Here is a 276,729-nt window from a genome sequence, read left to right as displayed (position 1 = left end):
CTGTTCTAGAATGGTGGTGCTCTGCTTGTTGCCAGCTTCCTCATCCTCGGCGTGAGGAATTGACACCTCCACAGCCGGCTCCCTCTTCTCACCATCGTTGACGTCAAACAGCTCACGGATAGTTTGCTGAGGAACAGCAGAGGCAAAGTTTGCAAGCTTTTCAGAAGTGATTTCATCGGTTACGTGGGCAGGAAGTTGCACCTCCTTGAAGAAGGCAGTGGTGAAGTTCCCTCCTTCGATGGCCATATCTCCCAGCATCCTCTTCTGATTGGCTTTTTTTAGTATGTTCTCCTCCACGGTGCGTTCACTGATTAGCCTGAAGACGAATACAAAATCACCATCACAATCACTAATACAGAATGATTAATGAAGCTAACATGCATGTTCTTGGGATGTGGAATGAAGGAGTAAAAAGGAAAAGAAAACTAAACACAACAAGACCATTGGCAAGTTTTGAGACTCTACCTGTAGATGTGGACGTCTCTGGTCTGTCCGATGCGGTGGCACCGATCCTGGGCCTGGGCATCCATGGTGGGGTTCCAGTCGCTGTCGTAGAACACGACTGTGTCAGCACCCGTCAAGTTTACGCCAACGCCTCCGCTGCGAGTTGACAAGATGAAGCAGAATATCCGCCGATCTGCGTTGAAGCGCTCCATCAAGGCCTGCAAGAGAACAAGAACGTTGGCACTCATGTCCAGAAAGAGACCTCAGAGGTGGGAATAAATATGCAAGTCATCAGTAAGCCTCAAGTCTTAACCATCAAGTGTCAAGAAAGAGCCATGTTACTGTGGCAAAAATCAAGCATGTAAATCGTAAACAAGCAAGACGTGTCAAGTCCCGAAGTCGCCACCTCCTGAAATTGTCAACTGTCTGACTCGAGTCAAGTCATGTGACTGAAGTCCCTAACCGCTGACAGACATCAGCACCAACCTGTCTCTGCTCCACCCGAGTGCTGCCATCTAGCCGCAGGTAGATGTGTCCGTGATAATTGAGAAATTGCTCCAAGATGTCCAACATACGCGTCATCTGCGTGAAGATCAGCACTCGGTGACCGCCTGTCTTTAGGTTTCGTAACAGCAGGTGGAGAGTCTGCAGCTTTCCTGAAGGAAGATGAAAACAAAGTACAAAATCAGGACACTTTGCTGTAGAGTGCAACAACAATATGGTCTTAAATTAAGGCCTTGGATTGTAGTCATTTTTTCCCTTGTTTTAGAGAATAATCAACATTTTTCAAAACAAGATTAGCTTTTTGTTTTGTATTTTTCCGTCAAGGATTAATTTGCTGATTTTTTTCCAGATACAAAACAAGCTTTGAAACAGCAAAATAAATAGATACAACACTGTCCTGATATTATAGGACATAATATACATACACAAAAGAAATAACACTTGCCACTAATCATGACTGAAACACAATTTAAAAAGTTAAGAATATTATGCTGGTCGTTAAAATTTCAACCCGAACCATAGATGCACTATAACAGTGGTCTCCAACCTTTTTTACACTGGGGACCAGTTCATACAACTCCAAAAATTTTGTGGACCAGCAAAGGGGAGGGGTGGGTGCTTGCCATATAATGTCAAGAAAGGGCGCGGGGGATGCTGGCCTTATAGTGTGATGAGCGAGCTTCGTACGTTCTGTCATTACTCATTTCACTAGCTTGTGTGTTTTATATGATCAAAATACGACAGGGACAATTAGCATCTTGTGTGCAATTTTTGTTTTTTCCCTCCATCTCTGCAGCCAGGTTCAAAGAGGTTAGGCGGCACAGATGGAGAGAAAAAAAAAACAGCCCAGTGCTTGGAGACCACCGCACTATAACATTTAGAGGCAAATTTAATTCAACCTTTTCTAAACTTGCACTTTTCTGACTCTTCAGTGTTTTAGTACTCTAATAGTTTCACCTGAAAACCCCAAATCCCTAAACCTATGTAAGTAGTCAATATTCATCTATGCAAAAAAAAAAAAAAAAAAAAATACTTCTTACCACAATCATACTGGATGAGCCTCAGGTCCGGGAATTGAGTCCTCATGTTGCACTGGATGCGATGGAGGCAACGAGTGAGTGGTGCCACATGTGCTGAGAGCTCCGAGGAGAACCCAGCCTCCTGGCGGCGCAGAGAAGGAGGAGGATGGCAGCAGTGCATTGTGATGCGAGCGCCCTCCACTGGTGGGATAGCAAACGTAAACCTGCCAATAAAGAGAACAATTTCTACTTTTCTTCTGAGGACATTTGAAACATGTTTTTAAGTTAGGACCAGTCGTGAGTGTGCTTCAGATAAACCGTCACTCGGGTGAATATATAACATGCAGCAATTAATGTAGTGAAATGCTCTTGCATGTAAGCAAGGAGAGCCACAGTCGCTGATGCAATTTTATTGAAACTTACCGGTCCACAATGTCTGACAGCAACATTAACCTCTCCTCAATGCTGTGGATGGCATCCCCCACCGAGTGACTGTGACTCCACAAGTCGTGAGGGTGTCGCCACTGTGACACCAAACAGCTGCCGTGGCCCGAACGGCTCCACTCTGCCTCAGCAGGTCGTAGAGCAGCAGGCGAGGGCCGGGGCCCGGGCAGGAATGTCAGGAAATCCAGAACCTCCTTGCCGAACACGGGCTTTTTAGCAGAGTGGCGGTCGCTGACCCTGAAGATTGAGTCCAGTTTGCCGGCACGCTGTTTCTTGAGGGCCTCGGCCAGAGACGGCTGACAGGAGGGAGAAGGGGGGGAACATAAATGAAGAGGTAGGTCGGGATGTAGATGACACTTTTGAAGTTCTATTTCATCCCTACTGACCACCAGAGAAGCGGTGCTTAAAGCATAGAACGTACCGTTCATAAATATTCACAGCTATATCTACATTTCTCATCCACTAGAACTTTGCGAATAATTAAAATCAGGTGATCTGAAATTCTTTTGGTTCACTTACATAATAGGGGAGGAACATTTCCAGTAACTTCCTCATGAGGCGCATGACAATTAAACATAACTACCGAAGTGTACCCCAAATTTTGCCAACTTTGGAGAAAAGAAGTTGTAAGCTTTGCAGTAACAAGGACGCATTTTATTAGGATGCTATACATCTTATGAAACTTAAGTTGGATTTTAAGGTAAGGTTGACAATCATGTCAAAGCGAGAAGTTATTTAACAAGTGAATTTTAAAATACAACTATGCTCACATTATGCTTTTCTTGTCTGTAAAATGCCTTTATTCTCTATAAAAAGAGCCGTTTAAAAAATGTCTTGTTAAAAATAAATATACAGGCATGTCAGATTTATGTGACGTCATAATCACATCAGATCTTTTAATTTGTCTTCTAATCTCCCCACCAAATCTAGAGATTAGGTAGGGAGGAGTATTTGATTGATTAAGCTTGTTTTATTGGCATACTGCTCCCCATATTTAGGTATGCACTTTATGTCATTTGCATGGACAGAAGCCAAACCACTGCAAATTTGTTATATTAATGCTGACATAATGTTAAAATTTGTCCAAACTTACAATGTAAAAAGGAGAGCGAGGAAGCGGTCGGGGCCTTCTCAAGGGTGGAGGATAGGCTCTCGCAGCACCACTGGGTTTAGACTTTATTGTAGCTGGAGTCTGACTGGTGCTGGCGACTGCTGGCGTGGTAGTGGTGGCGGTGGCGGTTGCGGTTATGGTAATGGTGGCGGTGCTGGTGACATCACGGGCTGCCGGTTTGGATGTAGCACTTGACGTAGTCGCCTCTGCTGGAGCTGAAGAGGATGAAGGAAAAGGCATCAGCACGACTAGACACACTCTGAAGTAAACAAATTAAAAGGGAGTGGGGAAAAAAGAGGCGGGAAAGAGGACTGAAGATCAGATGCCAAGTGGGACTAGGTCACATGTGCTTGTTAAAAGCCTCAAGTCTTAACCTTTAATTTTAAGCAAAACCAAAGTTAGTGTGGCATAAAAAGAAAAGAAAGTCAAGTCCAGCCCCAATCACCTTTCAAACAAGCCAGGTCAAGTCATTAGACCGGGTTAGTTGCTTGTCAAGTCGTGTTGTCATATGTCATGAATACCAAGTTTCGTCATTATACGTTATATGTTTTAGCCAAGAAAATCTTTAAAAATTGTCAAGCCGTGTGAATCAATTCCTCCAATTCTGGTTCTGATCCACTTCTGCTCATGCACATGTCTCATTGAGAGACAAAAACTTAAGTTCTCTCACCTGGCTGCTCAGTGCAAGGCGGAGGAGGCGGCACTATTTTGAGGATGGGGACCAGGGGCTGGGCTTGGTTGGGGGTGGTGCTGAGGGTTCTAGGGGGGGCTAGAGTGTAGTGAGCGGTGGCAGGACCGGGGGTGCGCTGGACGACCTGCTGCGTGGCCGTGTTTCGGACAGGGGTTGCGTTTGGGTGGGGGTGCGAGGAAGCCACGCGAGGCGACGGGGCCACGGCCAAGGTGGGCACGGGGCCCCCCTCCTTGCCTGGTGCCTGACGCACGACGATCTTCACGACCCCGGGGCTGCTGATCACGGACGAAGCCGACACTGAGGAGAAATTATATAAGGTATTTAGAATCTGCAGCTGTAAACGTATGAACAACTATGTCTTACAAAATTTGAGGGGGTTCCTTGGGAAAAAAAAGGTCCCCTGTAAGAGTCTTTGGACCAAGAAGTTTAAAAACTCCTGCAACTGAAGAGATGAGCTCAGACACCTTGAGAGGGAGTACTGGGAGTAAGTCGGTGGGCAGTGGGTACAGCAGCTGGACTCTGGATGGTCACCTGGGCGGGCTGGCTGATAAGATGATGCTGCCCCCCGCTGGACAATAGGTGCATCACATTGGCTGCAGGGAAGAAAAATTGGTAACTAGTTTTCCCCTTAACATCTATAAAAGTGTGTCATTCAAATAGGGAAAACATAGGTCCCAAAGTTAATGAGAAGCACATCACATCAACAATTTATTAAAATACCGCCAATAATTAAAATAAATAAATAAATAAATAAATAAATACCTTGTACGGGACGTGGGGGTGGTGCCTGGTGTATGGGCGCTCCTGAGAGGGTCAGTTTGTTACCCTGCAGCTGGAAGGTGACTGGTTTACTGCCCTGACACGACGACACAGGGCGCCCTGCTAAGGAGGCGAGTTGCGCGATGCTCACCACCTCACCAGCTTGGTGCAGACAAGAAAATTACATTTTAAACCCACTCTCACACTCTCATTTTTCTAAAGATTTTATTATCCTGTATATTCTCATGGAACAATACTGAAGAAATGGCGCTTCTGTTATGATTTGGTCACACATTTTGTTGTATAAATATGCATAGTTAATTCTCTTGCTTTTATGCCGCAGTTTTACAGTAAACATCAGGTAGGAGTGTGAAAAATCTTGAGGCAAGCGCACTTGGGATCTTATATTTCTTCATGGCAGAATGAGCATGAGTAAACGTGAAGGACTTACAAGGCAGCCTGGCTTGCATGTCTGGACTGAGCAGAACCCTTTGTGGCATGATGCTGCCAGGGTTGGGAGTCGGATGAGCGGGAATGCCGGTGGAGCACGGAGCAGGGGGAGGGCGCACCGTCAGTACATGCTTGGGAGTGCTGGATCTCACGGCCGTTTGAGCACCAGGAAGCAGAGAGACGCGGGGAGGGGGTGCGGTTGTCACAGAACACATCACTGTAATGGGGTGAAAAAAAAACGAGATCACCATTTATGTTGAACTTGTGTTGAATGCTGAAAAGCTAACGCTGAGCTTAAATGATATAGATTTAATTAGAATGTTGAACTAGAGTGGTAGCTTTATGTTGGGAGGAACAATTACAGCATAAAGAATTTTGGTCCAGAACTTTATTTACAAAAAGCAGGAAATAGAAGTGACGTCATCTCATGCATAACGTACCTTGTTGAACAACAGGAGCAGGTGTGGGCGCAGATGGGGGCACAGCCGGGGGTGCCGGTAAGGGTGCAGACAGAGGTGTTGGTGCAGGTGTAGGCGCAGACGCAGGAGCCGCTGGGGCCTCTGGGCTTGCAGGTTTGGGCGTCTGAGCTGCAGGCGGCACTGAACAGGTCGGTTTGTTCATTACGGCTGCAGAGCGGCTGTCACATTTGGGGGGCGGGAGGAGCATCCTGAAACATCAGACACCATTATAGAGTAGCGGCATTACCTGTTCAGGGCTTTTCCTGGTTCAAATTGAGGCAGAGGTTGTACGATTCTTATTCTGCAGATTTCTATTTGAAACCTTAAAAATGAGTGCGTATCATCAAGAACATATGTACATAGAAACATGGCTATGTACCTGTTGATCTTCATGGGGATTGCTCGAGGTCTTGGCAGGGGTTCGGGAGAGTCCATGATCTCCTGAATGAGCTGGCGACTGACTTTGTGGTTTGGTATGAAGACATCTGCCTGATAACGAGTCACGCGGCCCTCCAAACCAATGAGGTCAAACATGGAAAGGTCACAGCGCTGCATGTGGATGAAAGAAAGGGAAAAAAAACTCTGCAACACAGCTGTAAAAACGACCCATGATTCATATGTTTGAGCCAGTAATTCCTAACAACTGTCCTTTCACGAAACAAAATTACAGTAAAAATAATCTAAACCAGCAATGTACATATAGTGACAGGCAGAACAATCAACTGCTCATCAACTCGATGGCAGAACGTACAACTTAATTTGTGCAGCCACCTTTTACCATTCATTCAACAGACTAACTTTGTGTTCAACTAAACATGCCCACATTTCACACTGAGTAAGCAAATTTATGAGTAAATTAAGACACGACCACTGCGTCCAAGAAGCAATCAGTGAAAAACTGTGAGTAACTGACACCCCTCCAAAAAGGTCAGATGGTGGCAAAATGCCACTAAATGAAATTTATCCCTTCATCTTCAAGTTTTCTGGCACTAGGACGCCACAAGAAGACACCATAGGAGTACTTTTACGTGAGAAAGGGATTTAGCCTGATCACAAAATTGGCAAAATGGGGGTTTTCAGCACTAAAGAGAAAATAGGTTTAAAATAAATAGTTGGTGATATTTCTAATGTAAATTACCGTATTTTCCGGGCCATAGGGCGCTCTTTAAAGTCCCTAATCTTCCCCAAAACAAACAAAGCGCCTTGTAAAGCGACGCGCCCACTATCTAGACTAAGCATCACTCGCGACCATCCACCCTTTTACTGATTGGGCTGTTCGGAGTGCATGTTAGCACACCCTGCTGGTCAAAGTCTGAGTCATCTATGTTTCCAATTGACCGTGACTTCTACATTATGTGACTATGGTGTTTGGGTGATGGTGTAGGAGAAAGCTGGACAAAAGGGCAGCTGTCCACAATGTTGTAGTCTGTCTTATCATTTATGTTATTGCAAGCAAGAAACGTCCCAGGTTTAGTCAACAGACTGCAAAAAGCCCAAAGCACAACAGCACATCTCTCTAAACAGCCATGTGATTGGCTGAGTCTGAGCGGCTCCCAAGAAGCCATTGCTATAATCTTTTTGTGTTATTTTTATTTCTTTTGGGTATATAGATGGCATGAGAGATACATGTTTTGTGTTAATCTTATTTCTTTGTTTCATTGTTTGCTTGTATGCTGAGTTTTTTTTTGGTTTTGATTTGAAACCGTGACTCTAAGGTGACCAGTGAAGTCCCTCCCCTGACGTTGTCCAGTAGACGTGTTGCCATGACACCTCTTATTGATTAGAGTCAGTGTTATTGGCAGTGATTCTTTATAGTTTAAGGACATCTGTCATTGACTTGGTGAGATACCTCTGGCAGCGAATCTCTTAAGGGATTGAATCCCTACAGCTAGGGCGAGCTGAGCTAGCGCGAGCTGCTCGCGTAGTGCGGCGCGCCTAGTATATGCATTAAATACGGAAATAGCAACCTCAACTGGTGTTGCGCCCTTTGATGCAGCGCGTCTTATGGCCGTAAAAATACGGTATGTGTGTGGGCTCACTGAAGGTTGGGAAACAATGTTTTTGGTGATGCCAACCTTTAGAGGAGGCACCTCCAGGGCGTCCAGCACCAGGGAGGCGGTATGGAAAACAATAGGCTTGGTGATGAAGGGAGACTGGATGGGTCGAGGGTCGAACAGGTTTGGGTGGTTGCACACTTTCCGGAGCTGCATCAAGATGTTGATGACAGACATGAAGTGCCCGCTAGCCAAAGTTTCCTTGGTCCTGAGAATAAATAGGAATTTGGAGGTGAGACAACACAGAGACAGAAAGGCCCAAAAAGTAACTTTACTCACGAGGCCTGTGCCATGAAGTCGTCGTAGAGGAAGCGCTGCCTCTTGGAGAGGCGACAGCGCACCACATGCTCGTACTTCTTCGGCATCTGCTTCTCCACGTCTGCCTTGATCCTCCTGAGCAGGAAGGGCCTGAGGACCTTGTGGAGCCTCTTGACCAGGCCCTCGTTGTACTCCTGGCTGCCTTCGATCATGCCAGTCAGTGGGTTGGAGAACCACTCCTTGAACTCGCGGTGCGACTGGAAAACGTGCGGCATCAGGAAGTGCATTAGAGACCACAGCTCCATCAGGCTGTTCTGCAGAGGAGTGCCTGTCAGCAGCAGACGTCTGTGGCTGAAATTCAGAAGACAAAGCCAACATTTACCTTGACTAATTTATTTATAATTTATGACAGGCTTATAAATGAGAATACAGGAAAAAAGTACTTTTGCATAAAATAACAAACATGACCGTAAAAAGACAATAAAAGCAGCTGTCTGCTAGAAGCCTTCATTAATTGAACTTTCACACATTCAGAGCAGCATCTAAATTGAATTTCTGCCAGTAATAAAATGAATCCATCCGTCTCATCATCCTGACCATCTGATTAGTCAATTTTGCAATTGAAAACAGCGTCAGTTCGCACTCCTCCGAGAAAAGGAAGGATACAATTCAACACCACATGACACGAATGACATTTGGACTTGTGGGTTCGGAAATCTCTTGTGACTCATGCTCATTCAGATAGCTGTAGAGACCTGTTGAAGTTCAGCAAGCTCTGCCAACGTTGCGACTTGAAGTTTTTGATGTTCTGCGCTTCGTCGAGAATCAGGTAGCGCCAAGACTTGCGTCGGAAAGCCTGGTGATCCTGCAGCACCAGCTTGTACGACGTGATGCAAACGTGGAAGGCGTTGGGCTTGGTCCAACCCTGTTAAGGAGAACAGAAGCTGTTATAGCCGTTGTTCTCAAACTGGGGATCCCGGGAGGCCGTGAGTCGTAGCGCGGCGGTCCACACAATTATTTGTAATAAATTATGTTGTATCATTTAATGCATAGCTACATTTAGGGAATGGCAGCTACTCCTATCTACCTTCACTTTGGGTCAATTAAAAGCTCTGATAAGCTATTACTCAACACTGTAGGTTAACTAAGACAGCTGTGAAAGTCATTACCTGTCTCTTCAGTTTCCTCTCCTTTTGGCTGCCAAAGTAGGTGAGGATTTTAAAGCCGGGACACCAACGCTTCAGCTCCATCTCCCAGTTTAACATGACACTGGTGGGGACGATGATGAGGTGAGGGCCCCAATTACCTGCACGCAAGACATGAACCATCAAAAACAACCTTCAGACTAAAAAAAATAAATGTGTGTGAGATTACACATCAACACTACTTTTTTCGCAAGCGAGGTGAGCCAGGAGCGCGATGGTCTGAATGGTCTTGCCCAGGCCCATTTCATCTGCCAGGATTCCGTTGAGCTTCTTCTCAAACATGGTTACTAACCAATCCAGTCCGATGTGCTGGTACTCTCGAAGTGTGCCATGAAGCAGGAAGGGGATGGGCGTCTTGACCTTGACGACACAGGAAAGTGACACTTCGTAAATAAAGTTCCATATAAATCACAACTTCATCATTGTATCATTGTAAAACACAATATAAACTGGAAATACTCAAAGGTACAGTTTGGGGGCGTGACGGCAGGATCTCGTTTCACACCAGGAAATATTTTGTTGGAAAAGATCAGATGATCAGAACATGGTATTTTTGCATTTCAGTGATGTCGCAACATAGGTGACTGGAGATTAAACTTTAAAATCGCAGCAAAACTAGTTACCAACAGTCAGCCTAATGCATGGATGTGTTTTCATAAAATGTTTCCTGGTAAGAATTATCATGCATTTGCAATTGGCCAAATCTGTCACTCAGCTCTGTAAATTAAAAAAGAAAAAAAGAAAAGAAAAAGGGGGACATATTCGCTACGTATTCATCAAGTGGCAGCAGAGTTGTTAAGGAACACAAGTTCACCTTGGTGGTGGCCAACGTATAGCCTTTGGGCTGCAAGCTCTCCGCCGTGGCTGCAATGTGGCTGATCTCTTTCTTGGGCCGTGAGCCTGATGAAGACGGGCTGTGGTCTCCCTCCTTTAGCAAGACCTCCATCCCTTCCTCTGCACCATCGTCCTCTTCCTCACTCTCATCTTTCTCACTGTTCTCCTCCTCCTCACTTTCCCCTGGAGAGTCTGTCAGGACACACTCGTTTATCATCAATGAGGCACAACGCTGTTGGTTAATTATTGCAAAGAATCTCATCCATACCTGAGGAGGAAGTGCTGCTTTCTACGTCACTTTCATCTTCACTTTCCTCCTCCTCATCGCCGGACACCTCCCAATCCGAGCTTACCTTGGAGCCGGAGGCAGAGGGCTCCTCTACATCAGAGGCATACGCTCCTTTATACTTCTCCAGGAGCTCCTCCATGCTCATGTCTCCTACAGGAGGCAGAAGAGGATGTCAGACAATTTGGGAGCAATAAAATAAACATACTAATTAAACACACCCTCTTTGGCCAAGTCATCCAGTTCTTCTGCATGATCTACATCTCCCTCCACCTTCTCCTGGGCAGCTATGGTGTCTTCCTCATCTTCAGCTGATGACCACACCAAAAAGAACCAATCAATTTGACTTCCAATAGACCATTAAATGTTGCTGTTAGCACGTTAGCAGTAGATAAATGCAAAACATTACCATGCAGGTCAATACTGAAAAGAATCTCACCATCCTCTTCATTAGCAGCAAATTCTCCATCTTCCTCTTCTTGCTCTGCAGAGGACGACGATTCATGGGAGCATTCTTCATCCGAGACAGAGTCCTGCGCAACGCAATCTTTTAGTGTTTAAGAAGCAACTGAAGCACTCAGACAATTTGTGATTTATTCATATCAAGCAAAGGTGGGCCACATAAATCCGAACTTCATTATCAAGAAAACTGCAAGTTTGCCAGCTTCTGTACTAACACATTCCCGAGATTTAGTTTTCAATGTCACAAAGACGGATTCATTTTTTTGGTAGGCGTTGATGGGTATTACACCTGCGTCCGTTGCATCGTGCTGAGCAGTTGGTCAAGGGGCAGCATGCTCTCCTCCTTCAGTAGTTCGATCTCCCTGCGGTGGCTTTCGGCGTCGTTGCCGTCTTGCTGCTCCTCCACCTCGATGGTCTCCTCGTCGTCCTCCTCCTCACAAGGAGGCTCAAAGTCTCGGTCTGTATGACGGGGGACACCTTGTAGTGAGCCACTACAATGTTTCATTGGTATATCACGGGTCATCCTGTGCACCATGCTTTATCAAGGACTTTTAAAGAACCGTGTTAATGGATTTTTACAATTACACGCAAGTCCAACTTTGTACGACTTCAGTGTAGAACCATGTTGAGGCACGACATGTGCGCGAAAGAATGAGAAAAAGCACAAAGGAATACTTAAAAAAGTGTGTTTGAATAATTTCAAGTATATGTTAATGTTTTATAGTGATGTGTTTAAAGACTGTGGAAGATGTATTAAAAAAAAAAGTTCAGCGTCTGGATCACCATCTTGGTAAAAGGGGTTTCACTGTTTTCAGAAATGCTTCGAGGCCACATTAGATGAAATCAGTGAACGGGACCAGGTTAGACATTCAAGGTCAGTCAGAGCTCATGTAGTCGTCATCAATCAAGTGTGAGTCACGCGAGGCTGCCCTGGTGGAGCAGGAATGATGACTGAGTAATAGCGCAGCGGCAGAGGCACAGTCAAACAGGTTGGACCAGGCTTGATGGCCAAGACGTGGTCCTGGGCCTGTTGTGCCACTTTTGACGATCATCTTAAGATGCATTACAAAATCTCAGAATAGGACCATGTGATAAACCAGAGGTATTCAATTAAAAGTCACAGAGGTCCACGACGAAGATTTCTTCCAATTAAAAGGTCCGACCCAAAGTCCGACTTCCCTTAATGTCTAGCCTATGTTCACATTTTTATATAGTTTCAATATTTAGTCATTTTCAACAGAGCGCACTTATATACGAAATATTTAGCAATGTTCCCATTAAACACCTTTGCCAGTCAAACAAATATAAGGCGTTTATTTCACATTCAAGAAAATGTGGCTCCAGGAACTTAAGAGTGCCACTTTGTGCTAAGCATCGAGTTAACATCTTTTGCCTTTTTTTCTTAAATCAAAGAGTTATCAGCCTAAAAAAAACGGAAAGCCTAATTATCCAAGTAAAACAGGTCAACATGTTCAGTACATAATCAATAAAAATGGCTGTCCTCATGAAAAAATAATTCAAAATGAGCTTTGACACCACCTTTTCTTTTGAATATTTTTTTAACTTCTCTTAATGAGAAAAATGAGTTTGTGACTGCCCTGCCAATGACTTAAATCTGGGTTGGAACGGAGTCAGGGCCATTGGGATTTGGTAGATTATTTCACACATCTGGCCTTTGTGTGTTCCTTTAAATAATGTTTGTGCAACCGCATTTAAGCACTCCTTCACAACTTCCCCATCACTGAATGTTATTTTATGTTTCCCCAAAATCCATGATACTTTTAGTGAACATTCGTTTGCATGCCGCTGGGATGTAAACGAAAATGTAAAAATCTGTTATACTGCACTCGAAGTTCGATGTTTTTGCGTGCGCTCACCTCAAACTTCAGCGGATAACTTTGCAAAAAAGGGCGGTGCTTTGTTTCGTAGTGGCGCTTCGAAATGTAGCAACGGTTTCGGAGCATATTATGCACACTGCAGCCAGAACGAAACTAAATTTCTCCATCCATTCAATGAAAACAACACGCATCGACCTTGCTAACTTTTTAGCAAGGCATACTGTCAGCTTTCGGTCTGTTGCGCAATTGGCAGTGGATCGTAAACAAAAGATTTGATTGGCTCAAATCAGTGACGCCTTTTCCGTATTTACTAGAATTGCAGCGCCAACGTTTGCGAATGCGCCCTGAAAAAAATCATCATAGATTGGTCATGGGTCCGGTCCGAACCATCCGGACCGTGGTCCGCCATTTGGTGATGCCTGTGATAAACGGTACAGCACACTCAATAGCCATTGCTTCTATTACTCAAAGTGTCAATGATGGGTAACTATGACAACATCTCTGTGGGAGATCAGCTTCACAACAAGGACAGAGACATTGAAGGTTTTTACATAGGGCTAAAAGATATGGTTTCATAATAAAATCGCTTCACAAAAATCCAATTTCTGAATTTAATAAATTTTGTTTTGGCTTATAGAAAGCAAATGACAGTTATATTAAGTTTAATTTCTTCCAATTAAATATAATTCTTAGTGGGGGAGGGGTTTCATGTGACAGACAGCTCTCACCGTCTTCATCAGCGGTGGCAGGCACAGATGTCTTGGAAGGTGACGGAATCGGTTCAGGCCGGCTGGCAGGCGCGAGAGATTTGCTGAGGAGGTCAGAGTATTTCTCCGTCTGGCCGACAATGAAATCCAGCTGGAGGCCCAAAGCCTTTTTCCTCTTTTCTTCCAAACGAGACTGCTGCTTATACTGGACCACCTTTATGAGACAAACAAGATGCAAATGCAATTAACCCTTTTGCCATCCTCTTATTCTTCTATTTTTTATTTTAAATCTTGTGGCATTCGATTTTTTTAAATACAGTGTATGTTGCACAAAAATATATACACTCAAAAAAAACAGCTGTAAAATCATCATACGTGGCAAGGGTACAAATCCGAACCAAACTGCACAGCTTGGTGTGTGTGTGTGGGGGGGGGGGGGGTTAAACAAAAATCTTTGCAATGGCATCATGTACCTTCTCCACACTGCTCCAAAAAGCCCGAACTTCCTTGGCGATAGAGGACGCGACTCTCCTGATTTTTGCGTGCTCGTCTCTCTTTGCCTTTTCCTCTTTTTGCCTCACTTCCTCATGGTGTCGCATCACCATTCGGACCACCTTTCTGGCCACGCCCCTCTTCCAGCGCCTCTCCTGGGCAAAGTCAGCAGACAGCCACTGCATCTCCTCGCACAGGTAGTCCCAGTGCACTTTGGGCCGAGGTGGCTCAGTCAGGCGGTTGAGGCGCTTGGTGGACCAAAAACCCTCTCGCTTCAGCGCCTGGCTTCGGTGCTCTATGTCGGCCTCCTGGGGGACAAGCACAAACATTCATTTGGAAATAGCAAAATAAAGCTCAACCTTGACTTACAAATTGAATATGTTCTGTGACTAAGACTTAAGACACATATTGAAGCATGTTTATTTACCGTGCACTTCGCTGCTTTTTACTTGTTGCACACGTAATGACAAAGCTGAATCTAATCTGAGCATTTAAAGTAATACTGGAAACAATGCCCATTACAAGATAAATTCACATAAACCCTGATGTATTATAGTACAAAAACTTTAATACTTTAACACTGTGAAACAAACTGAAAATTATCTTGCGTGACATCGCAAACCTGATAAAGTAGTAAAAGAGCGAACGGCATATTGGTTCACTTACATGTTTGGCCAGCTCAGCCATGTCGGAGCGCCGCTCTCCACGCGACCGCTGTGGGGTGGACTGATCGGGCGGAGACAACAAGGAAGTGTAGCCCCCGAACGAGGAGGGAGACACAAACTTGCCATGAGGTCCTCGCAAGGGTGACGACTTGTCGCGACGGGAACCGGACCAGTCGCCGCCGGGTGACGGTTCGAGGAAGGATGAGGAAGATGTGGAGGGTGAGGCCCCATGTGCTAGCCACTACCAACACAGAGAAGACATGAATAGTAAGTTAGAAAAGAATTTCTTCTCACTATTCCGTTGCGCAAGAATTTTGCACTATGTACTCCATATTTGCATGAAAGAAACGAACGTTAAAAAAATAGAGATGCGCGTAGAACAAGCCAACATGCTGCATATATGATTAACAGCAGTGCAACATCTTTGCGCTCCTAAAACTCCTTACAGGGGATACATTTTTCCACGCAACTCTCATAATCCAGATGCCAATTAAACCAATTTTCCATGCTTACCCCTGAATGCCACACAAATTAAAGTTTTAAAAGAAATACGCTGTTTGTGCTCAAAAATATATGATCATCACAATCGTCAGAGCTTTTAATTGACCCAAAAAACATGGAGAGGATGCAACTGTGCCACAAGACACTGTGCACATTTTAAAATAAAAAAATTCAACAGAATTCAATAATTAAAATTGTATTTTGGAACGGGTTTAAAATTGCATTCATTGTGGTCTCACTGTGCCTTCACCAAGGTCAAGTAATCAGTAACATATTTCACACGGCAGCACGGTACATGAGTGCTCGACATGTTTGCCTCACAGATCTGAATTTAGGGGTTCAAATCTGGTCACCGGCTGTCAAGAGTTGAGTGACTTGAGTTTACATGCTCTAGCCATGTTGGTGTAACTTTTGCCAGATATTCAGGCTTCTTCCTACATCACCAAAACATGTTCAATACTCTAAATTGTCCACAGATGTGAATGTGCGGGTGAATGCTCGTTTGTCTTTAAGTGCCCCGAACAAAAACATTTAATCACGCAGTAGATGATAGGGGAGACATAAGCCGATAGATGAAGATTGTATACTGTAGTTTAGTTAACAGTCAAATGAAAAACAGATTCGGAACTCTAGTCGAGCTGACTTTTAACTACGTCATTGCGGTCACATAATTGCTACGTACTGGATCAACGTCAGAGGGTTGATCTTCAGTCATATGCTGAACAAATAAATACCATAATTACACATATATAAATAACACAGTTTTAAGCTGATTGTGTTTTACACAATTAACAACAAGAAAGCACCTTAATATATACTAATGTGTTCCTCTACATATATTAAAGCTATTTTCACGCTACAAAAATGTTACTAGTTGCTAAAATCAAACAATAACCCAAAAACGGAAAATCTTTTTTTACTGTATAAAGGCAATGTACGGAATTACCTATACTCAGTACACAGCTAAGAATCACGACAACGTGACAAACTTTCCATCTAGGGCATACAGAGCGATTTCCAACACAGTCAAGTCGCTAAATATGTGTTTACCTTGCGTGACGAGCTTGGAGTGGTCATTTCTTCATCCAGTCTCTCTGCGTCCTCGTCGCTGTCATCTTCTTCACTGCTGACTTGTCCCGAAACGGCATCCACATCCCCCGTGTGCTCATCATCGTCGTCGTCCTCATCATCCTCCTCAAAGGGGGAGTCGTGCTCTGTTGCCAGGTCCGTGGCGCCGGATGTAGACGGCGTGACGGTACTTTGTTCACCAAACGCGCGAGGCGCTGGGCTTGAAGTTCTAATGACATTTAAGGCCTCCGATTGGCTACAATGCAAAGCCGCCGCAGTCCGCCTGGCGATTGGCTTCATATCGCTTGTTCCACTGCTCTCAGGCGCGGGTGAAGAACCGACAGCAAGGGAGTCATTGGACGCCAGGGTGCCCTGATTGTCTTCCGGTTTTGAGTCTATATCCTGCTTGAGGAATGAAGTTGCCCGCTTCAGGAGAGATGCTGCTCCTGGATGGATGAGCAGCAGCTTTGGATTAATACCTCCTACAGGGTGAGCGATGAAAGCCTCCGGTTGGGCTCCTGTGGACACAGCAGCATGCTGGGATGGACCCGCAGATGGAAGAGGTTCTTTGGTTCCTGCAGAAGAGGAAGCACAGGCCTCCGGCGTGGCGTCTGGAACATCCGCCTGCTCGCTTTTAGCAGCACCTACCGGCGATACGAGCGAGGAAAGAGCAGCATGTCCCTCCGCTTCCTGTCCATCCTCACTCACCTGACAAGGCATCAAGACTTGTGTCGGAGTCTGCTCCATGGGGAATGAGTCCACTTCAAGCAAACACACCTGGTTGGAGCTAGTGTCTAGTAGAAGGTGCTGTCCCACTGCAGCTACAGAGAGACTGTGGATATTGTTGTTGGAGCAAACCTGTGTTTGGCCTGCATCATGCTCCTGCTGGGATATAATGACTGTGTCACTGTCAGTAATAGTATGGATAGAAGGTTCTAGGTGGGATTCCAGGTCCTCGGAGGGGTCCAACAAAGCGTTGAACAGGTTGACCTCATATCCCGGAGAGTGAGGTATCTGCACGCTGGTACTGACGCAAACCGTCTCCTCGGCCACTTCCTCCACCAGGCCACAAAACTGATACACTTCCACGTTTTGCGTGTCCAAGCCCATATCGGCCTGCACGCTTTCCTCGTACAGCTTGGCCTCAGCCGGCGTGTGCTCGGTGACGATGGCAGCCTCGCACACGCTGCCATCGGAGCGTTGCAGGAGGTAACTCTGCTTCAGGTGTACGTTGGACCAGCCGCCCCCAAGGTGCGCTGCCTCGCTGACCACCACGATTTGCTGCGAGTCAGCGGAATGCACCAGTTCAGTAATCATGGGCGTTTCCGTTATGGATTGAGACGGTTCTGCTTCGGCGTGCAAAGACACAAGCAGGCCCGTGTCGAGCACTGAGCGTACAGCGGTGGACTTGGGGGAACTGTCGCTCGGTTCGTCAGTTACGCAGCCCGTCTGGGCATGTGCTGTGCTATTGAACAACACGGACGTTTGTGGAGAACCTGATACAAGTCCTCCTGCATTTGGAGTCTCAAGTGTTTCAGAAGAAGGGGGAGCTGCTTTGTTTGACGCATCCTCCATCTCAATGTGGACAACATCCTGCCGGACTGCTTCGAGAACTCCAGGCAGGTTAACTTGTTCCCCACAGTTCGAAGCAGCAGGTGAAGGTGTCGTTGAATCTTGACATGCGCTCGTTTGACCTGACTGCTCAGTCGCTCTGTCCTCTCCGGTATTTGAGAGGGATGAGGCGGTGACGCAGATTTGAGCCTGGGCGGCAACAGTTCCACTAGTGTGTTTTCTGTCAAATTCCAAGTGTGTTTTCGCTGAGTTATACTGCAAACTTTCCACAAGCCCAGCGTCAGCTTGGGGAGATTGAATATGAAGCGTGTTGCTATTGGAGATGTTTGTCTCTTTAGTAACAGTATGTAAGCCACGTTGCAACTCCCCGAACTCGCTGGTATTCTGTGGATGTGAGGTGAGGGGGGAACATAGTTTGAAGTCCTCAGTGTTGGATGAGTTGATTCCGTCGACTTGGGCGACGCACTCGCCCCGTGACATGCAGACGTTAGCAGCACCGGCAACCTGGAGCGAAGAAGCGGTCTCCATGACCGGGAATGCCGAGTGCACACTCTCTGGCAAAGGAGGGAGCAGGCGGGGGGCAGCGGCGGCCGGCTGCGAGACATGCCCAGGTGACTCCCCAGACACATTGTGTGCGGCCTGGGGCTTGCCACCCAGCACATCCACAGCCGGAGAGGCTCGCTGCCGCACTGCCGCCTCCCCGCAGCCTCCTTCCTCGCTGCTGCCACAAGTTGAACCTGGAGAATGAAAAAAAAAAAAAACTCTGTGACGACTCAAGGAGGGAAACAAGACTTTGACAGTGAGCCTCCGTTTCATTTCCATCTTTGACACACAAGAATTGGTGACATTTTGAATAGCAATAGAGCTGACATAATCCTCTACACATTAAAATAATGTAAAGATGCATGCCCGCCTGCTAACTTAACTTCAGTGTAGCTAATTGTCTGAAATATAACCAGCCAGCGTCCGTGTGCACATACTTGCTCTTCTCCGCTTCAGCCTGTGTAAGTGGAGAATCGATTGGCACGGTATTTTTGGTTTTGTGGAGGTGATCACATGAGCTCACGTTTGATGTCAACAAACCCAAACTATTGTGAAGAACGCTTTTATACTTTCACAGGTTGAAGTGGACAAGAGTAGTAATGTGCATTGGCATTTTGGTGGCGAAGGTTTGCGGTTTTAGACAACAGAACTGACAAATCAAGCATTATTACCAAGCTTGCCTCCCTGCTGAGACGAAGACACAGAAACCGGAAAAAATAATTTGTCAAAAATCTGATCACAAAAAAAAGCCCATAAATCACCACAGTCTTTTGGGTGGGTGCATTTTTGTACTGATGTCATTTTTACATGCGAACCTATTCTCTAAGTGTCAATGTTAACGTCAATGAAGCGACCCTTTAATTACTTTACATCTCTTCCAGTAAACTGCAGTGCTGCTTATCATTTCTATGTTACTTTAGATGTGCAACTTGATATTCAGACTTCCCTGTATATTACAAAAGTCCATTAAAAACAATATCTGAAAAATCTGTGATATGGTGAGGAAGAAAATGATGAACCATGGTAACAAGGGAACACTGTGTATACAACCACGTTTAAGTACAATTATATTTGACGGTAGGCAGCTCCTCACCTGTTTGTGAAGAGAGACACGGATCCTCAGTGCTTTCTACTTCCAGGATGCTGAAATTAGGGTCCCCTCCACATGTTCTTGGGACGCAAACAGAAACAAGGAACTTTATTCATGCATGCATTAGCTCCGCGCCTGTTGTACAGAGACAGGATCATGATGTGAGAAGTTACAGAGGACAGCTTGGTAAAGTGTCATCTCATCTCAAATGTCACGAGGTGTGAGGTGAGTGACTAGCTGGCTAGCTCGCCACTGCTGCTTTTCCCCAGTGTGCTGAGCTTGTGTGTATGGAGTGTGCATCCTGCAGCAGCAGTTAAAAAAAAAAAAGAGTGAACTTGTGTTTGCTGCAATCGCCCACAGGAAGACGTCTGTAGCACGCGCTCTCACGCCACTAGCCGGCGAGTGACAGTGTTGGCCTCCACTCTTTCATTTAAGTCCCCTTTAAAAGGACTATCGACCACTAGCCGGATCTTAATTACAAAGACATCTCCAATGGAATCTGCATTTAGCCAATTCACATCTGTGCTCGGTGGCCACCCGAGCACTGGTGGCTTACATAAAATGCATAGACGCGTAGCGACAGTGGTAGAAAAAAAAACAAAGAAAACACAATTTTCCCGTCATAAAAGAGGACTTAAATTTGGTGTTTTCGCAATGCCGGTTTTGCTAACACGGTTAGCTGGTGAGCTAGCTAGCGTCGTACAACAACAGTGCTAGGGTGGCAATAGGCAGCTAACTAGCAAGCTACCAGGAGTTAGTCGGCTGCGTTCGTGGGACGCGCAGGCGCCGCATTCCCACCCGCGGTTATGTAATGCTTCCATTATTGCTTTCAAACGTGACAAGTGGCTTTGAAATGGACCACGGCGGCTGAAAATGTGCCATTAAAAGCCGCTTGTGCATGTACTACAAATGGGGGACAATCACTCGTGACGTCAGTACACGGGGGGTCAAATATGTTTTAGCAACAACTAAATCCGCTCATTTTCTTTTAATGAAACATGCCGGTTACTTGCCCTTGTAGTGTAGGTGACAATTAAATTTGTTATTAAATTTCATATACATTTCAGAATTTTGTGCGGGGCGGTCTGGGGGGGCTCGCTCTATTCGACTGTTGGCTCTTTCGGAGCGACCATAATGATTGAACACTTAAACGCTCTTTTAGTCAGATAATCACCTTTCACTTAAATCTCTGATTCAAACCACGACCTAGCAGTATAGCGTTCTGGCGCAGTTGCTTTTTAATTCAGAAAACCATTACCAGGTGCAAAGCGAAACAATGTGTAGTATGCTGGTGTTGTGTCGTCAGTCAGCGCTCCCCTCGAGTCTCTCATGACTTCCTCTTTGGCCCCCTCCCTTTCAAAGGCCGCCATCTTAAGTTCCCACCTACCTGAATTTTCCGACCAGTTTTCTTTTACTAAATTCTCGCTGAAGGAGTCGTCATCCGTGTAAAATCGCACTCAATCCGTGATGCTGGTGGTCCAAACTGCCTCCCGGTACCCAACGAGGTAACAGTCGACCTCGATGAAGAAGTTAAAATACGGACCCGGAGAGAGTGTCTTTCGGCTCAGAATGTAGCGGTCGCGGGGAGGAGACTTAGCGCAGCGAAATGGTGGAGCCGCGCTGCTGTTCGCAAAGTACACAACACACGCAACTCTCGCGATACCTTCACCGGCGCGACGCTTCAAATTTTGGCGAGTTTGCTGTTGAATATGGGCTTTAAAACTCAGAACTCAAATGCAATTTGCACTTATTCTACTAATATTTCATGGAAATGCTGTATTTTAAATAACTATGGTGTTTATATTAAATTCTATTTAGGGGGAAAATACACCTACGATCCGGCCTGCCGCATCACTGCATCTAATAATTTTTTTCTTAGAAACGGGATGGTTCCTTTCATTTTAACAAAAATCTTGCATATTATGAATTTTCTTCCCTTTCAACAGATATTCGCATTTTTTAACCCTGAGCATAACTTCAACAATAGTTGTACATTTAAACATAATTTATGCTGCAACAGATTTCCAGGTACTAAACGTGCAGGCATTTTAGTGAGCATCAAGTTAGTTTTACATTTATTCTTTTCATTACTTATGTGACTGAATAAAGGACCATTAAAGACTTCTATTTACAAGACCAGAACAAAAGACCCACACGAGAGGGTAAACAACAGTCCATTTAATAATTAATCTTTGTGGTCTCTAGGGGAAGGATTGGAAAGGTATAAAATGGTCATATTAAAATAATCGACCCAGTCTTTCCCCTTTCTTTACGTCCACCGTGGATGTCCTTTGTATGCCTTTTTTCGTTCTTCTGCAGATGTCCCACTCATCCATGTATATAACTTAATTTTTTGTTTCCAAATCTTACTGTACAAGGCTCTACAACATTGTCCCAAATGGATAGAACACACAAAGCAAGGGCACACAGTCAAATCTCCCTGTGAGCGTAATAAAGGCATAGATGAGATCCTTGAAGAGTCCAAAGGCTGCTCTTCACCAGCAATTCAACCTTTACTGTGAAGCAAGCCTTTTCTATGATGTGCAGTATTACTACCTGGGGAGAAAGAGTACTGGTGCATACCTGAAAACAATGACAATAACGTAACAGTGAATATATTTATTATTATAGAAGATAATGTTAAGAATAATAATTACAAAGGCATTTTGTCTAGACAACTATAATCTGGTCCTGCTCCTGTAGTCCAGAGGAGAGTGGGAAACGGAGGAAGCTCTAAAACGCTGTGTGAGTGAACACAGCGTTGCACAGTTCATTTCGCCATCCATCCTCGGGGGAACAAAACAAGCCCAAAAACAAACCGAAAAGGGATGAATCTCATGTTCCATGACGCTGAGGCTTTGGGGTTTTATGATTTTTGGGTAAAGCAAGAAACTGAGGTACAATACTGACTCATGGATTGGTCTCATCAGTATTCCGTCTTTTCACAATGACAAACGTACACACAAACACAATGTGCCACTTTTATCGTTTTCATGTCGACACAACCTCCTCCCCAGCACCGCGTTTTATGGATTGCTAGACTTGACCTTATGAAAATCAGAATTCTTGACACATTTTCAGGCGCTCATGCCCCTGGAAGTCACTGCCGAGCCACGCGGAAAAAGGCGTGTTTAAAAGTCAACAGAAAATGTACCGCCAATGGCGGCCGTGCAGTAACCAACTGCCCGCAGAAAATAAAACTAGTCAGATGCACCTAATGTAGCATGGAAAGTCATTTGAGCATTTATTTGACATCCCTGACATCAAGCGTCAAGTCCATGAACAGACAAGTACACTTTGTTCTCACTCGTACAACAACCCTAGTAGGATATTGAAACAAATACTCAAAACAGCTTCACGGCAAGCTGTTTGAGCATTCATTTGATATCATTTGAAGGTATCTCTTCATCCTTTAATGAAGCCCTAGATGTTAACTTGTAGAATTTTTTCATAGTTGTCAACAAGTGCAGTTTTGGACCGTAAACCATTTTTATAATGCGCTGAATTGTCTTACGAGTGTGGGCAAAGGGTATGCTAGAACATAGACGCAAAGCTGGATATCCAGGATAAATGCTCAAACCATAATGTAGTCTAAATTGCACTAGTTACACCTTGGTGAGTCTTGCATTTTTACCAGCAGCTAGGCTCCGCTCGCTGGGACTACTTTGTGTGAGAGACTGCGTTAGCGAGCAGCACAGTGATCCTGACATTTCCTTTCATCTCCTTCAACCTGTACTATCTGGATTCGCCGTCTTTGTGGGCGCCGAACAGCGTCAGCTCTCCGGGGCCCATCAGTCTGGAACCGCGGGGCGGCGTGGACGCCCGGCTGGTAATGGACGGAATGAGAGGCGGCGGCGCCCCCATTGACAGAGCCCCCACCAAACCTGCAGGTGTTTTTGCCAGGATGCCGTTGGGCACGTGGTGTGTGTTAAGTGGGCCCAGACGTGCGTACAAAGACGCATGATGCTGGGAGGCGGCGGCGGCAGCGGCGGCCCCTGGAGGCAGGTGGTGGGACAGAAGGCCAGGGTGCAGCTGCTCCAGGTGAGCAGCGGTAGCAGCATGAGAGTGGCTGGAGAGGTGAGAGGTCGGCGGGAGGTGGGGGTGCATGCCAAAAAAGCGCGCCCGCTCAAAGTCTTCCCGTAGGATTTGTGCACGCTGCTCTTCGTCCATCAGGCCTCCTCCCGGCGGTCCCAGCTGGTGCGGCCGGTCGAAGTGGTGAGCCATGAGGGCGAGCTCCTGGCGGACCGCCTGCGTGGTGGCAGTGGATGTGGAAGGGTGGTGAGGCGCAGCGGCCGCAGCTGCAACGGCCGCTGCCCTCTCAGCCTCCAGTAGGCGCTGGTGCTGGAGGAGCCGCGCCAGGTGGGGGTCAGTACGCAGGGTGAGGTGCGGGTCGGAACGAAGTGCCATAGCCTCCCTTCGATGTTGTTGATGCTGCTGGGCGGCAAGCTCTCTCCAGGGATCCCAGGTGAAGCTGTGGGGCCCTTGCGGCGGTCCCTGTGGTGTGCTGTGGGTGAAACGGTCCCCACCTGGGCCCATAACCAATCCAGAACCTGCCGCGCTACCCAAATAGGCTTCAATAGCTCGAGAGCGATCCAGAAGGGAAAGATGAGAAGGCGGATTGGGAGTGGGCGGAGGGAGGGGGACACCTGGAGTGGGAGTCAGTGAGAGAGAGGATGAGGGCGTACCAGAACTGTGGTGGTGTGGGTGGCTGTTGGGGCGGTCAAAAGTATTGTTGGGTAGCGGGGCAGGCAGGGAGATGGGGATGTGCTCTGGCTCCTCTTTGCGCTCCTCCTTCACTTTAACCGGCGCCAGGATCATAGGGGGCTTGGAGACGGGTGTCGTGGTCCGATCAGACTTCTTAGCCTGAGATAAAGAAGTGATGGAGGCAGAAGCCGCCAAGGAAGAGGGGAGGCTGCCGTCTCTTTGGGAGTGTTCGCTGTGATGGACATGTGCTGACGGGCCTAGCGGGCGAGGGTAAAGGTCCAGTGGTGATTGGGCTGACCGGCTGGCGGGCGGGGGGGTGTTGAGCACAGAGGAAGAGGAAGAGCGCGGTCTGTCCCTGTCTGCTACTAAAGTGGAAGAGCCAAGGGGAAGCCCCCGTGAAGACACTGAAGGCAGCGGCCTCTTGTCACCATCTCGGTCCCGCTCGCGTTCTCTGTCTCTGTTCAGACTGCGAGTCATCTCCTCAATGGGTCCGCCTCCACCGCCCAAGGAGCTGCTGTGGCCGTTGATGTGGGAGATGGGGGTGCTACTACGGGGTTTGAAGGAGGGCGCCACAGGAGACATCCTCACAGGTGGACGGCCATACAGAGTGTTGTCTCTGCAAAACATGCAGTTTAAGCACAGTTAATATGGCAAAGTTCATAAACTCCTTGGGTCAAGGTAGAGCTGAGAGATAATTCAATATCAAAATGTATCGCGATTGAAACGTGAGCGAGATCAATAGAAAATGCATTTGATAAAATGTCCCCCCCCCCCAAAAAAAGGCAAAAAGTAATCCCAGACCGCAACATTGGGTGTGTTGTAGGCTGGCTTTTTTTCTAAACAGGTTTTAAAAATATATATATCAAATTGATATCAAATATTTATATTGTGAAACATTTTCAGCCATATTGCCCAGCCCTACTATGCACATTCTGTTTGTAAAAGGAATTAAATTTTTATATTGATTGGCAAATTTAGTAGATTTTTTCAGAGTTGCGTTAACCACTCAAAGTCTAAGTAGCATTTATTAAAATAAAATAACCGAAATTGAGCCTATTTCCCCCCTCTGAGTCATTATTTTCAACAGTAGAAATTAATAAAAAGGAGACAAAATGTCAATATATAGCTATAGATCAATATGAAATACTCATATTGTGATATACCTTTCTGTCATATTACCCAGCCCTAGGTCAAGGGTAAATTTTTACCAAGGAACCCAATATAATCCTAATGCCAATTCAAAACAACTGTCATAGCATTTTGTAGGAAAAAAAACAACTTCCTACCTGTCCTTTTCATCTTTGATGTGGGGTATGTCTCTCCGCTCGCCATCCTTGGTGCGATCCCTCTCGTCTCGCCTGTCGCCTCCTTTGGCCCAGCTGGGACCTGCCGGGAAGCCCGACGGTGTGCCGTGGAGGCGGTTCCATGGCTCGTGGTGGCTGGAAGCATTGGACAAGCTTCCCACCACGCTGGCAGGTGAGTCCTTAGGACCAAACATGGACCCTGCTGCAAACCAGATTTTGTCCATTACTTTTGAATTCATGATACTTTACAGTGTAAGCGATCATTTTCTTGATGGCTTTTTGTTGACCAGCAAGTCCAAATTCATAGTTGTATGTGTTGCTCCTCCATTTGTGTGTGTTAAACTTTCAGTTGTTTGAAGATTTTTAACTACTGTAGCATCTATGCTAATTTCTGTTAGCATATATTATGGATTTTTACATTATGAGACAATTATTTAATATATGTGGTTGAACATTTTGGTGTTAAAAATAGTGTTTAATTCTCTTTTCTTTTATGTCAGTGTTACATTCACTTCCACACAAAAACAACTTGAACCAAGCACACCTAACCTCTTATTTGGAGAATTGTGTGAGCAAGAAAGAGACAATAGGTGCTAAGGAATAATTTAAAGAGTTGAAGTGTGTTTTAGTAAGTTTAAATGTGCCTGTGGGAGGGGTAAACCGATATTAAAAAAAATTATATGGTCCCTCTATATAGAAGTTTCACCACTTTCTGGTGGGTCGGGATCCCCTACAATAAAAGGGGTTCCATCATACTTCACATTAATACAAACTCATGACTGAGCTGATGTAAAACAGTCATTGTTTAACATAAGAGTCACTCTTAAAGTCTGCTGTTGATCAAGAGGAGGCCGGTGTGAGGTTTATTTAAGTCAAGCATAAGCCAACAATTTGCAAGAATCGGGACACCATGAGACTGACCAAGTGTTGGGCTTCCGAGTCCTCCAAAGGCACCAGAACCGAGGGCTCCCAGCGGGGTAAAGGGTGGAGATCGGCCATATGGATCTAAAATATGTATGCATATATGCATCACGATTACCGTTACAAATTCCTCTCCACAGGCTTCCGATGTTACAGTTAAACAGTTTTCTTTTATTTAGACCGCAATGCAAAATCAATAGTTAACCTGTCAATCCTTCGAATGAGTGAATCAAAGAAACACCGTAGAATTAAGATGACACTCTCACCCAAATGTGCAGCTGGGGCGAGGAAAGACGAGTGCGGTGCTGATGGGGCGATGAAAGGCGCCGAGGACGGATTGACTGCACCTGTAGGAAGGTAACGTGAGTCTAAAGGCAGCAATCATGATGGTGAAGAAACATACATCATAACTTTTTTTCTTTCCACATTCAAACTACAACAGTTGAAATGAAAGCAAAACCAATCACAATTTACAAACACTAAGGTATGGCCAGCCTTCTGGAAAGTAACTTGTTCCCATGTTGTGGAGCATCTGTATAGAAATTGCACAAGTGCCGTTCAGCTGGCCGCACCTGTCGCTGAGAAGAGACTAGGCGGTCTGGTCAAGTCGTGATTTGGAGGCAGGGGCCCTCCGATGGGCCCCATAGGGCCGAGTCCACCGGCTCCAGGAAGACGGGCCAGCAGGTCACTGCGGAAGTCCAACTTGTGAGGATCAGCCTGCATCAGCTGCGGGAAGAGGAGGTTACAGCGCAAATCAAACATGTGTTCAGGGGAGTGTGTCAAAGTGTTCATACTACCGGGACGTACCTTAACTTTCTTCTGATGGCTCAGGATCATCCAGGCCACATATACATGCATAGCGCACCACTTTCCAGGTTTCTGCACGCCACCAAAATAAAAAAACATGTTTGCTTGGTTAAGCAATCAATCTTTTAATTAAATGTTGTCAGACATGATTTGATGTCTGATTATCTGTCTACTCCAGGGATGGGCAAACTTGAGTGCTCAAGAGCCACGTTTCATTTTTAAAACAGTGGGCCAGGTCAATCATAGATGAGGTTTTGAAAAATATATAATAAAAAAAAGAAATTAATGCAGTCATTTATCATTACATTTTAATTAAACAATTACTAAAAAAATCTAAATGGCGAATCTGCAAGTAAAATATCTTATTTTAACAATAAAATTAGTTGTCATTTTTTATAATTAAATTAATTATACTTCATTAACCAATCACATAAAATATTTAACATTAACTTTCTCATTGTACTAAACTTTATTTCATGGCATATACATTAAAATAAATCAACACCAATACACATATTAGACTTAAAGTGAGGGGGGAAAAAAAAATCAATAAAACAAATATTATATGACTTAAATAGTGGACCGCATTGAAGAACAGAGTGGGCCCTGTGTGGCTCCCGGGCCATAGTTTGCCCAGCCGTGCCTAATCACTAGTACTCAATGCACGTTTCTACGTAATTTCTCAGCAGCTTTTTACTATTACAAGCGAGAGCGGCCATAGTGGGGACAGGAGAAGTCAAAGCAATATGAAATATGAAATATCTAACTGGTGTGCAAGGCCACTGAACGAGCAATAGCGAGCCAACATGTTGTGAGGTTAGTGCGGTGTGAATGAAGCAGTGAGAAAGTAAGATAAGCTGAGCCAGTGCATTCAAAACATCTGATTGTGCTTACATTACTGATTTTCAACGATGTCCCGAATGGATCAGTTAGCTACGAGAGAACACAGTTGTAAAACCACGTTTAATTCACATCTCTCACACTGCATAGGAGAAAGACTTTGCTTTTGGACTTAGCTTGGAGCACAACCTAACGGGCCACATATTGTAGTGCAACGCAAAATGTGACGTCACTGTACAAACGACAAGAGTGACTTAGGAACAAGGCTGTCCTTACCCGGTGATCTTTGGGCTGCAGGTGGTGTGGCACGACCCCGAGGCGAGCGCTCAGATCCGGACCGGTTCCCTGAGGGACAAGAGGCTGTCGCACAAAACAAGACAGCTAATCAACGACTTTTCACATCCACTGCGACTGATCTTAGCAATCTCCTGTTCAGGTAGTGACGTTCCAGAGCACTTATGGTACGTGAGAATACACGATAGTATCAATATAAAAATTAAAAAAAACATATAAAAACACTTTCAAACACAAATTTATTTCAACAGACTTTTTGAGAAGCATAAAATGTTAAGAAACTACATGAAAATAATGGAATAAAAAATATTTGAAAATAGTATACATAGTATTTGCAAATTCTTTTTTTTTTTTTTAAAGAACCTAGCTCAGTGCCGGGGCTCTATTGTACAGGATATTATATAATTATATTATTTACGTTACTTGCCCTAAGTGAAGCCAATATCAGGTGTCTAGAAAAGGCCCTTACTTACATCCTGAGTGATTGGACCATAAAGCAATACAGCATTAGACTGTAAGCTTTACTACCACACTCCTTCCGAACGCCATGATGACTTAATGAGGACACATCCTCCCGTCTAAACCAAACAAACTGCCAAAAATGTTCAACTATGTCATGAGAGTTATCAACAAGAGGCCATGACATGTGCTCTTGTAAACGGGAAATGAGCCATCACCCGGATTCCTCGTATGCATTGAAGAGAACCACAAGGAGCCACCGCCCACCAGTGATTTCATCATTCAGGACAGGTTCACAGCAGGTATGAAAGATGCTCAAAGTTCTTCTCACCTTTGGCTGGAATGCTCCTTGCAGGGAGCTGAAAGGCCCGGTGGGAGGAATCACAGGTTGGATATTGGGCACTGAGGGCGGTGGCGGGTATTGCGGGAAGAACTGTCAGGACAGACACATTCATGACTACTTGAAGGTTCGATCAAGCAGCACTGGCATGCGCTCCCTAATTACTTCTATGTGTGTGTTGTTAAAACATATCAAACCACACTTAAATGTTTCAGATCATCAAACGAATTCTCATATTTGACAAAGACAACACAAGCGAATATGAAATGTTAAAATGTTGAAAATCCAACCCGATCTTGGCTCTCTGTGAAAATGCATTTGCCTCCTTGCACATAAGGTGTTGTGCCACCCTTGGCAGGAATAACGGAAATCAAACATTTGCAATATCTGGTGATGAGTCAGCATCGCTGTGGGTAAATTTTGGCTGACTCGTCTTTGCAGAATTGTTGAAACTCCGTGATATTGCAGAGCAGAAACTGTTTCAGGTCAGGCCACAGCATTGAAATGACATTTAAATGCGGACTTTTGATGACTACAAAATTTGGGATTTATATTTTTTGATCACGACATCAGATAGATTTAGTACATCATTAGACACCATTTGGGGTAGGTGAGCATTTACCCGCAGACTAGTTTTTTTGTAAGTACTAGGCCGGTCCATATTAAAATTGGCTTGATTATCTGAAACATTTAGGCGTGATAATAAGCAAAAATAATTTTTACTTACAGGATGCCGGTACAGCCCTTCCATTTTGCCTGGGTACTTATTAAACTGAAAAGGCAAAAATGGCAGAAACGTTAAACAACACAAATATGGAATTCAGTCCACATTCCAGACAGACTGGAATTTGAAATGACAAGGATACTCCTCACCAGGGGTGGAGCAGTGGCGGTGGGGTGCAGGAAAGGCGTGAAGTGTTGGTGCGTGTGCGTATGTTGGTGCTGGTGGTTGTGCTGATGGAACTGGTAAGCCAGCGGTTGGACGTTGGGCTGGTTCTGGGACGTCCGACCCGTTGATCCCGGCGTGGAACTGGAGGCCGACGCTCCGCTGGGGGTGGAGCGACCCACGGCGGCGTTACTACCTTCAGCTCCAGGAGCGCTGCGTCTGCCCTCTCGCTCTTGTGCGTTCAGGAAGTGAGAGTTTAAATTCTGCCGCAGCATTTCCTGGTCTGTGGTTGACGGCATTACATTGTGGGAAAGAATTAAAATCACCCCGTGACATTTGACGTTAATAAGGTGCTGTTCTATATTTAGCGCACCTGCTGCTGATGAGTGGGAAGGGCCCTGTAGTAGAGGGGGAGGGGGAGGCAGGCCTGGTGAGGAAGTAAACAAGGCCCCCGAGTTGGCCCGAGATGGAGGCCGGTGGGGCCCCGAAGACCCTGCGCTCCGGATGTAGGACATGGAGACACTGGTGGAGGGAGTTGGAGGGCGCATGGAAGATGTGGATGATGCAACAGACGCAGGTTTGACTGGAGTGTTGCTCCTGGGAACCAAAACAACAGAGTCACTTTTGCCATCAGTAAAAAGAGGTCGGGGACTCCAGTCACTTGACTTGACTCAAACTTAAATCGCCAATTTAAGGATATGGCTTAATTTAGGGAAGACACAACTTGAATGTGACTTGGTATCTGTGGATAACATGACATCACAAGTCTTTCCTGTATATATTTCAATGTCGGGATTTAAGGATGTACTGGTTAAATCAGATTTATACGTTCCATTGCGTAAAAATGGCATTTTCAGAAAGAAAGTAGGAACAGCGGACACGACATCCGTGTCAAATGCAAGAACCTCAAGTGTACATCAACAGAAACATTTGTCGGCATATGCTGTAACTTTATCAACACTGGGAAAAAAATTTTGTCAAGTAAAAAATAAAAGAATCCAGATCCAGATACATTTTTAAGCAGATGTGAAGTCTAGTTAGAAAATGTATCGGGATCCTCAGTATTTGATTTCATGCAACCACTTGGCGAAATGAAATTTGAGTAAATTCAAACCTTTTTTTCAATGCACTAATTACCTGAAAGCTGTCAGACATTGCTTTTTTTAATCTACAATGAATTATAAGTATTTCATATTTTTAAATTTTTTAGTAATGAAAGATAATACTTAAATTAGAGCCTACATTATCTCTACAAGATGTGGTTTGCAGTTCAGACATTAAATTTATGGTACTAACTTTGTCATTTATGCCTTAAGTTTAAGATGATAAAGTAATCGACAATACGTAGACTAATTTGGGATTGTCAAAAATTACTTGACAGTGAGTGCGCTCTCCTCAAAATTTAGCATGGACTCGATTTTTGCCTCAGTAACTTGGGACTTGCTTGCAACTTGAAGGCTCATATTTGACCTACTCCCACCTCTGCTATAAATAAAAAGTAAACAACGACAAATAAAACAAACCTGTTGTAAAGGGTGTGAGACCGCCCCGGCAAGGTGAGGAAGGGCTTCGGTTTGGACAGCGGGGGGCTACCGTTGTGGTGGCGGGCGCCATTGCCGTTGATGGCGCCGGGCCTGGGGACCGGCCCTGCCGCTGAGGCCGGAGAGCGGGAAGGCAGCCGCGAGAAGGAGGCGGAAGAGGTAGAAGACGAAACAGCCTCGGGGAAATGCGACTCCAAGCTTTTCTCCTGACTCCGCTCCAGGCCAGAAACTCTGGGCGTCACCATTAAGCGCGGGACGCCACTCCGCGCCGGCATGCCCGGGCAGCTTTTGCCCACGGTTGAGGGTGGAGGCTCAACAACTTGGAAGAAAAGAAAAGAAAAAGACTATCAGCATCAGACAGTTGGGCTTTTTTTTTCTTTAACAATTACAAAAGTGTTGCGAAATTCGTGTAAAACACACAATATAAATCTAAGCCGTAGTGGAAAGTAATCTGGTACAAATTTGTTGTTACTGTACTTGAGTAGATTTTTCAGATATCTGTACCTTACTTATTTGTTTTTCTGGATGTTTAAGTTTAGTTCCCTACATTTGAAAACAAATATCTGTACTTTCTATTCTTGGTTTTGTCAAAATGGGCTCTATCACACCTCGTGTTTCAAATAGGACCTGGAAAACGACCAGGAGATATTTATTTACAGACCATAGTGAACAAACTGGAGCTTAAAAGTTCACCGCGGTAGGAAATATCACACGTCACACAAGAAATATGTGACTACTGGTTATATTGGTCATCAAATACATTATTTAGTAAACCAGTTTTGCTAATGGTGTGAACTTTTTCATGGAAATAGGCAAGTCCCGAGCTGCGTGACAATCATCTCGTCAGATCTAAATTTAACCTCACGCATCAGGTAATGGTTATACTGGTGTGTATTCATGTAAGGTGGGTGCAGCACTTAATGAGACACCAACCTTTTCTGGTGCTGACTGTGAACACTGGATCCATGTCACGGTCCGAGGCCTTGAAAAGTCAAAGAGGTGTATTACACCAAATGTCTAAAACACCACGAATTGCTTAACTACTTGATAATTACATGAATGAGGTGATCTCAAACTGAGAGAGAAGAATTTCAACACTAATCGTAAAAGCAGGAAGCAGAGCTTTGTGCTACACGTTTAATGAATAAATTAAAGTGGTAGCTTCAAAACTAAAAATTTCCATCAGCCGTATGAGTTTTTTTTTTTTTAATCATCAGTACTGACGATGTTAAGAGGAGTTTGTGAGGCTAAAGCCGCTTCATAGAGGAAAGATATCACATTGATGAGAGCCCCACCCTCGACTGAGAAATTTAAGGAATGTTCTATGACTATAATGCTGTTTTGAAATAAACATTGCCAAATGGAATTCTAACAAGAGTTAGTGTGTCTACAATTAGTGAAATAAAATACTACTGACTCGCTTCCGAGGGTAAGATATATTCACTTCCCGATTGGTGTTCTCTCACAAAGCCATGAGAATTAAGAAGTAGCGACTCAAGAAATAAATATCTTTATGTTGTACCATAGTTTGAAGAACAAAAAGCTATTTACCCAAACATTTAAAAATCAAACATTTTGTAGCTGTAATTCTAACACCTGGTAATGTGAAACTGCAATTTTTTTGCTCGCGGTATCATCAAAATATGATACCAGCCCATGCCTAGTACTGCTGTATGTGAAACGACCAGGTGAGTCGGTGTAGAACATACCTTGTCGCCAGCATCACTCTCAGTGTCACACTGGAACAAAAAAAAAAAACAACATAGTCATTTGCTAAACACACATCTCTGTGCATAAGAATGATTTGAAATTATGCTCAATGTTTAACTTGACACTTACAATGTAGCCAGTCTCCAAAGGGTGTCCCTAGAACAGGAAGAGACACATTAGTGGTTGCAACGCTTTAAAACACTTCAATTTGTTTTTTCAAAAAAGATTTAAAGGGGAACTCAAGACAGAAAAATTGATTCATACCCACTGATTAATATGCCATTTGTGGAATATGAATTAAGATGAATATTCTAACTATGTACAGCATGAACTGATCTGACAGTACACCAGAGCCCGAAAGATTTGCCTCACCTCGAGCTTCCTCCTCTTGTTCCGACTCTTGTTCCAACAGCTGCTAGAGTAGCTGTGCGGAACGCCTTCCTCCGGCTCAGTCAGCGGCCCCCCGCCATTCTCCTCTGGACCCCTCTTGCCCTTGTTCCTCCTTCCCAGCATGTCGTTGTGCTGGCTGGGCTTCATAGAGCAGTCCATCTGAAGAGAACAAATTCGTTCGGGGTAAGCTCAAAAAGACAAAGTATACAAAGTAGAAGGCTGCATTATCATCATCATGAGTCCAATGTTTCTGCACTGAACAATCGCAAAATAAGCATCACTTTAATGTAATATAATGTAAATGAGTTGCATTTTGTGGGGCTGTTTTGTGTGCATTCTGTCTACTCAACAAACACTATGATCAAAAATAACTTCAGCTGGTAAACGTTTGCTCGGTTGTTAATTTGTCACTTTTTCCATCACCACTTTAAACAAAACGCACTGCCCTAAATTCCCTTTTGAAAGGTACACTATTGTCGTCGTATAAATAAATTCAGACTTGAATGACAGACACAAGCATTAAGCAGGTACCTTTCCTCATTTAAATGAGCTCTTTGATATGGATTTAGGTCTGCTCATAATCATCCCACTGACCAGTTGAGCAGCAGCTGATGAAGGCTCACCAGAGCCCCTGTTTGTGCCTGTCTCCATGGTAACACTCTGATTGGCTGTAATTAGCATCAAGACTGACAGATACCCTTTACCGCCCACCAATCTGTTCAAATCAATCAACTTTTTTTTTACTACTACTCCTATTGTGCAATAGTCAATAATGTACTCGTGAGTTTCGACCAATGACAATGTTCACTAGTGCAATGCATTCAAATGACAAAATCTTTTTTTTTTCTTTCGGAAAAAACATTTGACATGAAATGAAAAACTTGTGTCTGGCGTGTCTTGACAGTGACACTCCTAGTGAGACGCGTAAATCCACAAACTGGTGTGTGGATCGTTTCACAAGCATTTTTCTTACAAAGCCATTTGGCAGCTTATCAACACCTCCCGGAATGAGCGCATGAATAATTGAGGCCTCTACACAACCCATCAACGGCCTGACCGAGTGGATTGCATTTTCCAAGCAAGGAATGGTGTCAGAGTTGAGGAGTTCAGGAATAATGGGTGTGATAGGAAGAGATGAACACACCACCATCTCACTGTGACATGCACACACGCATTCACTACTCTCAAAAAGTTCTGGATATTGGGCTATCAGGCGAAATTTCAGGATGAATTTAAAATGCATTATAACCCAATATGCTATAAAAATAAAGTTGTGTTGTATTGTTTTGTAAAAGTGAATTTAATTTTACCTCAACTTTTTAATACACAAGTCCAACTGTCCAACGTTTCAGTACTTTTTGCACAACTCAACTTGCTTCTCTGAACAGTAAAGGTCACAACAGGTGTTTTTGATCCATGAAAATCTCAGAAGAACTTCTATTTTTATGGCTTTGTGTTGCAACCTGCTGATGACACCCTGCAATCGTCTATGCTCAATAGCCACTTCCCTGTGAGAACATCCTGTTTGAAGCCTTACATTGGTAAGGTAGTGTTGATCAAGTGCTAGGTGTCGTTTGGGCCTCATGATGTCAAAATGTCAACAGAGAGCTGTTTAAACAAAAATTCTAACTGAACCAGGAAATGTTTTGGAACATTCATGGATTAAACATCTGTTAGCAATTCTTCTATTCAGATCCTTGTTTGAGAACAGCAAGTTTTGCAAAAAAAAAAAAAAAAACTGAAATGTTGCACAGTTGTACGCGTGTGTTCAAAAGTTTGGAGACAGTCAAATTGTGAAGCTTATAGTGTGTTTTAAGCTCATCCGGTCTCCAACTAATGTCGTGAGAGAGAATAAAGTGTTCCACAGGGGGAAAAAAATCAATTTGACTTAGTAGGTCCAAAAATGGTTTGTTCTTTATAAATAATGCTTCTTTGTCTACTAGCATGATAACAGGTGGCAAGCAAATGGCAGAGGAGAAATGTAAATAAAAAATAGTGTTTTTGAAACCGCATTTACAATGGGCCATATAACAAAAGACAATTTAATTTTTTCCCCAATGCAAAAAAAAAATCTCAGTAACCAATCATCTATTTTTCAAAATTCTCGGTACAAATCATCTATTTTTCAAAATTCTCTGTACATACTAAGATTGAAGTGGTCATTCCCATCAGTCGCAGCATTAAGAAATTCTGTCATGTGGTCAAAATAATGTATGTAATATGTTTGTCAGTGACTACTTTGACAGGCAGAACAATTAACCTGTGTATCCGCCCTTTGCATGCAAATTATTTGATGTGGTGCCATGAGAATATGTTTGACTGTAAAAAAATCAAAAAAGGTAGGGAAATACTGTTGAAGAGTAAATGCCAGCTAGTGTCAACATCCACATATTTACCTCCAACGCTTCCAAGCTGACAAAGCTGGCAATAGCGAAGCCATCGACGATATCTTCCTCACAAGACACCGACTCCCTCTTCCTCCGACGCGGGGGTCTGTGTCGGCCAAAACCAGGCCGAACCTCTTTCTCACCCGGACCGAGGACGCTGTTGGTCCCCCGATCCTCCCGATCGGAGCCCGACGACAGGGACGTGGCCCGCTCCTCGGCCAAGTTGACTCTCCGTCGCCGCCGCTCCCTGTCGCGCTGGGAACGGGAGCGGCGGCTCTGCCTGGATGCAGTGCTTCGGCTCGGACCCTCCATGTCCTCCAAGCCTTTTGTCCAACTCCAGTGACGCCAAAGGCACTTAGTCCAAGTCCCCGGTCCGGTGGAAGGTGGCACCTAACCGCAAAGAGATGACACCAGCCCCCCCGGGCCCTCAATCGGAGCCCCAGTTAAAATGGCGTAAATTAAACCAGTGGATAGTACTATTTCCCTTCCTTTGACAATAGTCTATTGGCATCGGGGCCTTTCTTTCGGCGGAATTTGAGTGTCATTTCAATTATTTTCAACGAGCCACGATGGAAGTGAAGCACAATCACAACGATCAGGAAATCTTCTAAATGGCTAACATTAGCTCGCTAGCAAGGGAAATAAGCGAATAAGCATGTAAACAACAACGACAGCCCATCTTGGATTGATGACAAAGCCAGCTAAACGGTCTCACACGGGTTTGGTGTTGAAAATCAGGCCATCGCCAACTTACATTTCTGTCAACAATTAGCTGACAATTTATTTGAGTTGCTAGCACAAAAAAAATGACACGGGTAGCTAGTTAGGAAGGCCCAGAAGCCAAAAATTGGAACGCCAACACACTGGCTGTCGTGACATTGTAATATTAAGTCAAAACGACATTAACCACTCACAGATCTCAGATCTAAAGAGCAAAAAGTGCATCAACTAACGCTATGAACGCGAACAATTGCCAAGCACTCGGTTAGGGTTGACTCCAGCAAATTAGCATTTGCTAATTCAGATAGCACGAACGCGGCTAACTTCAATACATCACAATATATTCAGAAAGCATACTAAGAATAAATACGTATTTTCGAGATAGCAACGCGCGACTAACAGACGGACAGCTAACCGCTTGGCCGAATAATGTTCCTCTGTCGATGTTTCTTTTTTTCAATTGTCGATATGTTTGACGACCGATAGTGATGGTTTGAGCTTGTATCCCATCAAAAGAAAGACGTAACGTTAGCACCACAGCTAAGTTAGCACTAGCCCATCCAGCTGTTAGCTAGCGGGGGTTTATCGTTTTTTTCCTCTAAAGGAAACTGGAGGAATGCGAAGATAATATTGACAATCACTCGTGTAATAACGTTATATTAGCCCTTCACGCACAAATATTCCTCTGATCCCCCTCCATCACTTGAAACAAAAATTCAAGGCCCGTTCTTGAAAGCCTCGGTGTCGATTTCCATAAACGAGGGTGTCGGCAAACCCCCGTCGGGCTGGGCAGCTCCTCCGTGCAGCGTTCACTGTTTAGATCCAATGTTTAGCACAAGTTCAACTGCTCGCCGGCGTCCCCTCCTCGCGATTCCATTTCCTGACCAAATCCAGTGTGCGAAAAACATGCATGGGGGCCACGCCGCGTGCCCCGCAGTTTCCTTTTCACGCGTTTCCTCGGAATTGTAAATGTATCGTGGACATCGGGGAGACGCAACCCTTGTCAGCCGTGCAGTGCATTGTGTGCGCAAGTCTTCTTCCTCCGTCAGACTGGTGCCTGATGCCGCCTGCGTTTGTTCACACTGCCACCGTGTGGGAGAAGACCCACAAACGGAGGACAATGTTTCAGTCATCATCAACATGCACTTGCGATTGTAAATTACATTTAGCGTTGAGAAAAATGAAACCATAACTGTACTAAAGTCAAGTTGGACTTATTAATTTTTTCCCATTCGTTTACACCCCTGGTGTTTCCACTTTTATTAAAATGACTTGCAGCACTCACAGCCAACAACGACGCACACTAAAGTATTAATAGCAGAGCACTTCCCAAGTCCGCATCCTGACTGTTAATTTGTGTTTCCCCTTCCTTTTTCCTTCCTGGTGCTTCTGGCTTTCTTATCATGGCATGCAGCACTCATGGCCAACAACGAGGCGCTCCAAAGAAGCAACGGCAGAGTAGAGATCCGGTTCACACACCGGCTGTCAAGTCTGTTATGTTTTTTTCTCTCCTTTTTGTCCCCTCTCCTAGTGCTTCTGCCTTTCTTATCGTGACTTGCATACACTCACAGCAGACAATGAGGCGCTTTAAAGCTGACATTATAGCACTCTATCCTAAAGGCCTCTACACAACAATCCAACGTCAGCCATCGGAAATTTGACTTTTACTTTGTGTCTTGCTTGTGGTGAGACTTTTTTGACCTGTGTGTTTTCAGTTTCACACCTGTGCATGACAGGTTCATGTCAGCGAAATGTTTCTTGAGTCTTTAAAGAATATGATGGCCAGTGCTGATCTTGTGTCCAGTTGCATTTTTAATGGCACACTATTATCATCACATTTGAGTGTAATTGTCAATTAGATCAATTTGTTTGCTGCCCTCAATTTGCATTAGCAGTGCTTTGATTGGCTCATTTGTGTAATTTTTTTTTATAATTGCCCTCAAGGCAGTCTTTATCTTTAAAGAGGTCATGTGACACTTAGCCTGTTTATAAAGCAAGACTTTAATGTGACTTGGGCTATTTGGTGTGATTTTAAACGCAGAGCTTGCCGCACACTTTTTACCGTGTAGTTCTGTTGCATTCTTTACTACAGTTGCTGCAAATATGGCTGATACGTCCAAGGATCTGGTGGAGGACTCGGTAAGCCTGTTCGCTGTCAGAGGTGTTTTTTTTGTTGTGTTTTGTGTGCTTGTTGTACAGAAAATGTTGAAAGGCTGAAATCTGAGGAGTTGGACAATTTTAAGTTCTACATGATCTCTAACTGATTTTAACAATCGTTATTAGTTCATTGATTCATTTTGACACATCAAGCACAAGCACAATACACTGAGCTGTTTATTGAAAATGACAGGCAGTTAAACACAGACACAAAATGAAAACACTTGCAAAGAGCATGGGGCAGACATAAGTTCAGTCAGTTAGGTGAAGTGAAAAAAAATAGGGCCACACCTACAGATGTGTTTTCTGATTCATTTTATTAAACAAGACAAGCGGCCTAACAGTTAAATGTAAAATGACAACAGAAGGTGGAGTCAGACCTGATGTCACTCATCAGGCTACGCCACACATTAAAGCATTATTACTTGAGCTGGCCCTGGAGCACAAAAAAATGCCCACCCCACCCCTTTTATAATTTTTTTGGACGAATTGAAAACTTTGGAGTGTCACATGTGCCTGGTAGAGGACAACAGCGAGTGCAGCAGGATGCCAGTAGCCACAGACACATTGAGCGACTCTACGCCAGGTATAAGTTGTCTCCCGGCTGGAATTGTCACATGCGTTTGACAAAAAGCCAAAAGCTTCCGGGACAGTCCTTCACCCTCCCCTCCCATCAGCAGCAACGTGGGCGTGCTCATCCGGAAGTCCGAACATGGCGTGACGGGGACACTAAATTCCGGTGCCTCGGCCGCCACCGTGCCAACCACCCTCCAGCCTTGCGCTGCCTTGACCCGGACCATGTCCTCCAGGTCTTCGTACCCATACACGCCCATCACCTCCATGATGCCAGCGCTGGCCTTGCTGACCACCGGGGTCAAAGGGCAGCTGTGGCGGATGCTGCTGGCTACTCGGTCCACGCCGAGGAAATACGCTGAGCGCAAGATAGCTCCGAGATTCATCGGGTCTTGAATCCCGTCCAGGACAAGCCAGAGAGGCGTGGAATTTGAAGTTTGGGCTGAGTCTTCGGTCAGGTAGGTCAGAGGAGTGGCTCGCAGGCAAACTCCTTGATGAACCCGACCCAAAGCAATACGATCCAGTTCTTTCTTACTGACTCGCTGGATGGGAACTTGTCGCTGGTGAGCCTCCTCACAAACCATGAGGAGCGATGACCTGTGTGTGACCTCGCCGTCTTTCACGAACAGCTTCAGGGCCTTGCGGCGAGCCTGAGTAAGTGCCAGGAGACAAGGAGCGACCCCAAAGACAATCTCATACTGGTCTGAAGACTCCAAGGATGGCTTGAGTCTCTCAGTCCTCTCCCACTTTGACATGTCTTCCAGAGCCAGCTTTTGCAGCTCTGATGATATTCGTCTAGGATTCTTAATTTGTTTTGGTGATGCGTTCTCATCCGGGTGCCTTCCTCCCGACAGTTTAGACTTGCTGGACCACCTTGTGTTCTTCTCCCTGTTGTCCTCGTGGTAAGCAAAGCGGGAGTCCAAAGCCTTGGGTAATCTCCACATCCATAGCAACCTGTGCTTCGAGGCATAATTGAATAACCTCATATTGGGGCTTTCAATAGTCATTTGAGCCGCAACCAATAAATAAATATCGAGACATTTTAAATGGTTATTGGTGCGATTCTTAAAATATCAGCCCGCAAACGCTTAATTTTGAAAATCAAGTCTGTCGGACAAGACCAGTAGTAACCACGTTGGTCTGTAAGGTCGCGATTAGGAATACGAACAGGGATGCGCTACAAAATGAGAGCATACACCGTCAACATAGTGCTTTACGGTGGTATTTTTGTGATTACGATAATACAGGCGTTTTATAGCTTTCGTAACATTAAATGAATATTTCCTAAAAAACAAAAGCATTGCGACTTTGACCACTTTAAACGTTCAACTCGACGTTATTTTGAAATGTGTAAATGTTTGTGAAATGTCATTTCCGGTATTTTGTTCGTGTCGTAAACATGACCGATCCAGGTAGCGTCGCGAGTGACGTAGCCAATGAAATCACTTACCGGAAGTGAAATTGGCAACGCGGAAGTGTGTGAAGGAAAACAAAAACCGTCGTTTGAGAAGCTCGTTTGTGAGGAAATCTTAATAAACGTAGTTTGTCGTTTGGATTTTAGTGCTGGTCCGACGAGAGCGCATCAAGGTGAGCTGAGAGACTTTGTGACGGCTAACGCATGTAGTGGAGGTGGAGGGGAATTATAGGTGAGGTAATGACGGCTACAAAAAGACGTCACGTCAGGATCCCAAGAATTGAACAGGCCTTAAGACACTTACTTTAGTTGAGTACAGCGTTAAATTGGGTTACCATTAAAGTAGGTTTCGAATTTGTCCAAAACTTTCAGTGGACGGCGTGAGTTTATGCAACCACACCCCTCATTAAAATGGCAAGTTCCCTCTGTCTTTAGTTCTAAAATGTAAACATGCTATTATGAGCAATACACTGAGAAAATACCTATTTTAATGTATTTCCCATCCCCTGCTGAGTTAAGAAGGCACACATTTTCCATATGAACAAATGTCACAAAAATGTGGAGACAGGTTAGTTTTGTCCCTACAGTTGTTCTCCTTATTGATGGACTAAATAGATTGTTTTCCATCCGTAGATGTCTTATTTTGGAAGTAAGAAGTATAACATCTGTTTTTTAATGGAGTGGGTAAACCCAAATAAGTAATTAGAACTGGAAATACTCACGGACAACTGAAAAAATACTGAACTACACCAGCAAAATAGTTGTACTTGTAATTTCACATTTGGCGATCATGTGTGCAGCATTCATGTTCAGCCCGTTCTTGAGTAGGATTTTCTCACATTCCAAAAACACACGTTAGGTAAATTTAAGATTAAACAAAGCTGTACCCTGCCTGCCTCATGTCAAAAATCAGCTTGGCAGCTCACAAGTGACCTCTTATTGTAGATGTTCTTATCAGATTTATCCCTTGTGTGTGCATCCAAACAGATGGACTTCCTTTTCGGGAAGAGAAAGACTCCGGAGGAGATGCTAAAGCAGAACCAGAGGGCGCTCAACCGGGCCATGAGGGAGCTGGACAGAGAGCGAGCTAAATTGGAGCAACAGGAGAAGAAGATCATCGCTGACATCAAGAAAATGGCCAAACAGGGACAAATGGTGCACAAAGTCTTCTTGTGAAGCAAAAGAAAAACAAAGGATCAAATCCTGAACATGTGATTGAAATGTGTGCAGGACGCCGTCAAGATCATGGCCAAAGACTTGGTCCGCTCAAGACGCTACGTGAAGAAGTTCATCATGATGAAGGCCAACATTCAGGCCGTCAGTCTGAAGATTCAGACTCTCAAATCCAACAACAGCATGACTCAGGCCATGAAGGGCGTCACCAAAGCCATGGCCACCATGAACAGACAGGTCCGCCTCATTCACGGCAAACACACTTGAGAATACTTTGTTGGTAGTGGATGGAATTTCAAATGTTTACGGTAATAAGTTAAACACTCAATTGAAGTCGCGAAATAATTTGTCTTAAGCCTAACCCACAAGACCCCAAAGGTTTTGTAGGGATGAATCTTATATTATCGTAATACAGACTAATTGATTGCTTTTGTTTGATTAAAAAAAATACACGCGAAGACGACCTCGAAAAAATAAATGCACGTTCCTCCACAGCTCAAACTACCTCAGATCCAGAAGATCATGATGGATTTTGAACGTCAGAGTGAGATGATGGACATGAAGGAGGAGATGATGAGCGACGCCATCGACGACGCCATGGGGGACGAAGATGAGGAGGACGAGAGGTGAGCTATAAAACAGTATTGTTTGAGTTGAGGAATCTTCACCCATCGCTTCTCTAACAACATTCAATATGGCGGTGACATTGATGTGCGAATCCGCAACAATGTGTATTTCAAGGCTGTGTCTTTCTCACAGTGACGCCATTGTGTCCCAAGTCCTGGATGAGCTGGGTCTTAATCTCTCTGATGAACTCTCAAGTAAGTTTTTTTTTTTTCCACAGCACATGCTGTGCATTTGGTATCGCACCACAATTTTGGAGGAGTTCGGTTAGGCCATGGAAAACGACGTCCGACGGCTTTGAGGAAATTCTAGTACACCATTTGACGTCTCAGGGGAGGGAAGCAATACACCATTAACACTCCTCAATGATTTTTAAATTGTCCACTGTTTTTTTCCAGATCTTCCTGCTACTGGTGGAAGCTTGTCGGTGGCCACCGGGAAGAAAGCGGAGCCTCAAGCTGCCCTGGCTGACGCGGACGCCGACCTGGAGGCACGACTCAATAACCTCCGCAAAGACTGAACGCATACGCACGCTGACTTTACGTGTATTGTTATTTCTTTGAAGCAACGTCAGCCGTGATGGTGGTTGGCCTTTTTTCTGCGGTGTTTCATTTGATGTGGGTGTCATATCAAAATTACCAGTTTTACTTGATAGGACCTGAAGTCCTGTCTCATTTATAAAAAATACCAGAAGACACAAATCTGAGGTGTCCATACTCACTTTCTGTTACCTTTTAAATTGACACTAATGAATAAGTTAGAGGAAAGCATTTTCTTTTACAGACATGATTGCACATCGGACATCAGTGGACAGCTGTTGAATTTATAACTAAACTTTCTGTATGTAAGGTCCGCTAATAAGGTGGCTCATTTTACTAAAACTTAAAAATACAAAATGTTTTCCACCCGAAGCGTGTGTATAGTTTTTACACCTTAGAGATGGAATAGTTCATGCTTTTGTTGAATAATAAACTTTTTCCCCCACATTTAACAAAGGGTTTGGTTAATAAACTCAAGCTAGAAATATAGCTGTGAAGGATGAGGGGGAAAAAAATCCCCAACATCCTCAGTTATAAACTGAGCCCAGAGTGGTAACTTAGAAAGTAAAAATTTGCTACACTATAAGGCAGGGGTAGGCAAATTTTATGATAAGTGTGCCACAATGGGTTCTAAAATTCGATAAAAGGGCCGGACCAGGAGCAGATGGGTGGAGTGTTTTGGTAACTTCATCTCATCTGAGAAAAAAAAAAAATCCATTTAATTTTAAATGAAAATGAAAAAAAGCATTCCAACAAAATATATTTAGTAAATAAAACATTAACAAGGTTTATTCATTACATATTTTTCAAGTTTGGCGGGCCGGATTAAAATGTTTAATGGGCTGCATGTGGCCCCCGGGCCGTAGTTTGCCCACCCTTGCTATAGGGGGGGAAAAAACAAAACAAATGATTAAGTGAAGAAAATGGATCAATCTCACACCATGGAATGGAAAAAAAAAAAATCTAAATCCAAGCTCATAAGAGATGGTCATTTTATTCCAAAAAGAAAATGGCAACTTTCAAAACTTTCAATTTGTCAACATACAATCATTGAATTTTGAATGTACTCAACACGTTCAACATTAAATAATAAAAAAATAACAGCCATGTTTTATGTACATTTGTTTGTGAAAGCTATGTACAGACGAAGTTTCCAGATCTAGCCAACATCTATGCACTTGTACAGTATAGCGGTTGAAGCTGTTTCATCATGAACAAAAGAAAAAAAAAAACTGCAAGGGAAGAGCATGGCAGCATGTTAGAACTACAAGCTACAAACTTTTCCTTCTAAAATACAGACCCCTGATGTTGGCTCACTGCTCCTGTAGGAGGAGGTCACAATGTATACACATTCACCTTTTGTGCGTGTCAATATTCTCCTACACTCTGTGGACGCTTGCAGCCAAACGTCATGCTCGCGTCCTTTTATTTTGCTTAAGAGCAGAGAAAATCCATTGAGGGGTTAAGCCATGCTACCGTTGTTTCTGATGTCTTTTACAGTAAAAGAGAACCCATGCAATTCACGTGTTAACAACTCACAAAACGGGATCTGAGGAGAAATTTCACATCGCCTTTTCAGGTGAATTTTGAACTCGAAACTTTTGACTGAACGCCTCTCAACTTTTCACTGTTTCAGTAAATTTTGCACAGAAGTCACAAACGGCATAGAAGTGGACGAAAACTGCAACCGAAAGCCCACCTTCCCAACTTTTTTTGTGAGTGGTGTCAAAGCAAAATAACCAAACAGAAGAAACAGAACACTGGGCTTCAAGCCAACATTAGGACCTATTTTTTTTTCCTCCGCCCTTACAAGAGTTAACAGGTTCACTTTTTCCCCCTGCAACATGCTTTCACCGTGTGTGACGACAGCATATTGTTGCAAAGATGATGGTTGAGCGACAAATACACAGCACCACAATTAGGCCGGGACATTTTTTTTTTTATCAAAGCAGTTGCGCAATTTAAAGTTGCCCAATGAGTTCTAACTTTTTTTTTTTTTTTAAATAATGGTGTCAGCTGAGTGCTGCAACAGTGATGTTATTAGAAGGTGGGAACAGATCTACCGCACGACAACGAGTGATATGTGACGCCTTTGTCTTGCGCATTGAAAGCAACAGCAGTTACGCAACTGGTGACTTGACCGCATCAAACTAAATGCCCGCGTCTCCCGATCGGCGACATTCACTTGCGACAGGTCCGGTGAGGAGTATGTTTTTTGGGCACCTCGATGCGACAGCGGCTGCGCTCGTCCAGCCAAGGCAGCTCAAAATTCCTGAGGGGAAAAAAACAAATTTCAAGAACGAGTAGAGGTAAAGCAAGTAATTGTTTCTTACCAAATTTTTGCCTGTTAAAGTAACGTGTGAATCGATGCTATATAAATAAAACTGACTTGAACTTTCTTTTTGTAATAATGTTGATGTCTTGACAACAAGTCACATCACCCATGAAAAGCACTTCTAAATGTTCAAACTTACTCTTGTGAGAGTTTGGGCAATGGCCGACCAAACGCGACCACTGGCAAGAAGGGCGTGATCATAATCGCTTCGACTAGAAGGCACAGCAACGAAAAAATTAATCAAAATCACGCTTTGCAAAAACTTCAAGTTTTTTCCATGCTACAAAAGTAAATTTAAGGAGAGCACAAGGGTTTATGATGAGGTACCATCTTCAGTTTCCGGATAGAATGACGAAAGCTCGGGCTCTGTCTCTGGTATGATCTTCTTCTTGTTCATGCGCTGCTGCAGACGTTGAAACATGCGCTGCTCTCGGATCCGCTGGATGTCCCACCTGTGTGCGGGAATCGAGAGGAGTTTGAAGTTTTAGACTTTTTCGTCTGAGGGCCGCAGAGAAAGAATTTAACTGCACCTATTACTTATTGTAACTGCAAAAAAATAAATTAAAAAGTGTAGGTAAAAATGAAGGAACATTTCTTAAAAAAATAAAATAAAAAAAACTAGCTACATAAATAAATGACAATTAAGCAATATCACACAAAATGGATTGATGTACTGACCAATCCTTTTGAAACTGATTGTTACTGGTTCGGTTATTGCAAATGTCTATTTGTTTTGAGGACTACAGAAATCAGAATAATCACTGTTGGGAGACTCAAATGACAGGATTTGGACAATCTCAAGTTTAACAATGACTCACGATTACTCAATTATTAAAAAAATGGATTAATTTGATAATCAAATAATAGATAAATTTTTACAGCTATATAATTCATCCATTGTGTTTTTAATTTATTTCTCTGCCCTGCTATTCGCCAAACAGCTCACCTGTTCTATCCTATAGATGCGCACCCTACATTGTCACAAGATGGCGCCAAAGACCAGCTCAGGCATACAGACGCGTGAATTTAAAAAAAAAGAAAAAAAAAAAAACAAACAAAAGATTGTTAGCCATATATTTTTAAGGAGCGTGATTGGAATTAATTAAAAAAAAAAAATGTGAGTCTGACCTGACAACTATAGTAAAATAATCCCTTTTTTTGTTATTTTTAATTGATTGTAAACTCACCATAACAATAAAACATCTAATCGATCACTTATGGAGCCGTTTCCCACTCCCAAAAAAATCACAACGTGGTCACCTCTTTCTCCTTTTCTCGTCCAGTTCCAGCTTGGCGTGGCGCTTGAGGAACACGCCGTCATCCAGCGGCTGGACACAAAAGACACACAGATTGAGTATGACACTTTCTGCCACTCGTGTTCAAATCTTCGCGACGTTCTCACCTCTTGCGCATCAGCGCTTAAATCCTCACCCAACGGCTCAATGACATTTTCCCGCCACGACGGAACCGAGAGGCGGCACGAAGACGGGAAAAGGAAGTTAATCATGGAGTGTGTGCAGGGTGCATCTGAAGGACACAGGTGGTGGAAGGTTAGGCTAATTAACAATCAGCATTATTAGCAACTTCATGAGAAGTCCACTCACTGGCCACCTCCTCTTCCTCTTCCTCCTTCTTTGGAGAAGTTTCGCGCAGAGGGGACACAGGAGGTTGGTTCCAGCAGCACAGGTACATCTCTGTGGTGGAGAGGAAGGGAAGGTTGTCCATTTGACAGCTCAGCTCCGCCGCCTCCTCTTTGCAGGGCAGCCTGGCGGAGGCGCTCCTCTCCGGCGTCTCCTTGCTGCGCAGCTCGCGCTGAGACGGTGACGCTGGCTGACTTTCTGGCTTGAGAGGACTCAGCTTGGCGCTTTTTCCGCGAGACTTCTGGAGTTTGGACTCCCCGAAGCAGGACTTTCTGTTGGGCGTAGGCATGCGACGTTAAAAGCCGGAAGCAGTTACCTTTTGATTTGCACTGTGAATGCTGCCTCTCATGGTAAATGTTGAATGCTGAAAGGAATGCATGCATGCACACTGCAACATATGCTAGCATGGATGTTAGTACATATATGGGGCACCGCATTATAAGGCGCCACGTCCATTTATGATTATGAAAATATGGCATGGTAGCAGCCAGATGTGAAAATCAACTCAAGTTGTTGCACTTTTTTTTTTTTTAAACACTGGGGAAATTTTTTATGTTGTGCTGCAGGTTTGCACACATAAGATTTCATAAATTACATTTTATTTGGATTTTTTTTCGCCCCCATAATAATTCAAGTAATTCTTATTGTTGATTTGCCGGCTTTGCTCACATAAGGTCTTTAGGTAATTCTGCAGTTCTTTTTATTATTGATGTGAAAAATCGTTCTGAGATGTTCTGAATGATTTCAACAGTTTCAAGTAGGAATGGCTTGTATCGATTCATAAAGGCGGAAGGAGCTGTTATATATGTAAAATGATTCTAGATTTGTAAATTTTACTACAAATTTGTGGAAGAACGAAAAAATAAAAACTGTCTTATCATTGAGAAATGTGCAAGGGTTAATTAAATTTACAAAATGTAGACATTCACTTGTGAATTATGTCATGTAAAATGTTGACAACTGTGGGAATCACAGATTTGAGCCATTTTCCTATTCTCACATTTGGCTGATCAGCGTTCAAATCCAATTTTGGTATTCTTTATCATTACCTCTTTTGACCTTTGCTGCCTCGACTTAAGGGCAGCAGGGCAGATTGATTAGGCTGTGGGGTCTCTTCCACTTCTAGGTCCCACATGTCCTCCTTGTCGGGGGTCCAAGGCTCCAGCGGCTGGAAGAGGCGCTTGTCGCGTGGCGGGTCTTTTTTGGTGAGCTGCAGGCGGCGTTCCATGCGCTCGATACGTGCCAGAAGCTGTGCAAAAGGAGGGAAAAAAATTAATTGCAGGTGTGTCATTTCTTAAGAGTGATTTGTAACTTGAGAGGAACAGTGAAAACATACATCAAGAATAAGCGGCAGCTTATTGCTAGCAGTCAATGGAAAATCCTATTGACAGGCTAGTAAGAATTAGCATTCAAATTCACAAGGGAGATTGACCCACAAATAACGCACATTCACACAAATATTCCTTCTTTCTAATCTGTGAAATGTGATTTTATTCTGTACTTTTTATCATAATGTGCGCATCTCCATGCATGTTGCTTCAAGTCTAACTTAAAAGTTGCCTTTAGGTAGTTCAATCAATATTAAGCATTGAACTCAATGAATAATCGTGATTATTAAATTTTGATTTCAATTTCAAACATGTCCAAACCAGTGCGATGTAAAAAGTCATTGCCAGACAGGGGTATGAAACTGTGGATTGATTCTGCTGACAAGCCCCCCCAAAAAAATAAATAAATAAAAGTGTAAGTGTCGATGCAGTTGTTGTCCGTACCGTCTCCTTGTCTGCTTTGAGATCATCGATCTCCTTGTCCTTGGACTGCAGTTGCTGCTGCTGTTGCTCGATGAGGTCCAGCTGCAGCAGCAGGATCTGCCGCAAACAGTTGGCCTGTGTGTGAGGGTTGGCCGGGCTCTTTCGGAGGTTCTTCCACTTGCCCTCGGACGACACTTCAATTGATGCTGCGCCGAGAACGCCGTCGGCATCCTTGGGCGTATTGTTGTTCGGCGCCATCTGAGGGTTTTCCATGTTGTCCACGGAGAGGGGTTTGCCTTTCACCGGGGTTCCCTCACCCCCCATTGGTCTGACAGGGGACAGAACCCCCACGGCGGCGACCCGGTCTGCTTTGACGACTTCCGAGACGTCGCCGCTCATGTAAGTCTGCTCGGAGCGCTTGGACCTGCTCGGGATTTTTTCGGCCCACCGGAAGTCACTTGGAGCATCTGAGGGCGAGTCACGCGACTCCCTCCTGAGGCTCACAGGAAGCAGAGAGAACGTCCCGCCTATGGCGTTAGCGTTTGGCTTGGATCCCAGATGCGGACCTGGGGAGAGTCTCATGCTCATGGCGACTGTTCATGGTGCGACCGTGGCTCGCTGCCCCCCTGTGAATTGCACACAATTCAAGTTTATTTCACTTCAATAGAATGTTTGGAGGGAGATACCTATGCCTATTTTTTTCTACATAAGGCAAATGATCATACATGAAAAAACAAAAAATGTAAACAAAGCATGCTTGATTCTGATTTCCCAGAAAAGATGTAACGTCACCCTTTTACATGCTCACATTTGCAGTTTTTATCCAATATAAAAAATATTGCTTCGATAGGTAACTATTCCAGGGTGGTTGCCGCCTCACGTTCAAATTCAGCAGGATCCAGCCCACCCGCCACTCTAGTGAACAGATGCATGGATCCTTTAGTGTCATCTTGGGTTGAAATGTGCAGACGTCAATTTCCTGGTGCTGTATCTTAAATGAGCATCACACCTTGTGGTTTTGGCTTTTCAAATAGGTTCCGTCATAAGAGAGTATATTCCCAGTATTTAAAAGTACAATAAATTATTATAAAACACTTGACATAAAGTCTTCCTCCAAACCAGGCATACGCACCTGTGCGAATGATCAGATTGTTCCCACCCCCGCTTCAATTGCACCCAAGAAAAATCCTGCACACACAAATCAACGTAAAGACTCGGTTTTGTTTGTGACACTCACTCACGGCCGTGTCGTGTCTTGTCTGAACAAACACGCTCGCCGTCATATCGTTTCTCTACGTCAAGTCTGCGTTACCCTTCCTTTTCATACGAGTCACACGCCGGGGTTTGAAATTCCGAGCTAAGCTCCACAAGCGGGCACACGCCACACAAACACGCAAGAACGACAGTACTTGAGCGACTATCTTGCGTTAGCAACGATTTAGCAGGAATGTGAAGAGACGTTCAAGGACCCGGGAGTGGCAGTGAAGCAACCTCCATTTTAGCTCCTCCATTTTAACTCGCTGTGAAAAAACAATAACAGCTACCTAGCTCCAGTGGCTAGCTTGCTAGGCTAGCCACATACACAAAAACACGCGGACAAAACGTTGCCGCCACACCCATCGCGTCTAAATACTCAAATCCCTCACGGGCTTCTTTTTAAAAACCCACTATGTGGTTTTGCGAGCTTACCCGGGCTATAATGGACGTCCACCAACAATGCTCGTCATGTTCCCTCCTCAAGTCTAGTTTTAAAGCGCTCTCCACCGCGCATGCGCGATGTGTTGGCTGTCCATGTCTTGCTTTGAGGTTTCCATGAGGACACATCACATCAAATAATCAAAGTCAGCACGGTGATGTGATGGAAGAGTGTAGCAATCGCGTTTTAACGCAGAATTAAAATACGGAGCAGCGTGTGAATTGTTGAAGGGTTAGCAGTTTTTATTTTTTATTTCCTCTTGAAATCATATATCGTTCTCAAGGAACACAGTAGATGAATTCAAATGGACGCTCCAAATTTTACTCACTCAAAAGTTCACATTTTAATGTTAAGTTTATCTGCAATGACGTATGGAAATAGTTACAATATTCACCGAGCCTCTAGGGGGCAGCGTTTAGAAAATGGAAGGTTTCCCCCCCACCACCAAACAATCAAAATGGAAACCCTCGCACGGAAGTAGCTCAAACTTCTGCCTTTCAAAGCATTTTTCCTTGTAAATTATTTTTTTTTCGTCGTAAACAAGCTGAATCTGCGAGACCTAACGATCTTAAATGGTTACGTGCCTTAGTGAAAAGTGCTCGGTTGCACTGACGTAAACATAATTTGGTGGTTTGGCTTCCTTGGTAACATCGAAATCTGTCATCGTTTTGGTCACGAAGTCTTTAATCATTTCATTATTTTGTTTTTCTTATTAAAATCAAAATGCATCGGAGAGGCGTCGGTGCTGGCGCCATCGCCAAAAAGAAGCTAGCAGAGGTAAGAAAACATTCATTTTAATTCAATGTTAAGTATCCAGATGAATTAAAACGGATCACAAACATCCGAACTGCCAATAAATACGGGTTGAACATTAACATACAGGAGTGCAGTAACCCTAACTATTCATCAAAAAGGTGACAGAGGTTGTACTTCTAAAACCTTAATATTATCGTAAGCCACTGGAGCGTTATGCAAACATTTTAATGAAAAGACCCTTAAAAGTTATCTGAACTGTACTTAGACAGTGAGTCTTTCATATAACACTTGAGGGATCCCACAGACCACCAGCGGTAAATTGAAGTAAAAAGTCATAATTAAATGCAATTATTTCTGATAGATGTTTGACTGACTTTACATTTGCATTTACTTTTCAGGCCAAATATAAAGAGAGAGGAACTGTCCTTGCAGAGGATCAAATAGTACAGGCAAGTTAATATGTTCGATCACTTGATGTGTGTCCACATTACAAATGATGCATGTATTCTTGCAAATATGCTCCATCAGTAACATGGTTATTATTTACCCCCACTCTGTCAGATGTCCAAGCAACTGGACACATTCAAGTCCAACCTGGAGGAGTTTGCCAGCAAGCACAAACAGGAAATCCGCAAGAGTTCCCAGTTCCGGGTCCAATTTCAGGAGATGTGCGCCACTATTGGAGTTGATCCGCTTGCCTGTCAGAGCCATTATGAAGAATGTTTGAACATACTCAATAGTGTCATTCTTTTAATTAAAAGTTTGTTTTTTTGACAGCCGGCAAAGGTTTCTGGTCAGAAATGCTCGGTGTGGGCGACTTCTACTATGAGCTCGGCGTACAAATTATCGAGGTTTGCTTGGCCCTAAAGCACAGAAACGGAGGTTAGTGATAAAGTGTACGCCACTTTATAATCATTACTTGGCAACATAAGTGAAAGGCATTTATCTTTTTTGTCAGGACTCATCACTTTGGATGAACTCCATCACAGAGTGCTTAAAGGACGCGGTAAATACGCTCAGGATGTTAGCCAGTAAGTGTTTCCAATGCAACCATTTTTACATATATATTTTTTTAACAAATCGTTCCACATTTACGAAACCTTTAGCAACTATTTTTCGCATTCCAATATTTTTTTCAGAATTCTACATTTTCTCAATAAAATGAAAGATATTTTACATATTTAATTAATCCATCCTTTTCGATCACTTCATTCCTACATTGACTACGTCATTTTACATTTCATTTAATTCTACGGAATTTTACATTGCATGCTGCGCCCTAATCCGACTAGAATTGAACATCACAAAAAATAAAATGACAAATGGCAGTCTCACCTACAATTGAGTGATTGAGCCCTGCTCATCCACAATATCTCTACTATGAAAAACTGAAACTATATTAGGTTTTGAGGCTCTACATTCAGTATGTTGTACTCTTTTGCTTTTATTGAACCATAAAAACATTGTGTGATTGTCAAGAAAAAGTGGGTTGTGTTGACAAAGTCCTCATATTGGATGATTAAAGCTATTCCATTAAATATGTGTGCGTCACGTGTTTCCCCAGGGACGACTTGGTTCGAGCCATTAAAAAACTCAAAGTCATGGGAAATGGTTTCGGGATGATTCCGGTGGGTGGCTCCTACTTGGTGCAGTCTGTCCCAGCAGAACTCAACATGGACCACACGGTGGTCCTGCAGCTGGCCGAAGTAAGCCACACACACGGGAAAAAAGTCTCTTCCTTCAAACTAATTGTGCTTGTCATCGATTTGTAGAAGAAAGGCTACGTGACCGTGAGTGAGATAAAGAGCAGTCTCAAGTGGGAGAATGAGCGAGCGAATCACGTCCTGGTGAGTCCATGTAAAAAAAAAAGGGCTGGGTGATGTGGCCTTGAAATTAAATCTCATGAAAACTCTCAATACGTTACATCACATCATAGCAAAGAGATTTTTTTTTCTGTGAATCTGACCTGTGTTGTTATTGCCAGGACCACCTGCTGAAGGAGGGCCTGGCCTGGCTGGACTCTCAGGGGAAGGGCGAGCCGCAGTACTGGCTGCCTGCACTCTTCTCCGAGCTCACCTCCCGTGATGTCACGCCCGAGGAGGCCAATCAGATGAGCCCGTGACCAGATAGTGTAATGGGACTTGTTAGGCCATACTGCACCATCGCTAGGGGGTTCTCTTCTACTAGTCCTCAGTGCAGTTGTCACAAAATACACTAAAGGCTCGCAATACTAAGATTGACCTTGGTTGTATACTGTAAAAAGTAATTAAAAAAATATATACGTATCACCTAAAAATCTGCAATTCACCAGGTGAACACTGTAATGTCCTCATATCAATCTCAATGTTCTCAAGAACCGTTGAGGCTTTTTGTGAACTATGTCAGCGGACAGTTTATTGCGTAAAAATCATGTCGCATCAATAAAAATGCATTTAGACTGTTATGGTCTCTTTAAGACTTTGTGACGCTGAAGCAGCATTTCAGCTCTAATTAGAGTGGATTTCTCTCTCTCAGCAGTGTTTCTCAACTGGTGGGTTGGGACAAGGTCTTTGAAATGTAGTCATATCATTTTTTATAATGTGTATATATAACTACTTTGGTACATGGCATAAGAATCTGTGGTAGAAGAGAGCACACAGTTTTCATATTAATGGCCAAGATGCTTTTCATAAAAATACAGATTTTTTTTTTTCATGGGACAACACTCGAATAATCATACTTTGCAGTCAATATGCAGCTTTTGTAATAGTGTAAGTTTACTGTGCCCTCAAAATAACAGCCAGTAAGGTCCTCTGGCAACAAAAGTGAGTGTACCCCTAACTGAAATTGTCCAAATTGGGCAGGTGTGTCAAATTAGGTGTTACTGCTCTCACATTCGTTCCTAAAAATAAGAGTTCTACTTCAGGGTATAAGTGACATTTTCTGGATGTATTTTGTACCATTGTGACATTTAATTTGACTATATTAATTTTTGCAAGTGCAGTTGTTATTTTCAACCCATTTCTCTGAAAACCCCTTGGAGCTCGAAGCTTGCATAGTTAAGAATATGATAAACATTTGCAAATTGAATTTTTCAGTTAACCACTAAATAGGCGGTCACGAAGCAGCAATAGGGAAACACAAAATCAGTTGAGAACCACTGCCTCGCTCAAAATCCCCAAGAACACTTTTCTGCCTTTTCACACTTAAACCACTCATTTACTTCTTTTTAGAAACACTGAGCGGGTGCTTTCCACTGTCACATCTCGTGACTGTAGACATGGTCTTCGAACACGTTCTGCTCCATGTCGTCGCAGATGAGCGTGCAGAAGGGACACACTTGATGATTGCGCTCGTGGCACTCCACCTCCGCCCTCGTGCTTCCCGGGAAGCTCTCCAGGCAATGGCGGCACATCAGGGCTGGCTGGTGGGGGTGATAAAAAAAAAAAACAGTGCATTAACGCGATTAAAGTTTAATGTTGTGTGACTGAGTCTGAAATAACGAAAACTTACAAGTATTGGCAATCGATACTGCAAGATGGCGGAAAGCACTTTTGAGGTAAATGAAACTCTTCAACTCACTTCAACATAGTCATATTACATATAATGAACAAATTGATGGAGAACAAGTTTTGGAATTAGAACTAGATGAATATCTCACCATTCATTGCTTTCGTGATTGGGTCAAAGCCACGTGCCCAAAAAAATATTGCTTTGGTGCCATCTGGAAGGATCTCGTTGCCAGGCACTTATTTTGACCTCAGGAGGTGTACATCTAGTTTGTCCATAGACTTGTCTAATAGAACCAAAATGTGCTTTGTTTCCCTCTTGTGGCATCTATAGGCAATACGTCAATTTCTTGTGGATTTTTGCTACTCATTCCAGAGCAATGCAAATAGTGAGAATTTATTATACAGGTCTTAGCAAGAAAGTGGCCACAAATATTGGCAAAGTGGCTAGATCTGGCCCCTGGGCCTTGGGTTTGTCACCACTGGTCTCGCGAGGGTATTCAAGTTGATTACGTATGAAAATGTGAGAAAACATGAGGTGGTTGTGTCTCTACCTGGTCTCCTTCGTCGTCTTCTACAATGCTCACTGCAAAAAGCAGAAGAACATCAGATGAAGATGACCAATATTAATGGGCAAAATAAATAATGCTGAAGTTATAAAGAGGCTGTCTACTGACCGACAGGTATGTTGTCAAATGACGGGTCACATGTCTTTGGAGGATCCGACTGTGTTGTTTCGCAGGTGGGTTTCGGTGTGGCATCCGGTTGCACTGAGTGGGCGGTCGGACGCAATTGTAGGTCATCCAAAGTCGTGCGCAGCTCCTTAATGTCGTATGTGAGTTTCTAGCAACAAAATGGAGGCCAACGTGAGTACACGGCAGCAAAATCTTCAATTAAGTCGAAGGTGACGTTTACTTGGTTCTCTTGAGCAAGCTCCTGGTTGTGACGTTTCAACATAGATGTCAAGTTCTTCTTCTCCTCGATCACAGCATCCTTGTCCGCGATCACCGCGTGAGCTTCTCTGAGTTGCAGCTAGAAGACCAAAAAGGAAGAGATGAACTATAATGTACAATTACAAGAAAACTGGGGTAGTTATTAGCATGTTACTGACATTTCTTCGTACCTCAGTTTGTAGCAGAAGTCCGTTATAGTCACCTGAGTTTGGTTCAGACTGTGCATACTCAGCGAGGTTCTGTTGCTGAATTTCCACCTGATTGGTCATGCGTATCAACATCTCCTCCTGGAGAAACGACGCAGCACAATATTGACACGTTCTCAAGCTTCTACGAGCATACGGATAAATCAAACCTTCAAGCGTTGGATTTCTTCACGTTGCTCCTGCAAAGTGCACAGAAGTTGCTCGTTCTGCTCCTTCGTCCGACAAAGTTTCGACGTGAGTTCCTTGTGTTTGTCCTGTGAAGCACACAGTCAACGTGTGTACGTCCTTCACCCATCACAGATGTCGCGTGAAAAAGACCTTCAAGATGGCGGCTTCTCGTCTCTCCCCCCGCAGAGTTTTGTCCAATTCTGCATTTTGCTGTCGAATGTGATGCGCCTCGTCCTTCAGGGCCGCCATTTCCCGGTCGCTCTGCTCCACTTGTTCCTGATTTCACACAACATCCATGTGAGGACTTATCAAAAGATATACAGCTCAGGTAAAGCCGCTAAAAACCGAATATTTTTTACAATTTTGACCACTTAGCGGAGTGGTCCTCAATCCTGTTCCTCGAGGGCCGGTGTCCTGCAAGTTTTCCATCTCTCCCTGCTGCAACACAGCTGATTCAAATGATCAGATAACCAGCAAGGTCTGCAGAAGCTAGATAACGATTACTCAGGTGTGTTGCGCCAGGGAGAGGTGGAAAACGGGAGGGACACCGGCCCTCGAGGAACAGGATTGAAGACCCCTGACTGAGGGGAAATTGTTTTTATTTGTCTCAAGGTTGGGAAGCAGAGATACACTTGGAGGAAGTTTCTGCGGAAGAAGAAGAAGCAAGAACAGTGACCCTGATGTGATTTGAACACGCAACCTTCTGCTCTGGAGTCAGACGCGCTACCGTTGCGCCACAAGGTCTTGGCATCCGGGGTTGTCACGGTGTTGCTATGGGATAGAACTCTTAATCAAGGACCTGCCAGTCGTCCTCACCGATAGTCCATCTTAAGAAGACATTTTGGAAAGGAATAAGCTTGCAACTTCATCAAAACACGGGGGAAGTTTGTTTTATAATCCAAGAGGAGAGCCTGGAGAAGTTTCATGTGGAAAAAGAGGAATCTGAAGTTAATCGGTCGCAAGATGAAGAAAATGACCCTGATGTGATTTGAACACACAACCTTCTGATCTGGAGTCAGACGCACTACCGTTGCGCCACAAGGTCACTGCACGATGAGGTACAATGGAATTATTCATAAAGGGTTCGCCCATTATCATGAGCCGCTAAGTGCAGAAAAGAGTACACAAATCAGATGCATTGAAACAAAATAGGGCCTGACCCTGACGTGACTTGAACACGCAACCTTCTGATCTGGAGTCAGACGCGCTACCGTTACGCCACAAGGTCATTGTGAAGAATTCCCACTGAGTTGCTTTGGGACACAATTCTTAATCAAGAGCTAGAATGTGAAAGAAGCGGCATGGTTGGGGAGTTTTGTGCAGAAGAAGAGGAACCAGATGTTAATTGCTCAACAGGTTAACAAACAAAGTTATTGATCCCGATGTGATTTGAACACACAACCTTCTGATCTGAAGTCAGACATGCGACCGCTGCGCCACGATGTCTTTATGTTACGAAATGTAATGGAATTATTGATAAAGGGTTTGTCCATTACTGTCAAATCGTTGAGGTGCGGAAAAGGGGTACAGAAATCAGATGCATTAAAGCAACTGAGGTCACTGACCCTGACGTGACTTGAGGAGAGATGTTCTCGGTGTTGTTTTGTGGGGAAGAAGAGGAACTAGGAGTCGCAGTTACGAGATGAAGCAAATGACCCCAATGTGATTTGAAAACACAACCTTCTGATCTGGATTCAGCCAACACTGGACCGCGAGGTCTTGGTATAACCGTGCCTTCAGAAATGCAAGACAGAATTATTGATAAAGGGTTTGCCAATTGGCCTAATATTTAATTTCATCTTGACTACTGAAAAGGGTTCGATAAATCGGATGCATTGAAGCAAAAGAACTAATGACCCAGATGTGAATTTAACACGGAGCATTCTAATCAGGAGTCTAACGCCCTCCCGTTGCGCCACAAGGTCTTTCAGAAACTCTATTCCATGGAGTCATTTTGGGAGAGAATTCAGTATTCAAGTGCTCGGCTGCATCAACAGTTGATCTTAAGAAGACATTTTGGAGATGAACAAGCTTGCAACTTCATCAAACCACTGGGGGAAATTCCTTTTTTTCCTTTGTCCTGGAGAAGCGGTATGATTCGGGAGTTTCATACGGAAGAAGAAGAACCAGGAGGTAATTGATCAGTAGGTTAACAAACAAATTGACCCCGATGTGATTCGAACACACAACCTTCTGATCTGGAGTCAGACGCGCTACCATTGCGCCACAAGGTCATGGTAGGGAACCTAAATGCAATGGGACAGAATTCTTGACAAAGGGTTCCCCATGCCAAAGATTCAATCGTTCATCTTGAGTGCAGAAAAGGGTTTGATAAATCGGATGTATTAAAGGAAAAGAGATCACTGACCCTGACGTGATTTGAACACGCAACCTTCTGATCTGGAGTCAGACGCGCTACCCTTGCGCCACAAGGTCTACTACATGTGATGATATTTCACTCAATCACTTCGGGAGAGAATTCAGAATTCAAGCGCTAGAAAGTTGGCCTCAACAGCATTTTAAGAAGATATTTTGAAGAAGAACAAGCTTACCGTTTTTTTCAAAGAGCCGGCCGGGGAAATTCCTTTCTTTCCTTGGTCCCGGAGTAGTTTCGTGGAAATGAAGAGGAAGCCGACATCTCAGTCAAGAGAAGAAGCAAATGACCCCGATGTGATTTGAACACACAACCTTCTGATCTGGAGTCAGACGCGCTACCATTGCGCCACAAGGTCTGCGGCCAATCACTCCCACAGCGTTGTTTTGGGACATAATTCTTAATTCAAGTGCTAGAAGGTGACAGTTCATCTTATAGAGACATTTTGAAGATGAACAAGCCTGCAACGTCATCAAACCACTGTAGAATTTTCTTTTTTCCCATAGATCCTGGAGGAGAGATATGCTTGGTTTTGTTTGGTCGGGATGAAGAGGAACCAGAAACCTCAGTGACAAGATGAAGCAAATAACGTAAGTGACCCCGATGTGAATCAAACACAGAACCATCTAATCTGAAATCAGATGCGCTACCATTGCGCCACGAGGTCTTCTTGCGATTCTTCCCACGGAGTTGCTTAGGAACAGAATTCAATGGACATAATTCTGGATAAACGCGATTGGACTATGCCACCTTCAGATTTAGAGCGTTCCACCATGAGGTGCTGGCAATTTCATTTTGGAAAATGACTTCAATCCATCTTATAAAGAGACTGAAAAGTGGGGGGGGGGCTCTACTTCTTTGGTAGTTATGCCTCAAACTTAATATTTCATCTCCGTATCGTGTCTGAAGCTAATCTCCTGTGTGTGTGTACCTGTGTGGTAATGACCAGCAGGTCGCTGTCCGAGCCATTTGCTGCACTTTGCGCATCGTTGTCATCTTGCGCTTTGAAGCAAAAGGGCGTGCTGGCACCACACACTTGACCTGAGCTGTCCACGTAACAGAACTGGTAGTAGTCCAACTCGTCCTTGGGTAGGTAGTAATCTGTAATAACAAATGTTATCTGTGTAACAAATGTAGTTTTTATTTTATTTAAAGGCCATATTGCGCATCCCTTCTTAAAATATCACCTGTAGATTTAATAACCTTTTAATGAGGGCCAGTGTTTGAACCTGGCACGGATTAATTCACTCCACATTTTTAGCTATGGGAAAAATGTGCTCTCAAATGTAATTGTTTGACTTTGGACAAGCCAAAGAACTTGAATGCCGATAAAGAGCTTAACATAACACAACGATGGATGACTCAGCATTAAAATCTAAGTGTGGTGTTAACTACCTTTAAAATAAGCATGCCTCATCGATGACTGTTCCTGGCTCGAGTCCCCGCACGACTCCACCCAAACGAAGGTGTGATAGTCCTTGGTGGTGCTCCACCCCACCTGGAGAAGTCAAAGGGAAAACATAGCTCAGCATGCAAGAGGTGCTCAAACGTGCCACAGACACCCCTCATCACCCACAAAAAAGCAGTGGTAAGAAGTAACCAAGTACAATAACCTCATCACTATACTTAGAAGAATTTTCATGTATGAGTACATTACTTAAATTATTTGTATATTTAGACAACCGCATAACTTTGCCTTAGTCAGCTGTCTTAATGGTAACACAATTCAAAATACCATAGACTGGCAAACAAATAGCACTGATTATGTTGAAGAACAAAATAACAATACTCAGATAAATGTTCATCATCCTTTGCAAAAAAAAGGCCAACGTAAAGAATTTACAGCAGTTTACTGAGCAATTGTGACAGCAAATCCCAATTGCAGGATTCTACTGCCCTCTCGTGGCTAAAATGCGCGTACCAGAAGGAGCAAGATAAATTAAGCACAACGCCCAAATGGTTTCTTTTTTTCTGTTTAATTATATTCCTACTGTATGTTATTAGGAAGTACAATATAGCATACGAGTACTTGTTTTCTTACTAAAAATGTCAATTAAATTTGTTGGATGGCATTTCCACCCATGGTAATCGGGAAATATAATTAAGATATGAGAGTTTTAAATTATGAGCATGCAGACTAAACAAATTAGACTTGCAAGTCAAGGCATTAATATAGATAAAAAATATTATAATATCTACCTTAAAGATGCCCACCCAGTCTCGTGGACTGGGCTGGAAGTGTGCAGCGAGGGTGTAGCAGCAGCTGACGGAGGTGGCTGGCGGGTATGAATGCGGGATGTCCTTGAACGCCACCTGCGAGAATCCGCCAGTGGAGTTGTGCATGCTGGAATAAAAAAATGCACGCAGATATCAGGCTCGGATGAGTGAAGACAGCAGGTGTCACCGAGACATAAGAGTGACATGACACTTCTTTTAAAAAGCTCCTCCGCCGCGTCGTCTTCTACTTTTTTTCAGCTGAGTCCGCATTTGTTTACAATACACTTCTTAAAAAGTTTGCACTGAACACGCAACGCGTCGAAACAACTCCAACCATTTAGTCAGCTGCAAGATAAAGACCACGTTTGTCATGAAGCGTCACGGTGACTAATTAATAATAAATAGAACAACGAGAGCTGAGATGACGAAGTAAAGCTTGGGGGAAAGGATATAACTTACATGTTTTTGTTGTTGTCACTGTGCTCGACGAGTGAAGTCATCGGACTCTTCAACAACCGTGGTGCGTTCAAGGCCCATCGGATCAGTGCCTTTTCGGGGGGGAAGTTGGTCAAGACGCATCCATTTGTTGCTACAACTTGCTAAATGACATTCTGTCGTGTAATAAAATAAATAAGTGTAATAAATGCACAACATATGAACATCATAAAAAATCATTTACTCTTATACAGCAGTGCATTTACGTATAAATTACTTTGTTCTGCAACTCAATTAACTTCTCGACTAAAACAGTTTACCCCTGTAGAAAAACGTCACCGAACAATATAATGTATATATAAACCGAGAAAGAAAATAAATTCAAAATGCTTTGTAACGTGCAATTATGGCAAAAGTCACACTACTAGAATATTGCTGTCTTTGACAGGCATGGACGGTAGTGAGTGATACCAGGGCCTCTTACTCCCGAACCGATTGTCTATTTAGCCAACGTGAGTGTGTTCTACATGCTCCTTGTGAGTGTACTCGTTATGTATTCCTGTGGGGCGCTGTATGTTCCATAGTCAAGGTATCAACACATACATTAGTATTTACACTAGTTTGTTTTTTATACGTATCAAGTGAATGTGGCAACCACGCCAATCTGTACCGAGAGAGTGAGTGTATTAGTAATATTATTATTATTATTATTATTATAATATACTGTCACATCATCACTGAAGATCAACATAATTCACATTGCTAATGCTACCTACAATGCGTGGATTTGTGACTTCCCAACCACACAGTAGTTGTATGATTTTTATTTTTAAAATTTGACCCAGACATTTTTTTTAGTTTCCTATTAAAAATTGCAAGGGTAGTCTGATTTGTTGCCTTCAATGGTCCTCGGAGTTTATAAGAGACAACACTACTAGGTATCATTTAATGAGCGAAAGTCAGCCTAAAAAGAAATTAAAGCATGTCTATACAGTATATACCTTTGTGTCCTGTGGTTGTGGTCTTGCGCACGGTATTTTCACGCATTAAATGTGTGTGTGTTTCTTCAAATACGATTGGGGAATACAACGAGTGGCGTAACCGGCAGCTAAACGTGAACTTTAACCATTACGTCACGAGATTATCTTGGTAGATAATGTAACGTTCGATATCCGGTTATGCATTGAATTACAGGATGAAAGGTTGAGCTAGCCATAAATCGAACATAGAATCTTCTGACTAATCCTTAGTCAGACGCGTTACCAGTGTGCCTGGTGGGTGGGTAGAGGAGGACCAGTTCTATGTTAAGCGTCACCTCTGCCACTAGGGGGGTGGCAAATTCATCTAAAAATCTGTCACTCCTTTGTAAAAAGATTCCTAACCAAGTCCTCAGTTCCTAACCAATTGCTAACGTTTCCTAACAATACCCGAACACCTCCGAACAGAGTCCTAACAGCCCCAACGCTTCCTAACAGTATCTGCCACTAGAGGGTGACAAATTCCTCTGGAAATCTGTCGCTCACTTTACATCGTGTTAGATTTTTACTCTTAACTAGGACATATACTCTGATTTATTTGGACTGCCGTGTTATTCTAAAAATATATATAGAAGAGTACGTTTAATTAAGCAGTATTACCTTTATTTTTTAATTTGAGTTAAATGTAATTCTAATTTCGTTTCTTTAGTTACCACCTCATTTATTAAAATACATAAGTGTACAATACGTTTATTTTTTTACATTTTAATGTAATTTGTTTGATTTTTACATTTATGTAATATAAAATATTTCAGTGTATACATTTAATTTGATATTTTTCATTTATTTTAGTTACATCTAATTTAAAAGCAAATCATTCCTCTTAATTTTTAGGAGTCTAAAAAATACATTTATGACAGTTCATTGACTTAATTAAAGACAAAAGTACAGCATTACTGTCATTTTTTAATTAATTTATAATTGTAAAATAGTGTGTTTTCAATATTGTAAAAAATGTAAATCTGTTTTTAAAACCAACATATCTAACCAATAAAATTGCATAAAATGTGCTTTTGAGAACAATTCATGATACATTTTCAAAATGATGATTGAATTACATATTTGTCATCATATACTCGGTAATTTTTTTGAACGTTTAATAATTTTGAAATATTCTAAAATATCTTAGTATGAAAAATCAAAAGCATCTCAGTCCAATTTCCATAAAGGCCAGCAGTGACGACCAATCAGTGAGGAGCAAGACATCATCCAATCAGAGTCGAGAAGGCCAGCGTCTCCGTGTTACTGATTGGCTAACAACAGTAGCGGCAATGTGAGCGTGAAACTCGAGTGACTTGTTTTGCTGCAAGTATCAAGAACAACGACGCCGAAGCCGAAATAAGACAACGCAGCGGCGGCTTGTCGGGAAACACTCTCCACCAGAGCAGGTTCGTGACGCTTATAGCTCTTTTGAAACTAGCGTGCTAACTGGTTAGCAGCAGAGCGGTCTCCAAAGTCAAAGCGAGCGGTCTCCATGGGGATGTGGTAGCATTTGGTTTCCATGGCAGCATGACAGCGAGGTGTAAACTGGTGGAGGTTTGGCCTCTTTTACCCTTGCAAAGTTTACAGCCGCAATAAACAGGATATATGCGTATGTATCAGTTAACCTCGAGGACTTTTTTTTAGCAAACAATTTGGAATGACTATCTGTTAAGTGAAAGTTGCCACGGATGTTCAGTTCGATGGTTTTCAAATTGCTTCAATGTTGATTATAGCATGTGTCTGAAACACAGTTTAAAAAAGGCATTTCAACGATTTAACTACCAAGCTTTACTGTTTTCATAGCATCAAACTGAGACTAGTAAGGACGTTCGCTTGAAATGAAACCACGTGATGCAGTAAACGTAAACGGAGAAAACTCTTCTTGGTACTCAAGACTGCTTCTTCGGTTCAAAATCTTAGGTGAGGGGTTCCCATTTTTGTCTCTCATACTTTGCTGTTGTTTGTGCTGGGGCATCGTACCTGCTCTGTCTTGATGGATCTGACAACCACTGATGTCAACTGAGTATCGCATTTGCTTGAGTTTCTCAGACGAAAACGCATTTCCCTCAAAACGATTACATTTTTTTTTTAAAACAACTGGTAAAATGGAGCACGAACCCCGAGATAATTGCACAGAATTAAAAAAACAAACAATAAAACTAACAAAGTTAAAAACAAATTAAAACCATACGACGCCGTCATTTTTTCTCTTCCGGGGCTAAGGAGGCTCAACCGATCTGTTGAGGCTAAAAAAAAATATTACTTCAGCTAACTCAGATTTCCTTTCCTTTTTTCCAATGTAATACCTCAAACATGAGTAAGGAAGAACTATACTGCCATTGTGAAGTAAACTCGTTGACTTGCAAACAGCTGGTTCAAATGATCAGCTAATCAGCCTTCTCTTCAGTAGTATGAAAATGAAGCTGATCATGCTTCTAAAAAAATGCTGAGCACTCCCAGTACCACCATAATGACCATCATTAAAATGCAGTACCACAGTAGGTCTAAGTGGTCGTTAAAAAGTACCACTAAGTGTGCCCCAGTACCAATAGTGGTGCGAGTGCCACACTTTGAGAACCAGTGCTTTCACTTTATCTAGCCAATGTGTGATGAAGGTGTAACCCATCTGTGGATTACTGTTTTGAAAAGTGCTGCTGTGTAAGAAAAGCTAGCAAAAAATGTAAAAAAAAAACCAAAAAACAGCCTGGCTCCCTAGCTGCAGGAGTGCAGTGTGAATTAATAAATTTACTTGTTATGCTTAAATGGTTCACAAACCACAGTTAAAAGCAGGTGTGGGCAAACTACGGCCAAGGGGCCACATGCGGTCCGTTAAACCTTTTAATCCGGTCCACCAAACTTGAAAAAAATTAAATTAATAAACCTTGTTAATGTTTTATTTTTTCAATACTGTGGTTTTTCAAAGACCTAAATATTGTTGTAATGCTTTTGTTCACTTTCATTTAAGATTACATTTATTTTTTTTTCAGATGAGGTGAGGTTACCAAAACACTCCATTCATCCATCCTGGTCCGGCCCCTCTGTCAAATTCTAGAACCCATTGTGGCCCGCCAATCAAAAGGTTTTCCCACCCCTGCTTTATAGGTAAGATCAGGGTCATGTTAAAGAGTCAATTCATTTTAGTAATAGAAAAGATTATAGAAATAATAGAAAATCAAATACAGTTGTTACTTCTAATTGTATAATAATAATTTAGCACTTGCAAAATAGTAGCTGAAATGTAACCCTGTTAACTAAATCAATGTTGATTGTGTTGCTTCCAAGATGTCTGTTGCCAAGGCAACATTTGCATACCGTATCCTATCTGAAGCTGCTCACTTTAGTTACTAAGAGTTGCTGGCTTGCATCTTATCCTGCATGGTAATAAACGTTGAATAACTTTATAGCCCCGTCATGCATCAAATGTGCAGTGATTTGATTTTATTCCTGCCACCTTCCTCAATTGTAATTACTCAACAGATCCCTGCAATGCTCATCTGGCTCGAGCTTGCCATGACAACATGACGCCTGCTTCCATTTCTCCTGGAGACCGCGGCTCAGGGCTTTGTCTTGACGCAATTTGGCGTCCCCTCTGGCGCCGGCTCGGCCGTGCTGCCAAAGGCGAGTGACTGAGAAACACACACAAGGTCACTTGGATGCTGAAATAAATGAATCAACTGAGTGTTGACGATCAAGCAGTAATTTACAAAATCAGTCTTGATTGTCTTATTGCTGTGTTTATAAATTTTACATTGACTTCATCTATCCATGCATCCATTATAATTGAATTTAAATTGAAGTCTTTTTTTGTTTGTTTAGTTTAATAAACAGCAGACTGTACATTTAAAAAAATGTCATAAAAAAATAAAAAATCTTATTTTAGTTTCTGTAAAATTCGAATTTATCGCATGCATTTATCTACATGTGAGCATTGAAGGTGAAACGGTAACATAAATCCCACCGTGTAACTAAAGCCAGCAAATGTCATCACATAGGCTGAGTGGGCCCAGAGTAACGCCGAGGATTATCCACATTATTGGATCCCAACACTGACACCCATCCCCCTGACGTGGCCCATTTTGTACCCGTGATGCCCCCGAAAGCCCCGCCTAGCCTCCATAAATGATTCACAGTAAGAACACACGTCTGTACACGTATCGTTAACATTACACTGGGATTGTATTTGTGTACAAAATGCAGTTCATTACATCACACTACCCTCTGAATTAAATCTACCCTCCATTATATTGATGATGAACTTTTTTACAGTTTTAATGTTCACAACTATAAAACACAATATAAACACTGTCACAGATCAATCCATTCGACAATGTTTATTATTACGATTGTAGAATGTGCACTGCATAATTCTGAGAGTTACTTCCATTATGTTTGTTACCTTACTTCGCTAAATGAGCAGTTCAGTGATGGATTTTTTTTAAATGAATGCGCATTATGCCTAAATGAATATTGTACCCCTTTGACAGTGTCGCATTCAAAACAAAGTAGGCTTTCATATGGACGTAGTCTCATTTGTCACATTTGTGTGTTCAGGATGACTCTACCACATGGAGACGAACAGCAGAATGAAGAACAAGCAGCAAACATCACCCAAACCCAAAAGACGTCAGGTTGCATACCGGAAAATGTTCTAAAGAGGCGGAGGAGGTCCAAGAGGAGGTACTTAAGCGGCTTACCTGATGGGCCGTGAATTCGGAAACTGTCTAAAGCGCGATACAGTTTCACAGTTTATGTTACGGCTTCGAAATTCTACACCCAAAGCATCATAGTGAAAAAAAAGTTGTTTGAAATTTTAAATATGTAGTTTGATTAATTACAAAAATAAAGGCTATGAAAAATGAAGCACAACCGAAACGACACGAACTATACGACATTTGAAAACTGAAGTTACCTCGATGCAGAGCCATTTAAAAAAAAGTCCATTTGGGGTGGGAAAAAAATGTTGAATATATATCTTTTCAAAAATCATATTTGAAAAAAAAGTTACATATTTCTAAATTAAGTAATATTTTTCGAAAAATGTTATTTTCATTCAAAAGGCTTATATTTCCGAGAAATGTTTCAAGACAAGATTTACATTTAAGAAAAGTTGACTGTGAATACATTCTGGATGCATTGTGCATGTCGTTGTTGCCATGTGTGTCTTTTCCTCTCTTGCAGATTTGTGTGGGTTAACTTGACCAACTGCAAGTATGAAAGCGGTAAGGATTAAAAAAAATAGACAAGTGAACACATCTTTTATACATAACAAAACACAGGTTTGTATTTTGAATATCAGTGCGGCGGGCCGCTCGTCGCTACGGCCTCAAAGTGGCGGCGGACGGCGACGACTGGACCCTGATGTGGTCCGACTGTTCTGTGTCTCTGGAGAGGGTGAAGGCCATGAAGCAGTACCAGGTAGTCTCGCCTGAAAAGTTATAAAGGATCAAAGTCCATAGACGGCTAAATACAGCAACATAAAATTAGCCTCCATTTGTCACTATTTTTTAGATGACATAATTTAAAAAGGAATTTAGGTTGATATATGAAAGGCACATACCTCGGGTCAAAAGTTTGCAATGACTTATTCAGCAGTACAATAGTTCTCATTTCAGATCCATGACATCATCGTTCAAAATTATATCCATTTTCAACACCGCTCGTCCTCACAAAGGAGCCGGAGCCCATCCCAGCTGACTTTGGATGAGAGGCGGAATACACCCTTGGCTTGGTTGCAAACCCATCGCAACTTCACCAAATTAATTTCATTCGTTCAGTCATCGCCATTTCTGACGGAATTATGTCTAGAGTAGTTGCATTGTCGTTCTCCATCTTTGTAGTCCAGAAAAAAAAAATAAACATTGCGTGTGTTTGCTGCATTCCAGAAGATCAATCATTTCCCCGGGATGATCGAGATCTGCCGCAAAGACACTCTGGCCAGGAACTTGAACCGCATGTTGAAGCTCTTCCCGAAAGACTACAACATCTTTCCCAGGACGTGGTGTCTTCCCGCAGAGTGTGTTTACTTCTTTTCTACCCCATAAAACCACCTCAAGTATTTACCTCCCCCCGCCTCCATTGTCTTTTGTAGCTACTGCGACTTCCAGGCGTACAAGCGTGTTCGAAGGCATGCCACCTTTATCTGCAAGCCAGACTCAGGCTCTCAGGGGCGGGGCATCTTCATCACAAGGTCCAGTCGAGACATTCAACCTGGAGAACACATGATCTGTCAGCTCTATATCACCAGGGTGGGTGCTCAACACATCAGAGGTGACAGTAAGTTGCATACACTACTCACATGAACCTAAAACGAAATAACTTTTGAATGTAGATCTAACTATTGATCGTTTCACCATTAGTGTAAGAGAAGAGCACATTGTGCAGACGTATCATATCATTTCACCTGTAAAGGATAGAATGTATTTTTGGTTAATTCTAAATTCTACGAAAAATAAGTGCGATATCACAACTATTTAACTCTCTAAACTATCTAACCCCATCAAATAAATTGTTGTGCGCTGATTTTATAGTGAATGAGAGGAGCTGGCGAATCAAGTCAGCTGTGTTCACACCCACAACGGCGCAAAACGCCCCTTAAAATTAAAAAGACAAATTGTAGCCCACTCCAGCACAGAATTAAACGGAAGCTCGCGCCTGCACAGCTCATGATCACAAATCAAGTAGAGTTTTTCAGAAGTTTTAGCCAAGCAGGTCCCGAGTCCTAGAATTGGTGACTTAAATCCGACTTGAGTCCAGGCATCTGACTCAAGTCCCTTACCTCTACAACGCTCACATACGCTTCCACATGTGCACACCCTCAAATTGTAAATGTCTTGATTTCAGCCTTTAATCATGGACGACTACAAGTTTGACTTGCGTATCTACGTGCTGGTGACGTCATGTGACCCGCTCAGGATCTTCCTGTTCAAGGAGGGTCTGGCCCGCTTCTGCACCACCAAGTACATGGAACCTGCACTTGGCAACATGGTGAGGACAGACAGAAGTTCTGAACTAAATGACTAATTCCACCATTGCAGTGACTCAAGTGATCTCAGCCTTTTGATTGATTTTTATCACAGAAATGCAGTTGTGTGGTCCATGAAATTGGATTCATTTATTCCCAACAGTTCATTCTAATACGGGAGAGCAGGAAGGCTCTAGCTCAAATTCAAGCGAATAATTTTATAGCCATGAGTCAGATGTGTTAACCTAAATGTATTTTGGTAACCTTCAATTTCTCATTAGGACGAAGTGTGCATGCACCTGACCAACTATGCCATCAACAAGCACAAGGAAAACTTCATCCGGGACGACCACAATGGCAGCAAACGGTGCGTTGTAACGTGACGTGACGTTAAAACAAGCAAGGAAAGTTCTCACCAGTCGTGTTCTGGTTCCTCCAGGAAGTTGTCGACGCTCATCCGGCAGCTGGAGGCGGTGCGCGCCGACGCGGCGAAGCTGTGGGGCGACATCGAGGACATGATCATCAAGACGTTGATCGCCATCCAGCCCATCCTCAAGCACAACTACCACACGTGCTTCCCCCACCACGCCGCCGCCAGCGCCTGCTTCGAGATCCTCGGCTTCGACGTCCTCCTGGATCAGCGCATGCGACCCTGGCTGCTCGAGGTACCGCCAACACTTCTACACCTGAAAACTACAACCAAAAATGGCGACCGGCAGGTTAAATTCCCATGTTGGGAATATTTGACCGGAATTACGCACATGGACAAAATTGTTTATGAAAGAAAAACCCACAGTGGACCCTGAAGTTTTGAATCTGACAAAGTAACGAAATGAAAATTTTATAAAAATTAATAAATGAAAAACAGCCGTCTAGGCTGGACGACAACAAACGAACACTAAATAGTATCAGCTAATTTGCGTGATGTTGACAGGTGAACCACTCGCCGAGTTTCACCACCGACTCGCCGTTGGACCGCGAGGTGAAGGACGCTCTGCTGTTGGACACGCTGCTGCTAATCAACCTCAACGCCTGCAATAGGAGCAAGATCACCAAGGAGGAGCGCAGGCGCTCCAAGGAACGTCTTCAGGAGAACCGGTCCAGAGCGGCAAGGTTAGACCGTGTTTTGTGTTATACTCCGAGATCACCTATGCCGAACAAAACTACTGACTCGAGTCCCCTCCTCTTTTTCTGATCTTCAAGATCTGAAGAGCTGCACCAGTGCCAGGCGGCCTCGGCCCGGCAGACGGAAACGTACGAGAGCAAACATCTGGGAGGCTTCAGGAGGATCTTCCCAAGGGAGGGAGGAGACAAGTACGACAAGTTCTTCACGCAGGCAAGCTCGCTGGTGCAGACCACGGAAGCGTCCAGAGCCCGGCAGGAGTGTGCCAGGTACCTCTGACCTGAGAAATTGCTATCAGCCAGATTTTCCGTAAAACCCAATTTTTTCAATGTATTTTGTATTAATTTCCACTAAATATTTTTTATTGCATTATTATTATTATTATTATTATTATTATTATTATTATTATACAATATTAGAAAATAACATACAGTACACTTTCAACATTCTAAAATATATCTATTTTATATTTGGTTAATTAGTTATTGATCATATAGCTCAAACATTTTTTAATTAAAATACACAGTTGGTTAATTAAGTATAATAATAAGAGTAAATTAATAAATTACAAATAGAATATAAACACAACAAAGACTAATTATAAATCATTATTTCATGGAAAATAAAATAAAAATGTTACCACATACTTGGTTAAGTATGATTAAATCAATGAAATATTAAAAATGACCAGGGCTTATTTTATTAGTACAATATAATTGACTAATTCAAATAAATGTTTACATACACTGAACACTTTGCTGTCAATGCTTAGGCAACTACTACAGGAGCTGCGTGACAGGCAGAGCACTGTGACCATCGCACGACATCGGGACTCTCAGGGCGAAACGGCAGGGGAGCGCCCCAAACGTCCCAAACCTCGACCGGCACCGTGTAGGCCTCCTGCCACCAACCCGGTGAGACTCTAAAGCCACCGCGAGAGGGCGTCCGCATGCTCTTTTGTCCCAGGATGAATTGGTGGCCTCCTCTTTGACCCCACGGGCAGCATTGAAATGAGCCAGATGATGCTTGCACACTTTTAGTGCTGCCGCATGCAAATGTACGGAGCCCCAGACATGACATGGGGGGGTGCCATAATTGTGGCCTCACTCCAGATAGACCGTGCAAAAAAATGATAATGTGAGGCCATGAAACACTAATTTGGAGTAATATTATCATTGCTGGAGTGCACCTTCTTTATAAATTGTAAGGTATTATTTTTCGTGAAGGTGTGCTCTATTTCTTTACCCAGATGACCAAGTTGTTCTTTGGGAATGATATTAAATTCACCAAGTAGTATTTTGTGGCCAAAAATTTGCATATTGTGGCCACAATTTTGTATTTCATGCGTACATTGTATGAATTCCTTGGCCACAAATTGTGCATTTCACATGCAAGTTCGGCCGATTTTGTAGCCTTAAATTAGAAATTATTGGCCATAATTTAGTATTTCATATACATGTACCTTTTTTCTGGCCGCAATTTTGCATTTGTTGCGCATGTTATACCTATAAAATTTCAATTTTGTATGCATGTTATACCTTGGTAATATTGTGGCCATGATTTTGTGCTTTGTGGTCGCAAATGAGTATTTTGTTGGAACAAATCAGCATTTTTTGCACGTTCTGTTTTGTGGCCTCAATTGAATTTTTTTTCATGTCACGAGGAGCGACCTCGTTCTGCTGTGGTTATTGATAATACATGTGCAGCTCAGTCCATAAACACAAATGTGTTTTTCCTTCCTCAAGCCCCCTGCTGCAGTCAAAGCCTGTGAGGTGGATGAGGAAAATGATGAAGCGGAGGAAGAGGAGCGGGTCAAGGCACTGATCCAGAGGAAGAAGCTGCTGCTGGACCTAGGCCTGGTACAGCACATCCGCCAGCTGCTGCAGCTGGAGGGCCGCGACAGCGACGCCCCTCGCCAGCAAGGGCCGCCGGCCGTGATGCAACTTTTAACGGTGACTTGCTTGACTGTGAACGCCTCGCCAAAACGGAAACTTTGATTAACCTTGACTTCTCGCCGCAGCTGGATGCCGTGACGCCGCTTCCCGAAAAGCCCAAAGCGTCGCCCTGCATTGTGACATCCAGGCAGGTATGTGACTGACAAAGAAAAGAACAACAAAAAAAAAAAGAGAATTCGTTATTATTATTTAAATGCATGGAATAAAAAAAGACAGACTATGCTGTACATGCTCACACACATTCACACATTGTTTTAAGTCCCTGAATATGAACCATCTATTGTGATACATACTTTTTTGTGCATCTTCACACACAGACACACACAGTCACTGAGGCATTTAATAGGTTGTAATAAAAAATTTTTTATCAGCTTTTATGACAGTTTAGAATGGGCCTTAATAAATGTATTTTCTGTTTTATGTCGCTTCTAGGACATTTTGTGTAATTAATAATTTCAATAAGATAGATAGAATATGCATTTCATTATATATATATATATATATATATATATATATATATATATATATATATATAGTGAACAGTTTGACATTTGTATGTCATTTAAAAAAAATGAAAAACAGCTCCTCTGAGGCTTTGTGTGTTTTCAGAATGTCATGGCAGGCCCACGAGCCATAGATTCTTCACGCCCTCATAAATCTGGGTTATAGCGCCACCTGTGGTTTAGGCGTAACCTTCGAAGCTCGCCAATGTTTTCCTTTATTTGAGCAGAGGGTTTTCTGATCCGGGAGGAGGGGGAACTTTTGTATTTAGAAAAATGTGTGCATGCATGTGCAAGATTTATGCTCTCCACTGAAGTGGAACTTGAAATTGATGCTTCCTTTTAAAGAAAATAATAATTTTACAGATGTTTCTTGGCTTGGATAATATGTTGTTATATGACTGATCTATCAACTGATACAAAAAAAACATTTTTGTCTTTGGATTTCATATTTCCCTTGGGCTGTACCAAAAATCAATCGTTTTTCACATAGCTTCATACCATCGGGTCGAGGTATCACTTTTCAAGAAATACAAAGCTCAAAGATTTGGGGCACATTGGATTTAGTGTATTTTTATATTATTTAATTGCTGTTGTTCATACAATGCATTGCAATATGAGAGAAAATGTGAAATGTTATCATAGTTTTTTCTTGTAATTTGTGTTGGCTCAACCAAAACAACACACATCTATTTGAGTTCTGTAATAACAAAAGGCGTTATAAATGTTAAATGAGATCATTCCTTAAAAACATGGTCTTTTTTTGTTTTCTTAATGTGCTCTAATTACGCTGCACTTTTTATTATTTTATTTTTTATTTTATTATTATTACTATGTTTTGCTTTGCCTTGCGAGCCAAATGGTAAAAAAAAATAATCTGAAACTAAGGAACTGTAATGCCCTCATGTGGGCAAGGAGAGCCACAGTCTTCATTGCACTTTCAGCTGTTTATTGAGCAAGACAAACATGTCATGAACTCAAATACAAAATGAAAACACTCGCAAGGAGCGACATCATATTTTATACTTTTATCCAAGGGGTAAGGTTCAATTTGAGGAATTGTTCTGCATCTGATTCCAAAGTGTGTTTCATTGTCCCCTCAAGAGCTCACTGAGGCCTTCGAAGACTATCAAGAATTTTCACACCTCACTCGAGACAGAAGGCCGCCACAAAGTTGAAGACAAAGGATGGACCATGAATGCTGTGAGGGAGCCTGGGCCAGGTGAGGACCTAGATTTTTTTATTTTTAATTGACACTGCAGTTAATTCACACTGCAATGACGTCACAGGAAATTGCCTACTCTGTATATTAAGAGTTGGTAAAAAATACTGACACGAAGATAATTGTGTAAAAAAAAAAAATGCTCTGATTAAAAATAGCAGCACTCCTGAAAACAGACTGATCTCATTTTGAAATAGTAAAAATAAAAAGTTGGGTGACCTCAAAATTGAAAACATTTTAGGTTGGGCATGTAATTAAATTCGATATTTGTATTTTTAATATTAGGAAAATTGGATTCCCAGCATTTCACAATAAATTAAAATTTTACAGAATTATTCGCCCCTTGTAGTTGTATTGTCCCCCAAACAAGTCAGCAAATTCTTTTGATGCAAACAACTCAACTAACATTGGTGCATGAATATTAATAATTTATATTTTAAAGTTGTTTCAACGAAAATAACTGCCCCGCCCCCCCCCAAAATGCACGTTGTGTTTTTACTGTGAAATGCGCATGTAAATAAAAATATTGACGTGATCAAATATAAAAAGAAAAACATTCCATTATAGTAACGAAGGATCTCTGTGCTCGTACCAGGCCCACGGTTGCCAAACGTTCGAAAGCCTGACCCTCGGCCCCTCGTGACGGGGGTCTCCAAAGGACGAAGCCCCCGCGCGCAACGTGACCACCCGGACCTGCAAGGCCTACTGATCACCTCCACGCGCCCCCCTTTGCTCCGGAGACCTCGCCTCGCCCGATGGCCCCCCCAGCACGGCGAAGGACCCTGAAGGGTGCGGGAGGGGTGGTGTCGCATCGGAGACCCAAGACTGCTCACAATTTGCAGCAAAGTCAAAATTCACTTCAAGGAGATTGTGTTTCTATTTTTGTTATTTTTCTGTGCCAATTTAAACGCAAACAGACCACCTCGGGGCATGAATGACTAACTTGGACAATAAATTCATGTTTGAGTCGCTATTGCAGGAATTGGACTTTAAATGGCCTTTATTTAATAAACAAAAAAATAATTAAATTAGACTTTGTCGTCATTTTTAATTCGAATGTCGTTTTATATTTAAAGCGCGATTTCCTACTCAATGTTGTTTTTTTTTTACTGTGACCTTTTTTTTATTAAATGAAAATGCACGTGGTAGCATTTTGTCAGAGGCCATAAAACTTTACAACGTTTGTCAGCTGCTTTGTTTGTGCTACGAAAACAAAAAAACGACAAATTGGTCACAACAACATTCGTCAACGGTTTTGATGTCTCAAAAATTTATTTTAGTATACGTAAAAAAAAATAAAATGAACGTAAAAATGATGGCTAATCGTCCAATTTGAAACGAAATCGGTCCTTGTTCTGTACAAGACATTAAGATTGTCTTTATATTTTTATTTAACAATTTTTAAACAGAAAAGGAAAAAAGGAAGAATTTTCATTATGAGAAAATAAACTGTGCATTATTTAATGAAATATGACATAACGATCATTTTAATTGCGCTTGAATTTATTAACATGTCGTTGCATATTTGTCGGCCTTATTTGTAAAAATTCTGATGTTATTTTCTGAGAGGTTTTGGGGGCCCCTTAAAACGAAAAGCGACACAAAGGTGGAATGTGTCAGGAATTTATGGTTTTATTGCGTGTGTAAATTCCGGAAATCCTCTTTCATGCCGGCCCACAGCTGGAAAAGACATTTAACGCAAATGAGAAGTCCAAAATATTGAGAATTATGAACCGAACATTTTTAATGGATTTAGAGAGAATTTAATGCGAATGCAAGCAGGGGAGGGGGAATTATATTTTAACCTGAAACGCCATTGTTTAAATTGGAAAATTAATACAATTTGGGAATGATTTGAAGACGAAAGGGTAAAAATGTTCTTTATTGGCTTTTATGTACGAATTTGTGAATGGTTATAAAGGTTTATACAAATGTATGATTAAATAAGCCTTTGTTTTATTATTGTTTGACATCTTTATACTTTTTGTCTTTTGCTTTGTTCAAAATGAAACCTTCACGTTGATGGCGGGCTTCCAGTCTTCGGCAGAAATGCCGAAAACAAAACAAAAGTGAGTATTTCATATCTTCATTTCAATATTATTTCCGGGCTAGAGAAGGCTCAAAATGGCGTGCATTAAAGGGCTGCACTTTATGAAAATTTACAACTTTGCCGTTGCAAGTTTTACGACTTGTGTGGCTCGGGGATTGGCTGCCGGGGATCATGTGCGCGGCCACAATGACAACTTCTTGTTCCACAACAGCTCGTCGTGCAGCTGCTTCTCGCTTCTAATACAACAAGGCGCTTATAGGAGCCTGATTTTATTTGTTTATTTTTTGCGAGCGCTCGTGGGACTAAAATGGGTCAAACCTCGGAAGGATTTGGGCCCGAAAGTGGACTCTGTGTTTTATATGGAGGATTCGTGAGGTGTCATGGCGGCCTGCGCAAGGTGGGATTCTACTGGACCTTCTCGGGAAAACTGGACCCAAGTGGTGGGGGGCACACGTTGGCACGACTGATGGATGTGGTACTGAGGTAAGGCATGTGTGTGTGTGGCTTATTGTGTTGCTATGTGCTGCAAGAAAGATGCTGCGGTGCATGTCAAAAAGCTGAGATTGTGCCTAACAGCGCGTGCACGCACGGCCCGAGGGGCTGCAGGTGAGGCGAGCACGCGCAGGTCCATTTTGTTGATGGAGTTTGAGGTTGGAAAATTTAGGAATTTTGCTGTAAAATGAAGTTGTTACATCTGCTGCGTTCAAAAAGAATTGAAAAAAACAACAACATCCAAGAAGCTTTATTGTCAATTATTTGTTGTAGAAATACAGAGAATATTTAAATAGTTCTCCGAGATGTACAGGGTGAAATATAGAGGGTAGAAATGTGGAGATGCAAAGTAAAAATAAAATATAAACAACCCAAAAATTTGGAGCGAGCACAACAAAGCTTCTTGACTCATTAAAACGACAACAAATATGAACATGAATATTTATCTTGATTATTGCCGTTCTACCCTCGCCATTTTTGCTGCTGAGGGCCTGCACAGTAAATTGACGTGAAACATTTATTATTATTATTATTTTTAATGCTGCCTCGTTATAATCGTTTGTGTTATGTTACTAAATGTCCCACACGACTCAATGAATGTATGGTGCCTTCGAGATTAGCATTTTATGCTTGGGGAAAATGTCTGCATGCACGATGAATTGAAGTGTAAACATCACACTTTTCATTTAAGGAAGCAATTGATGATCATTGAAGCAATCTGGCCTCATTGATCAGGGGAAAGAAAAACATCAAAACAATCATGTCGTCGCTAATGATGTCATTGATCGGCGTGCCTGCTCAAGACGTGATTGGGATGATTGGCATGCTGTGTGAATTTGATGGTGATGATTTGGACGGAATTTTGGAGTTAATTCAACGCGTGATGATGACGACGTCCTACACACTAACGATTGTGCGTTTTCCACGCACACGATTTGAAGGCACCCGGGACCCGGTGCGCGCAACAAGAGCCCCCCCACGGGTGCAGCCGTGCACGCGCGGACGCCGGTGATTGGCCAGAGGTGGATCAGATGGTACGTTTCCCCTCTGTGTTCAGTGGCACCTCACAACCACCCCCCTCCTCTCAGCAAAAGGCAAATCTCCGATAAAGTAATGGCAAAAGCACTTGGACTATAAAAGACAACAAATCATTTTCCTCCGGAGTGCGCCCCGTTGTCCACCCAATGAGTTCCTATTTTGTCAACTCAACTTTCCCCGTGTCTCTGCCGGGAGGACAGGACTCTCTCCTGGGCCAGATCCCCCTCTACACGTCGGGATACAGCGACCCTCTGAGGCACTACTCCGGCGCGGCCACCTATGGGGGCGCCGCCGCCGCCGCCGCCGCCGCCGTGCAGGACAAGGTCTACCCGGCCTCCTATTACCAGCAGACGGCTATCTACGGCCGGGCCGCCGGCGGGGCTCCGTGCGACTTCAACCCGGCGGGAAGCTTTTATAAGGACGCCGAGGGGTCGTGCGCCTTCTCCGGCCGCGACGACGCGCCGCCTCCGCCGCTCTTTGGAGCCCAAGAGCACGCGCAGCGCAAAGGCGAGTGCGTGGGGGAGCAGGGCGCGGGCATGAGCGTGGACGACAAGTCCTCCGCGCTCATCTACCCGTGGATGCAGAGGATGAATGCCTGCTCGGTCGGTGAGTGGCACCCGCGCACGCACGCATGCACGCCCATGCTACCTCGCGCGTGTTTTGCTTGGTTCGGCACGTTTTGCTTTGCGCGCCAGGCTGAGAGCTGACCCACGCGCACACGCGCACGCACACGGGCCTGTAAGAACCAAACAAACAGTTGTCGTGACTACTACAACACGAAAAGTTAAAAAAAAAAAAAAGTATCTGGAAACATGAAAATACAACGTGTAAAAATACTTTTCACGTCTGGACTCCAACTCTGTCCTTCAACGTATATACTGTAGCATCTTTTTAAAATGCATGCAAAATTGCCCTTTTTAAATTAGAAAATTAGAAAGAGACAGTTGCACTTATCTATAAGTGTGTGTGTGCGCGTGTGTGTGTGTGTGCGCGCGCGCGCGTGTGTGTTTATAAAATGGATGCAGTAGCACCAGGCATGCGCACTAACTCACATTTGCCTGATGTTCTAAATGTGCACGTATTAATGTTTACATTTTATTTAATTTAACCTCAGCATACTTTCGAACTAAATGTTACCAATTGTGATACGATTTGAGTTTTCAAATGATGGTAATTCGGCATGACTACTTTTGCCTTATGTCGTTTTTTCATTGGAAGATTAAATTTCCCTTGTGGATGCATATCGTATCTATCTCTTGTCATACTGCTGGGCTAAAAATAACCCAATTTGGTTTACATTTAACCCAATAAATTTAGTACTGGTTTATTTTTAACTCATATTGGGTTATTTCTATCTATCTATCTATCTATCTATCTATCTATCTATCTATCTATCTATCTATCTATCTATCTATCTATCTATCTATCTATCTATCTATCTATCTCTTATCGATCCATCCAAAATGCGAGGTTAAATAAACGAAATCTCCGTGCGTCAATGCAAATCTCGTAGCTGTTTCGGCACAACCAAAACGGTGAAAAGCGTAACCCAGTTGTTTGTGTGTGTTTGTGTGCGTGCGTGTGTGCGTGTGCGTGTGACTGCCCGAATGCAGGCCCGTTCGGCACCAGCGGTCGCAGGGGCCGCCAGACGTACACCCGCTACCAGACGCTGGAGCTGGAGAAGGAGTTCCACTTCAACCGCTACTTGACGCGCAGGCGCCGGATAGAGATCTCGCACGCGCTCTGCCTGACCGAGAGACAGATCAAAATCTGGTTCCAGAACCGCAGGATGAAGTGGAAGAAGGAGAACAAGCTGCTCAACCCGCCAAAGACGCCCGAGGAGGAGGAGGAGGAGCAGGCGGAGAAGAAGAGTTAAAATAAATAAAGGACACTCGACATGTACAAAATATGCTGTAGATATTATTCACGTGTGGCGTGCTATCTTCTAGAGCTGCTTTTAGACCTCTCTGTGTGCTCTGTCTTGATTTAGGGACTATGCAAAAATGTACAGACATTTGTAGTGCTTCTTGGGCCATGTCGTTCTCTGTATGTACGTCGTGTTGTAGGGCCTCTGTACGTGCACGTGTTGTACTTGTTCTTCCAGCTTGTACATAAAATGTCAGCTTTATTATCACAATGTCATTATTTATTGCTGTAACGTGTTTGATGCAATATTTTGTTCAGGAAAAATTGTACATAGAAAATAAAAAGGCCTTTTGATGTATAACGGACAGCCTACTGGTGTTTTTGTTTTATTCTAAATATTAAATGTAAATAAACCAGAGTGGGGATCGAAACAATCGAGGAATAGCCGCAAAAGTGTCGAATCGGATGACGGATGACTCCCAAGGCCCCCGTGACGAGCCTCAGGCCGTTTCCCCATCCGGCCGCGAGATGGCGCCCTCGCCCCGCGCGGCCGTGCCGGTGCGCGCAGCGGGGAGGCACCATTGACTGGAGCCTAACGACCATTATTTCGTCATCATTTGTAAGCGGCGAGCATGAATTACCTCTTGAAGTCATCAGTGAGGATTTACGACTGGTCAACAAAGGCACGTGATTCCCGAGCGCGCTCCCATATTTGGCGGCATACCTGGCAAAGTACAGTAGGGCTTCATTGCTTATAATTCATGATTGCGTCCATAAATCGTGCAAGCACACAAGGATTATAGCGACAAAGATCTACAAATCGAGGCTTTAAAAAAGCAAGCAAATGAGCTCGTACTTTGTAAACTCGTTCTCAGGGCGCTACCCAAATGGCTCCGACTATCAGTTACTAAATTATGGGACTAACGGCGCAGTGAGCGGCTCCTTCAGAGACCCTGGCACCATGCACTCCGGGTCCTTCGGCTACAACTACAATGGCATGGACCTAACCGTGAACCGACCCAACAGCGGCGGAGGCGCAGGCGGAGGAGGCGGTGGAGGCGGCGGCGGTCACTTCGGGGAGGACGCCCGTGGCTTCGGCTACCGACAGACGCCCAACTGCTCGCTGTCGTCCCCGGAATCGGTGCAGCCTCCACCGCCGTCGTGCGCCACCGCCGGCCGGGACCCACGAGAGGTGAAGAGCCCCTCCCCGGCGTGCGAGCGGAGCGCGACCTCGGCGGCCAGCAAAAGCGCCAACAACGGCGGATTCTCGGACATCGACGACCCTGCCGCCGCCGCCGCCGCGGCCACCGACACCGAGGACCGCGGTTCAAGCTCGGGCGCCGCTCAACGGGCGCAGGAGCCCAGCCTCGCCACCTCGTCCGCCCCCACCGCCAACGAGTGCCACGCGCCGCAGATCTTCCCCTGGATGAGGAAGCTGCACATCAGCCACGGTAAATAAACCTGCCAGGTGTTGCTCGAGTGAAATTCGAATTCGAAATCTTATTTACCCTCGCAGATATGACCGGACCGGACGGCAAGCGCGCCCGAACCGCATACACCCGCTACCAGACGCTGGAGCTGGAGAAGGAGTTCCACTTCAATCGCTACCTGACGCGGCGAAGGCGGATAGAGATCGCGCACGCATTGTGTCTTTCCGAGAGACAAATCAAAATCTGGTTCCAGAACCGCAGGATGAAGTGGAAGAAGGACAATAAACTGAAGAGCATGAGCCTGGTGACGGGCGCCAGCGCGTTCCACAACTGAGCCAAGACCGCCGACCTCCGCCCCTGTCACGGCCAACCTCTGCAGCCGCTGCTATGGAGGTGAAAGCGTTCTAATAATAATAATAATGGTCATATTAATAATAAAACGGATAAAAAAATAATTGTACCGCTTTGAATCGCAGCACCTTGCAGCATGCTATTGTGATAGAAGACAAAAAAGTATCCTGTGGTTATTTTTAGTGGTAGCGTGTTGGTGTCATGTCATATTGATGTAAATATTCCTATTTGTCTCTTGGACGTGAGCTCTTTCTCGAAGTGGAGTGTTTTAAGAAAAAAAAAGTCAGAATAATAAGAAAAAAATAAAGCTGCTGCCATTTGAATGTAAACATGGGCCCATTGAGAAGGCTTGTTGTGCATACTCGGATTGTTTAGTGTGGACGCGTGTGTGTGTGTGTGTGCGTGTGTGCGTGCGTGATGTCAACTTTGTTTTCTTCTCGCCAACAAGCTTTTTGTATGTACACGTGAACTCATAGCGCTTGGAAATAAAACTTTCTCTCTGATGCGTGACTTTTCTGACACTTTTACGCCTGGTTGTATTTCGTCAGATAAAATTGAAATAGAAGTTACTTACCTTGTTGTGGAAAGACATTTCTGTGCGTGTGTTTCCCATGATTCTATCACCAACATCCCCAAAAGAGAAGCAGAGATTGTCTTATAAGCGAGTACAAGTAAAAAATCCCTCTTTGCAAAGATTGTAAAGGCCCTATATGACATACAACAGTCGCGGCAAAGTCACGTGAGCTCCATAAAGTTGCTTTTATGGTTTTGGGGAGTAGACAATGTTCAATATAATTCACCCGGGCTTGAATGAGAGTGACGGCTTAACGGCGTGCAGGGGACCGAGAGCGCACGGACGCTCATATATGTGGACTCGCAATGTTTCAATAAAAGTATCGAGAGGGCCTGCGTTTTTATTGCCTTTTAATCGCATCTAATTCCATTTCAGGTTACGTCCATGCTTGCGTCCGCATTTTACGCACCTCAAGAGCAATTATTTGACTTTTTATTAGGCGGACAACGCTCATTTTGATTGAAAAAAAACCCTCAATACTTTGTTTCGTGATGTAATAATAATTATTTTTTTTGTGTGTGTGTGGAGAACTTGAGCGAGGTTTTGCAGTGATTGATGCCCACCAGGCGAGTCACTGGGCGGCCAAAGGTGGTTCACAGGCCGCATCCAAGGACACGAAACATATTGAGAGGCCTGTTTGCACATTGAAGAAAACAAAGTTCAAAACAGAAAAAATATTGGGCTCAACCCTGGACATTTCGCACATATTCATAACTATATTAAGTGGCAATTTGGCCTTTCTGTAACGACTATTGCATATTGATAGGGCTAATGTGGAGCCGGATGTCATGCATTATTCATGACGACGGGATCATCCGGGGGTCAGGAGACCAAATGGAGGCTGACATGCTTTGCACTGTTACAGTGCAAAGCAATATTTACAATTATGTTCTATTATACATGGAAAATTTTTGCAATCACGTGCTGCAATATTTCCAGACATAATTCACATATTTCATAATTAACTCTAATATATATATATATATATATATATATATATATATATATATATATATATATATATATATATATATATATATATATATATATATATATATATATATATGTATATATATATATATATATATCAGAATAAAAATTTGCTTAAGTCTTGATCTCAACAAAAGCGCGCAATTTCTTAAAAAAAAAAATAAAAATAACAGCCTAGGCTGACAAGTACCTAATCATTTGCCCAACCGCTAATTAAAAATAATTTAATCCTATCAATGAGCTTCGAGGAATTAATTCACACTCTTTTCATTATGATGGGCAAACAAGTGAAACCCGTGCTTGGAGTTTGTTGATCAGAAACGAGAGGCAAGAAGTGATGTAATGAGGCCCAACTGACAGCAGAGGGCGCCTCAGACCGGCATGGAGGATGATGGATGTTACTCCGGGTTCTTATCTTCTCCTGCAAAAGGGGGAGGAAAGGTGGTGTGGGGGTCATGTAGGTTACAGAAGCCGAGGCTTTCTTTTGTATTAACATTTGGATCATTTTCTCTGCCCATGCAGCAGCAGAAAGAGCTACTATGTAAAAAAATAGCCCAGTTATGCGTCAAAAAGGGAACAACTACCACTTGGGTCAATTTGACATTTTATGTTTTTCACGAAACAACACCAAAAAAAAAAAGGGTGTTGTATATACAGTGGTCGGTCCCCTTTTGACCCATAATTGGGTTATTTTTGACCCAGCTGTTTTTAGAGTGCACGCACTTGGAGTGTTTCCGAGGTTTTTTGGAGATAATGAGCCAGCTTCAGTCACTAAAGTACCACAAGGGGTTGAGTTTTGTGAGATGATGCACATTTTTGTATTTTGTTTTTTAAATGGACAGTTTTGGATTGTGGGCCATATTCATTACTTTCATTATTAGTACACTAGTTGTAAATTGCAAAATAAAAGTGGAAGATTATAACATTTGAACAGTTTGACCTTATCAACAAGGGTTCAAATTCGAATATGTAAAACGTATTGGAAAAACAAAAAACATTTTGACACACAGTCAATAAGATACATTTTAAAATGGCTTTTAAAATTAAGATTAAGAATATATAGGTAGAAAGAAGGCTGAACCTGACAAATAAATATATATACACACGAGGGAAGATGCAAAAAAAGAAGCACAAGAAAATTTCCTCACGACATCAATGACCTTCAGTCGGGAAAATTATGAATCCAAACCACATTCTCACTGCATTAAAAACACATTTATATGAATTGGCACAACTTCTGGAATTGATTCAACAATTTGACCTCTGATAAAAGTGGCATGTCTTACATTGGCTGTGTTGCATTATTCAAACTTCTCTACATGAATTCCAGTTCCAAACACTGAAGCAATACATTTCTTTCTTTCTTTTTTTTTTTTTTGACACCATGGAACGTAATGTGTTTTTGGCATTTATAAGTCCATTCATAATGATAATTTCACTTTTATGACATGTTTGGGTTTTGCAAATGTCCCATATCACAAAGCAATTGGGAACAACTGGGAAGCGTCATCAGTGTGGAATCACAGATTTCGGAATTGCCTGCTTGTGGCAAACATTTTCCCAACCTGCTCCCTGAAGGACTTAATTACATTTAATCAACTATTCATGGAGCAATTGAATGCCTTGTAATTACAAAAATGTGTATTAAATATCAAGTCGTAGTTCCTTTGTATTCAATTCTCTCTGGTTAACACGAGTACATCTTGTTAGCATGTTTTTTGAAGCACTTTTTTGGGGAAATTTTAAGCAGATGATGACCTTGCAAAGATTCATATAAGAGGAAGAATGAAAGCTTCTAAGGCAAGCATGATAGAGTGTGAGCCACAGTATCACATTTTTCACTGAAAAACATTCAAATTAATAAAACTTCCTCTTCGTATTTCAATAGATTCTCATTTGTGGACTTGTATGGACTAACTGATGTTTAGAAATTTTGGGGCGTCCAAAAAAGAACGTAATTTAGTGGTTCTAAAATTCTGGTATGGTCTCCCTCTAGTGGTCCGTTAAAGAATCACTGAATTAAATGTTCAATGTGTGTGTTTGTGTGTTGCTTATTTTTTCCCTTTTCCAGTACAATACATTTTTTAAGCACAATTTAGTTATATTTAACTTGTATGTTCGGCACATTTGCATTTAATATTTAAGAACTCTTTATTTTCAAATCTTTAGGTACATTTTTAAGTTGTGTGTGCAATACATGCAGAATCCATTTTAATTTGGTCATTTTTTTCAATGTTTCGTATGTTGAAATACAGCTCAAATTGGGTATAGAGTAGCCGTGTTTAACAATTATATTACAAATACTTTTTTGAACACTTAGGCCAACTATGCTACTGTACTTCGTTGTTGGTCATCAGGCTACTGGCGTAAAAAAGTTTGAGACACAATATATTAGCAATATATATTTTTTTGCTGTTACATTTGAACTTTTTCCAGTTGTGCGCGCTTCATTTGCTCTCCTGGATGGCAGCCTTGCCTCCTGTGTTCCATGAGTGCAGAAGATGGCGCGTGTGAAAGTTGCCTTGAATGAGACCATTGTTCTCCGCATCATTTGTCACCTCCTCCATTCACGTCTTGCACTCCACACGAGCAGTTGGAGTGTGCAGGGGACACTCACATAACCAGTGTGGACTGCCTCTGCACTGTGTATGGAATATGAGCGTGCGTGTGTTTTTCCAATTGTTGGAAATGAGAGAACCAAAATAACAGAGGCATAAAGCTATAGTATTGTCTGAACAGTCAATCACAAGTGAGCATTTTGATCTTTGTAAAGAATTGATACAGCTCATCATTGATTATAATGTGAAGGCCAGTTGAGCATGAGAAGTGTTTTTTCATGTGTGTACAAAAGAGCAGGCATGTTTACGGAAACGGCAGTCAATGTATTATTCACTGAATTAAATGGATATTCAACGTTATTTGGGGTCAATGCAATAACGGAATGTTATTTTCTTTCATTGAAATGCAGGTCCGCAAGGTGCATTGCCAGTGGACCTCCTGGAAAAACATGATTTGGAGATTTACTTGTGTTGCATCTTTAATAAAGTACATGAGCATTATTGTCTTTGCAAAGGTGGATTACTTATTGAATTGGGTTTCATACATATAGTCCCAAAATTTTAATATGAGATTGTAATGTTCCGTGTATGACTGTATGTTGTGAAATCAACTAGATATTATTGTTTAAATGGCACAGGGCGTCTCTAGTTAGTTTGGCACACTACTACTTCAGTACAAAAATATGATTGTGTTGTCAACAAGCGTAATTAATTTCAACCAATTTAATTTTAATTATGTAAAAACTTCTTAGAAATTGTCCACTGGAAGACAAGATTTTGGGGTAATTATGATTTTTTTAAATAAAATTCCTACCATTATATATATATATATATATATATATATATATATATATATATATATATTCATATATATATTAAAAATGTGTTATATTTAAAAAAAATCGTGACTGAAGGGAGGACTCATACTTCTTGTTCCAAATATGGTTTCTTGTCTCCTAGGGAAATATGACTTGGGAAAATATGTTGTTTTTTTTCGATGCTATTTTCATAACGCCAACTATTTATTTTTTCCATACATCCCAAGTGTTTTATGGTTTGTTTGTTTACTTATGAGTGTGGCCCCAAATGAGATGACCTGAGAGCAATAAATCTAATCACGTGACTCCTGGGGGTCCATGGAGGGTGCGCCCGTTTGTCACGTGACGTCATACTGAAACGTTTGTCGTGTTCACTGTCACGGGGATTAAAATAGGTTTGTTTTTACACATGTCCCGTTTTTACATGACAATTGAATTACAGTATTATTAAATTGGGCAGGTCACACCTCAGAGATGAAAGCGAGTTGTTGGTGTCAATTAGTTAAAAATGACCCCGACCAGCCAATCATATCCATCGACATGCACAGCGTGAAGGCGAGAGATCAAACGCGGCTAAAATCGATGTTACGTCACTAAAGCTCGTCTTCATCTTCCATCTGCGGTTGTCAGAAAGTGTTATCGTTATTACTTGTATTATTTTAAGAGGACAAATATCACTTTTAATGCGCGGATATGTAGAGCAGAGTTATGAGGCCAACGCTAAATATGACGACATTCAGATAATTTTCAGAGCGGTGAGGAGGACCCTGCAGTGCAGGTTGTCCTTATCTAAAGCCACTTAAATAGCAAAACAGTCCATCTTGATGGCTCTGGGTCCCGTTTAATTTCCACAAAGAGGCCATTGGGCGTTCATTACAATAAGAAAAAGCTTCGTCTTATCATTGTTATCACGGGCTACATTAGCGCGCTCGCACGCATGATGACCACAGACGTTTTTCCCCCCTTCTTCTCCCTTCTCGTCATACATGCACGCGCACCACTCACGCGCAGACAGACAGCGCGCAGGGTGGTGTGTGTGTGTGTGTGGTAACGCTGCATGCACAAACACTATCCACTCCGTCTACATGCACGCAAACATCCACAAATGCTGAATGCAGACTCGACCAGCAGGATTATTTCAATTTGATTTGAAGAAATAATAAGTGTAAAAGGGTGAGAAGAGGCGTCGTTGTTTGCGCGCTCGCGCGGGGATGAATGGAGCTTTCCGAGGTAAGGCGGCCGCATGCAGACGCGCTGATGTGTCTTTATGATTTACGAGCCTGACTCGAGGCTGCTCGGTTCAAGCAAAGTTCATAAAGCTGCATGCCTCCACACTTCTTCTTCTCCTCTTTTGCTGCTGCTTCACCTCATTAAGAAGACAGTGGCGATGCATGCAAACGTGTTTACATTTTTTTCTTTGCATGTTTGATTTGAACAAAAGCAGCCTCGCTCAATGGGGTATTGTTGAAGGTTATCATGTCGATAAATAACACATTATTATTACTCCATTAAAATGCTATTGCTACAGGCACACAATGGAATAAAAGTAGAAACCAAAACGATTTCATGTTCTCGTTTTTTTGTCGTCATCGTGTCAAGTATTTTTTTTTCTGAACCAAATGAAAACGGTCTGTACAATAAGATCACATTAAAATTCTAATGTATTCATGAATTTATTGAGAAGGGACAAAGCACACTGGTAAACATTGCTAAATGCTCCAGAGTCAGCTAAAGGGCAAATTATCATGCATCTTTTTAAAAAAAAAATACAAATAACCCCCCTCAAAAAAAAAGAAAAAAAACAGAATATTAAATTATGCAACCTTTGTAAACATATAGAACAATAACAAAAAGAAAAAAAAGAAGGCTCATCAAAATAAGCCTGCAATGTTTTGTTGGGTGATTCAAATGTGATGTTTAAATTATATTCCATAGAGGCCCATTTAAGGGTATTTTAGCATATATTAAAAGGGACATGTTAAAAAAACAAAATGCCATTAAAACTGCTGGGTTAAAAATAACCTAGTTAGAGTTATTTTTAGATAACTCACACCAAATTGGTTTTGACGCATTCTGGCCTTTTTTAACATTTTCGACTTGAATTAGTAAAATTGTAAACTACTCATATTAGGTAACCCATACATTTTTATATAAATATATGTTTTTTTTAACCCATGTTGGTTCATTCACTGTTTTTTTTCCAATTAGAAAGCAACTTTTTAAATAACCCATATTGGTTAACCCATATATTTTTTTTACAGTTAGACTTTGAAAAAGTAACATATTAAATGTTTTAAATGGTTTTAAATGCAAATTGGTTCATTTTAAACCAAAAGTTTTAAGGTTGCATGCAAATTTATGGCCCAGGCTGTATTAATATCCTGCAGCCAGTGTGCAGGCTATTCATGTCAGCACACTATTGAGTTGATAAGATGGATCATTTGCTCTCCTCCCTGATTCTGCCTTCTTTCAGACTCTCTGCAAAGCTGCCATGTGACATTTTGGCTGCCGGAGCAGCGTCACAAGGTCAAAGGGCCTCGCTGTGTGCGTGTCATGGAGAGCAGCCAGAAGCACAAGCAGCAGAAGCAAGAGCAGCAGCAGCAGCAGCAGCAGAAGCATGAGCAGCAACAGATCTTCTCGCTGTGTTCTGCTTTTGCTTGCAGCAAGCAGGCCAAGCAGTCAGTGGAGCATAAGTTTGGTGCAAGTAAAAACATTTTCCCCTGGATGAAAGAGTCCAGACAGGCCAAGAACAAACACGACAGGAGGCTTGCAGGTTTGTTATAAAACCACATTTTTTCTTTATTTTAGTAATGAAAATTCATTAAGATCAATCAATACAATATTTGCCTAAATTTACGTCAAACCAGTAAGGAGTACGATTAAGTCTAATACAATTATAATAATATAAAATAAAGTGTAATATAAGTCAAATATTCAAATACCAAAGAAAAATACAGGCTGACTGGGAATGTAACTTAAACTCTCAAAATGAAATATAATAATGTAAATTAAAAAAATAACACATGAAAAATAAATGTATTCATTACACATAAATGCATGGCAAAATATAGTAATATAACCAACACACTATTTGTGTAAGAAAAAAAATAACAGAACTTTAATTAGAAAGCGCTTGAAAAACAACCACAGCTACATTTGGTGCTGTACATAAAGTAAAAAACAGACATATAATGACAAAGACCGTCAAAGGGAGAAATTAATAACATAAAAAAAGTTAACAAAATAAAACGCGTCTAATGCTGAGTCGAAAGACAAATAATAAAAATGTGTTTTAGGACGAGTTTTAAGGATGGACAGAGAGAAATTAAACAAACAACATGAAACAAAGATGAAAACGCATCATACTTGAGTAATGTGATCTGCTTTGAAAAAAATCGTGCGTGATCTGATTGTAATTAATGGTCTTATTTGCACTGTTGGTCTGGCAGACCTTGGAAGCGTCACCAACACCTCCGACTCTCCGAGCTCCAGCACACCGGCCTGCAAGCGCACTCGCACGGCATACACCAGCGCGCAGCTGGTGGAGCTGGAGAAGGAGTTCCACTTCAGCCGCTACCTGTGCAGGCCGCGTCGGCTGGAGATGGCCGGCCTGCTCAACCTACAGGAGCGCCAGATTAAAATCTGGTTCCAAAACCGCCGTATGAAGCAGAAGAAGGACGAGCGGTTCCAGCAGCAGCAGCAGCAGCAGCTGCCGCAACTCCACGGCCTTGCCTCGGCTTCGCCTTCCTCACCCGGTTCGTCCCCCTCCGACCCGGGCAGTCCCACACTGTCCAGCCTGGGCTACGTGCACTTGGGCGGAGACTACCAGCCGACGTCGCCTCGGCCCCAGTCTCATCAGCAGTGGTCCGAGTATGCCGCTTCGAGCACATTTGACACGCGTTACGACGCGCACGGCACCGCGCACGCGCAGAACCCAAACGAGGATTTTCATTCGTCTTATTTGTCTTCATGCAGCCCTCACGAAAGAATCATGCACGCTCCTAAACTCACGCATTTGTAATTCTACGTCCACTTGCATGCACTTTTATTATTAATATTGCAGCAGCATTAGAAAATTCATTAATTTATTGCAGAGGTGTAAAACCGATTTTTGTTCGTGTTTCCTCTCACTAACACTCAGCACATCAGGAAGTTTGGGAACATTGTTTAAAAAAAAAAGGACTCCTGTGTGCAGTATAGTAGGTTTGTTAAAGTGGAGATGATTGGCAGCATTGCTCCCAATTCCAGCAAGAAACAAGAAATAGACACGTGATTTACTTGAGTGGAACACGAAATCATTTTGGGGAGGGGTTTGCTCGAATTTAACACCTGTGATCTAATGCAGTGATTCCCAAATTGTGATAAAAGAACGAGCCTCCTCCAGTGGTACATTAAAGAATCACTGGTTCAGTTGTATTTAACTTTTTATCAAAATATGTTTGCATTATTATTTTTTGGTGCAATTTGTATTTCATTTATGTGCAATATATTTTAATTGTTCAACAGTCTTTTCTTAAAAATAGTCATGGTCAGTGTGACCCGTTCTAATGTGTAATCATCAAAACACACCACATAATGGAATGCATTTTTTTTATATTAAAAAAAGGAAAGTGAAAAAAATGCGGCCAGTAGACCAAGTCAAATATTTTTTTCTCCCAAATGTTCCAAGTGGATCAATTTGACCTGCAACAGAACAAGAGGTTTAAGGTCTATTTTTATTTTCCTATATTTAAGCATTTTGTCAATGTTCCAACTGCAATATGTCACAGTGGCTCACAACAATATTAAACATACTTTTTAGGAACAAAACCTGTCACTTTTTCATGAACACTTAGGCCTACTACTCTACTGTAATGAAATGCTGAAATTGTTGGACTGGAGAGCTAAACATTTTTGGTGGTATTATATAAAAAGAACCAGATAGTATAGTCGTAATTCCTTAGTCAAAGTAAAATGATTAATATTCGCTTTTTAATTTATACCACATTACTACTGACAAGGACCTAAAAGAGAAGTTAGCCTGCGATAAGAATACATTTGACATGTGAGAAGCGTGTCATTGTTCTTTTGAGGGTCACAGAAGCTGTCTTTTTTTTTTTAAAAGAGCACATGATGGATCACTATGCGCTCTTCTGGCACAGTCACCCCCCCCCCCAAAAAAAAAGAAGGCCCAAAAAGACATGCCTCAATTCTTCCCATATAAAAGTACATTTAAACACTAAACACGTTAAATGTTGCATTTCATTGACAGCTTTACGACAGCAAAGAGATAAACAGCTACTTAAAAAGCCTAAAGGCCACATTTAAAGACGTGGTTTTATCACTTATTTAGAATTATAAATACTGGGACATTTGAGGGACATTTTTTTCCAAGCCAAGCACGCTGGCGAGCTCATGAAGAATTTTGGAGGGGCAATTACTTGTCATTTGGGCTGCACGGCGTTTGTGTTCTTATCAGATGGATGAGCGCGTTTGATTGAAGCGTTTGTCATGCAAATCCGAGCCGCTTGATGGACGAGCGCGGCGGACGTGACAGAGAAGTCGGCGAACCGCACCATTGGCCGGCTGCGGGTCACGTGGCGTGTCAGGAAGGTGATATGAGGGGTTGAGGGCACTTTTTACAGCTTTGACATACTACCTCTGGGGTTAGGGCGATTAATGACTCCTCTGGTGTGAACGTCCGCGATGAATTCCTACCTCGACTACCCGCTCTGCAACCGAGGGCCGAACATTTTCAAGGCCGGCTACCACAACCTCAACCACGGATACGTGACGCCAAACGCGGATAGTTACGGCCAGGAGGGCCATCAGAACGTTCCCTTGCACCACCACCAGACGCACGTTAACCTGGACGTGCAGTACGCGCCACCACCGCCGGGAAACTCGGTGTACGGATCACCTGTGGAGTACGGACACCACCAGTACGGCCTGGCCCCCGAGCAGGACCGGGGCTACATGCACGCACAGGTCTCGCCTCTCGGAACCAATATGCCGCCTTTCACCGCGGACAGCTGCAGCGGTGCCGGCGCACAGTACGTCCATTATAGCGGCGCCGAGCAGAGGCAACCGGAGTACGTTCCAGAAAATGTTTACACCGCCCAGCACAAGGACGCGGATCACACAGAGGAAACTTCTAAAACTTTCGACTGGATGAAAGTGAAGCGAAATCCTCCCAAAACAGGTGGGCTGCTCCCCGCAAAGCAATGCATGCGTAAAAACGATGAGCTGCAAACTAATGCTCTCCACTTTTCATTCATTCCCCAAAAAGTTTCACGTCTTCCATTCCATCCATCTCTTCTCCCCATTTCTCCCAGCAGCGGTTTTGTCCGAGTTCGGCGTCCCGGGCCAGCACAACGTGATCCGCACCAACTTCACGACCAAGCAGCTGACAGAGTTGGAGAAGGAGTTCCACTTCAACAAGTACCTTACGCGGGCCCGACGGGTAGAGGTGGCCGCGAGTCTGGAGCTCAACGAGACGCAGGTGAAAATTTGGTTCCAGAACCGACGCATGAAGCAGAAGAAGCGCGACAAGCTGGGCTGCGTGGTGAGCGGCGGGCCAGCGGAGAAGCTCTCCGGGCCTGACACCCCCCCAGCACCGCCGCCGCCCCCCAAGGCCAGGCCAACAGAGTGAACTAAAATACTGCGGAGGAGTCGGCATTCCAAAATGAGGGGGGGGAAATCAAATGCACGCGGACTTGTGGAATTTCAGGGTATACAGCTAACTGCTAAATATGCTTTTTTTGTTTCATGCTTTTTAAAACTTAAAAAAAGTCTTGTGTATGTTTGTGTCCAAGCACTGAGCCGCTCAGCGTCAATGTTTGCACTATTTATTTGACAGGGTATTTTACAACAATTGTCCAGAGCTTTTAGATGAATAAAGTTTATCAATTTAAAATGAAATACTGAAATTCCTGTTCTAAAAACCCGACTTTTTTTTTTTTGCATACTCTTATTTATTGTGAAATTAAAGGGAAAAAAGAACAACAACAAAACTTCAAATATTTAATTAAATTGCACAACTTAAAATTTTATTTTAAAAAATTGTTGCCTTTAAATTTTGAGATGACACAACTTTTTTTTAAACAGTGATACATCTAGTTGGCAAAAGTGTGGTGGTCTATATTTATTCCCCTCTTGCATAATGTGACATGAGGAATCTTTCACAACACACGGGGTGGTTCCTGGTGACCTATTCACCTCCAAATACCTCCAGGGGCTCTAAACATGACAACAAACTGCAGGGTGCATGCAGGTCTCCATTTTTGTTACCCAAATCCTGCTGGATGCAGCCGACAGTCAAATGCATCGCTGAATTTTTACACTCGGAAAATTTATTTAGGGCAAATTCACAATATTTATGTATTTCACTTGCTTATGATATAAAAAAAAACATATAGCATCTAAAAGCACATCAGCTGAAGACATTCAATGGCAAAGTAAAGAAGTTAAAAGTAGCTTATTAAAATTACTAAAAGAATGCACATTGACAGCATTAAAAAACATTTACAAACAAAATAAATAAAGATATTTAAAAGCAAAGGAAATAAATAAAAAGTTGCTTTCTGAAATTACAATAAGCCCGCAGAGTGAAATTGATTTTAAAAATGCTTAAATGATCTTAATCAAAGGAATGTGGAAAAATGCAGATAGTTTTTAAAGACATTTATAATTCACTTCTGGTGGTAGCTTTTTTTTTTTTTCATTTTTGTGCAGCATAAGAGCTCAACGCCACGTCACCATGTTTGCTTTGAACTCTAGGCTCCACTAATTGACCCAAGCTTGCAGACTGCTGAGCCCAACTGGGTTTATATTCAATTAAAATTTCCTAACTACATTAAGGGCCCAAAACTATTCAGTGATTCCAAGAACAGTGGCAGGATTTTCAAATCTATTCTGTGGTTGACTGGTGGTCTGGGGGCTTTAGGACTGGTGTTATATGTTGTAATCTCTTTGACCAGGTCAGAACCAGAGCTGCGTCGTTCTGAATGGGCTGTAGCTGTTTAATGCTCTTTTGAGGGATGCCAGTCAGAAGTCCGTTACAATAAGCAAGTCTACTGGAGATAAAAGCGTGGATACGTTTCTCCTAATCTGCTTGGATCATGCAAATAAACCCTCACCTTGGATATGCTTTAGTGAAAGGCAGTTTTAGTGATTAATTTGATATGACTGCAAAAAGTCACCTCCAAAGCTATCAGCACCCCAAGTTTTCGTATTGTCTTTGTTTTTAACCCAACAATGTCATTTGAACTACTGTCATTTGAGGAAATTACTAAGTATTGCTGAGTGTCAGAGTAGCCTTTATAGCCACCATTGGCATTCTGAAACAGGGGGGCAAGAGTAACATAAACGAACTGAACAAAAAGGGGTCCAAGGACTGACCCTTGAGGGACCCCACGTCGTAACAATTCAATTAGATTTTAAACTTAACGTAACGTAACAAAATAACTCCTTTCCTCCAAGCTCATTACATGATAGAATCATAGCCAATAGCATCACCATAACTGACTTATTTATGTCACAGAAGTATAAGGGGAATAATTAAACAGAACAAATTTATGGTGCCACAAACTTAAGCACAAATAAGTAAAACACAACTTATTATGAACACGAACAAGAAAAACGCTTTTGACTGAGATTACTTCATTTGTTTTGAAATTCACAGATGTATGCTGATTTGAAGTAAATAAATAGATTCTGCAATTGTATGGTTTAAAAAAAGCTCTTCCTTGATTATGTTTTTTCTGAGTGCACATTTGCATATTTTTAGGGAACCTAGATGACATCTCAGTGCTTATTTGGGCATCTGCCGAACCTGAGTACCTCGTCGGGTCTGATGACCAAGGAGGGGCAGTGAGTTTCAATATTTGCACTGGGTGTTGAGTTTGTGCACAAACACCCACAGGCTCATACTGGCCCCGCAGCACCGGCCTGTCGGCGGCCTTCTTTCCTAACGCCCGAGGTTCACGCAGAGTTCAGCCACAAATGAATGCCGAGTCAATCTGTCAGGACACCGGGGTGGCTGCAGGCCCTCTCTCGCACATCAGAGCTTTAGCATTTGAGGGATCTCTCATCAAAGTTCCGCATAAACACTGAAATTAGCGACCATGTGAAATATAACAGCTGGACTTAATTAGATTTAAGGTGGAAATTAGGCAATTGGAGGTAAAAGGAGACCACTTGACAAGTCCAAAGTACAAGCAGGGTTTTAGAGTTTTATACCGAAGGTAATTGTTGATGGTAATCTATTTTTCCCCTTAACCTATGAAAAGCAAATGACAAAGGCATTAGTCAAACAAATTTTACTTTTTGTTTTTTTTTCTCCTTCTGTCTGAATTCGCTTTACAGTATTTCTAATACGATTGAACAATTAGAAAAATAATCGAATGTCATTTTTTCTCTCCTCAATATTGTAATTTAATCAGCAATATTTTTTATTTTTTGTTATTATTTTTTGGAGCCTTTCCCGGGCATTTTTAACAAATAACAATAACTGAATCTGTATTATAATACAAAACTTCAGATTTATTATACATAGTCTTAAAAAGTGAGCTCATGTTAAAATAAAGGCAAATTAATTATGAATTAATATGAAACATACATCAAGTACATGACATTTAATTTCCAGACTAAGCTGCAGCAACTCTTTTGAAAAAATATATTAAAAAAAAATATATATATATATACAAGCCGCACCAGGCTATAAGCCAACATTTTCTATGTTGAAAAAAAATGTGTTTTTTCCTGCATGTACAGAACGATTTTGTTCTGTGAATGCTCATAAAGAAACATAAACAGATTCTTAAAACAGTGCCTTTTAACACGGCAGCAACTTTACTAATTAAAACAGAACAGACCCAAGAGAAAAAAAAAATCGAGATTTATTTAGCGTATTTTCTGAACTATAGAGTTCAGAAATGCACAGAAAAGCCGCACAGTGATATTAGCCGCACGGTTCAAAATTTACCAAATAAGTAGCGGCTTATCGTCTGGAAAATACGGTAATATGTACTGTAATAGGGACAAAGTGTCTAGCAACATGGTTTTCTGCTTTTTGCCATTAATGAGAAGGAATAAATTCTTCAAGTTAATTTCTGAGGGACAATAAAATTCACAAGTCACATTTAGTATTTGTCAAAGGGGCCGGAAAAACGTCTAAATATAGAGACCAATTCACAAGTTGACTTGTGTAAAGTAGCTTTCATGTTGATAATGTCAGCAAGGCTGTTTTGAACAACAAAATTCAAATCAATCGGCTGGTCCGCCCTGTGAGAGAATTCAGATTTCAAATTGAAACGGTGAAGGAAATTAAGCTTTTTCAGTTTAGATGTTTCAGCTGAGTTACCAAGCCAAGTACTGTACTGTGGTAGTGGGTGATAAGGGCCGAGGGGGTATCATCCATACGGGTCACGGTGGCACATTCGACAAGAAGGAAGCGGCCGACGCTGAAGACAAGTGTGGGATTTCATTCCAAAGGTGTGATCCCTGCCATCTCTGTGGGTAATACCTCAACGCTCCCAGCGGGCTCTCCATCTGGAGGTGTCAGAGTCGGCGCTGCGACCGACGCCTCCGAGACAGATGTTCACCTCGGGAAGGGGGAGGAAGAACTCAGAGGACTTCCGCTGGACAATGCAAGATTAAGGAGAGAAGAACCTGCACAGTAACAAACAGCAGAAGCCCGTTTAATGATACGCCAAACTACCGCTGGACAATTAATTGAATTCAAATCGGCGTTTGGAGGTAGTAGAAGGCTGCTGAATTGAAAAAGGAAAATTGCTTAATTTGGGTCGGTCAGAAGGCTTCATTTTAGATATTTATTCATATGTGTCAAAATGCTGCAGCAGAGCGCCAACTTCTGCTGAGGACTAACTCAATATCAGATTAGTTTTTTTTTTTGCCTACACGATACCTTAAAAAAGATCTGTATCCTACAGATACCAGATATTGGTACTCGCCCATCCCTACTTCAAACAGCTGCTACTTTTAACATGCACACTCTCTGCTACACTGGAACACCAAATATTAAAAAAGCAAAATATGGTACTGGATTCAGGGCACAACTCTAAATTCCAACTTTCCTGCATATTGTAACACACCTCAAAAATGATTGTACAAAGATCAGCAATGTAGCGGGGGTGCGACCAACGAACCACGACATAGCAGGGGAGGGGGGCACTGTACAGCATTTGATATCTAAAATATCTCCAGATGACCGCCCCCCTCCTGAGCTGACTTTGAGGTCAAGCCAGTGCTGTTTGTACCCCATGCTGCTGGCAGTTGTTGCAGGCTCTTTTACAAGTCTATTGCCAGGCTCACTTCCTTGGGTTTCGACCAGTTCCTCTGTCGCACGTCACCCGGCAGGGACCCCCAGCTTCAAAGGACCAGTATTCATGGGAGAACCGGGGGGGTTTCTCATCTGACAGATGCCTCAGAGGTCTTCGTGTTTTTAGGCAAATATGGTCACAGGTGAGCATATATTCTGCATTGTTTTCACGCACTAAATACACATTCTTATTTAGAGTCAATTGAAGATTTGTTGTCATTGTTCTTAAAAAAGGCATCTCTATATTAATGAAAAACACAGAGAATGCAAGCACATGAGATAAATGTAACCCGTAGATAAAGCTGATTGATTAATAATTCTGATCCCACTTATTGACACAGTTTCATTCGAATAATTTATTCAGCTCGGACAATTAACCCGTGACTGCAACTCTACAGTGAAGGAAATCCGCCTCGTTATGATCAGCACGCTCGCTTCTTCCTTTGTTGTGGAACCGAAGCTCCATTTAACTCGAGCCCCTCCCCCTATCCGTGTCAGGCTCTAATGGATGTGCAAGCCCCAAGGCCCGGCCTCTCGGATCCTTCCAGCGACCGCATCCTTTCTCCGCCCCGTCAGTGCGGTAACTGGGAGAGACAGGTGACTTGGCCATGGTTAACGTCTTAATACTCGCTGGGATTGCCTCTAGGATCCGAGCGGCGAGCGCTAATAGTTTTCCTCCTGTCGCGCCGGCAAGAAAAACAAGACTAGCAAGGAGGCGGCGCAGCCGAGCGGCACAATGGAGTACAGAGAACATGAAACATGAAATGGTCAAGGGATAAAGCCGCTGATTTGTTTTTGCATTGGTATTGTGATCAGATATATGACTACAAACTGGCTTGCTTTCATGAGCAGCTGTGTGATTAGGTGGAGTTTTCTTTCTTTTGGTATGTTGGTCGACGGGCGCAGGTAGAAAGAGGCGTTTGCGCCGTTGTGGGGGTGAACACAGCAGCTTTGTCTCCTGGCCAATGGAAGTGTGTCTCATCACTCCACAGTCTTTGACATTTCGAAAGCAGAAATAGACTCATTAGAGTCCATGCAGGATATGAAAGCATACAAAGTACCTTAATAAGGAACTGCAAGCACACTTCCACTTGCGGATGATGTTAAATTGGCCACTGTGACGTGACCATTTGGAGACTGCTTTTCACCCCTGATTATGTGTTTGTGTATGACAACCCCGCAGCCAGAGAGGTGCATTAAAAATATACTAAAGATGATAATAAAGCATTCAATGAACTGATTTCTACGCTGATTCAAAGGGCTCAATGCATGCTGATATCATATTCCTAAAATAAATACAATGATATGCACCACACATATCAGAGGATCTTAGAATCGGTCTGCATGCACCTTGATAAAATTCAACAAAATCACATTACATTACTTGCGCCACAACTTAGACCTGGTTTTACCTGGTCTAAAGTTGAGTCTATTTTCAGTCACCAAATTGTCAGGTGGCATTAAACAAAAAGATAAATGTATAAATAAAATGAAACGCCACCAAATTGTAGCCTTAGTTATTTGAAAATTGCATTGTATTTCATAAATTGCGTTCTATTACATTGCAATGTCGATTTTAATTGAATTAGTTGTTCAGCTCAATCACAAACCACAAAAACTTGAAAAAAGCGATCACTTAAAAATCCACGATATTACGCGGGTGTGAAAGATGAACCGCTATATAGCGAGGTTCCACATGTGGATGCTCCTTGTGTGGACACTCATGGAAATTGGAGCGGCTCCTTCCAGAACTCAATCAGTGTCACGTCACATGGTTCAAAGCGGCCAATTCGCCGGCGCCAGCAGGTTGAGAAATGCAAGGTGACAGTTCATTTTACCACTGACAGTGTGTCGGTCTCGCTCGCTGGTTCCCCAGTCAATTCCCAGCGAGGAGTGAAGGTTGCTGGAGACAGACAGCGCACCCCCCCCCCTCCCCCTCCTACACTCCCCGATTCTCTCTCCTTCTTCCTCAACGCTGTTCCCTCATCGACCTCGCTCTGCTTTGTATTCCAATTAAGTAGACGGGGAAGGAGGCGGCAGGATCACAAGTGCAGGCAGACACGTTCGCCTGGCGTCCTTCCAGTATCTCAATCCCACTTGTATCAATAGCGTTGGCTCACTTGTTTCAGCGGGATAATTCATGGATACTTCTGGAGCGACTGCCTCTAGGGACAATGTCTTGGCCGTGAAAGATAGGCCGCTCTCATGCGTGCATACATCACATGTAATGGAGGTATGTCATCACTCAGTGAGCGAGCTGCAATCGCTATGCTTAGCGGACACTTCAAATAATGCTGGATTAATATTTGCACATGGCTCATATATTCTACAATAATACAATCTCGCCATCCCGGTTTCCGATACGCTGAGGCAACCACAAGGAACGCTGTGCACGTAGCGTTAGCTCTTATTGTCTTTTGTGTCCTCAATCTATCATCGCTTCTTACCTTTGCCCCCCCCCCCCCCCCCCAAAACGCCCCCCTCGCACTGACATGTGTGTGAGCAATGGGTGGGCTGGGAATACAAGTATTGTGAGGAAATCCGAAAAGCAAACTGCCTCTTTTTATCTCCTCCGGCAACACAAACATTTGCCGGCGACCCTCGGAAGTGTCGGACGGAGCGCCTTGCTGGCCGTCAGGGTCAGAGAGGCCTTCTCTGCTGGCCTAACTATCAGAACACTGAACTGCATACATCCATTTCTTTCTATTCTTGTCCGCATTTCTTGACTTTCACTCTTAAAACTGCTGGGTCAAAAGTTCAGTTAATTAATTTAGTCAGACATATCAATGAACTCTTATTTTGTTGTTGAGAAATTCAGGAAAGCACATTTTCACACCAGCAAAACTTAAATAAACTTAAGCTGAATTGCCCAACTCAACTCACTCGGGGTTTGTTGTCTTGAAATTTCGAGTTCACTCAACATTTTTTTTACAGTGTGACATCTAAAAAAAAGAAAGATGATATTTTGTTTGCATTGTCCACCTTAAGAAATATTATGACAATATGCACCGAAAAACAAATTGGTGCTTTCATTGTCCACTCGCAACATAGCTAACCCAGCGTTGGGTCCAAAAGGGACAATTCTGAGTTATTTACACCTAGCGCTTTGGGTTACGTATTTGACCTCGCACATTAAGGAAGCCACTTTGGTGACCAGCTTTAGCTTTTCAACAGGCCCAAATCCAATCTGGGTCAAGACAATTAGCCCTGCCTTGGGTTGAGGTTACCCAATCTGCTCAAAATCCACAGCAAGTGGGTTAGGAAATCGACACAGCAATTTTTTTTGCATGTATGAGTACACCAAGGGATACCTTCCTATCTTGAGAATGCTCTGTGATGCGCGTGTGCGCGTGTGTGTGCGTAACACGGACAGGACGCAGACACACACTCCAACGCCCTGTGTGCCCCCGAGGAACCTCCTGACTCTCCTGGCGCTATCAGATCAGAGAGACCCGCTGTCCCTCCCCACACCGCAATGCAAATGAAAAGGAATGCGCTGATAAAAGGCCAGATCCCAAAGATGAGAGGGCAGGAGGAGGACAGAGCTGGTGAATCCTAAATTGGGGGAGGAAGTTTTTGGGTCGAAGGCGTGGGGGGAGACTCTTGGTGAGATGAGAGGTGTCCAAGGAGTCAGTGTTGGTAGTTGTGGGAGATCATAGCCTCGCTCCCCCTCAGCGGCGTTTGATATAGGGCTTTTGTCGCTCTTTCAGCGGCGCATTGTTGCCTGGTGTAATCCCCGGCGGATTACAAAGAGCTTCCCTTTTCATATGGGGCTGACCCAGCAGGCAGGTGGCTGCAGCTCTGTGGAGCTGTCAAGGGGAGGGAACCTCTTTTCCAAGGGAGGGGACCCCAGTTCCTCTTACCTTCACAGGGGCTTTTTGCTGGGAGGCCAGTTAGGCGCAGGTCAGCGTGGGGACAATTCCGACGCGGGACTCAACTCGAACTGACCCCGTGGCTTCCTGTGGGGATGCGACAGGGAAGGAAGCTGTCATCGAACTGCACTTTGCATGAAAACCAGAGACACAAGTGACATGTTATTGGAAATAAAAAAGATTAAAAAAAATAAAAAAGATACCCCACTCCAGTATATTGCAGCTTATAGTATACAGGTGAGTCTGAATTTAGAGTTGCATGTCTTCAGTGTAGTACCACATCTTGCCACAACATGCCAGGCAGCACTGAGTTATGCTGGACAGCACGCTGCATAATTAAGAGCGAGATCAAAAGACAGATAATGTCCCCAACAAATCTTCAGTGACGGTCTTCGTTTCCACAGAGCATAAACAATATATGCATGTGATTGTTTTAAGATGTTTATATGCGTTTCCGCTTTCTGTTGAAATGTCGTTTGAAGAATAAGTATCCTAACTAGTGGTGTACCAATTGATCAGCCACTGATCGTGATTGGCAGATTTCCGTGGAAAAGTATGTGATCGGCACATGTAGGTTGATGCCTTTTATTGCAGCGCACACAAAAAAATAACTGCAGCTTGGACTAACTACCAACAAGAGACCAGCCCTTAACACTGCACGTAAGGACTTCCAAATTATATGTTAGCATTAAGATTGCTCACTTCGTCAGATTCAATTATATGCCTTTTTTGAATATTTTGATGTTTAAATATACAATGTCTCATTCTCATGTTTGAAATGTCAGTTTCCCTGTAAACTCTAACTGGCAGTGACAAACAGCTTGAAGCTTAACTGGAGTACTGTGCATGTGAGTGAGAAACGGCACTAAAGAAAACTACATTGAGTTTTTAGTAATATTCCCATGTATTATTTATTAAGTTTCTGTAACATATATCATACGCCATCATACACCAAGATGATGCAAGTAAAAAACCGAGACTGCAAGAACAAAAGCCTCAGGACGCACCTACTCATTAAATAGTCAATAAAGGGGTTGGACTAAAACCTTCATGACGCTCAATCTTTTGTGTTCATTTTATTAAGACAATTGTATGCTTCCAATGTTGTGGGAGTAGATTTGGGATGCTGTGTCTCTGTTCCCAGCGCATAAAGCAAATCCAGATGATTAAATACTATATTTAAAAAGGAAATTAAAAGCTCAGTCTGACTATGCGCTGTGAGCCACGCGTGATGGAGCAGCGGTCATTTGATGGCTTCCCTTGCTGTGCGTCGGTTGTGTTGCACGATCAATAAAACGATAGGCGAGGCCCAGCGTGTGTTCTATTCATTTTACACTCCCTGTACGCGTTCAAACTGTTTGTGTTCTGTCACACATCTACTGCTGTTATAAATTATTGTTCGGATACTTGGCGGGACCAATTTAGAGAAGCTTGTGTTGTCACGAATATCCTAATTAGTTTCTCAGCCCACATCGGAGAGCCATCAAGATTGTCAATACGATGATTTAAACCCAGGGAGAGGGAATTAAATCTATTAAAGCATTTACTAATATGTGCTCTTCTCGGGGAAGGTAACGTATAGATCCTTTCAAAACCTAATCGGCTAAGACGGATACCAAACAACGGACGCTGTAGTGTAATTTCTAAACACAAAGCAGCAGCCGTGATTGAATTTGAAAAAGAGTAGGTTTGCGTTTAACACTTGCAGAGAAGCCAGCTCGCAAATCTGCTTGGTAACTGGATTTGAGCATAATGATACCACTCCCAAGTGTGACTAAATGTCTTGTATGCATGCTCAAAGAAGCTGTATTTTCTCATCATCATAAAAACACAATGGAAAAAAACATGCAATAAATTATGTCTTTAACAAAACATTCAGTGAGTGCATGCAAAGTGTTTTTTAAACATACAAGTTCGTTTTTGGTGCGACAAAGTGTACAACACGAAAACTGTCGTGTTCTCAAGTCCTAAAGTCGTTGCAAATTTCACTAAGGTTCCTGAATGCAGCATCCACACCAACAACTGGTCAAACAATTCGTTCGAAGTTCGACACTTTCAATGCCTTTTGCGCAAATCGTTCGTATCAGGTATAAGGTTACTTGGACTTAAAAGAAGCCTTCTTATTTGACTAGGTTAAAACTAGAGCGGAGATAGTCGGCAAAACTCGCCGCCGATAAAACAGGTAGATGACGAGACAATTACGCCACATAATTTGGATGTGTGTAACGAAGCAAAATAATGTTGAGCAAAACACGAAGCAAAAATTGTGATTGCGTTTGATGAGAAATTTGATCGGGTTTGAATATATTTATTCGTATTTATTTATTAATTATATTCAAACCGGGGCAAATGTTTCCGGGTTGATAAATGAGGTCACCTGGTTGGGAGGTTAGCAATTGCGTCATATTTGAGCTCTTCCCCTTTCTCATTTCCCTCTCTTCGAGCGAAATTGGCGTCTTTGCTGAAAAGCGTTCCCAGAACAATTAAGCTATTAACAAGGTAGGTACAAACTTATTAGAAGTAAGGGTACGTTGATACGTGGTTATACATAGCAAATATAATTGTTACATTCGAACAGACGCCTTAAAGTTTGGTTTCGTCAAAAGTAGGAGTTTGAGGTTTTAAAAAGTGACGTCACAACAATACAATCGTTTGTTAAATGCCATATTCCAGGTTTAATGTGTGTAGTGCGAGTAGTGTGATATACAATACATCTATCTACAAAAAAACCCCATAATTCTCATGAGATACCACAGGTGATGTACTGTAATTTTGTCAATGAATTTTCTTTGATATCAGTCAATTGAATTGTAATAAATAATAAATAAATGAATACGTTTGAACTCTGACATAGTGTTGGTGGCGGTCCACTCTGCACTGTACGTTTAGTGGTTTTGTGGTTACAGAGTATATGAGCAAAAACTAACGTAATGGCGGCTTAAGACTTTTTTCTTAGTACTGCACATAAATGTTTTACTTAATTAACCCTGACTGTTGTATAGCTGTGATGCTGTAGGACGAGCCGGGGCCTTCACTTCCTGTAAAACTAGTTGTCAGCATCGACTGAGAAACCACAGGAAGTTGTCATCTTGCGCACACGCCACCCCCCCATAACCCATCCTTGCGTGCGCACCTCGATGCCACTGGCACGGAAGTTTGGTTTCAGAGCGCAGGTGGTTCTTGTTTCTGTGTCAACGCTGTAACAGGAGGTCGGATCGGGTGTGCGTGTTGAAAGCAAAAACTACGCCTGGACGAGCACAGCCGGTCTTGCGAAGTGTGTTGCACTAATAGACGTCAGGAATGGGGACCATCCCACACGACATCAGGAGACTACTAGATGGTAATTTTTTTTAAATTACTTATCCAACTACACTCAATTTTATTTAGTTTTTTTGAAACTCATCTTTAGTGGTTTGAAGTGGGCGAGTGAAAACTCAATATATAACCTTTTTTGAGCCTCGGATGAGTTGATACAAGTCCTTAACTTTTGCGCCCCAGCAACTGGGGGGTGTGGGGGTGCTCGCCACATATTGCAGAGAGTGGGAGCGGGGTGGATGTGTGTGTGTGTGTGTGGGGGGGTGTTCGCATATAGTGTTGAGCGGGCCTCGTACATGGTCTGTTATTTACTAATTGGTATCTTGTTGGTTTATTATTTGTGCAATATGACGGAGACGTTTATCATCTTGACATGCATCAAAAGTCCAATGTAACTAAGAGAAGCCGGTCACTTAAAAAAAAATAAAAAATAAATAAAAATTTTCCTTCATCTATGCAGCCCCGTCCAAACTGGCCTGCGGACCAGTAGGGGGCCGCATTCCGGTGGTTGGGGACCACTGATATAGGGCATTGTTTAGTGGATTGGAAGTGAGTCAAACATAGCTATTATCATGCACAGCCAGGCTAAAGCACCAAGCTTTGGACACACATTTGAATGTGTCAAGATATGAGTGCGGGTGTGAAGGAGACAAATCAGATTACTGATGTGGGCCAACCTGTTTGTTCGCAGCATCACAGAATTGGCCGCCACACTGCTCAGTTACATTTGCTGTCTAACGTGGAATCATTTATCTTCATACTGCAGATCATTTCATATTTGTATTTTATTTGCTCATATGTGACTATTAGCTGATTTCTTTTTTTCCCCCCATATAATGTGAGCAGTTGAATTTTTCTCTATTTTTTAAAATCCGATCCTGGCCTCTTTCATATGTGGTTATATATATATCGGACTTCAAAGATGCATTTTATTCTCATTAATGAATCCTCACACCAAAAGATGAGATTTGACAAAAAAAATCCCATTTGGGCAGTGTGAATGTAGCCAAAGCCTCTGTGAAAAAGCCACTGACACTTTCAATCAATGCTTCTATTTTATTGTTAATTAAATCAAACATATTCTAGATTTAATTATGGTAGTACTCTGCTTTTAACTTTACTATATTAGCCACAAGCGCTTTCATGTATCAAAAGAGGGTTTCAATCCGAATATGAACACAATAAAGCACCATTTTCTCATTCCCCTAATGGATCTAAGGTCTATTGAGTACCCTGGTTGGTGGCTCGACTCTATTTTAACATATACGCACTTGACTTATCGTTCTTTGCGATTGTTTTCAGACTGCGAGCTGTTTGTATCTGCGATCCTTCAGGATGAGCAGCTGAGTGATAATGCGGCCGAGACCCGCAAAATCTTACTGAATAATTTCAGGGTGGTGCACGCGAGGTAAGAATCGACATCATTAGTCTTTAGCTTTTTTTTTTTTTTCCTTTTTGAAAAGTCCACTGATGCGTCACAGTGTAATTTCATGGCCCAATTATCTAATGTTTGTTGCTAATACTGAACAAGAACTCTAATTGGTGCTGTAATTGCCTTAAACACAGTTTGCTACATTCAGATGAACTCATTGAGTCTAATGGCTTCTTGCTTATTGCTGTTATCAGTTTTTTAAAGGTCTCATGCGAAAGAACCTTTTTCTTATCATTTCCTTTTAATTTGATTCAATTTGTGTACGTGATTGTGACAGAATCCTTTCTAAAAGAAGAGTCCGGAAACAACACGATAAGAAGCGTATATGCACCCGTGCAGAGAAGAATGTTGGTTTTGTGGTCTTTAACTTAAGAAGCTGACTAGAGATGTTTTTTTTTTTCTTTGCAGAAACCCTCAGGAATTCCCCTTCCGCTGTAAGTATCATTCCCAGCATCGCCAACACATGACCTTCACATACTCACACCATTAGTAACAAACTGGTGGTGTGCATGTTTGTTAGCCTCACTGAGATGAGAAGATTAGATATTGACTACCAGTGGTGGGAAAACAACAAAGTACTAATACTTCATTACTGTACTTATATACCATGTAAAGTGAATTCAGATTCTTTTACGTGTTGAAGAAAACATGTGACACGACTGATCGCTCTGTAGTGCTCACCGAGATGTAGCATTAAACAGTTTTTCAGTTTTCCTAATTTTATTTACCTAATTCCTTTGTTGTTGCATTTGTCATAGGCAGTTAACTAGCTTGTCCAAAAATGTATTTTTCCCCCTTTCTGCTGCTGTGATTGCGTTAGAGTGCCTCATTGTTGGACCTGAGTGCACAAACATCACGCAAAGAAAGATGGAAGAGCGAAGAGAGGGGAAAAGTAATTTCAATCGTAAGGTTTGACTGTCGGTGTGTGGAATTTGGCTTTAGGCCAGAGTGGCGGATTTAGAGAGCCCTGTTGTTGGCTGCGAGTGTGCACTTGTCACACAGAGAAAGCGTAAGCGCAATTTGGGGTGTTAGTTAGATGGAGAGCCAGACATGCAAGCCGCGCAATGACCCAATAAGACATATTCCCGCCACTGGATCCCCGACCGGATACATTTTCGAGGCTAAAACATTTAGTATGTATGCATAAGAAAGATGTTCGATGAAGTAGCATTGTTTTTTTTCCCAGCACTATGAGTGTTATTTGAAGACAGGTGAGTGTGATGTGGTTTTAAAGCCTTGAACAGCCATGTGTGCAGTGTCTGAGAATGGAGAGAATGCTTTAATTTTTTTTGTCACAATTTTGAACCATAATTTTATATACTTGGCACTGTTTTTATTTTAATCATTCAAATTGGTTAAATTTAAATTATTCACTTTGTGGGGACTGAATTAGATTTTCCAAGCGTCGACTCCTTACTTGTCTTTTTCCTTTCTGTTCAATCAATTAGTGTGGATAAGTTAAGTATTGATCTCCATCTATGATGACGCAATGTAAAAAAGAAAACTGCAGATCTTAGAAACTTCTGTTAATATTTAAGTGAACTGTTTGATGTCAACTGCAAAAATAATTGGTAGCAAATACGTTGTCTTGCACCAGCCTTAATGACCACTAGCTTTTGGAGTAAAAAAAACAAACAAATTCTGTCTAATCAGAAAAAAAACACAACTAAGGTACATTCTTGTTCAGTTGTTTCCCAGAGATCATTTAGATGTTCTGTTTTCTCTGTTCATAACGTTAACAAAGCTATGGGAACAGGTTTTGATGATGAATGAATACATTGTATTGTATTCTTTTCCCCATATAAGTATCTGTACTTCGACTCAAGTACAGCGTGTGTGTACTTCAGCCACCCCTGCTACCGCGCTGACTGCCCTTTCATCCACTGTGTCATTCAGCTGACTCGAGGGAGGAAGACGGTTCTGACGACAACCGCAGCTCGAGCCTGGGTCGCTCTGCACCGTCAGACGACGCCTCGCTGGCTTCCGACTACCAGGAGGACGGACCGGCTGAGTGTAAGTGCCCTCTGCCTCACTCTCTACGTGTGCGTGTCTATGTATTGTTGATGGAGCGAGGCAATTAAAAGGAAGAGTTATTGTTTGTTTCCTATGAGAAAGCTGCCTGGCTGCACTTTTAACACCCTCTCAGATGGCCTCTTCACTCCACAGGAAGCACACATTGTTGTCCTAATTTGAGAAAACAGATCACGGCATATCTCTGTGACATCACTGACTCCTCCCTTTAACTCCCCCCCCCCCTCTCCATCATTGGCCAGTGAGCAGGTGGGCTTTTGCTGCTTCCTCACAGGGCTGATTGGTGAGCTAGAGCGCCTCCCGGTGGTGGTTGCGAGCTGTTGGGAGCCCACACAGGCAGGCAGCAGTGTAGCTGCGGGCTAATGCAGTGATTGATTGAGCCCTGGCCCCTCTATTCTTTCACAAGCCGGTTTGAAATACAACACTGTACCTGAGGGGCCATGTGTGTCCTGTCCCTCTTTGGCTTTATCAATCTTTCCCTCCATCTTACTCCCTCCCTCCACTTCAGAATTTTTGTATTCCCAACTCGTTGCGCCAGCTAATCGCCCTTGACATGCCGCAGGTGGGCATTATTGACTTGGGTGTCTCTGGTGCCCATTTCTTTTTATTTATTTTTTTGGGGGGAGCACATGTAGACTATTCCGTGCGTACAGGGGGGAAAAATGTTTACGGTGGTTTTAACGCGCTGCTCATTAATGCCAGCTGGTTGTCGTCAAATATGGCTACGTGAAGTCTTGCGTCTCTGCAACGCAGGGAAAGTGCAGCAGAGGATTCTGGCAGATGGCGCGAAGATCATAATAATTTTTTTCACATTTGCTTTAAAGTAGGCAGCATGGTGGACGAGCGGTTAGCGCATCTGCCTCGAAATTCAGTGGCCATGGGTTAGAATGTCAGCTCCGGCCTTCCTGTGAGGAGCTTGCATGTTCTCAACCTTTCTCCCACCATTCTGAAAACAATACACGTTAGGTTCATTTATGACTCACATTCTTTTGAAAAATTTTCGATTTTGAAAAATAATCTAATTGCCATTCCATTCCTATAAGCCACCCTCCAATATTGTGATTTAACAGCCAATTATTTATTTTTCAATTTCCTCATTTATTTTTTTACCCAACACAAGGAATACAATTCAATTTGTCTTATAGATTATGCTTATACTAAAATAAAGGCAAATAAACCATAAATTATGGAAGACAGCTTTCTACTTCTGTTAGCGATGTTAACTTACCAAACACTTTGACTTGTCTTTTAAGCATTCACTATGACATCTTTATTCTAACAAACATGTGGCGTAAAAATAAGTAAATCAGATTGTGACAGTAGCACAAACAAATCAGTGGCTTTATCACTTCAACATTTCATGTTTGGAAAAATAACATTGTGTGAATATTTAAAATAGCCGTTAGTAGACCAACCAACTGTTTTTTTTTGTTTTTTTTTAATCTTCCCCAAATTGCAGCCTTTTTGCAATTTGAAATTTCTTTCTACTACATTGCGATGTCGATTTGAATTCAATTAATTGTTCATCCCGCGAGTGAATGGATTTTTGGCTTCATATGCTCTGTCGAGTGTCGCTCAGATCACGTCAGCTGAGATTGGCTCCAGCTCACTCGTGACCCGAACAAGGACAAGCGCTATCAAAAACAGATGGATAGATTTTTTTTTTAAAAATGCCTTCGAATGCTCTTGGAAAGCCTTTGCGGGATACTTTGTCGATGCACCTTTTGGCAGCAATAACAGCCTGATTACTTTTCAAATAAGATGCCACAAAGCTTTCCAGTACCATGTTGGATGCCGATCATCGATGTACAGCCATTTTTAGATCTTGCTGTTCATGCTTTTTTTAAGAAACATTTTTTTAATATAATTTATTTATTTTAAAGCGTTGCCAGTGTTAAATGTGAGCGATAGCCAATTAGCCTTTCAATGTGCAATTTGGCTGGGATCAACCAACATCAGATAGCTGGACTTGAAACGTAAACATTTTAGCACGGCATTAACAAGCGCAACCTTTGCTTCCCGGAGAGGAGCCTCTGGCGCTATGTGCTTTTTTTTCTCATGATGGTCTTGGTGTAGTGAATGGCTTGTGTCCTCAGCCAAAGGGCATGTGGAGTTCAAAGTTCAACCTGTGTTCACTGGGCGGACTTTCTTGCGGGAAAAAAAATCGCTTAATGAAAATCAGTGACATCACACGTCAGGCGGTGCTCATTTAAATTCCCTCAGGACGTGTTTGATTGGACTAGGAGTTGTGGTCGAATCTTTGGCTATGCGTGGGAGCGTTCACTCATTCCCCACTCCTTAATCACGATATGGAGATTTTTATATAGCTGACTATATGATTCACTCATCAGTCGCATGAGAAATAATTTTGAACCGCGCTTAATTGCGTCATTGCTTTTGCACAATTACAACGTGCTGGATCAATGTCAGCTAGGTTACCAAGCATAATAAATATTGAACACATCGATGAATTCTAATAACATTAGATTGTTTTAAACGCAGTGCATTTTACAAAATTAATACCATCAAAGAGGTGCTATGAGTAGTTGACATCTAAACAATTAAGTTAATCAGTAATTATTTTGAGAATCGATTAATCATTTTTTGGATCACGTTTAATTTAAATCCTCAGAATTTCAGTAAATATTCTCGCAATTTTGTCATCCACCTTCAAAGGAGAGAGTTATATTTGTGTTGACATCCGCTTTTACGATGGAAAACAATGATCGCTGGTTTTGCAAATTCTCTGATATATTATGGACCCAACTGGCAACAGAATCAAAATACATTTGTGTGTGTTTCCTTTGTCCATTACAACTAATATCTTGTTTTGGAATGAAGAGATGGAAATAAAAAAAAAATGTGTGTGTATGTATATGTTTACATATATATTATATTATATTATATTATATTATATTATCCCACCACAACTTGCATCTTGTGCTGAAAATCAAGCAATACCCCAGAAATTGAACGTATTTTTCTATATCGATGAAATATATCACGCTCTTTTCATTTTCCTCGTATCATCCTTGTTCGCTACTTTTCAAAAAAAAGCATTGGGGGAAACACGATAGGGGATAACATATACTTCACTGCACATTCAAACTGCACAACAAAATGGCAAACTGACTATATAGTGCACTATATAGCAGATAGAGCGCGACTCCCAATGCAGCCTTTATGCTTATTTTGGCCATCATTATATTATATTTGCAAGCTTCTCAAGGGCGAGGATGTATCATCCTCGGTAATCGCCGCTCTCTTGTCCCTAACCGGAGAGTGAGCGAGTGCCAAGTGGACGGCTGCATTTCCTTCGCCTTGGTTTGATGAGATGCGGCGGGCCGTTGTCTTTGACGGAGCGGCTGACACTAGATTTGTAATGGCTGACAGGAACAGATGGAGGTTCCATTGTTAGGCCGGCTGTCTGCATGCTAATGTGAACTGAGTTTCACCCGCTGACCGCACCGCTGACCCTTCAGCGCGCCTGCGTCCTCACGGCGGCCTCATCTGACGCCAACCGTGCCCTCCACCTCGCGCTCGGCTATTTGGCGCTCATGCACCGTGCACCATTTTTCACCCACCCACACACACTTATGCACACACACACACACACGCACTCATGTATATATACAAGCCCCTCCTTTTTTGCATGCATCACATTCCTGCACATCTAAATACATAAACGGAGAGGCACAATGTTTTGTCCTGACACACACAAACACACACACGCACACCCCCACACACCGGGTACGTATACAAGGCAAAAAAATCTGTTACCACAGTGGAAAACATTTGACTTTTAAAACCGACAGATATGACTGGTCATTTAAAGATCAGGATAAAAATAGTTTAAATATGGAGAATACTTTATTTTTGGACAAATAATAGTATTATTTGTTATTTTCTTGTATTTACAATAAACTAATGTTTATTGAAGGAGATAGTTGAGTTAAAAAAAGATATTAAAATATGAATAGGCAGCTTTCAACATTTAACAAATGTTACAAGGTTTTGAAAATGTAGATTTTTTTTATATTTAACATATAACTTATTGTTAAATATGTGTCAAATGCTATATTTTATGATTCTATTTAATTTTACACACAAAGCAGGGGTCACAACCAGTTATCCCCCAAGGACCACATGAGTAGCCCGTGGGCCTGTTGTAAAAATAACCCACCTGTGACAGGACATTGTGATTTCCTTGGAACGTTGTAGAAGTGATCTTTTGAAAATGCAAATGTAATAATTTGAAACGGTATTATTTCAGAATCGATAAATCTTTGTTTAATGAGATGAATGCATTAAAAATATGCTTTCTGGCAAAAAAAGGCAAAAATATTTCAACAAACATGACCAGACTTTTGGTAATGTAACTGTAATTATATACAATGAATTTATTGAGAAATTAACAATTGCATAACACACAACCTCCATTTTCACATTAGGTAGAATTTTACACTAAGTACACAAACCCCCAAAATTTATATTGGAACAGATTTTAATTTTTTTTTGTTTTTGAATTTTTGGGCTTTCAAATGCATTTTTGTTTTTATTTTGTAATTAGTATGGTGCAGCGTTTCTTTTTTTTTTTTTTAATTCATGCCATTTGCATGTTAAGTTGATTGTTGTGTTGACGTCAGCACGAGTGGCAAGCACAGTGTTGCTCAGGTGTGTATATATTTCTTTCTCGTAACCAAACCGGGTTTGCATTTGCAATACAGCAGCAATGAGCTCTAAAGTCGTATATTTAGTGATGGAGCAAATGCTGGTGTGTTTGCTGCCTATTTAAGGAACGTCAGGCTTTCCTCCAGCAATTACAGTATTGGCAGAGGAATTTAGCGGCATTATAACCAGTGTGAAGTGATGTCTCATGGCTTGCTCATTTGAATACGAGCAGCCAATCTCCAGTAACAACATTATTACACCGAGCTGGCGAATGGAATATTAAATCTAAAGGCTGTCAGTCTGGAACGCCGTTACGAGGGCCAGTGCGCTCAAAAGCGAAATGTTCCCCATCAGCAACCTTCTCCATGCCAACTGGCTCCTGGCGGCGCGAGGCACCAAGTTAACTCACGGGGAACTTTGAAAGAGAATGTGGCCTGATAGAAGTTTCTAGTTTATATGCTGTTTTCAACTTCTCAGGATCCATGTGTGAGTTCCTCAGTCTATTTAATTGTACATTAACGTGGCCGCCATATTGAGTGTGCAAAAGTGCAACAATGGGTGAAGCTTCCTTGTTTATATGCTGCTTAGACATGTAGCGGCCATTTTACGTTCAATAGACCGATCCCCTGGGATAAGATTTTTTTTTTTATACAATACTATATAACTTTATTTATATAGCACATTTCACAACAACTGTAACAAAGCACTTTACATATAACATAAATAGCAATAAGCCAACTTATTTGTTTGTTGAGACATTAACGTAGTCTAAGAAAGCAAGGCATTTTCAACACTTGGTCAATAATTTGTAAAACTAACAGACCCACATGGGGACTGATCAATACTATTGATTCTGGGGGGTAGAAAAAATATGGAGTTGATCAAATTTGGGTATTGGAGAGCTCAGCCCGAAATAGACGATATCTAATTTTTAATCTGTTAATATTCCAAATTTGTTGCTGCTGTTCCTGCTTTACATTCCTCCACATCTCAGCTTACTTTATTTTTCGCCAGTTCTTAATCAAACATTCATGATCTCATTTAGGGTTGACCAATTTTGAGAAAAAATAATCTCATTGTGATCCTCACCTGCCCTCAATATTGCGATTATTTTTTTTCAAGTTCCTGCGTGTTTTAGATCAGCATATCTGTAGCTTTTTTTACCCTTGAATTTTTGGGAAAATTGCGTTCCACTAATTTGTGATGTCGATTTGTAATTGATAAATTGTTTCCCCCCCTAACTTCAATTGCTCTTTATTTAACTAATGTACCAAGGCAGCAGTGTTCTAACAAATAATAGAAGACACAGATATCAGTTTTGTATTGCGTAAGGAAGAAAAATAACAACTTAAGACACCTGCAAAATCTTCTTATGTCTTTGTATCGAAGCACCTTTTCAACTTTTGAACTTCAGTCAACCCCAGTGAGTTGCCTGCGTCCAGGGTCGGCTTCCACGTTGAGAAGTTTGCGACTCGATCACAGCCCTGACGACGTTTGGCGGCGGCTCGTTTACGACAGCGGCGACAAGTATGTTAATGACCTACACGTCGGCTCGTTCCCCTCCACTCCCCTTGCCGAGGCGCGGGCGGGCGGGCGGCCATTACGAGGTGGCGACAAGCGCTTTGCATCGCTGCGACTGTTCGCCATCAGGGTTCAAAAGTTCACTGCGTTCCCCCGAGGGCTACTGTGCTGCTGCTGCTGCAGATGCTGATAGTCTTCTCCTCCACGCAACCCCTAGATCCCCCTCATCCTTGCTCTCTCGTGCTCTCTCTCTCTCTCTCTCTCTCTCTCTCGCTTGCTCGCTCCCTCCTTCTCTCTGTTTACTCTATTAATCTTGTGCTCTCTCTCTCTCTTTCTCTCACACACACTCATTCACACTGGCTAGTACGACAAGGAGGGCTCGAAGGGGGGATTTGGACGTATTTAACCAATGGGCATCCATCACTCTCATCTCCGGGTCCCCCCGCCCCCTTCAACCGCTGTGCAGTGGTTGCATCCTCCCTGTTTGTCTCTTACAGCCGCTGTCCTCGTTTGCTTTGTTTTATTGTTGTGCTCGTTCTAATTACAACCGGCGTTCGCCTCAGGTGTGGCGATGTGCAAGCGCTTGGCGGATGGGGAGGGGAAAAAAAAAAAGAAAGAGGCAGAGGGAAATTGTGCTGCAGTCCATCTGTAAGGCGGCGCACGGGCAGAATGCAAAGTGGGAAGTCCTAATCTCCCCCAGAGCTGTCAATGTCACAGACAAATAGCAAAACTATCAGATGCGGCGGGTTCACGCAGAGGTTAGCGTTCCCAGGTACCCTCCCGCGCGCTCTCTCCTCCTTTCTCTGCTGCCTTGCTAATGAGAATTTGATTTTGCCCTCCACTGGAATCCATTTCTGGAGATGAATGAAGTTGCGATGCCAAGCCCAGGTGGCCTCACTGATTTCTTAGGGAAATAAATGGAGATGGGAGATATGTGGCGGCCCGCTTTGGCGCACACACTTTACTGACTCCCAAAGCCTCTGGGATCCTTGTGTTTAATTGTTGCTCTAATGAGCACTTTAGGCTCATTAACATGCCCTTGTGGACTTATTGGAAGATGTTGACGACGCATCCCTCTTGACGCCGCTGGGCCGAGTCAGCGCCGCGTGTCCGAGCCAAGTGGGCCAGCGCAGCCGTGCCTTTGTTGTCTTTACTCTCACATTTTTGACACCAGTTTAATGGACGGGGATTAGAAAAATTCTTTTAGCACATGAAAATGTTTTGTTTAACGGGAATTACATTATCACATGATCTATTTTAACAAAGCTGTCTGTTTATATTTTACCTTTAGATGTTTTGAAGAGAAACTCAATCTCATTTGAATTGGCTTTGCACAAGAAATAGCAGATACTAACCCAATGAAATTTATTTTTGCATTTTACAGAGTTGTTTTAAAATGTATTTTTTGTCAGAAAACTCAGTGGTTTTCACATTAAATGGTGTGAACTATTGAAATAACATTCCAGCGTAATTACAATTGTTGCTTGGGGGAAAATCCCCAATTAATTAACATTGAGACAATAGCTTCAAATGAATCGTCTTTTATTATGTAATGTATTATATTTATATTTAGTCTTTTCAGTAGCAATTACATTGTGTGTGTGTGTGGGGGGGGGGTGTCGGGGTGTGCGTGTGTGTGTGTGGGTGTGGGTGTGGCTGTGTGTGAAGCTATAATAAAAATTTGCACAAATAGTTTATTCAATTCAGCAAGTATATAGTTTTTTTTTAGTGCATTAATGATAAAAATAATCACCTTTTAACCGGAAGCGTAAAAGTGTCATTTTAAGTACATATTTACATTTGTTGTATTAATAACAGACATGTTAGAATTTACATCTCAAATGTAACCTTAGCTTTGTAGTAAGGAAAATATTAATCGTGAAGTTTATGAAAATATTTTTTTTTTATAAGGGACACATTCAAAATTAAGTTATTACTTACTTTTATTTATGAATAAAAAAAATTCAAACAATATAAATTGTTTAACACAATTATATGCTTCTAATTTTAGGCATTTAAAAAAAATAAACCTATAAAGACAATTGTAAGGAAAGATGAATTCAACATTTTTAGTTATATATATATATATATATATATATATATATATACTAAAAATGACAAAATAGAATTCTGCCATTTTAATCCAAGCTTTATTTTAAAAAGTAGCATTGCTATTTAGCATATCTGTTAGTGTAAATAACAATAATTGGACGTTGTTTAAAAAGTGACAGCAGTATTGGTTAAGTTCCCAAATATCAAAATATGTACTGAGTATTATTGTAATTTGAGTGGAAATAAAAGCAAGTAAAAATTGCAATAACCGTACGTTTAGGCGTGTTGATTTTTCCCAAAGTGTTTTAGCCTCCAGGCTGGCTTTTGACGGCCCCGTGTCCCGTTTTTATCGCCCATCCGCCGCCTCTCCTGTGGGCCCCGAACGCCTCCGTTGTTAGTATTTATATTCCTTTTTTCTCCCGCTGCCGTCCAAGCAGATGAAAAGCGTCCCCTGCGATTAGAGGATCATTGTATCTGCACTTAAGCATTTGAATGGTGGTAGTAAATCTACAAAAGGGAAATTCAGGGTCACCGTCGACTCGGCTTATGACCGCCCAGGGGGAAGCCCGTGTCACATAGTAAATTTAGCCCCTTAGTGTGCTTTGCGTGTGCTGTGTCCGTGTTGGAAGTGTCATCTGCAGTTATTCCATCTCTGCGATCAAGAACTTTTCTTCTTGTGAAAGTTAAAAAAAACAAGGAAAAAAAAAAACGGTATAACATACACACAAATACTGAATTGCCAGTATATCGTGGCCAGGAAATGGGCATAATGTGCCAATTGCTAATTTGTGGCCACAAAATTTTCACGACATTTGTGAGTTTAATATCATGAACAACCTGGACATCTAGGTATTCAAATGAAGCGCTCCTTCACTTTAAACCGCAAGACAAAATGTTTCCAGAGAAGGTGTGCTCGATTTTCTCACGCAACTGTCCAGGAATTATATTAATATTCATAATTTGCATTTTGTTCATAATTAATAATTTTGTGTTTCATGCGCTCATTGTACCAGTCCTTGGGTACCGTATAGTGTTTAACTATACTGTGGTGAGATGACAATTAATTTTTTTCCCCTCGTCATGTCCAGGTTTGTGGTCAGAATTGAATTCATTTGGGTACGAAACAGATATGCGCATGAAATATTAATTTGTGTGTTTATTATCATTCACGTGAACAACCTAGAGGTTTTGGTAGGCTGACTTTCAATATCCTGAGTTTCTTCTCCATTTGTTTACGCAACTATTCAGAAATGACATCACTATTTAATTTGTATTTTCTGAGCTCATGATATTTCTTTCGTGGCTACGATTGAGCATTTCTTATATTTCTGATTATACCTAATTTGCATTCCTTGTGCGCATATCTATATTGTGGCCACTATGTTATCGCCACCAAGCCCCATATTGTCATGGCTCAATATGAAAGTGTTACTTTGATGATTGCATAAAAACGAAACAAAAAAAACAGAAGACTTCCTATGTTCAATGTGGAACTAGCAGAAATTGCCCAATCACTTCTGCTTTGTGTCGTGGCCTCCGAAGGCTTTTTACCTGCAGAGATTTGTGACTTAATCTGATTGACGTGCCTGATCAAAAAGCCCAACATAAATTGCTGGTGCCATTAAAGCTGATTAGATGACGACGCAGGCATCTCCCGGGCCCGCCGTAATGCTCCGCATGTTTTGTGTGCATTAGGAGCTTCTAAACACGCTCTCTGTATCGACGACTTCGGTCCTAATCACATCAGGCCGAGGGAGGAGGGAAAGGGAGGACACGGTGCCCTTAACCTCAGTGCCTGTCGGTCTGCACGATCGTTGCAGGGACGCGCCGCAAAGGCCTCCCTTCCGTAATGAGGAAAAATGCGTCAATTTGGCCTGGGCCCGTGCGCAGATTGACCGCCGGGCGGGTGAAGGTGCACCCAGTGAATCCTTTTTCCTAATCAAGGACGCCATCGGAGAGGCTCTGCGGTCGCTCGCTCGCTGCCTGAAATCAGCAGCATTCCTTCCCGCAGCCCCCTCAGGGCCGAGCCGCCTCTCGCTGCCTTCTGTTTCACCTCATCAGCAGGGTTCACGCAGGGGTCACGCCCCTCCCCGCCACCCCAAAACACTGCATTCAATGCAATACCTCTTGCATCCAAGGACTAAGCACAAGAGGGAGGGAGCATACGACATCTTGATGCCTACCTGCGCTTTGTCACCTCCTGGGCTCATCCCACTAAGTGCATATTAATGCTTGCTCACACAAAATGCGTGCCATAAGCCTTATTTATTGAAAGCCAAGATCATAGCCAACTTGTTTGACCGCTGTGGCAATAAACGTGGTCACCTAGACATTTGATTGTTATGAACACATTCCTGTTTATGCTCACATATATACTGTACTTATATGAGGGGTGTACAGCTCTGCTATAAAAGATGATGAAAAAAAAAACGCTGATAAACACTCAGTATACATTTTCCACTGAAAATGGGTTGAATGGGGGTGGGAAGAAAACAGGGAAAAAACTGAAAACAAAATGTTAAAGAATTTTGAAAACAATTAACACAAAAAATCTCATGTGCATGGAATGTAGTTTTAAGTTGTAATATCACCATTCACCACTAGATGACAGGCATGGCTTATCCATGTTTTATACTACGCTATACTGAAATATGAGTGCAGAATGATTTGATACTATCGTGAATGAATTGATTTCTAGTGCTAAATGTTGATTTGCTGTTCAGCAGCTTTATGTCATCCTTGAAAGGTCATTTTTGTGCAAGACAGCCTTTTGTGCAGGCAAAATAAAATTAAAATCAAAATATATGGTTATTTTGTTTCTTGTTGGATTAGGATAGTGGATCTTTTATGCTTCCATTGAGAAATATGTTATGAGAAATTAAATGTTTTAAAAGCAGATATTTTGCACATACGCACAACACATTTTTTACATGTCTAAATATGCATTTTTGACGGACATCTAGTTGGAAGTCCGTGGTCCTGTCTGGCCCCTGGTAGCATTGATGAAAAATTGTGCCCCCCCCCCCTTCAGCATTTAAGTCAATTGCCCATCCTTGGTCTATATTTCCGGTGAATTTAATCTTATCTTCATTGGAAAAATGCTTTTCTTTAAAAAAAAAAAAAAAGAGTACAGTTCTATCTGACTTTCAGTTTTTGGTGATTACGTACTCTCGCAGTTTGTCGTTAACAAATTAATAAAACGAATGACAAATGCAAGGCATGGAACAAGTAGGTTATTACAACACAAGTCCAGCAAGTGTCAACTCCTCAACTAAATTTGTATCCTATTACATAACCCATCAACATCGAGACAGGATTTAACTTCCATGTTTGGCTTCCTGCGGATACAGTGAAACGGCCTTTTCCTAAACATGACCACCTGCTGTGTGAACCACTACACTCAGACTGCAACACCCCTATACCCTTCTGCATCGTCTCATCTGGATCTCCGCTGCTCTGGCGCGTCGTAGCGGGCATCAACGCAGCGTTATGACCACCGTTAGTTCTAATGCGGCGTATTAGCTCTGCCGCCCGAGCATTTCCTTCCATTCCTGATTGACTTTGAGCTCGACCGGAGTGGATTTTAATGAGAGTAGTCATTAAGTTCCTCTGCTGCTGCCGCCGCCATCCGTCATCCATCAGCCTTCAGTCTTCTGAGCTCGTAAAGTCACGCTGAGCTGGTGTGAGTAACCAAATGGGAGATGCACCAAACAGCTGGCCGCCCCATGCTTTGTTGTGTAGACTCTGCTCAGTGCTAATGTCTGTTCAATTCATCCTTGACCGTAGTACTTGTACACACAAATACACAATTGTCTTTGCTTTATGTTTACTTTGACAGGATACTTCAAACTTCAAACCTGTTGTTCTTTGCTGCTGTTTTTTATGCTTTTTTTGTTGCCACTCCTCATCACCTCCATTTAGCAAACACGCCGCATCCGTCCGCTTGTCTCTGCAGCTAATTGCGCTCCACTAAATAGTTTATGTGGGAAAGATCGATACGTTCCCATCAAATTAATGTCAATAGCGGAGCTGTGGATGGTGCTAATTAAAACTCAAAAGGGGATGAAAATGAAGTCGTGCTATTGGCCTGAATAATTGATCGAGCAATTTATGATTTGTATGAGAAAGTGCAGCCGTCTGTTCGCAGATTTTGATGAGGCCTTAATAACATGCATTAGAGGGCATGGCTAGGTAAAATATGGCCCGCGGGCCTCATATGGCTCATTCTGTTCTGTAATCAGCCCCGCTGAGGCTTTACACTGAGAGTCCTGAAATATTTTTATTTGTCGCTTTCCCCTTCCTTTATTTAGTTAGCTGGTTATGCCTCCTATTAGGAAGTGGGGCAAATATAAGCTGTGAATAGCTAGCTCTTCTACCTCTCCACTTCTACCTTTAACGATTGAGTCTAAAATATACTATTGGGAATGAATAAGTTTTTTTCTGCTAGTAGTTTATTATACAGAAAAATCTGCAAGTAGATGACTTAGCCCATGGCAAATAGCCAAGGATTTTCTGTGCAACTAAAAGCACATTTACTATGATTGTTTGCTGTGCATACTGCCCCCCTGTGGAATAATGTAGAACAATCCCATTTTCTTGAGGTGACGTGAGGTCAGGTGACTCAAGAGTGTACTTTGCGCCTAAATGTGTGATGTTTATTGACTCAAGCATGTTGCACCTACTTTGCCATTAGCCGGGCTCGACCTCTTGAGACGAATGAAGAGCGAGGAAGCAGACGGATGAGGGGATTAGAAGGCGGGCTGCCGGCGGATAGATGAGGTGGGAGAGCGTAATGGCCGCCGTTTGTTATGATGGACTGAATCGGGTTCTTTGACAAAGCCGTCCCTTCTCGCACCTCTGTATTTATAGTGTCGGCGGTTAGTCCGTCCACAAAGGCGGGATGGTGATACGTTAACGCCTGTGTGACGCGCTCATCTGTCAGAATTGTACACCCGGAATGGAGGCGACATCACAGAGACTCTGGCGCGCTTCCGAAAAGTTTCATGGTCCTTTCAGCATCACCTGCTGCATCCTGTTCAGGGTTTTTAATTAGCATCATCTCATCTATGATACTACTCTCTGAGAAATAAGACATGCTTAGTTACAAAAAAACTATATTTACTTGTTTAAAAAAAAAACAAAAAAACATGAAATTTATTTAGAAGGAAAATCTGTCATTCTTCTCATAGTGTGGCACCTTTATCGTTTGGTTTTTGATACAGCAAAAACACAACAATTGCAGTTGAAAACAACACTGGTCGTAATTCGACGGCCACCCCCAAATTTCATTAGCAGGAAAACACTCTGTTAACCCTTGGCTGGCTTCCCACCAAGCTACCGCCATGTGACGAATGATTGTGGCGGAAGCTGAACTTTGTTTTTGACACACGGAAACGACACATCACAACCTGACCCCTGAGGCCCACCTTGGGTCAGTTTCCCCATTTTTTTTCCAGGTGAAGGTTGAAAAAAGACACCAATGTACAAATCCTCCCACACACACGCAGCTTCAATGCTAATGTAAACAAGTACTTATTAGCGTGTTAGTCAAGCCGTCACCAATGTAAACATCACATTGAAAATGTGACTTTGCAAATGAAACCGGTTGAGTCGTTGGTGCAGCATGAGTGTATGGATGGCTGCAGAGCTCAGCAGCACTGTAAATGTATTGATCCCACTTCCCCAAAGCCTCGCGGCCATGTATTTGATCCATTGCGTGGTGGGCTACATCGCCATGATGACTCGCCTCCGGAATAAAGAACATCCTGGAAGGAACCGGTGTTGAAACAATCACAAGATGAATGAAAAGCTGCAAGCAGTGACGAATGCACTTATTTTGCGCCAATACTTGAATTAGTCATCAATCTTTGACACATTCTCCGCCTGCATTGGATGGCATCCTGACAAAATATAGCTGCAATTTAGCTTCGCTGTAGAAGACATTTCTTGTGTTGTGGCTCAAAATGGCTAAATAAAAAAAAAATGGCAACTTCCGTATTAAGTCCTTGAGACTTTTTCCAATTTCCTGTTATAATAGACATGTACACCCAATTTTGCGTTAAGTGGGACCGGGGCTGATTTTTATTTATTTAATTAATTTATTTTTTTTTGTTAATTTTTTTATTTATTTATGTATTTATTTATTTTTTTTCATGCTCAGTTTTTTATTACAAGTTTGCTGCCATGTTCTATTCATATTAGATGAATTTGGCAAAAAAAAGTTTAGCAGTTTAGTGTCAGCCATCTGTCTAATTGCGACTTATTTTTGGCGAATTCACTAATGGTGGCTCATCAAAGTGCCATGCAAGACTGACCAGGCTTTTTTTTTTTTTTTTCGCATTTTCAAGAGTGCAACTACAAGGCTTGCCGTTGCCCACTAATCAGTCACTGTGCAGTCCTCAGTTGAAGTCATACAATAGAATAAATCGTTTTCTGACATATATCTGATATATTCTTTGTTTTCAGACTTTGAGGACATCCCTCTCACAGCAGCCCAAGACCTTAGCAACATCCTAAAACAGGGCTACTTGGAAAAGAAACGACGAGGTACACATAACGGAGACCACCTTGTGGTGGCACGAGGTGGAGGTCTTGATTCAAATAAATTTTTGAACTGGGAACTTGGCTAGGCTAAAACTTAGAAAAAAAAAACTATTTTTTTTCCCATTTATTTTAAACTCTGTCCTATTTGGTTGCTTGCGAATGCAAAATGGATGATTCATTTACCTTTTATGCCGGAACAGTTTCTCCGTGCAACATGTTTGATATCGGAGTTTGTCAGTCAGGACCCTCCCATGTAAAATTGGGATATATAATATTTGTTTTCAAATCAATACTGTGTGTCCGTCAAATTATTAACCAACCTCAAGTACTGAAAACTGTTTCATCTGATTTATAAGCATTTTGTTTTTTGTTTTCCTAAAAAGTGATGGTTTTGGAGATATGAGGACCTCTGTCCGACGCCAGCGATATACTCCCTCTGTGATCATTTACTGTATATTGTGATGGATATTTATTGGAAAATCCAGTTGAACAGACCATGGTTTGAAAGGGGACCAACAGAAAGATACAAAATAATACAAGTATATGGGTACTAAAATGTTAGTCGGCTTCCATTATGTGCAATGGGATGTTTATGATATATGGGGTTGTGAGTCAAACAGTGCTACTATGAAAGACTCAACTTGCCTTTGACTCGATATTTATGAGATTTGACCTGACCTACACTCCCACCCATTGCCATCGCCTTATCCGAACAGGAATTTTGAAATGTGCCGGTGCGCCTTTCTCTCCAGATCACAGCTTCTTTGGCTCCGAGTGGCAGAAGAGATGGTGCGTCCTCAACAATTCCATCTTCTTTTACTTTGGCAGCGACAAAGGTTGGCTGGCAAACACACAAGCTGCAATGCGAGCAAAATGGGTTTGTGTCCCTCATTTGGCGCGTCTTCCCCCTGCAGATAAGCAACAGAAAGGCTCGTTTTACATCAACGACTACAGCGTTCAGCTCGTCAACAACCTGAGGAAAGACTCCAAAAGGAATGCCTGCTTTGAGCTGTCTGCTCCCGGACAGAGGACTTTCCAGGTCGGTGATACATGACAACAATATCTGAAGAAATCAATGTGATGCACTAAGTTGATGCTCAGAAAAAAATAAAAAGAGAGGCTGGCTGCATATACAACTAATGTTATTTAAATGCAATTGTGTTTTCCTCACAAAAATATTGGCATGCTCTTAAGAGTGCACAAACGCAACAGGTAGCGTAGCCCAGATAAAAGGCCCACCAATCAGAAGCCTGAAAATCATTTCTCGAAAAATTGTGAATTTCTGGAAAGCCACATGTGGACTGATAGTGAAGCGGATAATAATGATATTTTTATTTTAAATCCCTCAATTGCATTTGACTTAAGATAATTTGGACCATAAAATAGTATAGTAATAGTAAAAAATTTATTTGTCTGGCCATAGGCAATATTCATACTCCTCCCAAATAAATTATGTACATGATCGTGAATGCACTGGATGTTTATAAAAGGTCTTGACTTCATGTTACTGAAACTGCAGATTGGAATTATAGTTCAGTTTAGAAAGGCTTTATTTTGCTGTTCTTTTGTCTGTTAATCACATAGTTAATCTGGTTCTCTCCAGTTCACGGCCAGCAGCCCTCAGGAGGCTCGAGAGTGGGTCAACTACATCAGCTTTGTGCTCCGAGGTAAGTGATTACATGAACACGCACTCCAGCTGGGCGGTATCGATTAATTTGAGTTTAATTACAGGATTCAGGATTTGTTTTGATCTTTTTGGGGCTTCTAGAATTTAAAGTGCATCCCCACTGCTGTGCACTGCTGGCACTAATAGCATAGCTTCAAACATAAAGGAGCTAGTTAACATCCCATCGTAAAGTTTTGCAAATTGTGCAAGTAAAAAAACAAAAACAAAAAAAAACATGCTGGTAGGAAAAAATCTTTCATCGCTTTTTGCCATTAGGAAAAACAAAGCGAATCTCAGAATGGGAGGGTTGTGTTCGAGAGCAAAACGTGTAGAAAAACTGGATTCAAATTGGAAATATGATTTATTTATTTTTTGGGGTGAAAAAAAAATGAGGGGGAGATTTTATTTTATGGCCATCTTGTTCAGCCGTATCACACAATCTGTAATCTCACCTCAAAAATCAAACAAAAACAAATAAATTGCATGTCACTCTCCGTCTTTTGTACATTATATCTACCGCCTGTCCCCCCTCCTACTGAATTCCATCTTACAGGAAATTGATTTGTAGCTGTTCTGGTTATCCTCCCGTGACATTGATTTCTGCTTGGACCCGATACCCCGTGTTGCAGCGGCCCGCGTCGCCCACAATGAGGCCGCTCGTCCATCTGGAGCGAGCGGGGGGCCGCTGTGCCCTGCCCGTCTACGCTAAAACGGACTTGGGCTCGGGCCGCGCCACTTGCGGGAAGTAACGGACACTCAGCAGTTTGTCTTACTTCCTTTTTTTTTTTTTGGATGACAACAAGAAGTCAGATGATGAATGGACCTCCTCAACTCGAAAGGCTGCACTTCATCTTCAGCAGTCTTTTTTTCCCCCTCTGAACAATAGCAGATCAGATCAGACCAAATGTTTATACTCGGAGAATCATATTTGAAACATGTTTTGGTAGAACCGTGGTTAGTATCTGGAGAAGTTGTTTACTACCCTAGCCTAGACGAACGACCCCCGTGGAACCATGTGGGAATAGTATTTTCATTTTTTTCCTGTAGCCCCATTCAGAACCAGATTTTTAGTAATTTCCAAACCATATTAGAACCATGTTTCTAGCTCCCGTAAAACCATGTTGGAACCAAATTTTTAGTACACCAGAGCAAACATATTCGTATCATATTTTTCATGCCCATACATCATATTTAAACTCTACTTTTTATTACCACTTAACCATGTTATAACCTTATTAGGCACTAGAACCACATTTTTAGTACATATTGAACCACGTTAGAATGATATTTTTAGTAATGCCGTAAATTTTTGAAAACCATACAAGAATAGCACTTTGTACCCAGTGAACCATGTCAGAACCATGCTTTTAGTATTCTTCGAGCCACATTAAAACTATACCTATAAATCATATTAGAATTTTTAGTAGCCATATTGAAACAGTATTTCTAGTGAGCATCAAACCGTGTTAATGCCTAGAAAACAATTTCAGCTGGAGTCTGTTTGGATCAGAACAATGGAATCACATTCTTCCTGATTCACCACGGAAAAAAAACAAACAAAAATAAAAACCCTTGACGACTATGAAACAAGTTCAGCATATTTGGACAGAAAAACAATTTTTATCAATCATCGTCATTGTGCAACAATGCATATATCAGAGGATTGATTAAAATTAATGAACATTTGAGACTTCCTGGAAGTAGTTGTTCGATTTTTGTCTGTAATGACGAACTAATCAGAGCCAGATGGAACCGGAAATCCAAACAAGTTCATTTTGTGAACATTCCTCAATCATCAGATCTTAGCTCCAGCACCATTCCATTTGACGAGGAAGATGAAGAGGGCGACGAGGACGAGGAGGCAAGCTACGACGACATTGAAGGGACGAGCGGCCCGACCCCGCCTTGGCCCGCGGCTGCCGTCGCCAACCAAGTGTCTCACAGTAGCGCAGGAAGGCAGGAGGAAACTGACGAGGAGGACGACAGCGACATTTACGAGGTTCTGCCAGGTATGGAGTCTCAACTCAAAAGTTACCTTTTGTAATATGGACATGTGCCTGGACATAAAACCCATTTTTTAAAGCAATCCAGAACAAAGACCTTTCCAGAAAAGGCATGAATTGAATGTGTGGCCTTCTAGTGTATAGGCTAATAAACGCAGTCTAGTCTAAAGTGACTTTTCTCCTAAAATGCTACTTGTGTTTGTGTGTGGATGAAAGGCCAAAAGAAACAACAAATTGATCCCACTGGAAAGCATATAAAGTTAATTAATTTCTGAACGATTATATATGTGTATGTGGCCTACGATTGGCAGGCGACATGTACTGCAAGTCTACCTCTTGCCCAAAGTCCAGCTCCCACAAAAGCATAATGAGGAAAGCTGCATAGAAAATGGATGGATAGATTGATGGAAACTTCCTTCCTTTGTGTTATAGCACATCCAATTAGCTGATGTTGCCAGGCAACAAATAGCTTTCCATTTCAGCCCACAAAGTAGAGTTTTGGAGAAAATTGCCTAGCAACAGCAATTTAGTAGTAATGAAGACCCGTCTGGGAGCTTAAAATAGTTTTGCAGCTCTTCATGCCAAATCTGGGATGGATTTGAGGATTAGTGACATTTTTAGTACCTTTGACCCAGTGGAACTGCTGTATATTTTGGTACCCAGAGAACCTGATTTGAACCATATTTTGATTCCGTAGTACCATATCAGAACCAGATTTTTGTTCACATAGAACCAACCATATATCATGCTATAATTACATTTTAGTAGTGGACACTCTAAAGACAGTACAAGACAATATGTAGAAGTGTTTAGTATGTTAACAACTCTAATTTATGTAAATAAAATGTTTTTTCTATTTATTTTTGGTTAATTTGGCTTTATTTTAACGTCAGTCTAACATATAAGACCAAAACATTTATGCATAATAAACCTGAACCTGTTAATTGTAATAGTTTGATCTGTTGCTTGTTTTTGAGGACCTTGGAAAAAAATATAGTAATTTGATTCGAACCAACAATTAGAATCATATTAGTCGTGGTGTGTTTGGACCAGAACAACACGCACATTTTCCTGCTGATTCAGCAAACGTTTCACATTTGGACAGAAGGATGACTTGTGTCCATCGTATGTGTGTGTGTGTGTCCACAAAGTAGAGGTTAGGGTAAAAGTGCAACAGCAATTTCGTAGACGTAATGAAGGCCCGTCTGGGATCTTAAAATAGTTCTGGGGCTCTTCATGTCAAGTCTGGGATACATTTGGGGGATTTGATGGAAAACGTTCCTGCAAGTCCATGCGGAGGGCACACGCGCCCAATTCAGAAGAAGGACAAAAGGAGCGATCCGATCTTCTCAGGGCCATCGTCCATCACTGCTTCTATTAAATAAGATACATCAAGATTCAGTTTCACTCAGTGAGTACATTACCTTTGCCAAAATCTGTGCTGAGAGGCTGATCAGTCTTGTGTGTGTCACGCCGCCGTTCAAAGCCATCTGGGAGGAGGTACAGGGCCCGACCACAGATGGCGGATCGGATGACGGCCTCTTTCGTTCACATTCTCACCCCGTCACTTATCAATCACCGCATGCCGCACTTTGCTCTCTCGCGGCCCGCACGCGCTCATTACTTTCGCTTCAATTCGTATTTATGGCCAACTTCATGCGGCGCGATCGCAAAGACTAATGAAAGCGGCTGGGCTTAGTAACGCAAGAATTTAGCTTCTCAACAACCACACATTGTCCTCAATTGTTGGCTTGGTCCCAGCTCATTTTTTGGAGAGCTTTTTGGGGTGAGCAATCAAAGAATCCACAGAACCATGTCAGAACCATACTGATACACACTCAACCATATTTTTCGTACTTGGACATGTTAGAAACAAATATTTTGGACCCGTAGGACTGTATACAAACCATATTTACGTACCCGCAGACCCATATTAAAATTATGGATTCAGAACCTTTTGAAGTTAAAGGTTTTAATGTCCTTTAAAATAATAACTACTAGCGTACCACTTTTTTAGGGCGATACATGTATAAGTATTAACTGTTTGTGTCCTCACCGATACTGAGCACCAATACATCAAATACTTAAGATATATATATTTATATATATATATATATATATATATCAAATTGAATATAACACAATGACAAAAAAACTGAAGATTTTTTTTTGGTTGATCCAGATGTGATCATGGTTTTCTGACATGTCAAACTGTTGCAGTGTACTTACTTGATGTCTGATTTGATGCCTTAAGTATCGCAAGCAGGTATCAGTGGCCTCTAAGTTTTATGATACCTTTAAATAACGCTGCTATCAGCCCAATACCGATACTCGGTCTATCCTGAGTGCCGATCGAACCACATTCATATTTTATAATTATACATCATTTGTATTTTTAGCAACCTTAGAGCCATATAATTTAGTACGAATTATAATCAATATTTTTAGTACCCATAAAATCATTTTAGAAGCATATTTTTATTTTTTTAAATATTTTATTACCAATAGAGTGATATTGGAGCCACATTTTAGTCCCCAGAGAACAATACAATATTAAAATCACGCGTTTAATATTCATATTGGGGCCATATTTTTAGTGTTCTGTTTGGAGCACAAACTGCTGACTCGGGACAAAGAGACTCCCCAAATAATACAAAAAAAAAAAAAAATCAAACACATTTGGCCAAAACAACTTGTGTCAATCATTGGCATTGTGTGACATTGTGGTGTGTGTGTGCATCGTCCTCTTCCTGGAAGCACGGGTGCAGCTTGCTGGCAGCGGTATAGTATTGCCTGGCGCTGGTGTGGCTGTCATCCGGCGAGTGTTGACGATGGATGTGCGGGGCCGACGACGGTATCACTGTGTCCCAGCTTAGCCCGCCGGGTGCGCCACGCCCCCCCTCGGCCCCTCGGCCAATGAACCGCGGCAACATCCTCTTCCCCATATTGATCGTCACGTGGGAGGGCAGTCTGCGGCAAGAATAACAATCATCCCGCACCACATTCACATGAATCTCACATTGACTCCAGATCCATTTTATGTATTTTTTTAACGGCTCTTTTATTGTCTTCTTCAATGGATGCACATCAGCAAATGTTAACATCGTCACTTAATGCTCTTTTTTAATGCCAATGTAAAATGCTGCACTTCAATTCTAACTGTCAATACTCCCGTTTGTTTGCTATTACACATTTTAAATGTCATAATTGAACATGTACCAATACATATTTCAAAGTGGGTGTAAGCGTTTGAAATTTTTCATGATTACTATTGATTTTTACTCATATTCCACTAAATTTGATGCATAAACTACGCATAAAGAAAAAGATAGACAGCAGTCCTAATTATTTAAAATTTTATTTAACAAAAAGTTTAGAGCTGATGTTATTAAATGTGATAATAAGATATTATTATTATTACTTTTATTATTATTACTTATATAAGCTATTATTAATATTGGAAACATTTTCAGAATAGATCATTAAATGCGTATATACTGCTAATCCAATCCAGATTCTTTTCTCAAGCGCATTAGAAAACAACAGATTTGGACAAAGTGGTGTACAATTAGATTAAAACTTACACAAGTTATAAAGCAATGTAAGATTCCCGAAGGTGAAGACAATAAATAACTGCATGCCTTAGTAATAAACACATAAATGTGTTCTTTGTTTTCTTAGATGAGGACTTTCCAGATCCACCAGCAGATTGTTTGGACGCAACCAACGAACCAGGTGAAAATGTCACATTTTTCAATAATTCATTGATTGTATAAAACAAACAAACAAAAAAAGATAAAAACAGTTTTTTTTTCTGTTATGACCAGTTTTGGATTATGCCAACTACTACCAAGCCGTGTGGGACTGCCAGGCTGACACGCCAGAAGAGCTGGCCTTTCACAGAGGAGACCTCATCTTTATCCTCAGCAAGGTCTGTCTGGACACGCTTGTGTGTGTCGATGTGTTTTGTTTGAAGGGTAACGTTACATCATGCAACTCATCTCATCTGCAAGTATGACAGCGTTCTCCGTTTTAGCACATTGAAGATCTCCATTAATGAACAGAAAGTTCATTATAGTTCATGGCAAAGTAAAATAAAAACGAGAGTGATTTAAAAAAAAAAAGAAAGCTAAGTGAAATTACATTTGCTTATAAAACTAACTGTAAATTTGTAAATTCATTTCAAACATGCGCTTTTGGGCTTTTTTTCCCCAAAGATATTTCTTTCTGAATTACTTTTTGACCATACTGAAGAAGTACCATCAAACAGTCCTTTGGGAATTGTAGTTTAATCACACTTCGTGACCATCTTTATGTCTTGCACTCAAATAAAAATAAAAACTGAAACTAATGCTAAATCTGTTCAAAATTACTCTAAAACAAACCATTTTTGAAAAGCTAATGAAAAATCCAATTCTGAATCGCAGCAAAACTAGTGGCCAACATTTGACTTCTCGTGAAAACCGGTTGCAGACGGGCGCACAATGTGCGACATTTCGGCAGCGTTCGCTCGTGTCGCCCGGTGTGCTGCAGCTATTAGCGGTGGCATTACCTGTCGGAGAGCAGTGAAATTCCCTGTTAGAGAGCAATGAAATTCGCTGTTAGAGAGCAGTGAAATTCCTTATTATGGTAGTGACATTCCCTACAGAGCATGTGAGTGCCAGACAACTTAGCGGGGGCATCATTCTCCTCACAGGCTGGATGGTGAAGTGCCACGGTGGCGCTGGGTAATGGCGCTGTTGTTCATTATTGCGGCGCCATCTCGGGGGTTAATTGAGTCTGCGAGCAGCTTCTTTCTTCCTTCCTTCCCGCTTGACATAAACTGCAGGTGATTCCATTCTCACATCTCCCTGCAGCTCCCCCTTCTGGAAATATGCCACGGCGTTTGTATTCTGTTACATTTGGTGCCTCTAAAATGGAGACATCATCATCATCAATGTGTCTCAATTTGAGGAAGTTACGGCTTGTATTTTTATTAACTATGCATCTTTAATCACCAGATATTAAATAAAACATAAACATACATCGAATATGCTTTGCACAAATACAATACAAACTCATAAATTATGGAAATATGTTCCGGGGTTTAAACGCTCGCCATCATACAAAATAAATATTATGCACGTCTCATCTTTAAAGTCATAAAATAGCATTGGTAATGTGCAAAAGGAATCTGTACAAGTCTCTCTTGTCCAAACTGCCTGGAAGCAGACTAGTGCGAGACCGCGAGAGTGCGCATTTAATCAACATTTAAAGACACTTGAGGGTGTTTGCTTTGCGTCTGACGTGCAAGCAGGTGAAAATAAGTGGCCAGCTCCTCCTGGCACTGCCAGATGGATGAAATGGTCATCTGTTTTGACATTTTCAGCCTGTCAGGCGCTACTGATTGGCTGAAAATGTCAAAATGGCTGCCATACATTTGTCTCTTCAACGTGCTTAATAGTAACAATGCATTTTAGTTTGGACGCCTTTCATGTCACTCAATATATGAAAAATGCTGAATAAAATACAGCAAAGTAGTATGAAACATGAGGACCAATATAATACAAATAAACCAGTCGTTTTTTCTGGTTCAAATTGAGACAGCTGCAGTAGAATTATGCTCATTTGCCCAGCTGTGTCTGCTTGGCTCAGACAACCTCTTTTTTTTCGTGAAGTATTTTTTTCATTTTGTTGTTCTTGAACATTTGTTGCCACCTCGTCTTGAGTTTTTTTTTATGTATATATCTGATCTTTGTTGAAGCTTTCTGTGAAGTTAGATGTGCTTGGTCACGAAACAAAATTGTTACACTGGCAATAGTTAAGAAAAATGCGTTGATGGTGTTTGGAGTGACTTTCAACTGTTTCAGTCCCAATCGCAGTTAAGAATAACATCTAGTCTAATAGTGGACAGATGATAATAGTATACATGATGTCAGAGCTTTTAGAGTCAGAGATGGCTACCTCCAAATTTTATACGTACAACCAATACACCTGTTTAAAGAGGTGTATTTTGAGGTGTGACTTAAAGGGAAGTTAAGACAAAAAAGATAATAATATGCGGTATTCTGAATAATATTGCGTTTATGAATTCAGATATTCACCAGTTTTTATCCCCCTAAGGGACGGCCTTTTGGACATCTTACTGCCTTCTGCTATTGACTGAAAATGACATCACTGTGCCTCAAGGCTGAGTTTGCAAACGTCACGTAACCAAACCCTGAAATTAGGTGAGCTGTCGGCCGTTACGTGACCCCTACGGCACTGTGATGACATTTTTAGTCAACTGCAGAGGGCGGTATAATGTCAAAATGGCCTTGGATGCACAAACCCGGGTGCTTATTATTTTGTACTTTTTTTTCATATTCCACAAACGCAATATTAATCAGAATTCTGTGTTTATATATATATACACACATTATTGTAAAGAGAAGTTTCGACTTGACTTCCTCTGCATGGATGTAAAAGCTTCTGTGAATGACTGATGTAACTCAGCCTCAAGTCAAAGTTCACATTCATGCATGTTTTGGAAGATGCGGTCGTAAATTGCACGGAGACAATCTCCTGTCGTCTCCTAAGTGTCTGCTTTGATGACCCACGTCCGTATAACACCCACGCTGAATAGCACCACGCCGATTATAGCTTGGAATCGCCTATTTACTTTAACGAGCCCTCTGGGAGGACTTCCCCGTGTCTTGTGCGAGCCGTCGACTTTTACGGCAGGATTTCGAAGAACCTTGACCTCTCGCAGTGAAATACGGGCCCTGGGCTGGGACTCCAGTGTGTCGCCTATAAAATTGGGAGCCACACACGTGAAATGAGTGTAGTAAAAGCTCATAAATTGTATGCCGAGTAGGGGGGGGCGCATGTCCATGCTGTTATGTCAACACAGAGCATAATTACAAGATAATAAGGACACGCGCTAAGTGCTAAATCAATGGCGCTAACAACGTGTTGCGTTGAAGACTGAGTGTTGGCATTGCGGAGTGGACACACAGTGTCATGTGGCTGTGAACTGAGCGCAGCGTGCCCGTTGTACACAAGACCCTCGTCCATCATTATTGATCCCACACTTACTGTAAAGTGCACACATTTTTACTGTATGTGTGCGTGTATGTGTGTGCGCATATCAATGACAAAGTAAATAAATGAGGAAGCTCACAACTCATGTGAATCCCATTAGTTGGGGAGAATTCATCTCTCGGTCGCCATGTTGGCCCGCCGCTGGTCCTGATGCATGCGACGGGGGTCACTGCCAGATCCTTCAAAGAATTCTTTAAGGCTGGCATCTCATTTAGGATCTTGTTCGTTTTTCATAACATGTCATGACTGTGTGCTGATGTCCAAAAAAAAAAAATGACGACACTGGGAGTGGGGAATTTTAATTGCATCATCGATATAGAAATATCATTCATACAAAATTGAGGCCCATGCGAATATTAACGCTGGTCAACACATTACATTTTTTAATCAGAGATGAAACTATCCATTAGCCAGTAATCTTTTTATTTTTCTGTAGCACACAAGTTTCATAATAAAAAGAAGAAGAAGACTACTATAATATAATAATATAGTTTGTAATATTTATGAATTTAGGGTTGGGTCCAGCAAAAAGTAGCAATTTTTGACTGAAACGTCATCTCTACAAATTACAGCGCATGGTAAAATCCATATTGCGCAATTTATTGGTCAAACTAAAAAAACTAAAATGAAACTATCTCAAAAAGTTGATGTCCTAGAAAAAAATGTTAATATTTTTTAAATCAGCATAAACGTTATGTGTCGGGACACAAAAAGTTATCTCTGTTTAAAAATTTGCTGTTGATCACTATAATGTATTTCATTGCTACCAACTCTTAACTCATTCACTACCAGCCAAGTAAAAAAAAAAAAAAAAAAAAAAGGATCTTTGACGTCTTTAGCCGTCAATGGCAGTAAATGAGTTAAAAATCAGTCAGGTCCGATGCAAAATTAAACTTGTGGTAAGAAAATCCTGCACAGATTAGTATTTTGTGTTCTCAATGTAATATTTTTGGATCAGGAAATGGGTGTGTCCACAAATATGAATAACCTGGCGCAGCAGGCTACAGACAACAGACATGACATGGGGAAAAAAAATCCACACTATAGATATGAAACGGCACGAAATACTCATTTGTGGCAACAAATTAGCTGCAGCGTGCGCATGAAATATTCATTTGTAGCTACAAAGTGGGTATATGTGCACAAAATATAAATGAATACTATTTTTATCATTCATTGTGCAGGTTATGCCTATTTCGTGCAGACAACAACCACAATTTTTCATCAACATAAACGTAACTTATGGTTAGGAAAAATAATGTTGAGACCTTTTCAGTAAGTGCACAAGCGGTGAGACAAAAAAACAAAAACAAAAAAGTAAAGATATCGATCCTATCATTAAAAAAAATGACACAATAATCACATGAAGACAATTTAAGAGCCGTCTGGAATATAAATGGTGAGGGTTTATATTACTTTTTCCTCAAAAAGTATGGCTTAGCCGCCAATCGTTGTGTTGTAAACACAAAATGCTAATTTGTGCTCACAAATTAGCATTTTGTGAATACAAATTAGCATTTTGTACAGACGTGATATCTTTATTGTGGCCATGGTTTCATTTTTTCCCCCCCATGTCTCAAGTCTGGGGCTCCATAGCCTGCTGCTTCAGCCCCGATTGATTATTGATTTACACGCGGTTCCGCTATTGCTTGAATTTGTCACACTGGCTAAAGGGCTGTTGTTTCACATGTGCCCTTCGCTACAACATCAGCTTGTCCCTGCATTCTGCCCCTCTAATTTATGTGCCCGGCGACGTGGACTCCACAGGTCAGCTGTCACATTCCAGTATTCCCACGGGCGCTCATGGAGAACGGCAGGATGGACTGGGAGGAGATTTATGGCGCAAACCCGCCTCTCCTGCCTCTCCCCGTTTTTGCGGCCATGTCTCCCCTCTTCCTCAGAGCGACAGCCAATCGGAGCGCGCATAAGGCGAGGGTAGCCGACCAATGGCGGGCGAGCCCCAAAGTGTCCAGCTGCTTGTCAAAAGAGACTAAAGAGCATGGACAGCAGCGACACCTCGTGGCACCGTCTTGCGAACCTCTCAAATAGGAATAATGAAGTAAGGAAAGATGGCAGAATCATTTAAGTCAATGTGAGACTTTAAACAAAAAAAGCGAAAAAGACGTGCACAAAACACTCATGAAAACAAACAACATATACATGTACACACAAAGTATTATATTTCAGATTCAATGCAAACTGATACAAACACATTCACTCACACGCATGCACATAATCAGAGATGCACACATTAGACATACACAAACACGTATACTACACACACAAAAATTAAATAAAGGACACGCGTGCGCGCACACACTTAACACGTAGAACGCACTGACACGGAAGCAAGGGGCAACACACACAAACTCAGGCCCTAAACCTGGCCATATTTTTTCTTTTTAAACCCTAAACCTGGCTTGAAAACACAATTTGAAACCTTGATTAAAAACCCTCACCCAGGCCACAAACCCTGTTTTGAAACCCTCCTTTGAAATGCAAACGCAGCCTAATTTTAAAACCCTAAACCTTCCAGGAAACCCAAACACTTGGAAAGAATGTCTGGTGCTGCGTATCGCAGTTTTCTGGAAAGCTATGAGGAATGATGCAATGTTGAAAGAGAACATCTTCAGCATTTACAAGATTAAACTCTGCCCAATAAATGTACAGTAATTTAATACTGTGTAAATCTAATAAAATGAAAACATTACAGTGAACCCCCACTATTTATTGATTTACAAACAGCACATTACTTAAAATTGGCAAGTGCAGAAAATGTACAAACCCTAGGTCCTTAATATGTCAGAAAAAAAGAAAAATGTTCATTATTATGTTCCAAAGCAAAAGCTTCACGCCAACATTCCGAATTTGACCATGGGTTGTAATTTATAGCTCAGAAAAAAATTCAAACTGTTGTGTAACCTAATACTTATTTTTATTTCATAAATATTATATCGTACAATTCAGTATTTCATGTTATATGGCTGATTTTAATTATATTATTATTATTATTATTATTGTGAAAACCTGATGTGCTACAGAAAAAAAACTCAGATTAAAACATTTGTTTGACTGGGATAGTCAGTCTGCTTTCATGTAGGATTCCAGAAATCAGAGATTTGGAGAAGTTTAAGTTGCACAAGGTCTCTCAACAATCTAATTGATTATCAGAATTTTTTTTTTTTAATTCAATAATAGTATTTTCTGTGGTCAACTTGCTCAGAGCTTGCTCGCGTATCTTGCAAGCTCAAGTGATTTCAAACTCACCCTCGCATACGTAAGAAATCAGACCCGTTCATGTTGTCTCCCGGGTTCCGTAAAAAGTCAAATGTGGGAGACAAAAGGGATACTGAGGTCTCCCTTTCTTCTTTTGTGTGGACTCTGTCACACCCCCCCTGCTCTGTCACACAGCCATTTAAGGACCCCCGCTGCTATTGTGGCCATAGACACCAAGCAAGACATCCTATTTACCACCCTGAGTAGCAGGGGGTGAGTCTGGGGTCTAGGGTCATGCAGGAGGCAACGGTCACCGTCCGGTCAACTACAGTAGGTCATTATTCAGCCCGGCCGATCGCCCGATCCATTCCGCTTAATTATTATGAATGCAGGAGGCGGCGTAAACAGCCGTCATCATTACAGACGCTCAGTGGCATACACAAATGCTCTTTAAATGGCCATTAGCTTAAGCAGCCGCGCGGTGTCCCAAAGCACACTTTTCTTTTCTTTTCATCTCATCCCGTCGTGCTGAGATCTTCTCCGAGCTTCTCCTTTGTCTTTCCGAACAATTCACCCCACTAATTAAATGCCCTCTTGGAACAAAGTGGCCCTTTGGATGTGCAGAGGTGCACAAGTGGCATCCATATTTCTGAAATGCTTTGACACCTCGTGTTTTGATATCAACGTCAGTTGATTATGGTGAATATGTTTCAGACCCTCATATAAAATATACCGGCCACCATTAATTCCAGAGACAAAAAAGTCTGATATCGACTGAGTCCTTGGCAATAGTTGGCGCTTTATTGCGAAATAAAAAAAAAATAAAACACAGGTTTCAAAACATGGAAATATATTTGAACTAATAAAACAAAACAAACAAATTGCAGTTATAAAATGGAAAAACAATCTCTCTGCTTTGTAATGTCTGTTTTTTAGGTTTAAGCGATGGAGCGATGTGTGCAGTCAGTCGGCCTGTATGCGTCTGGGTGTGAGCTGTGACCAACAGCAGCTCCTATGCTCATTGCGTTTGTGATTGATTGTTATTCAGGCATTTGATAAATGGCATTTTTCCCTTCTAAAAATATAGAAATGAATAAAAAAATAATAATTTTCACTCAAGAAATTGCGACGTGTCCATCAAAAATTGACAATCTAAAAAAATGTAAATTGTTCATTCTTTGTAGATTAAGGCAGCGTCAGTTTGACTTTTGCATGGAATTAAAACAAAAAACAAAAAAAGAAACAATCATTCTAAAGAAAAAAAAGCCTTTTTTTGAGAAAATAAAACGAATCTGACTTAAAAAGATATATCCAAATAATGCCAAAAATGTTACTTCTTCTTCATTTAAAAAATCAATTTAATAATGAGGGTTTTTTTCTAAAAGAAGATTTTTTTTCTATGGAAATGATCTTATTCTCCCCCAAATATTATTTTCCTTCTATACATAAGTTGTTGGTAAGTAGTTTGGCATCTGTATTGTACTTGATTGCGGGTTACAGATGATGGGCTTCTCCCTGCCTGCCTAAGGCCTCCTCCATGTTTCTTTGTTAGCGTCATGGAGGAAGTACAGCCTATCTGCGTGCAGGCGAGGAGGAAGAGAAGGAGGAAGAGGAGGTGTGCGGAAGGGGCGGGGCGGGGGGAGCGTTAGGCGGCGGGTTCAGCAACGGGGCAATGATAGACTTCCTGCGCTCCATCACTCCCAAGGCCTGCCTCAAGTCAGCTGGTGGCCAGCGAGAACCTCTCATGTACCATTATTAGCGGCAAAATAGCTTTAGATAGATATAGATAGGTAGTGGGGCACAGGACAGATAGAGATGTAGCCTAACACTATTTATTCATCCTGAAATATATAATACATGCAGTAAATAGAATACATATTGCAAACATACACCATATAACAGAAAACTAAGCTATTACCCGAAATAACCATCTATAATGGTAAAGTATTAATAAGCAAATATTTATAAAAAGCAAGCATGGGTAAGAAGTTGAGGCAATGGCGGCGGCGATGACGCCACGGGCTCACCTTCCTCCTGTCGGTGAGCGATGTGCCCATCAGGGCGCCGCCATTATCCAGCCCCCCTGAGTGGTAAATAAAGGACGGTGACGGGCACACTGCTGCTGTTGCCATGGCAACTCCCTCCTCTCCGCAAGATCATTCCCTCGATGGCAGAGGAAGGAGAAGAGTCACCGGGAGGTCAACGAGTCGACCCACCGCCGCACCGCGGCGCTGTTGGGGTCCGTTGTATGTCCGACGATCAGATACCCGCCAGTTATGTTGTAGAAAAACAGACAGGATGAGCGTGACGTTTTGCAATCGAGCTTTGAAGACAGAAGTGTTGACTTTTACTTAAAAAAAACATTTTTTATTTTTATTAAACATAAATAAATGAAAATACTTCTGGCTATTATAGTTTTATGCATATGGGATGTAGATGTTGTCAGCTTTTACTGCATTTTCTTTCAAGGGGAAGTGGAGTCAAAAAACAGAAAACGGGTGGACCATGATAGTCGCCCTTTGGCACTGTGATGTCATTTCCAGTCAGTCGACAGTCGAGGACAGTATCATGTCTGACTTGCCCCCCCCAAAGGCTTGCTCTAAAAAATAAAAAAAAGTTTTCATAAAAATTGAACGTTGTGAAAAGTGATGGGGGGGGAGAAAATATTCTAAATTAGAATATTACATTTTTTAGGGGGTCGAAACTAAAACTTTTTCACCTTGAAAAATGGCTCGACATTTAAAAAAAAAACTACTGTTTCTTTAAAAACAAAAGGAAAAACCACTTTATTTAGGTCATTTTTGGTCGCAATGTTAAGTGAGTTGCTCAATCACCGGCCCCCGCGTTTGGTCGAAATATTTTGCGAGTTGCTCAATCACCGTACCCCCCCCCCCGCCCCCCTCCTCAGCTCTTGCTCAGCCCCCCACCCGGCCCTCCCGCCATTTCCCCCTTAAAAAAGACATCAAACAGAAGGAGGAGCACGTAGTTTTTGTCATTTGGATAATTCACTCAGGGATGTGGCCATTACAGCAGGTGTACTCTGGATGAACCCGTTGCGAGCGTGTCGGAAGATGGACTCTGCACGCCTGACAGACTCCCACCGCCATTGGCTCCGCCACCCCGCCTCGTGTCGTGCCGCCCGTATTAAAATGGTGCCGCTGATAATCCAAAAGACCTTTCCGGGGGAGAATTTGAGAGTGTTTTGCACAGATGGGCGGCGCAGATAAATACAATTCTCTTGTCGCTGCGAGAGTGCTCCTATGCCCCCAGAGAGAGACGCACATCACCAAAAAAACAAAACAAAAAACAAACCCGCTCATCCCTTGTCCTGATGACTCGCTACAAGGACCACCACACCCTTTGGACCTCTTCCTCTACATCATACTCGGCACATTGATGGATCGATAGAGAGGTTCACGATTGAAGATTCCTTTGACCAGTGTGTATGATGTCACTGACGTTTGGTACAAGTTTACTTGGAAAGTAAACAGCTGCAATAGTTTTCTAACAGCCGAAGGTTCGCCTGCTGATGAGCAACACACGTACAACAGAAAGATTGGTTCCACTGTCCAGTACCATTGAGTCATCTCTCTTACTTCACTTCACATCTCCTCATAGATTGATTGATTGATTTATAGCGATAGATAGATTTAATAATACAGTACAGTCAACCAAAGTTGTTGTAAACAAAAAACTAATGCTAAAACTAAAATAGAAAAATCATTTTTGTTAACGAAATAAAATAAAACCGAAAATGCTTTTTTTTAAAAAAAAAAACAGATACTATCAGAAACTACATGTCACGTTTAAAAAAAACCAAAAAAAAAAACTAAATGAACTTCAACTATAAATCTTTGATTTTAGTTAATATCATCTATAAGATCTCTGGATTAATTTTTAATACATTTGTTTTGGTATTGCTAAATACCAATGAAGCAAGGTCAGTTCTTTGATTATCATATATATATATATATTATAAGCTTACTACACAATTTTGATTAACCTTTTTTTTTTAGTCTTGCATTCAACAAATACTCTGTTAAAAAACTACAACGTCACAAAAAGAAAAGCATTTACAAAAATAAAAACAAAAACTAACAAACTCGCTTAAAAAAAAATTAACTATCATAAAAAAAAATCCCAAATTATGATAACCCTGCAACTCACAAAGCACAAACAAAAAAGCAAAGATTAGAATTCATGAGGGAATAAATTAATTTGTTGGTATATGTTAAGTATTAAATGTAGTCTAATTATGCTTCGGTAATATTTGAGTAATATGTGCAAAATGGGAAATACTGTCTGAAATTGACGCTGACAGTAATATAACTAACTATATAACAGCTAATATATATAATTTAGAATCTGAATTTAAAGGTCCACGTTGCATTGTTGTGATTCTTCGATGCACTTGCACTTCCCAAACAGCGCCAACAAGAACAACAGCAATGAAACAAAGTTATACAATAAAGAGCCAATTAACATCTGTTTGTCCACCTGCTGGCGGCTAAATTGCTTTATTTAAAGCTAATTTGTTTATATTTTGCAGCATTAATATAATTTAACGACTCGAGGCAACAATAGTTAATCATGTTTAATACAGTAAACAGGCCAAATGCATTTTGATTTTTTTCCTTTAGCCTTGAAGGTTTTCTCAGGTGCCTTTATTTATTTCAATGACACACAAATATGATCCTTGAATGATTTAATCATTTTTAATGTGTGCAAACATGCATTATTTTTTTCCTGTTATCTAATTTAACAATTGGTGGATTGATTGTTGTAAAAAATATGCATATATTTTAGCATTGTTGGTTGATTAGTTTATGAATAACACAATATGACAATTAGAATAGGCTATTTTGTGTAATCATAAATTGCAAAAACATTTTTAAACCGTTACGTAATTATCTTCATTTTAATTAAATGAATGATAAATTAGTTGGTTTATTGAAAGAGAAATTTTAAAAAGTGGTAAAATTTCCTAATATATGATAATAATGTAATATATTATTTCATTTGGATTTTTTCTGAAAGTTCCAATCTGCATTTCAAAGACAATGATTGACAGCTGTTATGTTTCATTGTTCCCAGGAGTACAACAGTGATGGCTGGTGGGTTGGCGAGCTGAACGGCGTTGTGGGTATCGTCCCGAAGGACTTCGTGCAGCCGGCCTATATCTTATGAGCTGCAGCAGGTACGGACGGAGCGACCAGATATTAAAATAATGATTTTAATTCTAACAGACAACATAAGAGAAATTGTTCTGCAAATAAAAATGGCATTACTTCGAAATATCAGAAAGTGATAGTGCAGATGTTCATGAGTCACTAAATAATATTGCAGACTGAAATATTTGTGGACTGCTCAAATAATTTAGTTGCAGGTTGCTATATTGGCCACTAGGCGGTGGAGTTTCTCTTAAAGTGAAGAATGCGAAGAGTCAAGTGAGGTGCAATAAAACAGCAAAAAGTGTTTATTTCAAATAAACTACAAGAGGATGAAGATAGTGTTGATCACATTAACAGCGGTCTTTCATCAAACTAAAATTGTTTATTGTGAAATCAACAAACAGCGGTGAATCTCACTGAGAAACATTTCAGCAAAATAATCAGTCATCATAAACAACTTAAAGAAAAAGACTCATTAAAATAGTCTCTTTATTAATGCATGACGAGTGAATAAAGTCAGTCCCTTTTAAACGTGACAAAAATTACAAACCACATTTAAGCGAGGTAATAAATTTGACTAGAAGCGGAAATGAATAAAATCCATATATTAGTCATTTATTCACGGCCTCGGGTCACATTTGAAATACTAGCAATGGATTTGAATTTTGACAGTAAGGTGACCAAGAGAACCTTCCTGCCTCACAGTTGTTGTTCAGGTTTGAATTTTGGGTTTGCTGTATGTGGGTGGGTTTTCTTCAGCTTCCTCCCTCCCACATTATTAAAAACATGCACGTTTGGTTAAGTGCAGACTGGAAATGGTCTCTAACAGTTCATATAAATGCTCATTTCTCCAAATATTATTAGCCGACAAACCAATTCGTTCTCGTTCTATAGGTGCCCCAAAAATAGATACTTTAATTTGAAACACACCTAAAAGCTTCTGGAGAACTTTGACGCCATCTGCAGTCCCAAGAGAGAAATAACACCAGATAGAACTGGGAAGCCTGCTTTCTAAGTGTTCAAATTAATGTTAAATTCAAAAAAACTGATAAACGTGTATACATAATAATAATATATAATATGAATAATAACCTAAATATTCTCTTTAGTCGGGCAACACCGTGTGCTTCGTACAAGCTAATTTGGGAGCAATTAAGTTTCTTAGCTCCTACCTGGCATATATTTCCAAAGACTATAATTTTTAAAAATATTTTACCCAAAAGTTTATTTCTATTTCCTAAGATGCAAAATAAAATAAGGTTCTATATTTCCTTTAGCGTTATCCCTAAAGAGACATAACAGTTGAGAAGTGAACTTAAAAAAAAAAATACAATAAAATAAAATAAAACAAAAAAATTGCAATGGGGCTCAGTCATTATATATATCAAGAGAAGTTGGGTATTTCAAAAAGTTTTCTGCTTTCAAAAACAGTTGCATGTTTTCGGGGGTGATTTTCAAAAAGGGTTATGGTCATGACACGTTTCAAAACTAAGGAGCCTGCCATGAAGCATTAAAAGTTTCAATTTGTTTCTTTACAAGCTAAAACATCCTCTTCAGTCTTGCAACTGTGAGTGTTTTACGTGAGCTAACTCGGGAGCGGAGCTGCTCCCCAACACGCTGAAGTCGTTCTCAGCAAAATTGACATCAAAAGAGTTACTCAGCTCCCGGTCACTGCAACCGTTCAGTTGAAGGTCCACATTGGTCCCGCTGGACACGTGCGGCCAGCGGCTGTCATCCTCAGGAGACATCTTTGCAAAGTCGTTTGGTGACAACCGGTCGCAGCTGACCACGTCGTCTTCGTCGCTGACTTGTACGATGCTCTCATTGGACGATGAGAGCGAGGCGGCATCCACCTCGCTTACCGCTTCTTGCGTGGGCGCGACCGCCTCAGCCGCAAGTTCCTCCTCCGCCTCAGAATTGTTAACCAGGACCACCACCTGTGCTTGCGCCTCAATCGCTGGAGAGTGGACCTCTACAGGGGTCTCCATGCGACTGCTCCCAGGTGTAGCATCTTCAGTTAGTGTCCGCTCGTCCTGGCCATCTCCCAGGTAAAAGATGGCTTTGTCACGGGCGGTCAAGTCACAAGGTTCAATCATGCTGTCGTCGTCGTCGTCGTCGTCGTCGTCGCCGCCACACGAGAAGAGCACCAGGCTATCGTGGTCTTTGTTGTGAGGCCGAGGCTGATGAGGAGCCGGGCTGTAGTGAAGATTAGTTGGCGATAAATGTGGATGGCAACAATGGAATTCATGTAGTGGTGCATAAAAATGTGGAGAATCTCCTCCGTTATTAGTTGAAACTGTATATAAAGAACATCCAGAAACCATTCACAGCCTCAAAATTGCAATTATTTTTGTTTAATGTGGATGTTACAGCCTTATTCCAAAATGGATTAAATTGTTTTTTTTCCTCCTCAAAATTTAACTCCCCATAATGACGTGAAAAAAACTTTGGAGAGACTGCCTTTCATAATTATTGGCACCCCTGGTTAACGTGTTCATCTCCTATTAAATTCACATTTTTTTTTAAAATAATGTAGGACCAAAATTAAAAAATAAATAAATAAAGGACCTCTGACCATTCTCCTTTGCTCTCTAAATCAACCAGCAACCTGGGTTCTCTCCTCTCAACTATCATAAGTTTTTAATGGGGTTGAGGTCTGGGGACTGAGATGGTCACGGGAGAATTCTGTTTCAGTATGAGAGTATGCTTCTGCAATAAAAAAACATTTTTTAATGCCTTTAACATTAACCAGTGGTGCCAATAATTATGGAGGCTACTTTATATTCTACCAAATTCTAAATGAGTTGGCGAATGACTTTCGACTGAACAGGTGGTTACTATGGCAAACGCCCTCACCTCTCCATGGACTCGTAAGAGACGTTCAAACTTGGCTCCTTGACACCGGCGTCCTCCTTCTGAGCCTGCGCCCAGCCTCGGTTGGACGAGGCGTAGGTCAGGATAGCGTCTGTCACTGAGTAGGGGGTGTGACCTTGCACGCAGTCCAAAATGTGACCCACGGGTAGCTGTGTCTGAAGGAACAGGTGAAGCTGGCTGTCCGACAGACACACTGTCATGTTCACCACCCTGGAATACGCGCGCCAGAACAATAAACAAACACATGACACTAGCAAAATAAGAAAATACAAGTCATTAAATACACCGAAAATAAATAAATTGCATGCAACCTATAAAAAATTAATTCTCACACACAAAGCAAAAAAAAAAACCCAACGCACTCAGAAAGCATACACACCAAATACACACTAAAACCCAATAAAAACAAGAAACACACACAAACCAAAAACAAAACATTAAAAACAATAATTACAAAATGTATTCACACTATAAAAAAGAGGAAAAAAAAATAACGGGCATGCGCGCACAGAAAACAAGGGATGGGCAACTAGATATCAGCATCGGGCTAATACCACCCTTAGAGTCATAAGTACGGCAGAGTCAATATTGGTAGTGAAGACGGGACTAACTTGTCCAGAAAGACTTGAAGTCCTTGACGCCTCCGCTCCAAGAAATCCTCATTGCTGAAGGAGAAGAAGGACTTTCCAGGAAGGTCCGGAACCGGCCTACAGGACCACAAAAAACTAACGCTAAAATCTGGACAACATCGCTGCTCATGTGCACTGCTTAGACTAACAACATAGCTATGAAGAGGCTTGTAGATGCCACAAAATTATGGCAAAGCACAACATTTGTCTTAATGGAAGTCCTCACATTGGCTTGCAACACATTTCCTTGGCACCAAGCTACCACCAGATTTTGCCGAAGGTAACAAAGGAGCATTTCGTAGCTGCCAAAATATGCTGTGCTGTACTCACACCAAGCCGGCATTTTTCTGCAGCTTCTTCTTCAGCCACGCAAATTCGCTGTAGCGCCGCCGCACACACGACGTCTTGGCGGTGAACGCCTTACTGTTGGTCTGCAACCACACAAAACACACCTTAGCATCAACACCAGAGAGTAGTTGCTCTGTCGATTTTTTTTTTTTTATTTAAAAAACCCAAAACACAACTGTAGCAGTTTCCTTATTTGCCTCTTCATCTAAATTCCTGCTATTATTTACCCGTTGCGCTCTGCTTTAATAATGTTCCAAAAACTCTTTGTCATTCCCTGCATTACATTTTTCTCTTTTACTGTGATGACGCGTGTCAAATGAATTTGTTATAGAAATGCTGACTGTTTTTGTCTTCTTCTTTTCCGTTGGTATGCAGTCAGGATTCCAGAAGACGACTGGGACGCAAGATCACGAGAGAAGGCTCGCCGCCCCTGCTGCTGACTCGACGACGCTAAAGACAGACGGTTGCCATGACGAGGCCAGGAAATGATCTGCTTACATCATCCCTCTCAGGTTAAGAAGAGTTGTGACATGTAAGGGTCCAGCTTGAACTGAACCAGAAACGAGTAACATTCCAGAAAAATATTAAGTGTATTTTAGAAGTTTATTCTAATAATGAAATAATTCAATTATTTTTAAATGGTCTATTTGTTGGTATTTTAATCCCCAAAGCACCTTGCAATCGTTCACAACAGAATGTCATTTCTCATCGTTTTCATCAAATTGCAAATGTCTTAGTACATGTCTCAAGTATCTTAGAGCATCTTTGTAAATGTTTATGTACAAGTAGCCTAGAGATTGAAACATTGATTATCAGTCTGGTTTTTTTTTTCTCGAAAAAAAAAATGTCAGCATGATTTCATTGTGTAAGTCATCATATGCCCAACAGTCTGTTCCATTGTCAGAATTAGTCAAGAGCATAATACCATGAAAATCATATATTAATTCCTTGAATTTCATAAATGTTGATGGAAAAGTCCCAGTTTTGGGAGAGATATGAGCTTTTGCTAATAAGTTGTATTGTTGTGCAGAACTGTTAGACTGTCTGGCAAAATGATCTTTTAGTTGTAAGAATGCAAAAGCAACTGAGAAAATCTATAATAAAAATTCTGTTAAAATAAATCTACGAGAAAACAAATACTTTTTAATGAAGCAGAAGCAATCTCTTAGGAATTTCTAAATTAGTGCAAGAAATATTTGAGGACTTTTGATAACAAATGCGTGGAGAGCCAAATGCGTCTTTCCTTAATCTTTTTGACAAATCATTTGGAAAGTCAGGCCCACACTCACATGGAGGAAGATCTTGTAATCCACGTAGGAATTCCACAAGCCTTCATTCTGCACACGGGGATCTTGAACCCGGACGGCAACAAACTCCTGCATGGTGGTAAGAACAAAAAAAAAAATGCATCTTTCCACTATTTCTATTTTATATATTCTTGTAGTCAGAAATTCTCACATCTCTTTAGTATTATAAATTTGACCAAGAATCAGGGAGAAGACATGGCTTAAAACATTGCCAATTCCAGCTGACTATTTAATGGCGGTCACGCTTTGAATTTGGAATAAATGATTTAGATTGTAGTATCACTTCCTATGAGTCAAAACAGATGTTGGATCTTAGCGCATGCACTTGATGACATACTTCATTATAAAAGGATGTGGTGGTGGGACTGTCATGAGAGGTCTATAAATGTATGAATATAAGGAGGTGACTTACATCTTCGTGGTTCATGGTCATGTGCGTACAGAGCGGAGACACAAGGAGGGGTTTCAATTCACATGCCGCGCTGTGTCTCCATGACTCAGCCTGTCAAGCAGGAAAAGAAGGAAAAGTCACTCTCGTTGCACTTTTATCAGTCACACGCTAAATGATGCATAGCGTGAATGCTGGGGAGCGCTCCCCTACAGTGTTGCCTTGAACATACAGTACATAATTAGACTGTCAAGAAGTAGTTACTGCGCCTAAAATACACTTAGATGTGATGGTGTAACGCCAAGACTAACAAGCTGCATTGCTATTTGTCACTTTCACAGAGGATAAAAAAATATATATGACGATGAGTATTGTTGTATGCGACTGTTATTTTGCACCAAAATTATTTTTGCTTTTATTGTTAGGCTCACTTGTTGCCATTCTGATTCAAATCTTAAATGAGTCACATACAAAAAAAAAGAGCTACAAAATCCAGGACATCCAGGCTACTTTCCAAAATTTGCTACACGCCAATAATATTCAAGTTAATGAGACAATCAAAAACAACTGTTCAGCTCATTCAGAACATTTTGGAAACTACTTTCCATACTCCAAATATTCTAGTTTTCACAGGTGACATTCCAATCCATTCCATCCATTTTTTTTTTACCTCAAACTTGCACAATTCTTAACCAATTCAAACAACTCCAACCTCAAAATGTTCAGCGTAATCAAGGCATCTTGAGAAATATTCATCACAAATTTCCACGACAAAATTCCCAAATTATAAGATGTCTTACATTTATCCATGTCACTACTGATTCAAATGGTTCCCACATTAAAAACCTACTGGACACAGCCACAATAATATCAAGTACCAAGTTCCAACACAATGAAGAGATTTGTTTTTACATATTATTTACCTCCTTGATCCACATGACCGATTTCGAATTTCATCAGTTGAATTACAGAAGCAGTCACACGCAAATCCTAAAGGAACTGTACCTTGTGGTTTCCATTTCAACACTGACAGACCATCCAGCAGTGACTCAGCTGGCCATCACAAGGCCAGGGAGGGAGACTAATCGATTGTGATGAAAAATGAGCAGATTGTGTTTCTGACACATGGTGCATAAAATCTGATGATCAGGACACAATCTACGTCTAATAACCAATTTGATAAATAAAAAAAAAATGTTCTTCATTAGTATGACCCCCTCATCGTCACAAACTGTTGAATGCCTCATCTGTCGCGTTTGTGTTGAGCATGTCAACGAGAAAACATCTCATGTCAATTTGCCAAATTGGAACGATTAAAAAGGTAATTAAGGACACCATCGTTCACACTTGTTCACACTTAGTTGACACAACTACTACAAAGGTGTAACTAAACTACTTAAAACAAAACAGCCACAGGAATATTTGAAGAGAGCACTTGTTCATAAAAGCTGTCAGTGTTTGTAGTTGTTGCGCTAAAGCAAACAAGAGCTAAAAGCTAATCCTGGTGAACTTACTTTTTACGAAGTGTTTTGAAATTTGCAAACGGGCTTAATGCCTTTAAAGTTGGCTGGATAGTAGATGTTGTTCCCCTGAAACACAAGTCGAAAGCTCCCCGGCGTTTCAGTCTGGCGGTTCGTTAGTCCAACAAGATCCGGTATCCATTTCGTAAGTCACACGAGAGCTACTGTATGCTAGCCTGGCTAGCCTGAGTTTCACGCCTTCATGACGTCATGGGTGGGAGGCAGTGGTTGGGGGGGGTTCTCTTGCCGCGCCTCCTTTTGTACGCATGCGCATTGCGGCGTCCCCTTTCGTTTTGTTACTTTCTGTGCTGGTTTCTGAGTCATTTAAACCAATAAACTATTCTTGGATTTGCAAAAAAAGAGAGAGTAAAAGAAGAAAAAAACCCTCGGCTTTCATCCGGCACTCCTCATAGGAATAAACCTTAGCTTTGAAGACACGTCCACCTCAGAGCTACACTTTGAACCGCTTCATGATCAGTCACTTAAACAGACGGCCAGTCAAAACAAATGAGTCAGACGTACATGGTGAAAAATGTGGAACAACGCGGCCTGCAAGAAGATACCTCCCCTAAAAAAATGATTGATAAATAAAAAATTTTAAAAATCAGCACAGACGTCATGATGGTGTTACTGGATTCCGGGGTTCCTTGAAGCGACATGACGCGAGACTGGGTGCGATAGTGTACAATTGGTGGAGAATAAGGAAGCGAGCGTGCGAAAGAAAAAGAACAACAATGGTTGCTGTTTATTCGTTTTATAAATAAAAATGCGTGAAAAATAAAAAAAATTAGTTGGCAACGAAACCATACATCGGAAGGAAACAAAAATGAACCGTATGAGTCTTTGCTGTATTTTTTTCAATTATTATTTAGTTATTTAATATTTTTATAAGATAGTGTATATTGAAAAAACATAGATTATAGAAACTACGGTATTGTGTCTCAATCGCTGCATAAATAAATAAATGTTATGTCTTTCAAATCCGTTGAGCTGAGCCAAAAAATGTATTAAAAAGCGCAATGGCCCATTGCGCATGCGCACAACATCCCCCTTTCACCATCCACTCATCTCAGACGAAAAGGGGCGGGGCCGCTAGGCTACATTTAGCTCCAAGCTAATCAAAAGCTAGCCGCGCTGTGTTACCTACCAGGTAGGGGGGGGATAAAACACTGTCAAACGCCGACGTTATTGGCCTACAATAAAAGCCTTGCGTGCCACTCTGATCCTTTTAAGGGTGGGGGTCACCAAAAAAATCCAACAGTGAGTCAGCGGTGAGTTGATGCTTTTTTTCCCTCCAAAAGAGAGTGCTTTAAAACACAATGTGTGTGTGTGTTTGTGTCTGAGCGAGCGAAAGCGATACAGAGGCAGAAGGAGCAAGCACGGCTATTCATTAGCCACTTGAATTAGCACGTTTTTATTCCGCTTCACTTTTGAGTCTGCTTTCATCCCCAAAAAAATAATCCAAATCCAAAAATGACGCTAGACGACGCGATGCATTCGACTGGAGCTGAAGGCAGCACAACACAATATGGAGGATGGAACGCTCCCTCCATACTAGCCGCCGCCTGCATGCATGGCTTTGTCGTGCTGCGCGTTGATTCATTCACGCTACTTAGCGGCGACCGTAGCTGCATAAAAGACCCCTCAAATTGTCTTCGTTGTTTTTTCTCCCCTCCCAAATAGCTGCGATCGCTTTTGACGTAATTCTCATACAGCCTTCCTTGAACAGGTGGTTGTCTTAGACCCACACGCACCCGTTATTACTTAAAATTCCAAGCGCATTTTCCCGTTATATTTTAATAGCCCAAAAATATTTACTGCATATACTGTCCAATAGTGCAAACGCAAACATCTCAAAACATCTTTCCCTTTTTGAATGAATGGAAATGTCTTTGATCTGTTCCACCATTCCCCCTAAAAGTATTAGCAATTTTAATAAAAAAGCGATGTAGGTACTTTATATTGTACTTTATTAAAAAAAAAAAACATACAATCATAAGTTAAATAGAATATAAAACGTTAAACAATTTGTGCATCATGATCTTATACTTCAAGGCCCATTGTTCTGCTCCTTCTGGTGTGTGAACCTTGGTCACTGGGGGGCAGTGTAATGCATGCACAGTAACTCTCAAGAAGACTTCTTCGCAGAGGATTAAGAATGTATGCCTGTGAGTATTGTTAGCCACATTGATGCTATTCATAAGCCTGCGTATGGTGTTTTGCATTGTATATTAGCATAAAAGATATCTGAAATTACTTAGGCCAATGTTATATGGTTTGTTTTAGGGCTGCAACATGTAATTCTTTTTTTTTTTTTTTGTCTTTTTTTTTTTGGACAGTACACTTCAACCAGGAGTGGCGCTTTACCACTTGAAGCCTCCATTCTGAAGAATTGTTCGCTCTCTGCAAACTGCTGCTTGTTGTAAAGTAAGTTGAGTGACGATCGCTGCCACCATGTTGCGGCATATTGTGAGCTTTCCAATAATTTCAATTTCCAGTACAACCCAGGCAAGTTTAATAGAATAATAAATATACTGCAAGTTTAATTTGGGTGGCCTCCCAGTTCAGACGTGCAGGATTCGATTCCGGCTCCGGCGGTCCTGTGTGGAGTGTGGATATTCTTCCCGTGCTTGCATGGGCTTTCTACGGGTAATCCGGTTTCCTCCCATGTTCCAAAAACATCATGGTCGGTTAATGGAGCACTCTAAATTGACCTTGTACCCCGCCCACTGCCCGAAGATAGCTGGGATAGGGTCCGGCACCCTGCGACCCTCGTGAGGAGAAGCGGCTTCGATAATGGCTGGATGGAAGTTTCATTTCATAGTTAAATCGGGTTACAGTCTTAGTATCCAACAAATTAACTTACATATTTTACTTCTCATATTGTGTATCCTGTTTGTCTACAAGTAGAATTTGTAAATAAAACAGATTAGTGGATTAATTGTAATGTGTGCAATGTTGGTTTCTCCTTTTTTACCATTTGAGCAGGACCCTGCTGGTCTCCAGGTCTACCTGAAGAGTATGAGCCTGACTACAGAAACCCCCAACGATGGCCCCAGTGTTACAGAAGGTTCGGGCATTCTTTCATTCAAATATCAACCGAAATCAGCTAAATTTGATTGATTTATTTATTTTTAATATTTGTATGCAAACTGGCAAGCCAATTTATTGGTCGGGCCCTACTTTTCTTTTATTGCATTTTAATTATCATTTAAATTATAATCCGTCTAGTTGTATGCAACGATCACTACCTGACTATGGTTTGGTTGTATTGACCTTTTAACACATTTCAATTGTATCTTTTAGAGTTTGTTTATAAACAATTATATTTATTTCAATTTCCCTATCTGTAAGTGCAGTGGGAGTGTTCAAACTGTACATGTTACAGTGCTATTAATGATACTTTTTCGCATGAAAACCTCTGTCCTTTTTTTGATGAACACATAGGCCTACTGTGCTACTGTATTTTACGTGTGGTCATGATGGTGTTACTTGTTGAGCCATGTATGGGGAAAAAAAACTATGATTATAGTTGGTGTCCATTCCACCCAAAAATCTGCGATTTAGTGGCGTCATGGTAGGGTTGAAATGCCTGACTGTATGTTGTCCTCCACCAGAGAGCAAGCAGCCTGCGGCCGAGAAGAAGGAAAAGAAGCCGGATGACGTAGCCGAGGAAGAGGAGGAGGAGGAGGAGTATGTGGTGGAGAAGGTCCTGAATCGGCGGGTGGTCAAAGGCAGGGTGGAGTACCTCCTCAAGTGGAAAGGATTCTCGGAGTGAGTGCCGTTCACCAGTTTGGTTGTTTTTGAGTGCCACTAAATTAAAATATGTTTGTGTACATGAGTCTATTTGGGGTTGTTGATTTTTTTATTTTTTATTTTTTTTGTTGGTGCCCCGTGTGTTGTTAACTTGTCATGTGTGTGTGTGTGTGTGTGCACGGGCGCAGGGAGGACAACACGTGGGAGCCGGAGGACAACCTAGACTGCCCCGACCTCATCGCAGAGTTCCTCCAGTCTCAGAAGTCTGCGCACGAGGGTAAACGAAAGGCGTCCGCTGACGGAGACGGAGAAGAAAGTAAATCCAAGAGGAAGAAAGATGACGTAAGTTCAAAATGCTGGAGGGAAATTCAATGATATTCAAGTTGTTTGTTTGGATCTGTTTCAAGGTAAAACTAGGGCCCAGTGATTGATCAGCTGATCTTAGTTATTTTAAAATTGGCGGATTTATTTGTTTTGTGGACATTCAAATTCTGCAGATATTTTTTTTCTCTGTTATGTAAACAAATGTTCTGCTTGTAATTATCCTTATTGTTGTAAGCATGAAAGAAACAAGAACATTATTTGATTCATTGTAAATATTTTTTAAATTGCAAACCTGTTGAAAAGTGAACTTTTTATTTCTTTATTTTATGTCAGACTGAGAAGCTGAGAGGCTTTGCCAGAGGTTTGGACCCGGAGAGAATTATTGGAGCCACGGATTCGACGGGAGAGCTCATGTTCCTCATGAAGTGGTTTGTACTCTCCGCCTGACATTTAAGCCTCTTTATTTGGAAGCTGAAGTTTATCAAGTAGGAACGTATTTCATTAGTGAAGTTTTCCAACTTTGAACATATCTGTAATTTTGCAACCCTATTGCCAACACCCTGCAGCTTTCTATCGTTCTCACTCCACTCTAACTTTTTTTTTTTCTTTTCAAAGGAAAAACTCAGACGAAGCAGACCTGGTTCCGGCTAAGGAGGCCAATGTCAAGTGTCCGCAGGTGGTCATTTCTTTCTACGAGGAGCGGCTCACCTGGCACTCGTACCCAAGCGAAGATGAGAAAAAAGATGAGAAAAACTAACAAAGAAAATTGTAGTTTTAAACTTGGTTGTACTTTGGATTCCAAGGGAGGGAGGGATGGGTGGGATCAAGCTTAAAGGGAGGGACTGGGGTTAGAACACTTCACGGTTAGTCAGATGTTGGTTGTGATTTTATGTGTTTAGAACGTCATCCTGCTTGACAACCGTGTCCATGCAGTGTTAAACTTTTGTCATTTCACGCCTTTTACCATCCTGCTTATGTGCCATTTTGTATTTTTTTTTTTAAATTTTTCTTTTATTCTCTCTCCTTCCATCTTAGCCGTCGTGTTCTTATGATGATCCATTTGCTGTGATGACTCCGTGCTTGGTGATGGTTATTGTTGTTTTTCCATGTCTCGCTGTCATTTTTTGGAAAATAAACTCACTTTTTGTTACACTTTTGTCTCAGCTTCGTCATCGGTTGTGCCACGGTAAAGCAAAATTCATACACTTACTATATAAACTATTATCAGTGTTGTTTACTTGGGCTCCCGAAGAAGACAGAAGTTGCACGTCAAAACCAGCAGAGGTAAAAAAAAAAAAAATCACCTCCATTGAACAAATAAAAATTACACAATATGAACTACACGAGTTGACTGCAGATATCTCATCTGTTTTAGTTTGAAATGATTAAAGCATTGACAATGCAACGACTGGAAATAAAAACACTTTATTATTAATCCATAAAAACAAATGTTGATTGCCAGCAAACATGGAACTACATCTAAATCAAAACGTGGGGGGGGACGTTGACAGATATATACAGGACAGACAAAAAAAAGTGCTTAAGTTTTAGCAGGATGCAAGAGTTGGCGACGGTGAGGGCTTTCACGCCCACTCGTAATCTACGGAGGCCCAAAAATGAGATAAAATGTAATTGTGGCCATAAGCTAGATATAACATGCACACAAAATGCTAATTTGTGGCCACAAATCAACTACAATATGAGCACAATTTGCAAATTTGTGGTTATGAAATATATTTTGGCCACCAGTTAGGTGTGACATGCACAAAAAACACAAATTTGTGGTCACATAGTAGCTATAATGGGCACATATTATGGTGGACTCCATTTGCTTTGCTTAGCCAGAGTTGTTCATGGGAAAGATAATAAACCCACAAATTAGTATTTTGTGGCTAGAGCTTGATATTTAAACTCAAATTATATCTAAATTATGGCCAAAAACCTATTATCCCCCATAACCTCCACCGCACCCCATCTCACGTCTGGGGTTCCAACTCCCCATTCGCTTCAGTTTCTTTTCATGACCACAAATAATTTCAGTACCGACCCCACTCATAAGAGCGTAAAAAGCGCGCTTCCCCGTCACAGCACGACATTCCAGACTACAGTAGTTGTACTCACCACCGACACACGCGCACACACATTGTTCACACTCACCCTAACTGAGAACAGTCCCTCGGATTTGAGACGGATGCAAGTTTTTTTTTGTGTTTTTTTTAAAAGCCTTCTGGCGCTCCCCTTGTCCTGATGAGTACATTTAAAAACTGAGAAGAAAAGTGCAAGCTTTGAATGTAAAGCTGAATTGCAGAGACTACAGCAGTGGTTCTCAAACTGGGGTCCCCGGACCACCCAGGGCAAGGTGTAACTTGCGGGGGGGTCACAAATGATTTAGCAATAAATTGTCCGTATCATTTATGCAAGTATGGCACACCCAATAAAACAAGCATGAACCAATTCATCCTCTGTACCTAATTTGCGTGCCAAATAAAAGCTGATATGATTGTGAATAATCACTAGAGGGGTCAATTCCTAAATTACCAACATGCTTTTGTAAACTAGCTCTTCTGTTTGCAGCCGTGTTGTTGCACTTGACCTAGCAAAAACTCATAGCCAAATTCAACTGAATTAATTTCAAGTACCCGTTTAGTGAACTTGACTTGACACAGGCAGCGTGGTGTGCACACTCGAGACCGACAACCGAAGCGCTTTACACTATCCCATTGGACGAAGCATTTTAGCTAATTGGTCGCAATTGTGTTGGATAAACACAAAGGGTCTTGTGTTTTTATATAGTTGGGGGGGTCCATGCTGGCGCCAAACCGCACATAAAAATGCAATACTTATACAGATTTTCTGCTTAAAGAACAAATCAATTTAGCAAGAATCAAGAAATATACACGGTACCTCTTTTTCGTGGGGCACAAAAATATGGCATACCAGATGTGGGCCCCTGCACCTTGAGTTTTAACAGTCTTAAATGTCTTGGTTGAAACGTTTATTAAGATAGTTACTGTATGTTTGATTGTGAAGGTCCTTGAAAAAAGAATACTGCCCTGTAAGAGGTCCTTGACCCCAAAAAGCTTGAGAACCCCTGGACTACAGACTATCGAAGAGTTAATGTCAGTGGAGCGCATCAAGCCAAACCTTTTGGAGACAACGGTACATGTGGATGGAAATCTAGAAGAATAATAACACGTGGATACACGTCGCAAGGCAGCACTACTTCCTCAAACCCTCAGCAGAGTTCCTGACCCAAAGACTGGTTGGAACCAACGAATTTGTCCTCCACAAAGCAATGTCTTCAAAAAGTCTTCTTTGCCATCCTTTTTTCCCCATCTCGGAAGTCTGGAAAGAGCAAAATAAGGAGCAGAAGCTTTTGGCTTCTTGGCCGGAAGCTTGTTGGAACTCCTCCATGGTGAGATTAACAATCTTGTTGTTATCAGAGAAGGGGATCCAGAAGCTTGATGTTTTTAGGGTTCTTCTTCTTGTGGAGCTGCAGGTGCTAGGGTGAAAGTGGATAGCAGCCCTTCAGAACCTTCTTCGCTGACTCCGATTTGTCCTGCGACCAGCCTCCACCATGTGTTCCTTTTTTCCCGCCTCGAAAGTCCGGAAGGGAGAGTGGTCAAGCAAGCAAGGGGAAAAAGAGGAGCGGCAGCTCTAGTTTTTGGCCAAAAGCTTGATGAACTCCCCAGTAAAGAGGTTGATGATCTCGTAGTTGGATTTTGAAGATCTTGTCATGATAGAAGTCTTCATGGCTTAGCTCGGTTCCTGGCTCAAGCGCTTGCCCTTGCCCAGGTGGAAGAGTCGGAAGTTTGAAGTTCTTGGCGAGTACTCTATGAAAGTGAATCCCAGACCTTCACAACCTCCTTGGGTAACTGCGAATTATCCTCCGACCGACCTCCACAAAGCAACCTCTTTGAAAAAAAATAAGGCTTTGCGTTCCCTTTTCCCGCCTCGGAAATCTGTAAAGATGAGTGGTCAAGCGAGGGAAAATAATGAGAATGTAAAAAGGGCCAAAGTCAAGCGCGGGAAGTTTGGCGTGCCTCGCCTCCGTCGCGTGTGCATAAAGTCCCCTACAAGATTGGTGGGCTCACTTCTTCTTGTCCTTGGGCTTCTTGTCCGGCCTGGTCCGGTTCTGCTCGGTGCGCGGTACCACCAGAACGCTCCCGTCAGCGGCATACTGGAGAGAGTACCGACTGGGCGGGTACGGCCGGCCGTGCTCATCTCGAACTTGGGCAAAAACCTCCTGGCACAGACTCTGCATTTTCTGCTTCATTTGCCGGATACAGCGCAGGAACTCCATCTTTTCCTTGAGTAGCCGGGCTTTGTCGCGCCTCAGCTGGTGTACGCCTTCTTCCAGGTTAATGATGGTGTCCAGCTTGCGTTTGCGACAGTTCTGCGCTGCCATTTTGTTCTTGCCGCGCCGGCGGATGTCTCGCACCAGAGCCAGCTGTGCTTCACTCAGCTGGTGCTTGGCCAAGAGCTCGTTGAACTCCTCCACGGGGAGGTTGACGATCTTTTCGTTAGAGAAGGGGATCTTCATGGCGCGGGCTCGCCGCTCGTCCCTGCTGGAATGCTTGTCCAGCAGCTCAGATGTTGGTGGAGGCAGTTTGGAGTTCTTGGGGTTCTGTTTCTTGGGGAGCTCCGGGTGCTCGGTGAAAGGGGTCCCAACCGGTAGGTTGTAGGTATGGTTGTGGTTGATTCCGCCTAACTGGGGGAGGCCATGGAAGTTGTCCTAGATGGATAGATAGGAATAAGAGAGAGATGGTGAGAAAGATGGATACATGGCAGTATAGATCAATATACTTTAGTCGTTCACAAAGGAATTTGCTACCAGTCCATTTTCTAAGAGCACTTTTCCTCATTAGGCTGAGCTGGATGCTATCCTGGTTGACAAGATGAGAGGCAGAGTACTCTCCAGACTGGTCACCAGCAAATCACAATTAACTGGTACCCAGTCCAGTTTGCCTCTGTGCGCCTTGACATTGAAAGGTAACTGTAGTTCATTTATTTCTTTATTAATGCCCAGACATCGGACATAAAGAAATAAGCAAAGACTACTCGCTTCCCGCCAAAGTCTGCTGGAACTAGCAGCAGTTTACTCATGACCCGAATGAGGATAAGTGCAATCTAAAATGGATGGATGATTTGAAATCAAGTCAACCTGGAAGCTCATGCGGCACAGCTTGCTGTATTCTGGCTGGTATCCACCCACAGCTCCTTCCTCCGAGTCAGACGCAGCGGTGCTGTAGCCCACGGCGCCCTCTTCCGAGAAGGTGGCGGAGGTGGAGGAAGACGAGGAGGAAGACGTCTCTGAGCTGCTGGGGGACGCCGGGCTGCGGCTGGAGTCCAGGGACAGGCCCGAGTCCGAGTCCAGCTCGTCCCGCAGCTGCGAGGCCTGAGCGTGGCTGAAGCCCTCCTCCATGGCCAGATCCAGGAGGCTGATCTCATCCAGCATGGATTCCTCCAGAAGCCCGCCGAACGGGTCCACTGAAATGGGCGTGGCTGTGACATTGGGACCGGTGGTGTTGAGAAGAGGCGGGAGAAAAAGTCCGGTGAGGTTGGTGGTCCCAAAGGTGGCGTTGATGTGGCTGGAGTTGCTAGAGGACTCGAGCACCCCGCCGGCTGAGTCTGGGTGAGGGGGGAAAACCAGAGGGAACTCCTGACTGCAGCCGGCCACCGAGGCCTGGTGGAGGCTCACGTTCTGGTGGATAGGCGCTGCGGGCGGGACCAGTCCAAAGTTGGACGCCAACGTCCTGCTTATGTCAACGCCGCAGCCTGCGTCACTGTTGTTCACGTCCATAGCCTTTGACATAAAATGCCATATTACATTTACATCTTTTTAATTAAGGATGCTTTATCCTACTTTTTTTCAGAGCGATACCAGTACAAGTATTCACATTGATACCTGTCGTACTTTTGATATATAAAATTCATTAAACACATTAATAAAACCTTGTGAACAAAGACCTTTCATTTTGATGCAGATGGTGATGTGTCAATTAGCCTCAGTATAGCGCCAACTACTGCTGGGGAGGACCAAAAAAATCAATGTCAGATTTTTGCTGACCAGCTTTACTTTTGTTTTCATGTGTGATGTTGATTGGCTGTCCATCACTCCATTGTTGTTGGTAAATGCCCAGCTATCGGCAGCCCAGACACCCAGTTCAGTAAAGTAATCATTAGGCTGTTTCAATAGGTGGCACTATTCCTTCATTTCTTTAACTCGAACTGACACGTCTGTCTAGTCATTAACTCAAGTATCATCAATTTGTTGTTTCGTAAGATAAGCATTGAGCGTTGCCTACTTGCAGCTCCATGACAGCCATGATATCCTGCCACTGCTGCTCCAGGTCCAGCTGAGGTGCCAGGCCCTGTGACGTGGACGGCGCTTCTGCACCGGGGGCTGCCACTTCGGGTGGTGCGGTTGGGGTGGGAAACTAAAGAAAAGAAATAAAATGGATGAGGTTAAAAAGTCATCTTTCAGGGTGTTTTCTTACCCAGAAGAGAAGTTCACACTTGGACGCTACCGGACGTCACTGAATAATTACGTGGCGGGGATTCCAAAGAAAATTGCTTTTGGGACACTACTTAAGCACAGATTTAATTATAATATTGCTGACATAAAAATATATTCGACAATCTGACAGCGAAAGTCGCTTCAACGCCCAGGTCAATCCACCTGTCCACAGTGGTTTGATCAAATAAAAAAGGTGGTGCTTCAAAACGTTTCTCAACATGAACAAAAGGGCTTGCACTTTTCTGTTATTGCACTTATTTGTTTGCCAATTGTCCAGTTTCCTCCAGTTTGGCTGCTCAGTGTGCATCTTTGCTTTACGTGGCCGTCTTTACCTCTGGGTCTTCTCCGAAGGGGAACGTGGCCTCCAGCAACCTCAAGCACTCCTGCAGAGACAGGGAGGTCTGTGAGCCTGTGGCAGGCAGCTGCACAACATGCACACCACAGAGTGGAGAAATGAGTGAAAACGTGAGGCAGCTGAGACGATGAAGAACATGACACTAAGGATACATAAAGTGGAATAGGGTTGGGCACAGAAACTCGGCACCACCCAGGTACTGGTTCTGACACTATTACCTGTTAAGGCAATAGCACAAACAAAGTTTGGTTTTGGAAGCTTGGTCCAGGATTAAATGCAAGTCAGGGCAGGTCTCTTATTGTGCCTGAAAAAGCGATCATATTTTTCCCCAAAAAGTGCTGACGATGTTGCTGAATTGAGACTCTTTGGTCATACTTTGCACATATTTATATCTTAAGAGTTGGGTTTCTCTTCGCCAGGTGTTTAAACTTGCAAACCTGTTGGTGGAGGTAGAAGTATCATTTTGCGGTTTGTATTAGTGTATTTTTTAACATTAAAGTACAATACATTGATTTTTTTTCACTAGTTTGTTTTCAAACATTTCCATAGTCTACATTCAAATTTGCGTGCAAAAAAAATGTGAATTTCATAATGTGCAGTGGATTAAACCCCTTTTCAAATCCGGTATAGCACATTTGTTAAATACAGTTCAGTAGTATTTCATTTTCATTTTAATCTAGTGTCAGTACAGTTTGTATGCAACATTTGTGGGCAATCCAAAATAGGGGAAGGGGAAGACCAAACCTAGGAAGCTATTTAACCTGCTGTGGGATGCTCTCTCCTGTCTCGATGTCCACAGAACGAAGCGTCTGGAGGTTAACGTCGTTCCTCCAGCTTTCTCGCTGCTGCTCCTCGTTGTCGTCCTTGCTCTCCTGGGCGGGACGATACTTGTCCTCCTCGTTGTCCTTCTGCCGGCTGCTGTAGTTAAACACCTCCCTACCTGCACCCAGGTCGATGTCCTGCCGCCACAGGATGTCAATCAGGTCGATGTCCTGCAGTACAAGAGTTGGTAAATATGTAACAATGCACGTTCACATATCAGTGTGATCATTTAAAGTTCGAGAACCGTCAGTCAGCTGATGTTAGCATAATAGCGCTATGCTAACATGATCATGTGACAGTGATGTGACCGAATTGGAGTCGTGCTTCATTACGGCCCCACAGAGACTTTGTGTGCAGCAACAATATGGGCATTCTTGGAGGAAAACGACGCTATTAAAAACATTATTCACATTTCAAGGGTGCATAATTTTGAGGTTTTGGATTAGAATCTGGACTCTGGGACTTTAAACTGTCCGTAGGTGTAAATGTGCCTATGAATGCTTCCTTGTCTCTATTTGCTCTGGTCTAACACTGTGCTGCCATCTCGGTGAGAATCTATAGGTAATTACAAACTTTTCTGGGTGGGTCTACTGTAAATTACTCATAGAAGAGACTCCAGCTGATCCGATTGAAGATGTGCGAAATGGATGAATGGAATATTCCAATTACCTCTTTGCTAAGGTCGTCGTCGTTTTCCTGACGCTGGTTGCCGTCGGATGCCACTGCCCCGAGGCTGCCGTCGGCTACGTTGAGGTTGTAGGTGGTCTCGGGCGGCCCCCCTTCACCTCCTCCGGTCCCCCTCATGGCCGGGGCAGCGTCGAGGTCGTTCACGTCCTCGAGGCCGCCCCCATTGTCCAGGGCGATCCCGGCGCCGCCTGCCTGGCCGCTCTCAACGTCACGGTGCACCAGCCAGGTGTCGAGCTCGGGGCTGGGCACGGAGAGGCGATCCAGTTGGCGCACCCGGTTCAGCAGGCGGCGGGTGGCGAAAAATTGGTCCAGGTCCACGCTCTTGGGGTGAATGCCATAGCCGTCCAGCGTGTTGCGCAGGTTGTGGAACTGAGTGGGCGTATAGGCTGAGCTGGGGCCCAGGATGATCTCCCTCAGGGGAAGCAGCTGGCCGCTCAGGTAGGTGTCCACGTCCACCCGCACCCCGATCAGACTCAGAAGGATGGTGAACTGAATCAGGCCCTCTGTGAAGTACTTTTTCAGGTAAAGCATTTCTTTGCAAAAGGAACAAAAAGGTGAAAGTAAAAATAAAAACAAAAACGGGGCCTTGAACCAACAAGTACAAGACGACTAATAAAGCTTAAAAAATAGCAAGGGAGAGTCCAGAGGGAAATGTTTTCATCTCTTGGGGTGGGGGGGACAAACGTTTCCACTTGTGAGGGAGTCCACTTTCCTTCTTCATATGACTGTCATCTTCCTGGCGAGAGAAACAACCGTGAATGCTCCTCAGAACGCCGTGAAGGCAAGCAGACATTTCAGACATCTCAAAGCTCGACTACATTTGCACATTAAGGACAGGCCGGTAGGATTCAGTCGCTCGCCACGCTGCAGACAACTCCCAACCGCGTCGCTGTCATTCTTTCCTATTTAACTGGACCAAGGAGCGGTTTGAGCATCACCCACCCCACCCTTGACGGGACAACAACTTCTTGCGGTGCAGCTGAAGGTGAAAGCTGGCCGAGCAGCAAACGAGGTCCCTCCCTCCTCTCCTCTTCTTCCTGGTTGCTCGCGCTTAGCCGCCTTGTATTTTTAACTAGCCTCACGTATCACGCTATGAAAACAAAACACACCACTGTTAAAAAGCCATCTATCCTTGTATGAGTTTAATTCAATTTGATTTTTGTTGTTGCCCTGAAAAGGAAGTGAGAGGCGTCGTCCCGGGATGCGACGTTTTAGCATCAAACAATCTCCCTAGCAACAAGTGGTGATTGACGTGAGGGAACAGCCATTCGCCGCAGACCATACACGGAAGCGACACGCCAGTGTAGCCGTTAACAGCCAACGAAAATCGAAGCGTAGGCGGGACTACAGAAAGTCTCACCTTCTATTGGAAGTCGCAGCTGTCACGCCGCGGTTAGCCGCGTCGGGCTACTTTTGCTGTCATAATAGCAAATACTCCCCAAACAACTTGACTGAATAAGTTATTTAATTGTTGAAACAGATAAATGTTATCAACTTACAAAGGTTAGTTCTTTGTGTACGCGTTTATCTAACGTCATGACGTCGTTTGCTGTGATGTACCGGTTCACGCATTTAAAAACAGTGATTTAATACTCACGTCAAGGAGCTTTTTATTGTCTCACGTCTCCATTCCACAAAGTGCACGTAACGCTGCAATTTCAATAAAGCCTGGTCAAAAACTTCCGTGTTGTCGTCGTCCCATTTAGCTCAGCCCAGCCCAGCCTTCCCTCGTTGGGTGGCCCAGCATGACTTGCAGAATTGCTAGCTGCTCCGGCTAGCATTAGCCTAGCCGCGGCGCTTGACACCGAAACACGCTTTCGCACGGCGCATGCGTAGAACATTCTAGTCGCCAGCTTTCATCAGCCGACTGAAATTCCGCTCCACGGATATATAAAGATCATCAGGCCATACGCGTCACGGGGCACAACTCTTCCCTTTGAAGAAAAACAGCTGCTCCTCACTTACTTTCATGAGTAATGTTTTGTGTTACTGTGTTTTTGTTATTGATTTACCCAATGATGTAATTGATTGCAAAATGTTACCGCTTTGGCCGCTTTATAGGTCCGTGCGTCTTGCTCATTCGATATTGCGTTTGGAAGGAGATATTAAAAATAGAAAAACGACTCGTTACTTTATTTTCGTTTTAAAATGGTAACACCCACATTTTAACACAGCTTGATTTTCTCATTTGTTGTCTGGAACGAGAAAGGAGGATCCAATAAGTTTGATTTTCATTTTTTATTTCCAAAACGAAAATACAATTGGAAAGTACCACGACGATTCGTTTCATTTTGTTTAGTTAGAATTCTGTTTAGATATTTAGAATTAATATAGGCTGTAGCGCTAATTTAGACACAGCACATGCTTTTGTGAAGTCAATCCCTGTCCGTGTCTCTTTTGGTCATTGGATATCATGTTTGGAAGCAGATATTAAAAATGAAAAAAAAAAACAACAACTGGTTATTTGATTTTCATTTTAAATTAGAAACACCAACATTGAAATACAGCTCGATTTTCTAGTTTGTTGTCTGGAACAATAAACCAAAAGTAAAAAAAAAGATTTCAAATGTTTAATTCAAAGACGAAAATAGAACATACCACGAAACACAAATCGAAATACCGCTCATACATTTGTTTAAGATTCCCGGAATGTCTTACAAACAGCACTTCTTTTATTGACCAGCAGATGGCGATATCATCTCCAGACTAATCCTACAAATGCTAACTACATTGACAGAATTTCCTGGTAACAAAGGTTTCTGTGGCCCAGGTAGTTTGCGTCTCCACAATTCATAGTTCTTGTTAAATCATACAAATGAGACTGTTATGACGTGTCAGTGGGAGGTGTTACGTTACTTGTTACTCATTACTGACACCCTGTGGCAGTTAAAACATCACAGCAGTTAGATAATTCAGTCATCTATCTTAAAGTTTAATACATATTGAATGACTTTAAAATATACAATCATTATTCAAATGTGTCAACATGAATCTCAGAGTGAAAGTGTTGTTGCTTTATGCTTATCTTTTTTTTAAAATTTACCCTTTATCTAGGTAAGGCAGTTGAAAACGAATTCGCATTTGCTATACCATCCAGGCTGAAATCATTTGAAGCAGTGATTTCTTTCTTTCTGAAAATGTTTTCCCCGAATACATAATGGCTGTACCTATTTGCAGCCTGTCATGGAAATTAATCTGTACTCAATCTATAGCTTGTGAGTACATCACATTGTTTGTATATGGAGTTGCTTTAATTTGGCCTTGTTATACTCTGCTGTCTGCAACTTGGTCGACATTGCAATTCACTTACCAGGATAAGAAATTAAAATAAGTAATAAGTTAAATTAAATACATGACTTCACTGACAGCTCATCCGGAGTGTTTAATTACAGCACTGTGAAGTACGTTTTGGAGAAAAAAAAAAAGAACACATTTGACATTGCGACTTTTTAATTGTGCACATTAAAATAAAAAACTAACAGCCAGAAGCTGGACCGAATTTTCTACTCCTGCTCTCGGGCCAACTCGTTACTGTTCGCAACTGGGAGAAGTGTCTGACTTGCCACACGTAATTCTCTGCCACAGTGAGCTTGCAATCTCCATTCTTTCCAGAAAAGATTGGTTGGGTGGATAGTTTTGGACACACGCTCGCCACCACAGATGTAGGTACGACAGAACACATTGGGCAAGAGTTTTTAAATGAAATAAAACCTTTATTTTGACCTCTCTATATGATGACCCCCATTAGGTTGACAGGCCGGTTGTTGTAGCGCTTGGAAATGTCACTCTCAATCTGTGAGAAAAAGATTCAATAGTGAAACACAGTAAGCAACACTTATTACAAACATTTGGGTATATAAAACATTTCAATACATAAATGTGTAACAATAAGAATGTAATTTCTGTAAAACTGGGCCTACATTCTGAAGAGCTGAAACTGAGCTGAAATGCTGTAGAATTCAAAGAAATGTAAGAAATGTAGACTATTACCATTTTTTTTAGCTCTTGTGTGCGTTCTATCAGCAGGTCGACTCGAGGCTCCAGCCTGGACTGTTCCTCCAAAGCTTCCCGCCTCTTCTCCACCATGCTGATGGCCTTCAGCTCCAGAATGTCAGCCTGCTTCATTTTCTGACTCAGCACCTCTGTCACACGCTCCACATACCTGTACACAAGCATTTCTTTAGTTTTTGTTTCTTTTTCTCGGACATTGTAGAAAAAAAACAACAAAATGCTCTGTGCCATATTAGCTTTGTAGCTAATTTTCATTAGCAGTCTTGGCAACAGGAAATAAATCTTAAGAAAAGCACACAAATTAAATTGAGAAGCTTAGAAACCATAAATATGAAATGTTGTATCAAATTTTCCTTTTCTAAGCCCAGTTTTTGCAGCGCAGTGATGCCATACCGTGGCGAGGCCAGGATCATGAAGAGGTGCTGCATCCGGAGTGACGTGAGCCGGCCCACCAGGTCCTGAACCTCCGACAGCATGTTGCGGACATGCTCGCTGCTCTGGTTCTGGATGACGCGTGGCGCTGACTGGAACTGACTTATGGCTACCACGTCACTCTCTTGGCCCATCTCGGAGAGGCGCTGGCTGAGGAATGCTTCCAGCTGTGCGGAGACCGCAACAATGGTGTAGTTTTAAGGCAGTGATTCCAAACCACTGTTCTGCATCATTTCAGTGTGAGATCATCAAGTACGCCTCAGTCGGGAATGTATCCAATTTAATTTAATTGGTCTCATAGCCATTTATGTATATATTACCTCCATAAGTTCATCAATGAACTGTCCGCGGGACTGAGTGTTCTCCAGCACGCTTAAGGCATCATTGCCTTTCGCCACGCCCTCGGGACCTAAGACGATGTGCAACGTCTCGAATGAATATCAAAATATTCAAGCAAGTCTAGTTGGTACGATTCGAAGCTCACTCACAGTCTGTGCCTGCTTGTATGATCTCAATCTCAACGGGAGCAACCTTGGCGTCACCCCAGTCGATCGCATCGCCGCCGCCCTGTTGACAGACAACATCAAGGAAAGTATCAACATGTGAAAAGTAGCCACAGTTTTTTACTATTTCCACATTTTGGTCATTCAACATAAAATTACCATGATGACATCTGATGGAAAAACATACTAACTGCAGTGTCACCTTTCCACCAAAAGAGGGTGCTAAAAAACTGAAAAAGGTCACGATTTGGTCTAGATCCCTAACAATGGACTTAAGTGGCCTCTAAATGTTTGCGAGGACGATGCTCGGCAATGCCTCTACTCCCCCAAAAAAAATAAATAAATAATTGCTTCGATCATTTTTCTAGTTACACTTAGTCCAGCTCTAGTTATGTTACAGCCTTATTCCAAAAGAGAATACAAAACCCTTCTCAATATTTTAGTGGATTGGACCTCAGAGCTGGGTTCCACACCGATGCCCCAGTCGATCCCGTCATCTACTGTGATTTCCGAGCTCGGGTCCTGAATGCTGAAGTCTCCCCAGTCGATCTAGATGACAACAAAACATGGCAATTACTGACCTAATTTTATTTATTCTGTGTGAATAATGCAGTTTTGGTTAATGCACGTTGATACTCTAATTCATGTACAGTGAATAGACATAAATATATAATAAATAAATAAATACATAAATGGTAACTGTCTCTATTAATAAATTGTTTTCATTATTATCCGTCTACACTAAGCGGGTTATTTACCGTGTCTTCTGCCGGTGCTTCAATAGGCGTCTCCTCCACATGCGGCCTCTCCACCACCGCGGGAACCTTCCCCGTCCTCCACTCGTAGAATGTGGCATTTCCTCTCTTCTGCGCGAACGTCAACATAGAAAGAACCGGCTCCGACCTGTTGAAAGGTACTCCACAGCTCAGGTACCGGAAAGGAGCATTTTCTTTTATTTATTTTTGTATAATCACTCACCAATCGCATACAAAGGTGGTGAAAGCGGCGTAAAGTTGGATTTTCTCTTCAAGCTTAGCGGCGTCTATCCCCACTTTGTCAAGAACATCTGGTAGATCTTTGACCAGAGCCTGCAGCTCACGAGGAACGTTGTCTCCCTGAGAGAGCGACAGCATGGTGACGACAGAGCAACCAGAAAAGTATTCACAGCGCTTCACTTGTTCCAAGTTTTATTATGGTAAAGCATTTTTTTCAAATATGGAATAAATATATTTTCCCATAAAATTCTAAAAAAGCACCCCATGCTAGCAATATAAAAAAAAACGTTTTCAGTTACTACCGGACTTTTAGCCGTTTTTTGAATGGGAAAAACAGTCCAACACGCAACTATAAAATGAGAAAACACGTAAACAGCTCCTGACACCATTCACAAAGTCGCACCCCCTTTATATGCACACGTTCAACACACCAATATTACTGTTATTGACACTTTTGACAGTTGGGCTGAATAATTATTTCAAATTATTCAAAATTGACTTTGCAATGTAGTAGGATGCAACTTTTATTAATCACAAAGGCTGCAATTTAAAAAAAACAAAAAAACAGCTTCATTTTGTCAGTTGGTAGGCTTTAATTTTAGTTTTTCATATACATGTATATTTTATTTAATTATCTATATAGTGTATAGCTACATTTAGTACTTAACAAGTGCACTCCACATGTTCACATATCATGGACAATAAAGCCACAGATTTGCTTGGAGTATTGTTACAATTTGATTTAGGACTTTCTAATTTAAGTCTACGGCGGACTTCTTGTGGAATTCTGTGAAGTTGTCGCAGTGAATGCGTAAAAGATTGCAAGTCAATGGGTTTTGTAAGATAGCTATTCAGTTGTCCCATCGAAAACTTTTTGTTGTTGGGCTCACCTACTATCATCTCTCCTGATACAGCGTGAACTCACCTTGATACCGTATTTCTTGCAGGCAGCGTAGTAGTGCTCCCGCATGTCAGCGGCCGAGCTCTGGCACTCGACCTCTCGCCGGCTCATCTCCTGCTGCAGCTGCTTGGCTTTGGCCAGCTGCTTTCTCAGAGCAGGACCCTCGTAGCTTACGTTGCGACTTAGCAGACTGGCCACCTCGGCTGTGACATGCACAAAAAATAAATAAATAAAAAAAAACAACCTGAGCTAACTTGCTACAACTTTTGCAACATTTTCTTCAATTGATTCTATGCTTACCTAAATAGATATTATCTGCCTGGTACAGGTGTACAATCTCTTGCCAGTCCTGCAAGCACACCAGCAAATCATTAGAAAACATTTGACAACAGAGAAGACGACTACAGTAGCAGCAACTTTTGGATCTTCTCACCTTCATCCTCTGCGAGGAATATTTGCCGAAGATGTTCTTGGATGACTGTTCCGTCCCCTTCAGGATCTCCACGATTCTCAAGCAGTGGAAGTAGTGAATGTCTGCAGGGTCAATTTAGAGTCAAAGTGTGCTGTGATACACGTTGCATTTCGTTTGTTGCAGTCAAACCGTATGGCGACGATACAGAGCGGATAGACACTTACAGGAGCCTGAGAGGAGCTGCTTGATCTCCTCATTCTCCGGCATGTCCTGCATGGCGGCGTTGATCTTCTCTCGGATCCCTTTGACGGCATTTTGCCATTTGAGATTGCAGTGACGCCGATCTATCAGCCAGTCTGCACACATGCATACAAATTAACCTGTGTACCCATCATTATTCACATTGCCTCCATAAAGTTTAGATACGCTCCTCTACGTAATGACACTGAACGCATAATCGACTACTTTGTTTTCAGCCTTACCTAAAAGTTTGCTGGTCTGAATGTCGATTGGAACGTTTTGTATGTTCTGGTGAATTGAGAAAATATTTTAGACATTCGTAATTCATAACGTTTTACAGTAGTTAAGCAAAGATACAGCTACACAGTTGCTCCCTATTGAGCTTTAAAACGGTTAGCTAACTATAATCGAAAGCGTTAGTTTATTCTTCCTACCTCCATAATGACTTGTTCTGTTAAGTCCTGTTTTACGGCTTTATTCCATGTTTATTTGAAGGCTTTCTCAGGAGAAGTACTCATTATCCGGTTTTGACACGTTATGAGAGCGAGAGCCAATCGGAAATGGCGATGTTACGTTACCAAACAATCCTGCCAATCAGAGTTTACTTTCCTGTTCCGCCCTTGGATTGGTGACTAGGCAATGATTTATTTTCCTACAGATGTACGATCTGTCAATAGAGGGCGACAAATCATCAATTATTTCCCCCTAGTAAACAAGTGCACGTAACATTGAATTCGCTGCAACTTTCAGTCATTGGGGCGTTTTGTAGGGTGGACTGAAAGTACCAAAATTAAATAAATAAATACACCATGAAATATTTCATTAAAATTGTCATTGATTAATTAAACGTTTAATTAATTAATTAAATATGGAATTAAATAAATGTGTTATTTATGAATTAAATTAGGAACGTTTATATATATATATATATACATATATATATATATACATATATATATATATATATATATATATATATATATAAATCTATACAATTATTTCTGCATTTAATTAATTGTTTTTTATGTAATTAATTATTTAGGTATTTAATTAATACTGTTTTTGCTGGAGGTGAAGACGGGTTCATTAACGCATCCATCTTGGAAATAAGAGTTGGCCCTACTAATGAATCAGAAAGTGCTGAGTGCAATAAATGACTGCCCCCTTTTTGTCAAAATTGGATCAAAAACATTGATTTAGGCTAGGCTTCATCTGAAAGATGTCTCTTGTCCCTACACATTCCTGCAGTTAGAATCCCAATAATGGACTTAACTTGCTCTTGTTCTCAGTGGCTCAATTCATGAAGTGTATCTAGTTATTTGAATATCTAGCAAGCTTGCAAAGTGTGCAAAGCCCGCACACAACTTATGCAAAACACAACTGACTTACACTCTCAATTCACATGCACTTTTGTGTGCGTGTTTGTACGTATGCGTGTGCGTGTGCGTGTGTGTGCGCGTGTTTGTGTGCGTGTGTGTGAGTATGCGTGCAATCCAGTTGTGAAACAGGAGTATAGGACAAGCCAAACACAAACACGACTTTAGTCCAAATTCCGCATTAGGGCCCAAGTGGCGTTTGAAGCTGATAGGGGGAAATTTATGTGCAGTTTTGGAAAGCTGCTTGACTCTCAGGAATCTCTACGACGTGGACCAAAGGAAGGTCTTATTGAGTCACCGTCACACACGCCTGCACTCAGCTGGGAGGGACCAAGGTGTGTGTGTGTGTGTGTCAGGTGGTTGCAGGGTGACAAGGTGAGACTGTGGTAGCAGACATGAGGACAAGAGAGATGCTGTTCACCTGACAGGAAGACCACAAAAGGGGGGAAAAGAAGATCGAATCATGGCAGCACTTAATAATTTCTGATCAACTTTGCTGTCTTTATCTTCTTCAGCCAGAAAGGTAGGATATTTATCAATCTCATTAAACAAGCAAGGTGTTGCCTTCAGGGACAGTCTGAAATCAAATGTTTCTATCTATCTATCTATCTATCTATCTATCTATGTATCTATCTATCTATCTATCTATCTGTCTGTCTGTCTATCATCTACATTTGATTGTTATCGTAACCATGGTAGCCGACTCAACTAACCATCATATGAATTGAAAGTCCCAAACACAAAGCAGTGTCCTGGCGCGTTGGGTCAGTGTTTCTGTGAGATGATTAGTGATTCCCCGCCACCAACAAAAAAAAAAGAAAAAAAGAGAGACGTGGTCCTTTTTTGGCGGTTGTCCAGCTGCTGTGATGTGTTGAGGCATGACAGAACACACACGGTAACTTATTAAAAGTCAACCGTGGTTGGGCCTCCCGTGAGTCAACAGTCAAAGGTCCGATACACCAGGAAGAAATATGCACATTGAAAAACTTATTCTCTGGAAGCTAACCAGGATCCTAGAATGTATTTGATTTTGGGGCCACGTATTTTTGTCAATAATTTTGCTTCTTGCCCCTTATAGTGCTAGTCGATTCACTGCCCAAGGAGAGTTCAGTTGTATTTTAATGACCATACATTTGCATTTCATAAAAAAAAAAATGCAACTAATAGTGCATAAAAATGTCTTGTTCAAAAACAAAGTGCAACATCATCTAAAATAACCTAGAAATAACTTCAAATATGATTCAAAATAATTTAAAAATGATCTAGCAAATACTCAACAAATGATGTAACTGAACACAAGGACCTGAAACAGGGTGACACGAGTAGTTTGAAAAACAAATATGAAGTTAAGTCATATTTAATTTCATTTAATTAAGTCTTAAAACGTAATCCAAAATAAATATTAGCCAAAGTTAACTTTTACCATGTAACTCTGTTCTACTCTACTCCAGGTTCTGTTCACTGTTTATCGCTTCACTGTTAAATTGGCTTAGGCGTCTAAGCGCTGAAACAAACGTGCCTTATTGAGCACGGTGTACAGCCCTCTTTGCAGCATAAAAAGAAATAAAACATTTACGACTTTAGGAGTCAACACAGCAGATCAAACACGAAGCGGGACCTTTGTGCCGACAGGTGTGCACTCCACTGATAAGACCGCCGCACATGTTCGCTATTTGCATAGCTGCTCATATGAAACCGAGAACATATGCACACTCTTTCACAATGGAATACAAACAACACGACACAATCGTACGATAACAACTTCCTAATCCATCTACAACAAAGAGGAGGAGAACAGAGTGGAGTAATGCAGGGAAAGCTTGGGCATAGAGGAGGATCTAGTCTAGTCTTAGTCTTGTATAGACTAGTCTACTCTTTTTTTGGATAATCTAGTCCAGTCTTGAATAGTCCAGACTAGTCTTCTCTAGTCTAGTATTGGATAGTTAAGTCTTGTATTGGGTAGCCTAGTGAAGTATTCTAGTCTAGTCTTGTATTGTATAGCCGAGTCAAGTCTTGTATGATCTAGTCTACTCTCGCCAAGTCTCACCTTAGTATGAGCGGAGTAATGCGGACAAGGTCATGTGAATAGTTAAGAAGAATGGAAAATAGAGTGAATGGCCAATGCATTGCAAAGTAGTGCAAATATTCAATAATAGTAGAGTAGTGCATACTGCAGGAGTCAAGTAGAGTAGTTCAAGGCGAGGTCAAGCAATTGAATAGTAGAGTCGAGAGGAGTAGAATGGAAATGTTAGATAAATTGCTACTTCACCTCCCATGAACACCAGATACTCATTCATTAAATTATTCATTCATCAGATGAGAGTCAAGTGTCAGGTGGCCACACACACGGAATGATCACAACGCTGATAACATGCTGTGCGTCCCCCAGGTCTCACGTCCGCCCCGCCACCATCATGTCTGACCCCAGCTGGTGGAAGCTCACCTTCTCCCGAAAGAAGAAGTCAGAGTCCAAGGTCCTATATGAGATCCCGGCGGAGTACGGCAGCAACACCAAAGACCCCCCGGGGGGCGGCGGGCCCGTTCCCGAAGTGTCGGAGTTCAGCGCCAGACTGGAGAAGATCGTGGACAAGTCGGCCACTAAGGGGCGCCATGTCAAGGTGTCCCACTCCGGACGCTTCAAGGAGAAGAAGAAGGTCCGAGCCACGCTGGCGGAGAACCCGGAGCTGTTTGGGGAGCAGAATCTGGCTGAGCAGAACCACAAGAAGAAGAGTGACATGTAACACGTAACGAGTGAAAGACTCTAGACCAACATCGCTGACCCCAACAGAACCTTCATGAGCTCCAGTCAATTTGGATATTTTAATTTCCAAGAGGGGTGTTATATTAGAATGAACTTTCAACACTTGTATTATACAATCAGTGCACAAGTGGAGTAACCAAAGCGGTGAAACATCAACTATTGTTGTACATATCGAACGACTGTATCGGTCGATTTTCCTTTTTGATACATTCAACAAAGACGAGTTGATGTAAAGTAGCCTCTTCTGGCTTTGTGATTATTTCTTGACATTTTCTAACCCAACTCAATGTTTATTTATAGTTTCCCAGTGGCGGTTCTAGCGAGGTTAGAGGGAAGGCACCCCCTTAACTGGTCAAAGTTTTTCAAATATGTTTGCAAACGTTTCATTTTGAAAACCAAAAATATAATCAGAAGAGGTTCTTAAACTCCTCTTACGAGCCTCGCCTGTTGCTGCCGTTGCTATGGTGACTGTAAGCAGACACTTCTCATTTGATCCATTGTCATTGACCAGTCCAGGGTGGATTACACTGACACCTGCTGGCCACTCGTTGCAAAACTTAATATATGACAATAAAAAAATAAATACATCAATAAAAACGATTCAATAATGACGGCAATGTAACTGAGGCAATTTTTTATTTCAAACCTTAATGACCAGTCTTTGCGGCGTTGCACGGAAGACCAAGTATTGTCAAAACTTGCACAGTAATATAGATTTTTTTAATACAAAAAAATAACATTGTGCTCCATTTTAATACTGCTGGAAAGGTTCAGTGTAACTCAAAGTTCCATTCAAAAATTCACACTCCGACGATATATTATTTGGGGTGCACAACCACAATGCAATTTCCTAATTTCACCTTTCAACAGCTACAACCCCTCCAAAAATGTATGTATCATCAACATTTTTAATAATAAATGCCAACATTACTCATTTAAGGAAGAAACTGGTGTTGTATTACCAAAGAAAGGTCATTGATTGAAACATTACATTGCACTTTGTGTTAGCATCTACAAAGGAGTATTTGGGTCACCCTGAAAAGAAAAAAAATACTAGACGATTAGAAGAATAAAATGGTAACATTATCAGAAAATATATGAAGAAAAATCATAATTTTACAAGAACAATGTCGAAACAGTACGATAATAAATTCAGAATGCTACAGGAATAAATTATGAGAATAAAGTCAAAGTACATCGAGGAAAGCTTGCAAGAAAATCTGAATTTTAGGAGGCTGAAGTTGTCATTTTTCACAAATACCTTCATCATATAATGGCAATAAATTCATACAGGAAGAAAAAAGTTGCGATCTCCAAAAATAGTCACTTTGTGACAGAAATTTACTAGAAAATAACATTAATAATACAAGAACAAAACCAATAAGTCAAATAATGATTTATGTAACTGCATTTATGCTAACACTCCAATTGAATTCTTGTAACATTATTTTTTTCTGATAATTTGAATTTTTAGTTTTTGTGATTTCTATGTGGCCTTAATACTCCCTCTCATAGGCATGTGAGTAATTGCTTGAAATATGACTGAATCTAAAAAACAAGAAAAACAATTTATATTTCCATTTATACTGCAACTGTTCCTCTAGCAAATGAGGGTTTAAGCTAAAAAGAAACAAGGCACAATGACAATTTCTGAGGCACTACCAACATAAACATAAAAAAGACAGCCCCTCCCCATATTTATTGTAAGTAAATAATCTTCATAAAAGAAATGACTGTCCATATCAAGTCTTGCATCCCTTCTTTTTCACAAGACAAGAAAATGTAAACAAGTTGCTTTAAGTGAGCATAAAAAGTGGTAATTGTAACACATTCACATTTAAAACTAAATCAAATATCTGTAAAAATAACAAAAAAAAAAAAACAGCGAATAAATAAGGGTTGATGCGCAACACCAAGAATGCAAGGAAGGAAAAGATGTTCAATGGAGAGAACTTTCACCCACTCATTTAATTAAAAGAAAAAAAATCATTTTATTATTTTTGTGCTCTTTCTTTAATGCCCTAAGATTGCCGCCTAAAGGCCCTGCTACATCTAAAGCACCATGTTAGCGGAAGGGTAGCTATGTTAGCTTAGAGACGGCCGACCTGATAGCAAACAGCAACGTGATTGAAAATTACATTAGATGTAAAGGAAAGCACTGAGTAAAATAAAGTTGTGATCCTAATGTTGACACTAACTTTGGAAGTTAATGGTCATCGTCATTAACTCAAAAATTAGAGGTAATGTTGGAAGCTAATTTCAGATTGCAAGATAACATCACCGCTTATCCTCATGACAGTCGCAGGTGTGCTGTAGCCTATCCCAGCTGTCTTTTAGGCAGTCGGCGAGGAACTGTTTGCCAACCGATCGAATGCACACACAGCTAAAATACGACGCTAACATTCGAGGTAAAATTGAAGCTAATGTTCGAGGTAACCCGAGAAGCTGATGTCGACGCTAGTATTGAAGGAAAATTTTGGAAGCTTTGTTTGCGCATAAAAATCTAACAATGGCAGCACCGATACCAATTTCAAATTAAATTTGTGTATGATAGCAATAAAAGGCAGTGGGAATTGTGTACATGTAAATACATTTATAAGGTTTTCACAGTCATTAAGTGGCCCTCTGAAGGAAAAGAAACTACCGTAGCATGCTAACAAACATGAGCTTTACACCCCTGGTTTAACTCAACAATATAACCAACTATAAACATTTTTACTATTTGCAAATTTTTGTGGCGGGCCTTGGTACCCTGCTAATAGGAAGGGTTCACTGTACTGTAATTACACTAGATAAAGATTAGAAAAAGGAAACACAGTTTAATGCGGAGAACCTCTCGTGTCTATTACTTAAAAGGTAAACCAAAAATCATTTTAAAGTTTTTTTTTCTCACAAAAAGAGCAATAACTATTTTTCTCAAGTATTATCATTCCCCCCCAAAAAAACATCCCTTTAGTACCTTTTTCCCTTTCAAAGTAGTAACCAGCACTGTTCACAAAAATTATCTTTATAAAAATATGTTCCAAAACAGCTCATTTGTAACTTTTTAAACACATTCAAAACGACCCTCGGATTACTATAGATCTGAGAGACCCTCTGCGTGCTCGCTCAGCTCCATGGTGGCGTAGTCCAGAGGACGCCTGAGAGCAGAAACAGATTTTAAAATAAAAAAAGAAAACATCCACGCACAATTTTCTATTAATTGTTAGTGGATCTCAAACTTGGCTGTCTTGATGTTTCCTATCATAAACACAAAATATTTCTAATGTGAACAAAAGAAAAAATACATACCTCCTTTTGTAGAAATACGTGACAAGAGCCACTCCAAGTGCGAGTAGCACGAGCACCGCCACGACCAGACCAATCTGTAAACCCAGGCTGGACCCTAGGACAAATTTAAATAAAAATAAATAAATAAATAAATAAAAGATATACAGTATACAGTGGATATGACAAGTATGCATCCCCAATTTCAAATGCCGTTTTTTTGTGATGTAAAAAAATAAGACCATGATAAATAATGTAAAAACCTTTTGCACCATAAATTTGACTTATTTCCTTTACAACGTCATTGAAAAAAAAAACATTGCTGCAATAATGTCAGAAAAAGCCAACAAGAAAGGTTGATTTGGAGTTTATCAGATGAATGGCATGTGCCGACTTTCATTTAACATGAGCTTGAATATGATTGGTTAATTCAGAAAAATAATAATTAGGGTGTGTATTTTTAAAATATACGAGTAGTGCAATTAAAGAACCAAATGTTTATGACACTTGACATGCAACATAAAGTTCCAATTCGAGCCCGAGGTCATCTTAAATGAAACTTTAATTCCTTTTTAATGATGTTCAAAGATTTGTTGGCACCATTCCGGTTATGGAAACACAATTTCAATAAAGAACCAAATCAAAGTTACCTGTATTGTGTCCACAAAATAATACTAGTCATTTCCCATAAATATCTTGTTTGATACAGTCAATATGCAAACTGAAGGTTTTATTTTGCAGGTGTTCCTAATGAAGCATCCAGAAAGACTAAACTGACCTGTGCTGGTGCGGCGGTCAGTGGTGGGGGCGGAGCAAACATCTGCATGCGGGAGGCTAGTGGGGGACATCTGGATGATGAGGGCCCTCTGGTGGTCTGAGAAGGCCCGAATATTTCCCCACACTCGCAACCAGCCAGACACACACGAGAAATTGGCCCCTTGAATGGGAACAAAGCAAAGTTAATTTTTTTTTCAGATGCCTTTTGTCAAGTAGATTTTTCTGCGTTGACTTGTGAGCAACAAAACATCAACGTCACAGTGCAGTAGAAAAAAAAAACAGAGACGGGATTAATTTATGAGTAAATCTCAAATCTAATCTTAATCTTCAAATTTCAAGCAAATCCCAAAATACTGTGGCAAACGTCAGGCACTAAAAATGAGCCAATCATGACTTAAGTTAAGTGAGCCATAAATCAAGTAATACAATCTTCCCTAAAAAAAAAAAAAAAAAAAAAAGTAGGTTTCACCTTGGAGCGATAAAGCGGATATTCCACAAAGACACTTCTGCTCCAGATAGTGGGCCGCCTGTATCATCCTCCTTCCCAGAATGAGACCACTGCAGTCTGCAAACGTACCACAAAAATCACATTCTGTATTATTATTTAGAATCAATCAATCCATTTTAACCACCTAGCGAGCTACTACTACAGAACTCTGACTTTAAAGTGGGAATTATGCGTCAGAGTCGAGTCGGAATCCTGACAACATTCTTCTTAAATTTCTTCACTGACCCTTATCCTCTTCCTTCAAAACTTTAGGTTGGTTAATAATATGTAAATATAACATACTCATGTAGCGACTGACCAATGGCATAGAATTGTGAAAAAATATTAAATTAACCATATATGGACACAAGGTAATACCGTCCAGAAAAAAAAAAAAAATAAATAAAAAAAAATAAATAAATTAAAAAAAAAAAAAAAAGAAAAAAAAAAAAAATATATATATATATATAAAGTTTTATTTTTTTAAATTCCTTCCTGCTGTTATAATACAGTATTACACTTCTTAATGATTTCATTCACCTCCCGACTTCTCTGACCAGCCGCTGGACGGTGGTCCAAGGCAAATGTCAATGTGACTGGAGAAGGCCAAGCTGGGGCAGATGTTGACGGTATGAGGCGTCGGCGAAGACGTGGTCCAGGAAGAAGGGCTCCTCACGTCGCAGCACGCACAGCGGCTGAGAGAGACCGCACCGTTTTTGACTGACCTGGACATGCAGAGACAAAAAAATAAATAATTGAAAAAGAAACCAGTATGAACAATAATAATTTTGCATTACTGTTATTGGATATTGATAAAATAAATGCATTTCCGCAAGGGTGAACGTTTTTTTCATCATCATGTCGTCATATTAGGACACGTTGAGACACGTTAACAACTAGGACCAAAGAACAACAAAAAAAAAAAAGTTCATAGAATTTGAAACAAGACTGACCAAGACTGACTCGGAGAAGAAGCTTTTTTTTTTAAAATATTCGCCCAAAAATATATTTTCTGTCATCCCAAGAGGACATGGCAACAAAATCATTTTAAAAGTGGAAAGTGAGCCAATGTATGAAACTAAACAGAAAATTATATTTTGATACTTGCCAACTTTTGGGCTCCTTGTGACTAAGAAAAAAAAGACATTGACGCCAAAGAACTTTTAAGGTGACTATCCACAGTATTGATTCGTGACTGAGAGATTGGATAATAATATATATCTTTAAATGCAAAATGTTTGCTTTTTATCACGGTCAAAACATGAAACACTTGAGTCAGACACACTGGAGGAGTTAAGTTGGGTGGTTGCTAAATGAACCCGTGCTGCTTTTGTTGGAAAAACCAAACAAAAGAAAAAAAAAAACAGATGAGGACGGGATTCAAACACCTGCGTGCAGAGCACAATGGATTAGCAGTCCATCGCCATTATTTTGACCAATGACTCAGCAAGTACAAGTAGGCATTTCGTGGGCAAATGCAGATGTGTGCGGGATTAAACACAGAATAATAAAGTAGTTCATGAATAAAAACAGAGATCAACAATAAAAATAGACAAGAATAAAACTCACTTTTTAAACATATTTGAAGACAAAAAAAAACTTTACACAGAAAATGTAAAATAAAATAGAAATAATGATTCTGGCTGTGCATTTGAGAGGTGGGGCCTAGTGGGTCTCTGTGATGTTGGCAAATCTTTGGGTGAGTTTCTGGGCGTGAGCTGTGGTTGACAGCAGCAAAATTGTGCTCATGGCTATGAAGTGCAGATTTCTGTGCTCACCTGAGAGCAGGAATCACTCGGCTCTCTCTAGTGGACATTGAGGAGAGCAGCAGCTGGACGTCACTGAACATCAGCTCGTCCCGCCGACTAGAGTTGGTCAGGGCGGTGGCAGCTCTGCAGACGCTGAACAGGTCGTAGCACAGGAGCACCGCTCCTCGTGCCGGCACATCAGCACCTTCTGGGAAAGTCTGATCTATGCAGAGAAGTAACAAAGTGAGCGTTTGAAGCAGCATAGAAGAAGAAGAAAATCTGTGGACAAAGTAGTAAAAAATGTGTGTACTATGCATGAATTGTTCAGCACGACATACTAATTTGGGTAAAAAATGTAGCTGTTTTCTGCAGAAATTATTTTTCTTTGTAATGAATTCCATTTTTGAGTGCCTAAATATAAACAAAAACACACATTGGAGCTGGCAAAAATCTGTTATTTTAAATTAATTTAAATTGTTATTGTCATACCCATGTAAAAAACTGGGTCGATAACGCCCGCTACAATGGTGGCGTCAATTTGTTTATCCCATGTCATGCCTAATTTTCTATCCAATCTGTCTGTGCTCACCCGCTTCAGTGACATTTCCGACCGTGTAATACCCGTCTTCGTCGATAGAGCCGGTCAGAGGAAGCGCAACGATCCTGCCGCTGTGTTCCTGGTCAAACACGACCAGCACCAGGCCACGCAGCTCGATCAACGGGGGACCGAGCAGCTCCACAAAGGACCTCTGCTGGCTGTAATTGGTCCAGTGAGCACTCGCCACCTCGTTGATGACCACGCCCTCTGGAGCTGGAGGAGGCCTGGGACAGCTGTTCTCCCTCAGGGGAGTTGGCGGGGCTACCTGTGTGAGTTGATAAATATTAATTAAAAAAATTGCAATGCACCACAAGTCACCTCGGCATCCAGTATTATGCAAATAGAAAGTACAGAATACATGTGTGTCATCTTTTTACATTTGCATCTTTAATCTTGCATTTTTCCAGCGTACTTACTGAAAATGCAGAGAGATCATAGGGGTAAAGACCTCTGCAGCGGCTGAGCGCCTCATCACCGGGAAGAACCTCTGGATCCTCCAGTAAGGGAAGCTGTCCAGGTGTCAGCGCCTTGCTCAAGTCCTGCGCCTCATTATCGGAGCCCATCTTGCGATACACCACCGCATCCAAGAGCCCTTTGGTGGGGATCCCCCTTTGCAGCGACGACGGTGGCCCAAAAGGGCTGCGGTAGAGCGCCACGGCGTCCGGTCCGTTCTGGATGGTGTTGGGAGGCAGGCGGAGAGAAGGCGCAGGTACCAGCCTGTCGCTACCCAGCAGGAAGTAGCCCTTAGCGGTAGTGAAGTGTCCACTCAGGCTGATCTCTCTGTAGGGTTTGTTGTTGTGTGCGCTAAAAAGCAGAATCCAGATGCCTTGCAGGGACACGCGGCGTCCGGATGGGTGCCAGAGCTCCACGTACTCGCCGTCTTCAGCCGCGCCGGGGGTGTTTGTGTTCAACTCGTTGATCAGGAAGTCACCCGACCCCCAAGGTGGCAGGTGCGGAGACGTATCTGCACCTCCTCCCGGAACTACTTCAACAGAAGAGGGCATTTATTAAGGACTGTAAGAAACCAACGGTTTATAATTATGCTCCTTTAGACCTGGAATACCGGATTCTCCCTAATTTCAGACGATAGTATTTATATACTATAGTATTTAGTACAGTATTTCACAACCTTGATTGAATCAATGAACATAATTTATATTAGAAAAATGTTGGGTAAGGTCACAAAAAGTATACATGACTGTATGACTAATAACTTCAATCCAAGTAATGACTAGACAACTCAAAATAATCTCAAGAATTAAAGAGTTTGTGCATCATGACTTCATGCTTCGTTAACATTGTGTTGCATATTCTGGTTCAGAGCCACAAGGGGGCAGTATAATGCTTCCAAAATAAATAGCATATTTTCTCTTCTTATAATTTTTCACTGAGGAAAAGAATAAATGTCTGTGAGTGCATTAAACAATTATTCAATAAAATTACAAAAAAAATAAAAATATATAAAAATATCCTTTGTGAGGAAAAGTGGCTTGGATAATGTGTGTGTAGCGTATTTTCTGGACTATAAAGCACACCGGTACATAAGCCCATGTATCTCTTTTTGGAAAAAAAGACAAAAGAGAGAGAGAGAGAGAGAGAGAGAGAGAGAGAGAGAGAGAGATTTGAAATGGAATACAACACTCCCTGATCCCTCCATATCCAGAATCACTCATTTGTGCCAATTCTTCTATCCAGATAATTAATTATTTACATATGCATAACAGCAAGTTGACCCAACTCACCCATAGCGTGAGGGCAGATTTTTGGCCAGGGGCACTGGTTGGGTTGCCCCGGGGTTTGCGGGGCCTCCCAGAAGACGCCGGGGTCTCTGGTCCACGTGGCCATGCCACAACGGCTGAGGTAGAAGCCTCCCTCTTTTAAACTGACAAAATAAAATGAGATAAATTTTACTGTACATATTAATTACACACAATGTATATTATCTGTCTGGCGTAGATATACAGCAAAATAATTCATACAATTTGGCGATGCAAAACCTTCATAACCTTCATTCTAAATCTTAAATTGCACTTCAACGTATGTGTGAGATTGATTGGGGAAAAAAAAAAACTGGTCAAGATTCACATTGACACGTTAACAGTTTGTCCTGCGGTTTATTGACAGACCACGTCATTGTAATTAAGACAAGAAAAGACAGCACTGCAGAGCACACAAAAAAAAAACAATTTCAATTTGGACCAGAGAAAATGTACCAAAGCGACTGAGAAAAAGACTAATCCATGCTCATTTAGTTAAAGTTGAATGGAGAAGCTGATATTTTTGTGTGCCATGAAGCGATGACAGCAGAATGATGCAGTCCAAGTCAGCATGACTAAGTGGGTATTTTAGATGAAAATACAGGAAGGCATACTTCTGCAAAGAGGAACAGTGGTCATGAGATGACCATCAAATGTCGATTGATACAAAGATCATATTGCAGTAGTAAAAAGTACCTTTTTAAATTTTTATTTTTTTTGTCATTTTCAATATTGACCTTAAACGGACTAAAACAAACTCACAGTACATTTAAAGAAAAAATAAATAAATAAACTTGCGCTTATTGTTTTTTTAAAATGTTCATAGGCCAAGTAGAGAAAAGTGAAAGTGTGTATGTAAAATAGTTGACTTAGATAAGAGTAATTCATCTCTATTTTTAAATTTTATTGGCAGGATTAATTAAATTATATTGATTCAACCATGTATTAATGAAAAAAAACATGTATTTCAAAATATTTTGGCATTTTTTTTGTTTAAAACAATCAGAACATTATCCAATGACAGTAAAATAAATGTATTTAAAAGAATAAATACATGAAATTAATTTTAGGAATTTTTTTGAGGGAAAATAACGACACTTAACCAGTGATACTTTTCAAATTTCTTATTTCTAATTAACGATTATTTTTTTAAAAAAATGTTGACTGTATACGAAAAGCAGTTAATTTTACAAATATTTTAAAATAGTTTTTAATTGTTAATTGTTCTCAAACTTATTTATTGACATAACCAAATAGAAAAACACTAAACAATCATTTATATAAACTTTATATTTGAGCTAAATGAATAAAAAACACATTAAAAATTAATAATTACGTTAAAAAGAACCAATTTGAGGGAAATAAATGGCTAACTTAATGCACCAAATATTGCAGGGCTCATAATAAATTAAACATTCGTAATGCAGAATGGATTTTTTCGTGTCTGATCGACTTCTCTTATTTTGACTCTTATCGCCCCATTTGCGTGACCCTGAAATGAGCGAGGCTTGTGTTCCTCCTGAGTCATAATTCCTTGCCTGTTGCTGAGCTGATAGGGCTGCCTGCCGGGGATGAGGGTCTCCGTCAAGTTGGCACTGGGCTTGTCTCCAGGACCGGCGAACACAAACGAGTCCAGAGGCTCAAGCTGACTTAGCGGGCTGGCCACAGGAAAGTCCGAAGTCGTACCACTGTATATGGCGACCGCCCCGGACTCATCTCCTGAGGAAAACAACCCATCATCAACTCTTAACACCACCACTATCGTGACGCATTTAGCAACACCAAAGCACAATATAAAAAACCCAAGCTTCCCGTACCTTTCATGTATCTCTTGTCTACAGTCACGGAGATGAGCCCGTTCCTGGAGGTGACCGAAGCCACGTTCAAACTGACACTGACCGTGTCCGTTCTCCCGTTTAGCACCACCAACACAAGAGGACCGGCGTCGGATGTCGACGTCAGCTCCACGAAGCCGTCCACCTGACCTCCGCCCAGCTTCAGCTCGGTGATGACGGGCAGGCTTGACGGTGCTGCTCCCGGCGTACAGTTGTTTCTCTGGCCCGGGGAGGGAGCGGACACCCTGAATCCCCAGCGATCTTCAGACAACAAACACCTAAAGAAATAGAATGTTGTTAGAGCTGCTACCATGTTCAATAGTACACTCTAGTATTTGTGACTCAGAATGTGTGTGGCTGTAAAAGGAAATAATGTGGGAGTATATTTTGTACAAATAAGCGATTGACCCCTTGCAGCGGAATTACATTAAAGCTAGCAGTGGTAGGCTAGATACAACTAGCTAACAATGTTTACAGTAAACGTGTGGTTGTATAATCCAATTCTGCTTTGCAATAAAGCACTGCACTTTAAATTCTTATTTTAGGTATGAAACGGTCTCGAAGTTTGGAAATTGTCTGCCTTGAACGCACTCTTTCCTACTGTCTCTACACTTTCTATATTCGGGAAGTTTCAGATTCGCCTAGCGTGCAAAATCAAAATTGCTGATTTGTTGAAAACTCTTACACACAAATATAAAATGAAAACACTTGCATGGCAGGAAGCATGTCGCATGTAAACGACATGTCAACGACATGTCAACGGTTCGTCTGTTGTTTGTGTACTTTCCGGATGCTTTTCAGAGGTACACATGATGCTACTGCCCCAATGTCAAGCCATAAACCCTTAAAGTTACAAATTCACACCACAACCACGGCTGTAGCAAAGTGTTGCACGTAAAAACGATCGTCTCTAATACCTCTCAATGGATTCATCCCCTTCAAGGGCGGTTTCATCCTCGACAAAGGCCAGCTCCCCCGGGGTGAGGATCTCTGCCAAGACTTCGGCACCACCCGTCTTGCGCGTGGTATAAACAACGGCGTCCACCAAACCCACGGCAGTGACGTTCATCTTTACGACATAACGCGCCGCGGACGTGTGGTAGAGCGCAACGGCGTCGTCTGGACCGTTTTGGACTGTGTTGGGAGGCAGGAGGATGGCGGGTTTGGGCAGCATGTCCACCGAGCCCACCAGGAAGAAGCCCCGGTCATCCGTGCTGTGGCCTTTCAGGTCTAATACTTTATAAGCCACGTTTCCGTTCCCGTTGTAGAAGACCAGAGTGTATCCGTCCAACGAGGACCGCTGTCCGCTGGTGTGGTACAACTCCACAAACTCGCTGGTGTCCAATCTGGGGTTGTCGGCGTTGATCTCACTGATAATGAGGCAAGGCTCGGCTCGAGCCAGAGCCGCCAGGAACAGACACAGCAAAGTGGGTACCATCGTCTCGGAACAGTTTCTGCAAAAACAATTGCATTTAATTTTTTAGGGCCGAAATATGAAGGAAAACTCACCAAACATTGTTCAAAAATTGGGCCAGGCAAAAATCATGCATGAGAACAAAAAAAAAAAAGATCTTTAGAGGCTCTTACTGAGGTTCATCAGAGTCTGATCCCGTTATGTTTGACCAAGGGTAATGAAAATTGGGAAATGCGTAGCACCCTGAAATGTGCAGAAAATTCTTTGATACCCATATCTTAAAATGTACAGGAAGTGCCCTACGAGTCTTAAAATTTACAGTTTTGACCCACTTTCGCACATTGACAGGGGTCATAAGTTTACGCCCTTCATTTTATCCCATTAACTTCAAACTTGATCAGTACGATCCCTAGACCTGGACATTAAGGAGGATGACAATTTTGAGTATTGAACGTACTTCATAATGTGGGCGGGGTATCAAATTCTGCATTCCAAAATTCCTTCTTAACAAACCTAGACCTACAAAACCTGGGAGGCAAATGTATCAGATAGAGGAGTCTTTAGGGGCCAGAAGCTAAACCTAGCAGGAAGTCTGCCTTTTTAAATAATTTTGGAATTAGCGTCTAAAGTTTGGGAGTTTTTAACAAAGTCCTCCTAGAGAATTTAGACTTTTGTCCTCAAATTTTGTGTTCCATCTAAAGATATTTAAATTGAAAAGCGGTTGCGGTGGCGGTCGATCTTTGCAAATAAAAAACACTTTTTGAGCGTCTCAACCTGGGTGAAAACTGTTCAAACGTGGCACAAGCATCAAACCCGGCAAAGACATTTGGATTTCTCTCTGAGTCTTTGAAAAGAAGAGATTCCGGACATAAAGCAGAGCTACCCAAGCCCTGAATCTCAACAAAAAGCCCTCCCTTGAGAAGTGGGGCAAGGCAGTTTTCTTTTTGTGTCATAAAAAGACAAGACATTGGTTGGTGACCAGGCCATTGTTTGTTGATAAGTGCCCAGACATTGGCTGTCCACAGTGTACATGCGATATACAATGAGAACATGCGCTTCAGAAAACGGATGGATGGATCGTGTCTGTTTGAACATGTGTTGTGCAGATGGCACAGTGTTAAAAAATAGAATGTCATTAGGGATCAGTACTATATTATGTGGCACATTCTTTTTGCTGAGATGGAGGACAGCATTAAGAAAGTAAGTGTTCACTTCAAATGTCCACGAGAGACACTCATCATAACAGCATGAATGAGTCCTCTGTGTGTAAGTGTGTGTGTGTGCGTGGAATGGTGACACCGGGCATTGCACGTCTTTTGCGTGAGTCATGTCATGTTGCGAAACGGAAAGTTTGCATGCATGAACAACATCTCGAGTAAAATCGGTTGAGCGAGTAGGGAAACAGAAGCGCGCCTCCAGACGACCCACCGAGTTGCGAATCGTGCATGGGAATGACCAATCATTACACGACACTTATTCCGGTCACGGTTCGGCTGCCGTGCATGCATCGTTGCATCCCAAACCAAACACACGCCTCAAAAAACTAAACTAAAAAAAAAAGAAAAAAAAAAGGGAGTCACCTACCGTGGGTTTCTGTGTTGCTCCGTGGGAGCTTCTTAGCGCCAAAACGTGGAGGAAAATAACGGCGTTGTTTCTTCTTTTGGAAAAGTTTGATTTCTGCCCCTTCCGCCGCTCCCTTCATTCACAAAGCAGCACTTTCTCCCCCCCGAGTGGGCGGGCGGTCAGACTGGCTAAGGGCGGGTGGGGGTACTGGGGGCTATGATGATTATGATGACGCTTTTGCGTCCGAATAGCCACCCGCCCCATAAACGCCCCCCGCCCCCTGCACGACCCCCGCCCCCTTCTCTCCTCCCCGCATGCGGCTCGCCAGTCGAGCATCCCAAAGAAAAAAAGTCAAACGTTTAAAACAGGGTTGGGCAAAGCTTTGCGTGTCATAGTCTGATTAAAGTTGCATCATTTACAGTACATTTTGTTATAATCACTTGGCGCTTGTTACCAAAATAAATAAATCTACAGGTTGCATTTTTATATACATATTTACCGATTTATATATTTTTTAACCAATAATTAGATTCGCCTTAAATGTGAATTTGTCCATTTGATAAAGAAACGCATCATTACAATTAGATTCGTAATTATTAACTAACCAATTTCTTAATGAAATCACTCACTCAACAGATGAAATGTATATACAATAAGAAAATATTTGAGAAACTAAAATAATTCATTGTCATTGAATTATAAATGTAACTATGATTATTTACCCATTTATTTATGAACACATTTAAATAGATAATAAAAAAATACACGTCGAATTATTTACTTTGCATTTTTAAAAAAGATATTTTTATTCATACTACGGATACTGTGTATACTTCTTCCATAACCCTTTTGCTTGAGTCATTTGAAGTTGAACCTTTTTTTCTCCATAAAACCCTAAATTAGACCTGAAGGGGGCCCCCTGAATGCACTTTTCGTCAAGAGGTTCACTTATCATGCACTTGTTATAAATTGTCTTTTTTTAGTACCGTTGATTGCCACAGGGTGTCGCTGTTAGCATGATATAACCTTGATCGGCTTGATGTCGCAGACTAAAGAATCAACATGAACATCGTTTTTGTTTGTTTTTTTCAAACGCAACGTCTGGTTTTTCTATTATTACGCAATCAAATGATTTTTGGCAGCACAGTGAACAAATGGCTCTTAGTATGAATCTGCGTGGAGACTCAATTGTCCATAGGATTGAATGTGATTTACCCCCCACCCCCTTCATATGGAGGAGGCTACAGCACAAGCCAACTTAATTAACAAGATGATTTAATACAGGCTCATCTACCCACCGCAATCATTTCAGTACATTGAGAATTGGTTTCATACTTAGAGGTTGACTGTGCTGAACTGCAGCTGACAGCCAATTCATCATAACGCGTACATAACTGGATTATAGCGGTGTCATTCATCATATCGACAACAATTTGTCACATATCTAGGCCTCTTAATAATGATTAAAACCTTATTTCACAACAATATGGACTCTGGCCAAATTCATGAATGCATGTTTGGATGCAAAGTATTCATCAAATCTGCATCGCAGTGCGGTGAAAGGTCCAAGCTCAGCAAAATGTGTCATCCTTTAATGTGTCATCATGTCACTTTGTTGGAGATTTGACAGCACAGTACTGTGAGTCATGTCCTTGCTTGTGTTGACAAGAAGCAGCGTACCAACTTTGAAGAGTATCAAAATATAAATGAGATAAGAGTGCAGTTCTACACAAAGACAGCAGCATATAACTCAGAGCGTGATGATGACAAAAATCATATAATTGTCAACGTGACACAATGAGTATAACACGGCAGGAGCAACATTTTGACTGAACTGCCCTTCAAACACTCTAATTAACACATGGTCGTGTCAATCAAAAGTGAGTATTATTATGTCTGAACATAACTGGTTCTCAGTACACTTCCTTGTGTGGGTGTTGTATAGATTGTTGCGAGCGCTCTGCGTAATGTGATGGCCTTCATATCTTTGCTTTGGAACGTTTCCCTTAATAGAGCTCAATGAATTGTTGTCTCTACAACCAAATCCCTTTGGCCTTCATTCAATCCTCATCGCTCGATTGTGACCTGGAAAAGACATCAAGCGTCTCTCATCATCACTGGCCTTTTGAATAATCCCTTTTATGTGGAGTATAAATACACAATGCCTAATTCCCCCCCCCAAAAAAAAAACATTTCATGTTGTTGCCTCGAAAAGCTTCCCTGGAGAGCCTGCAGCTAATTTTTCACCTCATTAGCCTGGACAGACATTAAAAGTGGGCCACTGTGATAACAAAGAAAAAAATTAAACTGAGTGGAAGGTGTGATACGAAAGGCTAACAATCCATCATTTGAGAGTCCGGTGCACATGCAAAAGGTAAAATATGAGCTGGTACTGTATGTGTAACTGTAATGGTGCTTTGACATGAATGAGCAATGCGGTGTGGGGGGGATCTGTTTTCTCTCTCACGGCTTCCCTCCCGCTCTATCTTGCAGCTACAGAGGAGGCTTTCTTTTTTCATTCTTTTCCTTTCCTCATCAGCATTCTGCATGCACCATCGGTTCACCGCGTCCACTCACGTGCGCTCACCATAGTGATCTGTGTGATAAAGGCAGACAAGCGAGGAGAGCCCCCTTTGTGTCACGCTGAAGCCCCGCCCCCACCCACCCACCACCAAGGTCATGCATGTCAATAAAAGGCTGGGACACACCGAGGGAAACAGACATCTAGAGAGGTACAGTGTGTTCAGCAAGTATTCAGAGAGCTTCGCCTTTTTCATATTTTACTCAGTTCTTCAATGCACATTTTTAAATTTTAATTTACATTATCACGAGTCCTGTAACATTTGTTTTGAAAAAAAAAAGTAATAAAATAAATCAGATTTATTTTGACAAAATAAAAAGTATTTCTTAAAATAAAAAATAAAAAATATTTCAATCATATTTATTTTAAAAAGTCATTAATCGCACCATTGGTTAATTCATATATAGCAATAATAAATTAATAATAAATACAACGATAATGAGCTGTAAAAATCAGTTGTTTATGTAACATGTTGATGATTGTGTACATGCGGCGTTGACATTTTATGACCCTCTCAATTTTGCAACGCTTTAACACTGTTGCGTGACATTTACTGAAAATGCAACGACCAACTGTCTGGCTTGAACTGCAAAGGCATGACTGGTGATGTTTGTCCGACCCACCAGATGTGTGCTGGATTATATTGATCATCTCACTGGTCTGAACTCATTTCCACTCCGTTAATGTGATGCATTTGACATAATCTGGGGAAATAATCTCAAAAGGGGTTAACCAGCAAAGGAGGATAAGAGGTGTCCGCAAGTCCGTCCCTCCGGGAGTAGTGAAGATTGCGGTCTTGTTTGATTCTCAGTTGCCATAGCAACCAGCGCCCGGCGCCGCACCTGACCTACATATGTGCCGTATGTCCACACTAACCATCTGTTAGCATCTCTTCATACGGCGGCTCTGAGGGAATGTGAGTGGAGATGATGCTGGACGACTCGAGTGGCCGCCGAGAGAACAAACAAGAAGAGACGGCAGCTCATTTCAATGACTTGTGTCAACAAGTCAAAACATTGAGCTAACAGTACAGGGAGACCCTACTCATGCGGGATGATAATTGATGGATATTCATTTCCCAAACTACAATGAGCCATAACACATTTTTGCATTGGAATAATTTCACGGCACACCGTCAAAGATAAAATCTCACAAAGACGCGAGCGGTAGTAATGGCAGTTGTAAAAAATAATAGTGGTGGGAATGGCAGTCATCTGTATACTACATATCACAAGTACGTACTCTACGTGTAGTGTATTCAATCATTTTCAGCCTTCACGTCAGCCATAAATGCTGACATTTTCTAAGCACGCTCAACAACACTGGCAAAGCCATACTGTCATTCATCTGCTATTGATTTGCCATCTGCACATTCCACTTAAATCAAGTGGACTCCGCATGACTGATGACTGGTGTCACATAGATGTTATCCACAGTTAGAAAGGCGCTGGTCAAAACGCATCCATCTCAAGCAAAATGTTGTCATTTGGGGAACATGTACAGTATATGTCATTCGAAACATGGGCAAATGTGCTCAAGGGCTAGTGCTAGATGAGGTAAAAAAAAAATCAATATAATTAAAAATGAAATTTAATATCAGTAGTAAAACGGTACATTTTTCCATCCAAAAGTCGATTCTGTTCACAAAAAGTGTGCCGTTTACCCCTTGTGGGTTCACACTCATCCAAAAACCTTGCTGCTTTCTTCTCCCCTCATTGATTGAGCCTATTGCAGGTCAGAATAGGCACTTCCCCATACGGCATTCTGGGTAATAAATCTCATTCCTGTCGACATACAGAGGCTCAAGGGAAAATTCTGGCCCACTTATTTTTTTTTCACCCAGACATATTCGTCTGGAAAAAAAATGTGGAAAGTGGGCCAAAAAGTCGCACTGAGTCCCATCCAAATTGTGTTTGCTGGATCATAATTTGCAAATTGGAGCGGTGACATTTCAAGCCAAAATCGTCATGTTTTTCATTAGAATTGATGATTTTTCCGATGGCCTTGATGGCCAGATTTTTATAAAAGTGCCATAAGTGCTACAAAAAAAACATGTATAGAGTGTATTCAAATAGATTATTCCTATTCGTGCTGTCAAGCGATTAAATTTTTTAACTGATTAATCGCAAAAAAAAATAATCCCTAATTAATTGCGATTAATCGCATTTTTCCAACTACTATTTTTTTGTGAGGCTTTCAACGGGTATTTACTTGAATAATATATCGTAATTAATGCAAAATCACCAAATATGAAGTGTGTGATCCTTCAATGTGATCTAAAGTGAGTCATCTTTACAGGATATCCTTTTTCTTTTTTCCAAGAAACATTTCTCAAAACGGTACATTTAGTTGTAAGCACCGCACTCCAGCAGTGTTGGTTTGCAAGGCCCAGTGGTAACTTAAGCAAGATGTTTTGTTCTGAGATCATGTGCAAAAGATGTACAGCAAATTTGGAATTTGGCTTTTCAAATTTTGCAAATTAATGTTTGAAAAAAATAAAACTGAATTAACTGAGTTCAAATATTTAATCGTGTTAATTTAAAAAAAAATAAATAAAACTTGAGTTAATGCTTAAATTTTGACAGTCCTAATTTCTATATCATGAATTGAGTGATCTGAAAATGGAACCACCTACGATGAAGGGGGAATTACTGTGCACTGTATATTTAAAAAAAAAAAAAAAAAGGCGCTACTGGATTGCTACAACATTACATGAGAAAATTCAAGGCAGGACAAAAGTGTACTTTGGAGGTATTCTTGCGAAAATGGGCTTGTCACTTGCACTTACGTAAAAGCAGCGGAAGCCGCACAGCACCAGCAGCAAAAAAAACAGCCTTTTATTTCACAGTGACTCGCTCACATTTATCTCTGCCCAGGGCCAGTATGCTAACTAAAAAACTCAAGACATACATGAAAATCATGCATTTTCTCCACTTCTTATCTCTCTTACCATTTGACATTAGAAAAAAAAACTTTGGTCACATTGCCTCAAGTGTTCTTCTTCACCTTTAATATCTCCCCCTGGAGGAAGCGACGGGTGTGGACCTGAGATCTTTTCTGCATGGGTGCGTCATTGTAATTAGATGACTACACGAGAGCAGCGGTGAGCTAAGTATATTGTGTCTACATATACAGCCCACTCTATTCTAAAAATCTCATGTCCCGTGAGCTTAAAGGTTTGCCAACCCCTGCACTAGTGCAAGCGTTTCTCTAGGGTTCATAAATATTTAAAGGTATTCCCACAATGGAAATGCAGGAAATTATGTAAGATAATGCATCACACTTCACCTACAGTGGAAACAGTTTGTTCCCAGCTGCTTCGAAAGTGAATACACCTCCTGACAAAAAGTTCAGAATAATAAATGACTCCAATCACTCCAAAAGTTCAAGAGAAAACTGCGTGCGCTTATTCATTAGAAGTGACTTAAGACGATGCGTCTACAAAGCTATCGTTCTCCCTGCTGATTGTTTTTTTTTCCAACTGCTTTTCAGCATGAGCGCCTGCAAACGCACTTAAGTGACTGCTGGGGAGCTCATGGACACGCCAAAGAAAAATGAACATTTTGGAATTACACTTGATAGTGCGGAGGCAGGCCTTCGCCAAGGTCCTTGTGACGTGTTTGATGAGTTCATCTGGAAGGAAGGGAGTAGGGGGTGAATGAGAAAGGCTGAAAAGAGAGTTTTGACTGAGGGAGGCTTGAGGAAAAAGGGGGACTCTGGATGGAAAGTAGGATAGAAGGAGGAAAAAGAGGGGAAAATAGAGAAAAGAGGGTTCAGCAAAGTCAGGATGGAAGCAAGGATGCAAGAAAGAAACGCAACTCATTAACCATGGGTGTCAAACTCATTTTTGTAGGCGGGCCACAACGTAGTCACCCTCAGAGGGCTGTTTTAACTGCGAATCCAAATAAATGTAGGATCACCTCACGTTACAACAATTTGAAGGAAAGCCAGTTTGTCAGAATCCAGTAAGAAATTGTTTTCAATTTATTTTAATAGGGTAACAAATAACTGGCAATATCTCATATCTCAATTTTGTTAAAAGTGAAGAAAATGTGCTAGAAACATTAAGTTGACGCACATCATTTGCCCTTCGCGGGCCACATCAAATGAGGTCGCGGGCCAGATCTGGGCCCCGGGCCTTGAGTTTGACACCTGTGCTTTAAACTGTATTTTTTTTTTGGGGGGGGGGGACAATTTTATTTATTTATTTTTTAGCATTTTTCCATTCTCAGGTTGGTCGGTCAGGGCAAAAGTATTCATCTTTAGCAAGTACGATCGATTCCCTTTCCAGCTCAACGCCATCGAAATCCTATTTGGAACAACATGTAAACATCTCACACGATCCCAACCCTGCAGCCACAAAGTTCACGACAATACGAGGAGACATGTCAGTGTTATGTCATACGCTCCAATCTGTCCAGTCGTACACTTTTGTCATATTTCCATCACATATGTCCCGATGGTATTTATAGTTACTTATGCAAGAATCTGCGCCAAAGCTACAGAATGGCGCCAAGGACAGATGGCACTTCCTTTGTAAGTCACAGCTTTTTAGAAAGGGACATGGCATGAAATATAAAAATGAAATGAGGAAGACGGATAAAAATAAATATACACACTATGGGGAGAATTCACTTAATGGAGACGAGTGTTCCCTTGCTATATTGCGATTCATTGTTAATTTTTTTTAAATAGTTTTTTATTCTATATAGGCAAGTCCAAACCAAGCACTACCTAAAAAATGGATCCCCATGTGCCACCATCATGACAAACATTAAAAAGCAGTAATGGCGTCGGTCTAGGTTTTCCTAAAAAAATGAATAGACGTTTTAGTAAATACATTTAAAGGATTATTATACAAAAATGTTAACTACTTAACAAATATAATGTAGTGGATTAAAAAAAAAAATAACTCCAGTGATTCTTATTAGCGAGAGCCCACTGTGCTGATACAGTACAGTCCTACATTTTGCTAATTTAATATTCTTTATTCACAAAAAATATACCTATGAGTAATTAGTTGATCTATTGAACTGAACTGAATAAAACAAACTAAAAATTAAAAAAATAGATTTGAGCGTTAGTAAATATAAAAAGTAAATACAATATTACATTTTTAAATAAATTTTACATTTTAAAATAACATAGTTATAAATTATCTATCAGTGACCCTTTCCGACAAGGGGGCTCATTTCATTTTATGCTAAGCTTTTGATTCAAACTTAGTCCTTCACATTATAATTAGCAGTTAACCAGCCTCTTATTTGATGCAGTAAATGACTTAAAAATGGAATTAAGACATTTTAAAGACTTCATTTTAGGAAGAAAATAGTGACAAGACGCTTGATAAAGAACAGCACAGGCCGTATGTGGACCCCGAGCCATCCTTTGCCCAACCCTTATCTACATACACATGCATTCAAATCGTTTACCACTTTTTAAAAATTTCCAGCGATGTAATAGAAATCAAGCAGGTTTTTGAAGCAATTCTGTTCATCTAAACCCCATTTGTCCTCATTTCTTCCCCACATACTTCACATTCTCATCTCTTTTGACACCCTTCTGAACCCCCCCACCCCATCAGGATATTTATTAAGTGCCTCTGACGTATTTCCACGGCAGGAATGACGCAGATGTGATCATCAGAGGGGGGGGGGTTCTCATCCTCGGGGTGCAGAGAAGGTGCGGAGGGGGTGTGATGGGGGGGAGCAGGAAGAGGAGCGAGAACTGAAAGGAGACAAAATGGGAAATGTGTGCATGTGTGTGGAGGGGAGGTGACGGAGTGAGACAGATGAAGAGGGGGAGTGAGCGAGTGCGGGGACGGATTGATGAATGAATGTTTGTGCAAAGGCAAATGGCAATTTACTACATCAAGTGAGTGTTTCAGATTGAAATGATGCAGACAATGAGAGAAAAAGAGAATTGGAGCCGCCCACTTACAAATGCACTTTGCATGTGACGCCTTTCACATTTTAATTTATACCAAAATGTATACAACCCAAAAACATCTTTGAGTCTTCCAAAACTTTTTTAATAGCCAAATCCAACTTACTTCCAAGTGTTTAAAACAGAGCGTGCAGTTTTGATTTGGAAGCAACTTCCTCAAGGTCAAGCTGACAAGCCAAAGCACTTAGAAAACAATTAAAATTTAAACTGCCTTTTTTTTTCTCCCCTGCATTTTAATTCAATGGCGTAAGCGAGTCTGGTTTGAGAAAGATCTTATGTAACGTGACAAAATTTAATCACGCTCCGAGTGTGTTGTGCAACAACAAGGACAGACGCACACACATACACTCTAACCTGAGAACATTCTGTATTGTTTTTGTATGCGGAGGAGAGCCCGAGAGGTCATCACAGATCTGACAATATGTGATAGAATGATGGAGAAAATCATTTTGCGGATTAATTTCTTGCTTGCAAATTATGTAACAAATATGGGAACTTTTTAAAAAATTATTATTAAACCTTAACTTGGGCAAAAAGTGGCTTAGAAAATAAAAATAATTTTTTAGGTAAAATTAATACAAAATGAATGCTTTTCAAGTATACAAAGTAATAATTTTCATGGTAAAGTTGAATTTTAGGAAGCGTAATGGGCAACAAATGCATTTTGCTTTTATGTTGGGTTTCTCTCTTGCCACAAAATTCTCTGTTTTGATCCCTTCAACTTTTAAAGCCTCTTCTTGGAAATGAGTTTGTGCACTCTTGATTTGTAGCCATTTGCAAGCACAGATTTGTCTGTGTCACCTTGGACTCTTAACAAAAATAAATTATTAATTCAACAGTGCTTTGCTCCCCTCTGAGACCAACACGCTGGCAAGTTATATTAATAGAAAATAATCAACCAGGCAGTGTTGCAGTTGAATCCACTGGGGTGGCATCTAATCTTTCCCCCACGCCCACTACATGATATCTTTTACGAGCGTGGATTGCTCTCACATTCGCTCTCTCAGTAGGATTCCTGTTTGGTTCATTAAAAGCTGCATCTCGTTTCCGAGCGCGTCGATGAATTGAACTGAATTGACTATGCCGATTTACACCCGATACAAAAATAACCACTTTAAATATGTTTTAATTATTATTTCAGTGAAACCTTGCAGAGTGTGTGTTGTCAAACACCTCAACTCTCCACTCCTCACACACACACACAATATAACGAAGTCTCAAGCACACAGAGCCCACAACAAGAAGCAATCTAGCATGAAGGGACACAGAATCTTCACCTCATTACATTCACTGCAGCTGTGACTCACTCAGGTGTTGACCTGCAGCACAGGGAATATTTACTCGTTGTACAGTACTTCATATTTATTCCAAGCACAAAGCTGCTTTTTTTGTATCAAGTTCGTACAGCGTCAGTAAACAGTTTTATGGCTCAAATTCCCATTAAATATAAATATATATATATATATATATATATAGATATAGATATAGATAAATATATATATTCGCAATAGGGCGCAAGCTGGCAGATCTGCGAGTGAGAGGGCTGCGCCACGGTGGGAGTGGTCGCAGCTGATTTCAGTCATTGGACAATCAAAGTATCTCCTTTCGTTCTCTTAAAATGGCGGTGCACTAGTTAAGCACACAAAATGGCGGAAGCACATCTGAGCCCCTCGAAATAGCTGCGCTGCATCGCGGGATGATTTAAAAAAAAACATTTAGAGGGCAGGGGCACTGGTGGTATAGTGGTACACTCACTTGATTTGTGCGAGGACAGAGTGGGCTCGGTGCCCGCTCAGTGACGGTGTGTATGGTGGTTCGTCTCTACTTGTGCCCTGTGACTGGCTGAAGATCAGCTGGGAGCGGAGTCCGCCTTCCGCCGGCAGTCAGCTGGGTAAGACTCCAGCATCCCTCACGGGCCTGTACAGGATCAGCCGTATCAAAAATGATATGAGATTCAAAGCTTTTGATGCTTGCTTTCATATATTCATAAATCACAGATGAGCTGTCTACAAAAATAGAGCCCGTAGTGTTAAAGCAACACCCCTTTACAATAAGGCGATTTTCTCAGATATGCTTGTTGACTGATTGTCTTTCTTCAATGCAAGAAAAAAATAATTGAAGTGCAAGATGAGGTCGGAGTGGGCTGATTTTTTTAACAGATTATTTTCCTAATTAACCACTGTCAGGTCATAGTAGAAGTTTTAACAAAAAGGATGAAAAGTGACTGAAAATTGCAACCTCCCCCTCCTTTAAATTAATTGGCATCCATTTTATATGTCAATTATTGAATAAAAGATATGTTGATGCTTAGAAACATTCCTGGATGAGAGTTCCTTGTATTTGTATCACTTCCCTAAGGCGGTTATCTACGTGCTTTTATTTGATTTTGAGTATATGTCACATCTAACTGTAAATCCAGCTTTGAACAGGAATGATTGCAATCTCCATGCACTGAACAGCAACAACAAAAAGAATCAATTGTCACAGAAGCCACAGAAGGAAATGTTGACTTATACGCAAACTTGACAAACTTAACTTCCCGCTATCAGTTCACAAAGGTGGACATGAATCATTTGGCCACCATGTGATTGTCACAGCCACAAAGCTTCACGCTCATCCTCTCCTTGCCCCAACTCATTAGCGGACTCATTAGCACATAATTGAAAATAACTGATTGTGAGCCTCGCATGAGCAGCATCCCCGGGCTTCTTCGCGATTTACAAGCTGGTAATGACAAGCCGACAAAGCTATTGTTTATCACAACGCGAAGGGGTTTGAAATATTTACGGCACATGCGAGGAGAGAAAATAGTTTGAGGTTGTGATCCATAATGCTGTGTTTCAGCATGAAGAATTCATCCTGCCTTCCAAGCAGAGGCAGGTTTGCCTTTTCCCTTAAGGAAATAAATCCAATCAAAAGATACTATCAGGAGCATGCCAGTGTTGATTAGAAAATGCGACAGCCTAACACCATAAACAGCTCTAAAAATAAATGGCTGTGTGACAAAAGTAATGCCAATTTCAGAAAAGTATGAAACCTATATTTACATGACACTATTACAAGGTAACTAAATACTGAGTAAATAATGCAGGCCACATATACATACATATATGTATAAATACACACACATACGCATAAATATAAATATATATATATATATTAAAAATAAATAAATAAAAAAAATAAAAAAATATATATATACACATACATACATAAATATAATATATAAATAAACAAAAAATATATATACATACACACGCCCCCACCGTCCTGATATGTCATCAAAACAAGAGCACACTCCCACGCATACACACACACACACACACACACACCCCCACACACAATTTTCTTCTATGTTTTAACATACTTGGCCGACAAAGTTGATTCCGATTCTCATTCTCACCATGGCGTGTTGTTTCCCAAAAACGTCTGTGTCCTCTTCTACACTCGGCTGCTATGGCAACGCCTTCCGAGCACCACACACAGACTGAGAGTTTATGTCTGGCATTGACAAAAAAAAAAAGGGAAGTTGCACCACAGAGTTTTTGTTTTCCTCTCATTTAGCTCTAGATTGTAATGTCCTAAAAAGCAGTTTTCGGATGATACAAATCATTTTGTTTGTATTCCTTTTTTCTGTTTGCTTCTAATACCATAAACAGAGCTATCTATAACATTTTTTTCTCGGACCACATACAGAAAAATGAAAGTACGCTAATGTGACATTCTTCAATGTTCATTTATTAAACACGCTATAAAAATGTCGTTGGTTACCGAAGATCTGTATGTGTTTGAGGTGTTCGTTATAGCGACAGGATGAAAGCAGAAGTCAAATTTTGTGAATATGTTCCATTATGCTCATCTATACGTAACCATAACTATGTCACTTAACAGCTAGACCTCTGGCAACATAAATCAGTCCTCCCCCCCGAGGTGCAAATGTCCAAATTAGTTCCTATTATCCGTTTGGCTTTCCCAGTGTCATCTGACTAATTAGTGTAACAACTTCTCAGATGTGGATGGGGAGCGAGTGGGTTCAATTTGGTGTTCTCACTGTCTAGCTCTCATATTGGTGACGGGAAGCTCAATATGACACCTCATAGACAAGAAAGAATTCTCACAGGATTTGTAGAAAAAAAAGCTGGTGCTCGAAAATAATGATAGCCACACAATTTATTGACACTTTGGGCCCCAACACCTGCCACCTGTTCTCACGTCATCGGTTCTCCCAATAAGGAGCAAAGCATGCTTATTTGTCAACCCTGACAAAAATCCTCATATGTGAAGAGCCATTGACGGGTTAATGGAAATTAGCATGAATTTTATTCTCATTCCAAGACGTCCAACAACTGCTTTCACATATTGCTGTTAATTATGATGCACCTCTTCCAGTACGTCTTTGTGCTGCCCGGCATATTGTGGCACGTGTTAGACGGGTAACTCGAAATTTGGATTTGGCTTTATGCGACAATAACAATAAAAAGCATGATTTGACAATCTGTGATATTTTGGGACTACTAAACGTTGAACCGCAAATTTCCAACATTACAAACACGTTGCTCTCTCTTGGCGTACTCCCTCCCTTTCTCCCGCCCTCCTCCGCCAGACATTCTTTTCCCTCTCTGTTCCCCAAGCTCACTTCACCAGCTGTGATCCGACATGGATTCTCTCGATGTGGATCTGACAGAGAGGGAAGAAACGTCTCTTGACACTTAGACGTCCTGCTGGATTTCTGCAGCATTCGCTGCGTCACGCCTAAAGATGTTGCGCAGAAATACATTGGGGATACAAAATATTGTTCATCGAGAGGATGTTGAGGTGCCACCGGAGCGAAAAACATTTGTAATTCTTTACCTAAAAGTATGTCATATTGGTGGTATGAATAAGTCTCAGAAGTTAATAGACAAGTACCAGATAAGCAATACAAGGTGGGCAAACATTTGTGGAAGGTTCACATTGGATTAAATTGGTTAATTAGTTTTACTTTAAGAAACCAATTTATTTCGTGACATTCTATTTTATTAGAGTCCTATTTTATATTTTTTTTTATTAAAAAAAAATTTAGGGCTGGAAACAGATTAATGGGATTTCACATCTTGGATACACTGTATTTCAGTAGTTCCAAGCAATCACTACAGAATTGGAGGACAATTTAACCTCCATTATCACATTTATTTTTTTTGTCATGTTTGTTTGTTTGCAAGAAAAAAAACATAATAAATTATATAATAATAAATAATAATAAATATTTTAATTGTCAAGCTCATCCATCGATAGAACACTTGTTTTATTCGCCATATCATACATTTTGCGCTTTTCTGTTACACTTGGTTACAATACCGAAAAACATGACGAAACAAAGGTTTTTCCGGTTACATTTCATTTCAATGCTAATATAATTTTTGTATGATACTCTAATTACGATTACAGGCTTGCAAATTAATGCCAATGTTAGCAGTTAGGATTAAGAGTTCATGCTGGCTGAGTTAGCTGCTATGCTATGCTAACAGGTTAAGAACAAACTTATACTGTACAAAAGAAACAAGGATATTAATATCTTGTTTAATGTCTCCTTTTGATAATATGAGGAACAGTGTTGCGTTGGTTTGAATAACACACTCTTATGGATAAAAACAACAACAAAAAAGGATTTGCTGCTTTAGCTTTTGATTAGCTGCTTTTGTGCTCTAAATCCTTCACTAAAGTCAAAACAAGGACACCCTTTCCCGCTTGGTCGCAGAGGACATATTCAAAGTCAAAGGATATTCACCTAATAAAAAACAGGATTAAAAAAAAAAGATGATTGCAATAGCAGAGAGCAGAGAAGGAGTGCTTCCTCATTTTATAATCCCGCGTGTCATGGCTGACCTTTCCTTTCTCCTGCTGTCTGAACTGATTAGCTTTCATCAGATGTCTTCCACAGTTGCGAATCCCTGTTCAAACTCATAAACAACTCCAGCCAAGGTCTCCAGCGTGTCACAACAAGACAACGCGTGGCATCCATGGCATTGTAGATTGAAAAGTACCCTTGGACTCGGTTTCTGTTGGAGAGGGCATCGGATAACCTCCTTTCTATGGGCAAGTTAATTGGACTCGGGGAAAGGAGGAGAGATCATGTGAAAGAAAGTCTGAGCGGCAAAGCCTCAGGAAATCACACGTGATTTCAAGATGACCTTCATCTAAAACAGTGTCTGGTCATTTGTAGATGAGGTCAAAATACAAAATGTAAAGGTTTGAATATGAAGTATTTTTTATTTGATTAATAAGATTCAATTTTAATATTTTTATTTTTTTTAAAAATTAAATAGATTGTATGTGAAATCAATTATAAAATTAATGCAAATTTTTATTAGTTGGTTGCCCTGTGAAAAATACGTAGATTTTTTTTTAAATATTTGCATTCATTATTTTTGCACATTACAGACGGCATTAAGGTAAAAAAAATTTTTTAAATGACAAAATTAGACGTTTTTTTTTGCGGGACTGCAACGCTATACTAATTTAAAAATTCATCAAATGATAATTAAACACTTTGATAAAAAATTACATATATTCATAATTTTAATGTTTTTTTAGGATTTGTTTTTTTCATCGACAAGTGAAAAATACATATTTTAAATGTATATGTAAAAGGCTAAATTAAAGCAATACTTAACATTGTTTGTTTTCAATTCTAATCACAATTTAATTAAACTGCTTACCATTTATTTTATCAAATATCACATATGTTCATGTCGCGTTGCTTCTAATATTTTATATACAAATTATTTAACAAACTTTTTGTGCTGTGGATTCCTTGATTTACAATTTAATTAATTAATTAATTTAATTTGTAACCATTTTAACAAAAAAAATAATTGGTACATATCTCAAATAATCTTTTCCCATTAAAATGAATGGGTATGCTATTAATTGGCTTCAGAAAAATACAGTATTGTTTTTCTTTCTAAAACACAATATTTACATAATTAAATACAATGAAAAGATTTAAACAGTTTGGGCAGTATATCATTAATCAGTGCTTCAATACCCATTGATGCTTTGGGCACACAGGGGCATTACAATACTTATATAATAAATACATGAAGAAGACTCTCAACTGCAGTTTTTATTGAATGGGATGAATTAATAATAAAATAAATAATCTTAATAAGTATTACAATATAAAAAATGATCATAGGACCGAATTAAAAAAAATTATTTTCAGTCTAAAAGCAGTGCATTGTGTGGAGAATGAACAAAGTTAGCCGATGAGACAAGCAAACACGACCAAAAAACCTCCAGGACTCCTAAGAAGTGGCGCATAATTGTATTTTATTTCAACATATATTAACATCTTTCTCATTATTAAAGTCACAGAGTATTTACAAGATTCTACAACAACTATGAGTGGCAAAAAAAAGAAAATTGTTTTGTTTATTGCAATGATACTGAACAATTAGGAGCCATGAGATCAACAGGTGTGCTGTGGAAAATTATACAATTTTGCTGATTTGGTCTGAAAATTATTTATTATTTACTATACTGTATAGAAAGTATTTGTGTTAATCTATTTATGCCAGCAACATATAGTGACCAGCGGAACAATTACACACTCGTCCACTAGATGGCAGAAAACACAATTAACCTTAGCCTCCATATTTCAGAGGTATTTTTTTTTAACACTTTTGTTCGTTGGCAATTTTGCCAATGGAGAATATCCACGTCGGGTCAATAAAATTCTGGGAAAAAATGGCTTACTGCATCAAGTGGAAGTCTTGTCTCTCAGACTTGATAAACTTTGCCCTTGAACATCACAAAGAGGTGTTTAAAAGTCCGCGAGTGGCAACAAAAGTAGACCAATGATGCTCATTTAAGATGTCTTGCATGGCTTGGTGAATAATGTTAACAATCAGGCGGCATCTTATTGAGTCATGTTGGCTCTGGATGACTTTTTGTTATATAATGCGTTGTTACATATGCGCACCACCTACTGTCTACCTAATCCTGAACTTTTTTACTATGCAGATAAACTCATTGGACAACATGGCCAACCAGGCTAATTGAAACCCTCTCGCTTGTCCGTCTGTCAAGCATCAGAATTGGAAGGTCAAGATGAGCCGCTATTGATTTGTCTCTGACAACAGCCTTTGAAACATGTTGCAATTAGTGGCGGTAACATGACGCCGAGAATGCCGAGCTCATTTTTTGTAAAATAGTCGTTCTCTTCTACGTTCCTCAAGATTCATATCAAACCATCTTTTGATTGCGTCTGACATAAGTATAATGCAAAGTCCTGCAATCTAATCGGTCTTTTCGGGGTACAGTGGTTTCATAGGCCTTTTATAACTTTTTTTCCTACAATAAGTGCTCCTCAGATACTCAACTGCAGACTGTACCCACTGTTTAATTGAAGGTGGCGTCGATTTTAGAGGATGGATTTGTTTGTATAAATAGGCAGTACAGAGGTGTTATTGCTTTGATGCCCTCATTACCTCAAATAGTGACATTGTGCAGTGTACGAGGTGATTATTTGACTGAGGCATCTATTTGAAAGGCCTTTATTTGTACAAATGGGACGATGCAAAGGCAATGATTTGACATGGGGCTGGCCAATATGATTGACAAGTTTGTCACAATATATTTCACATTAACCAATATTGATTTATGTTTTTTTTTTTTAACAATTGAAAATACAAACCCAGAGAAATAAAAGTGAATTTAGTTATTTTAGTTGCACATATAGTACTTAATCTTAAATCTTGATGTTAAGGCAATTAAGAAAAACTCAAATAAAAAGATTTCCCACGCTTGAGAAAAACGATTTGACGGCTGATTTTGAAGGCTCGTCATCTTCAATCTTTGTCAATCTTCATACAATGCAAGTGAATACTAAATGTGGTAATTCTCTCTTGCAGTGCATGAATCAGCGTTGACCAACTTCTCTCTCTTTTTAGCGGACAGATTACAGTCGTGATTATTCATATTTTACTTGCCTGATTGTGACTTGAAGCGATGCCGAGGATCGGACTTGGCTGACACTGGTGGTAGCACAACAAAGACTGGGAGCTCCTTTACTCGTCTCCAGCCGGAGGTGTTTAATCTGCTTATTATGCACAATACAATTTTATTGCAAGACTTATACTGTGTCGACTGGTCGGTTATTTTAACGAAGTAACGCCACTTTCTTATTGAGCAGCATGCTCTGAAGAAGCCTGATAAGTATCCTGCTCATTTGAATCAGGTGTGTTGCAGCCGGGAGAGATGGAAAACATGCAGGACACCAGGACTGGAGTTTGACACCCTTGGGGTTCAGGGTTCTGCAGAGCATCCTGAAGAACTGAACATTTAAACATCAGGCTTGTTGGATGTGGAGGACTAAAAGTGTCAAAATTTATTAAATAAATACACCATGGAATGTTTAATTAAAATTGTCATTAATATATGAATCATTTCATTCATTCATTAAATAAGGAATTAAATAAATCAGATTAATAAATAAATACACCATTAAATAACTAAATAAAAGCATATTAATTACATTTAATTTATTAATGAAATGTGAAATAGAATAAATTAATGTGTATTTAATTAAATTCCCAATTATTATATGGAACATTTTTTAAAATTATTTTTGTATTTAATTAATTATTTCATGGTCCCGCGTTCCCGTCCATCTGTTGGAGGAGGGAAAAATCTAAAACAGGCAGGATAGCGACTCTCGAGGATCCCTGGTTAACAGCCTTCAAGTATGGCACTGTGCATTTGTCAAAATGGGGCAGTTCCGTCAAAGATAAACTGCTTTTATACCTTATTTGCTCAAATAGGCGTATCTTATATCTCCACTGTAGACAGCACTGTTTATTGGAATGTGGTGTCTATTTTTGGAGCTATTTCTATTTCCTGCCTACACACCCGCCAACCAAATCCATATGTAGCGCACCCAAGCGAACTTTAGTGCTTGGGGGAAATTAACGTGGCAATAGAAAAGGTTATTGCGGCTATCTAGGGGCACCAACTGTTTTTGGGTTTCGTTTTTGGAGGGTGCGCGGGCATCTCATAGATGAGAGGTGTGGATGACTCACCTTTGGCTAATAGCATGGAGGCCACTTTTTGAGGTAATACAATATTTAACTATTGTAGATTAGGAACATTCTTGGAATACTGTAATTACGTTAGCTCTACATTTGTGCAGTTCGTAGCTTGAGGGATTACAAAATGGGATAAGTTTATGATATTTGTTTGTGGTTTTCAATGACATTGAATTTATGTACTTTTGCTTTTTTTTGGTACTCTAAATTACAGGTGTCAAACTCAAGGCCCGGGGGCCGGGTCTGGCCCGCGACCTCATTTTATATGGACCGCTCACATCCGTCAACTTCCTGTTTCTTGCACATTTTCTTCACTTTTAACAACACTGTGAAATAAGATATTGCCATTTATTTGTTACCAATCCTCCCCTTTAAAAATAAATAAAAAATAATTTAAATTTTTTTTAAAAATAAAATTGTTGAATAAACAATTAGTTACTGGCTTGTGATTTCAAAACTGTCTTTCCATCAATGTGTTGTGTGTATGTGATAATATAAGGTGATCATACATTATATGGGTTCACAGACATAATGGCCCTCTGAGGAAAACCAGAACTACGATGTGGCCCGTCCACAAAAATGAGATTGACACCCCTGCTCTAGATGGAATGGATTCTGTTAAATCCATTTTGTATCAGCGCACTGCATCATGAGGGCGAATACACGGGGAGTACTGTATCTCATCAATTGCTTTTGTAATAAATTCTAACGAGACTTTGTGGACACCCGACGCTATTTCATCTTTATCTCGTCCACTGAAATAAACCGAGCACTTGTTCCGAATGGCTGTGTGAGACTGCAAAGTTGTTTAATGTGGGCTCAATTAGACTCGAGGAGGACAGAAGCCCAACGACAGCAGCAGTGTGGCACTGTCGCTATAGCAACAGAGCTGATGGGCTGTCAGCGCAAAGACTTGAGGGGGGGCATGAGGATGATGAAAACAACACAGACACAAATGAGCGGGTCTACGCACGGATAAAAACAAGGACGAGCATGGTCGCGAGCGTACGCCGAAGCATTCACACGCTGCTTTCTTGTAATTAGCCGCGACTGTTTGGAGACTGGAGCGAAGCATCCAATCAATCATCAGCCTGCCAAACAACTGGAGATGACACAGAGGGCACTTCCTCAGATAGTAAACACCTGCGATCTGAACGGGGAGGAAGGCCGAAGGGTTCATTAAAAGTGCATCTGGAGAGTATTCACAGCGCCGCACTTGTTTGGAAGGATTTTGTGAAGTTGTCGTAATGAAGGGAACGCGTAGAAGACTCAATATTTAGTACGTGAACGACTCTAATTGAAATAGGTAAATAAATTGTCACTTATTAATTTGTCGCTCATTTGCCTTTATTATTGCGTAAGCCGAACCTATGAGACCAAAACATTTATATATAATAAATCTAATTTTGTTTATTGTAACACAGATTAATTTATTGTGTTTGTTAAAATTGCTGGGAAGAGGACCTTCAAATAATAAATGCATTATTAAACTGCAATATTGAGAGGGAAAGAAAATCACAATTAGATCCATTTTCATAATCGTTCCACCAAGCAATACAGTAACAGCCAATTTGCGCCTCACTCACCGATTTTTCCATGGAAAATAGCTCCTAAACTACTCTGAAAAAACACACCAGAGAATAAGAAAAGCTAGATCACCATGATTGTGGTGTTTCAAATAATTTAGACCTCACTCTCAAATTGCATGAAGAGTGAACCACCGCTAGTACTGTTAGGTGTTCAGTTTCAGTACAAACAAATTAAAAAAAAAAAACAAAAAAAAAAAAAAAAAACAATCATAGTTGAATTAAAAGTAGCAGCGCCTGCGTTATACATCTCCGTGGATTCAATTTCGAGTACCTAGTGATACACTGCACTGTACATTTCGTCTTATTGAGTTGCTACATACGATGCGGTAACCTGACAGTGACCAAATCCCCTGATTTCAAAAACGAGTACAGCTACATATTTGAACTACCTGAAATTACGGAGCACTTTTTGAAAATACCAAATATATCTACAATATGGAGTGAGATTCCTCATCCCTTTAGAAACATTTTGTGCTTTTGCGTAAGCTCACACATACACATCCAAGAACTCGCGCGCACGCACACACAAGTAGAAAAAAAAAAATATTCAAACATATTCTCGCCTTGTTACTGTACGCACCTCTGCGCTCATAAAATGTTTCCGTAAATGGGAGCTCAGCAGTCCAACAGCTGCAAAGGATTAGTAATAAAAAGGGAAGTGCTCCACTCAAGTGTCCTGAGGTGATGCACGCCACTGAGACACTGGAAAACGTGTCCCCGTACACACTGCTACATGGAGGTCCATTTTACGATCGGAAGTGTGGTAATGCAGTGGACGATCAAGTCAAATGTTGCTCTCGAATCACCGGCCTCTGAGTGATCTGGAGCGTATGAAGTGATATGAGGAAAAGCTATGCTTCTCAAACGGGTGTCCTCGGTTGTGTCGTTCACACATATTTAACTGGCGATGGGACACTGAGGTGGATCCCCCGAACCCAAAGTTGTGAGAACCCCTGTAATAAAGTGACAAGTGATGGGGAAGTCATTTCCACCGAGCGTCTGATCATTAGCACCACCGTCACAGTGCGGGGAAAAAAAAATATCACTTGGAGTAACGTTTGCAGATCTCTCAGCAGTCTTTGGCCGTAAATAATGTTGCCCATCACCATCTGGCTTTTGTTCTTGATCCCATCCTGGAGAGTGGTGCTGTCCAGCCTCCTCTCTGACGTCAGAGACGATGCTCCGTTAAAGGTGGCAAAGGCAGGAGGTTCTGTGGTGTCAGTGGGATGTTTGCCAGGAACTGCACGGAAGGACACTCTTTCAGCCGTCTTTGACCAGGAATCCACATGCTGCTTTCCATATGAGCTTGAGCTTCTCTGTTAAATTGCCTTTCAAGATGGAGTTTGGAGATGGAGAGCACTTAACGATGACTGGTTACTACAAGTGTGCTCACGAGTCACTGATGATGTAGTTGCCTGGCTTTAATGCAGGGCAAGATGGGCTCAGTTCAGTCCACATCAGAATCGGAATCATCTTCATTGACCGGATAAATAAAAACACACGAGGAATTTGTATCCGGTAGTATGAGCCACTCGAGTATTGCACAATTGCCCGGAGTCAGCTTGGACAGGCTCCAGTTCCTTGGCCAACCCTGAACAGTTATAGCAGTACACTGCCGTAAACGGAGGGATGGGAGTGTGCTCAGATTTCAGCGGCAGTGGCCATCACCATCTGGTTTTTTTATCCCGTCCTGGAGACCGCTACTGTTCAGCTTCCTCTCTGGGGAAAGAGAGGACGCCATTTGACAGGAGCAGGATGGAGGCAGGAGGCGTAGGAGGCTACAGGTTACAGTTGTGGAAGGAGGAAGAAGAAATGGACAAAGACGAAGTGCAGTTGCCAGTGTACGTTCCCGAGCGGGACGGTTCGCCTCTCTTGCGGAGATAGGAAGCTCAGGCGTCTTTGGCCGTTAATCCCAATTTAAAAGGCCTTTCAACTAAGTCCAGGCCGCTAAAGGGATGACGTTTATTTCCAATGTGATCTGAGCTTCTCTCTTAAACTGCCTTTTCAGATGGACTTTACATATAGAGAGCACTTTGCAATTTGAAGTTACACACAGATTTCAATGGCAGTGGCCATCACCATCTGGCTTTTGTTCTTGTCCCGTCCTGGAGGCTGTTGCTGTCCAGCCTCCTCTCTCGGGTCAGAGAGGACACTTCGTTTGAGAGGAGCTGGACGGAGGCAGGAGGTTCCAGGAGGCGTGGAAGGCTCCGGGTGTCTGTGGGAGGCGCGTGAGGAGGAAGAAGACGTGGATGAAGAAGAAGTGCAGTTGCCAGTGCACACCCCCGAGCTGGAGCGTTCGCCTCTCTTGGCACGGTAAGATGCTCTGCGCCTCAGCTCACTCACCAGCTCGTATTTGACAAAGCAGAAGATGTCCTTGACCCCGCAACGTTTTTCGGGCTCAGCGGCGAGAAGCCGTTGGAACATTCGCAGGGCGTCGTCGGTGAATCTGCGCCACTGCGACGGATATGTTCCCACGGGGCATCCAGCTTTCTGCCAGCGTCGAAACTCTTCGTAGAAGGCGTCGGTTAGCAGTGCGGCCTCCCAGGGGAAGTTACCCGTGAGCATGCAGAAGACCAGAACTCCAAAAGCCCACACGTCCAGGCTGGTGGTGACCAGGAAGCCTTCGGTGCGGCTGGCCCGGCACACCTCGGGAGCCGTGTAGGGGATGGTGCCGCTCACTCTTTTCACGCGGCAACCCACCCGGCGGGTCATTCCAAAGTCGGCCAGCTTGATGCGGCGACACTCACGGTCGAACAGCAGCACATTTTCTGGCTTGACGTCCCTGTGCACCAAGCTTTTACTGTGCATAAAATCTAGGGCCAGACCAAGTTGTTGCATGCAGCGTTTGACCATTTCCTCTGGCAGGCCCACCTGGGAGGAAGACAAAGACACATATTGGAAGATTGAAATGCAAAGTCAGGGTTTGTCTACCACAGGTTAGAAGATGTAAGCGGAACCCTTATTGTAGTCCAGTACTAGCCAGGTGTCCCAATGTTTTGTCCAAATAATAATGTGTTTCACCAAGTTGTTAAAAGTACAACCCATCCAAAAGTTCAGGGCGAACGCTGATTTTCTCCAATAAGAAAAAGTGAAATAAACGTCTCTTGTCTTGCAATTGCAATTTTAATGAGAAAGCCAAGCGAAATAGTTCTAAAGCAAAGTCAGAGCTGCTCTCATAGCGAGAAAAGGCTCCAGCCCCAGGAGAGCTTGTTAAAAGTGCACCGTCTGAACATGATTGGAGCAGCTCTGTCGGATTGAGGACGATGATTGGTGGAGACATGCATGATGGCGCTACCTGTGGGGGAATGATGTCGAATAGGTCCCCTGCGGGAGCGTATTCTTGTCCAAATACGTAGCTGTCCTCTGTCTCAAAGAGCACATCCAAGACTTTGATGATGAACGGGCTTGAGCTGAGCGAGCCTGTAAGACTGTACTCCCGCAGGAAACTCTTGAGCTTCGTCTTGTTTTTGGTCACAAATTTCAGTGCCATTTTAGTGCCTGAAAAGATCAGACCGAAACATGAGGAAACGTGTACAGAGACCGTACAAAAAGTTTGATAGATGCACCACGAGACATATTCTGTAAAACATTTGACATTGATGAATTTCATGCCACAGGGTGCCCAAAAAAAGAATGAAAAAAATGTAGTGACAATTCTTCATCTTCATTACGCGCATTGCCCACCAACCCCAAAATGTGCGCCCATATTGCACACACCAGAAACCACCGCTGTGCATATGATCGTGTTTAGCGTGTGCTTCAAGCACTCACCTTGGCTTCTGTGGGCTACCAGGTCCACCTTGCCATATGTGCCCTTGCCAAGCTCTCGAATCTGCTCAAATTGTTTGGCCACATCTGCAGCAGAGAGCGAAGTGATGGCCAAGGCTTGCATGTCCTCCACAGGCGCCCCGACTCCACTGGGGGCCATTTTGGATGTGGGGGAGCCCCCGCCGCTGCCCACCCGTCCAGGCCCGGTTGGAGAAAGCGACAGGCTGGCCTTGACGCTGTGCGGCAGACTGACGGAAAGGAAAGAGGAGGGGGGGGGGGGGGGGGGGGGGCACTTATTGTGAATTTTTCAGTAGAAAATACAGTGGTACTGAGTTGTCGCATACACACAACAAATTGATGGAAAGCCTGATTTGAAATCAGAAGCCAGTGAGTAATTGTTAGTTCAACAATTTTTCAATTTATTTTAAAAAGGGGACGATAGGTAACAAATAAATTGCAATATCTCAATGTTGTTAAAAGTGAGGAAAATGGGCTAGAAACAGGAAGTTGACGCACATGATTTGCCCATCGCGGGCCACATAAAATATAATCATGGGCCAGATCTGGCCCCCGAGCCATGATTTTGACACCTGTGTTTTAGATGGTTCCTTCCTCCGGCACACCCTTATTAAAACGATCAGCTCCTGCATGTCTATTTGCTGGCGCTTGTCCACATGATCTTGTTTTCATACTAGATCTCAAAGGAGGACTAAATCAGAAGGGTTTTAACAGACTCTCATTAGCATGAAATAAATTTTCGGAGAAGTGTATGCGCAAAAGGGAAGGGCCCTGAGTACACACCTCAGACATCACTTTGCGGAGCTTTCCGATGCAGTCACGAGAATGACTGGCCTCACAGCGCTTACTGGCATACGGTGATGGGAAAATCAATAGGAGCAGGTAGAAGAACCGACAAATGGAGACAAATGGCTGACAGTTTCGAGCTGTATTCCGGTAAAATACGCCACGTGCCTTCTGGGAAACAAAACATCTTCGCCTGTTGCTACAGTGCATTTGGGTTTTGTTCTACAGGCCTAAGATGCACTCGCTGCTTAGTTAAATCAGCGAGTGAGTTTTGGTTAGGGTGTAACAGTAAGTACAAGATAATCATCCATCCAATCACTCGGAGCAATTTTGCTGATGGCCTCTTTTATTCGACAGTCCAAGCAAACAGATAAGCTTGTTGTTCATGTCCCCACTAACCCACTTTCTTGTTGCATCATTTGGTACACCTGCACCGTCCAGTGAGAGCCAACAAAAAGGAAATTCCACCACAGAAACAATTACATTTCGAAGAAAATGACTCTTAAAGAGGAAGTTAAGTAAAAATATGTACCTTCACTTGTGTAAACATGGCATTCTGTTGAATATTGTGTTTGTGGAAGATGAGTTAAGCAGGAAAATCCACCAGTTTTTAGACATCTCATTGGACGGCCATTTTGTCACTTCTGTCGACTGAAAATGACATCACAGTCGCTCAGGGCTCAAGTAACGACCAATCACGGCTCAACCTTTTCTGAAGCTCAGCAATGATTGGTTATTAGCTGATCTCTGAGCAATTGTGATGTCATTTTCAGTCAACAGAAAGTGACAAAATGGCCGCCCCCTGAGATGGCTAAAAATGGGTGCATTTTGCTGCTTAACTCATATTTCACAAATGTAATATTAATCAGAATGCCGTGTTGAGACTAGTGAAGGCGCACAGAACATTTAATTGCGAATATTTTTTTGGGGTTGACTTACGATTCAAAAGAGCCATTTTTGTCAGTGTAATGCAAGACTGAGCTTCATTCTGTTCGGCTTAAATGTTTAACCAGAAACCCGTGCCCAAGACTGGTCCACACGGAGAACAATCAAGTCTTTTCGGACTCCCTGAAGGCAACACACAGTCGAGTGGGCACATTCGTCATGAGTAGGCAACAGGACTCATAATGTCTTACATAATCATCTCCAGGCTCACATCAAGACGTGTGATCAGCGGCGATATGAGCACATATGGAATATAATACAGGGCGCTCTTTCTATTTTCTGAGCCATTGTTTATTTTCCTCCTGGACTGGAAGAAGGAGAAGCCAAGAACAAGCGTTGCAAATTGTCACATCCTGCCACACTTGCCCTGCAGCTATATTTATCCAACTCTGCCCACGAGATACAATGCTTTGCTGAAAACTTCCGATATCAGGATTTCATGGTTATACATATGCAAATGTGAAAATACAAGCGGGCAGTGATTGTCAAAATGTTGTACTGCTGTACTTGGAGTTCCACTGGTGGTACGCAAAAAATAAATAAATAAATTAAAAAAATCACTTCCCAACTACAGTTCAATTGTATTTCACTTTTTTTGTCCATTAGTACCTTTAAGAACTGTTTTATTTAGGTACAATGTTATTATTTATTTCAGTAAATATGTTTGTGCAATATATTTGAATTAAATCATTATTTAAGTTGAAAAAAAGTCCCATGTTTAGGTGGAGTGCTAATTTTCTAACTCCCAAATATTACAGTGGCAAACTTGATCTAAAATAACATATTTTTGTCATAATATTACAACTTGCAGTATTTTGACGTATTCTTTTTTCTGATAGTGACACAACTTTTTTTTTTTTTTGTTTTTTTTAGAACAATCGTTCTGGAATTCAGAGGCTTAATTTTGAGTCAAATGATGACTTTATTCTTATAAAAAAGGTTTTTTAGTTTTTAATCATTTAAATATATTATTCTCATACATTACAAATGTTTTTCATGTAATCTTATGAATTTATTTTTTAATTTTGAGTTTTTATTCTAGTGGCATTGTTTGATATTCCTTATTGCCGACTTTATTCATGGATAATGTTATTCCCACAATGTCAACATTTTATTGACATTTTTTTCATAATATTATGACTTTATTTATGTAGATTTTTTTTTTGCACTAAACTTTATTCTTAGGACTTTATGTCATTTTTCTGATAATGTTGCAACTTTAGGAAACCTCCGACTGGATTTTAATATTAGTTAAGGTAATAGTAAGTACAAAGAACAATACTGTTACTTTAGAATAATATGACTCAAGTGAAAGTTTAAAGTACTCCTCCAATTAATTCACCCCATCCATCCGCGAGGCATCCTATGCGCCCATTTCCTCTTTAAAAGTGAATTAAGATTGCCGATATGCGACGGTGCAGCTTTGATGACATCATCGGTGTGATCCACAAACCGCAGTGTTGTGCCCGGAAGGTACGTGGAGGGGGGTGGAGGGGGGGGTTATGATTTTCTGGCAAGATGATGTGATTATTTTGGAGGCTCAAAGGGTCCAGAGTGTGACAGTGACGCTGTATAGAAGGGGGCCTTGTGTTTCACGAGCAGCTGTGATCAGAGGCGGCATAAGCCAACTAAGCACCTGCTTAGGGAATGTTTGGATTAAGGTACTTTAGTTTGATTATTTTATTTTTTTATTCACTTTGCTGTCCGCGGGTTATTAAATCCAATCCCACTCGTTCAAAAATAATCTGTGAGCAATTTAAAACGGTTCACGCACTTGTCATACGTGAGGCATGTTTTGATCCTCTGGACAAATTCTCTATCCCACAACATCCGTGTAAGCACGGGGAAAACAAATCTCGTTATAACTCTATTTGAAAGCATGTACGGGCTGAAAATAATCTTCTAAACTTAATTCCTGAAAAGTACAGCGTGAAAAATAAGGGCGTCTTCATCAGTGTCATTTATTTATTTTATTTTATTTTTTTTCCACAGACAACTTTTTTGTCCATTTATTCAGTTTCTGATCAACGGATTCAAACCATTCCGATTTCAAACTGTTCAATTAATTCAGGACACATTGGGAAGTATTTTTTTCTCAACAATCTTGGCAAGAAATTTAAATTCAACAATATATTTTAAGTTTTGCATAAAAATTGGCTTTCCCGCATTTTCAACAAAACTAATTCTAAACTTGATGCAGCTATAACCGCAGCAAGAAATTTTTCAACATAAAAATAGGACAAAATTTACATTTCAAATGTTGAAAGCTATAACATTGTGGGTGTTAACGATGATGAGGCACCCTTTCATGTGCAACAAATGTATAATGTAATATTCAGCAAGAACATTGGTGGATCTAAAAGTGGGTCAGGGGATCAGAGTCAGCAGCTTTCCACTGTTTACCGTTTTTATAGCACAGTCCTCGTCCCTCTTGTCTGCTCCGGAAAATAAACAAGGGACTCAGGGAAAGAAAAAAAAAAAAAAAGAAGTAAATAGATTTCGCCTGAGTCTCCCTCTTCACACTAATGGACGAGTTGGTTTTGGCGCGATGAGTCATCACCGGGGATGACTGAGCTCACGTATTGCCTTGTCTCCTGTTCCCCATTTGAATGAGTTCCAGTTAACGATGAGGAAACACGTCTTCACTTGATTTGCTGTACGAATTACTGCCTCCAAAATGGACGTGGAATCCCCATCTGACTCGGACCACACTGGCAGCGAAGGATGGAATCCGATGTACTCACACTCGAGACATAAAACCCTACTTTGAAACCCTAACCCCCAATTTAAAAACCCACTTTGGAACCATAACCAAGTTTAAAACCCTACTATGAAACCCTAATCACAATTTAAACCCGACCTTGAAACCCTAATCCTAATTTAAAACCCTACTTTGAAACCCTAACCCCAATTTAAAACCCAACTTTAAAACCCCAACCCCAGTTTAAAACCCACTTTGAAACCCTAACCTAGTTTAAAACAGTAATTTAAAACCCTAACTCTAGTTTAAAACCCTACTTTGAAACCCTAACCCCAGTTTAAAACCCACTTTGAAACCATAACCTAGTTTAAAACAGTAATTTAAAATCTTAACTCTAGTTTAAAAGCCTACTTTGAAACCCTAACCCTGGTTTAAAACAGTACTTTGAAACCCAAACCCCAATTTAAAACCCTACTTTAAAATCCTAACCCAATTTAAAACTCTTATTTAAAACCCTAACCCTAGTTTAAAACAGAATTTTAAAATCCTAACCCCAATTTAAAAGCTACTTTAAAACCCTAACCCCGATTTAAAAACCCACTTTAAAACCATAACCTTGTTTAAAACCCTACTTTGAGAACCTAACTCCAATTTAAAAACATAACCCGAGTTTAAAACAACACTTTGAAACCCTAAACCCAATTTAAAATCTACCTTGAAACCCTAATCCCAGATTAAAACCCTACTCTGAAACCCCAACCCTAGTTTAAAACCCTACTTTGTTTATTGTTTGTTCATTGAGTAAAACTAAAAATCATAAAGAGTGCAAAGTACATTTAACAAAGTGCAATACAAGTACAAGCAAAGTCGACACTGTACCTGAAAAATCGACTAAATTACAAAATAGTAGTCGCACTTGATTACTTTCAATCACACTGAGCATTAGTGTGCACTTTTTCGATCTGTCAGCGTCTTGACGTGCTAAAAGATTATCACTGCTCTTGTCTCTGATTGACAGATTCGGTCTATCCTCAAGCAAAAAAAAATTACAAATTGTGCTTCCAATCATCACTTTCTCTGAAAAGCACCATGGAGCTAGGCATGAAAGGCGTCCTGCTGGGATTTCCAAAGACACAGTAATGGGGAGAAAAAAAACCCTGAGCTACATTGATCAGATGAAGGAGCTGGAGTGTGGAGGGAGCCTGTTGTCGAACGTCATAGCGTGACTATGAATGTGACCCAAATACAGAAAAACGAGGAGGGAAATTCAACTAAACACTGACTACAGAACCGATCCAGATTCATTCGTGGTTGCAATTAGGCTGCGGCACGTCTGACTATAAACACCAATCAAAATCAGCACAAATCATCATTGCAATTACTGCATGTCGGGCAGAAATACTTAAGTGGAGTTATATCTGCTTCTCGCACATTTCTCGACGTTACGATTTTTCAAACCGCACAATTATTTACCAGATTCCACATTTTTCCGTATTCCACTTTATCCGCAACATTCGAATCAATGTACATCCTGCATCACATTTTTCAACCGATTCAAACTATTCCTTCAAATTGTTCAGCTCATTCAGGACCTCTACGAAACTAGAAATTCACATTTTTAGACTTAAATTCATGAATTGAAATTGAAATATTTACTTCTTCCTTCCACATTTTCTTATTCAAGGCAAACTATTTTAACAAACTTCAAAGTGTCCAACTTATTCAGCACATACAATCAGAATCGGAATCAGAATGCCCTTTAATGTCGCTGTACTTAGTGTACGACAGGTGTGGGCAAACTACAGCACAGGGGCCACATGCGGCCCGTTAAACGTTTTAATCCGGCCCGCCGAACTTGTAAAAAATTAAATGAATAAACCTTGTTAATGTTTGGTTTTCTAAATACTCTGATTTTTCAAAGACATACATTTTGTTCACTTTCATTTAAAATTAAATGTATTTGTTTTCTACGATGAGGTGAGGTTACCAAAACATTCCATCCATCTGCTCCTCTGTCAAATTTAAGAACCCATTGTGGCCCGTCAATCAAAATGTTTGCCCACCCCTGGTGTACGAGCCAAATAATTTCATTAAATATATAAATTTAATTAATTAAAGATGAATTAATCAAATAAAAAAATAAATATGAAATTAAATCAATAAAACACATTATGTTGCAGTTCTGCAAGGTAAAATGCGGGAATGTTTATCGCATTCTCAAATATATATATATATATATATATATATTTATTTTTTTTTTTTTAAGATTCCTCCTCACACATTTCTCATCCGATTCCAACCGTGTCAACTTCAAGCTATTCAGTTTTTTGATGACATACCGGGAACCATTTGTTCCACTTTCTGCAAATCCCCACACATTTCAGGATTCCAATCTTCTCACGACAACACTCCCAACTCAATTATTTCCACCTTACGCATTTCTCGACCAACTCAAACCATTCCAATTTAAGATTACTCTGCTCAGTCATTCCGTCGATTCCCCAAAAATCGCTGCATTTTCACAGTAAAGAACACTGACGACCATCTTAACCAGCCCAAATCATCACTGCCTTTATGTTGTGCAGAAATCCTGAAGCACTGACGTTTCTTCAATAAGATGCCTTGGGGGACATACTGTACCTAACGACCCCGCTCACCCACCCCACGCAAGCAATTGTACCCCAGCATTCTAATCCAGTCGCTTCAACTTCCACAACGGAGGTTTGATGTGAGCCACCGTGTGCGTGATTGGGGGGAATCCAACGAGGGAGACGAGCATCCCTCCCTTTGTCCCACATGCTTTGATGTGGAATACATGGCGAGGGGTTGGGGTGTGTGTGTGTGTGTGTGGGGGGGGGGGGGGGGGTTCATCTGAGAGCTGCAGAAATTGGGACTGGGGAGAGGTGGCGCGTTGTCTAATGGAGGAGCGATTTCACCATCCACATCAAGGCTGCATATAATGAGATTTACAAGAATAATTTCAAATCCCCCAAACCCACTCCCGCTGTCTCATTAGGAAATATTTGACTTAATTGTATGATGTATGTGCACGTGTATACAACACTGAGCAGACACAAAAGAGCAATCTCCGCGCATTGAGCAGATCCGGGAAAAAAAAAACAGCCCTAATTGGAAAACTGAGCGGGGAGAGCGAGTATAAATAGAGCTGAATAAAAGCGTTTTGTACGAGCATACCGAAAACCCTGCATGAGGTATTGATTGACAAGGCTCATAATGATATCATATTAAACAGCTGTTTCCTCCCGAATGGTGGTGGCAGCACGTTGGTGTAAAACCGGTTTCTTCTATGACAGATGTTTGCAGACTTTGGAGGAAATGATCTACTCCAAAATTATTCACATGTGGCTGACTTAAATTACGATTATATTTGCCTTATCATCTACAATGTTACACCGTCGTCGCTGTGGATAAGCAGGACTATTTACTCAAAGCTGTAAAAAGCGCTCTCGTGCAATTCTTTTGATGGAATGCTCTATTGTACGCTTTGTAAATCCCGGTAAAATGCCTTTTTATGGGACTTCCTCGCAGGTAATGAGCAGATGTAATGTGTTTATGAATTTATGAAGTGGAACCACATTCATTCGAAAAGTATTCTGCTTGTAGGAACAGAGGAGAATTTGTAGAATGAGGTGGCATGAAGCGTCAATTATTCATTTCCAGCTGATTTAACAACGAGACATCATTGCTTTTCTAACACAATGTTGGTTTCCACTCTTTGCTCTTTATTTCACTTGATTTTTTCCGGAACACGAATCCGGTCGTGTCATTTATTGTCTATTACACACAAGTATTCATTTATAGATATGATAATTGCAAAACCTAAGGAGTAACGCCAAACAAATGGAAGGTAGGGATGAAAAAAATCCAAAAACAATGCAAGTCTCCTAATGGGTATAAAGAAGAATTGTTTTCACGACTTATTATTTCACAGGATATTAGCTTCCGAGAAACATAAAACAACCAACTCCTCATAAACTCTAATGAGAATTTTTGACAATGCCCTCACCTGCTGGGAACTTGTCTGTCTCCTCCATGGTCCTGCATTCTCTGCACAACACTGATACTCTGGAGACTGCGCGGACCTGAAGCACACAGGTGAAGTGAAAATAAAAATAAAGAAATAAAATTGTTAAGAATCCTGCGAAGGCCTTTCAAAAATCTCAAAGCCTTGGATGACAGACAGACTTGATGGAAAAAGTGCTGATGTGCTCCCTCAGTTGACTTTCATTTTGTTCCTTGAAAGGCTTTGAGACGACTTGTCCGGAAGCGGATGCAGTGATCGCATCATGCTCGGTGCTGAGGTGTGCAAGCTCGAATCGTCTCTCCTCTGGCAGTAGGCTTAAGGAGGGGGTGGGGGGGGCTTGGTAGGTGTGGGTTGTTTATCTTTCGCTCCTCCAGTGGTCCTGCATGACCCACTTCAGTCCCAGTCATTCACAAACACAAAGAAGCCAGAAGAAGGAGGCTGCACAACCAGCGTAGATGAGTACGTTCCACTCCAGCTCAGCTTTTGTGTCCTGGCAATGAGGAAGGATGGTGGTGCGAGGGTGCGCGGTTGAAATGTGGTGCAGGGGATGCGGATGGTTTGTGGCTCAGATGTTGCTCCTGTGCTGGTCCCCACTACTCTGCTCTCTTCATTGTTCGTTGTCTGCACTGCTCACATGCCCAGGGTCCTAGTGCCCCTCTCTCATTTGTCAGCACTAGCACAGTGGTTCTCAGCGATGATAATGTTGAGCAGGTGTGGGCAAACTACGGCCCGGGGGCCACATGCGGCCCATTAAATGTTTTAATCCGGCCCGCTGAACTTGAAATAAATTAAATGAATAAACCTGGTTAATATATATATTTTGTTCTAATGCTTTTGTTCATTTTCATATAAAATGAAATGGGTTTTTTTTTTCTCAGATGAGGTGAGGTTACCAAAACACTCCATCCATTTGCTCCTGGTCCGGCCCCTCTGTCCAATTTTAGAACCCATTGTGGCCCGCCAATCAAAAGGTTTGCCCACCCCTGGTGTAGAGCAATGTTTGCCCAGCTTTATTACGGCAGAACTCATATTTACGGTTTGAATAGTCTTATGGAACACCGTCAAGCAAATGTGTGGGAAAAAAAAAACTGTCCATGAGGGGTTCTCAGAAGCATAAGTATGCTACAGGAGCGCGACTTGAGAGCTTAAAATTGGACTTGTTCAAAATCTTATCTTACAAATGTTATCTGCTTTAAGTCAAACCACCCTGCACTGTGCTATGAATGCTTGAATGTTGTGGCGCTTGGTACCTGAGCACCAAACGCGTTGCACACAAGTACATAGTAAAAAACTCAATTTGACCTCTGAATGGTGAAAATTGGCTGCCATTTTAAATGCTACATTCATGGACCATGTAGACAGAAGAAGAAGAAGAAATAGTGCATGCAACAAGTGTTAAAAAATATTACAATCTATTTTATTTATCGCGCATTACCAATAAAACTAGACATCAAGCTCAAGGCGTGGCTTACGCTTACTTTTTTTTTTTTTTCCCCGAGTTAACATCATATTTTACAGTGAACTCACATCCTCAAGTCCTTCCGGTGGAAGTACTTTACTTTTCAATACATTATATCATAGACATGGAAGTAAATGCGCTTAACATAATTTTTTCTGTTGACTTTTTAATCACATTACGGACGGTGTGGGACTCGACTCGATTAATCAGTATTGTGTCAAAATATATTCACAAACAAATTACAGCGCAAATATCAGTAAGGTTGGTTATTTTTTTTTTTGCAGTATGTTTGCAATGTTCTAAGCAGGGAAATCTGGTGATTGATTGTAAAGGGACAAAACTTTTGACTCCAGAAATGAGTCAGCGTTTGAGCATCTGGCTGGACCATAAGTTCTGAGAAACAACGATGCAATGAGTTACAACTGTTTGTCTGATTTTCTTTTTAAAAAAATTTTACTGGTACAAGTGAGCACAGACCTTGAAAAAGACATTAACAAAACTCACTGTCATATTCTTTATTCTCCGCTAATATTAGTGCTGCACTGATGAGCTGAGAGAGTAGTTGAGACATCTCAATGAACACTACAACTGTCAAACCGTCTGATACTGCCTCCAGGTGGCCAATTGTTGCAGAGCCGTATTTAGTTATGTCAATAATGTATGTTTTTATACAATGCAATATAATGGAGCGCTGCAACACGCAATAATCACTAAAAGTGGTTGAGGTGAAATCTTTTTTCAGTGCCAGAGTCTGACCCACAAGTGAAGAATCCCTGCACTACTACTCCTGTTGAGTGATTTGAGCACTCGAAAGGAACAAGCTGCTCCACTCTTGCATAATTCAACAGCTTGAGCACTTCACGCGGTGGCTTTGCCAACTGTCCTTATTAGGCAATTAATTCACAGCACTGCCATGTCCCCTTAACTGTACATGATGAACAACAGCACTCCTGCCAGCACTGTTTGCTAAGATGAAATGATGAGACAGCTTGGACGTGACAGGAATGACCTGAAAGTGCAATTACTATCATTAGTAGGTGGATTGCTGCATGGGTAGATATGTGGATAGAACAGTATTTTCCAACCACTCCTGAAACTCATTCGCTGCCAGCCCAGGTAAAATAAATGTACTTTTTGGCGTCTATATCCGTCAATGGCAGTGAATGAGTTAAATAAATAAATAAATAAATGAGAATGTCACAAAAAATATTTCCTCTCAATTCACTCACAAGAGTATTTACTCAGTGACAGTATATGTCCAGACTTGAACCCAAGAGAACATGCATTTTACTCGCTAAACCAACGACAAATTTGCGTCCCTTTGCGTTAATCTAAACAAGTAGAGATTTCACACAAAGGACATTTGTGAGTAAATTGGAAAAAAAAAAAATTCTCATTACTTTTTGAGACATTTTTGAGTGGTGGTGATCTGAAAGATTTATCCAATGTAAAATATGTGCCTTGGCGCAGAAAAGATTGATCAACATTGACATAGACAGCATTATTTGTGACAAAACTATTTTATCAGTTGTTTTTCTTTGGGGGGGGGCACTGATATCAATCTCCACCTTGGCAGATAAAATGCATGCTCTATTGAGTTTAAGTCTGGTGTTTAAGTCTTGTAATTTTGGTCACTGTGTCACATGATTGGTGTCATTTACCAGTTTTAAAACCAAGATTGGAATGTAGAAGAAATGTCTTTCAGAACATAAGCAAAAAGCAAACCAACTGCTCATTTTGCCCCCTCTGCGTCTATTTTATCACTCCCCTGTATTTGTTTTTTAATTTCAATTAACGTTACCACTGCCTGAGTGTGCGAAGATGTGAACGGAAATAATCCTTTCAGCGATTTTACATCCAGCAGAGAGAAACAACTGAACACATGCACCTACGGCAATGTGGTAAACGGGCCAAGACTTTTTATCAGGGCAAGCTCAGAAACGGAGCCGCTCTTAATCATAGTGAAGGTCAAGTATTCATGCTGACAGCAGGGAGCACCGAAGGTCAAGCACACCAAGGGGGCTAAAACACCTTCAAACTATTAAAAGATGTGACAGTAACAGACTGCTCTGCTCCGGCCACTCTCTCGCCATATCTCCTTTTTGCCGCACACCAGACTCACGGCCTAGTTTTCAACTTTTTGTGTGTCGCCTCAAGTTTCCACCTGGCCTTGTTTCTTTCTTGTTCCCAAATCTTTCCTCCTGAAATTGCTTCCCGTGTCCTTGCTGCCCTATAAACGTCAGCGGAGCGACAGAAGTACAAATTCGAATGACCTCTTTAAATGAAGGTTTCTTCAACAACTTTCCCTTGCTACGTTGTGTGACTTCTGATATCCAGGTGACATTTATCAAACCCAATGAAATAAAATAACAATAGCGCTACGAAAGTGCTCATGAATCCGACAGAGGAGAGACATTCCAGCTTTGAGATTAGATAGCTCGCAAATACTTTGAACTTAATCAAATGCAAGAATTTTATCAACACTGTAAAAAATGAGGAGCCTGCCTGGAAGCCAAAACACTGACTGATTCCCTGACAGCTTTCAAACCGGACACACATAATGACAGCTGGATTTTTCAAATGAATTTTAGGAAAGCCATCAAAAATTGTGAATGCTTGGAAATTAAGCCTTTGAAACCTTAAACGCTCTTTTAAAAGCCTGATTGATTAGTGGGTAGCACACGGACAATATCAGGACTAGACTGTTGAACTGAATTTTTTAGCCATTGGAATTAAGTTTGGAGGGGGCGCAACCTCTTTTAAGGGGTCCAGACGCCCCTCTTGGCCCGGCCTAGACCCTGATAAGAATTAGTTAACATAAAACCTCTTTATGCATTTAATTCTCATGTGGATCGACTCGATCCGTTATCTTAATATTGGCTAAAGGCTAAATAAATCAAATTATTTTTTTAAAGGTTTTATCTAAGAAGATGGGATTGTCAAGATACGACCACATTTATGGTCCTTCAGCGAGCCCCTGGTTTATTTATTTTTCAAGATAAACATCTCCAACAAGTTTCCTTTCCATTTGCGGTAGACGTCAGAAGAAAAAAGCCACTATAGTGCCCCGTGAAATGTCAAACTTGATACACATAAAATTATGACAGACAGTTGAAATCCAAGTATACTTACAAGATAAACCAACTCTGCAAGTCCCCGTAGTCTTGGTCGAAAGACGGATTTGAAAAGCTCAGGACTTGCCCTTGGACATTCAGCTTGTCTTTCATTTGCAGGACTAATTGGCATTGGCTAAACAACTGTCAGACAATTTTTACAATTTTTTGTAAATGTCAAATACCATTTTTTTTTTTTTTTTTAAATCATTAACGCAAATGTTTTTTCATTTTGTTTATCAAAATAACCTTGCAACTGCCACACGCAGTATTGGATTATTTCCTTGTGCAGAATGAGCCCAGACATGTACTTTTTCCTCAAACAAATGTGGAGAGAAAAAAAATTCCGCATGCAGCAGAACAGCCAAGAGCCACCGACACTTGAGCAACAGGTTGTCTGAACGTGAGCTTTGATAGCAGGAGACAAGTGACCAATTGGTGTGAATTAGCATGAGCCGTGCTTAGCTATAGCATGGAGGTAAAGAGAAAAAAATACATTAATAGGATTTAAAATCTGATCTGTTTAACCTCAAGTTTTTAACACAGTCAGTGTTTGGCTTGTAAGTTAAGTTAACTAGGAGAGTTACTACAGTACTTGAATTTTGTTGTAGGTTTCCTGATTGTGTGAGTCTGTTTAACGGTACTCATTACCGCCATCCAAAGCTTAGCTAGTATTTAAGAGAAAGAAAAAAAAAAAAAAAAAAAAGGGGAATTGAAGGCAAAACAATGCAGAGGACTTAGCTGAACATTTCCACGTTTTATTGACATTAAACATTAACAAATACATCTGTCACATTATCATATTCCATTCTGTCACTTTGGTCGTTGCTCATGTTGCGGCCGGAATTGTCATTACTCATGTTGAGGCTGGAATATTCTTTGCTCATGTTGCGGTCGGACTGGTCGTTGCTCATGTTGTTGTTGCTCATGGTGTAGCCGGAATGGTCGTTGCTCATGTGGTGGCCGGGATATTCGTTGCTCATGTTGCGGTCGGGATTTCCGTAGCTCATGATGCGGCCAGGATATTTGTAGCTCATGTTGTAGCCGGACTGGTCGTTGCTCATGTTGCGGTCGGACTGGTCGTTGCTCATGTTGTCATTGCTCATGTTGCGGTCGGAATGGTTGTTGCTCATGTTGTAGCCGGAATGATCGTTGCTCATGTTGCGGTCGGACTGGTCGTTGCTCATGTTGCGGTCGGACTGGTCGTTGCTCATGTTGTAGCCGGAATGGTCGTTTCTCATGTGGTGGCCGGGATATTCGTTGCTCATGTTGCGGTCGGACTGGTCGTTGCTCATGTGGTGGCCGGGATATTCGTTGCTCATGTTGCGGTCGGACTGGTCGTTGCTCATGTTGCGGTCGGGATATTCGTTGCTCATGTTGCGGTCGGACTGATCGCTGCTCATGTTGCGGTCGGACTGGTCGTTGCTCATGTTGTAGCCGGAATGGTCGTTGCTCATGTGGTGGCCGGGATATTCGTTGCTCATGTTGCGGTCGGACTGGTCGTTGCTCATGTTGCGGCCGGGATATTCGTTGCTCATGTTGCGGTCGGACTGGTCGTTGCTCATGTTGCGGCCGGGATATTCGTTGCTCATGTTGCGGTTGGACTGGTCGTTGCTCATGTTGCGGCCGGGATATTCGTTGCTCATGTTGCGGTTGGACTGGTCGTTGCTCATGTTGCGGCCGGGATATTCGTTGCTCATGTTGCGGTCGGACTGGTCGTTGCTCATGTGGTGGCCGGGATATTCGTTGCTCATGTTGCGGTCGGACTGGTCGTTGCTCACGTGGTGGCCGGGATATTCGTTGCTCATGTTGCGGTCGGACTGGTCGTTGCTCATGTTGCGGTCGGACTGGTCGTTGCTCATGTTGTAGCCGGAATGGTCGTTGCTCATGTGGTGGCCGGGATATTCGTTGCTCATGTTGCCGCCGGGATATTCGTTGCTCATGTTGCCGCCGGGATGGTCGTTGCTCATGTTGCCGCCGGGATATTCGTTGCTCATGTTGCCGCCGGGATGGTCGTTGCTCATGTTGCCGCCGGGATGGTCGTTGCTCATGTTGCGGCTGGGATATTCGTTGCTCATGTTGCCGCCGGGATGGTCGTTGCTCATGTTGCCGCCGGGATGGTCGTTGCTCATGTTGCCGCCGGGATGGTCGTTGCTCATGTTGCAGCTGGGATATTCGTTGCTCATGTTGCGGTCGGACTGGTCGTTGCTCATGTTGCGGCTGGGATATTCGTTGCTCATGTTGCCGCCGGAATGGTCGTTGCTCATGTTGCGGCTGGGATATTCGTTGCTCATGTTGCGGTCGGACTGGTCGTTGCTCATGTTGCGGCTGGGATATTCGTTGCTCATGTTGCCGCCGGAATGGTCGTTGCTCATGTTGCGGCTGGGATATTCGTTGCTCATGTTGCCGCCGGAATGGTCGTTGCTCATGTTGCGGCTGGGATATTCGTTGCTCATGTTGCGGTCGGACTGGTCGTTGCTCATGTGGTGGCCGGGATATTCGTTGCTCATGTTGCGGTCGGACTGGTCATTGCTCATGTGGTTGTTGCTCATGTTGCGGTCGGAATGGTCGTTGCTCATGTGGTGGCCGGGATATTCGTTGCTCATGTTGCGGTCGGACTGGTCGTTGCTCATGTGGTGGCCGGGATATTCGTTGCTCATGTTGCGGTCGGACTGGTCGTTGCTCATGTGGTGGCCGGGATATTCGTTGCTCATGTTGCGGTCGGACTGGTCGTTGCTCATGTGGTTGTTGCTCATGTTGCGGTCGGAATGGTCGTTGCTCATGTGGTGGCCGGGATATTCGTTGCTCATGTTGCGGTCGGACTGGTCATTGCTCATGTGGTTGTTGCTCATGTTGCGGTCGGAATGGTCGTTGCTCATGTGGTGGCCGGGATATTCGTTGCTCATGTTGCGGTCGGACTGGTCGTTGCTCATGTGGTGGCCGGGATATTCGTTGCTCATGTTGCGGTCGGACTGGTCGTTGCTCATGTGGTGGCCGGGATATTCGTTGCTCATGTGGCGGTCGGACTGGTCGTTGCTCATGTGGTGGCCGGGATATTCGTTGCTCATGTTGCGGTCGGACTGGTCGTTGCTCATGTTGCGGCCGGGATATTCGTTGCTCATGTTGCGGTCGGACTGGTCGTTGCTCATGTGGTGGCCGGGATATTCGTTGCTCATGTTGCGGTCGGACTGGTCGTTGCTCATGTGGTGGCCGGGATATTCGTTGCTCATGTTGCGGTCGGACTGGTCGTTGCTCATGTGGTGGCCGGGATATTCGTTGCTCATGTTGCGGTCGGACTGGTCGTTGCTCATGTTGCGGCTGGGATATTCGTTGCTCATGTTGCCGCCGGACTGGTCGTGGCTCATGTTGCGGCTGGGATATTCGTTGCTCATGTTGCCGCCGGGATATTCGTTGCTCATGTTGCCGCCGGGATATTCGTTGCTCATGTTGCGGTCGGACTGGTCATTGCTCATGTGGTTGTTGCTCATGTTGCGGTCGGAATGGTCGTTGCTCATGTGGTGGCCGGGATATTCGTTGCTCATGTTGCGGTCGGACTGGTCGTTGCTCATGTGGCGGCCGGGATATTCGTTGCTCATGTTGCGGTCGGACTGGTCGTTGCTCATGTGGCGGCCGGGATATTCGTTGCTCATGTTGCGGTCGGACTGGTCGTTGCTCATGTGGCGGCCGGGATATTCGTTGCTCATGTTGCGGTCGGACTGGTCGTTGCTCATGTGGCGGCCGGGATATTCGTTGCTCATGTTGCGGTCGGACTGGTCGTTGCTCATGTGGCGGCCGGGATATTCGTTGCTCATGTGGCGGTCGGACTGGTCGTTGCTCATGTTGCGGCTGGGATATTCGTTGCTCATGTTGCGGTCGGACTGGTCGTTGCTCATGTGGTGGCCGGGATATTCGTTGCTCATGTTGCGGTCGGACTGGTCGTTGCTCATGTTGCGGTCGGACTGGTCGTTGCTCATGTTGCGGCCGGGATATTCGTTGCTCATGTTGCGGCCGGGATATTCGTTGCTCATGTTGCGGTCGGACTGGTCGTTGCTCATGTTGCGGCTGGGATATTCGTTGCTCATGTTGCCGCCGGACTGGTCGTTGCTCATGTTGCGGCTGGGATATTCGTTGCTCATGTTGCCGCCGGAATGGTCGTTGCTCATGTTGCGGCCGGGATATTCGTTGCTCATGTTGCCGCCGGGATATTCGTTGCTCATGTTGCCGCCGGGATATTCGTTGCTCATGTTGCCGCCGGGATATTCGTTGCTCATGTTGCCGCCGGGATATTCGTTGCTCATGTTGCCGCCGGGATATTCGTTGCTCATGTTGCCGCCGGACTGGTCGTTGCTCATGTTGCCGCCGGACTGGTCGTTGCTCATGTTGCCGCCGGACTGGTCGTTGCTCATGTTGCCGCCGGACTGGTCGTTGCTCATGTTGCCGCCGGAATGGTCGTTGCTCATGTTGCCGCCGGAATGGTCGTTGCTCATGTTGCCGCCGGAATGGTCGTTGCTCATGTTGCCGCCGGAATGGTCGTTGCTCATGTTGCCGCCGGAATGGTCGTTGCTCATGTTGCCGCCGGACTGGTCGTTGCTCATGTTGCCGCCGGAATGGTCGTTGCTCATGTTGCCGCCGGAATGGTCGTTGCTCATGTTGCCGCCGGAATGGTCGTTGCTCATGTTGCCGCCGGAATGGTCGTTGCTCATGTTGCCGCCGGAATGGTCGTTGCTCATGTTGCCGCCGGAATGGTCGTTGCTCATGTTGCTGCCGGAATGGTCGTTGCTCATGTTGCCGCCGGAATGGTCGTTGCTCATGTTGCCGCCGGAATGGTCGTTGCTCATGTGGTGGCCGGGATATTCGTTGCTCATGTTGCGGTTGGACTGGTCGTTGCTCATGTTGCGGCTGGGATATTCGTTGCTCATGATGCGGTTGGACTGGTCGTTGCTCATGTTGCGGCTGGGATATTCGTTGCTCATGATGCGGTTGGACTGGTCGTTGCTCATGTGGTGGTCGGGATATTCGTTGCTCATGTTGCCGCCGGAATGGTCGTTGCTCATGTGATCATTGCTCATGTTGCGGCTGGGATATTCGTTGCTCATGATGCGGTCGGAATGGTCGTTGCTCATGTCGCCGGAATGGTCGTTGCTCATGCTGCGGCTGGGATATTCGTTGCTCATGTTGCGGTTGGACTGGTCGTTGCTCTTGTGGTCATTGCTCATGTTGCGGCCGGTATATTTTTTGCTCATGTTGCGGTCGGACTGGTCGTTGCTCATGTTGCGGCTGGGATATTCGTTGCTGCTCAAGTTGGCTTGGGCATCTTGATTACATGTGCATATAAAAGGAAGAAAAACAAAAATTGCATTCAAAAGTAGGATAAAAATAAGCATCTACTTGAGCATTTTCAACAACTGCCATCCTTTGCAATTCTTCACCAGCAACAGAACAATTCATTGCACAAGTGAATTTCACACTGTATGCATGCTACTTTCAGTTAATCACTTTCATTCAGAGACTTGATCCTGGCAAATAAACACACCAGGGCATGGTTACCAATAGTGACATTCAACTGCTTGTGAATCAAACTAGGCCTTTTCGTGCCAAATTGTTGTACAAACATGTGGACGAAACACTTTACTGTCTTTGAGTACTCTGAAGAATGACATAATTGTAAAAATTCCTCTTTTTGAGCCTCATAATAGGGAACTCAGTAACTACTCAATTTAGTTGCACAGTATATCAGACAATATATTTTGATGTTTTTAGACAGGTGCATGACAAAGCGGTTTTTGTCTAGTTAAATGCGACAGCAGGGGTGTTTTGGATGAAGTTTGTAATGTACGGTAAAGTGGTCACTGAAAACTTGGCTGTGGAGACGTTCATGTGACCTTGGTCAGACATCACCCAAAGTGGGCATGAGTGAATTGAGATGTGATATCAATTCAGTGAAATTTGTTTTGTGGTGTCTAATTATTTTTGTCACAGTAAAACACTGTGCCTTAAAATCATAATTAAAATGTTAGGGGGAATAAACCCCAAATTGTCTCACCTTGTTTAGCATTTTGCTTTGAAATGCCATCCAAAAACCGGAGAAGCTCCAAAAACCTCGGTGAAACATCATCAAGCATATCTGTAGCAAATAAAACAAATCTTAACATACATTTAATTAACCACCACCTGGAAAGCCTTTCAGCACAGCATCAGATTCACCTTGTGCAGCATCAGATGGCAAACAAAGGCCTGCAAACACAAACTGATATAAGCATTTTGAGACAAAAAAAAAAACACTTTCTTAAAAACAAATATTTTAACTACCTTTGTCCAAAAATAACCCATTCGCCAGCACGACCAAGAGCCACAGAGCAGCCATCACGTCAGCAACATGTGTGACAAACAGTAGACATCATGGGCTTTTATAGCAGGTCAAATGTGACCACAGCTGGTGGTAATTGGCTCAAATTAGCACAAGCTGTGTTTGGCTACAACATGAAAAAAAAAATGTCAACCGATATACACAAATAAAGTACGAATGTCTTTGGTTGGTCACATGAGGTCTGGTTTTCTCCATCTGGCCATTGAAACTGGTTGATTTATGAATATTATTGAAATAAAAGATTCTGTGAAATGTGTGGTTTGAATGATGTGGGTTCATTTTCTTTTATATTGGACACTCTATTATGATCTAAGAGAGTGTATGGTTAATAATATTGAACGCCATAACCCCTGATATGATCTATTGGTCAGATGATTAAAAGATTAAACTGCTTTTTGATTTTGATGTTTTCACAATTGAAATTTTTATATCTACAACTTGAAGTATTTCCAATCATGGCTCATTCTGTCAATAACAAAAATGGCTGATGAACACAATTTGACCTGAAGCAAAACTTCCTTCATAATGTCCTTTATTTATAAAAACGAATAAACATCTTCTATCTTCTTTATCTTCTCAGCATTAAATATATTTCACCCAAAAACTTAAAGCAGTCAGCACAAATCACGATATATGATGAGAAGTTATGTAGAATAAATTTCATGAATTTAATGAATAAACAAAGATATGCAAATTAGGTTTTGTCATTCATGGTCTCTTTGGGGGTTGCTAAGTGATGTCATATTGAAGCAAGTCGGTGAAGTCGGGCTCCTTTTTCCCTTATCTTCACATCTTGGCCCTCTCAGTTCAAAGTGGCATTTCAGTGCATTTTTCTTGGTTCAAGGTGAGAACAGTCCGATTTCCCACCTTCATGGAATGTAGCATTGGTCATTGTGATGTCATTTTCTGTCAACAGCAAGTGGCAAAATGGCCGCCCCTGTGATGGATAAACACGTGTGGAATTTGCTGCTCAATTAATGCCCTATCGAAAATATTATTAATCTGGATGTTATTGTTATTTTTTACAAGTTCAACATTATCAAATTAGTGTGTTTACACTTCATTTTAAGTGACAATTTTCAATTGCTTTAACGATACAACTCAGTTTTTGATGTTAGCACACAAGGTCGTGCTGAAAGACTGAAATGGATGGTCCATTTGCCACTTCCTCTGAAGCCCTGAAAGGTTGTTTTTTTTTGTCTTCCGCCAGTTGGTCATCTTATTTACAGCTGCCCACGAAGGAGCTCATCATCTAATTAAACCCGTATTAAGATGCAAAAAAAGCTCTAGTGCAGAGCCAATCAGCAGCAGTTTCAGTCACTTGTCACCTGCTTTAAAAGCTCATCTGGTACGTAGAGGTTCGCAGATGCAGCTTTTTGAACCTTTCCATCCAAATGGCTCACACAAACGTTCAGCTCGAGAGGATTCAGGTGCACACAACCCCCCCTGGTGGCCAAAGTCTTTATTGTCATTTGAACTGATTTCTTTCTTTGCCCAGTGTGAGCGGTATTGTATCTTCTGTCGTCTTGTTTTTTGTAGTCTTTACCAATATAACCATGGTCAGAGCTGAACATGACTTAAACGTTAAGTAGTTCTTTGCAATGACTCAGGCATTGGAATTTTTTTACGCCACGTTGAGTGTGTGCTGCAATGCACATTTGAGTAAAACTTAGTTTACACTTATTGACCTACTACACAAGTGACTGCAACAGTGTCATGACTAGCACTTTAAACATTTATTTTGTTTGGTGGTACTCTAGCATCAGGAGAGCTGATCTACAGTAGCTTAACATTTGACCAACTATGGAAAGAATCTGTTCCAATTTGACTGTTTAAAAAAAAAAAAAAAAATTGTGTCAGACCAAAAGTAGCACACATGAAATTGATTGCTTCCATGCCTTTATTTTTTCTGTAACCATGAAGACAACACATTATACATTGACGGTAAACACATCTGCCAAGTCCCCATCATCCTGGTAGGTGCTGCTCTCATCACTGCCCAGGTTGTTCATGGTCTGCTTGCTGAAGCTCTGCTGTTGGGGGTTAAAGGCATCATCTTGGCCACTGCTCATGTTGTAGCTTGGCTGTTGTGTGCAGGAGGCATTGCTCATGTTGAGATCTGAGGTTGGGGGATGAAGGCGTTGCTCTGTTGGTCATTGCTCATGTGGTAGCTTGGCTGATGATGGTTGGACATATTTTCCTGCTGCTGTGTGTGGCTCATGTCGTTGTGGCCGGGCTGGTGGTCGGCGCTCATGTCGTTGTGGCCGGGCTGGTGGTCGCCGCTCATGTCGTTGTGGCCGGGCAGGTGGTCGCCGCTCATGTCGTTGTGGCCGGGCAGGTGGTCGCCGCTCATGTCGTTGTGGCCGGGCAGGTGGTCGCCGCTCATGTCGTTGTGGCCGGGCAGGTGGTCGCCGCTCATGTCGTTGTGGCCGGGCAGGTGGTCGCCGCTCATGTCGTTGTGGCCGGGCTGGTGGTCGCCGCTCATGTCGTTGTGTCCGGGATGGTGGTCGCCGCTCATGTCGTTGTGTCCGGGCAGGTGGTCGCCGCTCATGTCGTTGTGTCCGGGATGGTGGTCGCCGCTCATGTCGTTGTGGCCGGGCAGGTGGTCGCCGCTCATGTCGTTGTGTCCGGGCAGGTGGTCGCCGCTCATGTCGTTGTGTCCGGGATGGTGGTCGCCGCTCATGTCGTTGTGTCCGGGCTGGTGGTCGCCGCTCATGTCGTTGTGTCCGGGCAGGTGGTCTCCGCTCATGTCGTTGTGGCCGGGCTGGTGGTCGGCGCTCATGTCGTTGTGGCCGGGCAGGTGGTCGCCACTCATGTCGTTGTGGCCGGGCTGGTGGTCGGCGCTCATGTCGTTGTGGCCGGGCAGGTGGTCGCCACTCATGTCGTTGTGGCCGGGCAGGTGGTCGCCACTCATGTCGTTGTGGCCGGCGCTCATGTCGTTGTGGCCGGGCAGGTGGTCGCCGCTCATGTCGTTGTGGCCGGGCTGGTGGTCGCCGCTCATGTCGTTGTGGCCGGGCAGGTGGTCGCCGCTCATGTCGTTGTGGCCGGGCAGGTGGTCGCCGCTCATGTCGTTGTGGCCGGGCAGGTGGTCGCCGCTCATGTCGTTGTGGCCGGGCAGGTGGTCGCCGCTCATGTCGTTGTGGCCGGGCAGGTGGTCGCCGCTCATGTCGTTGTGTCCGGGCAGGTGGTCGCCGCTCATGTCGTTGTGTCCGGGATGGTGGTCGCCGCTCATGTCGTTGTGTCCGGGCAGGTGGTCGCCGCTCATGTCGTTGTGTCCGGGATGGTGGTCGCCGCTCATGTCGTTGTGGCCGGGCAGGTGGTCGCCGCTCATGTCGTTGTGTCCGGGCAGGTGGTCGCCGCTCATGTCGTTGTGTCCGGGATGGTGGTCGCCGCTCATGTCGTTGTGTCCGGGCTGGTGGTCGCCGCTCATGTCGTTGTGTCCGGGCAGGTGGTCTCCGCTCATGTCGTTGTGGCCGGGCTGGTGGTCGCCGCTCATGTCGTTGTGGCCGGGCTGGTGGTCGGCGCTCATGTCGTTGTGGCCGGGCTGGTGGTCGGCGCTCATGTCGTTGTGGCCGGGCTGGTGGTCGGCGCTCATGTCGTTGTGGCCGGGCAGGTGGTCGCCACTCATGTCGTTGTGGCCGGGCAGGTGGTCGCCACTCATGTCGTTGTGGCCGGCGCTCATGTCGTTGTGGCCGGGATGGTGGTCGCCGCTCATGTCGTTGTGGCCGGGCAGGTGGTCGCCGCTCATGTCGTTGTGGCCGGGCTGGTGGTCGCCGCTCATGTCGTTGTGGCCGGGCTGGTGGTCGCCGCTCATGTCGTTGTGGCCGGGCTGGTGGTCGCTGCTCATGAGTGAAACCTCATCCGGAGAGAATTCTGGAGCAAATAAACTTAAGTCTTTGAGGAAGATACAGAAAACTAAAATTAATCAGAAATAAAATAATTTAACAAAAAGTTTTCACCTGATGTACCTTTTGTAAGCCAATCATTGAATCCAGCTTTGCTGGCAGCAGCAGAAACACAAAAGCCTGCAAGCAAACAAAAGCAAACTTCTTCAAAAAAAAAAATCCATGCCTGCACCACAAAAAAAAATAAAAATGAAAAATCTTAAATACAAACCAAAAAAAAAAAAAATTGCAACCTACCTGTGTGCAACAAGACTGCGTGTGCCAGGAGACCACACAGCAGTCATTGCTTCAAGTCACAAAAAGACCAACAACACAAGCATTGATAGCAGGTGACAAGAGACCACACCTGCTACTAATTGGCTCTAATTAGCATCAGGTGTATCACTGCAACAGGAAGTAGCTACCATGTAAAAAAAAAAAAAATCATCCACAATTCATTAATTCAAATCCAAGCTACAAGACAAAAAACTTTTCCTTATTGTATTTCATTAATTTTTTATCATGTTTGGATTTTTTAGTAAGTTTAAATTCATTTTCTGTCTTCAGAGCAGCTTTATTAGTTTTAGTTTTTTAAAAAACAGTTTTAATTTTAGTTACGTTTTTAAGTGTTTAACAAGTGGTCAAGTTTTTTTTGGAGGGTGGGGGGGGACCATGAGCATAATGCTTCTAAAGTTAAAAGCAGGCACGAATGCATCTTAATTATAAAAAACCTATTATGCTTAACCTATTAAGTTTGGCAAATTGCTAACTTCTAAAGTTGCTTTGTGATCTAATTCCTGTTGAGTTAATAAACCTGGGTGTACCGTGTACTATTTTTCTATACTGTATATATTTTTGTCATGTATGAAGAAACAAAGTGAAGCCCTTTTTACTTACTGCTGCATTTCAGTGAAGTGTCAAGAGCAGGCGAGCCAGTCAAGCCAACACCACACTCTCTATGGGAATTGACAATTTGTTGGCTGCCGCTGTGTCACTTCTGTGTGACCAACATTCATAGGGGTACAACTCCCAGATGTATTTAACCATTTCTTCCAAGAAACAGTTATGCCATTAATAACCAAAAGAAATGCTTTAAACACCAAAGCCTCTTGTATAAAACTACCAAAGACTTAACATTGACATATTTAGTTTTATGAAAAAAATTTTTTTTAAATTCGCAACTTTAAAGTTTTAGTCCTTTAACTTACTAAAATAACATCTGGGGGGTTTAATTTTATTCTAGGTGGGGCAATTTAATAGCATTGGTTGTTTCATTTGCCTAACTCAAATATTTTATGCATCTGTATATTGTTCAATGTACATTTACCCAAATGAAAAAAGTAAAAAAAAATGTTCAAAAGTAGCATATGAAAATTATTTTTTTTATTGTTCTGCAGCCATCAAGACAACACATCATACATTGACAGTAAACACATCTGAGTCCCCATCATCCTGGTAGGTGCTGCTCTCGTCACTGCCCAGGTTGTTCATGATAGTCTGCTTGATGATGTTGAAGCTCTGCTGTTGGGTGATGAAGACATTCTGTTGGCCACTGCTCATGTGGTAGCTTGGCTGTTGTGTGCTGGAGGCATTTCTCTCTGTGCTGTTGCTCTGCTGTTGTGGGATAAGGGCAACGCTCGGTTGGTCGTGGCTCATGTTGTGGCGCGGCTCGTCGTGGCTCATGTTGTGGCGCGGCTCGTCGTGGCTCATGTTGTGCCGCGGCTCGTCGTGGCTCATGTTGTGGCGCGGCTCGTCGTGGCTCATGTTGTGGCGCGGCTCGTCGTGGCTCATGTTGTGCCGCGGCTCGTCGTGGCTCATGTTGTGCCGCGGCTCGTCGTGGCTCATGTTGTGCCGCGGCTCGTCGTGGCTCATGTTGTGCCGCGGCTCGTCGTGGCTCATGTTGTGCCGCGGCTCGTCGTGGCTCATGTTGTGCCGCGGCTCGTCGTGGCTCATGTTGTGGCGCGGCTCGTCGTGGCTCATGTTGTGGCGCGGCTCGTCGTGGCTCATGTTGTGGCGCGGCTCGTCGTGGCTCATGTTGTGGCGCGGCTCGTCGTGGCTCATGTTGTGGCGCGGCTCGTCGTGGCTCATGTTGTGGCGCGGCTCGTCGTGGCTCATGTTGTGGCGCGGCTCGTCGTGGCTCATGTTGTGGCGCGGCTCGTCGTGGCTCATGTTGTGGCGCGGCTCGTCGTGGCTCATGTTGTGGCGCGGCTCGTCGTAGATTGTATTGTTCTGTTGGCAGCTGTTCATGTGGTGCGGCTCGTCGTGGCTCATGTGGCGCAGTTCGTCGTTGTAGATTGTATAGTTCTGTTGGCTGCTGCTGATGTGGCGCGGCTGTTGATGGTTGATCACATTCTCCTGCTGCTGAGTGTTGCTCACATTGTGGCTTGCTTGGTCATCAGGGTTCACCTTCTCTGTTGCAAGTCCTTCACACAAAATGCCACATTAGTTGACATTCAAAATTAAATGCATGACACTGAAAATTTAACTGGGACTAGAGCATTCAATTCAAACAGTTGCCATTGTTATACATTAAAAGAGCAAAGTGGCAAAATGACATTGTTTGCAATAATTTGTACCTTTACCCGTTACTAGTAACAGTGATGTAACTTCGACTCCTGTTCAGATAACATTAAAATCAGTTTAATACCATACATCAATATGCCTTAAATTTTAACCACCATTTGCAATAACTTGCTTTGGTCCAGAGACTTGACTCGAGTCTTGTCTCATCAGTTTTATCAAGCCCACGCAAATGCGCCAAAGTCATGTCAAGGGATTTTAACAGTTTCCTTTCTGGACCTGGATTTGACCCCTCTGAAATGAACTCAAAATACAGTTCACAACTGAATTTCCTTGTGTACAAACCTAACACCCAATTGGATACATTGTATATGAACCCTGAAAGCTCACGGACATAATTGACAGACAAAAATAACAAACTACATTTACTTTGAAGATTTGGCTAATTTTGTTAAAAACAAGGTAATGTTAAAGTTGAACAGAAATTACAAAACAAAACGCATTCTACAGCTCTAACAGTATTCACGTTCACAAATTGATTGCTTCAACATTCCTAGAAAATGACAATGTCCCATTACTGGTAAGCTGCTTCCAGAGCAGGCACCTGCATTTGTTGGGGTTCTACCTGATCCTAAAAATATTCTCACAATTATTTCATAGCTTCAACACAGAATTCAAAGACTGGAGAAGCGCAAAAGTCTTGGGAGGGACATCTGGAGCAAATTAAAGTAAGTCTTAGAGGAAAAAAAAAAAAAAAAAAAAAACTACATTTGACCTGTCTCACCTTTATTCAACACAGCATTGGATCCAGCTTTTGTTGCAGCAGCAGGAACACAAGAGCCTACAAGTACACACATTTAGTTCAGTTTTTGGAGATGAAAACACAAAAACGCATAAAAACACATTTGGGTTTTAAAAAAAATAATAAAATAAAATAAAAATAAATAAATAAATAAAAAATCTGCCCACCTGTGGCCAGCAAGACAACTTGTGCCACCACAACAACCAGCCATGCAGCAGCCATTTCTCCAAGTCACCGTTGTGAAGAGGACAGACAATACAGGCTTTTATAGCAGGTGAGGAGTGACCACAGCTGCTTCTAATTGGCTTTAATTAGCATCAGGTGTATCACTGCAACAGGAAGTAGCTACCTCGTAAAAAAAAAATAAAAAATTATATTTATACGAATTGAAATCCAAGCTGAAACACTTTTCGTTGTTTTATGTAATTTGTTTTATACCGTGTTTGGATTTTGAAGGTCTTAAATTAAACAACTTGCCACTCATTATTTTTATGTATGCTGCAAAAGGTCCTGAGTGTACCTCGCCTCTTCCCCAAAGTTATCTTGGATATGATCAAGCTCGCCCACCCACCGAAAGAAGATGAGCACTTTTGAAAATAGATCAGTTTTACACAAAAAGAGAAGACAGGTTATTTTACTGTTTATTAAGAATTAAGAATTACACAGCTAAACTTCAATGTGCTGTAATTAACAAAAAAATACTCTCAGAATGCAATGTCATGAATGTCACCAAATTCATTTTCACATGAGAAAATTCACTTTTGTAACGTAGTTTCCTTGGTGTTATTATTCATTTAAAGTTAAATTTGTTAGTTTCGATTGAAGGAATTAAATTATGCAATTTGACACATGGGAGTATTCTGTCCAATATGGAGGCATGTTCATCGCCAATAAATCACAATTTGGGATTATAATTTCAAATGGCACAGCTCACTACAAGATATGTAATGAGTTCTTTGGTAGAAGTATACCATTTTGAAAAGTGAGTCCAAGCGGTGATCTTGAAGCTTTTAACTTGTAGAAGCCCTCAATTTCAAGTTAATGCAAAAAAAACAAACAAATTAAACTTAAAAAAAAAAGAGGCTACAATATCTTTTTTGGATTAGGTTCTCTTAAACTACAAAGTCATCCAAGTTTGCACCGATGCACTCTAGAATACTTCAGTTGTTGAGTGTTTTTACAATGCTCACAGTATGACATACTGTAGACTTGAGAATGGGAAATCTGCTACAGTGACAAAGTACTTATTGCGAACTAAATTACAAGTACCAAGGAAGGAGAAGGGGGGGAAACATATTCTCCAGATATCTTATAAAGTTCCCTCTCTGCATTCAACTTCAATGCATCTGTGTAATAAGTATAGGTAAAAAAAATACAAGGTAATTAGTATCATTATTTATTTTGAGACAGATCAAGCTTCATACAGTTCTTCCATGTCGCAGCTATAGACAACTACACACTTCAAACAAGGACCGTCATCGCCTCGTCTGTCATGTAGTCTTCCATGTCCTCATTCTGGTAATTGCTGCTCAGTACAGGATTCTCATTCTGGTGATTGTTGCGCATGTTGACGGTATCATTCTGGACACCATGACTCATTCCACTCTGGAGGCTGTGGCTCGTGTACTCAAGGCTTGTGTCATCACTGCTCATGTCGCCCATGTAGTCGTGGCTCATCTCATTTTGATAACCCTTGCTCATGTTAGGGCTCATCTCATTTCGATAACCTTTGGATATGTTGGCACTCTGATAGTCGTGGCTCATCTCATTTCGAGAAATCTCGCTCATGTTGGGGCTCATCTTATTTTGATAACCCTTGCTCATATTGGAGGTCTGCTGGTCGTGGCTCATCCCATTTCGATAACCCTCGCTCATGTTGGGGCTCATCTCATTTCGATAAACCTTGGTCATATTGGAGCTCTGCTGGTCGTGGCTCATCTCATTTCGATAATCCTCGCTCATGTTGGGGCTCATCTCATTTCGATAATCCTCGCTCATGTTGGCGCTCATCTCATTTTGATAACCCTCGCTCATGTGGCTCATCTCATTTAGATAAACCTTGGTCATATTGGAGCTCTGTTGGTCGTGGCTCATCTCATTTCGATAACCCTTGCTCATGTTGGAGGTCTGCTGCTCATGGATCATGTCATTCTTGCTGTCCTTGCTCACTTGGGTTGCTTGTTGGCCTTCAAAAAAAAGAGAGAAAAAGATTTAAAGTTGCCTCAAATTCATCACAACTAAGACTTGCTCCATGTCTAAAATTTGATTTTTGCCTACAAGAACAGCACTTTCTAGTTGTCCTCGTTTAAGTGTAAACAAAAACGTTTACAACCATTGAGGCTGTATTTCTTATTTTAAGATTCAATTCATTTTGGACATTTTTTCTGTTTCACTTATCACTCTTTGATCGTTACGCGAGTACTTTATTACTGCAGTCATTCTAAAGTAGCAGTCTTCGAAATTACAGTTTCATCATACTCCATAATAGCAAAAGAGCACAAAAAAATAAACATTTGGACAGACACGTTGGGTGCAGAGAGTTCAGTTAATGCCACCCTAGTTTTCTCACCTTTAATTTCCATCTTAAACTCCGAATTCAAGGTCTGGATAAGTTCCAGAGACCCCACAAGTGTAACATCTTTGGAAGGATCTGCAGCGAATAAAACAAGTCTTAATATCATAAATTCATTTAATTCATCAACAATGTGCGCACCTCACCTAGCATAACATCCTCAAGCCAGGAATTTGGTTCATCATGACTCGGACCAAGACGACCACAAAGGCCTGCAGACAAACGTATATCAGCGTTGAAGCGAAATAAACATTCTGTGTTTTAATTTGGTTAAAATAAGTACTAAGCATCACCCAAGTCCATCGTGGCCATTTGCAGCAACACAACCAGGAGACCACCAGCAGCCATCGCTTCAACGATCAGTTGTGAGGACAACGGATCACTCGAGTTATTATAGGAGGTCGCAGGTGACCACAAGCTGTGGCTAATTGGTTCTAATTTGCACTCGGTGCAACGTCACTATTTGCTATGTGAAGAAAAAAGACAACTTCCAATGGTATGGATTTAATGTTGAGGTTCTTCTGGAACTAACAAAAGTAAGAACACTATGTTACTGTACTGAAATGTACACAACTTTATTTTTCTGACTATTTTTAACACCTTACAGTTCAATTGGTCTTTTTTTTTTTTTAACATAAATATCTGTAACTTTGCTTCAGTACAAACCGTTACGACTTTTCTTACTTCTGGTTTTCCATCTTGCTCCACATAGTGAATGGTTGTTTGCCTAGATATCGCTTCCCTTAGTTACCTCTCATGTTCGAGCATGATTGTCCGCGTCACACTCAAGAAAATAATTTTACACAAATTAAAATAATGGTTTTGATTTGTCTCAAATGAGAACTTATGAGACATATGAGAACTTCATGTTTGCTAATTTTTTCTCATTTTCAATGGCAGCCTCTCCGCTATTCCTTATTCTGTCCTACTATATTCTCCTATTAATAACCATCACAATATGAATATTTTTCAACAAGGGGTGGGTATCTAACTCACTTTGGTTCACATGCACAATCGCCCCCCCATATTGATCTCATGTGAGCTTGATCTGGATCAGTGTTCATGGCTTAAAAAGCTGGAAATGACAACTGTTCAAAAGTTGTCCAATTGTTTTGCTGCAAATAGAAGACTACATTCAAAAATTTACATTTTTGCATATACATGTGTATATTTATATGTCTGTTACACCAAAAATGTGTCATTGTGTTTGGACCCCATTTCAAAGTCAGATTTAAATTGCTTAGAACTGTTCAATTTTTTAGTTGGCAAGGAGCAGAAACCTCAAATTTGAGTGAGACCAGGAATGGAGTGCTAATCTTTGCTACGAGTGTTTTGTGTTATAGAATACACATTTCACTGAATTGAACAATTGTGCACATTTTGATGGATCGGTATAGTTGATTCTACTTAAAAGCCAAAACTACAAGTATCAGGGTAAAGAGTTTATTATGAGAAAAGTTGTTACATGATCATTTGAGCTCTTCATTCATTGAGAACCACAGTCTTCAAACATTAACATCCACCACATCATCTGCCAAATCATAAACCATTTGGTGGTTCTGGAAAGCCAACATCTCGTCATTCTGGAGGCGATGGCTGGTCACGTTGAGGCGCGGCTGTATGTTGCTGATTGTGTTGTTGTGGCGCGGCACGTCGTGGCTCATGCTGTGGCGCGGCTCGTCGTGGCTCATGCTGTGGCGCGGCTCGTCGTGGCTCATGCTGTGGCGCGGCTCGTCGTGGCTCATGCTGTGGCGCGGCTCGTCGTGGCTCATGCTGTGGCGCGGCTCGTCGTGGCGCGGCTCGTCGTGGCTCATGCTGTGGCGCGGCTCGTCGTGGCTCATGCTGTGGCGCGGCTCGTCGTGGCTCATGCTGTGGCGCGGCTCGTCGTGGCTCATGTTGTGGTGCGCATCGTCGTGGCTCATGTTGTGGTGCGCATCGTCGTGGCTCATGTGGCGCGGCTGCTCGTGGCTCATGTTGTGGTGCGCATCGTCGTTGCTGATTGTATAGTTCTGTTGGCTGCTGCTCATGTGGTGAGCCTCGTCGTGGCTCATGTGGTGCACCTCATCCTGGCTCATGTTGTGGCGCGGCTGCTCGTTGCTCATGTTGTGGCGCGGCTGCTCGTTGCTCATGTTGTGGTGCGCATCGTCGTGGCTCGGCTTCTCGTGGTTCATGTAGTGGCCGATTGTATTGTTCTGTTGGCTGCTGCTCATGTGGTGAGCCTCGTCGTGGCTCATGTGGCGCGGCTGCTCGTGGCTCATGTTGTGGTGCGCATCGTCGTTGCTGATTGTATAGTTCCGTTGGCTGCTGCTCATGTTGTGGCGCGGCTCGTCGTGGCTCATGTTGTGGCTCGGCTCGTCGTGGCTGATCGTATTGTTCTGTTGGCTGCTGTTCATGTGGCGCGGCTCATCGTGGCTCATGTTGTGGCGTGGCTGTTGATGGTTGATCACATCATCCCGTTGCTGAGTGTTGCTCACATTGTGGCTTGCTCAGTCATCAGGGTTCACTTTCTCTGGTGCTAGTCCTTCATACAAAATGCCACATTAGTTGACATTCAAAAGTCAAACCAGATTGTAAAAACGCCGTCACAGGGGCCTCTACGCAAATGAGCTTCACCTGCCAGTTCAGTAGAACCGCAACTATGGCAGGGACTAGCCTTTCTGGACCAGGATTTGACACCTCTGATCAAGTAAAATTAAAGCACAGTCCTCAAACAACAAAAGTTCTTAGTCTACAGGTGCATAGCAACACCCAATTAAATACATTTAGATGAAACCTGAACGTGTATGAACACGAGCACTTGCTACAATTAGTTTTTAAGATTTGGTTAGTCATGTCAAAATTTAATACAGATTAAGCGCTTTCTACATCTCTGCCAGTGTTTACATTTCCAAAATGACCCCATCTATATTTCTGGAAAACCATAATGGCCCATCACTTTTGTAGCTTCAACAGATTATCCGAGGACAGGAGAAGCTCAAAAGCCTTCTTTAGTTAAACCTCACTGTGAGACACATCGGGAACAAATAAAATTTAGTTGCAGAGCGACACAGAACAACAGAAAAAATTAACAATTTTACCTGATGGACCTTCTTTCAGCCTTGCATTGGATCCAGCTTTTCTTGCAGCAGCAGGAACACAAAAGCCTGCAAGCAAACAAATGCAAACCTTTTCAACACAAATTTGGTTCATCCACCCATCCCACCCAAAAATAAAATAAAATAAAAATACCAGTACCTACCTGTGCTCAGCAAGACTGCATGCACCAGCACAACCACGAGCCACACAGCAGCCATTGCTTCAAGTCACACTTGTGATGAAGACAGACAACACAAGCTTTTATAGCAGGAGAGGAGTGACCACAGCTGCTGGTAATTGGCTCTAATTACCATCAGGTGTATCACTGCAACAGGAAGTAGCTACCACGTATAAAAATTACAACAAAAAAAAATCATCCCCAATTTATATGAATTTAAATCCAAGATAAGACACTTTCGCTTATTGTATGTCATTTATTTTATATCATGTTTGGATTCCGAAGGCCTTAAATCAAACAAATTACTAGACCTTGGATTCTGCATTTGATAAATATTTGGTAGAAAACTGAAAAAAAAATAGAAAGGTCCAAAGAGTAAAAGTTCTGCCATAGTTTGGCTTTAGCCACAGGTGCTTTTACTTTTCTCGAGTCTGTAGTAAGCATGGTGTCCTTGTGCTTATGCTTAAATTGGTTTTCTTCAGTGGTGAGAACAAAGTATGAATACTTTACTTAAAAGGAAAGTCATCGCCAAAATGTTCTTGACAAAAAATTATATATGCAGGCCCACGAGTGAAAACATGACATACTTTTTCATATTGTGTTTGTAGAATATGAGTCATGAGCAACTGTGATGTCATTTTCAGTCAACAGCAAAATGAGATGGATAAAAATGGGTGGATTTTGCTTCTTTGCTCCTATTCCATTAACAGTAACTATTGTTACCATTTTTGACTTATGGCCCTTTATAGAATATTTTCATAAAGTATATTTTTCATTTTGACTTCACCTTCAATAGAAACTGTTTTTTTTAAATATTCAAGTTGCCTTTTTATTTGATCATAATAGGGCCATTAGCCTTTTTGAACCGCAACTGCTAAAAGCACCATGTAAGAAAATAAGTGGTAAATGTCAACTGTTGAAGATAATTCTTGGGGTCTCAAGACCCAAAAAACAGCAGCAATAGAAAAAAAGATTTGGAGACATTCCACAAAGTCACCTTGGATAGATAATTATCCAGATGTCAATTTTGAAGTATGTGTAATGAGGAATACAAAGGTAATGAATTTCAATATTTATTTTCAGACAGATCAAACCTCATACAGTTCTTCCATGTTACAGCTGTAGACAACTGCACACTTCAAACAAGGACCGTCATTGGCTCATCTGTCAAGTCATCATCCATGTTCTCATTCTGGTAGCTGCTCATGTCACCGCTCATGACAGGATTCTCATCATTCGGTTGCATACTGGAGCTCTGTTGGTCTTCATTGAAGGAATCATTCTGGACGTCATGGCTCATGTCATTTTGATAGTCGTGGCTCATGAGGTACGCCTCGCCGTGGCTGATTGTATTGTTCTGTTGGCTGCTGCTCATGTTGTGGTGCGCATCGTCGTGGCTCATGTTGTGGCGTGGCTTCTCGTGGCTCATGTTGTGGTGCGGCTGCTCGTGGCTCATGTTGTGGTGCGGCTGCTCGTGGCTCATGTTGTGGTGCGCATCGTCGTGGCTCATGTTGTGGCGCGGCTTCTCGTGGCTCATGTGGCGCGGCTGCTCGAGGCTCATGTTGTGGTGCGCATCGTCGTGGCTCATGTTGTGGCGCGGCTGCTCGTGGCTCATGTGGCGCGGCTGCTCGAGGCTCATGTTGTGGTGCGCATCGTCGTGGCTCATGTGGCGCGGCTGCTCGAGGCTCATGTTGTGGTGCGCATCGTCGTTGCTGATTGTATAGTTCTGTTGGCTGCTGCTCATGTGGTGAGCCTCGTCGTGGCTCATGTGGTGCACCTCATCCTGGCTCATGTTGTGGCGCGGCTGCTCGTTGCTCATGTTGTGGCTCGGCTTCTCGTGGCTCATGTAGTGGCCGATTGTATTGTTCTGTTGGCTGCTGCTCATGTTGTGGTGCGCCTCGTCGTGGTTCATGTGGTGCACCTCATAGTGGCTCATGTGGCGCGGCTTCTCGTGGCTCATGTAGTGGTGCGCGTCGTCGTTGCCGATTGTATTGTTTCGTTGGCTGCTGCTCATGTTGTGGCGCGGCTCGTCGTGGCTCATGCTGTGGCGCGGCTCGTCGTGGCTGATCGTATTGTTCTGTTGGCTGCTGTTCATGTGGCGCGGCTCATCGTGGCTCATGTTGTGGCGTGGCTGCTGATGGTTGATCACATTCTCCCGTTGCTGAGTGTTGCTCACATTGTGGCTTGCTCGGTCATCAGGGTTCACTTTCTCTGGCGCTAGTCCTTCATACAAAATGCCACATTAGTTGACATTCAAAAGTCAAACCAGATTGTAAAAACGCCGTCACAGGGGCCTCTACGCAAATGAGCTCCTTCACCTGCCAGTTCAGTAGAACCGCAACTATGGCAGGGACTAGCCTTTCTGGACCAGGATTTGACACCTCTGATCAAGTAAAATTAAAGCACAGTCCTCAAACAACAAAAGTTCTTAGTCTACAGGTGCATAGCAACACCCAATTAAATACATTTAGATGAAACCTGAACGTGTATGAACACGAGCACTTGCTACAATTAGTTTTTAAGATTTGGTTAGTCATGTCAAAATTTAATACGGATTAACCGCTTTCTACAACTCTGCCAGTGTTTACATTTCCAAAATGACCCCATCTATATTTCTGGAAAACCATAATGGCCCATCACTTTTGTAGCTTCAACAGATTATCCGAGGACAGGAGAAGCTCAAAAGCCTTCTTTAGTTAAACCTCACTGTGAGACACATCGGGAACAAAAAAAATTTAGTTGCAGAGCGACACAGAACAACAGAAAAAATTAACAATTTTACCTGATGGACCTTCTTTCAGCCCTGCATTGGATCCAGCTTTTCTTGCAGCAGCAGGAACACAAAAGCCTGCAAGCAAACAAATGCAAACCTTTTCAACACAAATTTGGTTCATCCACCCACCCCGCCCAAAAATAAAATAAAATAAAAATATCACTACCTACCTGTGCCCAGCAAGACTGCATGCACCAGCACAACCAAGAGCCACACAGCAGCCATTGCTTCAAGTCACACTTGTGATGAAGACAAAAAACACAAGCTTTTATAGCAGGAGAGGAGTGGCCACAGCTGCTGGTAATTGGCTCTAATTACCATCAGGTGTATCACTGCAACAGGAAGTAGCTACCACGTATAAAAATTACAACAAAAAAAAATCATCCCCAATTTATATGAATTTAAATCCAAGATAAGACACTTTCGCTTATTGTATGTCATTTATTTTATATCATGTTTGGATTCCGAAGGCCTTAAATCAAACAAATGACTAGACCTTGGATTCTGCATTTGATAAATATTTGGTAGAAAACTGAAAAAAAAAATAGAAAGGTCCAAAGAGTAAAAGTTCTGCCATAGTTTGGCTTTAGCCACAGGTGCTTTTACTTTTCTCGAGTCTGTAGTAATCATGGTGTCCTTGTGCTTATGCTTAAATTGGTTTTCTTCAGTGGTGAGAACAAAGTATGAATACTTTACTTAAAAGGAAAGTCATCGCCAAAATGTTCTTGACAAAAAATTATATATGCAGGCCCACGAGTGAAAACATGACATTCTTTTTCATATTGTGTTTGTAGAATATGAGTCATGAGCAACTGTGATGTCATTTTCAGTCAACAGCAAAATGAGATGGATAAAAATGGGTGGATTTTGCTTCTTTGCTCCTATTCCATTAACAGTAACTATTGTTACCATTTTTGACTTATGGCCCTTTATAGAATATTTTCATAAAGGATATTTTTCATTTTGACTTCCCCTTCAATAGAAACTGTTTTTTTTTAAATATTCAAGTTGCCTTTTTATTTTATCATAATAGGGCCATTAGCCTTTTTGAACCGCAACTGCTAAAAGCACCATGCAAGAAAATAAGTGGTAAATGTCAACTGTTGAAGATGTGATAATTCTTGGGGTCTCAAGACCCAAAAAACAGCAGCAGTAGAAAAAAAGATTTGGAGACATTCCACAAAGTCACCTTGGATAGATAATTATTCAGATGTCAATTTTGAAGTATGTGTAATGAGGAAAACAAAAGGTAATGAATTTCAATATTTATTTTCAGACAGATCAAACCTCATACAGTTCTTCCATGTTACAGCTGTAGACAACTACACACTTCAAACAAGGACCGTCATTGGCTCATCTGTCAAGTCATCATCCATGTTCTCATTCTGGTAGCTGCTCATGTCACCGCTCATGACAGGATTCTCATCATTCGGTTGCATACTGGAGCTCTGTTGGTCTTCATTGAAGGCATCATTCTGGACGTCATGGCTCGTGTCATTTTGATAGTCGTGGCTCATGAGGTACGCCTCGTCGTGGCTGATTGTATTGTTCTGTTGGCGGCTGCTCATGTTGTGGTGAGCCTCGTTGTGGCTCATGTGGTGCACCTCATCCTGGCTCATGTTGTGGCGCGGCTGCTCGTGGCTCATGTGGTGGTGCGCATCGTCGTTTCTGATTGTATAGTTCTGTTGGCTGCTGCTCATGTTGTGGTGCGCCTCGTCGTGGCTCATGTGGTGCGCCTCGTTGCTCATGTGGTGCGCCTCGTTGCTCATGTGGTGCGCCTCGTCGTGGCTCTTGTGGCGTGGCTTCTCGTGGCTCATGTAGTGGTGCGCATCGTCGTGGCCGATTGTATTGTTCTGTTGGCTGCTGCTCATGTGGTGAGCCTCGTCGTGGCTCATGTGGTGCACCTCATCCTGGCTCATGTTGTGGCGCAGCTGCTCGTTGCTCATGTTGTGGTGCGCATCGTCGTGGTTCATGTGGTGCACCTCATAGTTGCTCATGTGGCGCGGCTTCTCGTGGCTCATGTTGTGGCGCGGCTCGTCGTGACTCATGTTGTGGCGCGGCTCGTCGTGGCTCATTCTGTGGCGCGGCTCGTCGTGGCTGATCGTATTGTTCTGTTGGCCGCTGTTCATGTGGCGTGGCTCATCGTGGCTCATGCTGTGGCGCGGCTCATCGTGGCTCATGCTGTGGCGCGGCTCGTCGTGGCTCATGTTGTGGCGCGGCTCGTCGTGGCTCATGTTGTGGCGCGGCTCGTCGTGGCTCATGTTGTGGCGCGGCTCGTCGTGGCTCATGCTGTGGCGCGGCTCGTCGTGGCTGATCGTATTGTTCTGTTGGCTGCTGTTCATGTGGCGCGGCTCATCGTGGCTCATGTTGTGGCGTGGCTGTTGATGGTTGATCACATTCTCCCGTTGCTGAGTGTTGCTCACATTGTGGCTTGCTCGGTCATCAGGGTTCACTTTCTCTGTTGCTAGTCCTTCATACAAAAGGTCACATTAGTTGACATTCAAAAGTCAAACCAGATTGTAAAAACGCCGTCACAGGGGCCTCTACGCAAATGAGCTTCACCTGCCAGTTCAGTAGAACCGCAACTATGGCAGGGACTAGCCTTTCTGGACCAGGATTTGACACCTCTGATCAAGTAAAATTAAACCACAGTCCTCAAACAACGAAAGTTCTTAGTCAACAGGTGCATAGCAACACCCAATTAAATACATTTAGATGAAACCTGAACGTGTATGAACATGAGCACTTGCTACAATTAGTTTTTAAGATGTGGTTAGTCATGTCAAAATTTAATACAGATTAAGCGCTTTCTACATCTCTGCCAGTGCTTACATTTCCAAAATGACCCCATCTATATTTCTGGTAAACCACAATGGCCCATCACTTTTGTAGCTTCAACAGATTATCCGAGGACAGGAGAAGCTCAAAAGCCTTCTTTAGTTAAACCTCACGGTGAGACACATCGGGAACAAAAAAAAAAAATTTTGTTGCAGAGCGACACAGAACAACAGAAAAAATTAACAATTTTACCTGATGGACCTTCTTTCAGCCCTGCATTGGATCCAGCTTTTCTTGCAGCAGCAGGAACACAAAAGCCTGCAAGCAAACAAATGCAAACCTTTTCAACACAAATTTGGTTCATTCACCCACCCCGCCCAAAAAATAAAATAAAAATATCACTACCTACCTGTGCCCAGCAAGACTGCATGCACCAGCACAACCAAGAGCCACACAGCAGCCATTGCTTCAAGTCACACTTGTGATGAAGACAAACAACACAAGCTTTTATAGCAGGAGAGGAGTGGCCACAGCTGCTGGTAATTGGCTCTAATTACCATCAGGTGTATCACTGCAACAGGAAGTAGCTACCAAGTATAAAAATTACAACAAAAAAAATCATCCCCAATTTACATGAATTTAAATCCAAGATAAGACACTTTTGCTTATTGTATGTCATTTATTTTATATCATGTTTGGATTCCGAAGGCCTTAAATCAAACAAATTACTAGACCTTGGATTCTGCATTTGATAAATATTTGGTAGAAAACTGAAAAAAAAAATAGAAAGGTCCAAAGAGTAAAAGTTCTGCCATAGTTTGGCTTTAGCCACAGGTGCTTTTACTTTTCGAGTCTGTAGTAAGCATGGTGTCCTTGTGCTTATGCTTAAATTGGTTTTCTTCAGTGGTGAGAACAAAGTATGAATACTTGACTTCAAAGGAAAGTCATCGCCAAAATGTTCTTGACAAAAAATTATATATGCAGGCCCACGAGTGAAAACATGACATACTTTTTCATATTGTGTTTGTAGAATATGAGTCATGAGCAACTGTGATGTCATTTTCAGTCAACAGCAAAATGAGATGGATAAAAATGGGTGGATTTTGCTTCTTAGCTCCTATTCCATTAACAGTAACTATTGTTACCATTTTTGACTTATGGCCCTTTATAGAATATTTTCATAAAGTATATTTTTCATTTTACTTCCCCTTCAATAGAAACTTTTTTTTTTTTTTTTTTTTTAAATATTCAAGTTGCCTTTTTATTTTATCATAATAGGGCCATTAGCGCTTTTGAACCGCAACTGCTAAAAGCACCATGCAAGAAAATAAGTGGTAAATGTCAACTGTTGAAGATAATTTTTGGGGTCTCAAGACTCAAAAAACAGCAGCAATAGAAAAAAGATTTGGAGACATTCCACAAAGTCACCTTGGATAGATAATTATTCAGATGTCAATTTTGAAGTATGTGTAATGAGGAATACAAAGGTAATGAATTTCAATATTTATTTTCAGACAGATCAAACCTCATACAGTTCTTCCATGTTACAGCTGTAGACAACTGCACACTTCAAACAAGGACCGTCATTGGCTCATCTGTCAAGTCATCATCCATGTTCTCATTCTGGTAGCTGCTCATGTCACCGCTCATGACAGGATTCTCATCATTCTGTTGCATACTGGAGCTCTGTTGGTCTTCATTGAAGGCATCATTCTGGACGTCATGGCTCGTGTCATTTTGATAGTCGTGGCTCATGAGGTACGCCTCGTCGTGGCTGATTGTATTGTTCTGTTGGCTGCTGCTCATGTTGTGGCGCGGCTGCTCGTGGCTCATGTGGTGCGCATCGTCGTGGCTCATGTTGCGCGGCTTCTCGTGGCTCATGTGGCGCGGCTTCTCGTGGCTCATGTGGTGGTGCGCATCGTCGTTGCTGATTGTATAGTTCTGTTGGCTGCTGCTCATGTTGTGGTGCGCCTCGTCGTGGCTCATGTGATGCGCCTCGTTGCTCATGTGGTGCGCATCGTCGTGGCTCTTGTGGCGCGGCTTCTCGTGGCTCATGTAGTGGTGCGCATCGTCGTGGCCGATTGTATTGTTCTGTTGGCTGCTGCTCATGTTGTGGTGCGCCTCGTCGTGGCTGTTGTGGTGCGCCTCGTCGTGGTGCGCCTCGTCGTGGTGCGCCTCGTCGTGGTGCGCCTCGTCGTGGCTCATGTGGTGCGCCTCGTCATGGCTCATGTCACGCGACTTCTCGTGGCTCATGTAGTGGTGCGCGTCGTCGTTGCTGATTGTATTGTTCCGTTGGCTGCTGCTCATGTTGTGGTGCGCCTCGTCGTGGCTCATATGGTGCGCCTCGTCATGGCGCGGCTGCTCTTGGCTCATGTTGTGGTGCGCCTCGTGGAGGCGCGGGTGCTCGTGGCTCATGTTGTGGTGCGCCTCGTCGTGGCTCATGTGCCGCGGCTGCTCGTAGCTCATGTGGTGCGCCTCATCGTTGCTGATTGTATTGTTCAATTGACTGCTGCTCATGTTGTGGCGCGCCTCGTCCTGGCTCTTCTGGCCATGGATGGAGTAGTTCATATTTGAGTGCTTATCACCCACAATTTCCTGCTGGTGGCTGTGGCTCATATTGTAATGACTGTCTGACTCCATTTGGAGCCCTACGGTTATATTCAGGTGCAAAACCTTTCCCAGGTTTATCATCTCATCAAGCGCCTCTTCCATTTCTTTGGTTTCCAACAGTCCTAGGTCTTCAAAACAAAAATATTTGACATTCCAATAAAGTTAAACATGACAAAAAAAAAAACAGAGACTAGAGCCGTGATCGCCAACCGCAGCATCTTAGTATGCGATTATGCAATGGCATTGTCGGAAAATCTACAAATGTTTGAAATCAATGCTAGTGATAGTAAAATTATCCTTGTAGTCGTCAGAGATTCTAATTACACGGGATTGGAGAATTGGGGTCACCCAAATATTCCCTCACCTTGTTGCAACAAATCCAAAGACTCAAGAAGTTCAAAAACCATCTTCAGTGAAGAATCATTGCGAGACACTCCTGTTTGAAATAAAACAAGTCTTAACATCAAACAGACTTGTCTCATAAATAATATCCTCACCTGGCAAATTTTCAAGCTCAGCATCCGAGTCAGTTTGTTCATCTGGAAAACAAAGACCTGCAGACACAGACTCATTTGAGATTTTCAGGACACAAACCATTTTTGTTTCAAACACAAAATTCACTTAAGCAATAAACATAGTTCACCTAGATCCATTACGAGCGCGTAAGCCAGCACAACACCAAACCAAATTGACGCCATCGCTTCAGTGACAGTCGAAAGAAGACAAGCAACATGAGCTTTTATAGTCGATGGCAAGTGTCCACAGCTGGTGCTAATTTGCTCATTAGCATCACTTGTGACCAACCAATTCGGAGACGCAACCAATTTGGAAACGCAAAGGTATTCCTCTGATACGTCTAATTATAGGCTGCAGCTCTTCTGCGCACTTAAAAAGGGCAAGTATTGAACATAGATGGATTATCAATTTTACATAAATTCATCATTCGTCTTCTTATGATTATCATCTCAGTATGGGCTAAAATATACACAGGAATAAGTACACCCCCCCCCTAATAATTTATAATACTTATGTGCTTTTTTTCACTTTTTCCAACATTCAGAGCTCACTTTTGCAATCATTGGGCCACAATTGTAGAAGTATTTTTGGACAGTATGGCATTGAAAAGAACATTTCCTAGACATTTTTTTTGGTTTTCAATCAAATCTGTATTCATTTTGAGATTCATGTATTCAATCATCCTCAATGTATTCACTCTGCATGGACACAAATGAATATTCTTCTAACTCCCTTCACAGTATGAACCTACGATCTATCTACATCAGGCGTGGGCAAACTACGGCCCGGGGGCCACATGCAGCCCGTTAAATGTTTTAATTCAGCCCGCCGAACTTGGAAAAAAATTAAATGAATAAACCCTGTTGTTTAATTTTCTAAATAATGAGGTGTGTCAAAGACATCTATTTTGTTTTAATGCTTTTGTTCACATTCATTTAAAATTAAATGTATTTTTTTTTTCTCCAATGAGGTGAGGTTACCAAAACATTCCATCCATCTGCTCCTGGTCCGGCCCCTCTGTCAAATTTTAGAACCCATTGTGGCTCACCAATCAAAAAGTTTGCCCACCCCTGCTCTACATACTGGGTCACCAAATGATTGCTTTCCCATCCAAGCAAGTGTTTACTTTCCGCAGCCAGTCATCATATGAGCTTGCATGGTCAATTGTGTGGCTTATTTATTTATACATGTTTCATGAACAAAACAAAATGTGTGGGGCACGGGGCGTTGGGGTGAATTCTAAAAGTAAACTAATAATGACACAAAATGTACAGTAATTACAAGTGACTCAACATTGGTCGCGTTGTATCGTATTGATCATGATAAAGCATTTTTATTCACATCATCTTCCTCATTCTCCAAAACATACAAAAAGACAGGTGATGAGACGACCCAACGTTTGGTAATTTTGCTCATCAGTATATGCCATAGGTTTGCTCCTTTCCATCTCTATATCTGTCCAGGTAACGTAGCGGTTGTCCGTGGGGATATTTCACTTGCGGTGGATGGTACGCTGGCGGACGGATGAATTCAAACACTGGCTCCCTCATGTCTGCAGGTGAGGAAATCACGGCTATTTAATTATGAATAACTCATGATTTAACATGAATCACATGACTTGTATTGGATGCTAGGATATAATTCTACTCACTGAGGGTGTCGTGAAAAGTGCTGGTGACAGATTCATCCCATTGGCACTGGAAAAATGCAAGACCTGCTGGTGTCATGCTGTCCTGGTGCTTTCTGTAGAAATCCACCGTTTTGAACGTACGATCTGCCAGTGAATGACTAGAAAGAAAAAAAGAGGTAAAACAATGGCGGGAAAGAATTGAGAAACATTATTGTCCGGCCACGTAATGCGTTGCAAAGGCCGTGCGCGTTGCTCACCACGGTGATGGCCTCAAATCTTCCTGGAAGTGTATGGGCCCATCCTGCTGGAAAAGGATGTAAATATAGCGGTGGAAGCCAGTTCCTCTTGCGGGAAAAGGAGATAGATAGTGGCATAGTTCTTCTCCAGCCTGCACCGCTCCACCTGGTATGTTCCCACTGGAGAAACATGAGTAACTCCAGCATGTGCAGTGTTATGCCATTGCATCACTGGTTTTGGTTTGCAACTGCTATTTCATGTCATGGATTTTAAGTGCTCTGTTTTTATGTGTTACTGCTCAGGTTTAAAATTACCATAACATCTATGCTATGGTGTTTAGATATGCAACGTAAAATAACATTGATTCAAATCGAATGTCTTACACAAGCCAGTGCACGTATTCAGCTTCATTATCTAGAAGGTGTTCATCTGAAATACACCAAAACAGGTTTATTTAACAATAGAAGATCCGTGGATTAGTGTAGCTGTATTGTGTCGAATCAAACAGACTGACCTGGGGAGGTGAGCAGGAGGGTCCAAAGGGAGCCCTCATCTGCAGTAAAGCTGACCACCGGAGCAGATGCTGCCTGGTTGAGAGAGTAAAGCACACATAAAAAAAATAAAATATATAAAATGATTTAAAAATAATAATAATAAAAATAATAATAATAATAATAAAAATAATAATAATATATATATATATATATATATATAAATAAATAAAATAGCAAAAGAAGCGGTTGTTCATACTTCCGTCGGTGTAAGTGGATTCCCATAATGGACTTCACCACTGGTTCCTTGGCTATAGCAGATCCGCAGAGGGATTTCAGGCAGGAAATACGCCTTGGGGAAAAGATCCCTGAAGACCCCATAGTGCTCTGCCAGTCTTCTGATATGAAAGGGACCACTGGTCTTTTCCCACATTTCCTGCACTTGATCCATAGAAATCTTGACTGGTGGAGAAAAAAAAAGGGGGATTAAAATCAAGGTTTCATAGCAACCCCTCGATTTATCTTTGATATTCACCAATCGAGGTACACCCCTGGAATTGTTGCCAGCCAATCGCAGAGCACATTCAGAAAAACATCCATTCCCATTCACAGCATTGGAAATCATCTCGAATGAACCTACACATGCGTAAACGACAGGCCCGCTCCAGTTCCAAATTCTTCTTGTTCTCCTTCATCATCTGCCTCCTCGCCCTCAGTTCATTGGTTCTATCAGGTCGATAATGAGGTAGTCCAATGTCCACTTGCGCAGCACCTGACAAAACATGTGGCTCACGCAAATATGATGGCTAAAGCAGGATACACAAGTATGTATGATTTTTAACATCGTTGACAGGGTACGCACATATTGAAACCTGAGTTATATTTAAGTGACTTTACCTCTTAAAAATAGTCTGTGCATACTTTTCCCGATAATATTGCAGGATCCTTTATTATTTCTCACCATGTTCAGGATCTTCTTTCTCCACATATCCTTGGTAGTTCTTCCACCACACAGGCTTGTTCTTCGCCTCTTCAGCCCGTTTGAAGTAACGGTTATAGCTGCGATATTTCTCGATTGTGTCAATGTTTTGAACATCAATGTCCTCGTTCGGCATTGGACCTAAAGGAGGACGCCGTCGACAGAGAAACGCTGTTATGTGGAAACACACAAATATTGTTGTTAGTGCTGAACGGGAAGCTCCGTGCAATGAAATTGCTTTTTCCAACTGTTGATGTGAACACTTACATGGATTTATGTGAACTACAAGTCATGCAATTACACTTGCTTTGCACACTTATAATCTGCCATAAAACAAAAGCATTATTTAATAAAGACAATTTTTGGTACGAATACAACTCATTCTTGTTTGGCGTTCATTTGCATGACAACGATACGACATTTTTGCTTTATCAACAAGCCACCAAACCATACATACATATTTAATGTTCTTTTTTATTTCATTTCGGGAGTGATTTGACATTAAAACAGGACGAGACAATGTGTCGCCAGGATTTGACCCCACGCAGCGTGAACACGCATTAAAAAAAATCTATAACAAAATCACAAACACCAAAAGGCACGTAATCAAATAACGTAAGAAATGAATGCCATTATTTGTACCTGTTGTGACAAAAGTCATTGCATTGTTGACCCTTAACTCAAACCAATTCTTTAACACACCAGAAGACACTGTGCGCAGCGCCATTTTGGATTCGAAAATGAATCTACGGTGGCCGAGAAGACAATTGTTTATTCCTGCATTGTACGGCCCACCATATTTACATTGATGGATGGCGCATTTTGGTATTATTATTTTGTTACTATTACTACTATTAATTCAAATAATATTAAAACCTATACATATTCATGTGTGAGCGCGTTTGCGTCAAATCAATGCAGCGTTAATACTGCCCCACTATTTATATATACGATTGTTAATTTTCCTGATAGTACTTGAAGGTATCATCATGTCGTCACTAGGAAATGGTCAGCTGACGCTGTCATTTGTTTTGATGCGCTGTGAATTTCGTCGAGCGGTGCTAATGATTTATTTTGCTCGTTTATATTAAGCCCCTGCGGAATAAATCAGAATATGTCCTTTTAGTATGTTTCAGTATGAGTATTTTGTTCTAAAGCTCCCCGGCTAAGGTTAACGGGAGCTTCTCTTTGCTAACTGGGCTGGTCTCGTTTTGAAGGGCTTTGTTGTCGAGCCATCAGAAAACTGCATGAGCAAATTCGAAAGTACCATCGGGTATGTTATGCTGCGTTGAACTGTTGTGACTATTTCCTACCACGTGCATTACAGGGAAGGGAACAGCTATGACCACCTGACCAATCTTCTTTGTTATTGTCACATGATTGATGTTGTGTTTTTTCAGAGATGGATTCTCAGGGCTCAAATCTGATCTGTGCCATATGTCTGGAGCGTTTTCACATTCCTGTCACCATCCTGTGCGGGCACTCGTTCTGTGAGAAGTGCATCACTACCCATTGGGACACTAAACACATGTCTGGCATTGGACCTGACTGTCCCATCTGCAATGAGAAGTTTGCCACCAGGCCCACTGTCAAGCGTAATGTGTCCTTGTCTCTCCTGACTGAAGCTGCTAACAGCAACACCTGGCAATCCCGCAAAGACTGCGGGAGGGAGGAAGTTGGATCCACGCTTTGCGATATTCATCACAAGCCTCTGGTTTATTACTGTAAGCGGGATAAAAAGTCAGTGTGCTGCGAATGTGCCATCAAAGAGTGCAAGGACCATGAGAAGGACTTGTTGGAGACGGAAAAGAAAAAACAAAAGGTAACACGTTGACATTTGCTTTTGGGTCATGGTGGTTTGTGGTTACTCTGGCTTCCTCCCACATTCCAAAAAATCCTGATTACCATCCATCCATTTTTATACTGCTCGTCCTCATTCCGGTCATGGGTCAGCTGGAAAATATTCCCTCTAATTTTGGGTGAGAGGCTGGTTCCACCCGGGAGTGGTCAGCAGAAATGGACACTTTAGAGTCTTCAATGAATCTGCATGGATTTGGACTCGGGAGGAAGCAGAAGTATCCTAAGAACAGTTGTAACTTGCTTTGTTATCTTGGTTTGTTCTGAGATTTTTTTTGTTGTTTTTTTTTTAACGCAGCTATTACTGGAAAAGAAGAATGAGGAGGTGACGAAACTCATTGAAGAAACCAAGCAACGGATCAACAACCTAACTGAAAATATCAACCAAGCTAAGGTAAGGCTTTACTTTCGTCATCAGATACTTCATAGCAGTCTCCCTACATTGTGTTATTTTTCAATATTCAGGAGACAATGCAGCAGACATCCAATCGAGTCACAGCCAAGTTTTCCACGGTGATAAAAATACTAGCTGAGCGCCAGGAGGCCACTGAGCGCTTCATGGAGCAGCAGAAAGAGGCGGCGATCGCTGAGGCAACGGCACGTCTCTCTGACCTGGAGGAGAGCGCCGAGAAGCTGAGGGCGAGCCAGGCTAAGATTACAAACCTGCACAACCTGTCTGATACAGAGCTCATCAAGGTTTGGAATTCTGTTTGCTCCCATTCATTTGGCCCGTTGGAATGTGATTTTACTGCATTTTTGTTTTACGCCTTATATGACTCAGATCTCAACCACAGTTCACGTTGCCGATTTTGACAAATTAATTGGAAGCACAAGTAATCTCGTTGTAACTACGAGGCAGATGTGCTATTACATCACTGTGCCGCTCCATTTTTAACTAAATGTAGAAATTTGAATTTTCACCTTTGTTTTAATGGCTTCTTTTCCAACAGGAATCAATGCTCATCGAAATGCCACACCTCCAAAAAATTCCCTCAGACCTAACGCCCCACCTGCAGGATCGATTAAGTGGCATCACGGAGGTCCTGACCCGAATCTCCAAGCTGGTGGTTGAGGACCTTGAAAGAGCTGTCTGCACCATTGTGGGTCAGGACATAGAAGGTGAATCATGCACATTCAAGTGCACTTCCTTTCTTCTCTTGTCTTATTATCTGTGCATTCTCATGGCTCGCCGCTAGGCTCTCCTCAGGAGAAGAGGCCCATTCTGGCTGTGGTTCCCAGTCCAGCTGCTCCGAGCCACCCTGGTGGAAAGGAGGGCCTCGGTGCTTGTAAGTTCTCTCTTTTGAATGTCAACTTGGAATGAATGAAATGATGAATGCCCATACAAATTTGATTGTATTTTCACTCACGGAGGCAGCACTTCATCGCTAAGCCTAGCGATTCCTGTCCAGAGACGACAACTAATTGTACACAATTAAAAATGAAGTAAAACCATTTCCTGTCTCCCCTCACTCCAGACAGATGCTCTCTGACGTTTGACCCCAGCACAGCCAATGGCCATCTGGTATTGTCACAGGAGAACCGGAGAGCGGAGCACCTGACTTCAGGTCTGCGCCAAGTGGTGGAGCACGAATCTCGTTTTGATCACACCTGGCAGGTGCTGTGCAGCCAGGGCTTCAAACAAGGCCAGCACTGCTGGGAGCTGGAGGTGTCCAAACCATGGGCCTACCTGGGGGTACATGTTGATGTTACATATTTCAAATCGGCTCTGAGAGACAGATTGCATAACAATGTTCTCCTCCTGTTCTCAGGTCACCTACAGCACCATTCCCAGAAAAGAGAAGGGTCGGAGGTGCATGCTGGGTATGAACGAACTATCGTGGAGTCTGCAGCTAGACGAGAAGCAGCTCAACGCCTGGCACAACGGCCGCAAGGAGACCCTGGTCGGATCTTCGCAGCACGGCCGTATCGGCATTCTGCTGGATTACGATGCGGGGACGCTCACCTTTTATGGAGACGGACACGTCAGGTTGCATGCTTTCAACTGTGCCTTCACCCAGGAGCTCTTCCCTGCTTGTTGGATAGGAGAAGGCGTCAGCATCACGCTATGCACGACATGAGCGCACAGGACTTGATTGGATTCATTTAGTGACTTTCTACATGATAAACAATGGGAGGGAATAATTTAATTTGATCCCTGCAGAATCGTTCAAAAATGCATAAATACACTAAGTTATAAAATGTGCCTTTTATTGAGTTAAATAGGTACATTCCCCAAGTGAAACCTATTATCATAATCAAACAAGCATAAAAATGTGAATTGTCTGTGAATGAGCAAAGTTACAAATTCAGCAAGGAATCAAATATGATTTCCCTCATTGTACGTCCATCCAGTCAAGGACGGGGGAAGTTGAAGCTTATCCCCGTTTTGGTTCGGTGCAAAAGGGGCATTGACTGTCCACTACATTACCGATGTTCCCCATTTGTTGATTCCTTCCACTTTGGAGTGTTTTGTTTACACATGGGAAGTCTTGCTTTCCTTCTTGTTACAAAGTGATGCACCAGTGTTGTCTGTAACATTGCTGCATGCAATTTCCCAAGGTGTGTTCCCCACATCAGTTTTAACTTGACTCCCTTTTTAAGTAATTAATTTAAGCGTAACTTTTCAGCCTTTTCAAATGTCGACGTAATCCTATTCCTCACGCTCATTTGACTATTTTTTTTTTTTAACTTTCAATCTATCCAATGTGGAGATTGACACAAACCCAAAATCACATTGCAAGTGATGGTGCTGTTACTTTGTACAAATCATTCTGTTTGTGTCGGTTATTTTGTATATACATTATTCATTTTTAAGTGTAACGTGACTTGTTTTTTTTTTTTAGACTCGCATATCTAATTATCAATATTTGGAGAATTTGCACAAGTGTGTGACAGATGAAAACATCGCATTCAAGGCTGAGGCCCAAAATGAAGCGCAACCATTCCCGCTAACATGCGATGTGTTTCAGTTTCGGGAGAACTTCTGTATAGGTAAATCAACAGCCATCATGTGACACAAAATGAAAATCACACTCCACTGTCACATGATACATGACCCATTTAATAAACACATACGTTGCAATAGCTGTCGTTAATAAATTTAAAGCTTCATATTTCAGTCATGCTTGAGCAAGCAGGAGTCCCAAGCTCAGCGAAAAAAAACTGCCAGGTTTAACATACAGTATACATATGAATTACTATTGTAGGAAATCCAGTCAATATCCCAACTGAAGACTTCAAATCAGAATTCATTTTTGAAAATTTAAGATGCAAGTTGGTTTGCAGTCCTTCGTTTTGTGAACTGACAAAAACAAAGCGGTAACAGTTTCGCTTTTGGACAACATAAAACATAATCCATTCTCTGTCTGTGCATCACGCCGACCCACCTGATCTTAATCCTGGATCAGGGACTCACTGCCAGACTCTAATCTATGCGGTCCTCTCATCTGGCGCCATGTGTCAAAGCAGACTGAAGGCCGCGTACGTCCTGCTAAGTGTGACAAGCTATATATTATCTTCTAAATATGTACAGTTAAATGGTAAAAAAATAAATTACTTGAGTTAGCTCACTGGGCAGATTCACAGAGCAAAGTGTACCGTAAGATTCAGTCATAGCAGGTTGTTAGTACTGTACAGTACAACGTTACATAAATCATAGCGAAGCAAAATCAAGCATAGAGGCAATCTTACAACACTCAAGACATTAAACCCAGGAAATAATACCCTCTCTCATTAACTGTTCCTTTTATACTTGAAGCATCATCCAAAGGGTTGCAATGGGGGGAAAAAAAGGATTGGGTAGTTGAGAATGTTTCGGAAGACAAGAAAAGAGGGAATGATCCTAACGAATCAAATTGAAATGGATATTAGGTGGTCAATGTAGAAGGAGTCCACGGTGGGAGTGCAAGTAAAAGCAGGTCTACTGGTTCTTTTTATCTTCTGGAGGAGAGTAGGGGGGAGGTTTATCCTGCACACAAAAATACTGAATTACAAATACTATCTGAGGTGATGTGTGTTTAAAATAACCACATTACTTTGCTTCAAAGTGGACTTTCTCTTAATACTAATACATAATTAGAAATGACATAGATGAGCTAAAAAAAATAGCATCTAAGTGGCAGTGTTATAACACTTTAAGGAATGGGCGTTTCGGCACATACGGCGCAGCAACACATGTAGACAGACAATATAACAACACTCAAGCGGGTGTTTGTTATCCGCTCCAAAAAATGAATAATATTACAGCAGATTACTGATTAAAATTCTTAGTTTGTCTGCATGTTGCTGCCCGGTGACCAAGTCGCACGCGGGATATGTTAACTATGTAACTAGAGTTAAATCTAATGATTATTTTGTCAACTAATTGATAAATTCAATGAAACAAAAGCATTTAATTTCCACCTCTTTATTCAAAAATAGGACATTATTTCAAATTGAAATGAGAAAATGCACAAAAATAAATTGATTATATCCATCAGAAAATCTGCAAAATGTAGATCAATGTTTAATTCTAAAATTGATTAATCAAATAATCACTACATGTCGATATGTAACTAAGTTTTCATCACTACTTTCCTTGAAACGCATAAAAAAATATTGGGATGGGGATTGATGGCATTTCCATGCATTTCAGAAGGAAATTATATGAGATGATTTAGATTAGTAGCAAGGACACAGAACACAATTAATTGTTATCTCAAGGCTCTGCTTCTAGTTGCTTAAATATTGGGCATGTTGATTACATTTTTTTCAACTCCAGAATGTACCCAGAGAGGCCTCCCGCATACATCAGCCGTAATCCCGCTGTCATGAGAAACTTACCTCAGGCAGGTAAACGTGTGTAGGCGGCAGTGTGGAAGTGCGAGTAGCACTGGCTGCGGCTTCAGCTGCTTTAGCCTCAGCTAGAAAGAAAACACAGCATTGTTGGAAGTGAATGGCACTCCACAGAGCATATTTCTGCCTGACACTTACCAGCAGCTGAGGAGGGAACTTCAGGGTCATGTGGGGGCTGCTGACCCAGAGCAGATGAATACGGAGGTGGAGCCATGTAGGCTGTGGCGCTATCGAAAGCCGGAGGGTTGGGGTAGAAGCCGTCTGCGCAGGGCAGAATATAGAAGATTAGAAGGGCACACTCAGTGTTGTTTTTTTTCTTCCAAAGAAGCTACCTGGAGGAGGCATATTGGGGTAGGCATAGCCTGGTGGTGGTCCGGTGGGATACGCCCCGTTAGAAGGGGGAGGTGGGTAAGCATAGGCCCCGTTAGCCATAAAAGGGCATCCACCAAACCCTGGAGTGACCGGCTGACCTCTGGAAACTGAAGACATGGTCGGAGGGCAGGGTAGATAGAGATGATTATTATCGCCTTAAAATTCTGACTTGTTTACAGAAATGTGGCCCTGCACGAATAAAGAGTTCCTGTCACATTATGAGTCCTCACCCTGAGTGGCAACCTGCAGCATGTATTGTCCAAACTCAATGGCTCCACCTGCTGCAAAGATGAGCTTAAAGCTTGTGCTGCCCTCCCAGCCACCTAAATGCAAAGAACACCGACAGAGAATGAATTTAATAAAATTACCTTTTGCCAGTCACTACAAAACCGACCTCCAGGCTCTGCACCGATGGTCCCCTTGATGTAATTTGCTCCCAGTACAGGTTGCTTGACCTCACAGCCTTTCAACAAATAGAAGGGCATCATAAAGGATCGCAGTGCATCTCGACCTTTAGCCACAAAGATCACCTGAAATAGAAGCGAGAAAAATATTCCACCAGTATGACGCCATTTATGATGGTGACTGAACTTGGCAAATTTGCTCACTTACAATGCATACAACTAAATAAAAGGGAAAAACAGATTTGACGCCAGTGAGGCTACGTGTGAATGTTTGGCGTGAGGTGTTGGCCAAAAGCAGCTATTGTGTTTGTGCACATTGTGTTTATATTCTTTTAAGTGTATCGGAAATGCGTAATCAGCAACTCGGGCTGCCCTTTCCCACATGTAAGAGCATTACAGCTAATAAGTATACATCAAGAAACCCTAAATAACGATTGCTATAAATTGTAGCTTACCACAAACAATAGTCCATATAGGCTGAAATAAAATTTGCAATAAAGCAGGAGAGGGATAGGTGAGGAGAAACACTGACCATATGTATTTCATCTCACCCTGTATGGAGTCAGGTAGATGCTGCCCTTCTTGCTCTTTCTGAAGGCCTCGGGTAGACCGTCCGCGTCGCCGAAGACCAGCTCCACATTGTCATGGTTCATCAAAACGCTGACAATAACACCAGTGGAAACAGCATCGTTATTGTTTCACTCTGACAGGGACAACTCACATATACTGGGAAGCTTTTAGTTACATTCCAACTGAGTTAGAAAATGAAAACAGCAGTCGGAGTAATAAATAAAAAATGAGATTACATCATTAGGATTGCAATTGTCAGGTGACCAAATACTGCCCATCACTTACTTTTCAGTTCTGTAAAAGGATTAGGCTTACTGTACATGCTATTTCCTGACAGATCATACTAATCTGATCCTGGGTCAGTTGTTAAGGAGCTATTCTGGTGGGTTCTCGAAGAATCTACATCGACTTTGTGTTTGAAGCCTGCTATATTCTGACCCATTCGAAAACAACACACGCCTTCGTTGTGGCCTGTATCACTCATCACGAATTTGGTGCAAACTCTTCCTTTCAATTTACATGTGACAGCACACTATTGAAACTAAATGTCAACTATGTTGACGTAATAGGAAAACGAAGCGAGGCGACTGAAATGCGTCATTCCAAGTGTGCCTTTGAAGACGATTACGTAACTAAAGTATTCATAATAATAATAGTAATAACACATTGTCGAGTCTACTGTGTTTTGTTAGCGGTGTTAGCTTGCTAGCCCGTTATACACGCAGTCGCTACCTTTCACTGTTGTTGATAATGACTCCGCCGGACTCCGAATGGTTCTGGTTAAGAGTCATGTCGACGGGCCTCCGCACTTCCCGAAGGCAAAGCGATGATCGCGTGCGTTCCTCTGCCACTAATGATCACAACCTACAAACCCGACTACAACACGCTTAAAAAAACTGCAGGAAAAATCAGGATTTCCGGGGTGTTTACGCTACTAACTTCAGTGCTGCACCTGCGCGTAAGACAGCCGAGGGACACGCCCACATATTACGTCATAATGACTTCACTCAACACTCGTTTCAAAAGCTATGAAAGAAAAAAATTGTAGTTGGGTCTTTCCAGCATTGAAATCGAGCACATTCTATATATATGTATATCTATATCTATCTATACATCCATCTATATATATATATATTTTTTTTTTTTTTTAATTTAGACAGCTTGACACTTTTCTGACTGTGAAAAAAAGTATTTTTCCCCAGCACATCGGGTTTTTAAGATATTCTATTATATATTTAGATTTTATTGCTTTAAAAATAAATTGTTAACCTCTTGTGAAGTTTCCCACAGATGGCTGCAGGTCACTCGGATGATGAAACTGGCGAACAATCCAGCAATTCATTTGCTATTGATTTTTAACTGATTTCTTGTTTGTTAAGCACGCATTTAAATAAGCTTAGAAAAAAGGCAAATTTATGGAGCTTTAATGGTGCACGTCTTAAGACTAAAACACTTAATAAAATAAAATAAATATGTAATTTCACATGAATATTACAAACTATCAATTGACTGAAACCCAAATATTAACTTCAACCATAGAGAAAGTCCGCCCTCTGCTGGAAACATGTGGTACTATACCCCCACTCATTCCTATTGGAGGACGTCTTTTGTCCACAATTTTGAACCAAACGGCCTATTTTACAACTTTGGATCACTCCTACGATCAAATCATCTTTTCAGAAATAACCATGTCGTTACCTTTCTTCCTTTAATATACATGCGAAGAAAAATTGTGTGAAAAATGTGTAGGTTAGTAGTGGATTTGCATCTGGGTGAAATCCCTTAAGTGGTCTTACTCTTTTATTTTATTTTTTATTTTAATGTATTACTAATTATCTTATCTGTCATTACCATTGTGACAATTTATTGAGGATTGTCTGTTAGGTTTTCTGCCTTACAATGTTAATAATGTACTATGCCAATGTTTTGTACATTCAAAACTTGAAGGAAAATGAAAACGAAAAAAAAACCTCCAGTCGTTTGCCATATATAAAATGATATTCTAGAGATCTCATTCTTGTTTATAAGAGTAAGTTTGTAATTTTAAATGCGCTGGGCAAGACGGGGAGTTTAAAAAAAAAAAAAAAAAAGACATGCAGGTACAATGCAGGGTAGCGTTCGTTTAGTCACAGTCACCCGTGCTACCTCTTCTTTGCAGGAAGTGATGACTTCCTGTGTGGCAGTTTTGTCACAAACTCTGCTCATGCAATTGTCACTTATACATGCACGGCACACTGGCAGCGCATCACAAACCAACATCATGGCAAGTCAAAGGGAGACCACCAGCTCAGTGGACCGACTCCAAACACCCGAACAAGTAAGAGCGATACTTGTACACCGTTGATCAAAAATGCGTGACCAACTCCGTGTTTATTCAACGGACAAAAGCATAGTGATGATCACTACTCATTTTCTTAGAATTCGATGGATCAAAGCTTTCCAATGCATAATGTCATTCTCAACAAGAAGAATCTATTTCAGGACCGTTAGAAATATACAAATGTATAAAGAGGTGTACTGTGTGTCCTGTGTAAAAGTAAATTGTCCAGTATAAAAAGAGTGTAAAAATGCACGGTATTCACAAAAATGGACACCATTTGAAATATGAATATTTCAAAAACATATTTAAATGAATGTACATTATGTGCGCTTGTGACACAATAATTTCCTTTTTTATTTTCACTTCAGGAATTTTTTTGCCATCTCCAAATTTGTTATCCAATTGGGGTATTTTTTTATCAAATTTCCATGAAAACGCCCTTGTTTGACTAATTTAAACACATTTTGTAACACAGAAAATATCTTCTCATTGCTTATGCATGGCATTTCTCCCACTGGCAACTTGATTTTAACAGACTTACTTAAGTTCGTATTTGCACATCTTGTGAAAATAAAATATCATTTGTGATAGAATTGGCCATGTCATTAGATTGCAAAAAAAATAATAATAATATACTATCCATAATATCATAGTTACAAAATTTTCCAAAGTCAAACGTAGACGCTCGCAATGGAGTGACAAAGGCCAAATAGCTATTTTAAACGTTGGTGCTATGAATCACTATTATTTTAGGACGTGAACTCAGATCAGATGATGCAGAACGGAACCTAAGCAGTCTATTTCAGTACAAAAGAAAATACTTAAAAATTAAAAAAAAAAATGTAAAAAGTATGCATTCAAAACTACATTGACAAATTAGATTCTCAAATTACCGTAACTTGCATTTTTCGGGAGAAATGTGGGAATCATGACGATGACATAAATAGTCCACAAAGGAAAGCCGGAGCAGAACTTCGTACTTCAGAACTGCGAAGCAGACATGCTAACCACTACTCCACCGTGCTGTAGAGAAATAAAACAGTAGCTTTAGTTAATCTTTACATTGAGCCAATTTCTACATGGAAATGTTTCATACAGGACAGGCCTCACACTATTTTTTTTTTGTGGTTGTAGTCCATTCTTTTGGATCGAATAGATCAGATGAGACCTGATTAGACTTAACAGGCAGATAAAAATGGGATAACATCTCACAAGTCTGTTTTCAGTTGTCTACTCCTTTATATATTACAGCTTGCAAATAAATTTGACATGACTCTTTGCCTGCGTTGAATATTGTTACCTCAGTTTACGTTTCATAATCTGCAAAAAGAGGAAGTTTGTAAGAGATGCTCTAGTTAAATGTTCAAGTCGTCCTTGTTCAACATTATATTTAAACACAATTATAGCAATAAAAAATATTTTAAAATCGTCTTCTTTATATTTTGCAGAACAATGGCTTGTCAAGAGTCAAGCAGGTAATCTATGTTACAAAATATATATTTGTTGTCGCGACACTGTTGCACGATCCATTCTGCCATGTTTTATTATCCCTCCCTTACTAGTATTCTCCGGGCCATGTGCGTAAACTGGGCCAGACGAGAAAGATCCGATACAGGAGGGTCAGTACACTTAAACGTAAAGTTAAAACATGTTCATTTTCTAAACCCACTATTACGCTTTAAACGTTTTCCCTGATGTGCTCGTTTCCTTTTAGGATTTTAAAGATGAGGAAAACCCAGAAGAGAAAGCCCGTCACCTCAAAGAGCTGGAGGTACAGCATGTCATCGGTCACATAACGGCGCGTTGTAAGGTTGTCGATACTCATGATATATTAATTTGCTTCTGTTAAAAGTTGAAACCTTTGTATAAGGAGTTGTTGTACACTATTGCACATAAGATGGGAAAGTCATCATCAACTGAGATGTTCGCAGACAGCCAACTTCACCAGTATATCAAAGAGGTGATCACATCCATGCCATACATATGATTTCACGACTCCCCATCTTGTTGTGTGTGGTCTATGTTGCACAGGGACTTAAAAAAATAAAATAAAATGCATTTTTTTTTACTAGGCTCTCACAATGACAGAATCTGAGCACAACTCTCTGATGAGGAAAGTACAAAACTCAGAGGTGAGAAGTCAAAAAGTTGTCCAGCAATTATTCAACTGTTCGGAATCAATTCAAGTAATTTCTTAAACTGTTTGAAACTTACAGCCGCCTGTCTACTGCCTGATGGCCACTATAAAGGAAGCCAAGGGAATCCTGGGAAAAGATGTCAGTGGTGAGCTCATATGGTATCTCATGTTCTTTTGTGGCGCACAGATTATTAAGCAAAGGTCAAAGCAAGAAAGAACAAACATTTAGCCATCAAATTTCTACTAGTCCTCATTAGGGTCACGGGTATAAACTAACTCAAGTCTTTAATTAATCTAACCTAGGTTGCCTTTAGAAATAAGCAGGGGCGCAGAAGGGCCCCTAATAAAATTAGAATCCTGACAAAATATGACTCTCAGTAATAAACGTGCAATTAGCCATGCATTTAATTTACAATGCATTGGTGGCAAGAGCAAGTGTATTTGTTTAGGAAACTTTCTCAACGCCTCCCGCTCTCCATTTACGTCAAAAGGTTCAGTCCACCCACTCTAGCCTGCAGAAACCGACAGCATTTCACGTTATCAGACAGTGAGTGGAGGCGGAGACGGCAAGATGCCGTTCAAGTACGGTAGCCAAAAACGGAAAGCCATGAAGCTTAGGCAGGAGAAAGAAGCCAAGGGTCGAAAATATATAATAATATAATATAATAATAATAATAACCCAGTTTTTTCATAAGCAAGATGGGTTAGTGGTTCATGTGGTGGAAAGTTCTGAAAAAACAGTGTGTTGATATAATATAATAATAATAAATAATGTTCAAATTATAATAAATCATAAAGGTAGTAATCATAGTGTTTGCAGAGATTGTATATGTTTCTGCACTGATTATAATTGCATTTAATTTTAATGAAAGAGGCTATTTAGTATTTACATTTTAAATTTAATGGTAATTAATCTTGGGGATTTTATGTTTAATTGTTTAAATAAAGAGATGGTTTTGGGATATAAAGTCTCAGTCTTGCAGCAAATAATTTAATCTAGATGAATTTCATTATATTTTCAGTGCTTGACTATTGTATTGTTTCCACAAATATGGGAAGAGTCCAAAATACCAATAAAATGCATAGTTTTATGTAAAACGGTTTCAAAACTTTTCCCAGCCTAATGGCCGTGAAGGGCCCAAAATCCAGAGCAGCGCCCCTGGAAACAGGTACAGACACACACTTTTTTCATTCTATTTTAAACAGTGCATATATAATGAGAGCTTAAAAGTGAACATTCATTTATTGGCCTACCGTATGTCTGGTAACATTCAGCCCATTAGGATTTCAATTAGAATGTTGTGAAGCTCTTGCCTAAAAAAAAAAAAAAAAAGAAGGAAAACAGTCACCATGGTTACGTTAAATTACGAAAATGTCCACCCCACTGGTTTCAGATTAACAATAAAGATGTATATACTTACATTTGGTGGCAGTTTTGTCAACTGATTCAAACGCCCCCTTTCTCGACTGTCCAGTATAAAAAAATGCTGCCAAGAACGACGACGGCCTGAAACCTTTAGCCTTTCCCAGTAGCAAGTTGCAACACCTGGCTCAATAATTACGTAGACCGGTGGCTAATTGATGCCACTGCGCCCCCATGTGGTGGGAGGTTGAAATCCAAAACATAGATCAACATACAAATGGCTCATACAAGTAGAATAAATAAAAAAACCTTACAATTAACAAACCTTTTTTATCTGCAACCAATACAAAACTTCATATAGTCTCCTATGTCACTACTAGTGAAAAAAAATATTCTTATGTCTCAGTTTTCCCAAAGGTTAATTCATTTTTGGTATTAGAAATCAGAAATCAGAAATCACTTTCTGATTCATTTTTGGTATTAACATGCACAGTTAACATATACAAATCTGCTTTTAGGACAGACACATTAAAATATGAATAATATCTTGGCCAGGTTTAAGTGACCCATACTGCTTGCTGACCATATTGGAGGATGAAGAAGAGAGGCGCACTCGACGTTCCAGAGCCAAGGCATCGAAATATGTGGTCAAGGATGCTGTGTCTGATGATAAGATTTATCAGACCGGCATCAAGAAGCAGACTCTCAACCCAATTTGGAATGAAACATTTATACTGTGAGATTTAAATATATTTCTGCCAGTAGCTTGCTCTTGTCTAATTCTGTTTTATCATTCAGGGAGTTTGCAGACATTGCGGGTGCCAGCTTCCACCTTGAGATGTGGTATGAAAAAAACAAACAAACAGACTTACAAATCTCAAATCATACTCAGCCCATCCTTGTTGCAGGGATAAAGATGAGGAGGTGTCTCTTACTCAAAAATTCGAGGAGTTCACTAGCAGTTTTTCTAGTTTAAGCAGGTAGCATTCCCGCCTTACTCATCACACCTGAACATTTCAACAAAGCAGGAAAAACTCTGGCTATTCTTCCCTTTTTAGAATTATTAAGGAGGTCAAAAAAGAAAAAGGGACCGATGACTTTTTGGGGAAAATTGTCATCAAACTACAGGTGCATAATGTTTCCCAACCCGTTTTTTTCCAACAACTTAAAAAATAACGTCCCGTTATGTCATTTCAGGACCTCCACTGCACTGAGGACAACTGGTACATTCTGCAGCCAAGAACAGAAACGTACCCGGATAGAGGCCAATGTCACCTGAACCTCAAATTTATCCATAAAGCGGTAACAATGCCTCTTGCTATCCTGGATAACATATATTTTGATCATTGGAAAGTTAGTCAGTCCATTAATTGGCACACAATCACCTAAGTGTAAATTACATCTTAACTGTAGAAGGCTGCTACTACATTACAAGTATCATTAATGTCAATCTTGAAATATCATTTTGATTTAATTAAGATATCTGATGTAGTGGTTCACTCACTCCAAATTGTTATTTGTATACTGTATCTGTGATCGACTGGTGACCATTCCAAAAATAAATCCAATTCAATCCAAATGCCCACTCAACTTTTTAGTTACTGACATTCAATGCTGAGATGATTTTGAGAGAGAATATGTATCATGTGACTGCCAGAGAGATGACACACTAAGCCCAGGTCGGAACGCTTACATCAACTATTGTGGAATCCTGCAACAGTTTGTTCTGTCTTACATTTCCAAGCAAAAGGTAAAGGTTTCTCTCAGTTCTCTTAAAAACAACAGAAAAAAAAACACCATATCAGTTGTTGTAAATGTGAAACCATATTTTGTTTCATTGCTTTTAGAGCTCCACCCCATGGAAAGGGGAATTGTGTGGTGAGGCACAGACTCTCTTGGAGCATTACGCTACACAGAATGACCTCTCACCGTTTCTGCAAGACCTGGCGTAAGCGACACGCAAAAGCATTATGTCATTTTGCCTTCAAATAAAAAAGTCTTCGTTGGATCAGCGATGCACTAAAATAACAAAACGTGAATTTCAAGACAGGATGTTGGAGTAAGATCGAAAGAAAATCCCCTCTGTCTTCTGAGTTACTCTGAACATTTTCAACATTTGGTTGCAATTTTTTGGTTCCCATGCTAGGAAATGGGTGGCTTACAGTAAACTGTACCAAAGCATAGAGGTAGACTCCTCTTTGCTGTTACAACAGCTGACTTGTGTGGAGTACCACTGGCATCAACAGGAGCTGCCATACCAACAGGTAGGAAAACTGCAAAGTACGTACAAAAATAATTGAACTCACTAGGACCGGGACGATACACTTTTGTGACAATTCGATACAGATCCCGATACCTCGGCGGCGATCCGATACGTATTGTGATACTTATTAACTTTAAAGAATGTATTAAAAAACAGAGGCATGTGTTTCCAAAGTTAAGTGCCATGACATTTATTCAACTGTCACAATTGAAAAGTGCATAAACCGTTCCAGCAACTCTTCCTGACACTCAGGAGTGCTAAGATAGTGGGAAAAAACTCCAATCACAGAGCTCAACATGGTATCGAAAGTATCGATACTCACAAAATGTATCGATACTTGATATCTGCATAAAAGAGTATCACAATACATCGCAAAATGATTTTTTTCCCCCCAGCCTTACCAATTACAGTAATTGAAAAAAAATATCTTCCATTCAAATACAAAATAAAACTGTATACAAGGATTGCATCGTTTCTACAGAAACAAGAACTCGGTGACTCTCTTCATGGTTTCCTGCATTACGGACTGCACCTGGTGTCAAAGTACAGAGACGTCTTCCCCCCGACGCTGAGCTCCACCCCAAAATTACACACGTTGCTCAGGTACAAATTGCTGTGAGATCTTTGCATAATCATAGAAATCCTTCGCAATCGATAAACAAAATATGTCATTCCAGGATTTTAGTCCAGATCTGCAAGACAAAGGCATTTCAGAAAATGAACCCGGCGGATCTTGAACTGCACAATGAGGTGGCTGACGCGGTGCAGGTCTGTGACAATTAATGACAATGTCATTCTGCAGAAAAGCATTATTACGATGTGTTTTTTCCCCCCTGCTCATAGAATGGTACGCAGGAGTGGTTTACCAACAAAAAAGGTTTGCACCAGCCAATGACCAAGGTAAACAAAACATTGTTTTTACCTAATACATGATATGATTTAATTAAAGAACAATTTACAGTAATTGATTTTTTATTTATTTAATTTTTTTTTGCACTTGTCCACCACACAGGAGCTATCAGAGATCATTAGCGCCTTGTCCAGGTTGATTGACGAAGTACGCGACGACATAAAACTCAACAAGGATGTTTGGAATAGAACATTTGTCAGGTAAGTAAGCCTAATTTGGTTTAGTTTGCAAAAATGGATGCATTTTAATTTAGTTAATAGTCGATCACTTTCTTTGGCTATCATATAGTGCAGTACAAGTGGACGTGTTCACTGCGGTCTACGAGAAGTTTGATTCTCTGGTAAGCCCGACTGACCGCGTCTTGTTTTGTCCCCTCACTGACTGTTCTCATTTGCGTAGCTTGCTACAGAAGTGAGAGAAACGTTATCTCAAATGGAGGGTCACATTGATCAGAGTCTAGCCAACAGCCTGTTTCCCGTTTACCTTAACCTGCAAGCCATCCGCAAAGAAAAAGCCTTCTTGCAGAAAAGGTCAGTCACACTACGGAATCGCTATTGTTCAGGTCACTTCTTCAGTAATTGCACCAGCACGAGTCATAGATTGGACAATGGTTAGCAGTTTCCAAAAGCTGTATTGTATAATTTGCACGCAAGTTAACGTTTCATTTCAGGGGTTTACTGAAGCTGACGAACTTTCACGTGAGCTTCCGAGAGGCTCAGCCTTTCTGGCTCAACCAGATGTTCAACACCACGATGGATAGAGTGGAGCGGGCCATTCAGGTCGACGAGGTAGTCCTCATGTTTCCGTGCGCCGCGTGTGTTTGTGTGTACACGTCATGATACGTTTTGAATATGGTTTTCAGCTCCAGCCGCTGCACTCTGATGTAGTGCCCATAAAGCACAGCTCGTCAGCAGTGGACCTGGTTTCTTGTATCCAGCCTGTGTGCGACCTGTGGGAGCAGATGTCCTGGCCTGACCCTGAGGAGGCGTTCATGCTCATGGTCAAAATCACAGAGGTATTGTATACTTTTTCACTGATTTCTGATTTTGCATTGGTATAACATAATAAAAGCAATGAACATGCTGTAGTTGAAAAATGTTGCTAATCTTGGCCTTTTATACACACCCCATCATTAACATGACATTTTAAAGGGGTTCGATTGTTTAAAATTAAAATACGCCAATTATAGCATACTCTAATCAACCACTTTCTTGTTTTGCTGAAATCGGCCCATTTTTAGTGAACTAGCGCTCACCTAATTTTTTTTCAACGTGTTCAGAATTCATGTGGTTGCTATGCTCCGTTCACTCTAAATCCGTTTGAGCGTTCCGCTTTGCTAAATTTGCAAAGGTGTTTGCAACGCAGCCGCTCATTAACGCTCACGGGCAGGGGCTTCGCTTTGTGACGAGGACAACGTTTCTGGTAGCAAACTAATAAAAAAAAAGTTTCGATTCGCATTCAAGTGGCTAACACTGTGCTAAAGCTAATGTAAACACTACTGCCTTCTTGGCAAAGGTCAAAGTTCAACAGCTGTTAAAAAAAAACAAAAAAAAAAAAAAAAAAACGTAAAACATACCAGTTACTGCCAAGCTCCTTGCTCAATTGTCTCCAAGCCTGGTCAAATTTTTTTTTTTTTTGTCCCTATCATGGTAGCTGGCCAGGTAAAGCTCAGCATGTCCACAGACGGCAACCATAATTTTTCTCCGCCATTATTCTTTCTTCTCTTTTCCAACCACCCGCCAAGTGTGCCTGACGCATCAGAGTGCTATATTGATTAAAAAAAAAAAAATTAAATCTTAAAAAAATAAATAAATAAAAAAGTGTACCTGACGCTGAGCGTGACGTAATACGTCACGGAGCTGATTGGCTGTCGTGACGCGTCACGTGAATATAAAATACTTTAATTTTCGCAGCCCCTCACGCAACCGCTCCATTGACTTCTATTCAATTGCGGCGACGCTCGCAACGGATTTGGTGTGAATCCCGCAATGGAATGTTGACTATTGTGTTTTTTTCTGTGTGTGTAGGATGTTTGTAAGATTATGGTGACCTACTGTCATCGTCTGAAAGCCAGAGTCAGGATGCTCTCAGAGAACTCAGACCACGGAAGCGCCATTAACATGGTGGGGGGTGGTCTTGCATCAAGAAAAAAAAAATAGATGTTCCACATGTGAAGGAAATATCCAATTTAATTCTTTCTTCTTCAATAGCTGTGTGTTGTGGTGAATGACTTGGAATACCTGCGTTCCGTCCTGGCGCAGCTGCCCAAGAAGCTGAACTGGGCGGGGCTTCGCGAGCGCACCCAAGAAGTTATCCGGGAAAGTCAGTTTCACAACACGTTGCCGGCGCAAGTGCAGCAAGCTCAGGGCGTCTTCGGCCGAGAGATCCGCTCCGCTTTGGACACGCTGAGCAAAAAAGTACGTGATTTTAGGAACAGCACTCAATAGTTTTCCGAGTGGCCGACTTCTTTTCCGTCTTTTCAGCTGAATACAGACATTGAGAATCATGTGAGAGGAATGTCAACCAGAAAGCGGAATCCCTCCAAATCCATAGAAGATGTAAGTGATTGTTTACCACAATTACATAATATCAAATGTCTCGTCATCTTAACCTCATCTCATGTAGGCTGCAACTCCTCTCATGCGCTATCTGGAACAAGAGCTGCATTACATGAATGAAAACTTGGTTCAGGAGAACTTCAACAGGTGATGAAGAGCACTGTGAGAACGTTGTTCGTTAATCCAACGTGATGCAAATTCATCTCTCACATGCAGTCTCCTCACTCCTTTGTGGAACAACTCGGTGAAGATCCTCCAACAGATGGCCACTGAGCATTCGCAGCAAGAAGGGCTCATGGTGTTTTGTCAAAGGCTGCTGTACACACTACATGTCAGAAACACCAAACAATACCCGCACAACATGGATAAAAAAAAATCAACAAAATATGACTGTTGATTTATCTCCTTGTGATATTCATTTCAGTGCCTGGAACAGTGTTTCCACGGTGAGGGTAATGGCCTTCCATTGAAAATACTCCACTCTGACGAATACAAGGTGATGAAAAAGAACGGTAGACTATGTGATGAAAACACAGTTCCGACTCAAATATTACTTGAACTTCTTATGGTCACAGACTCTCAAGGCCTACCTGACTCATCACTCTCTGAGCAGTCGCCAGCTTGTGGACAAATTCCTCGAAGGGAAAATATGGGAGCAGGTGGGATGCGATCACAGTCACGTTTAAAAGGATATACTCATCTTTTTCTCTCGTGTGCCGTAGAGAGTGTTTGCCGGTGAGAAATACGGCGCCGTCACGCTTCTCACATCTTACAGGAGATCAGACCAAAAACTCAGAGTTGAGGTGTTGAACGCAGTCAACCTTCTACCAATGGACTCCAATGGTGAAACTGAACAGAAAAGTCACTATGCAAATGCAAAAAAAAAAAAAAGTCATCTTTAGTAGAGTGTGTAATCCCAGTAACTCTTAAATTAAAGGGGAAGTCAACCCCCAATTTTTTTTTTAAAGAATATGTTCCATGTAGGCCCACTTGTCTAAACATGGCATTTTTATAAATATTGCATTCGTTTCATATACTTTTTTTTTGGTAAAGTGGCCGCAATGGAAAAACGCAATTTAAAGAAGAAAAGTGGCGGGCTCTGAATTTTGTCTTATATCTCGTGCCTTCCACAGGTTTAAGTGATCCATACGTGCAGTTGTGTCTGGAGCCTTTCCACATCTTCCCTCTCGTAGAACCGTGCAGCACTCAAATAAAAAGCTGCGATCTTAATCCTCTGTTCGACGAGGCCTTTGAGTTGTAAGTTCTTACATCTTAGCTCAAATTCTTTTTACTAGCTCTCATCCACGCTTTTCAACTCACCGCTTGTCTCCATCACATGAAAAGTCTGGTTGGACTTGATCAGTGCCAGGCTCCAGGGGCTTGCCTGGTGGTGACGGTTCTGGACCATGACACCTTGAGAACAGACGACTTTGAAGGTGAAGCCTTCCTGTCCCTCAAAGACATACCTGGGGTAGCAAGAGGAGGGGCAGAAAAAGACGGACCGGACTTTGATCCCGATGCCCTCCCTGCCCAAATACGACTCCCTCTGATGCATCCAAAACCTAACGGTATGATTGAAACATTGAACAGTTAGGACATGTGCATTCAAAAGTTCAGAGAAGGAAAAATTAATTTCACCTAAATAGGTATAGTGCATTTTAGACATGTCGGAAATTTGACCTGAAAGCCAAATATCCCTGTGAAAATCTTGTCTGACATGAAAGACTGGATATGGAAGCAAAAGCAAAGTCTCAAAGAAAATGATTCTACAAATCCAAAGTATTAACAGAAATCCCATGTTAGCTTTTCGGTTGGGGCTTAGCTTTAACTGTGGCGAATGTTTTAAAATCCGACCACCCGCGGCAATCACGGCTTGTCGGATTTGCTCCTAACATCCCGTTTTTGCAGTATAATTTTCTTTTCGATCACTCTCAGTTTCCGACTGGTTTCACAGGTTATGGTCTTCAGGGCCTCCCAAAAGTCGGTCATTTAAATATTTTTTGAGGCAATCAATTTTGGAATAAGA

The 276,729-nt window shown here is 41.8% G+C and overlaps 29 protein-coding genes, 2 long non-coding RNA genes and 6 other non-coding genes across 60 annotated transcripts in view; 13 read left to right on the top strand and 24 right to left on the bottom strand.

The window, feature by feature from the left end:
- The window catches only part of srcap (Snf2-related CREBBP activator protein), a 27,369-nt gene extending 6,280 nt beyond the window's left edge, over positions 1-21,089 (bottom strand). Inside the window, exons 1-29 of one of the 4 annotated variants that reach the window (XM_088284789.1) lie at positions 20,843-21,089; positions 19,459-19,590; positions 16,233-18,559; positions 14,683-14,922; positions 13,998-14,324; positions 13,546-13,738; positions 11,269-11,438; positions 10,957-11,050; positions 10,739-10,828; positions 10,500-10,670; positions 10,212-10,423; positions 9,580-9,757; positions 9,362-9,498; positions 8,948-9,117; positions 8,214-8,543; positions 7,956-8,142; positions 6,260-6,429; positions 5,863-6,089; positions 5,424-5,639; positions 4,976-5,134; positions 4,678-4,806; positions 4,193-4,510; positions 3,505-3,737; positions 2,391-2,707; positions 1,989-2,191; positions 931-1,100; positions 466-662; positions 202-316; positions 1-126 (exon numbers count right to left, since the gene is read on the bottom strand). In XM_088284789.1, the coding sequence (XP_088140915.1) occupies positions 1-126; positions 202-316; positions 466-662; positions 931-1,100; positions 1,989-2,191; positions 2,391-2,707; positions 3,505-3,737; positions 4,193-4,510; positions 4,678-4,806; positions 4,976-5,134; positions 5,424-5,639; positions 5,863-6,089; positions 6,260-6,429; positions 7,956-8,142; positions 8,214-8,543; positions 8,948-9,117; positions 9,362-9,498; positions 9,580-9,757; positions 10,212-10,423; positions 10,500-10,670; positions 10,739-10,828; positions 10,957-11,050; positions 11,269-11,438; positions 13,546-13,738; positions 13,998-14,324; positions 14,683-14,922; positions 16,233-18,350 (7,197 nt within the window). In that variant the 5' untranslated portion in view covers positions 18,351-18,559; positions 19,459-19,590; positions 20,843-21,089. Of the gene's footprint in view, positions 127-201; positions 317-465; positions 663-930; positions 1,101-1,988; positions 2,192-2,390; positions 2,708-3,504; positions 3,738-4,192; positions 4,511-4,677; positions 4,807-4,975; positions 5,135-5,423; positions 5,640-5,862; positions 6,090-6,259; positions 6,430-7,955; positions 8,143-8,213; positions 8,544-8,947; positions 9,118-9,361; positions 9,499-9,579; positions 9,758-10,211; positions 10,424-10,499; positions 10,671-10,738; positions 10,829-10,956; positions 11,051-11,268; positions 11,439-13,545; positions 13,739-13,997; positions 14,325-14,682; positions 14,923-16,232; positions 18,560-19,458; positions 19,591-20,629; positions 20,649-20,842 lie in introns of those variants that run through there. The other 3 variants (XM_088284788.1, XM_088284791.1, XM_088284790.1) reach the window with 3 other exon arrangements.
- Positions 21,090-21,612: 523 nt separating this feature from the next.
- On the bottom strand, positions 21,613-37,790 carry fbrs (fibrosin). 3 transcript variants are annotated; one of them, XM_088284627.1, is made up of 18 exons: positions 36,048-37,790; positions 33,634-33,810; positions 33,391-33,417; positions 33,261-33,290; positions 32,485-32,533; positions 31,534-31,870; positions 30,384-30,607; positions 29,998-30,293; positions 29,852-29,896; positions 29,116-29,217; positions 28,308-28,391; positions 28,086-28,124; positions 27,192-27,263; positions 26,957-27,110; positions 26,651-26,731; positions 26,385-26,468; positions 25,446-25,665; positions 21,613-24,775 (listed from the first exon to the last, which is right to left on the bottom strand). In XM_088284627.1, exons 1-18 carry the CDS (start codon positions 36,348-36,350, stop codon positions 23,191-23,193), a joined length of 3,909 nt encoding a protein of 1,302 aa, XP_088140753.1. In that variant the 5' UTR covers positions 36,351-37,790; the 3' UTR covers positions 21,613-23,190. The 3 variants fall into 3 exon arrangements, with proteins under 3 accessions (XP_088140753.1, XP_088140754.1, XP_088140755.1); XM_088284628.1 differs by having other exon boundaries at positions 25,446-25,662; XM_088284629.1 differs by lacking the exon at positions 28,086-28,124.
- Positions 37,791-39,074: 1,284 nt separating this feature from the next.
- On the bottom strand, positions 39,075-40,893 carry mrm1 (mitochondrial rRNA methyltransferase 1 homolog (S. cerevisiae)). The gene has a single exon (XM_088283811.1). The coding sequence runs from the start codon at positions 40,493-40,495 to the stop codon at positions 39,422-39,424; it is 1,074 nt and encodes a 357-aa protein (XP_088139937.1). The 5' UTR covers positions 40,496-40,893; the 3' UTR covers positions 39,075-39,421.
- A 13-nt stretch (positions 40,894-40,906) lies between these two features.
- chmp2a (charged multivesicular body protein 2A) lies at positions 40,907-43,694 on the top strand. The gene is made up of 6 exons (XM_088283813.1): positions 40,907-41,075; positions 41,890-42,057; positions 42,133-42,312; positions 42,571-42,701; positions 42,835-42,896; positions 43,098-43,694. Exons 2-6 carry the CDS (start codon positions 41,890-41,892, stop codon positions 43,217-43,219), a joined length of 663 nt encoding a protein of 220 aa, XP_088139939.1. The 5' UTR covers positions 40,907-41,075; the 3' UTR covers positions 43,220-43,694.
- A 507-nt stretch (positions 43,695-44,201) lies between these two features.
- msl1b (MSL complex subunit 1b) lies at positions 44,202-50,760 on the bottom strand. Of its 2 annotated transcripts, XM_088283809.1 has the most exons (10): positions 50,654-50,742; positions 50,097-50,152; positions 48,986-49,590; positions 48,263-48,462; positions 47,178-47,485; positions 46,976-47,100; positions 46,834-46,901; positions 45,901-46,025; positions 45,713-45,785; positions 44,202-45,510 (listed from the first exon to the last, which is right to left on the bottom strand). In XM_088283809.1, the coding sequence occupies exons 3-10, from the start codon at positions 49,550-49,552 to the stop codon at positions 45,420-45,422; spliced, it is 1,557 nt and encodes a 518-aa protein (XP_088139935.1). In that variant the 5' UTR covers positions 49,553-49,590; positions 50,097-50,152; positions 50,654-50,742; the 3' UTR covers positions 44,202-45,419. The 2 variants fall into 2 exon arrangements, with proteins under 2 accessions (XP_088139935.1, XP_088139934.1); XM_088283808.1 differs by lacking the exon at positions 50,097-50,152 and having other exon boundaries at positions 50,654-50,760.
- LOC148317202 (uncharacterized) lies at positions 47,112-48,971 on the top strand. The gene is made up of 3 exons (XR_015839999.1): positions 47,112-47,259; positions 47,333-47,563; positions 48,340-48,971. It is a non-coding gene; the product is annotated as an uncharacterized LOC148317202 (long non-coding RNA).
- Positions 50,748-53,857, top strand: snf8 (SNF8 subunit of ESCRT-II). Its single transcript, XM_088283812.1, has 8 exons — positions 50,748-51,437; positions 51,815-51,865; positions 51,978-52,116; positions 52,194-52,298; positions 52,375-52,447; positions 52,981-53,122; positions 53,189-53,263; positions 53,401-53,857. The coding sequence occupies exons 1-8, from the start codon at positions 51,384-51,386 to the stop codon at positions 53,536-53,538; spliced, it is 777 nt and encodes a 258-aa protein (XP_088139938.1). The 5' UTR covers positions 50,748-51,383; the 3' UTR covers positions 53,539-53,857.
- On the bottom strand, positions 52,843-61,370 carry calcoco2 (calcium binding and coiled-coil domain 2). The gene is made up of 11 exons (XM_088283810.1): positions 61,282-61,370; positions 60,805-60,949; positions 60,001-60,103; positions 59,537-59,706; positions 56,382-56,507; positions 56,213-56,317; positions 56,028-56,144; positions 55,820-55,936; positions 55,582-55,747; positions 55,459-55,490; positions 52,843-54,819 (listed from the first exon to the last, which is right to left on the bottom strand). The coding sequence occupies exons 1-11, from the start codon at positions 61,320-61,322 to the stop codon at positions 54,655-54,657; spliced, it is 1,287 nt and encodes a 428-aa protein (XP_088139936.1). The 5' UTR covers positions 61,323-61,370; the 3' UTR covers positions 52,843-54,654.
- On the bottom strand, positions 56,904-56,975 carry trnaw-cca (transfer RNA tryptophan (anticodon CCA)). Its single transcript has one exon. It is a non-coding gene; the product is annotated as a tRNA-Trp (tRNA).
- trnaw-cca (transfer RNA tryptophan (anticodon CCA)) lies at positions 57,205-57,276 on the bottom strand. Its single transcript has one exon. It is a non-coding gene; the product is annotated as a tRNA-Trp (tRNA).
- On the bottom strand, positions 57,388-57,459 carry trnaw-cca (transfer RNA tryptophan (anticodon CCA)). Its single transcript has one exon. It is a non-coding gene; the product is annotated as a tRNA-Trp (tRNA).
- trnaw-cca (transfer RNA tryptophan (anticodon CCA)) lies at positions 58,394-58,465 on the bottom strand. The gene has a single exon. It is a non-coding gene; the product is annotated as a tRNA-Trp (tRNA).
- On the bottom strand, positions 58,596-58,667 carry trnaw-cca (transfer RNA tryptophan (anticodon CCA)). Its single transcript has one exon. It is a non-coding gene; the product is annotated as a tRNA-Trp (tRNA).
- On the bottom strand, positions 58,892-58,963 carry trnaw-cca (transfer RNA tryptophan (anticodon CCA)). Its single transcript has one exon. It is a non-coding gene; the product is annotated as a tRNA-Trp (tRNA).
- A 4,903-nt stretch (positions 61,371-66,273) lies between the features above and the next one.
- ttll6 (tubulin tyrosine ligase-like family, member 6) lies at positions 66,274-74,823 on the top strand. The gene is made up of 16 exons (XM_088284769.1): positions 66,274-66,405; positions 66,828-66,953; positions 67,455-67,495; positions 67,573-67,691; positions 68,159-68,289; positions 68,365-68,521; positions 69,117-69,260; positions 69,519-69,604; positions 69,677-69,902; positions 70,172-70,350; positions 70,441-70,629; positions 71,133-71,274; positions 72,106-72,312; positions 72,381-72,446; positions 73,920-74,037; positions 74,633-74,823. Exons 2-16 carry the CDS (start codon positions 66,829-66,831, stop codon positions 74,821-74,823), a joined length of 2,121 nt encoding a protein of 706 aa, XP_088140895.1. The 5' UTR covers positions 66,274-66,405; position 66,828.
- A 1,483-nt stretch (positions 74,824-76,306) lies between these two features.
- Positions 76,307-79,493, top strand: hoxb6b (homeobox B6b). Its single transcript, XM_088284200.1, is given in 4 exon segments — positions 76,307-76,528; positions 76,531-76,559; positions 77,818-78,223; positions 79,231-79,493. Coding segments are annotated over 4 exon segments (759 nt in total). The 5' UTR covers positions 76,307-76,467.
- An 834-nt stretch (positions 79,494-80,327) lies between these two features.
- On the top strand, positions 80,328-81,323 carry hoxb5b (homeobox B5b). Its single transcript, XM_088284320.1, has 2 exons — positions 80,328-80,934; positions 81,000-81,323. Exons 1-2 carry the CDS (start codon positions 80,328-80,330, stop codon positions 81,245-81,247), a joined length of 855 nt encoding a protein of 284 aa, XP_088140446.1. The 3' UTR covers positions 81,248-81,323.
- A 7,434-nt stretch (positions 81,324-88,757) lies between these two features.
- LOC148317189 (uncharacterized) lies at positions 88,758-90,225 on the top strand. The gene is made up of 2 exons (XM_088285234.1): positions 88,758-88,977; positions 89,654-90,225. Exons 1-2 carry the CDS (start codon positions 88,758-88,760, stop codon positions 90,223-90,225), a joined length of 792 nt encoding a protein of 263 aa, XP_088141360.1.
- A 1,611-nt stretch (positions 90,226-91,836) lies between these two features.
- On the top strand, positions 91,837-93,023 carry hoxb1b (homeobox B1b). 2 transcript variants are annotated; one of them, XM_088284631.1, is made up of 2 exons: positions 91,837-92,385; positions 92,522-93,023. In XM_088284631.1, exons 1-2 carry the CDS (start codon positions 91,890-91,892, stop codon positions 92,833-92,835), a joined length of 810 nt encoding a protein of 269 aa, XP_088140757.1. In that variant the 5' UTR covers positions 91,837-91,889; the 3' UTR covers positions 92,836-93,023. The 2 variants fall into 2 exon arrangements, with proteins under 2 accessions (XP_088140757.1, XP_088140756.1); XM_088284630.1 differs by having other exon boundaries at positions 92,519-93,023.
- Positions 93,024-103,416: 10,393 nt separating this feature from the next.
- On the top strand, positions 103,417-147,051 carry skap1 (src kinase associated phosphoprotein 1). The gene is made up of 14 exons (XM_088283918.1): positions 103,417-103,895; positions 104,603-104,736; positions 106,014-106,119; positions 106,552-106,577; positions 108,040-108,156; positions 122,884-122,964; positions 123,714-123,797; positions 123,876-124,000; positions 124,565-124,628; positions 126,427-126,636; positions 130,312-130,365; positions 130,458-130,561; positions 142,003-142,105; positions 146,306-147,051. The coding sequence occupies exons 2-13, from the start codon at positions 104,697-104,699 to the stop codon at positions 142,093-142,095; spliced, it is 1,104 nt and encodes a 367-aa protein (XP_088140044.1). The 5' UTR covers positions 103,417-103,895; positions 104,603-104,696; the 3' UTR covers positions 142,096-142,105; positions 146,306-147,051.
- On the bottom strand, positions 142,357-149,377 carry snx11 (sorting nexin 11). Its single transcript, XM_088283917.1, has 7 exons — positions 149,140-149,377; positions 147,650-147,739; positions 147,220-147,306; positions 145,913-146,013; positions 145,565-145,660; positions 144,936-145,163; positions 142,357-144,275 (listed from the first exon to the last, which is right to left on the bottom strand). The coding sequence occupies exons 2-7, from the start codon at positions 147,668-147,670 to the stop codon at positions 143,633-143,635; spliced, it is 1,176 nt and encodes a 391-aa protein (XP_088140043.1). The 5' UTR covers positions 147,671-147,739; positions 149,140-149,377; the 3' UTR covers positions 142,357-143,632.
- Positions 149,378-150,228: 851 nt separating this feature from the next.
- Positions 150,229-154,014, top strand: cbx1b (chromobox homolog 1b (HP1 beta homolog Drosophila)). Of its 4 annotated transcripts, none has more exons than XM_088283920.1 (8): positions 150,229-150,416; positions 151,201-151,313; positions 151,485-151,572; positions 152,134-152,215; positions 152,763-152,919; positions 153,090-153,243; positions 153,559-153,653; positions 153,841-154,014. In XM_088283920.1, the coding sequence occupies exons 4-8, from the start codon at positions 152,167-152,169 to the stop codon at positions 153,980-153,982; spliced, it is 597 nt and encodes a 198-aa protein (XP_088140046.1). In that variant the 5' UTR covers positions 150,229-150,416; positions 151,201-151,313; positions 151,485-151,572; positions 152,134-152,166; the 3' UTR covers positions 153,983-154,014. The 4 variants fall into 4 exon arrangements, with proteins under 4 accessions (XP_088140046.1, XP_088140048.1, XP_088140045.1 ...); XM_088283922.1 differs by having other exon boundaries at positions 152,131-152,215; XM_088283919.1 differs by lacking the exon at positions 151,201-151,313.
- Positions 154,015-154,631: 617 nt separating this feature from the next.
- nfe2l1b (nfe2 like bZIP transcription factor 1b) lies at positions 154,632-163,506 on the bottom strand. Of its 3 annotated transcripts, none has more exons than XM_088284764.1 (7): positions 163,207-163,506; positions 161,592-162,345; positions 160,862-161,092; positions 160,078-160,167; positions 159,534-159,665; positions 158,390-159,031; positions 154,632-157,960 (listed from the first exon to the last, which is right to left on the bottom strand). In XM_088284764.1, the coding sequence occupies exons 2-7, from the start codon at positions 162,138-162,140 to the stop codon at positions 157,316-157,318; spliced, it is 2,289 nt and encodes a 762-aa protein (XP_088140890.1). In that variant the 5' UTR covers positions 162,141-162,345; positions 163,207-163,506; the 3' UTR covers positions 154,632-157,315. The 3 variants fall into 3 exon arrangements, with proteins under 3 accessions (XP_088140890.1, XP_088140891.1, XP_088140892.1); XM_088284765.1 differs by having other exon boundaries at positions 161,592-162,341; XM_088284766.1 differs by having other exon boundaries at positions 160,078-160,128; positions 163,207-163,501.
- A 1,459-nt stretch (positions 163,507-164,965) lies between these two features.
- On the bottom strand, positions 164,966-169,716 carry cdk5rap3 (CDK5 regulatory subunit associated protein 3). The gene is made up of 14 exons (XM_088284508.1): positions 169,538-169,716; positions 169,346-169,391; positions 169,088-169,219; positions 168,885-168,985; positions 168,752-168,800; positions 168,476-168,654; positions 167,534-167,670; positions 167,314-167,458; positions 167,009-167,104; positions 166,541-166,619; positions 166,373-166,461; positions 166,014-166,219; positions 165,600-165,771; positions 164,966-165,402 (listed from the first exon to the last, which is right to left on the bottom strand). The coding sequence occupies exons 1-14, from the start codon at positions 169,541-169,543 to the stop codon at positions 165,337-165,339; spliced, it is 1,503 nt and encodes a 500-aa protein (XP_088140634.1). The 5' UTR covers positions 169,544-169,716; the 3' UTR covers positions 164,966-165,336.
- Positions 169,717-170,670: 954 nt separating this feature from the next.
- On the top strand, positions 170,671-173,851 carry LOC148317182 (proline-rich protein 15-like protein A). Its single transcript, XM_088285142.1, has 2 exons — positions 170,671-171,002; positions 172,869-173,851. The coding sequence occupies exon 2, from the start codon at positions 172,894-172,896 to the stop codon at positions 173,218-173,220; it is 327 nt and encodes a 108-aa protein (XP_088141268.1). The 5' UTR covers positions 170,671-171,002; positions 172,869-172,893; the 3' UTR covers positions 173,221-173,851.
- Positions 173,852-176,231: 2,380 nt separating this feature from the next.
- On the bottom strand, positions 176,232-198,685 carry LOC148317181 (uncharacterized). Of its 4 annotated transcripts, none has more exons than XM_088285139.1 (14): positions 198,581-198,685; positions 196,969-197,130; positions 184,627-185,163; positions 183,692-183,987; positions 183,413-183,593; positions 181,860-181,999; positions 180,534-181,102; positions 180,109-180,382; positions 179,550-179,742; positions 178,312-178,496; positions 177,754-177,849; positions 177,286-177,444; positions 176,532-176,625; positions 176,232-176,380 (listed from the first exon to the last, which is right to left on the bottom strand). In XM_088285139.1, exons 3-14 carry the CDS (start codon positions 185,145-185,147, stop codon positions 176,317-176,319), a joined length of 2,772 nt encoding a protein of 923 aa, XP_088141265.1. In that variant the 5' UTR covers positions 185,148-185,163; positions 196,969-197,130; positions 198,581-198,685; the 3' UTR covers positions 176,232-176,316. The 4 variants fall into 4 exon arrangements, with proteins under 4 accessions (XP_088141265.1, XP_088141266.1, XP_088141264.1 ...); XM_088285140.1 differs by having other exon boundaries at positions 198,617-198,671; XM_088285138.1 differs by lacking the exons at positions 196,969-197,130; positions 198,581-198,685 and adding an exon at positions 186,708-186,915.
- A 3,822-nt stretch (positions 198,686-202,507) lies between these two features.
- On the bottom strand, positions 202,508-219,715 carry sbk1 (SH3 domain binding kinase 1). Its single transcript, XM_088284884.1, has 4 exons — positions 219,115-219,715; positions 210,641-210,885; positions 210,165-210,367; positions 202,508-209,740 (listed from the first exon to the last, which is right to left on the bottom strand). Exons 1-4 carry the CDS (start codon positions 219,150-219,152, stop codon positions 208,916-208,918), a joined length of 1,311 nt encoding a protein of 436 aa, XP_088141010.1. The 5' UTR covers positions 219,153-219,715; the 3' UTR covers positions 202,508-208,915.
- Positions 219,716-227,038: 7,323 nt separating this feature from the next.
- Positions 227,039-230,132, bottom strand: LOC148317179 (uncharacterized). Its single transcript, XM_088285233.1, has 6 exons — positions 230,014-230,132; positions 229,909-229,938; positions 229,748-229,828; positions 228,854-229,018; positions 227,476-228,760; positions 227,039-227,054 (listed from the first exon to the last, which is right to left on the bottom strand). The coding sequence occupies exons 1-6, from the start codon at positions 230,066-230,068 to the stop codon at positions 227,039-227,041; spliced, it is 1,632 nt and encodes a 543-aa protein (XP_088141359.1). The 5' UTR covers positions 230,069-230,132.
- Positions 230,133-233,744: 3,612 nt separating this feature from the next.
- On the bottom strand, positions 233,745-234,337 carry LOC148317178 (uncharacterized). The gene is made up of 3 exons (XR_015840048.1): positions 234,214-234,337; positions 234,040-234,096; positions 233,745-233,965 (listed from the first exon to the last, which is right to left on the bottom strand). It is a non-coding gene; the product is annotated as an uncharacterized LOC148317178 (long non-coding RNA).
- Positions 234,338-235,316: 979 nt separating this feature from the next.
- Positions 235,317-240,269, bottom strand: LOC148317177 (uncharacterized). Its single transcript, XM_088285232.1, has 7 exons — positions 240,143-240,269; positions 239,996-240,061; positions 239,847-239,927; positions 238,745-239,463; positions 237,798-237,864; positions 237,251-237,316; positions 235,317-236,378 (listed from the first exon to the last, which is right to left on the bottom strand). Exons 1-7 carry the CDS (start codon positions 240,195-240,197, stop codon positions 235,369-235,371), a joined length of 2,064 nt encoding a protein of 687 aa, XP_088141358.1. The 5' UTR covers positions 240,198-240,269; the 3' UTR covers positions 235,317-235,368.
- Positions 240,270-241,278: 1,009 nt separating this feature from the next.
- On the bottom strand, positions 241,279-246,186 carry LOC148317176 (uncharacterized). 4 transcript variants are annotated; one of them, XM_088284197.1, is made up of 5 exons: positions 246,046-246,186; positions 245,885-245,950; positions 244,995-245,325; positions 244,787-244,928; positions 241,279-241,945 (listed from the first exon to the last, which is right to left on the bottom strand). In XM_088284197.1, the coding sequence occupies exons 1-5, from the start codon at positions 246,098-246,100 to the stop codon at positions 241,355-241,357; spliced, it is 1,185 nt and encodes a 394-aa protein (XP_088140323.1). In that variant the 5' UTR covers positions 246,101-246,186; the 3' UTR covers positions 241,279-241,354. The 4 variants fall into 4 exon arrangements, with proteins under 4 accessions (XP_088140323.1, XP_088140322.1, XP_088140325.1 ...); XM_088284199.1 differs by lacking the exon at positions 241,279-241,945 and adding an exon at positions 244,163-244,479 and having other exon boundaries at positions 244,591-244,928; XM_088284196.1 differs by having other exon boundaries at positions 244,787-245,325.
- Positions 246,187-247,128: 942 nt separating this feature from the next.
- On the bottom strand, positions 247,129-252,060 carry LOC148317175 (uncharacterized). Its single transcript, XM_088285231.1, has 7 exons — positions 251,907-252,060; positions 251,761-251,817; positions 251,628-251,699; positions 250,229-251,391; positions 249,059-249,131; positions 248,906-248,971; positions 247,129-248,345 (listed from the first exon to the last, which is right to left on the bottom strand). Exons 1-7 carry the CDS (start codon positions 251,959-251,961, stop codon positions 247,207-247,209), a joined length of 2,625 nt encoding a protein of 874 aa, XP_088141357.1. The 5' UTR covers positions 251,962-252,060; the 3' UTR covers positions 247,129-247,206.
- A 195-nt stretch (positions 252,061-252,255) lies between these two features.
- On the top strand, positions 252,256-260,057 carry trim65 (tripartite motif containing 65). 2 transcript variants are annotated; one of them, XM_088283954.1, is made up of 8 exons: positions 252,256-253,337; positions 256,517-256,938; positions 257,272-257,367; positions 257,439-257,669; positions 257,924-258,092; positions 258,170-258,259; positions 258,449-258,666; positions 258,743-260,057. In XM_088283954.1, exons 1-8 carry the CDS (start codon positions 253,304-253,306, stop codon positions 259,049-259,051), a joined length of 1,569 nt encoding a protein of 522 aa, XP_088140080.1. In that variant the 5' UTR covers positions 252,256-253,303; the 3' UTR covers positions 259,052-260,057. The 2 variants fall into 2 exon arrangements, with proteins under 2 accessions (XP_088140080.1, XP_088140081.1); XM_088283955.1 differs by lacking the exon at positions 252,256-253,337 and adding an exon at positions 256,088-256,389.
- On the bottom strand, positions 253,078-255,946 carry mrpl38 (mitochondrial ribosomal protein L38). 3 transcript variants are annotated; one of them, XM_088283960.1, is made up of 10 exons: positions 255,759-255,859; positions 255,384-255,439; positions 255,099-255,287; positions 254,778-254,909; positions 254,397-254,599; positions 254,161-254,233; positions 254,030-254,075; positions 253,667-253,825; positions 253,431-253,567; positions 253,078-253,331 (listed from the first exon to the last, which is right to left on the bottom strand). In XM_088283960.1, the coding sequence occupies exons 3-10, from the start codon at positions 255,250-255,252 to the stop codon at positions 253,195-253,197; spliced, it is 1,041 nt and encodes a 346-aa protein (XP_088140086.1). In that variant the 5' UTR covers positions 255,253-255,287; positions 255,384-255,439; positions 255,759-255,859; the 3' UTR covers positions 253,078-253,194. The 3 variants fall into 3 exon arrangements, with proteins under 3 accessions (XP_088140086.1, XP_088140085.1, XP_088140084.1); XM_088283959.1 differs by lacking the exon at positions 255,384-255,439 and having other exon boundaries at positions 255,099-255,257; positions 255,759-255,946; XM_088283958.1 differs by lacking the exon at positions 255,384-255,439 and having other exon boundaries at positions 255,759-255,931.
- On the bottom strand, positions 260,014-269,172 carry wbp2 (WW domain binding protein 2). Of its 2 annotated transcripts, XM_088283964.1 has the most exons (9): positions 269,031-269,172; positions 268,864-268,923; positions 263,134-263,242; positions 262,573-262,708; positions 262,409-262,501; positions 262,139-262,285; positions 261,945-262,067; positions 261,795-261,874; positions 260,014-260,940 (listed from the first exon to the last, which is right to left on the bottom strand). In XM_088283964.1, exons 2-9 carry the CDS (start codon positions 268,878-268,880, stop codon positions 260,893-260,895), a joined length of 753 nt encoding a protein of 250 aa, XP_088140090.1. In that variant the 5' UTR covers positions 268,881-268,923; positions 269,031-269,172; the 3' UTR covers positions 260,014-260,892. The 2 variants fall into 2 exon arrangements, with proteins under 2 accessions (XP_088140090.1, XP_088140089.1); XM_088283963.1 differs by lacking the exons at positions 268,864-268,923; positions 269,031-269,172 and adding an exon at positions 263,885-264,131.
- The window catches only part of unc13d (unc-13 homolog D (C. elegans)), an 11,764-nt gene continuing 380 nt past the window's right edge, over positions 265,346-276,729 (top strand). Inside the window, exons 1-33 of one of the 2 annotated variants that reach the window (XM_088283950.1) lie at positions 265,346-265,469; positions 266,921-266,947; positions 267,035-267,091; positions 267,187-267,243; positions 267,325-267,432; positions 267,545-267,604; positions 267,689-267,755; positions 269,528-269,708; positions 269,771-269,815; positions 269,881-269,952; positions 270,031-270,100; positions 270,170-270,274; positions 270,630-270,722; positions 270,820-270,920; positions 271,119-271,236; positions 271,717-271,838; positions 271,913-272,003; positions 272,079-272,135; positions 272,248-272,345; positions 272,434-272,485; positions 272,545-272,675; positions 272,816-272,933; positions 273,008-273,160; positions 274,173-274,268; positions 274,356-274,562; positions 274,629-274,703; positions 274,771-274,850; positions 274,920-275,034; positions 275,128-275,199; positions 275,279-275,362; positions 275,426-275,546; positions 275,837-275,960; positions 276,048-276,271. In XM_088283950.1, coding sequence (XP_088140076.1) covers positions 265,356-265,469; positions 266,921-266,947; positions 267,035-267,091; positions 267,187-267,243; positions 267,325-267,432; positions 267,545-267,604; positions 267,689-267,755; positions 269,528-269,708; positions 269,771-269,815; positions 269,881-269,952; positions 270,031-270,100; positions 270,170-270,274; positions 270,630-270,722; positions 270,820-270,920; positions 271,119-271,236; positions 271,717-271,838; positions 271,913-272,003; positions 272,079-272,135; positions 272,248-272,345; positions 272,434-272,485; positions 272,545-272,675; positions 272,816-272,933; positions 273,008-273,160; positions 274,173-274,268; positions 274,356-274,562; positions 274,629-274,703; positions 274,771-274,850; positions 274,920-275,034; positions 275,128-275,199; positions 275,279-275,362; positions 275,426-275,546; positions 275,837-275,960; positions 276,048-276,271 — 3,295 coding nt within the window. In that variant the 5' untranslated portion in view covers positions 265,346-265,355. Of the gene's footprint in view, positions 265,470-266,920; positions 266,948-267,034; positions 267,092-267,186; positions 267,283-267,324; positions 267,433-267,544; positions 267,605-267,688; positions 267,756-269,527; positions 269,709-269,770; positions 269,816-269,880; positions 269,953-270,030; positions 270,101-270,169; positions 270,275-270,629; positions 270,723-270,819; positions 270,921-271,118; positions 271,237-271,716; positions 271,839-271,912; positions 272,004-272,078; positions 272,136-272,247; positions 272,346-272,433; positions 272,486-272,544; positions 272,676-272,815; positions 272,934-273,007; positions 273,161-274,172; positions 274,269-274,355; positions 274,563-274,628; positions 274,704-274,770; positions 274,851-274,919; positions 275,035-275,127; positions 275,200-275,278; positions 275,363-275,425; positions 275,547-275,836; positions 275,961-276,047; positions 276,272-276,729 lie in introns of both variants that reach the window. The other variant, XM_088283951.1, reaches the window with a different exon arrangement.
- Positions 274,404-276,729, bottom strand: part of unk (unk zinc finger) — a 10,756-nt gene continuing 8,430 nt past the window's right edge. The window contains exons 16-17 of the transcript XR_015840011.1: positions 276,024-276,265; positions 274,404-275,568 (exon numbers count right to left, since the gene is read on the bottom strand). The gene's annotated coding sequence lies outside the window, so the exon portion shown is untranslated. The remainder of the gene's footprint in view (positions 275,569-276,023; positions 276,266-276,729) is intronic.

The sequence above is a fragment of the Idiotropiscis lumnitzeri genome, chromosome 20, assembly GCF_059441095.1.
Source record: "Idiotropiscis lumnitzeri isolate Australia: NSW breed Sydney's pygmy pipehorse chromosome 20, RoL_Ilum_1.0, whole genome shotgun sequence".
Classification (NCBI taxonomy): domain Eukaryota; kingdom Metazoa; phylum Chordata; class Actinopteri; order Syngnathiformes; family Syngnathidae; genus Idiotropiscis; species Idiotropiscis lumnitzeri.
Note: the sequence above shows the minus strand (reverse complement) of the source record. Positions and strands in the feature narration are given on the sequence as shown.

Coding starts and splice junctions, on each gene's coding strand:
- fbrs (XM_088284627.1), bottom strand. CDS start 36,350: ATGGAGGGTCCGAGCCGAAGCACTGCATCCAGGCAGAGCCGCCGCTCC. Junction 33,418..33,633: donor ACAAGAGGAGGAAGCTCGAG/GTGAGGCAAATC, acceptor TTCCTGTTCTAG/GGACACCCTTTGGAGACTGG. Junction 29,897..29,997: donor CCGCCACTGCTCCACCCCTG/GTGAGGAGTATC, acceptor TTGCCTTTTCAG/TTTAATAAGTACCCAGGCAA.
- mrm1 (XM_088283811.1), bottom strand. CDS start 40,495: ATGACTATTGAAAGCCCCAATATGAGGTTATTCAATTATGCCTCGAAG.
- chmp2a (XM_088283813.1), top strand. CDS start 41,890: ATGGACTTCCTTTTCGGGAAGAGAAAGACTCCGGAGGAGATGCTAAAG. Junction 42,058..42,132: donor TGGCCAAACAGGGACAAATG/GTGCACAAAGTC, acceptor AAATGTGTGCAG/GACGCCGTCAAGATCATGGC. Junction 42,897..43,097: donor TCTCTCTGATGAACTCTCAA/GTAAGTTTTTTT, acceptor GTTTTTTTCCAG/ATCTTCCTGCTACTGGTGGA.
- msl1b (XM_088283808.1), bottom strand. CDS start 49,552: ATGAGCATGAGACTCTCCCCAGGTCCGCATCTGGGATCCAAGCCAAAC. Junction 47,486..48,262: donor GGCAGCAAAGGTCAAAAGAG/GTAATGATAAAG, acceptor TACGCCCAACAG/AAAGTCCTGCTTCGGGGAGT. Junction 46,026..46,833: donor GACGAGAAAAGGAGAAAGAG/GTGACCACGTTG, acceptor TCCCGCACACAG/GTGGGACATCCAGCGGATCC.
- snf8 (XM_088283812.1), top strand. CDS start 51,384: ATGCATCGGAGAGGCGTCGGTGCTGGCGCCATCGCCAAAAAGAAGCTA. Junction 51,438..51,814: donor CCAAAAAGAAGCTAGCAGAG/GTAAGAAAACAT, acceptor TTTACTTTTCAG/GCCAAATATAAAGAGAGAGG. Junction 53,264..53,400: donor AGCGAGCGAATCACGTCCTG/GTGAGTCCATGT, acceptor TGTTATTGCCAG/GACCACCTGCTGAAGGAGGG.
- calcoco2 (XM_088283810.1), bottom strand. CDS start 61,322: ATGACTTCACTCGTCGAGCACAGTGACAACAACAAAAACAT. Junction 56,318..56,381: donor GAGAAGCCGCCATCTTGAAG/GTCTTTTTCACG, acceptor TGTGCTTCACAG/GACAAACACAAGGAACTCAC. Junction 54,820..55,458: donor AAGACGACGAAGGAGACCAG/GTAGAGACACAA, acceptor CACCCCCACCAG/CCAGCCCTGATGTGCCGCCA.
- ttll6 (XM_088284769.1), top strand. CDS start 66,829: ATGACTCTACCACATGGAGACGAACAGCAGAATGAAGAACAAGCAGCA. Junction 70,351..70,440: donor AACCGGTCCAGAGCGGCAAG/GTTAGACCGTGT, acceptor CTGATCTTCAAG/ATCTGAAGAGCTGCACCAGT. Junction 72,313..72,380: donor CCGTGATGCAACTTTTAACG/GTGACTTGCTTG, acceptor TTCTCGCCGCAG/CTGGATGCCGTGACGCCGCT.
- hoxb5b (XM_088284320.1), top strand. CDS start 80,328: ATGAGCTCGTACTTTGTAAACTCGTTCTCAGGGCGCTACCCAAATGGC. Junction 80,935..80,999: donor GAAGCTGCACATCAGCCACG/GTAAATAAACCT, acceptor TTACCCTCGCAG/ATATGACCGGACCGGACGGC.
- LOC148317189 (XM_088285234.1), top strand. CDS start 88,758: ATGGAGAGCAGCCAGAAGCACAAGCAGCAGAAGCAAGAGCAGCAGCAG. Junction 88,978..89,653: donor ACACGACAGGAGGCTTGCAG/GTTTGTTATAAA, acceptor TTGGTCTGGCAG/ACCTTGGAAGCGTCACCAAC.
- hoxb1b (XM_088284630.1), top strand. CDS start 91,890: ATGAATTCCTACCTCGACTACCCGCTCTGCAACCGAGGGCCGAACATT. Junction 92,386..92,518: donor GCGAAATCCTCCCAAAACAG/GTGGGCTGCTCC, acceptor CATTTCTCCCAG/CAGCGGTTTTGTCCGAGTTC.
- skap1 (XM_088283918.1), top strand. CDS start 104,697: ATGGGGACCATCCCACACGACATCAGGAGACTACTAGATG. Junction 106,578..108,039: donor TCAGGAATTCCCCTTCCGCT/GTAAGTATCATT, acceptor TGTGTCATTCAG/CTGACTCGAGGGAGGAAGAC. Junction 123,798..123,875: donor TTACTTTGGCAGCGACAAAG/GTTGGCTGGCAA, acceptor TTCCCCCTGCAG/ATAAGCAACAGAAAGGCTCG.
- snx11 (XM_088283917.1), bottom strand. CDS start 147,670: ATGACCATGAACCACGAAGAT. Junction 147,307..147,649: donor TGACCATGAACCACGAAGAT/GTAAGTCACCTC, acceptor ACCACCATGCAG/GAGTTTGTTGCCGTCCGGGT. Junction 146,014..147,219: donor ATTACAAGATCTTCCTCCAT/GTGAGTGTGGGC, acceptor GTGTGGTTGCAG/ACCAACAGTAAGGCGTTCAC.
- cbx1b (XM_088283919.1), top strand. CDS start 152,167: ATGAGCCTGACTACAGAAACCCCCAACGATGGCCCCAGTGTTACAGAA. Junction 152,216..152,762: donor TGGCCCCAGTGTTACAGAAG/GTTCGGGCATTC, acceptor GTCCTCCACCAG/AGAGCAAGCAGCCTGCGGCC. Junction 153,244..153,558: donor CCAAGAGGAAGAAAGATGAC/GTAAGTTCAAAA, acceptor ATTTTATGTCAG/ACTGAGAAGCTGAGAGGCTT.
- nfe2l1b (XM_088284764.1), bottom strand. CDS start 162,140: ATGCTTTACCTGAAAAAGTACTTCACAGAGGGCCTGATTCAGTTCACC. Junction 161,093..161,591: donor ACGACGACCTTAGCAAAGAG/GTAATTGGAATA, acceptor CTTGTACTGCAG/GACATCGACCTGATTGACAT. Junction 159,032..159,533: donor TGGCTGTCATGGAGCTGCAA/GTAGGCAACGCT, acceptor TTTATGTCAAAG/GCTATGGACGTGAACAACAG.
- cdk5rap3 (XM_088284508.1), bottom strand. Junction 167,459..167,533: donor ACCACCTTTGTATGCGATTG/GTGAGTGATTAT, acceptor ACCTTTCAACAG/GTCGGAGCCGGTTCTTTCTA. Junction 166,620..167,008: donor GTGTGGAACCCAGCTCTGAG/GTCCAATCCACT, acceptor GTCTGTCAACAG/GGCGGCGGCGATGCGATCGA.
- LOC148317182 (XM_088285142.1), top strand. CDS start 172,894: ATGTCTGACCCCAGCTGGTGGAAGCTCACCTTCTCCCGAAAGAAGAAG.
- LOC148317181 (XM_088285139.1), bottom strand. CDS start 185,147: ATGGTACCCACTTTGCTGTGTCTGTTCCTGGCGGCTCTGGCTCGAGCC. Junction 180,383..180,533: donor ATGATCTCTCTGCATTTTCA/GTAAGTACGCTG, acceptor CAACTCACACAG/GTAGCCCCGCCAACTCCCCT. Junction 176,381..176,531: donor ACGTATTTCTACAAAAGGAG/GTATGTATTTTT, acceptor TTCTGCTCTCAG/GCGTCCTCTGGACTACGCCA.
- sbk1 (XM_088284884.1), bottom strand. CDS start 219,152: ATGCAGGACCATGGAGGAGACAGACAAGTTCCCAGCAG. Junction 210,368..210,640: donor GGTAGCCCACAGAAGCCAAG/GTGAGTGCTTGA, acceptor TGATCTTTTCAG/GCACTAAAATGGCACTGAAA. Junction 209,741..210,164: donor TCGACATCATTCCCCCACAG/GTAGCGCCATCA, acceptor TCTTCCTCCCAG/GTGGGCCTGCCAGAGGAAAT.
- LOC148317179 (XM_088285233.1), bottom strand. CDS start 230,068: ATGGCTGCTCTGTGGCTCTTGGTCGTGCTGGCGAATGGGTTATTTTTG. Junction 229,019..229,747: donor AAAGCAAAATGCTAAACAAG/GTGAGACAATTT, acceptor CATGTAATCAAG/ATGCCCAAGCCAACTTGAGC. Junction 228,761..228,853: donor CAACGAATATCCCAGCCGCA/GCATGAGCAACG, acceptor TGAGCAATGATC/ACATGAGCAACGACCATTCC.
- LOC148317177 (XM_088285232.1), bottom strand. CDS start 240,197: ATGGCTGCTGGTGGTCTCCTGGTTGTGTTGCTGCAAATGGCCACGATG. Junction 237,317..237,797: donor AACTTTGGGGAAGAGGCGAG/GTACACTCAGGA, acceptor GTGTACTTGTAG/GCTCTTGTGTTCCTGCTGCT. Junction 236,379..237,250: donor GTTGAATAAAGGTGAGACAG/GTCAAATGTAGT, acceptor TTTTGTGTGAAG/GACTTGCAACAGAGAAGGTG.
- LOC148317176 (XM_088284196.1), bottom strand. CDS start 246,100: ATGGCTGCTGTGTGGCTCTTGGTTGTGCTGGTGCATGCAGTCTTGCTG. Junction 245,951..246,045: donor TGCAGTCTTGCTGGGCACAG/GTAGGTAGTGAT, acceptor GTTTGCTTGCAG/GCTTTTGTGTTCCTGCTGCT. Junction 241,946..244,786: donor ATGCGCACCACAACATGAGC/CTCGAGCAGCCG, acceptor CACAACATGAGC/AACGAGCAGCCGCGCCACAA.
- LOC148317175 (XM_088285231.1), bottom strand. CDS start 251,961: ATGGCGTCAATTTGGTTTGGTGTTGTGCTGGCTTACGCGCTCGTAATG. Junction 251,392..251,627: donor TTTGGATTTGTTGCAACAAG/GTGAGGGAATAT, acceptor TTTGTTTTGAAG/ACCTAGGACTGTTGGAAACC. Junction 248,346..248,905: donor GCTGAAAGAAGGTCCATCAG/GTAAAATTGTTA, acceptor TTTTGTATGAAG/GACTAGCAACAGAGAAAGTG.
- trim65 (XM_088283954.1), top strand. CDS start 253,304: ATGAATTCAAACACTGGCTCCCTCATGTCTGCAG. Junction 257,670..257,923: donor CTGATACAGAGCTCATCAAG/GTTTGGAATTCT, acceptor CTTTTCCAACAG/GAATCAATGCTCATCGAAAT. Junction 258,093..258,169: donor TGTGGGTCAGGACATAGAAG/GTGAATCATGCA, acceptor GCTCGCCGCTAG/GCTCTCCTCAGGAGAAGAGG.
- mrpl38 (XM_088283958.1), bottom strand. CDS start 255,843: ATGGCGCTGCGCACAGTGTCTTCTGGTGTGTTAAAGAATTGGTTTGAG. Junction 255,288..255,758: donor AATGACTTTTGTCACAACAG/GTACAAATAATG, acceptor TCCACATAACAG/CGTTTCTCTGTCGACGGCGT. Junction 254,910..255,098: donor GAAAGAAGATCCTGAACATG/GTGAGAAATAAT, acceptor ATGTTTTGTCAG/GTGCTGCGCAAGTGGACATT.
- wbp2 (XM_088283963.1), bottom strand. CDS start 263,943: ATGACTCTTAACCAGAACCATTCGGAGTCCGGCGGAGTCATTATCAAC. Junction 261,875..261,944: donor AGTTCCCTCCTCAGCTGCTG/GTAAGTGTCAGG, acceptor TTTTCTTTCTAG/CTGAGGCTAAAGCAGCTGAA. Junction 260,941..261,794: donor CACACGTTTACCTGCCTGAG/GTAAGTTTCTCA, acceptor TTTTGTGTGCAG/GATAAACCTCCCCCCTACTC.